Below are 288,358 nucleotides of genomic sequence, written 5' to 3' on the forward strand. Positions count from 1 at the left end.
AACAGCCGCCGTTTTCTTTGTGAGTATTTATTACACGACGTGCTGCGGGGAAAAGCCTGTTCTAACGTTTGAGTCTAAGGTTTATTTTTTAGCACCTGGCGGCTCTTTTTTAATTCTCATCCGTAAATAATCTGCTCTTTCACGTGATTCAGTTTATTTAGAAAAGTCTCAACAGGATCTTGAGCTTTATTGTGAAAGGTTTATGTGGAACATAAACAAGCGGACACGCAATGCTGTTACCGTCATTGTTGCTAACCACAACGCATAAAAACAGGCGCTTGTCCATCCATAGTGTGGTTATATTAAATATAAAAGAAAGAGAGAACTTAAAAATTAGAAATTAATATAGCCACTACAGTGACCATCAAAACGATGAAAAAATATTGCCGTAAAGAGTTTATTTTGCGACACCACGAAACAAACAATAGCGTAAAATGAAACGATAGACGTTTTTATATCGTCATCCGATATATATCGTTATATCGAACAGCCTAGTTAGAATAATTGCCTAATTAAATTTTTCTATACATGCAGGTGTTCACAAACCAGTGAATAACATATTGTCTCAGTACTTTTATGCTGGATGGCTGATAGCACACTGTCTATGTGTGTGACAGATTTGACAGGATTTGTATTTCTTCTAAACGTACATAACTGTGATTCTAAATAATTTGTTATTTGCTCAGTTTATTATTATAATTTTGTTTTACAGTGGTGTGTGATATAAAGCTGTTACTTTTAACCATTACCACTGTTTGCAGGATTTTTGCAGTTCAATTACCAAATTCTGCACTTTTTCCTTTAGTCAAAGTCAAACACTTCTTTGTCTGCACAGATTTATAAATGAGATGAAAACAATGTAAATGCACATTTTTGTTTTGTGTTTTATGCAATCAATTGGACAGATTTAATTAAAAAGGGCCTTGTTCAGTCTTTATGTAAATTTTAGGTTAATAAAAACCCTCATGCAAAAAAATTAAAAATAAAAATAATAATAATTAAATATAGAAAATGTTTAGAAAAGGCCAAGGCTCCTTTGCTATCGAACTATGAAAATTGTAAACATAAAAACAAAATATTAAAATCACAAGCTTGTTATTTACAATATCACTGCAGTGGTAATGTTCATATTTAAACACTCTAGAACATGTCTGTGCATTCATTTGGATTATCATTGGCATGAGAGCGAGAAGTGGGCAGGTCAATACTGATGTTGTCAGTTCAATACAACAGCAGTGAAACATTAAAAAGCAATGATCCCATAATTTTTTAACACAGTTTCCGTTGTTCATGATTGATTGCAAGGGTGCACATAAAATACAATAATTACACATCGATCTCCTTCCTCCCAAGTGTCCTTATTCTTTTCTGCCTAGGCAAGTCAAATGCTGCAAAAACTACCTGAAACTACCTAAAACCTGAATTTCCCTGGTCTCCTTTCACCGGATGCACATTTCTCTGTTTAAACAAAATGTTATCTTTGGTGTGATTTGGGACACAGAGATCTGTCACGTCTCTGGGATCATGAGGCAGTTTAAGTGGAAACGGGTGCGTACACATAACAGGAGCCAAGAGCTGAAATCAAATGCTTCATCTGCAGCCTCCCATATCTCCTATAAAGCATTCAGACTTGTCACAACCCTTGAATGCAATGTTACTTTTGTAGGGAAATGAAAAAAACAAAAGTTTCTCAGTGGGTTGAGAAAAGAGATCCATTTCAGAATTGACAATCACACAATGTAATAGCTGCTTAATGGCTTTTCTGAGCCTGAGGGTTGAGTAATCTACTCACAGTCAAGTCAAGCTTCTTTTCAAGAAAAATAAAGGATTTAAAAAGTTTCAAATGGGTTTAAAACTGTTGTGCTATAATGGGCCTGGCAAAAAGTATTTGCTGCTAGCTGCCCGATACTACATTACCTATCTGCTGTTGAACATCCCCAGGCAGTATGGTTTAAATTGACTTTTCTCTTTAAGAAAAATAAAGGCTAAAAAGAAGCCTCAGAGCTAGTTCACATCAACAATTTTTTATTTTTTATTTTTTTTTATTTTCACTTGCTATACATCAACAATTTTTAACATGTGTTTAAATGAAGCTGTGACTTATTTAGTGCTATGTTCTCCACGTTCTGGATAACTACACTCAAACACACACACACACACACACACACACACACACATACACACACACACACACACACACACACATATAATATAGTGTTAGTTTCCATCCGACAGATATGGACATTTTTCGTTTAGGGAGCAGAGTATTTAAACAAATCATCCAAAAGTGATTTACTAAGCTTTGCAACAGGCAATGTACTGCTCTTTGCACTTTTTTAATGATGAAAAAAAGCACATCTTATTTTGTGCCTGAAATAGGTATGATAGTTGGCAGCACAAGCATTAATTTATTTGAAATCCCGGGGGCTGATTTTCGTAAGATCACTTAAAGCTATGACCATGGTTTTAAAAGTTTGGCTCTGTCTTGTAGCTCTTCACTGTGTCATCACCACGAATGTTCACTGCTTTTATATTGTAACAGAGCAGAACTGTTAACATGGAGAACCAGAGGGAGGTGGTGAATATTTGCACCATGTAAAATGCATAGAAGCCAGGGTAGAACAGGTGCTAAAAGTTACTACAGGGAGTGCAGAATTATTAGGCAAATGAGTATTTTGTCCACATCATCCTCTTCATGCATGTTGTCTTACTCCAAGCTGTATAGGCTCGAAAGCCTACTACCAATTAAGCATATTAGGTGATGTGCATCCCTGTAATGAGAAGGGGTGTGGTCTAATGACATCAACACCCTATATCAGGTGTGCATAATTATTAGGCAACTTCCTTTCCTTTGGCAAAATGGGTCAAAAGAAGGACTTGACAGGCTCAGAAAAGTCAAAAATAGTGAGATATCTTGCAGAGGGATGCAGCAGTCTCAAAATTGCGAAGCTTCTGAAGCGTGATCATCGAACAATCAAGCGTTTCATTCAAAATAGTCAACAGGGTTGCAAGAAGCGTGTGGAAAAACCAAGGCGCAAAATAACTGCCCATGAACTGACAAAAGTCAAGCGTGCAGCTGCCAAGATGCCACTTGCCACCAGTTTGGCCATATTTCAGAGCTGCAACATCACTGGAGTGCCCAAAAGCACAAGGTGTGCAATACTCAGAGACATGGCCAAGGTAAGAAAGGCTGAAAGACGACCACCACTGAACAAGACACACAAGCTGAAACGTCAAGACTGGGCCAAGAAATATCTCAAGACTGGTTTTTCTAAGGTTTTATGGACTGATGAAATGAGAGTGAGTCTTGATGGGCCAGATGGATGGGCCCGTGGCTGGATTGGTAAAGGGCAGAGAGCTCCAGTCCGACTCAGACGCCAGCAAGGTGGAGGTGGAGTACTGGTTGGGGCTGGTATCATCAAAGATGAGCTTGTGGGGCCTTTTCGGGTTGAGGATGGAGTCAAGCTCAACTCCCAGTCCTACTGCCAGTTTCTGGAAGACACCTTCTTCAAGCAGTGGTACAGGAAGAAGTCTGCATCCTTCAAGAAAAACATGATTTTCATGCAGGACAATGCTCCATCACACGCGTCCAAGTACTCCACAGCGTAGCTGGCAAGAAAGGGTATAAAAGAAGAAAAACTAATGACATGGCCTCCTTGTTCACCTGATCTGAACCCCATTGAGAACCTGTGGTCCATCATCAAATGTGAGATTTACAAGGAGGGAAAACAGTACACCTCTCTGAACAGTGTCTGGGAGGCTGTGGTTGCTGCTGCACGCAATGTTGATGGTGAACAGATCAAAACACTGACAGAATCCATGGATGGCAGGCTTTTGAGTGTCCTTGCAAAGAAAGGTGGCTATATTGGTCGCTGATTTGTTTTTGTTTTGTTTTTGAATGTCAGAAATGTATATTTGTGAATGTGGAGATGTTATATTGGTTTCACTGGTAAAAATAAATAATTGAAATGGGTATATATTTGTTTTTTGTTGAGTTGCCTAATAATTATGTACAGTAATAGTCACCTGCACACACAGATATCCCCCTAAAATAGCTAAAACTAAAAACAAACTAAAAACTACTTCCAAAAACATTCAGCTTTGATATTAATGAGTTTTTTGGGTTCATTGAGAACATGGTTGTTGTTCAATAATAAAATTATTCCTCAAAAATACAACTTGCCTAATAATTCTGCACTCCCTGTATATACCAGTGGTTGTGGTGACTTTTACAAAAAGGCAAGCAGGGACAACACTTATGTAATCAATCAAATCATTGAGCACTGTGTAACATGGCAAATTGTCAATATCTAAAATCAATTGATTATCATCATTGTCAATGAAAAATTCTTTATTAATCCATTGAAAGTAAGTTACATATGCACATGTGGATAAAATCATATTAGACTTACAGCAGCTTGTATAAAGGGCCTCCTGAGGCACTCAGACTTGCACTTTGGTGCACTCACTTTGACTAACGGTGCTACAGTTGGTAACCTCCATGGCATGAAGTGGGAGTATGGGGTTATTTATGACTGATTTCAGCTTCAAGAGCATCCTTCTCACCACCACCTGCTGGACTCTCTCAAGCTCAAACCTGACCACAGGGCTGCCCTTCTTGTCTGCTCTCTTAATGTCTGCTGTGTGAACACCTTCTCCCCAGCTGGTCACAGCAAAAAAGCATTGGCCACCAATACATTGCAGACACTTACTGTCAAGGTATCTATGGTTGAAGACCACTGCCACCTCAGTAACCTAGATGGTCATTTATGTTGGTTGGGTCCTCCTCCTACCTCCTCATGAAATGCACAACCATCTCCTAGGGTTTTGCAATGTTAAGATGGAGATGACTGCATTTACTCCAATACATAAAGGAAGCAGCAGTCAGTGTGCTGGAAGTCTGCCTGACAGAAGGTAAAAAGAAACATGGCCAAAATTGTTCCTTGCGGTGCCCCTGTGCCACTCAGGTTTGCTGCTCTGAGGACCCACATAGTCCAAACACAACTGCTCTCATAGGAATGCAAGGAGAGCTTAGTCTGCCTAGTCTAAATTGTCAATATGTCTAGTCTCTCCAGACTTCAATCATCCAATCCAGTAACAGAAACCAAATGTGTCAACAGCAGAATAAGCTATTTGGCATCAGCAAAGTTTTTCATGGGTTCAATCCACATCCACAATCAATTCCTTTTTTATTATAAATGTAGCACCACTTAAGGTGAAATGAACAGGCTTTCCAACTCTAGCTAGAAGCATTTTTAGAAAAAGGAAAGAATCGACCAAACACAAACACAAATTTCCTTTACTTTCCTTGACAATTTGCATATTAACGATCAAGGAACTGACCTCACAGCCCATTGTTCATTCAGTGGGCTGGTTTCAGTTATTGTGTAATGTACTGTTTATAAGGTTGGGGAAACCTGCAGTCACTTGGATAAGTGATGAAAGGTTTCTCCCATTGAAAATGCTAAGTCCAGATGAACAGAATCAACCTTTTGAGATTTGCTTACCTGGATGATTGAGCATGCATCAAGACACAAATTTGCTTAGTTTTGGTGCTAATTTTACTTGTTCTACACATTTTACAGGTTGGATGTTATCTCGATGTAATATCACTGTGTTTCATGTTAATATCCTGAAAGCAGACTTTCTCTTGATGAACCCTCCACTTCATCTCAGCTGTGAGATTTAGCCATCTAGCATTGGAAGAGTGTATAGATAACCTTTAGCTTCAGCATCTTAATTGCCGTGTTGTTTGCAGAGAAACACATTTGTGAAACCTACACAAACATTATGTTTTTCAGCACTTTAATAGCTTTCTCACATTTGTTCTTTTAGTTTAGGAACTTCAAATTGACACTCTTAGCAGATTACATTAGTCATTGTTAAAAATGAATTGTCTGTGTTTACAAATTATATTACAGTTAGTAGCTCACTCATGGAGCTTCTCACTCCCATTGGCACATTTCTTACAAACCTTATTAAATCTGGCCTGAAAATAAATGCTGAAAACTAAGTCTTACATAATATGTGGTACTGCTTCCTTCAGAATGTAAAATAACTGGTGGATAAAGTGGCACTGGGGAATTTGTACAGTTTAGAATCATGGAAATTTCTATTTAATAGAAATGCATGGTTAAAACAAGTTTAAAGGAGTTTAAAACTGTTGGTGTAGGTCTAAGAGAATGGCTGCAAGTGTTTGCTGCTAACTATGGTGTCCCAACTCATCTGTCTGCTTTTTCAGGCAGAGCCATCTTGTGTTTACCAGGTGTGTACTGTACTAATACAAAGAAGAGGTTCCTATGACAATTTCCCTTAAAGTTTCAAAACAGAGGGGCGCCTGCCAGGCACCTTTTGGCACTCAACGAATCGTGTTTACATGCGATTTATAGCTCCTGCCAATGACTGTTTGACAGGTTTCCTGCACACAGTGATATATTCTGCCTCACTGGAGTGGTGCACAGTACGGTAGCCCACCTCTATCATCATGATCTACATGTTTCTCCAGATTTGCAAACTTTTTAAGGATCTGCAACGAGCAGTGTCGTCCTGTAGGCTTCTTCTGTTCGAGTAAAGCTTGAGAAGTAGCTGGCGGAACATTTGAAAGGGAATGCTGACCCACTTAGCTCTCCAGTTAAGCATGAGAGGTCTGTGGGAACACAAACACATTCAGGCAAAAGCATGCAGACACACTGATGTGAACACATACACCTCAGAAAAGATAAAACATTCCCCCCACTGGTAAACAAGAGCCTGGGAAACAATAAAAATAACTTTAATGTATTCACGGACGAGGCTTTGTGAGGCTTTTGCACAGCGAGAGCTCCGACTGCTTCCCTCCATAACAATGCTGCCTCTAAGCCACTGATACCTGAGGTTGAGTTTTTCTGTCTGTATGTTGTGTGTGTTCACATGCCTTGAGGTGGCTATGCTACGTGCATTGGTATCACGCGAAGCTGGATTCCATTGGTCCTGCCTCTGATCCAATGACACCTTCTTGTTTTGCTTTTGCTTTGATGTGCTGTCTTATTCTTACAAGTTCTTCTTTCTTTGTACCCCCCGGTTGCTTCCGCTGCACAGGAGGGCGACTGGATACTGTGTGGTCAGTGGCTTACATAAATCCCCAACCACATTCACTCAACCCCTGCCTGGTCTTTAAATAGACTTTTCATGTATCTTCTTTTAAATACAGAGCAACAAATTCTTATTTACTCAAAAATGTATTTCTAACTGTGAAGCAAATACTTGACTTTTATTGGTTATTTCTTGAGGGGGAAAAAGCAATAAAATTAGCTTTTCAACAGACTCCTTCAGTTTGGGCTCATCCCTTGTGATAAATATTGAAAGTATTGTTGATTTTATGCCCTTCTAATCTCCACAAACTTCTTCTCTGCATATACTCATCTGAGTCTGTTTAGAATTTCCAGTGCATATATTCAACTGTGGGAAAAGCACTGTAAAGCCTCAGGCTGAAATAAATAGTTTTAAACTACATGTGCATACATAAATTGAACTGTGCTGTGTACCTGTTAATAAATATCAGCACTTGACAAAAGTTCGAGTTATATAAAGAACAAGTTGGAGAATTACAAATACAGACAGTTGCCTTCCTTTTCTTTAACACGCAAGAAGCCAAATTCACACAACTAAAATCTGTGTTTAGATTTTCTTTTCAACTTCTTCAACATTATACTCAGAGGAAATTTGTTTATATGAATTGTATGGCAACTTTATAACAAGTCTGAATAAAATTTGTTTAAAAGCATTTGGGTTCATATGGAAAAACTGCATAATATGCAATTATATAACATAACACTGATTAAATATGCAGTGTATCCAACTCCAAGGTTCTAATTTAGTTCTTCATTAGCTGCTCTTCAAGAGATGCTTCAACAGTGAGACATCCAATGAGTAAAAAACATCTATGCACTTTTGAAAAGCTACAGCAAAATACCCCAGTGATCTGTGCTCCATAGATATGGGATGTTTTTGGATTTTAACTGTTTCAAATAACACTGTTACATATACACTGCAAGCCATACTGCTTTCACACCAGTTATAGTTTAAAAAAATTAATAGAATCTACTCAGTTTCTTTGGCACATAGCTCAGTTAGTAATTCAGTTGTATTCCTTTTTATGCTGGGATGTTTCATTGAAAGGATTAAGATATTATATTCTATAATCACACTTTCTCATAATACATATTTCTTGTAGCCATTTATTTACATTTCTACTTTTAGCCTGCTTGGGTCTTTATGTGTAGAGTTGCATGTTCTCCCTCTGCCTCCATGGGATTAATCCTGATACTCTGGCTTCATCCATAGACCCATAGACATGCATGTTAGCCTAACTGGTGATTCTTTTTGTTAGCTTTTTTGATGGGTCCGTTTGCTTTCATTAGATAGCGTAGCTTGATACTAAATTGGCTATGGGTTCTAAATTGCCCAATTCACAGGTGTGGATGTGAGTGACTTGTCTACCCGCCTCTTGCACAATTACAGGTGCGATAAGGTCTAGCCCTAATATGACCCAAAGTTGGATAAGCAGTTAAAACAATGGATAAAAATTTTCACTGCAGCAACATAGTGATTTCCCAACTTTTGGGATAAAAAAAGAAAAGGTGTTCCATCAGGGCAAGCAAGGCAGGAGTGCTTGTCCACTGAAATCTAAACACAGACATTAATTATACCTACCACAATTAAAGTAATCTCAGTCCTTACATAGCAGACTGTGTTTTTTCATAAAGCAGTTTGCAGCCATCCTTTACATTAATGCCATCTTGTGGACACAGTTGGCTACTGTCTCTAGAAGCAGGCTTAATTCTGCTTTCTCCCTCTCACTCCACTGAAAAATGTAGCATCTCTCATTTTCACATGTATGTCTGTTTTTTTTTTTTTTTTATAAACAAAGGTCTGAGCTTGAGAAGCTAAATAAGCCTTTGACGGGAAACTGGTGGAAGACTAGCATGCAAGACAAGCTGCCACTGGCTCTGCTTTTACTGCTCTGAGATCAGTTATGATCTGCACATCATGTGGAAACAGAGTTACAAAGTAAAGAAATATGCATTGTCTCTGCTTGCCTTATTATAAAAGCCAAATGTCACTGAAATATAGTACTGTAAATTTACATTTTGGCCAAACTCTCTTCTACAGAGATCAGCAAAATACATCCTATTATTATTGTTATTGAAATATTAGATAAATAAATGAGATAAGACACGTGGGGTAAGATATCAGGGGGACATGCAGTAAAAATCCAGCTTGGCAGGAATTAAACCATAGACTCAGCACTGTCTGCATTTGTGGCCTTTCTATATGAACCGAAGTTCCTTGGCTTTCGGGTTTAATAGATATTTTTACACAAACACACCAATATTTGAGGCAAATGGTTATACAAATTAAATATTTCTCATTCAGGGAAGGTTAGATTTGCCTTAAAAAGAATGTCAGACCTGGGTCTGAAATAGATATAGTAACAATCAGTATTGACCCTTCTTGGGTTGTGTTTTACACCATCCACAAGCTTTCCCACGGTGCTTCTTGAGTTCAGGAGTGGGCAATGGAGAATAGAGATAAATGAGCAGACTTGAATCGTGTCACACTGTTACACAGAAGCAGTGCTAAAATCATCAGGGCTTTCTGTACTTGGAACAGAAGAGAGGAAAAGCTTAAAAACATTGTTCTTTCTCATGCAACAGAGATTTTAACAGTCGTCGAGTCTCTCCACTTTTTACAAAATTGCAGGTTGAAATTGTCATTTCCTCAAGAGCTAGAAGGTAGATGTCTGTAGCAATTAGACAATATGTAGACCTACTATTGGATAGTTTTAAGCTTTCTGAAAGTCAGTCACAATGTTTTCTCTAACTGATGCAGACTAATAATTTCTTACATAAAGTTACTCACTTACATACACTCCCTTCACGCAGTAACTTGTGTATGTGCAGCATGTCCCCTAAACTGTTAGCTTTGTTATTTTTAGTCTCTCATAATAACTTAGCAACTTATTGAGGGAAAACTGCTGAACAAATGGAGCACTCTACATTTGTGAACTAAATTAACATCTCAGCATTAATCACATGAAGTACTTAGAGCTACAAAGTAGAACAATCTTTAAATAAATGAATGAATGTGTGTGTATGTTTAAAATAAAAAAAACTTTTTTGCTTAGTTGTACACTTAAAAAAAAACAGTGTTATGCTGTAGTTATAAAAACTGTAACTTTCAAGATTATGAATCCGTTCTCTGACATCACTCAGCATTCAGAGCTTATATAGTTACACAATCTCACTAAAGCAGAACCTTCAGGGTTTGTCAGATCACTTTAATATGTTTCCCAATGAACAATTACCTCTGTAGAAAGGTGATGGTTGATAAGATATGGAAAAATATTAACAGTGGAAATGGCTTGTACCAGTGTTCCCATATCAGAATAACTAAATTTACAGCACTGATGGATTGCTGATAGTTACATGTGATTATTCCTATCATAATCCTATTTCCTCTTAGCCCAAACTGAATATGTGCTAGTGTTCTCCCACCTCTTCTGAAAGAAAACTTTGCTTGAAAAGCACTTCGATGGTAAGGTTTATTTCCCTTCATTTCACGGGTAAGTAACCACATACGGTAAATTATAGTCCCGATTTTGGCCACATTAGGGCTGACAGTAATTAAATCTTCATGCAGCTAATTTGGAAAAAAAACTGTGACTAAAATTTAGAGAGTTTAAACCACAAATTAAAATCTTTCAACTCAATGCTGGCCGCATTAGCAGTAAACATTCTGCGGCTTCTCACACAAGTGACTTGGAATTACTGGTTGATGGACATGTCATCTCTCCTCTCGTCTGAGTTCATATTATTCCTCTCCCTGCATGATACACCTACGCCTCTGCAAGTCGCCATCGTCTGCAGTCTGACTGGCTAATTAATGAAATGCTCAATCATCAAAGACTACACCCCGTGGAGAACAGTATTCCACTCTGAGCCTTTCATTGCAATTCCTCCTAAAGGTCTGTTGAAATAAGTAAAATAAAATTAAGGTAAAGTTTCAGCAGGAATTTCTAGGTCTGGATGAACAGTAATTACTTCTTCAGTATTTAGGAGTAGTTATAATTTTGACCCTATGTGGATTAGAGAAAATTCAAAATAAATTCAAATGTGTCCACCTAATTCTTGTTTTTTCACAAATCATCAGCCTTGTGACATGTGGTCACCAGCTAGTGATTCATCATTATCAAGATGTATGCTGTACAATCATTCCAATCCACTCTGGAAAAAGAACTCAAAAACTCATTAAAATCCATTTTAGTGATGTATTAAATTGATACGATTAAAACACCTTTGGGGTGAAGTAGAGCAGAGAGTGTGAGGCAGTACTTCTCATCCAACATCAGTGTCTGACCTCACAAATGTGATTCTGGAAGAATGGTCAAAAATGTCCATAAACAGAATCCTAAGTTTGTGAAAAACTTTCCCAGAAGGGTTGAAGCTGTAAAGGGTGGACTGAAATCCTTTTAAACCCTGTGGACTAAAAATGTTGCTCAAGCTCATATGCATGTAAAGGCAGACAAGCAAATACTTTTGGTATTAAAGTGTATAGATGCTATTTCTGTTGCAATGTTTTTGAAATGTTAGGTTTGAATATACAAATGAGTCATTATCATATACTACGTTGCATTCGTCTGGTCTTGCTCTTGACGAAGGTGGTCGCACTTTTCTCCTCTCCTCCTCTCCCTTAGCTTCCCTGCTTAGCCTCTTATGTCCTTGTCTAGTCTCGTGTTTTTTTGTATTACTTTTCCCTGGAACACTCTCACAGTCTGTTGTCTAAAACCTAAAAGAGGAATTATGGATTGGATCAACTGGTCCCTAAATGCAATTGACACCCCTTTCTCAACGAGAAGTTTGGGCTTGGGTGAGCCTGAGTGCTGAAGATATCTACCTATTCGGAACCATGATAACAGGGTTCTTGCTGATCGGAGCTGGCTTGGCCCTGACTTATCGAAGAATTAAGGAAGCGGAACCGGCTGTTAAAACCCCCACAAGGCTGCCCGCTGGGATTGAAACGATGGGAAGAGGCGTGAGTTTCTCAAAAATCACCCTCCACCCGACCCTGTGGCTTGTCACGTGTTCCATAATGTTGTGCTGTGGACATTTATGTGCTTTTTTGTGCAGAGGAGTTTTTTTGTTTCCTGTTCTCATGCTGTCCTCCCAGGAGCCCAGCATGAGTAGAATTCTCTTTTTTTCCTCTTGTACTTTCCCATTGTAGTGTATATTTCAGTGTTTGTTTTCTGTAACGCTACCGATCTCCGACCTGTAGCCCCATGTGATGTCTGTGTTGTGTGTGTAAGGTCGGGGGGGGGTGTCCTATTTCACTGCAGGGCAACCTGCACGTGGCGAATAAAGCCTTGATTGATTGATTGATTGATTGATTGATTGCATTAGGTATACCACTGCATAATGAATATTGAATAAAGACAGGATGATATCTGTGTGCTAAAAAATTCAATTCACTTCAGTTTTATATATTGTCAAAGCACAACAACAGTCACCTGAGGCGCATTATATTGTAAGGTAAATACCCTACAAAACAGATAAAAGGCCAACAATTGACCGCCTGTGAGCAACCACATGGCGAAAGTGGGAAGAAAAGATTGAAAAAAATCAGTTTTTCCAAGGCTGTTGGAAAAACTGATTTTTCCATCTTTTTAGTGGCAAAGTGTTCAGGAAATCAGGCTCTCAATTTTATATGAAAAAAAAACCTTTCTGTAGAAAACTTCAGAATGTAGACAAATATAAAAGTGGAAATCTATAATAGTCCTGCTGAAGTTAGGATTTCCTCCTCAGAATAAGAAAAACAGATTTGAGAAAGCAGCCTTTGAAAATATGTGTTGTAAACATTCATAACAGGAAAACAAATTATGCTCAAGCATTAACATCAACATGAAGTTTCCCCAGTTAATTACTTAAGACATTTGTTCTTTTTGTACTGCCCCCCTTTTTTAAATTTTATTTTCAAATATGCAAACCAGTCATTATGTATCTAAATATGTGCAAATTTGCATGTCTTTTCCAGATCTGAACACTGGATAAGGCCAGCACGGAAGTTTTTGTTTCAGTTCGTTGGTGAATTATATTCAATGTTTTTTTATTTGTTTGTTTTTTTACAGACAGGATTTTAAATATCTCTTTTTTGACTCAATAAATCAGAAAATCCTGTCAACATCCTGAAAAAGTAAACTTAGCCATCGTTTTGGTAATAAAATGTTCTATAAATGAGACTGACAGACAGACGGATACATGAACAAGCCCCTCTGTGAAAAGCCTTCAGAATATAGTTAGGAAACTGAAAAGTTGGAAGTATGTTAATGCTATTGAATTTAAAAGTTTTTCAAAAGAAAAAAAAAAGTTCAGTAAGAGAAAAACAAAATTGACAAAACTGCTTTTGAAGATTTGTATTCCAAAATTCGACTGTTTTTTACTCGAAAACACGAGTTAAGGTTATACATTCTAATTAACAGACATCAACACTAAACTTCCCCATTTGATTTCTTATATTAGGAGTTATTTATTTATTTTTCTGTGTGCTGTAAGTTTTTCTGAAATATTATATTTAAAAATGCAAATGGGGTATTATCTCATTAAACATGCTCTAATTTCCATACATGGCCAATATGCTTACCTGCTTATGCCTCATCTCTGTCGGCAAGTTGCCATCCTCGGCATTCTGGCTGGCTAATTAATGAAATGCTCAATCATCAAAGGCTGCACCCCATGGAGAAAAGTTAATGTTCAGGGACTTTAATTCACAATTCTTCCCAACAGTCCATTGAAATAAATTTATTAAAATGAAGCGAAGGTAGCGTTGTTTCTAAGTCCAAAATCACATCAGGTGTGTTATACATTTAGTACATTTAGTACATTTTAAGGAGAGAGTAGTAGGGAATAGAAGGAAATAGAAGGGGATACACTATTGGGAAACAGGGACACAATTTGACTCTATTTAAAAGTAATTTTTTACCAAATTTATAGAAATAGAATATTCTATAAATCAATCTGAATGCTATACGAACAAAGCTCCTTTTGAAAAAGAAAATTCAATAAATAGAAAGTCATACAAACACTGGTCACAGGTTAAGGAAAAATGTATATTAAATCTATGCTGTAGGTACATTGTAACATTATAATCACAACCCTTCTGAAACTGTATGACATTAAGGTAGCTTCTGCTTCAGGCTACATGCCAAATATTCTTGGGCAAGACACCAGACCCATGTTGTGTATGAATGTGAAAGTGAATGAATAGTGGTTTTTTAAAGCGCTTTGAGGGGTCCCGAAAAGCGCTATATAAATGCAATCCATTATTATTATTGTTCTCCAGTGTTTGATACAAAGCGTTTAAGCATAGGGGGAAAAAACTGCCTGAACTAATGTGTGTGAATGGGTGAATTCGATTGTATAAAGTGCTTTGAGTGCTCCAGTAGAAAAGAAAATCTCTATTTAAGAATCAGTCCATTTACCATTTACCATAATACATGGTGGTAAAAATCAGAAAACAGTGTTTGAATATATCTATTGCAAAAATCCATTTATTTTTAATAGGCGCCACAATTTTGGATTACATTTTTTTTTCAATTAATATAAATACAACATAAAAATAAAAAAAATTGATTAACAACAATAACTACAGATTAATAATAGATATTTCCCAGTTCATATATATATATATATATATATATATATATATATATATTCATATTCCTAGTGGACAAAGTGCAAGATACAAATGTCTAATGTGTGTTTTTTGTACATTTTTCTTAACAGAGAGTTCTATGGAAGCAAAATGCCACACAACCTCAACGTTTACCTCTCTAGTGTTTCTGTGTGGTTGCATGTGCGAATACAACTCTCAACGTGGTCACAGTTTGCAGTCCAATTGATCTGTTAATTAGCTGGACTGTGTTCTTGTTTCCAGGTGAATGTTTAGCTGATTGTTTATTCAGCGCATTGAACACATGCCATGTCCAGGACTAATGAGGGTTCCTGTAAACACATCTCATTGTGTTTTTTATTGTTTTCTTTAATTTTGTACCAAGGGATATTCCTCATCAGTGTTTAGCACATACATCGTATCCAACATGTAACAATCCCCTGATGAAAACAGTCCCCAACAGTGAAGTTTACTTTAATAAATTATCTGCATTAACATTGTACTTCACAGTCTTTCGCACTCCCAAATTTACCAATGACAGTCGAGCTGCCACAAAAGGTGCATGCCATCAGGAGCAACAGTAGGTTCAGCCTGTGCGGTATACTCACCCTGGTAATCAACAATACTACAAGATGAAAAGCATCTTGTTTACAGAGGTCATGTCAGAACAAGTTACACAAGGTAAGCGCCTCCCTGCGTGCAAAGAAAGTAATTTATGTAATAGCCAGTGCAGGTATGAAAAACAGGAAAGCCTCGAGGCTGGTGCATCAAGCAAGTGGCAGTATGCGGATCATGAGACAAACTGTGTCAGCTAACACTCTGGGTATCAAACCTCTGAGACTAACAACAGTCCCCGAGCTATTACTCTGACACTGAACTGTTATCAAGTTATTTTGTGTTTACGTCAGAAATGTGGGTGCTACATGATTAATCATGAGACCTGCTAAGTCATCACAAGAGCAGGGCTGGGGAAACGTCCTAAAAGAGCGCTTTATTCTGCAAAAATCCAGAGCTGCACTCAAAGCTGCCTCTTTTGGACTTCCGCAGTCCTGAAGGAAGGCTATTCAGCGTCACATTCAGTGTTTGCTATCGGCTAATCAAAGAATTTGGCTCTTATTGTCAGTGAGTCACTGATTACTTTTACACCTGACAGAAAAGATGTAAGTAGGCTCAGATATGTTTAGACATGCCCCTATAATGATATCTTAGCATTCTAAGGCCACAAGGCGCATATCACTGCAATCCTGCAGCAAACCGTGCCCTTTTATTTCTTCGAGGGTTTGCAACCCTTTAAGTTACAAAAAGGCACAAGCGAGGAGCTGTTCCCCTCAGTGTTTGGCTCATCTTCATCACAATCTTTACACAGCCGGAATTAAACGTAGCCAAGAATGCGGATTTGATTTTTTTTCCTCACACAGGCATCAAAAGATAAATTCTATTGGAATAATCATTATTGAGTCCTTTTCGGGTATGTTTATATGTTTGTGCTTCCCTCTCCGAGGCAAAATCAAGGCGCATATTTTATGATGCCACATGTTCTCTTCAAATACATATCTGATCCGGCTCGCATGTTTTTTTATGCGCATTCGTGTTATCAATCACGTAAGGACACACGCTGCATATATGTTTCTTTGTAGAGATCAAAGGATAAACTAAATCGGCTCAATGACCTTAAAGATCGGTGCTCCTGTTCTAATCAGTTGGGAAACGTCTTTGAAGAGGATTTTTTTTCCAAAAGTGCAAAGAGCTTCAAAGATTATGCAACAGACAGGATTTCATCTCAGGTCCTCCACTTGGGAAACCAACGATTTAGCTGTCAGCAAAAGAGTGAACGAATCCTTCCTGGCCAAGGGAGATATTTATGCTTACAGGGTATCAGGCAGAGCCACTTCTCCCTTTCTCTATAAGAATTAAAACCCTGGGGGGTCTAAATGTGACCCTGAAAGGTCACAGATCACCTGTTTTACACCTGGACAAAGAGCCCACCCACTAAGAGAGGTTCCGTATGACCAGTTATGACCTGCAGGTATGTCAAACGTGATCCCAAATGTCCCCGCTGAGGAGACCGCAAAGGAAGATTTTTTCAAAGAGGCTTGTGGCATCTATGTTTTTGTTTACCTGAATCTGATTTTTTAAACACAAGTCTCATTTATACTGATTCATATATATACAAAATGATTACTTTGAGCCCTCTGTAACAGCCATGGCAGGACTCTATGCGTTTTCCCATTAAAGCTGGCGTGCTTCTACGACTGTTTGTCTATAAAAACTTTTTTGTACACACTGTTTTAACATATATGAATAATATCAAAATTTAGCAATAAATCCGGAATTAAAAGCAGACATTTAACAGACAGTCAGCAGACAGTTTAGCAGACAGTTAAATATTTTGTGATAATTTACATTTTTATCCTTAAGTGGCCTTAAGTGAGTTTAGTCTTTCAGATCACTGTTTACCACATAATGCTGGATGTGGAGTGTCCATAACTGTTTACTCTGGAGGAGGCTATAATAGTTGGAAAGAAGTCAGGTATGAGTCAGTGAGTCAGCCCGATTACAGTGATACTGAGGGGAGTTTCCAGAATTTGAGGATTTGAGAACGAGGATTTCCAGAACTTTTTGCTATTTTTGTCATTGTTAGCTGCTGTTAGCTGCTGTTAGCTGACGTTATGTGAAAGGTTGTGTCATCCCTTGCAACTTACTGGGGAACTTTCCAGGGTGTACCCTGCCTCTAACCCAATGACAACTGGCACAGGTTCCAGCACCCCTGCAACGCTGAACTTGAGCATGGTTGGATGTACTGAGGACTTTGGACAGAAAGTGCAGTTCCCACCGCAATGCATTAGTTGCAAAGTTGGGCTGACAGTCAAATTTTTTTAAAAAAAAAGTGATTTGTTTCCACGAACATAAAGATTTTCATGACTATTTCACCTTTTGCCACAAGACAAGACTTGACCCTGAGAGGTTGAGAATCACCTGTCTAATGCCTGCAGCCTTAGCCCACCCACTGACAGGTGTTCCAAATGACCAGTCATGACCTCCAGGTAGATAAACATGACTCCAAATGTAGTTAACCACAGGGGACCACAAAGTGGGGCTTTATTATACAATATGTGACCGACCTCTATCAGCAGGCTGGTAAAGGAAGAAGGTAAGAAGAAATGGCCACTTCAGTACCTGCTCATGGCCATGATTTACCGCATATGGCTCCACTCTATAAAAACCATATGTTTTCTGTTTTTCCAAGCGGCAAAGTGAAAATCTATATCAACATAGCCATAGGTAAAAAAAAAGCAAGTCACAAGGCTGGTAGAAAACAAACCCACATTCGTTCATATATCAGCCACACAGCTATAGATGGGGTTTTTTTGTTTGTTTTTTTTAATAACCAGGAACTGTAGGTATTGAGGCAGTGAAGCGAGAATCAAGGGAATCCATCAACATGCAGTAGCCACAAGTAACAAGAACCAGGATGAGCGAAGTTTCTCAGTTGCAACGCCAGCACAGTATACTCAATATGGGATTTGTATCCACAGTGGAAGAATACCTACAGCCACCTCGCTGTGCTCAAGTAGCCTGCAGAGATGTAATATTAGATCTCTGTGTAGCATAGTGTATCATCCTCCATCATGCTCACGATATATCAGATTTGATGTCCTTTCTCCTTAATTGCCGCATCTCTCTTACCCATCTGTGGCTGCTGGTGCTCTCCTGAGACCTGGCTGTGCTCGTTACAGACATATGTTGGGGAAAACAGCTTCTGAGGTAATGCATGGTATGTTAAAGATGTGTTTCTGACAGCCACAACTGGCAGTTGGGCTTTGAAAATTACTGAGCAATCTGCTGTCTTACTCAAATTTTGAAATAAAAAAAAAAGACTGTATGTTCAACAAGCCATAATTACAAAACTGCAGTGTCTGTGTTTTTTCCAACAAGCATCCTCAAAGGATTGTATGTGATAAATTGGTTCTTTTTCCAACTGGGTGATTCCTGGGCTGGGCCATAAGCTTTTTAAAGTCTGTTTCCTGTTCTGTACTACAAGGAGAATATATGAATATTGTTATCAGTATTCGCAGATACACGCACAAAGTTTACAGAAATTTAACCACTAAAGCCAGCTGAATTATGTTATTATGGATATGAGCATGCACGATGGTGTCCAGGAGGCACTCACCCGTGTTTACCTGCCTTGTAAGTGACAGTTATGGGAAGGTTTGCTTTTCATTTTGCTTCCTATGGAAGTGTGACAAGATCTGTTGATAGTTATATGGATTTTATATGAACATCTTTACATAAGGGAAGCCTGTGATTAAAGATAGGAGGTCCAGGAGTACAGGTACAGTAAGTACAGAAAAGCAAACAAGTTGTTATTCCTTTGGTGGCATGTCATTATAATATGCATCTTTCCAATGAAGTCTACATGTTTCCACTTGCCCAGCGCCACTATGTTTCCAAAAACAACATAACAACGGGTTTTACTGAGCAGTGACTTGAACCTATTTAGCCTAACACTGTAAAAATATGGACTTTTATATAAAAGAAGACATAAACCAGCCATTTACTCTGGAATCTGCATTTTGAACCCTCAGAATTAGCATTCTGACCAATAATATTTTAAATCTGAGGACATAAGTTACCAATATTTGAATGAAAAGGAGTGGTGCTAAGTCATCCACCCTATATTAGCTGGTTAGCTACTCTTGCTGAATTTACAAACTGGACGCGTGTGCGAAACACTGGATTTTAACCCATTGAAACTGAAGCACAACCTTCTTGAAAGGCCTGTAGGTCATAGCAATGTTGTTCCAAAAGACAACAGCAGCACAAACAAGTCGAGAGGTCTAATTTAGTGGTTTAAATTAGTAGAGTTGAAGCCTAGCACACAGCTAGAAACTGACAGGACACCTGTCAATCAAAGTGTCCACTCTTTTAAGATTTTTTTCCATATTGGCATGATAGCATCACACAGTTGCTGCAGATCTGTTGGCTGTACACCCATGCTGTGAATTCCCCGTTCCACCGTATAATTCCTCTTTATTGGGCTACTCTCTGTAGAATTGACAGAAACTCCTAGTGGGTCAGCAGTTTCTGAAACACTCAGATGGTCTTTCTGGCACCAGTAGCCCCTGTTAAAGGTCAGTTAAATCCCTCTGATGCTCAGTTTGAACTTCAGCAGGTTGTCTTGACCATGTCTATGTGCTCGAGTTCAATGAGTTGGTGCCATGTGATTGGCACCTTTGTTAACTCACTAGTTCACTAGCATAGCTAATAAATCGTGCTATTGTGTAAGTAGTTTTTATGATTTTCAGTGGCAGTAGTAGTCAGGCATAATATTGACTAAATATTTAGAAGTGGAACTTTAGGAAAACAGGATCTCACTGTAGGTAAGAGAAATGTCTTTTTCTTTTTTTCAGCTCTTGCCTGTGGAACTCGAGGTCGGGCTTGTGAGCTGTTTGTTTGGTCTTCTGACCCCATTTGTTAGTGGTCCTCTGGTAAATCAGGCAGAAACACATTTTTCAGAAATGAACACTAAATTTAAGACCAGTATGCGGCAAAGAATTTTACACAGGTCACAAAGTAACACTGCCATTTGTTTCCACTTGACATCTTTGGCTTCTCTGTTTTAAATGCAGCAACTGAGTTTGCAAACTGGAATCCATAACAAAAAGAGCCATCTGTAATCCTCTGCTAACATCCACATTTAATTTCTTGTCATAAGCATAACTGGGGTGACTCGAATTGACACGGCAATCACTCCAACAGTGGATTTATAAACCCACAGTAATTAATGAGGTGCAGGGATTTTATGTTTTATTAAAACATTAAATATGTCCAATGTAACAAACTCAGTTTATGCAGATTGTGTTTACCCTAGCTGAGCTCACTCATACAGTTAAGTATGTCGTTTATCAAGTTTTGATTTACACAATGAAAGCACATTTTATCTGGTAATTAGAACATCCAGAGTTAATGCTGATATATGCACATAAAGCTAGAGAGGAAGGACATAAGGAAGTCAAAGACAAGAAAAAAAAGGCTTGCATGCTAATAAATCAGTTTCATGCACTTTTTGTTTCTTTGTCACGCTAAATAAACAGCACAACTGTGAGCTTTAAAATAAAACGCTAAAAATCAGGAGTGTAACTGCCTTTACCAAAATTCTCTCATGAGACTGCTGGGTATCCATTATTTCTCCCTGTAGTCTGACTGCTCAAGCAAAGCTGTTAGAATTTTAATCTCGGGTGATGTCTAAGCAGCCCTTGTCAGCAAGACATTGGCATAATGGTTTGAATAAACGCCTTCCTTTTCCTATGAGCTGACGATAATTGGAGTGAAAAGAAATGACATGGCAGCCAATCTATACAAACTTCACAAGCACAGTAGTTAGAACAGAAACTGGCAAGATGTTTCTGTCAAAATAACCACTGTATCATAAGCCAAAATCACAAAAAGGGGCTGCAAAAAAGACTCTTCCATCTATCTCAGTTAAGAAATTGTGATACATTTGTTCTGTTAAATGATACTAACAAAACACTTTCACCACTGACAAAATCCGTCTGCTTAAACACTAGGGAGGATGTACAGTTACTGATTGACTGATTGATGGATTTTTTTTTTTTTTTTGCCAACTTAGCACTAGAGCTCAAGGAGTAGATTGGTTGGTTGCTTTGTTGGTTGGGTTGGCCATCATATTAGTCTAATATGAAATACCAACATGCATCGACTGATTAAGTGCTATGCATTTGTGAACAGTTCCCTGGTGATTATATATGTTAACAATCATAGCTCAATTATCACTTAGGCTGTTGCATTAACAAAGCAATTTTGATATATTTGCTCTGATGAAGATAACTCTGATTATATGTCAAAGATTAGTGCACAGTACCATACTTTCACTTGGTGTTCTCGTTATACTTTTGTAGTCAATGTATGTTATCTGTGTTTTACTTTTTCTTATGGACAGATATGTTAATTACATTATGAACCTAGCCTATTAGAGCATCACATGTAATGCTATATACATCTTAAAACAATGAGAAATATGATGTTTATCATTATTATTAGACTTGAATCACCCAAAAAGTTAATTCTGTTCATCTTGATCTGTCATTGTTTGCCAGTGGTGCTAGTTTCAGTCATTATGCAAATGTACTGTTTATAAGGTGTGGGAAACCTGCAGTCAGCTGAAAACATTACACTCACATGAACAGAATTCCTTATCTGGACAATTTAGCATGCATCATGTCAAATACTTCGAGCAGTGCCTCTAAGTATTGTCTGACAGATAACAGCTCTCTACATTTGCTCACTAGCTACTCTGCTACATAGAAAATGACAACAACAAAACAACAATAGATGAGTGAGAATGTGGATGAGGGGAATTTGAAAAAGCTTAATTTTACTAGCCACTGGAATCATAGCATTGCTGCTGAGAGTATGCTACCTGACACTGCCACTAGCATGTAAACTTTTTGGCTAACAGCTATTCCCACAAGCTACAGTACTAGGAAAAATAGCTAAGCCAGGTACAGTATGTAATGTAATAATAATAAAGATTAAAGGCCACTGTCACTTGGGGACTGGAAAAGAAACATGAAAACAGAAGTCTGTTGTTTAGGTTCCAAGGAAGTGTACTGAAATAGAAGCCAGAGAAGTCTGTCTTCATCATGTCTGCTTAAATTTAAAGCTGCACTCAACAAATGGGGAGGTGAAACCACTCAACATTTTGGCAGTAAGTAAAAGCAGAGTTGAATAGGTTTTGCTTGTTTTATTGGCTTATATGCTGTATCACTTTAGCTAATAAAATCTATGGCACCTGGTTGACAATGCAAATAACATTTTTGGCCAGCAAACAATATGAGCTCAGGAGCTGGCATGCTAAACAATAAAGCCGATGTTTGCAAGCATAAACAACTGGTTTATGCTGAAAGTCTTGCTTTAGCTGGCGGTGAGCCGGGTGGAAATGGCAAAATCTGCCCATGTGCCACGGTAAGTTTTAGTCCCCTATTTGAGTTATCTCCATGGTTTGAGGTAAGTGCACCTCTTTAATGTTTCGGTTTTGTAATGATGAGTTAATTTACAGACAAGCTGAGTGCTGTTTAGTGTGGATTATATGCCTTCTGTGGTACATGGCTGTGGAAGGTGTTTTATCCCTACAAGTGTCCGCTTTGCATCTTTATTAACCTGAGTTAATCCACCCAAGCCTTTATTTTAAGGACCATATGGAGATGTTTATCCCTCCTCACTACTGTGTAATCGACAAGACTCATTGACTAAGAAAGATAATGCATGGCAAATAGTGATGTCAAGCGTAAGTGCTATAGTCAGTTGTAATTGACTTTTACTTGTTACATCCACAAGCATAAAGGACTTGTAAACACAATAATATATTAAGAAATGAACAATGTCAAAAGTGATTACTTGATCACTGATTGAAACATATCGGATTAAATAAGCAGCTGATTGAAATGATTTTAATTTTAATATCTTAATTTAAACAACTTGTTAATGAATACATAATATTACTGTCATCATTTCAAATCCATCTTTGTTATACACTCATTTGCTATTTTGAGCATCAATCAGACTTTCTCACACAATGTTGAACACTTTCATCCGTTGAAAAAACAACAAAGGTCTTAACTACTGTGGAAATATGGCTCTCTGATATTTAAATCCACCTATTTTCTATCTGCTTTCCAGATATTTCGTATAGATGTCCAGGCAAAGATGCTCTGACCTTCCTCTCACCAGCCGCTTCCTCTAGGCTCAGACATGGGTGTTCTCGGTCTGCCATAAGGTGTCCTCTTGGTTTGACAAGCCTGAAATCTCCTCACCCATGTGCAGAAGGCATCCTTGTCGGATGCCCGATCCACCCCAACTGGTTTCGTTTGATATGAAGGAGCAGCAGCAATGCTCTGAGATCCTCCTTGCCCCAACTCTAATGCGGGTGTTAAAATGTCTGAAAGTGGGTCCAAGTGACAATTTCATCATCTTTCCCCACCCTCCTGTCCGTGTGAATCCCAATTTTTTGTGACCATGCTGACTCGTCTACAGAGACACTCCACTACAATGCACCATGCCAGCACCCTTCAGGCAGACTTCAAAGAGAGGTGAAAAGAGGAACAGGAATGACTACTCGTCCATGGTGTCTGCAGCTGCCTGTGTCTGTGTCTACAAGCGAACATGCTCACCTGCCTAAGGGTGAGCCCAGACATGCTTCAGAGAAAGTCCATTTTTGCCGCTTGCATCTCTGATTGTATTCCGTCAGTCGTTATTCACATCTCGCGGATATAGGCGAGGGATACAAATTTCAATCACCCAAGATACTGATTGCTTTAGCTTAATGCTCAAGTGTCTGACACACTGTAGACACTACGCTAATCTTTCTGTCAATCTCCCAGTCTTCTGCTGAAATTACTTGAACTCCTTCATTTGAAGCAGCAACTCTTCCCCAACCTGGAGTTGGGAACTGTAATGCTTTTCAAATCATGGCCTTGGACTTTGGGTTGCTATTTCTCATTCCATCCACCCTGCACTCTGATCTCCAACTCACACTGAGGTAGTTTGTAGTCAACGAGACCACAACCTCCACAAGAAAGACTACTAAAGTCAATATCTTTTTCCCCTTTCTGCCCACTGACGCATCAGACAGACATTGACATTTTACATTTTATATCAGTTCCTGTCTAATGTAGAAGATAAATGCAACTGTGGTTGTGAATTTGGTGATAGTTGCTACTTCATTCAGTCCACTTTCAACATTGCAGTTCTTGCTGTTTCAAAGGAAACTAGGAAATAATGGAGGAAATTCTGTTATTGACGATTTTGTGTTTTTCGTCCACCATCCATCACCTTGAGTTAAGGAGATTAGCGAGAACTCAAGTTCAGGATACACAAATGTTTTGGCTGCCCGCTCAGGACACTTCTATTTTTCTACCTCAGCAACCCTCGCCTGTAGTATTCCAGAAGTAATTACAAAGATCGCTATCTTTCTACTGGAGTGCTTGTTGTGTTGTGAAGTTTATGTGGGCATATGCTTAGGACACTTGGAGTTGTTGCTTCATTCTTTATTTACCCTCATTATGTCCAGCCTCCCATCTGTGCTCATGAAATTTTAAGATCATTGGACATAGTCAGTTATGTTATGTTATGATACTTACAGACGCAGGGGATCTGTTTTCATGCAGACATTTTGATGACTTCCAGAGCTGTTAGGAGCAGAATAAATGGGAAAGATTAAGCTGGACAAGGAATAAACATTCATTATGAAAGCACATTTTTTTTAGGTGTGAAAGAATAAAGTTGAAGTCCATGATGCTCAGTATGAGGCTTTGAAAATTCTGTATAATTTAAAATAAATTTTGTAAAATATGTGTATATTATGCTTTTATATTTCGGGGGGGGGGGGGGAAGGTAGCAACCTCTCTGAATATGTCTGCTGGGAAATAATAGTGTTTTGGATGGGAGCCTTCCCTCTGTGCTCTGCTGCATGTTTCATATTGGCAATATTTCTTAAAGCTCTTAAACCCCAGGCATATCCAAGCACTCATTTGAACCACTCAAACATTCTCTCTTTCAGTGTCCCCCCCCCCCCCTTATTTTTCTTTGTCATTCTCTCCTTTACTTACTTTTCTAATCAGAACCAAATAATTTTACACCCCGCCATCGCCCAATTTTTCTTTTTAAAAAAAAACACTTTTCAGCTTCGTGGGAGAAAAAAAACAAACTTAACATAACGAGAGAAGAATGGTCAACGTTTCCACTGTAGTTTTCCTTTTCTGACGTGGCAGTGAGGAAAAAATAATTAGGCTTTTGTTGACAAGAGTCGAAGTGGTGGAATTGTACTGGCCCTGGATCAAAACGATCCATTCATTAATTTAATTGGCTGCTATGAAATGGCGTGGGTGTTTCGGTGACTGCGTGAACAGTGATACTTGTGGCATATGGGAAATTAGATATAGCCTTTCTTTGTGACTGCAGAATAGAAAGAGGGGGGAACCCTTATCAGCATTTGGAGATCTATGAAGGTTTTTCCCCTTTTCTCCTCTCCTCCACCATATAGAATGCGCCTGCTGAAATCTGTGGGAGAATGACTCTGAATGAACCCTGGCTATTATAGGGCCTCGATCTGCATTAGTGTGCAAGCTAGCAAACCATGCTAATGCGCTCTCGTTGCTGCACTCTCTTCCCTCTTTTACTCACTGTGGAGACACACACACACACACATACACACAAAAGCCCCCTGTGTTTGCCAGAGCACAGAGGGGGCTCACATCTCACTTTACCAGAGTGGGGGCATATCAGGAGGCAATTCCAGACTGTGTCTCGGAGGGTAGACAATAGTCACATCTGATCAAAGTGGAGGAGATGCATGACACTGGAACTGAATTTGAGTTCATGTGCTGTCTACAACGTCATGTACATAAAGGGAGAATGAGGGGAGGTAGAGTTACAGAGGAAAATGACAGAAAGAAGAGAGATGAAGAGAAGAGTGTTCAAGAAGCAGAAATATCCAAAAGGAGGAGAAAAAAAAACAAGGCAGAAAGAGCTGTAAAATCTGCAGCGGCGCAGCGACAGACAAGCAAAGGGAGCGGCGTATATAAATGCATGCCTGTTGAGTGACACACATGCCGTCAGAGTCAAAGAAGAATCCTGTCTATCCTGTTGCGTGAGAGATAGCGTCTCAAGATAGCTGATAAGCGCTCTCTACAAGCGACCGACCATGTCCTCTTTCAGATATTTCTCCCTCGCATGCTCAGGACATGCAGTTTCTAATATTTACCATTCTAAACCTCTGTGGGTCTATTATAACCCTCTATTACCCCCTTGCGATGTAACGTATCCGCTACTTTCTCCATATTGTTTTCTGCTTGGCCCCCGTCCTCTTGTGTCTGTACAAAAGGGATCAAATGTACAACAGGCGCCGCTCTGGGATTTCTTGAAAAAAGAGATTCGGTGACTTTTTACATGCTCAGTGGCGATGAATAGATTTGAAAAAGAGACTAAGCCTTGTTAAATGTATTAGGCTTCTAGTCTGAAGCTGTGACTGGAAAATAAATAGCTTTGGAACTGAAGGGGGAAGAAAATGGGTAAAATGTTGTTGAAGTGGTAAACCCCAAGAATCGTGTCTTCTTCCTTTTTGGCAATTGTTGTTCGTTTCTGTGATGTTTCTGCACCATACTCCCAGTCGTCGCTTATAATTCAAATAGTGTGTCCAGTGCTCAGTCACTGGCTTTGTTTTGGAGGATTTTTTTTGGGTTTTTTGACTGTTCTGCTTAAAGAGGGTATATAAAATATTGAGACACTGGTTTGTGGTGTCCCATTTTGAAACCCTGACTAGCATTCTCACCACCTACATGTTGTTTTTATTTGGAGCCAGAAGTGCCCATCGCACATGAAGATGAGGATGGAGTGTGAAATTATGCTAGTATACTTGTTTAGCAAGATTTAGCCAAACCTTTTATCCTGCTGGTACGATTAAATGCACAGCAAGCCATGTTACACGTTGTATAATTGCATTACAAATATCCAAACAGCCCAACACCACAAACATGATCAGAAAGTCCACTCCTGTGACTCGAATCAACTGAGAGAAAGTCTAGCAGACAGCTAGGGCACTACAGCCACCTGTTTCAGCATTTATATATATACATTACTAGTCAGAAGTTTGGACACACCTTCCTGTTTAATAGTTTTTCTTTATTTTTATTACTTTCTACATTGTAGATTCATACTGAAGACATCAAATACATGAAGCAAGATATATAGAATTATATAACAAAGAAAAAATTGCTAAATAGCTCTAAATATGTCTTATATTTTAGCTTCCTGAAAGTAGCCACCCTTTGCATTGTTGACTACGCTGCAAACTGTTGGCCTTCTCTCGATGAGCGTCATGATGGTTTTCACTTCACAGGTGGGCCTTGTCAGGGTTCATTTGTCGATTTTCTTGCCTTCTTTAATGGGGTTGGGACCATCAGTTGTATTGTGCAGAAGTCAGGCTGGTACACAGCTGACAGCCCTATTTGACAACTGTTAGAATTGATATTATGACAATAACCAGTCAGCTAAGCTAAGAGAAAAGACAGTCCAACATAACTTTAAAAACTGAAGGTCAGTCAGTCTTCAGTTTTTGGAAAATTACTAAAACTTTGAATGTGTCCCCAAGTCAGTTGCAAAAACCATCAAGTGCTACAATGAAACTGGATCACATGAAGACCGCCCCAGGAAAGGAAGACCAAGAGTCACGTCTACTGCTGAGGATAAATTCATCTGAGTCACCAGCGTCAGAAATCGCAAGTTTACAGAGCCCCAGATTGGAGCCCAGATAAATGCCACACAGAGTTCCAGTAGCAGACACGTCTCATTGTACACTGAGATCTTTGGTTCCACCTGCTGTGCCTTCGCAGAAAAGGTGAACGGATGGTCTCTACCTGCATGGTTCCCACTGTGAAGCATGGAGGTGTGGATTGTGTGTTGGCGCTTTGCTTTTTTTTCTTTTCTTTTTTTACTAGCGCAAAAAACTCATCCATTTATTTTCACTTAAACAAGCAGTTGTTTTTATGTGCAATATAGCTATATAAAACTGTAACAGTGCAAATGCAAATTCCTTGCTGAAAGTTTTTTTTTTTTTTAACTGTTCATAAAATTGAAATAGCTGAAATTAGATTTAGTGAAATTACAGACATTATTAATGATGTTCAAGGCAAATAATAATACATTACCTCTTAAGTTACAAAGCTTGTTTGTATTGTGTTCAGGAAGTGGGGACAGTAGAAGAAAGTTTTATTTTAAGCATTAGTCTGCCAGGACAACAAATCACCACAAATCACAACAGCAGTCGCCTCAAGGCACAGTAGATACAATATTGCATTGTACAATAGTCCTTCTATTATTATACAATAATAGATACAGAGAAAAACCCAACAATCATATGACCCCCTACGAGCAAGCACTTTGGCGACAGTAGGAAGGAAAAACTCCCTTTTAACAGGAAGAAACCTCCGGCAGAACCAGGCTCAGGGAGGGGCGGGGCCATCTGCTGCGACCGGTTGGGGTGAGAGAAGGAAGACAGGATAAAGACATGAATATGTACAAAAGTAACAAATCTAGCTCCTCTGGCTAGATTTGCACACGAAGCAGAACAGGCCAGCTCTGGCAGTCTCGACTGGTCCCATTCGGTTTCTAACAAATGGTCAGCAGCCATCTGGAGCTTAAGCAATCACAACACAGAAGAACAAATGAACACCACCACCCTGAGGTGTGGAGCAGTGAAAAAAAATTATAACCTGGGTCATAAAACTGTCTTGCAAATCCAAACTGGGAGCTGGTTCCAAAGAAGAGGGGCTTTTTTTTGCTTCTGCCTTACTTCTGCCTTCTGTGTTTAGAATTATTCACCACATGTAAATCATTGTGGAAAATATGCTTCACTGTGGGAGAGTGGTTAGAGTTTTGCAAAAAGATTCAATAATATTTGCAAATTGTGTCTTTTTGTTTTCTACCTGGATCACCTGTTGAGAAAGAAAAAAGAGAAAACAAGCAGAAGAAAGAAACAAAAGAGCAACATAATAAACAACATCACGATGATCTATGGGAATGTAACAGTAAATACTAAATATTAAACAAGGAAGACCAACAGAGGGGCAACCACGCCACTATCCCAGAAAGAGCTGAGGAGAGCCCCAGATGAGGGGTCACTCAGCAGCCGCGGAGCAGAAGCCAGGGGGGGTTGCAGTGACGTGCCCGTGAGCTCCGCCGGCAGCCAGCTGTGCCAGAGTGACCGAGCCCCAGGCCGAGAGGCCGAGGGCACTCCACCCCCGAAGTGGCCCGAGCGAGCCCCAGGCTCCAGGCCCCAACAAGCAGCCACCAAGGAGTGAGCCGGTGGGTACCCGGACGCTCCATCCCCAGACACAAAGAACCACCAACGCACCGATGTCTGAGAGCGTCTGCCACTGGCAGGGGAAGTGGTGGGGGGAGATAGGCCTCCATACCTTGGAGGGCCTGAGATGTCCCTAGAGAGGTGACGTCTGATACCCGACCTGACATATAGACACAGACATACAGGCACACACAGATACAAACATCCATTCCCACCCTCATGCTCTCATATGCAATTACTCAACACTCACCCAACGTGGAGACAGACATAGAGAGACACTGTACACTCCCCAAGCGTACTCTAAGCCCCAGGTCTAGGTACCCTTGCCCCTGGAGGGGGAAACTGCACCCAGACCCAAGTGGTGTTACCCCTTTCCCTGGGGTGGAGAGAAGCAGACTGTCCCGGCTCGGAAGCAGCAGAGAGGCCCCACATTCCAGACCCCAATCGGACGGCCAACTTCTCCTCCTAGCCCCCCCTGCTCCAGCAGGCCGCAGAGAATGGGGGTGTGAGAAGACTCCAAACCCCCCTCCGCCCGCTCATATGTAGCGTTGATGCATGTGTGTTCTAAGGTGCCTTTAAAACCCAGGAGGGCATGGAGCTACCTGCCAGAGAGCAGTAGGTAAGCGCATAGCCCCTCCTGATAGCCCTCAGTGTCTACATGTATTTAAAATTGGGAGGTGGGCAACGACGCCAGGGGTGAGGTTGTACACCCTGATGGTCTTTTGGATTCCGTGTAGCGTGCCCACCCCCAAGATCCTATATGTATGTGTAATGAGAGTGTGGGTAATGTGAATGTCTAAGTTGTGGGATAAAATTGAGGCACAGGCAGCCAGAAGGGGACAGAGGGGGGGATGCCTCCCCTGCACCCTGGTGACACACCTTTACCCCAAGGCCCTGCATGTGTGGGTGATTGTGGTGGAGCAGGAAGAGGGAGGCAGCTGGAGATGGGGAGGGAAGGAAGGGAGGGGCAAGTGACCCCTCCCTGGGGCCAGCTCCCCCGCTGACCCCAGTAGGCACCCCCATACTCTGCAACCCGCCAGGGAAAGGGGGGCCCAGGCCCATCTGGACCGGGGCCTAGTGCAGCAGCGCCTCCCGGCCCCACAGAGCCCGGGACAGCCAACCTGACCCCACCACAGAAAAAACTGCACCCACCCAGTCATCCACTCATCTTCCAGACTACACAAGACAATAGATGCCCAGGCTGAGATCTTCCTCCACCTCTCCTATATCTCCCCCTCCTGCAGAGTGAGTTCCTGAAGAGAGGAGACCTCCTGCAAGATGTAACAGCCTCCCCCACCAGTTGAAGAGCCCCCCAGGTGGCTCGATGAGCTGGCGGAACCCTGCGCCAGGGCCGGGCCCCCCTACACCCACCCGCCCACAACCCCGGCAACACACCAACCGGGACCTAAGCCCCCAAGGCCCAGCCAGGGCCCCAGCCCAGAGACGGAGCGCCCCCAGAACCTCACGCCCGTCCCGGACCCACCCAGGGGCAGCCAGGCTACCAGGTCAGTAACCCACGTCCGTCAGCACAGACCCTCCCCTAGCCCCGCTGCACGCAGCCACGAGGAAACTGTCACCTAAGAGCCAACAGAGCCCTTAATAGGCCATGACCGCAACCCGTGGTTGAGCTCTCCAAGGAAGATGCTCCTGGGGAATCCCCCGACGCCCCAATCACACAAGACGTCCCTACCCCCACACCAATGACATCAGCGAAGGTGAGACCAAACTATGCCCCCCCCCACCCCCACTAGGTGATGGAGCTGATCAACGGAGCCCAGAGCAATTGATCTGATGTGGTGGCAGAGGCTGTATCAAGACTAATGTAATCTAATAAATAATTTCTATATTGGTTAGAATTAGGATTATTTTTATTTTTCCAGTTCATGAGGACTGTTTTCTTGGCTATGCATAGGGCAGTGAAAACCATATGGGCTATATTCTTTTCTGTAGTGACATTATCTAAGCTGCCCAACAAACACACTAAAGGGGAAGTTGGAATGTTACAATTCAGACACTTCGATAAGTCTTCACATATCTCGTGCCAAAACTTCTGAACTGGTGGACAGGACCAAAGAGCATGGATATAACTGTGCAGTGTATTGGTTTGGCAGTGTGAGCAGTTGTTGGTAGACGTAAAGCCCATCTTGTTGGCGCTTTGCTGGTGAAGCTGTTGAGGATTTATTCAAAACTGAAGGCACACTGAACCAGCGTGGCTACCACAGTATCCTGTAGTGACATACCATCCCGTCTTGTTTGCGTTTAGTTGGATCAGACAATGACCCCAAACACACCTCCAAGCTGTGTAAGGGCTATTTGACCTTGAAACAGGAAAAAAAAAGAATTTGAAGCAGAAAAAGATTTAAACTGTTAAAAATTTCTATGAAAATAATTTATATTTCAAATTAAATAATTAGAATTTCAGTTTCAAATCACTTTCAGATGAATGAAACTTTTGAACCTGATTTAGCTGTATACAACACCGTAAACATAGTGGAGGTGTCCAGTTAAATGGTAAATGGACTAAATCTTATAGAGTGCTTTTCGATGCTCCCGAAGCACTGAAAGCACTTTATACAACATATCTCATTCATCCATTCATACAAGCACTTTTCTCTATGTTTTTTCTACATAAGTGCTTTCTAGCTAACATTTACCCGCGTCCATATTCCGGTGGATGCATCGGAGAGCAACTTGCGCAAGGATATCTGGGCTACAGGCTGGAGCAGCCAGGGATCGAACCACCGACCTTCCGATCAGTAGATGACCACCAGTGCCTACAATGAACATTGCTTTGATGCTCTTTATTTGGAAATTTTCACATAATTGGCATGGTGATGTAGTTGCTAAACAACTGCCTTACACATGAAATGCCACTTGTTTGATTCTGAAAGCAGATGCAAACACAGTCTCCGGGGATCATAGGACATTTTATTAGCTCTGGTTCTGAGCTAACAAAACGAACCTTAAGTAAAAGGATTATGCTATTAGTATACAATCTGTACAAAATCAAACATGTAGCTCTATTGCTATGGCGATCACTTGGCAAATACAAGAGATACCTGAAAAACATCTTAATTTGGGAATCCATGGGGATATTTGAGCAAGCCTCGAGTGGCCATTTCAGGAACTGCAGTTTTTGGCACTTCAAACACAAATGTATGCTAATGTCGAGTAGTGTGGATAGCAAAACAAAAGCATGACCTACAAATGTCTGAAGCATCGTTTTAGTTTTTTCTTTCTGTTCCATCATAATGGATATAAAACAACAAGGCATTAATCTCTATGTAGTTTTGAACGCACGCATGGCAACTCAGCCAACAGCCTCAATCAATCAACTGTATTCTTGCAGCCTGGCACAGAAGCACACACGCTGTCCCCACCTGGGTTAGAATACAATAAGACGCAAGTGGTTTTTAAGAAAAATAAATGAATGCTCTGAAGTAAATGTCTCTCTGAAAGTGAATGTAACCTTTACCAGGTGCTGCAAATCTTAGAAAAAAAAAAAATCTGTTGATGCATCTCGGTAGAAAGTGGTAAATCTGAGTGACAAATAGAGTTTTATAATACAAAATGTAGCCTGGGGATTGGGAAAGAAAGGGACAAAACAGGAAATAGTGAAGAAGAGGGAGAGAAAAAAAGGAAAAGGGAATGAAATGTAAAGATGAAAAGAAGGCCAAGGGGCTTTTAAGTAAATAAAGTGAGCCAATGTGAATCGAGCAAACAACAAAACTCTATAAAAAACAGTTCTTTCTTTGTGTCTCCTAAGGCTATGGCGACCCAGTGCAGGCTGATGTCATGTTTGGTGCAGTATACAGATGTCCCCTTGCTGAAGACACGCTGAAGTAGATGCAGATCAGGAAGCAGCTGTGTCTCAGGCCACTGACTAGACAATAGCATTAAGAGAAGCCGAGGGAGATCATTCTGTCCCATGATGGTCTGACTGTGTGCATTTATTCTGTTTATCTTTCGCCAGCAGGAGTTTATTTTGAGGACTGCTTATGCGATAAGGTGGGGGAAAAAAATACCGTGACAAAAGCCCAAAGAAAGAAAATGGAAAGAAAATGGAGGAGTTATTGTCCTGTTGCAGTATATTTGCTTGTGGACCTATTGCCTATTTCATAGCTTGTGCCCTTGGCCTTTCGTCTACGAAAGTTTCAATTAATATATTAACCTGCTTCTGAAAAAGTCACTTTACCTTTAGTTGCCAAGCAACCGTCAATCTCTAGGGGTGAAAAAAAGAAGCCTGCAGAGAGGTACCAAAAACTGCAGTTCCTCGAGTGGCCACCAGAGGCTGGTTCCAAAAGGGAGTAGGCTAAATGTCATGCTCAACTCAACAGCTGCACAGCTACAGGCTGTAAACAAAAGATGGACATGGCCCAATGGGATACCCCAAGTTGGGAATTATCATTGCATCTTTTTGATTTGCAGCCAAACATTATCACACTAATAAACTGAGGAACACCTATCAACCATACAGTAAAGCAGTGAAACTATTCTCCTTTTGCCCTAAATGCGTACAATTTAAGAAAAAAATGGATTCCAAAGACAAGGCCTTTTTACTGTTTTTCTTTACACTTTATACAACCATATGTCTGAATGGCAACCAGAGAAGAGCACTTCCATTCTTGCTTTACTTTTTAGACCTGTAAATATAAGAAAAAACCTTTGGGCCTCTATGGATGGTTTCTTTCTTTATAAGTAGGCCAATAGCTGCAGCCAGTAGCTGGTAGACCTCTAGAACTTCTTCAGGTTGCTACATCCATCTATACAGTCTATGCTCCATGAAAAAAGAAAATCAGTTTTTGCCTCAACTTTGCACTTTTCCAACCCCATCCATCTATTTTCTTCCACTTGTCCACTACAAGGTCGCAGGGGCCTGGTGACAGTCAATCAGACGTCGAACACAAAAAGCTAGACCATCATTCATACCTATATGCTACTGTTGTGATTTAAATATGTGAATAACATAAAATTGAACTGGATTGAAACCCTCAACCTACTTGCTGTGAGGAGACAGTGCTAACCATAACACTACCGTGCCACACATTTAGAGTTTTTCCAACTCTAAAATAAGTATTGTGACTCATGCTGCTGCTGATAATAAAACATCACACGGTGCGAAATGTTTTAATTCTGACAGAATTGAGAGCATCATTATCATAATTTCCTGCAGGAGTTAAGGCTTATAAAACAGCTTTTCTTCATTGTGTTTGCTATTTATTCATCACAGAATGCTCTACAGCTCTGATCACATCTGCCATAAAAATGAGGGCGTCAGAAAAGACACAGTTTACCCTTTTAAAACTAAGTTTTAACCTCAACTCCTTCCCATTCACAGCTTTTCACTTCATTACAGTGTTGGAAATTCATTTATTTTCAACACGGGCGGCCCCAGTTGGAAACAACGCCTGATCTGTGCAGGATAATACAGGACCATCACATAGACTAGCCAACACTACCCACTGTTCTCTTTGGATGAGAGAGAACGTCACATCAAACTGCATGCAGAAACTGGGCTGTTTAATGCTGCCTGGCTCCCCGACATCCATGCATACATATGAGATCAAAATCCTTTAAAAACTCATTCACCAGTTATTCTTTTTTTTTTCTCCAACTGCAACAAAAGTCACTGTGTGAGACAGCAGTAAAACGCTGACAAGTGGAACTTTGCTTCAAGTCTAGTTTCAACTGAATGCGTGCTAAAATGAAGAGGTGACCTTAGTGTTGCAGTTGTGTTTGGCAAGGTAGCCATGTTTTCCAGCTAATGAGGTGACATTAAACTGACAAGAATCAGTGCTCGCTTTGACAGAATTACCTGTAGATCAGCAACAATTGGAACAAAAGAGGCCACAAAGACTTTTCTCTGTTCAGAAGATATTTCTGCAGTCATACTTCCAAAACTATGATGGGATTAGCCCAGAGCTGGTTGCTCAGGCTTTAAAAATCTAACAGCATGCCACATTTCCCTTCTCTTTTATTTTCCTTCTTTCTCATAAGCCTGAAGCAAGTTGAGTTTTTAGTGTGAAATGGCACAATTAAAACTCATTCCCAAATGTCCCAAGACCAGAAGTAATAGAAACATGATACATGATACATGGGCGGAGCAATTTTATTTCTACAACAATACAAGTCAAGCTTCTCTCTTTATGGTAGGCTTACCAGTGTGCAAATCACCTTTATATATCTAATATTTTTTAATCATCTGCTAAAAACTTGTATTAACTGACCCAAGGCTTCCCTTGGAGTTCGTGGCACTGCAAAGCTTAAAACCATATTACCCGTGTATCAATTATGGATTTTCATTTTGGAAGGAGGCAGAGGCAAATCTGATAAATGAACTTTAAAAACATTTTTCTTTATGTCTAAAAGTGGAAAAGTCTGTTACAACGCAAATGTTGATTACGAAGAAAAAGTCTATTACAAAGACTAAATTCAACCTCATTTGAACTTTTCCTGAAACTGGGTTGCATTTGGTTCAAAGGTTTAGTCCAGATTGGGTTGTCGAGAACAAAATGCAAAATCAAAATGAGCCTCCAGAGGGTCAAAATTACTGTTCGTATGTGCCAGTGTAGCAGGGTGCTGCAGTGGTTGGCACTGCTGTCTCATAGCAGGAAGATTATGGGTGTCATCTAGGTGGTGATTAGAAAGAAGAGTTTACTTTCAATTTTGAACCAAATTTAGATGTAATTTCTAGACATCTTTTCAATGACCTAAAGAGAAAGCTTTTTCCCTTTTCAACCAAATCTCCAAGCACCTAGTAAAGTCATCTTGCTACACATGTCTTTGCTAAATTATCTTATGCAAGTCTTTCATAAGTTTTTACTATTTCTTTTCCATATGGGTAATGATTTAGCTATAGCTTTTGCTAAAGGTCAAGTACAGTTTAGTGCAAAAGGCACTCTGAATGTGGCCACTTTGTTGGAGCTTCTGGTGAAACCAGCATTTATCCCAGCTAAAATTTTTATTTATGTTCACTGTTAATTATTCACATGTCAAAATAGATTTAAACATTTTTTTTTACAGAATTGTCGTCAGAAAGACAGTTTCTGGAAAGCAAAAACCAACCATGCAATCAAAGCATGCTCAAACATGATTGGTTAATAGCATTCTGACTTCAGCTGTACTACAAAATAAACCAGAAAACTAATCCCAACCTAGAGATTCTATATATTCATAGGCAAAATCTGGAAGCAAATATTCATGCCTTGGCTATACATGGACACAGAAAGCTGGAAACCCAATGGTGGTGGGAGTGTGCTTCGGGGGAATCAAGTCAACTTCATTAGAAGAGCTTGGACAGTTGAAACTGATGCCATGAGGCCATAGCCACATTGCGTCTGCTGCTGTCATCACCACTGTGGGACTCGCCACAATAACAAATAAAATGAAGGGGAAGCTTGTTGCAGCTGAAGCTTGTTATCTTCTAACATGTGGTTACAAATTTAACATGGTCCATTTCTGCCCAAACCACGATCATTTCCTAATCCTAATTCAATTCATAATCAGTGCACACAGGCCACAAAATCAAACCTCCTCCTTTAATCATGCTTGACATTAATATACCCTTTTATACATCCATATGGCAAATCTCATATCAGGCACACTGTGTAAGCTGATTTCTCCTGCCTGCTGTCGATGCCTTGTCTGCAAGGTGCTTTGGAACCTGCCTCCACCAAAGCTCCTCTTTTTCATGCTGCGTCTGACTTAATCAATGTCATGTCTGATGTCACTGATGCCTGCTCTGTTCTGTACCTCAAGGGTGGGTCTTGCTTCTGCTCTCCCTGCCTGAGGCTTCCCATGTATGCACATGAAAGGGCAAGGAGGTGTGCTCTTCCTGCCTTAGGCTTTCCACCTATGCCAGAACAGAGGCATACCACCAACTATAAACTGCTGTGGAAGGACTTTTTTTCTTTTTTAACTAAAGCAGTCTTGACTAAAGTAGTTTTGTTGCCTAAACTTAACCAAGCAGTGACTGAACGTGACCGAAAAGTGAAAAACATTGTCTTGTTCTTCAGCCTCTTCATGTAGACTTAAAAATAGGGCAATAAAGGACTCAACAAGGAGTGAGAATCTGCTGGTTTCAGAGCAAAAACAACTAATTAACTGGAAAACCAATCATGGTCCAGTACGCAGCTTACAGAAGTGATATGTGGGAGCTTGAAATCAAATGCTCAGACATCTGTTATCCAGCAGTACCAGAGATAAAGTAAAAAAATAATATTTCCAGAAAAATGGGAATTTTAAACTAGCCTATTTGACCGTTGAACACCATAAAAGACACTTCTGATTGTTAAAAGCATTTCTGATTCTTTTATTACTCATAAAACTCTCTGTATGGGGGTTTTTAATGGCCGGTGACTATAAATATCAACAGTTATATGCATTCTAAAGACAATTTCACACATTGTTACACCAGCTAGATTGGTAGTTTATTGTTTCTAGAACGGTGCAACAGAACAGAAACTCAAGCAGACACTTCAGGGTTAAGGGGCTTCTAATGCTGGGCTCAGACTCCAGGAGTTTTATTCCCTCTCCCAGCGTTCGAGGGGGAGAACTATCTGGTGCAGAACTTTGCTCGGCCCAGATATTCTGCTATTTACAGAACCACTCTTAAACCTTCCAAACTGCTCACAGACTCAATGGGACCGTCTCAACTATATTTAACACGCTTCATATTTAGGATTCAAATTCAGGATGATGATGACTGATTAGGTCAGCACGTTTACAACAGCAATGAGAAAGCCTAGAAGGAGACAGATGTAAACGAGAGGATATCTGAAATGAAAACCCAGAAATATGCAACTGTTCATTACTGTTATGGGATGAAGGAAAGGTAGAACACGACTACAGATACAAAGTTATTGCAAAGATCAGTTAACGAGAGTTAAAGTCTCCTCATGTTTCCCTCACTGTAAACTATTGGCAGCATTACACCAACTTGTTGAGCCAATCTATATTTTTGCTGCACACCAAATCACATGAGCTGGTGTGTGGCATCCTTTAGCAGGATAATTATTATTTAACTGATACAATTACTGATGCTGTTTTGAGTCTCCTTCGAAATAAAGAGAAACTAAGATGAGCAAAGTTGGGTTGTTGACAGTATAATATCATGGCATTCAATATAAAAACCAAACTTTCATTGCATTATAATGAAAGCAAGAATGAACAACAAGCCTCCAACCCAGACAATAACCACAACCTAAACATGTAACACGACTGTACCGAACGGTTAGACAGATTGTTGCTCCATCTTTTGCATTTTACGGATTTTGCCCGTTACTGTGTTGCTGTGATTATATTGGCCTGTGAGGTGTGAAGTAATTGGACTTTTGACAATATCGGAAATCTGTCTTCATTTCTTTAAATGAAAGTGCAGCTCTGCTAACAAAAGCGCCTGCTATGTGTGGGCACCTGCAACTGTCGGATGTGGGCCATTCATCAATGATTCATGGCCGCTGCTTCAGGAGCATATGTCATTTCTCTTTTTTTCATCTCCAAAATAAAATAAATAAATAAATATCAAATAAAAAATGGAGGGACATTATTACTCTGGGGAGCAGTCGAGCAGAAACATGCCTGAAGGTGATGTGTCTCTTCCGGAGAAAACATTATCACCTTGCCACATTTCTATCACAGCGAACATGAAGCTCCATTAAAACATATTAGTCATGCACTTGTGTGCATTTGTTTATGTGTGTTTAATGCGTGTAATAGTTTAGGAAAACATTCCTAAGTTAATTTCGGAGTTAATTATCTAGTATTGGCACTCGGTGGAGAGATATCTGACTTTGGAGAATGATATTATTATTTCTGGCACCGAGGGAGTGATGCATCATTTCCCACTACAACAGATGAAACGGCAAATGGGAAGATTATGAATTCAATCTGGAGGCAGAACAAACACACACATGCGCTCACAGGCTCATTGTGCATCTTATTCCCAGTGTCTCAGACCAAACTTGATGTTATGAGATGTACTCATGATTATGAAAGCAACTACTCCATCAGCTGGAGTGCAGATGTGTTTTTTGTCACTTCCAGACAGTGGACACACACACACATATCTGTGCATTTGGTTTACTCCACATCTAGCAACAGAGAGTCAAACATAGGAGCACTCAATAAAACCTTGCATGTCAGACGGTGATATTAAAATATTCAGCTTGTGTTAAGTCAAGCCTGTTTAGTGTGAATGAGTCCCTTAGTCAAGCTCTTAAAGTCAATACTGGCTAGGGCTGCTACGCTAAGAGAGACAGACAGAAAGGAAGGAAAAACACTTTCAGCTCAAACAAGCAAAATAGCCACAAAGAGCCTCTGTGCCATGTTCATAAAACCATAAACGCATTCATTAAAAAAAAAAAAATAAACGGAGGTAGAACAGAGACAGCCTGATGTCAGCGTTTCTTTGAAACTCATGAGCAGAAATGTGCCCTGGATTCCAATGAGGGAGGTTTCACAGCTCAGAGGGAAAGTTTAGCTGCGGGGAGGAACGCAACCGGCTCACTCTGTTCGGGTGGAAGAGCTCAAGACACAAGAACACCGCAGGGCGGAGAGCATCAACACTCATGAGCCCCGCTTCCTTAAAGGTTTCTCTCCACCTACTGTCAAATGGATACCGGTAGACATCAAAGCTGGAGGGAAACACCACGCCCCCCACTTCATTTAAAGCATGGACACTTCACACCTGACAAACTCTATCTTCTCTAGTTATTTCAGCCCGTCTCTCCTGGTTTGATATTATCAGTGTCAAGCAGAGTGCCCCCTCCTCCCCCCCAGCCCTGTGATTACATCACATACTGTATGTAAAAAATAGCATACACCCCTTCAGAGCGTGAAAACTGAAGCCTTAAACATGCATACTTTTTAATGTCCTGTTTTCTCCTGTTGGTTTGTTGTTTAGAAGTCTATGGGAAAGAGGCCATCAGCTCCCTAGACTCATACCCACTGTTTATATTTTCGTGATTTTAAGTTTAAGGGCTCAGTTGCTAGTGTGACATGTTATTAAATATAAGATGATGTTTAATTTGGAAATTGTGAGCATGTACCGATTCTTTATTTTAGAAACAGACCTGCTACGTACTTCTCTGGTTTCAAAAAGCTAAGATGTCAATGCTGAAAATGCTTTATGTCCAGTCAATTGCTGGCCACCAACTGATAGGTAGATGAGTATGTATGATTTCAGCTGTCCAAGATTTTCTTTGGATGACTAAAAACCTGCAGATATAGATGAGAGATGATCCTTTATTTGTCAGTTGCAGTTGCCCACAACCGAGATGACAGACCTTGCCGACTGTACATACAATACACAAACATCACATTGGGGAGACAGGTCAGGCTAGGTAGCAAAGGAACAAAACAGTGAAATGTGTAACACAAAAGGATAATCCAGGAATGCACTTATACCATCACACCATAACACAATAAAACACAAGCAACATAGGAGAATATTCCAGTGTGTACAGCTGGATCTGGGACCACCGCAATCTTTGATCGCGCCTACAGCTGATCCGCTGTCCACATCGGATCTCAGGTAAGCATCGGATGAGGCGTTGGATTTGGGGAAGGGATGGGGATGGTAAGGGCATATTAGTATCAGTGTGCATGTGTGCGTGTGTGTGTATCCCGTGTTCAGCTGAGAGAAAGTGTCACCACGCCCGGTTAAGCGAAGGTCAACAGTCTCCAGTGGACCCAGGTGGCCTTGAAGGAGGGACAGAGTTCTGACAACAGTCCTGTTATCATGGAAAAAATTTTGTTGTTCCAGTCAGCTTCGACCTTGGCAGGACTTCAGCTGGCACCAGTGGGATAGCTGCATGAGTGAAGATAATGAATGTTTGGGTTTAGTGCGAACAACTGCATCCAATTTTTACAGTTGGTCTAATGTCCGTCACTGGTCACCAATTCTCTCAATCCTCATTCTTCTTCTCCAAGATCTTATCCATATTGCAGAGCCATGAGCGTCTCCAAGATTGTATCCATATTGCGTTCAATAAACAAAGTCTGAGTACTCACAACCCTGCCCATCATCTATCATGTCGGCCAGCCTTGTGGGATTTTGAACAGCTGTAGCCGCATCTTGTTCTTCGATAAGCCAGGTCCGAGCCAGCTCCAATCAGCCAGAACTCTGTTATCATGGTTCCGAATTGGTAGATGTCGTTCAATGTCCTCCATCGAGAGTGTCGCCAGACACAAGATGCAACCGACCATCGAGTATCCGGCAGCAAGCGTCTCAGCAGGACAATCGGGCTCTCCCAAGCCCAGGAGGGTGTCAATTTCGTAGGTAGATATAGGTTATTGTGTGATTTTTTAAAATTTTATTTAATTAAATCCAATTCCAATTCAATTTTCAATTTATAGCACCAAATCACAACAACATTTGCCTTAAGGCCCTTAATATTGAGAGGTAAAGACCCTACAATAATACAGAAAAATCTCCTATGAGCGAGGACTTTGGCGACAGAGGGAATGAAAAACTCCCTTTTAACAGGAAGAAACTGCCGGGCACAGGGAGGGTTATTTATATATTAATTGTCAGTTTTGTATATATTGTGTCTTAAATTTATTATTATTATTATTATTATTATTATTATTAAGAAGAAGAAGAATAGTTATTATTATTATTAGTTATAGTTCTTTTCCTAGTTTAATGCTGAGATGTACACAAGCGATCCACTCTATGAGTACCTGTGCAAATGGCAAACAAATCCAATAAGCTTGGACAGAGAAACCCCCGGAAGAAAAGCAAAACAGACATATACAGTGAGAGCTAATGGTTTCTAATGGTCTGCGCTTATCCAACTTAATGTGTCTCTCAAGCTATTTATAGCATAGCCATGCACTCTTTCCTAAAACACATCAGTGGCCACACTTTCAACATGTAAATTAATCAGAACGTTTTTTTGTATAGTATTTTTTTTCTCTCTTATTTTCTTTTCTAAATGTACCTGTATATTGTTCACATGTTGAAATAAATTACCAAAATTACCAATCAAATCACCTTGAAAAATACAGCCTAAAGTTTGCAGTATTTTTTTCTCCAGAAGAGCTAAGTAATATAAAAGCTGCAGTGGGGAAAAACTAGTTAACCAGATTGATGAGAAATGCTGCTATACTACATTTTGCAAAGCTTTCTTTTTAATTTTTTGTTTTATGTGATTTTGACATTTACTGTGTTGTTTGAAATTAATTCTGCTCCTTAAAAGCTCGCGCTAACAACATTTTAAATAGCTACATTTAAATTTGAATTTATTATATACACTTAAAGGAATGAAATAAAAACTGAACCCTAGTATAAACTGTCTTGTTTCTACTGGAAAGGAGCCAGATGCAGCATATATTCTGAGTCAGAACTGATGTCCACATCCTCAGCAAGACTTCATGATCACAAACAACACCCAAAGTGGCTCTTTATCAGTCTTTGACTATCACATATCATATTTATTTATTTCAATACTGTATATCAATGGAAGAAAGAGCCTGTTTCCAGAACAGAAAGCTATTATATACCTTTAATTACTTTGCTTTATTGTAATTCTGCTCTGCTGGAGGCTAATTTGCTGCAAAGCAGAGATGTGGCATAGATTAGAGAGCACAATAAATATGCCCCTTGAATTAATTAACTTATTAAGTTGTTGTTAACAACAGCCGTGACTAGTGTTGGCTAATTGTGGCAATAAAAAGTTATTTGGAACATTATAACTAATAAAAGTAAAACATAAAAGTATGACACACCTTTGCAGTTAGGTTGAACATGTTGGTTATACATCCAGTCTCCTCTACAATTACATTGTATATTGTATATATACATATATATCTGAAATAAAAGCTAACTGCTGCAGTTTCAGGGCTGTAGTACAGGCGTCTTTTTGTCAGGTGAAGCTATTCTTTACTGTTCCTAACTTGGAGTTTTGAATTTGACAATCAAGAATCTGACAGAGAAACTACACCTTATTTCGTAACACTAATGGGGACTACACTATACCTCCGCTAAGTCGCTGTTCAGAGTTTGCAGCCTGATTCATTTGTGTATTTTTCCTTAAAATTTAACTAATAACCTCTGCAATTTTAGATAAACCGCAAATACCGTCTGCAATTTTTGGGGGAGGAAAACGTGTCTTGGAATGGTGAAATACCCCTGAGTGGAGGTTTGAAAGTAGCCAGTCAGAGAGAACTTTTCATCTCTCCTCTATCTCTGGCACATGCAGTCCTGTATCATAACCAGTTTATTGCGTGTAGCTATCACAAGTGTTTCACCGAGTGTTCTTGTGCTTTTTGTTTTGTTCTTATTTAGGGTTCAAACGATAAAAATAAGCATTATAGGCATTTTTTGACAATAGCCATCGTTTTTTCACAATTTGCCCATTCTCTAGGAACGTAACCCCTGTGGATTTTGGGGGTCAACTGTATAAATAAACATTATGTGTTAAACAAGTCTTGCACTAGTGATTGAGTTCATAAACACATCAGGAAAAGGTCAGAAAAAGGTTCATTGAGGTCATAGAATAAGGACTCATTCACACAGCCGTAGAGACTGGTCGGTGATCTAGGGCAAAATGTTATTCTCCAACTGGTTATGAGTGGTTGCTGGCAGTTGCTGTGAAATTGACTGTTAAAGCCCCATTCCAAGAGGCCTGTTGGCGAACACCTCAAATCCACTGGTTGTTAGGTGTGTTCTGTGACCATTTAGCAAGTGGTTGAAAGAGCTTGCTGGGAGTCACTAGATGAAATTGGTCACAAAGAAGTTTAGGGTTACCCCAAAACCTTCTTCGTGCAGTCTGCTTGGGTTTCTAGCAGGTTTCCATAATCACATGTAGGGTTTACAAAAATGCTGACTTGTCTGCAAACATTCAGAATTTACTCTGTGAACTTGAAAGTGTGACACGGTAAAGCATAACTTTTGCTTTGAAGGTAAACATACTCTTTTTCAGCTTGTGTCACATATAAACAGTTTAACTACTGCTTGTTGAGGAGTGTAGGTATACAGGCATCTTCATACAAACTAATGGGGACCACTGTAACATGCTATTAAAGCAGTTGATATGAGTTTTTTTGTGCAGCACTGTAAACCTCTCTGCAACTATAGTGATAGCCAGCAACTATTTGCCAACCAGTTGCAGAATAAAGACTTTTCACGAGTGGCCAGTGATTGCTAGGTGGTCGTGATAAGTCCCTATAGACCTGCAGCTATTCACAGCAACCACTTGCAACTTTTTGGAGAATAAGCAGTTTACTCACAGAGAGATTCTTTCCTATAAATGTCTACAGAATCTGACTTCTTTCAGAGTTGCCCCCTGCTGGTCATTAGAAAAAAATGCGGGTTTAAGGCACTTCTACAAGTGTGTCTTGTATGTGCTACACATCAGGAAAATGTACAGCACATAAAACATTAAAACAAAGAAACTAAATAACACATTTCTTAAATATCAGAAACAATGCTGACATTATAGCAAAAAAAGTAATAAAGTACAGTAACACATTAGGAAGAAACAGTAGTCAGACATCAGAACAAATGTTGCTATATTCAACTGTCAAATGCAATGACATTCAAAAGGTTTATAATTTAATTGAACATCATGACAAACTCAATGTGTCTTCGAGTTAGGGCATTAAGACCAAGATATACACCAGCTTTTATGCAACTGAAGAAAGTTCCTCACTCATAAGTAACATGTCTTTAGTTTGTATGTATGACTGAGTAAATGGCAGCATGCACCTGGACGATAAATATAGTGCACAGAGCAACAAAAGAAATGAATAACATTTAAAAAAGAAACGAGCATTTGGTAATTCCCACCAAGACCTTTCTTCCCCATTTCCCTCATCTCTCCTCCCCTTCATCCTTTACCTGTGATTACCATACCAAAGAAATCCCTTTTCTCAGCTCTGTCCACATCGAGTCACATCTCCTTGTTATTAAAATGAAGACTCCCTCTGCAGCAGTCACCATATATGAGACTAAAGACTACTGTTTCTGATCATCGAGCTGGGAGGCTGCATTTTTTCTTTTTTAAAAGGAGGTTATTATATAAAAAATGTATTTTGCCTGCATGTTGTTTGTCCTCTCTTTAGACTTTGAATTTAAAGAAATCCACCTGGGAGATGAGCAATGCCCACCATTGCCTTTGATTGTCTGTACATGCTCGCATGTGTGTGAGCGTCTGGGTACATGTGTGTCTGTGCACAAGTGGGCGAGTGTGTGCATCTTTTTAAGATTTGTGTCTCCGCGTCTGTGTGCGCGTGCTTCTGTTGTTCGGTGGGTGGTGTTAGCGTGCGCTAACGTGTGCATTCGAGCTTTTGTGTGTGCGTGAATGCGTGCGTGTGGGTGGGATGATCTTTGTTGCAGAGCGGGTTTCTAGCGGAACTGGAAAGAATAAATCAAGCAATTTTAAAAAAAAGAAGAAAAAAAAGGTGCCAAACAATTGAAGTGAAAAGGCTTTACCTTGATTTTTTTTTTCAGCAGGAAGTTTTAAAAGCGCACAACCAGCTCATCTTGAAATAATGTACTTCCTTTTGTGGGAATATAAAGCCACTGGACCATTGCCTTTCATTTAGCACACTAATTAAGACTTCTCAGAAAGAGCACCTCCAACAACTGTGCTGTTATGACAGTAGTTCCTCGATAGCTCTTAAAGTGAAAGAAGCTCCCCTAGGCCAGCAAACTTACTTAAAAAAAAAAAAAAGAGAGATAAGGTATATGCACTTGATCTCTGAGGTGTCTCTTTCCTTGTAGGACAATCTGGTTGACATTTCCAAACACACATAATGCAATCTGGAATAACATAAAGCCCCATTTAGACTGGATTAGTTTTTCCTGAGAAAGTGCTGTAATTTAATTTGTTTGCAATATGGCTGTCAATCTACGAGGCCATTCATTATACATAAAGTTTAAAGTTTGAAATTAAAACCTTTTACTTTACTCAGTTTTGTGTGGGGGGCTTGTGTATGTTACTCCTCCCCTGACGCCTAGCAGAGGGGGTCGTAACAATGCTGGCTCTGATTTTCCTCGCATTATTGCTAGGAGCAGAGATGTTTTATTTTATTTACACAAGTTGCCAAAAGGCATGAAGCACTGTTACATCAGAGCTGATCCAGAAGAGATGTTTCACTTCAACCCTATTGGGCAGTGCAGCAGGGGGCACTTGTCCCAGATGACTTTTTTTATATAAAAAGCTTTGATAGAAGCTGAGTCACTAGAAAAAACGATTCATACTTGCTTCTGCCGTGTTGCTTGTAATGTTTTATTAAGCTCAAAGAGATCTAAACACATAGCTAAAAGTATTTATTAACAAGAACTGACGAACAGAAAGGTAGCTCATTCTTACTTGGCAGGTTTGGTAACACAGTGGGCAAACAGGCAAGAAACAAAAAAGTTTCAAAGTCCAAGTCGAATTTACTCCAAGCACAGAGGATCCGACAGAGCTGCAAGCAGCAGGTAATCACACCGGAGAGTTCCTGGAGATGGAGAAAAGACAAGGTGAGCATGAAAATAAGACATGAGGGTTAAGGTGAGCCTGAAAGATCTGGCGAGGGTGGAGAAGAAATGCTGGTCCTAAATACTGCAGCCATTATGAGAAGGTGGGAGACAGATGCATAATCAGCCCTACCGCAACAGCTGAGAGGCATGCATTGCAAGATCCCCAGCCTGTCATGGAAACCTGCATCAGAGTATGTATAGAAGAAAGCAGTAGAGGGCACAACAGAGATTGGGGAAAAGCATGGGGAGGGCCCGGATTTGCTGTTATTTATTTAAATTTGAACAAATATAGATGCTAGCACTTGGGTAATGTACGCTGATCCCAACAAATGATATATTACAATAGAAGGTGTTTTGATATCATATAATGGTATTAAAAATCTAACATTCTGCTCTTTTTGAGATGATATATTTCCTAGTAGTATTAGTGGCACCCGCTAGCGTGCTACAAGTTCTACTATTAATGCTGCTTTTGGAAATTGCTAGTGCTAACAGGTGCTGTTACTAAGAATCATCTGTTGTTCATTCTTTGCTTATTATTTAAAGACTATTGAGGTGAAGGATATGATACTAGATGTCTCAGTTTGTAAGTATTTAGACACATTTTTTGACACAGTAGTCAAAACTGGATACTCCTCAGCACTCCTTTCAAGCCTTCCCGTTAGTTATCTGTTTCAAACTACAAATATTTAAATCACATATGGCCAAACTGTTGATTGTTATGACAGGTATTTATATGAACTGAAGTGTCTAACATTTTTCTCTGCCAGAGCTCCACTTGGACGTTTGCATAAATCTTGCAGAGAATCTCTTTTAGCTCCACTCCTACAGAATTAAAGCACAGAAAAGTACAGCTAGTATGCATTTAGCACCTGGATGTCTTAATAACTTAACTTTAAGTACCCAGATAATGTTGACCAGTCCTTTGTTAGTTTAGGATTACTTGTTAGCATTCCAGATGTTAGCATGTATTACATTGGAAGTGATGTAGTACATTTTCACTGTGAGTCAAACCTGTGGAACTAACCTGGTACACAGAGGTTTTTGGACTAATGTACAGGGTTTTTTTTGTAGTTTTGCATCTGTACACTTACATACTGGGCTTTAAATCTCACAACCAAGATTTCATTGAAATGCAGATTTCCAGCTTCAGCTTTGTCTGTGAAGGTTCTCAGTCATCCAGGTCATCATAGTCTAAGGAGCGTGGAAAAAAAAAAGGGTCTGGGCTTCTTTAAGTTGCTTGAACATTTTTAAATATTATCATAGTTTTTTTCATGCTTGGATGGAAATCCTTTGTAGTCGGTGACTGCCTGAAGTCTAGTAGCCATGGACATTACCACATGCTGTGTTTTCTTCCTTGTGAGGCTTTGAGAGGCCTTCACTGTAGCTGCCTTGAATTGCTGCTTGTTTATGGGTCTTTTTGCCTTCAGTTTTGTCTTCACTCAATGAACAAGCACGAGCTGATTCTTTCTCTTCCTTATTCCACTTTCTGTCATTCAGGTACAACTTTATCTTGGATTCAACTGTCCAAAAATTGGTGTACATGGTGTGAAGGGGTGACCAACAAAGAAATTTGCAATAATCCCCTTTAGTCTAGTCTCATGGTCTTCTAAACCTTTTGGTGTTGTTGACCTGGCCAATCCATTTCTTCTTTTTAGAAATGTACCAGACTATTGATTTGGCTTGGAATCAACGGAAGCTTCACCTTTTAATTTGTCATGGGATAACAAGGGAACAGGCTTCAATGGGCCATGACATTTCTTTTGATTCATTTGTCCAATTATTTTGAACCTTTGAACATTGAGGACTACAAATGGTTGATGACTGTGATTCCTAAACAGTTAATACAAAACATTTTTAAACTACGATTTAAAATTTGGCCAAAAAACAAACAAACAAACAGATAAAGACAACTGGAAGGCAGTAAAATAATGTGGCAGAGTTCCTTGAGAAGCAGTATTTGCTCTGGAATTCTAGCTGCTGTTGTGGATGGGCCTACTGAATTAAACTGCACATGCTCATATTAAAAATTAATATAACAGCACTTAATTTAACAAATGCAACCACAGTGACCTTTTGGGCTTTAGTGCACATAACTCCAATGTGAAAGTCAATAGAGTATTAATTGAAAAGGTTGTCAAAGGGTAGAGGATCCATGATGACTTTGCAGCAAACAGATTCATTTAGAACCTCTCTGACCCTTTCTTACCCTGTAACACGTCTGCAGTCATTAATCTCGCCTGTCTCTCTATTCTTTTTCTGGCTGTGCAAGAGCCCTCAAAGTTTTCCATGCTTCTGGAAACTTTACATCACCTAACTTCAGCAGTAACTTGCACTCCTACTCGATCCCTAAATCAACTCATCAGAATACCTTATATTCTACACCTTCCCAGTGGCCATAGCATTTTGCCATTTTCCTGCTATGGTGTTTCAGCCTTCTTGTTCTGTTTCTCTTCCACTATTTTGCTGAACTCTGGTCTGTCTTTGGACCTTTCCGACCTTCCTCATGTTTGGCCCTGAGTGAAGCATTTCAATCCAACAATTATTCTCTGGGCCTTTGACAAGCAATCCTAGAATATATATAAAGCTCAGTGCAGTTAATACACATAGACACAAACAAAGGCAGGTTCTGTCAAGTGTTCAGAATAAAAGCTTTCCAGCTTCTTTGTACGCGTCACATTACTTATTACAAATACTGCTCTAATTAATGCCCAAACAGTAGCTGCAGTGAAAGCAAGATGCAAATAATCAAATAAAATTATAATAATACTTAATCATAAAACCTCTCATCTGTAGATTTTTTCACAGGAAAAGAAATAATAGTGTGGACCTTATTTCATATCGTTCATCTGCTTATTTGGTCTCTGGTGATTTTAACAGATGTAAACACATGACTAATGATTGATTGCTAGCATTCGGGTAATTAAGAGAGAGAGCACATCATGACACATTTTAATAAGTGTCATGATAAGATAAGCTGAAGCTACAAAGGAATTTAGACTTGATGGCTATTAAACATATCACCTTACAGAAAGAAGTTCTGGGTTTGAAAGGATGGGGCCCTTTTATGTGGACTTTGCATAATTTTCCTGTGGATTTTTGCCAGGCACCCCTCAGCTTCCTCCCACAGTGCAAAGACATGGATTTTAAATTATTTGGTGATTTTAAATTGGACGGAGGTGTGACTGTGAGCATAAATGTGTTTTTGTCTCTCTGTGATAGAGATACTGATACAATGACTGATACAGTGACGTGTCCTGAATTGGATAAGCCGATAAAAAGGGATGGATCGAAGACAGCTAAAATAACATACTGACCATTCTGACCTGAGCAGGTTATATTTTCTGATCACGTTAAGAGGGTGTACAGGAGGCAGTTTAAGAGTTCGGTTGCAGACTTCCCAGCCAGTCAGAAGTTAGAAACAACATTAGTATTTTCTGTACCATTTTTCCATTGGCTGATCAGAAACAAACATTTCTCTTAACTTTTTATTGGGTGGGCAAGATGCCTATTTTGGGTGGGCACCTGCTGCCCAAAGCCAAAACTGGCCCAACTCAGTTCAGCCCACAAAGAGCCGTAGGCTCCCTGTGAGCTAGGCCAACATCAGAACTAAACCTAACAGAAATAAAACGACTAAAATAGGACTGCATGGCAAAACAGAAATGAAACAGTGAAACATAAGCAGATAGCAGTCAACCAGCTCTCATTTCAGTTGGCTTGACCAGATACACCTGAGAGGAGACATCAAAAAAAATGAAAGACCAGTTCAAACCAGCTCAATGAAAGACCAAGATCAGTACATACATAATGATCAGTAGGTGGTGGGAAAGCTGTGTCACGGTACACTAATTAGTATCCCTCTAAATTTCAGTGGTACTATTGCTTCTGTGTAGTGTGGTAAATCTATTTTAGTAGTAAGATAGTAAGAGAGCTAACCCCAGTTTTCAAATAGAATTGGAAAGACAAACTTTTCAAGGCAGTGGGATGTCAACAGAGCAAGTCCTAATTTCTTGTCTGAAGATGCAGTACCACACGTCCTAACATTCAGATTTTTTACTCTTTTTTTTGTCTTCTCTCCAACACAAACTCTGTCACAACATTATGGTTTTTCAGAGCACCAGTGTGACGGGCTGTAAGCAAAGCTCAGGCAGAAACAAAAGAAGAAAACTGTCAGCATAAAATAGACAAACTGCAATCTCGCAGCAATAAAAAGAAATCTTACTGAAACTGAAACCTGTGAAAATCAGGCATTATTTATGAGCCTCGAGTCTAAAATGTTTATAAATTGAAAAAAAAAAAATAAAAAAAGATGCGTGCCTGATTTATTGCATGACACAATTCCTATACAAAGACAAAGCTTCTATACTGTCTCTTATCAGGATTTCTTGTTGAATATTCACCACTAGAATACTGAAGGAGCTGCAGCTCTTTTGATCCTTTGGTGATAAAAAGATAGTTTTACCTACAAGTCAGTTATTGTCTGAAACTGGAATACTGATTATCTGATGTAATCTGCTGCAAACCGACAGGCACCTTAAGTCTTTTATTTATTTGTCTCTCTCCACCCTTTTTTTTCTGTTCTTCATATTGATTTTGAGTGCTTTTTATTGATTTCCTTTTGTCTCTCATAAAACATCATGGCCATTTTACAGCTGGAGTTGGTCTCAAATAGCTGAGGGCATGTCTATCTTATGGAGGTAGAGTTTATCACTGGATGTGGGCAATGTAAGCAATAAACCTGAGAATTAGCTTATCTGTGGATTGATAGAATTTAGAGGAGCTATTTTGCAAGCTTTATGTGCCACCTCTGCTGCACATTAATAGTGTTAATGATGGAGGTTAAAGTAACTCGAAAAAGGGCTTTTAAATTTGACAATATCAGACAACTAGGTTTACTTGTCATATTTAAACCCTCATCAGAACCAGATAATTAAGCGTTTATAAAAGCAGATGGACAATGAGAGGTTAGATGTTTGATATTTGATACGTTTTGAAGCCTCAAAAGATGCATCCATATTCTTTAAATAGTCTTTAGTTCAAAAATGCCTTATTTTCATTCTGCTTTAAGTCATAAATATGATTGCAACCAGATATGATGCTTTTTGGTTGGCGTTTACATTAAAAAGACTACAGTGCCTCTAATTTGTGTTTAAGGGGTTAGATCACACAGGTGTGATTGGTTTTACGGGTCATTTGCAAAGTTGTGCTCTTTTCTAAACACAGGTGTAGTCTGTTCATTTTATTATCAAGTGCAAAAATTAAGACATGTTTTATTTTTCTGAGTTAAATATCGGTGCAATTAGCAATCGTATGCTCCTTGCTGTATTTTGTGCCTTGAGAAAGGAACTAAAAATGAGTTCCCACTGTGTAAGGGTAATTTGTTACGTCAAAACAGTTTTTACCGGAGCAACACATTAGTAAATCTGGGCCTAGAAGTGAAACCAAGGCACTGTTGCCTCAGTGGCCAGAGCTCCAGAGTAAATGCATTGTATACTTTTATCCTAAAACAAACTGTGTAAAAGTACAATTTAAGTCAAAGATGATGTAATTTGGGAGGACGATAGATATAAAATTATTATTACTGTGGTTCAAACAATGTTTATGTATATAGCTAACATTAGCTAGCTATATAACATTTATCTATTAGTTTTTACAGATTACTCGATGCAGTAGCAATTGGACAGTAATATTATTAATAAGCTTAGTGGCAGTTAAATTGGTCCACCAATATTCAGAGATACTGTAAAAAAAAAAAGAAAAAAAAAAAAAGATTGGAGCAATATAGCAATGTGTTCAGATCCAGTGCTATACTTACACTTTGCTAACAGCTGAAAATAAACTAAGTGGCCTATTTAGCATTTTAGCTAAACACACCAAGTAAGTGTCAGGCAGTGGAAGAAAGCTATGTTTTTCTATCCAGATGGGCATTCCTGTGAGGGTTGTGATGTCATGTTAAAACTATAAAAATAAATATTTTGTTTCCTCTAGGTGGGTGAAAAATCTACCTTCCAGGAAGATACTTAACTGCTAAATGCTCCAGTGGAGCTGCTCAGCAACTAGAATTATGAGACTGTGGCTGTGCTGAGCAGATCCCAGCTGTGAATCTGTCTGAGTATATAAATGAGAAGCAAGCCATGGAGAAGTAAAGCGTCCAACCACAGCAAATAATTCCTGCAAGAGTAAGAGCGTGGGGGAAAAGAGACCTATTGCAATCTATATGTGAATACATCTATAGAATTCAAGTGAAATAAAATAATTAAGAATAAGAATAATTAACCCAAATATGATATTGAGTGACATCATATAGCTTGAGAATGTAGCAAATCAATTGCTAAAATTCCCTGAAAAAAAACCTTAAATGCATGTTGCCAGCCATTAAGAGAGTATTATAATTTGACAGATCAGTGGGCTCCACAGGCTATAAAAAATGATAGCAAAATGCTAAAAACGATGGATTAGTCAAATGTGAAACACTTATACTATTGTCCCGGTGCAGATATTACAAACACAGCATGGCACAACACAGTTATCCTTCTCTCTGTGGAGCTTCATTAAGAATAATTGGCCAAATGACAAGTCGCCATGTTGCACAGCCATTTCATCAGCAGTAGTCGCTGTAATTGGGAAGAGACTCGGCAGCAAGGAGAAGGTTGCCCGCCCTAATAGGAAAGGAGGCTGACTTCAAGCTCCATTCTTGAATATAAATATATAATCTAAATGCCTTCAGAAAGAGAGAATAAGCTGAAACCCAGAAATGCTAGTTTTAGAAAGCTAAAAAGGCTTCAGGACCAATGTTCAGCAGCCAAGATGGAGACGTGCCACTTGAAGAAAATCAATAATGAGCTCAACGTGGTGCTTAAACTGCATTAAAAAATGTCTGGTTGACACTGGCAAGCTCCTTTTTCAGCTAATGTGGGTAAATGAAAGGAGAGGAGACAAGTCCTTGAAAACAAAGGAAAAGAAGGAAAGGGGTTTGCATAGTGACTTGAAATGCAGTAATGAGATCAGCTGATCAGCTTTGTATAGTTCTTTTTTTAAAACCAACTTAATCTTCAAGGCAAGTGAAAGCTGACTGCTTTATAGTGTCATTCAAATAATCAGAAATGACTATGGGAGGATGCATATGCATGTCTGGACATCCTTTCTAATTATGGCTTTTGCTACCTTAGCACCACCTATTACCGGTGGATGGAATCAAGCCTACAGCCACGATATTTCCAGTAGCAAACTCACAGTGGAATGGGTTTTAATAGGTCAGTGACTTGGCACTATCACGGTATGCCATCTGTCCATTATGTCAGTCTGACAAATTTTTCCCCTGGTCAATTGTGAGCACGGTTTTCAAATGTAAACATCTAGGAGAAACTGCAACAGACTGTATACTGCATAATGCATTTGAAACTTGGCAGTAAATGTTGCAACCTTGGACAAACTGCCCCAGGAAACAACATCAGCAAAAGAGTTGTTTGTCATGAGTCTAATAACATGCATTTCCAAGAGACAGCATTGATACACAAACCTAATAATAGATGGTGATTTTGTCAAGTGCAGTGCACATATTGGATACAAAATGTGAAGAGGGGATATGAACACAGTCAAGCCCAATCTGAGTGAACCCATGGATAATTAGATTGGATCCAAAATGCAATTGACATAATAAGGCCCTAGGTGTAAGAAGACCCTGGAACAAGCAGAAGCATGATAAGCTATAGAAAAAAGAGCATTAGGATTAGATGACTCTATTACACACTCAGATCCAAGACCACTGGCAAAAAAAAATAAAAATGTGAACTTACCCAGCTTGATTAGACTACACCTGAGTCAAGGTCAGGTCATGGTGATGTAGACCCGTAGCATCCAGAATGAATAGATCATCATATTTTAATGCCAACTGTGATTTGAATGCACTGTGGCCATTGTAATCGTAAGTTCTTAGGTCCCCGTCCACTCCTTTCACCTGTTTGGCATTCCCAAATGGGAAATCTCTTAATAAAAGAACTATAGGGCCAAAATTAATGTAAGAGGCTTGATTTGAAAGTTAAGATCTTATAGTTTCTGAAACTGTGCTAGGCTAGAGTTATGTAGAATTTTAGCCACATACTAAATGTGGCTAAAATTCTACATAACTCCAGCCCAGTGGTTCACTGGACATCTGCTGGACAAGATGTTAAATGGTAACTGCTTAGAAGACTGAAAAATATTTGTGGTTTATGGTTTTGAGTGACAGACATGGCATTCAAAATCTCAAAATCACGAAAGGCAAACCAGTCATATAATGTGATATGTAGTCAAGAAAAAAAGTGGCTTAAGAAAGTTGAACTGGAACACAAACTTTGACCCACTTTTGTGTCAGATTTGTCAAGTGACACCATAGCTGAGTAGAAGTACATCACTGTAGAAAATGTGATCACAACGTTCCAAAGTTCGGCACTGTCATATGAATCTCTTGTCTTTAAAATGCTTTGTTAATAAAATGCCAAATTCTTGAAGGCATTCTGAATGTTATCACAATCCACTTAATTCAACTTTCCTATAAAAAACATGACCTTTACCCAATCATCTCTATGCCATTTAAACTCTTAATAAAATTCATAATGTGGAAAGTTGAAAAAGTTGTGAAGACAAGGTGGACAGAAATATTCATGAACATAGTTTAACACTTATAGGTCATCATTTGCATTATGGTGCAGAAGATGCTAAAACACTCAAAGGATTTCTATCAGCATGACTCAACCTTCATGCTTAGAATTATCGCCGGTAACAAGAGTTGCATGTGTTTGAGAATATGGGCTCCACCAGTAGAGTACGGTTTTGATCAAAGACCAGAAAAAATGCTCATCTGGAAAGGAGTACACTTTGGATCATGGTCATTGTTTTCTTCCTGGGATTGGTTATTCCAGAGGGTAATCAAGGTCTATCAAGTCATCCATCCATTCATTATCTGGAACTTATCCAGTTTTGGGTTCCACATCCTGGCCACCTCTTCCACTCTATTTTGGGGGGTGCTAAAAGATATAATCTTTCCAGCAAGTCCTGGTCCAACCTGGGGCCTCCTCCTGATAGATCATAGGAGGCATCCTAAGCAGATGCCCAAGCCACAACTGGCTACTATCAATGTGGTGGAGCAGTGGCTCTGCTCTGAGTCCCCTTGAATGTCCAAGCTCCACATATCTCTAATGGAGAGCTAAACCACCTTTCGAAGGAAATTAATTTCCACCAGATATCTGCAACCTCATTCTTTTGGCCGTCCATTGATTGCAACCTTATTATGGTGGAGGGGTTTGTGCTTTTCAGTGATACGAGGATCACTGGTAGGGTCTTCCATTACAAACTAGTCCTGGATGAGGGAGCAAAGAACAGTTCTATGACACCTTAGAAAAAAAATCAAGGGTCCAGTTTACTCTGCCTAGAACAGGATCACTGGGGTCCCAACTGGGAGCCTGGCTCGGGGTAGTGGTTGGAGGACAAGGGTCTGGTGGACTTCAAGTGGAGATTATGGGGTCTGGCTGGGCTTAGCTCGAAAAGCTACCCTCCTGTGGGCCCACCACACACAGTAGTGTGGAGTGCGGTGCTTTGTGAATTGAGGCCAAGGGTGGACCGCCATCCTGGCACTCCGATCTCCTTCCAAACTCTCTAATTCATCTTGGGAAGAAAATCCGGACCAAAAAAAAAAAAAAAAACCCAAGAGTGCACAATGGCAACTCACTAAACCATTACACCCCACTCTGCAGATTAAGCTCCCTTTGTCCATTTCCTGAAAATATAACAGAAGTGGAAAGGTCACCTTGGAGACACACTGGAGTGCCAGACATGGTGCTTGACCCACTTACAGAATGGGATGTTCTAAGAGCAGTCAAAGCATAGCAGAAATGCTTGGAACTCCATATTGTATAAGGTGATTATTGCAAAGGGAATGACAGCAAAAACTGAATCAGGTGTGATACAGTCTGAACCTTTTGACATTATCTGATACTTACATTATGTGCTCATAGTCGATGACTAAGATAAAGACTGAGTGCCAGTAAAGTGCTTTGTCCATATAATACTGTCAGTGACAAAGATTGACTGAACACCTTAAGCATATCAGCGATACATGAAAATGTGATCATGATGCACATGATCAGTGTTATCTACACTACTTTACTGCAGCAGTTTTTCCAATGATCCCTCTGTAGAAGAACTGTGTGAATACCATTTAAATAAAAAGCAATTGTGCTCCCCTCAGATGTCTACTCCAACGGTGCTCAGGTACCCATACCTCTCTACTTGAACAACAAAACATTACAATTTCTATTTTTTTTTCCTTTTTTCAACCAAATGCAACTGATATATCTCCACATCAGCACACACTCCCGTTCTGGAAGCACACTCTGGGTAAATGTTAATACAAACAGCGAGACAGAAATTATGGTGGCTTGGACCTGAGCCTGTTAACCAGACCAGACAAAATGCCTTGAAACACACTCCAACTGCTATTTCCAGACTTCAGAATATCAATCCCATATGTATGAAAGAATGGGTGACAGAAGGAGAAAGAGCCGTCTAGGGAGACCGGGAGATAACCTGATGAAGGGAAGTGAATGTAGTGCCTAAAAATAACAACAAAAAGATTCCACTTTTACTTGCCAGCAGCCAGTTCATTTTCAAATGCAAATCAACATTTTTTTCTATAAAGTTCCACCTCGATGAAGCACTAATGACCACGATTAAGCTCACTACAGTGAGAGTGGGTTTAGGTCCGCTGCATTCATTGGCAACTTGGCACTTAAAGAATTTTAATACGGGTTAGACAGTTAGCTCACAAATTAGACCATTTTCATGAAAAATGGATGCAAAAACCTTGTCGCTAGAGTCGAATTAAAATTCATAAGAATCTATAAAGGCTGAAACAGTGTATAGGATGTATAGCATAATGCAGCGTTTTATGTGTCTGATTTGAGTGGGTTTTATTTGTGGAGATATATTGCAACTTTCCTGGGTTGTGGCTAAACTCTAAACTTCACTGTGACTTTGCTGATTATTTGCATGTGGGTGTGCAATGTGGAAAAGCCTCAAAAAAACAAAACAAACAAAAAAAAACCCAACACAGTGATACTTCATTCAACATCATTTTTGTCTTCAATTTTTCATTTTGAGATTTTTAGTCTTTGTTCATATATTTAAAAAAAAAAAAGAAAAAGCTGAACAAGAAAGCCAAATAGGCACTGTTGCAGACATTTTATTTTTTCTCCATCATACCAGAGCTTCCGAGAGTGAGCAATTCCTTTTCCTTCTCAGGCAATATTTTTTAAAAAGAATTCCAACTCATACTGCCACATGAATAAATATATACTGCTGCTGTAGAACATCTTAATATCCTTCCCTTTGAGAGAAAATGGTAGAGGGGGTAGGAAAGAAGTGGGTGGAGGTTATTTTCTTGGATAATTTTACACAAGGAAATGTGAGGTGACAACCTGCTAGATGCATGCTGAGTGCCGTGGTTTATTCACTGCCTCAAGTTCAGGGGTTATCTCGGGGTATCTTAGTGTCCACTGGCAGTCACATTATACTGCATTAGAATATGTTTGATCATGGACAAGCAAGGCTTTTCATGTAAGGATCTGGGTGCACAATTGAGGCAATACAAAGAAAAGATACACAACTTGAGGAGTGTCTGGTTGCCGCTGGGGAATTGGCCATGTAAGATGACAGTGGAAATAAAGATGGCGAGTTGTCAGATCAGTGATGTGCTCGTGTGCACACATGTGTTACAAGAGGCAGTTTTGATGTGAGCGTGAAAAACCTTCCACAGGTGACGGAAGTCATTTCAATCCCCCATCTGTTTTTCTGGAATGTGCACTGGTTTAATAGATGAAAGCTGGATTTCTTATGGAAAGGAGATTTAAAATTTTAAACCCGCAATTATTATTTATTTCTGTCAACAAAGGTTGAGATTACTAATTAATGTGAATGCAGGTGTTGTGAAGACAAATCCAAACTGAAATTTTGGTTTTCTCTCAGAATCACAGGGCCTATTTAGCTTAGTTTACCATTCTGTTTTGGTTTTAAGGCCCAGAATGTGCCAGTTTAAAAGACACCCCTTGCCTTGCACTAAATACTAGCAAGAAATAGTTAGAAAGTAGGTACATATATAAATAGAAAAGCAAATATATACTGCTACAGTAGCTAGCACTAAACACTGAGAAAACAGAGTTAGCAACTAGCTTATGTCCATAAACAAACATCTGCATGATGGCTCAGTCACACTAGAATAAATGTTTGATGGCAGCCTCCTTGCAACTAGGTAAGAACTAGTGATTGCTCAGTGACTGCATTGAATTTTTGCGTTGGGCACCTGATGACCAACTGGTTATATTCTAGTTAGATTGTTACATGGAAACAAGGTTGCCGACTGATTGCAGACCATGTTGCTGTGTTGTTGCTGCACTAAAGTCACTTTGAAGATAGTAGCTGACAGTGAGTGGTGCACAGACCTGGTCTCTTTTTAACACAACTATTTCAAAGGTTATCACAAGTTCATTGAACACAGGTATATTAATTTTGGTTGTCACAAGGTCTCCAAGTAGACAAGGTAGTGGGTGCATTCTGTTTGTAGGCAAAGTAGTTTTGACCTTTCATGTTTAAGCAGGCTTTAACTGCATGCAGATAAAACAGTCCATGTGAACGGAGGGCTTGCATTTGCAAATTGCAATTTTAAATCCATCAGCTATCTTCTGAAGACAATTAAAATTTATTGGCTTTAAAAAATGTATGTGCATTCGTAAACATTGGTCAGAACATAGAACAAGTAATCCTGTCCCAGATATCCGTCGTTATTGGTAGACCGGAAATATTGGTTGTTGTCGCCAGAGGCTACTCATCAGATGATATTTGGGCTCCCAGGTGAGAAGAGGAAAACAATGGGTAACTATTAAAGAGCCAGCTATTTCCCACTGGTACAAACAAAAACAAAGGCAGTATCAGACTAAAGATGGTTCAGAAAACTCTCACTCTGAATGCACTGTATGCTAATCTTACTTAATATGCAGTGTTTAGTTGCTCTTTATGACCTAAAAAGGGAACAGCTTCAGCTTTCATTGTATCCTTTCCTTAACAAAAAATAAATCAATAAATTCATATACTCTATGTTAAGGGTGAGTTTGCAGGATATTAACACAATTTAAACACACACATGTACAAACCCCTTTAGTAGAATATTTAAGCCAGCCTTCAGATAAAAGGCATGGGAAGGAATGGTAACCACATGGAGCATCAATAAAAGCCAAACCAGGAAATTATTATAACGCTAATTGTTGTCATGACCCTGAAAAGGATTAAGGAGCTAGAGAAATGCACTGCATGAATAGATCCTCATTAGATGTTTCATTAAATGTTTAATGTTCTCATGAAAAATCTTAAAAACTGGAGGGAAAAAACAGCTGTTCGTGATACATGACTGACAAACCAAATGTCCAAGTCCGTGCCCAGTAATAATCACAAAGGGTAATCATGCTAAATATGAAAACACACTATCACAATGTTTTTTTTTTTTTGGTTTTTTTTTTATCTCTAACAAAGCTTCAAAGCATTGCTTGGTGGGATAAGAAAGCTTTTATGACTGTAATTATCTTATGTGTGTTCAGCTTACTGGGTACTGGGACACATACTCAGATGTTGTTCGAACATCAGACGGTCTGACGATACTTATAAATAACAACAACGGAAAAAATGAAAGTGAAACGGCAATATTACTCTTGAGATGATTTCAAAAGCTGATTCCAGTTGTTGTGACAGACTTATTGCACAGTGGTATTGCAAACTCAAGTCTTGCTGTACTTGTCAGCAAAAAACACCAAACACCCCAGTGCATTTGTGGTACTTGGCAAAAATCCATCTATCTGCTGTGTTTTTGGCTGCCCATCCAGGTCCAGGTTGCTAGGGTAGGAGACTTAGCAGAGCAGCTCTAGCCGCATCCTCCTGCTTCTCCCGGGAGACTCGGAGGTGTTCGTGGGCCAGCTGGGATAAATAATTCCTCCAGCGGGTCTCTGGTCTGCCACAGGGCATTATGCCTAGTCAGACTTGCTTGAAACACCTCCGCAGGGAGGAGTCTGGCTGCTATCACCTTTACTGTTCTCCTGTCAACATGAAGGAGAAGCTGTTCTACACCAAGTTTCATCCACAAGATAAATTCAGCAAAGTTTAAACAAATAATATACTGTGCAGTGGAGCAGCACAGTATATTATAAGATTAAAAAAGCCGGAGGTGACTGTGCAAAATCTACTGGAGGTACAACAAACTGATAATGCTGGTCTACAGCCAAAACACTTTTGAAATAAATGTAGAAAACTTTACTTATTTTTGGGTCACTGAAATTGAAAATTATGCTCAAAATTATTGGTTGGCTTTAGTTTTCATGATATGCTGCTATGTCAGTTTTAACATGTTTTAATTGATGTCAGACGTGACTAAAACTACATTGGGCTTAAATGGTGCTACTTTTCAGATGCCACTCTTTCATGAATCATTCATCCAAACTTGATGAAACTGAGCTCACATCTTACACAGCTGTATCAATTAGCAATGGTCAAATTTCAAATATCTGTTTGGTCTTTTGGCTTATACTCTGGCCTTGTATTTTTAATGTATAATATAAAATATACAAATTTCCTTTTTCTAAATGGAGGAAAATAACAGACTGTATATTAAAGATGCACATAACCACTATGACATCACCCATTTATTTTGGACTTGCAAAATAAAGTCTTAACATTAGCATTTTGGCCACCACTATATTGTTTTTTGGAGCCCACAGTGTCCGTAATTCTAAAAAAGGGTGGAATGCTATTACAGCAGCTAGCTTGATTTTTTCCTAGCAGATCCTAGCCATGCCTTATAAAGTAAAAGTAAGAAAAGACTGAATATATTCAGTATGTTTTATGTAACATTTGTGTGTAATAGCACCACTGTCAAAACAAGTCTAAATAAATAGCTTACATACATTACATTACATGCTTACATTAATTTTTTAAATAGTAACTAAGTTACTAAAACAGTGGACTACTGTAGTTTTTCGTAAACACTGAACAAATAGAAAAATGTCAATAGTGCTTCTGTCAGGGACTATTGTCACTGTGGATTAATACACACTATTGAGTATTTCCAGCACCAACACGTTGTATGTAGGATTAGCTCAAAATAAACTCCACTGCCCATGTCAGTGGTACAATGGTGTGGCTTACTGGTGCATGCTTAATGCCTTCTGGACAACAATAGAGCTCTGTGGCTCAGAGAAATAAGCTGCGGCTACACAGGATCAAATCATTGTTCCATGTGATAGTTACCTGGAAATTGGTGACAATAACGACACTCTTATCCTTCAACACCAGTGCAGAAACCTAAGACTTACATATACTCAGCTTTTTAAAAATGTGATAATAGATGCCTTCATGTGATATGTTGTTTATCACAAGTTAAGCAAGTTAAGTGTTGAAACTTCAGGTATAAATGACCACCTTCAAGACTACATGTAACTGCATATTCTATCATTTTTCCCTACAATTCATTTGTAGACCTCATATTGTAACTTTTTTTGTGTTTTAAATTTGAAAGGAAATCCACCTCTTTAATTAGATAACATTAAACTTTAATTATCCCTGTGGGGAAACTGGGATACTGCTGCTGCAGTACGGAATAGATGTGGATAATAATAGATCAAACATGATCTATTCCGGTTAATACCACAAAGTGATATAGCAAAAGAACAGATAAGTGTTAGTTAACAAATACAGAGATGTAAATAATGGTCCATAATTTCCATTGTGTATAATGTTAGCTTTCCACATTGTTATTTTTGAAGTCTGAAGACATGGCACTGAACATACAGTCATTCCTAAAGCTTTTCACCAAATATTATATCATGGTCCATTTGTTCATATCACCATAAATGAACAAAACTGCTGCGTGAAATGACCCATTATCAACACATGGTAATGGCACCATACCGCAACAAAGTCCCCTTGCATGCTGAAAATGATACGTCCATTTAATTTATCAAGGTGAACAAGTTTCTCTCCAGTGACAAGTGATCCAAGCCTTAAGACCCTGCGTGGTGACTGAAGAGAGTCCCAGATAATGTTGTGAATAATTTATGAAACATTGTCAGTGCTTCTTCATAATGACTTCAAATGGACATCAGCCAAGCGTTAAATGACAGGGATTAATCTGCTTTAGAAATAATAGTCCTGATGGAATATTGAATCCTCTGGGACACGGCCCAACTTGAGAGCCAACTGTGACACATTGCCTCTGCCTTCAGTGCGCAGTGACCCCAAAAACACACTATTAAAAGTTCAGAGTGTTCCAGAAGTTCACTGCTTTTGTTCAGCATGTGCAATATTTCTCAGGTGGGACTTAGAGGCATGACCCCAAAATTGCCTGGGGATGTCTTCCAAAAGGGAAGACTGGTGAAGCCAAGGTAAACAAGTCAATTAATCTTTTCAAGAAAATAAGGGCACCAAATAAAGTTCCTGTGGATGTTTCAGAAGTTTACTCGATGGCATTGGGACAGAGGCACACAGAAAACTTACTGTCGGCTCCTCAGTTCCCTGCCAGTCACTATTAAACTGGTTGGTAGTAATTTCACCTTAATAAACCAATATGTTTTCTAGGAAATCTTGGGTCCAAGCATTGATGTGGATGTCACACTGTTATGCAGCACCACCACCAATATTGTTGCTTGTGTGCAGGAGCCTTCCTGCATGAAAACTCTCCAGCTGGACAGTGCAGCCTGCCATAGCCTGGTTTGTGGCTTACATTTGAAACCTTTGAATTAGCTTTATAGTGAAAATATTCTGATGAGAATGTGGTGTTATCTATCTCCCACCGTCAAGCTTGGTTGGCAAGGTGCATCCACAGACTCAGGTGAATACACAGATAATGAAGAATTATTGTTAGACCTAACAATGAGCAATCTAGTAGAAGAACAACAAGAGCAATGGCTCTACTTCCAAGTTATGCTTATTCTGTTGTACAGAGATTATGTCCATTTGCATAGGTATTTGCCTACACAGCGCCTATGCAAACAGGAGAAGTACGAAAAAACATCAAAGATCTAAAAATATAGTATGAGAAGCACAGCGGGTGGCTGCGGTGGACACTGTTCATTGTATTCAACACTTGGCTTTACATCAGCTATTTCTATGTGGACAAATTCCCTCTTTGGCTGGCAAGGACCAGCAACAGCACAGGCACGAATAGCCCACAGACCGCTAGTTGGTGACACTGCCTCCTAAGGACCGTAAAGAGCTACAACATGTAGGTTATGGTCAAGACTTGCTTTGGCAGCATGAAGTGGGGGTTTTCATATTTTTGAATACCTTGGACAAACCAAGGTTAGATGATTAATGCTGTTTTAAGTAATAGCCTTTAGCTAAGATAGCCACCAAGTTGAGACAAGTGTAAGTAAACCTGAAATGGTTCTAGGAACTGTACAATAAACAGACTGTATGTGCTTTAAAAGAACACTGCTTCTAATGGTTACTTCCTAATGTATAAAAAAATGAATCATAAGGCTTATGTGTCATGCTTTGACTCAAAGTACCGCCTTTAGGATTTTTGTCATGCAACAGAATTAAGTATGACTGACTTTAGCATTTTGTTGCATGAGAAAAATTTATGTTATATAAGGTTAACATCTTTCAGATTACTCTTTTTTTTCCTTTTTCATGGCTTGGGCAGGAAAAACTGGATAACTGCAGCCAACATACATTTGGTTTGGACCATCTTCAGTCTTCATGTGCCACTGTAAATTATTTATTATTACTTCCTTATAAAAGTTACAGTTGAGGCACAGGGAAAATCAGATATAATGATGAATACATAAATACATTTGCACTCCGGGTACCTGCAAGCTTGCTTTAAATTCACCATTTAACTGTCATAGTTATCTGCAATGTCATAATAAAATCATTCCGATATTCATACTTACTTTTTCCCATCTGCAGGCAAATGCAAATACGATGGCGTACACTGGGGTTGATCCAACAGAATAATTGAATTGCTGGAGCCTCACGTGGTCGAAATTTTATGGTGAGCCTGGAGAAGAATTTCATCAAGAGCTGCAGCTCATTCATCCAAAATCTTGCTCAGTGATGCAAATACTCTATCATTTAAACTCATTTATCCTAGCTTTAGGGTTTGCAATGGAGACAAATGTGATAGCTCTCCCACACGCACACACGCTCACAAAAAAAAAAAAAACGTTAGGCGTGAAAAACCAGGAAAAGCGAGGAATGCGGCGGAACGCATTCATTCATTACTCAAATAGACTTGTTGCTTTTAGCAATTCGAAAGTGGTGACATTTCATTTTACAGCCTCCAAAGCACTTTTTCTTCTCCTGGGTCTCGCTCATTCATCCTTTTCTTCTCTGAATTCATCCAGAAATGTTCTAAATGATGAGAAACTACAGTTCAAACGAGTATATTCAACAGGGCAGCTGCCAGCCTGACACAAATTGGTGAAATATGAGCTTCGGTTTCATAAGTGATGATTACTGAATCTCTCTACCTGTTCTTATTTTCATTGCCTCCTTGCTCTTGTTGATAGCTGCTGTCTCAAAATGATGTTAATAGATGCTCACGTCTTTGATCTCTCTGCAGATTTTGGGCCCCATAATGAATCCTCATTTTATTGCCACAGATATGTGTAACATACATGAAAGAGCTGGTTTCAGGTAGAGTTTCATGTTGGATGCAAGTCTCAATTGGAAAACCAAAAAATCGAATAGATCTCTCTTTACTTTGATAATTGCAATTTACATTTAAAGTCTATAAAAGGTTCAGGCAGCCAGTGGTTCATCTGAAGCTGAAGTTGTTAAATGGAAATTGAACGCTCACAGGTAGTAGAATATTATCATTGAGTACTTCAAGGTAAAAGAATAAAAGTATGTTCTGTTTCTAGTGCCACCGTCATGTATGTTCTTTATAGTTATGCTATAGCTGGGAGTTAGCTTAACATGGCTAATGTTTATATAAAGACTAAAAGCTAGATAGATGGCTCATTTCAATGCTCAACGATGTTCTTGTGAACATCTGAAACATAACCAAGCGGTTTTGATGCATCACTATGGTATAATATTAAAATAATCAAGTTGTTAAATTGTGCAGAGAAACACTATTTTTCACATTTAGCATGCAAAAAACATTATCCACCTTCTCACTTGTGAAAATAGGTTTTTCTGTTTGGGGAGAGCAAACTGAAGACACGACACACCACCAAAGATGAATGGACATAGTTTGGCAGGTTCTTTGAGCATTGCACAGTCTGACCTTGGAGTGAATTTGCTAGGATGCCATTGTGATAACTTACACCTGAATGCTCCAGACCAGCAAACTACTAAAGACTAAGAAACTACCAGAGGTGCTCACACTTGCTGATGATCAGTTAATCAAGTGCATTTTGTTAGTTTTAATTACTCTGCTAGCAGTTAGGGCATACTTAGTTTTTCACAGGACTAGTTCTGGCAGCTGTACATACCAAAAACGTGCCTTTCCTCACTTAATATACCAAACACACCATCGTAATTTGGCATTGCTGCCTGTTGTTTCAACCTGTTTTCTATCCTAGCATTCACTTTAGGCTCCAAGAGGAGGTTTGCTCAACTCTCTTCAGATTCCATGTGTATCAAATTTCTTGCGAGTGTTTTCTCAGCTAGGAGGTTGGAGCCAAACCAACTGTAGTCTCCTGCTTTAAGTAAAGATCACCTTAAACCTGTTATCTAAATGCAATAAAAAAAAAATGGTGGGAGATAGAAACATGCATGGCACATGCAATAACCAACAATTTCTTTTGTGGATTTTCTGCAAAAGTCATCAATACTGTGTCCTGAATTTGGATGAAAACAGGTTTATCACATGGACTCAGTGTTTTTCCAACAAAACTGACCACTTTATGTCTCTTAAAACTTAAAAATGTCCATGTAAAGAGCAGCTTATCAGAATAATGGTTCTCCTTGCAGATCTCCCGTGTTTGAATCAAGTCACTTGTTAAAAAAAAAAGGTGTAAAAATAAGCACGCTGCACCTGTTTATACCGATGTGTCAGACGTAATTAAGAAACATTTCATATCTTATGCCTTTCATCTAATTTTCAGGTTGAAGCTACAGGTTGTGAACAGTAATTAGTCTGCCAATCAAAACTGTTTTTGCCTTCTCAGTTAGCAAAAGGTGATCTTAGATTATTGGGTTTCAGTTATTCATAAAGCTTGACAAATAATCTTGTTCCATTTAGATGACACAAGGGAATGCTAATGATAATAATAATACAGGCTGTCCAAATCCTGGCACGGACCTATTGGTGTGGAGTTTACATGTTCTCCCCATGTCAGGGTACTCCAGCAACCCAAAGATATGTGTGTTGTAAGGTTAGACAACAATTCACACTCACATTCACAAATATGGCCAATTTAGCCTGAACATGTCAGCATTCTGTCACAGTGCTAACAAAGCCAGACAGTCAGTCAGAGTGACCCCAACTCTTGCAGCATGACAGCAGGCCTAGGCTCCAGCTCCTCAACAGGATAAGTTGTAGAAAATGCATAAATGGATGGATGTATGAATGTTTGGCTTGATACTTTAAACGCAGTAACAGACGTAATATTTTTCCTTGAAAACTACTCCATTCCATGAAATTTGCTAAAAAGCACACCTGCCAGTTCTGCAAAGATATTATATTCAGATAGGATTAGTATTGCCAGGGGACCATGTGTGATTTAAAAATGATCCCACCACATTTCACGTGGTACATTCACATAAGCCAAGCAATAAGCAGAGTCTGTGTTTTACTAAGATTTACTGACATCTGTGGTTAGCAGCTACAGACGTAATGTTACTATTAATAGGCTACTACAGAATAACTGTTGAGCCTGCTGAAGGAAAAGAGAGAAACATTCCCAAGCAAATGCTGCCACGCATCTTGTCCATCTCATCATACAAATTCTGCCCCAGTGTTCAAAACAGTCTCCATGACTCTTGCTCAGAAAAGAGACAGAAAAAAAAAAAAAAAAACCACACAAAAACAGAGCACTACGGAGCCCCGCAGGGGACATGGGAGAAAAAAAAATTAAGACGGACTTTTGCGAGATCTCGCAAAACAAACTCGGGATCTCGCAAAACCTTTGCGAGATCTCGCAAAAGTTTTAGCCGCATTCTTCGGACGCCGGCTCGAAGCTGACCGGGAGGTCGAGGCACGATGTGCCGGGAAAGCGGTGTTACTCCCGGCTGTAGTAGGTCTCGACCTCCCGTTAGCTTCGAGCTAACGGGAAGAATGCGGCTAAAACTTTTGCGAGAGCTCGCAAAAGTTTTGCGAGATCCCGAGTTTGTTTTGCGAGAGCTCGCAAAAGTTTTGCGAGATCCCGAGTTTGTTTTGCGAGAGCTCGCAAAAGTTTTGCGAGATCCCGAGTTTGTTTTGCGAGAGCTCGCAAAAGTTTTGCGAGATCCCGAGTTTGTTTTGCGAGAGCTCGCAAAAGTTTTGCGAGATCCCGAGTTTGTTTTGCGAGAGCTCGCAAAAGTTTTGCGAGATCCCGAGTTTGTTTTGCGAGAGCTCGCAAAAGTTTTGCGAGATCCCGAGTTTGTTTTGCGAGAGCTCGCAAAAGTTTTGCGAGATCCCGAGTTTGTTTTACGAGATCTCGCAAAAGTCTTAATTTTTTTTTCTCCCATGTCCCCTCCGGGGCTCCGTAGAGCACTAATAACTACACTGAACCTAGTTCCCTATAAAAGTAACCAAGTAGTTTTTGCTGCTTAAACATAATCAAAAAAAGATGAATAATTGCATTTAAAAGAGAACTGAGAGTTTACCATAATTCAGTCTGCACTCATTCTGGATCATCTGTTATGCAGGAAGAGAAATTGGACAGGATAAATAACTTATCTTCATTGTGACAAGCATTTTAATTCACTTTATATGGTCTATGAGCCTTTTTTCCCCTTTCAAATTTCTGATACGTTCTTTTTTCTATGACCTGCATGAAACAGCATAAGAATACCTGGGGCAATGCAGTTTTGTAGTCAGGACATTGCTGTTTCACCATAGCACATTAGTGGTGTGCGGATCAATATTGAAATATCGATTCTTCCGATACCAGTAATTTATGTTCTAGAATCGCTTCTCATATTAAAATATCGATATTTTAGTACTTTGGGGTAATTTTGTAGTTTTTCCATTAACAGGAACACAGTGGAAATAAACTATATCATCCGGATCGTCTAAATTGGAAGGAACTAATTCCTCTTACGCCTTAATAGTTATACGGCTGTATAAATGTGTCGCAGCCCCTGGCGTGCGCACTCACAACAATGGCTGAGCGTAAATGGAGTCATGTGTTGATGTATTTTACCTCCACAAACAGCCAAGACGTGGTTTGCGATACATGTGGAAAGTCAGTGAGGTGTTGTGGCAACACCACTAACCCTCATCAAACTCCTCAGAGTAAATTATATCACAGAATATGACGAGCGTATGTTGAGCCGAACTGAAGAGGAGGAGAGGACAGGGACAGGTGCTGCTAGGGCGAGACAGACATCTCTCACGGAGTCCTTTAGTGCTGCAGGCAGGCAACGTGTTCAAATAGTGCACAACTTCAGGTTTTTTTATTTCTATATATTTATTCTGCATTATTAAGCGATAAGAACAAGTAGTCTGATGTCCAGTAATCATTACAAAGCTATATTATATTGTTATTACAATTACATAATGCAATTATATATTGTACTATGAAATACAATGAAACATTACGGAGTTCTTTTTTGTTTGTTTGTTTTTTTTTTACAGAGTATCAGTATCGGATCAGTATTGTCGATATCACCCTAAATTTTACTTGGTATCGGATCGGAAAGGAAATCAGTGGTATCGCACATCACTACAGCACATCCACATCACACACCCTAGTGTAAGAGCACTCATTTTCTTTGACCATCACGGTTCATTTTTTTTTTTTTTTTTTTTTTTTTTTTTTTTTTTTTTAAATATAGTGCCAAACCTGGTAAGATTTTTATTGTAAGGTAAGGGCCTTAGAGTAATACAGGAAAACTTCATCAGACACCTTCTGTATGAGCAAGCACTTTGGCGACGGTGGGAAGGAAAAACTCCCTTTTAACAGGAAGAAACCTTACTTTTAAAATTCCATAACAAGCACATACAAGCGACATCAGATTAACTCTGATACGTTTGGTATTTCATAGGAACGTTGAGTCACACAGTGGAGATAACCTTATACTTTGGCAAACAACAACAACAACAACAACAACAACAACAACAACTGGACGGCATCTACCTATAGAGCTGATGCAGGTTGTTGAAGGAACAATCAAAGATGTAGCGCTACCACATAAGTGCATATCATAGACCCGTATAGCAGTGAAGTATGAATAGCAGTAAATAACATTTCTTTTTAATCGTGGCCATTTAGGGGAAAACATTTCTTAACACTGTAATCTGGATCAGGATAAGGTATCTGTCTGTAAGAGGGAGGAAAAAACAGTTGAATCGAGGATGCGTCACTTATGTGGAGTAAAATGAGAGATTGCACACACTGCAGGGAGTACAGAAATTGAGAGATAACTAAGATAGCGAGCAAAAAATATTCCTTGCTGGGTTTTGTTGTTGTTTTTTCTTTGTTATCTAACTCATCTTTTATTTTTTTGTTCTGATTTTTTTTCCCCCTTCACTGGCAACGATTTATCAGTCCCTTGTTTTCTCTTTTTTTCTTTATCTTACCTACTCTTGACTCTTTTTTTTTTATTACTTTTTATCATTTTGCATTTGCAGCATGAGGTATAGTCACAACGCATTCGTGAAGAGCATGTAAAGTACATATGACTGAAAGCGCAAGGTCCCTGGTGGTAACAGTTTTTAAGCAGGGAATTCAGAGTGTTTTTTTAACTTGCATTTTTTTTGTTGTTGTTGTTTCCAAGACGGAAAAAAAAATCTTGTCTGTATCAGCACATCAAGCCTTCTCCTGTGGGGCTTGTCAGACACCCGTCATAAACTGTGACTATGAATGGCACTCTGATGACCCCGGTGTAGATGTGACACAGGCACACAAACACACGTAGAATCCCATTCCTTCATTGTGGTTAACAACTGCAAACACACATGCGCGCACACACACACTTAAGCCCACACGACTTTAAACTTGTGTGAACTTCAGAGCTGATCCATGCTGGGTTTCGCGACTTGTGATTTGATTACTATGGAGAGCTGCCAGCAGTGTTTGCACTAGAAAGTTGCACTTCTGACACTTGACCACTCACCACACACACAGTGCGACACACATGTTGACTGAAACCGAAAGTCAGACACACACACACACACACACACACATACACACAATACCTTCCCATCCTTTCATATGCTCTTACAGTCTTTTTGAGCGATCACATTCCTGGGAGGGGAGTCACTCGGACAGTGTGTCTGATCTCGCTATGCTGACTTGTGATTACAGAGATAAAAGGGCAAGCCACAACCTAGGAGGCGACACCGGAGGCAGGAAATAACACCGACACAGTTTTGCAGCAGCATCAGCAGCAATGGAGGATGACAAGGGTGTTAAGTTCCATGGAGGGAGGTCAGGTTTATCATGGACCTGGTTGGTTCAACGTGGTCGAACTGTGTGAAGCATAAAGAGAGGTAAAAAAAAGAAAAACAATCTTTCCATCTGGAATGTAGTCCTTTTGATAAACAGCCTGTGCTAAAAGATTGTTCTAACAACAATGAAAATCCATTCTTTCCAATTCATTTCCAATAATCTTTTTTCCAAAAAGGTAAATGCAAGTTATTCAGTAAGACTGTTTTTGTAATTATATTATTTGCAATCAAATCTAAGTAAACTCATCCATCAGCTTTGCTAATTGAGTTACTAAACTGGACCTCCCCGCTGTGTTTGTGCTACATGTGCCTTTTAGACCGTTTAATGAAATTATCTGCCACATTCTATGTGGTACAGACCATCCAGTATGTTTACACTACAGTTTTCATGAGTCAAATTCTAGTATTTTGTGTGTTGCAGTCATACAGGGAGTGCAGAATTATTAGGCAAATGAGTATTTTGTCCATTTCATCCTCTTCATGCATGTTGTCTTACTCCAAGCTGTATAGGCTCGAAAGCCTACTACCAATTAAGCATATTAGGTGATGTGCATCGCTGTAATGAGAAGGGGTGTGGTCTAATGACATCAACACCCTATATCAGGTGTGCATAATTATTAGGCAACTTCCTTTCCTTTGGCAAAATGGGTCAAAAGAAGGACTTGATGGGCTCAGAAAAGTCAAAAATAGTGAGATATCTTGCAGAGGGATGCAGCAGTCTCAAAATTGCAAAGCTTCTGAAGCGTGATCATCGAACAATCAAGCGTTTCATTCAAAATAGTCAACAGGGTCGCAAGAAGCGTGTGGAAAAACCAAGGCGCAAAATAACTGCCCATGAACTGAGAAAAGTCAAGCGTGCAGCTGCCAAGATGCCACTTGCCACCAGTTTGGCCATATTTCAGAGCTGCAACATCACTGGAGTGCCCAAAAGCACAAGGTGTGCAATACTCAGAGACATGGCCAAGGTAAGAAAGGCTGAAAGACGACCACCACTGAACAAGACACACAAGCTGAAACGTCAAGACTGGGCCAAGAAATATCTCAAGACTGATTTTTCTAAGGTTTTATGGACTGATGAAATGAGAGTGAGTCTTGATGGGCCAGATGGATGGGCCCGTGGCTGGATTGGTAAAGGGCAGAGAGCTCCAGTCCGACTCAGACGCCAGCAAGGTGGAGGTGGAGTACTGGTTTGGGCTGGTATCAAAGATGAGCTTGTGGGGCCTTTTCGGGTTGAGGATGGAGTCAAGCTCAACTCCCAGTCCTACTGCCAGTTTCTGGAAGACACCTTCTTCAAACAGTGGTACAGGAAGAAGTCTGCATCCTTCAAGAAAAACATGATTTTCATGCAGGACAATGCTCCATCACACGCGTCCAAGTACTCCACAGTGTGGCTGGCAAGAAAGGGTATAAAAGAAGAAAAACTAATGACATGGCCTCCTTGTTCACCTGATCTGAACCCCATTGAGAACCTGTGGTCCATCATCAAATGTGAGATATACAAGGAGGGAAAACAGTACACCTCTCTGAACAGTGTCTGGGAGGCTGTGGTTGCTGCTGCACGCAATGTTGATGGTGAACAGATCAAAACACTGACAGAATCCATGGATGGCAGGCTTTTGAGTGTCCTTGCAAAGAAAGGTGGCTATATTGGTCGCTGATTTGTTTTTGTTTTGTTTTTGAATGTCAGAAATGTATATTTGTGAATGTGGAGATGTTATATTGGTTTCACTGGTAAAAATAAATCATTGAAATGGGTATATATTTGTTTTTTGTTAAGTTGCCTAATAATTATGCACAGTAATAGTCACCTGCACACACAGATATCCCCCTAAAATAGCTAAAACTAAAAACAAACTAAAAACTACTTCCAAAAACATTCAGCTTTGCTATTAATGAGTTTTTTGGGTTCATTGAGAACATGGTTGTTGTTCAATAATAAAATTATTCCTCAAAAATACAACTTGCCTAATAATTCTGCACTCCCTGTATAGTCTATGGATAGAGCATTTCGAGTTTTCTAGGTTTGCTAGCTGATAACCTAGCACTACATTCCCATCCTACCTACATTCCCATCCCACGCACAAAACCAAAAAAGATGACATCCAATGCTAACATTAAAAAATTGAAGAACCCAGAAACCATGAGAACATGTATAATTAGCCAGTGTTTAAATGGTCATCTTCCTAGCTCTTAGTGCAGTCTGTGTAATGCTGAATTATCCCCATGTGGGAATAGCACAGCTAACAGTCTGGTGCATCATGCATGCTGCTTCATCCAGGCAGTGCAGTAAAATCATCTGAGATGGACTATGTCCTGCTGTGTGCCACATGTGAGAAAGGACAACTGTGACAAATGGCCTGATTTGACCAAAACTGCCTGAAGTTTATGTATGAAATTGGCTCAAGTTTCCCTTTGGGTTTGCTTTTAAAGCACATCAGCTACTGTCTTGACCAAAGGCCAGCCAGCCTTCTCCTGATGCTCTTGGCATGTGCAGTCAAAAATAGTCCACGGCTACTGTCCTCCTGATGAACAGTAACTTGCAGCGATGAGACTTTGATCAGTTTGTGTCAAGGATAGAAAGTGCTGACCAGAGTGCAAAGAGACAAATAGAGGCAGACGTACCTGAGTGACTGAACTCATTGCTTTGGAGGCTGCCAGTCACTAACAGATTAAACTTTCTTTAATTAACATCAGCACATTCTTCACATGATTATTTTATAGTGGCTAGGGTGAGTGTGACTGAGTCAGATCGCAGTCGATGACTTTCAGAAAGGGGCAATCGTTAACAAAGTCCAAAATGTGTTTCTGCAGTTTAATTACATTAAATCTACTATTTGTCATGCGTTAGTTAGATAAAAAAATTTAATTATTCAAGTGTAAGAGATAAGAAAGTGAAAGAGCCCCAGTACAAATCTGCCACTTACATGCAAACTATCTAAAATGGCACTAATTTCGCTTGAGTCACAAGAATATTGATATTTCTGTGCCCAATGAGTTATATTTGCTGGCATTGCTCTGTTCTGGTACTTCCCTGTGCATACATGGAATGCAAGACACCCCCACCCCCTTACCCCAAGGACAAAACAGGTCTGATATCTGTGACAACAGATACTGACCTTAATAAAAAATATTGAGTTGTGGATCTCTTAAAATCATCATCAATAGTTAACTTCAATAAAAAAAAAAAAAAAAAAGTAAATATTGAAAGAATTCAGTTGAAATTCCCCTCTTTTTAACTTCCTTATTAACTTTTTCAAACTGTTTTTACATCTGTGATAATCAAGATCAGGGTGTCTAGATTCCACAAATTGCCCGAATTCCAGTGCTGTTATTAGGCCAACTAATGAGAGACCCTTCAGCAGACTCCACACATTGCTACACTCGTCATGGAAAGAAATCATGTGGGCTCTGGACTGGAATTGGGCCACTGTGTTTGCCGTCCTTCAGGCAGCCATCTTTAAAGCCATAATTTTATACTTAATGTCCTTTCCTGACTTTATGAGGATTGGAACTGATTGTGAACTGGGAACATGTCAAAGTCAACAACAACAAACAAAGATGCACTGGGGTACATCAGTGGCCGCGGGACATTGAAGGTTTTGACCATGAACCACAAAGGCCTGCAGGTTTTTGTCCAAATCAAGGGGCCGGCAGCCAGGGTCATTGGCTGCATGTCATATTGCATCTTTTGCACCCAGCCATTGCTTTATTTCTCTAGTAAAATTTCATATAATTTATGCCCTGTGCAACTATAATGACAATACAAAGCTGTTACCACACATTTATATGCTTAATAGCTGCGATTGGTGTTTGCAGTACCTTAGAGTGTGTTAAGATGTCCTATAGACTGGAGGAAATACAAATAAAGATGTTTTTTGGGGGGTATTTTTTGTCTTCATTATTTTCTTCACTATTAAAACAAACCTACAAAATAAATAAATAAATAAATAAAGTGTGTGTGTGTGTGTGTGTGTGTGTGTGTGTGTGTGTGTGTGTGTGTGTGTGTGTGTGTGTGTGTGTGTGTTAGGGGTGCAACGATACTCGTATCGATATTGAACCATTCGATACAGTGCTTTCGGTTCGGTACGCATATGTATCGAACAATATAAAATTTTTAATTTATTTTATCAACTTTTCTTCTGACGATGCTGTCTGTGTTGAGCGCTCAGTGGATCTGCGTTCGACTACTCCGCCTAGGCTGCACTGTCGAGCGCGGATCCACTGAGCGCAGCGCAAGCTAGCAAGACAGAAGCTAAGCTCGTTGCAACATGGCAAATTGAACCTCCCCCACCCTCATTCAGATCTGGCCTTTGGAACCATTTTGGTCTTCATGTGAAGTATGACCCTGAAGGTAAGCGCGTCATGGACAAAAGTAAAACAGTATGTCGGATGTGCCACGCAATGCTCAATTACATGGGTGGGAACTACTGCGTTAGCGCAGTTTGCTCGTTAACGTGTTGACGCCGTCCAGCCCCACGCACGGGGCGATCCGCGTTTTAATAAATTTTAATAAATGACAAATTAAAAAAAGCATGAACATTTTTTTGTATCGAAATATCGAACCGTGACACCAAAGTATCGATCCGAACCGTGAATTTTGTGTATCGTTGCACCCCACACACACACATACACACCTCTGCTAACTAAAGTCACTGACCAGGCTCTCTCCACAACATTTGGGAGGTGCCTGTGATGCATCTTTAGGGAAAATATCTGACATATAATATGGCCAGCTATTTGGTACAGATCATCAAAGTGTGTAACTCTGTGCTTCAGTGACATTGATTATGTGACTGATACAAACTGTCATCTTAAAATCAAGGGGTTTAACAGAAATACTTCATTATCTGTTCAGGAATTACAGTCATTTCTTAGACACAGGTTCAGAGGCTCAAAAGTAACTGGACAACTGATTGTTATTCCATGACGAATTGATCAGATACAAGGTGTGCAGTTGATTCCAGTTGTTCAATTTGCATTTAGCAACTTTGCTTTCTTTGGAACTCTCAATAGGCTTTCCAAAGAGCTCTGAATACATGCAAAGAAGGTGTCTTAAGCAGAAAAACCAAATTATGTCGATCACACATAACAAAAAATAACTAAAAGTAGCCAAATCAACAGTCTGTACATTCTTAAAAAGAAGCAATGCAGTTGTCAGCTAAGCAACACCAAAATGCCTGAAAGACCACAGAAGACAACTGAAGTGCATGACTGTATAATCTTTGCCAAAATTGAGAAAACCCTTTCACAATATTTAACCAAGTCAAAAACACTCTCGGGGAGGGAACCTACAAAGTCAACAATGCCTTCATTAATGTCAATACAAAGGGTTTACCACAAGATGCAAACCACTGGTTACACTACACAGGAAGCCAGATTACACTTTGCTGTAAAACATCTAAGAGCTAATAGAATTATAAGGACACCACATTATCTGCCAAACATGGTTGAGCCATTCTTATGGAATGGACATATATGGGTGACTGTGTCACTGATAATGAGACTTCTAGTAGAAGTAGTAGGAAAAATTCTGAAGTGCACAGGGCTATCTTGTCTGCTCAGATTCAGCCAAATTCTGCAAAACTGATTGGATGGCACTTCACAAATGGATAACGGCCCAAAGCATACTGGAAAAGCAATCCAATAGTTTCTCAAGGCAACGAAATTGGTCGTTGGCCTAAACCACCTGATCTCGACCCAACGGAACATGCTTTTCACTTATTAAATACAAAACTGAATGCAGGAAGAGCCACAAACAAGCTTGACAAGCAGAGCATGTCAAGGGAGGAAACGCATTTATGGATTCTAGACTTTAGGCAGTCATGGGTTTAAATTATGTTAGCCTGTTCAGATACTTTTAAACTGCAGTTAACTGTAATATGTAACACATGGTGTATTCCCATATTTGGTGTAATAACAATCCTTTATCATCCCATCCTCATGAAATAAACAAGGCCTGTTGTGATGGTAGTTTAACACTTCAACACTTTTCTACATAGCTGGTCTTAATAAGGCCAGGCGAGGATGAAAAGTAAACCTCAAGGCAAAGGAAAATAGTTGATTTTGCAAATTTTCTTATTTTTTGCACATAGAGCTGTGGGGTATGTGAGACCTTAGACAAATGCAATAACTATCAACAAAACAAAAGGGTTAACCTTTAATAATGCCGTGTAATACCACAGATTGTTTGAAATGAAAATAAGTAGCCGTGGGGTTAACTGGGATAATAATTGGAGGTTAATCACAGGCTTTGCAGCTGACCCCATAGCAAGCAGAGCTTTTTTCTTCTCCAAACATCAGTAAGCTCTTTAAAAGTCTCCAGCTGAAAGGACATGGATTCATGGATTTATTGGCGCTAACAAGAAGTGTCAACCTGAAATATTGCATGTTCTGCTCCCTGTGTCGTAATCTGAATAAATGCCTGCACAGAGGCCATTTACAGCTATGCTAATTTAAAATCAATGCAGCAGTCAATGAGGATATAGTCCTCTGACTGCAGTTTCCCATGGTGCCGTTACACTGTTGTGTAGATAAGTGGTGAGAGCACGTTTCATATAGAGAGGAGTAAACTTCCTGATGCAGCATTTAGCCCCCGCTGCGAGACAGAACATGCTTATCGCTACGGCTGAGGTGGGAAGCAGCTGCTGGAAGAAGAAAAAAAAAAAGACAAAGGAGAGCTGCCACTCAAGGAATAAAAGACATTACACAAGCCGGTGAGATTTAAATGAGAGGAGATGTACTGCTGCTGCCCCAGCTTCCAGATTATGCATGGAAAGCATTAACCTGGCTTTTAGTGTGCCACAATGGGCCCCTTAGCCTCTGTCAACCCACACACAGCTGAGTCCCAGTGACATCGACTGCTCTGCAAAAAACATTCATCCACTACATGCACACAGACATACATTCATGCATACAATGTGCACTCTCAGCCAGAAAAGACAATGAATCTGAAACGAGTTAAAGCCTCTCTGAAAGCACTTTATTTAGCTTTTATGACACGCATTTGCAATTTTGCTTCAATGGTACTACATGATGTCATGATGTAAAAAAGAATGCTATTAATATTATATATAAATTCATTTCCGTAGTGCTAGAATTACTGTCTTTCTAAATCCTGATTTAAAGTATGTTAACCCTTGAAGACATACTTTTATTGTCACGGATGTTCTTGCAAGTTAAAAAAATAAATAAAGAAAAAAATCTCCCCCATTAATTTATTCCAGTATAAAGAAACACTGAGGTTGCCCTCGGGGACTTAATTTGTTCTTACATCAAGCTTGGATGGACACAATCAGTGACAAGACAGCAGCACAGCTGAACTTCTGGAACAGCAATGACTGCACGACCTATGAAAAGAGACGACTAAAAAAGGCATATGTCGCAGATCAAACTCGGGGACAGCCTCTTTGCACTTTTCTTTCTAAGAGATTCAGGCGGTACGGTACAATGGACGTTTTTTATGCAAATGCACCCTTTTAATCAACCAACACTTCAGAGAGTCCTGTTTAAAACAAAGAAAAGAAAAAAGAAAAAGGCCAAATTAAACTATTTAGAGAACCTTTCCATACAGTTTTGAAAAGATAGGACAGAATATGCTGCAACACTAATGAATAAACAGTTCTGTTCCCAAAACTTAGTGTAGCTGTGATCCATTTGTTCAAAACTTTGGGCCAAACTAATGTATCCTAACTACTGTTGGATCAATTATTAGATTTTGTAAATGAAATTGGGATCCCCACAGTGAACATCTTTGCAACTATTTTTGATGAATGAAATTTGGACCCAAGACGCTTACATACACTCATCATGGATATGAATGTCATGGTAATTTGGGGCTTTTCATGATTTCTCTGGGCTGTGCTTGGAATGATTCTACAGTCGTACCTCAACCAAATAGTTTTGGTAGCCATCAAGCTGCTGGCATAATCCTGACTGGATATTAGACCACTATTCTTGGAGGAAATGGTACATTTAAATTGCTTGGTTTCCTGCCACCGACCTGGCTTTTAGGTGTAGTAGATGAATTTTCAGTAGGGTTGAGGTTGGGGCTAAATGCTAGGCTTCTTTAACCATTCCAAAACTAGTTTTGATGTGGGTTTGGGATTAATATCCTGTTGGAACACCCAACTGTGTCAAAGGTTTAAGTGTCTAGCTGGTGATCTGAGGTGAAATTCAAGAATCTGGATGTAATCTGTTATCTTTAGAAGACTCACCTTCACTCCTTCAAACATACCTCTTGTCATTGAGAACAAATAGCTATCCATCCAATATAAACTCACTTTACTGTAGACAGTGTTGCTGGTGTTCCAGGAGTTTCCAGTTCATGGCATGTTGGTAATTTCTGGGTTGTTTCTGAACATCCTAACCAATTTCTTTTAATCCGAGTGTGCCAGTTTGGGTCTTCTTCTAGGCCTTGGCAAATGGGTGACAGATCTAAATAACTTGTATTTATGGACAACTGTTTGAACTGATCTTGGAATCAGCAGTTGTTTAGAAAAGATGTTCCCAACATCTATGCTTCCCCTTTGCAGATTTTCACTGAGTTCCTTGGACTTTCCCATTGTTCTGAGTATTGAGTGCTCTTTCTTTTTATGTTGGCAAATGAGAAACTAGCAGGTGTAGTCACTCATGATCACTAATGAGAAGTTAATTGAACTTGTTTTAGAGTCATTGTGATCATAATCATTCCAGCTAACATGACTTGTATACCTATAATGAGTATATATGAACCTTTGACCACAAATCAACATTCCCAGTAAACAGAGTATAAACTGTCATGGTAAACTAGGAGTAGGCCAGAGTGTTTACATATTATGTCACTTCCTGCTAATTTTTTGTGCTTCTCTTTGCTTTATAACAAAAATACTGGCAGCTATCCTACTTACACCAACTCTAGCTTCCAGTACATAAATAGCATACTGGATAGCTAAACCGAAATTGTTTGCATGGGAAAAGTAGCATTTTAGCATTACGCTTGTCAACTCTGTATCAAAGTACAGCTTCTCATCTTTTCATATATATTGAAATACTCAATTTTGAGGCTCATACTTGTGAAAAAAATATAAAATAGTATAATGCTATACTTGGCACTCTAATCATACACTTTATAACAGATATTCTAAGTAGATTAGGTTGAGCTTGGTTGATTTTTATACATTTACTGACACCTGCCCAGTATTTTTGCCTTGGTTTACCACAAAACCATGAGCAATTCATCAGTTTCCATTGCACTGAAAAAAAAAACTAGTCTTGGCATACAAGACTTTTCCGATCTTAGAGTTAGAAATATTGGATGACTTTTTTTATTGTAACAGGGACCCACAGAATAATATATGCCAATATACCTAGCAATGTCTAAGTAAATATATATATATAAATACCATGGTCCCAGCACAGAACATATCCTTGTCCCTCTTTCAGAACACAGGTTGGATCGTTGAGCTGTAACAAGCTATATTTCTCAGCACCATTTGTGGTATAAGTAGGGATTACATTGCTTACCCTAACAATGGAAAAAAATATATATATTCATGTCAGTGTCAAATATATATTTATATGTATTTTTTGCCCTTGATCAAGAGACCCGTCTTTAGTTTTCAATTTCAGATTATTTTATGTTTCATTAAGTGGTATAAAAGCATTTTCCTGAACAGCCACCTGGCAACAAATAATACCCATTCATTTTCCATGACACTGACATGCAATACCTTTTTGAAAAGCTCTCACTCCCTGTTGAGTGGCATAAGCACACAGTACTCCAATTACAGTTCTGTGCACAGCAATTATGCTGTAAAGCCAAACAGAAAGAGACGCTGTTAATGGCTAATTTACTTTCCAATTAAAAATATCTTTTGATAAATGCATTTATAGCACCCTTCCACCCAACACCAATGACTGGTTACCTGCGTCATACGTGAGATTAACCAAGCAGTTTAGCCTAAAGTGACTTTGGAACTACGATTACCTCCCTTATTAAAGGCCCCCTCAAGTGACTTCATTACAATATTCAAATGTATGTACCGCTGCTAAAAATTGCCCATCTAAGGAGTAATTATGTCTCACAGTAACAATCCCAATCAAAATGGGATTTGCTTGTGCATCAGGGGATTAGGCACACCAATGTGCAGCTGTGCCAGTTTCAATTAGGAAGAACATGTTGTTACTCCACCCTGCAAACAATTGATTCCCTAACAGGGGATTTATATGAAACTGAGAATCAATGGTGACATTGCTTTTTATGGTTTAAATGCTAACATGTCCATCTACAGCCTTTGACAGTCATTTAGCTAAGACAACTTGATTCATCCCAATAGTTATTCCTCATCTTTTCATTTTGAAGTGATGCTACAAGTGCTACAACTAAAAACAAACAAAAAAAAAAAAAAAAAAAAAAACGGCAAGACAAAGAAGTCAAACTTTACATTTCTAATGAACATTTACAACCTGGTGTGAAAAACAGGGTCATTGGGGGTAAGGGGAGGGGCTGGGTGTAATTTACCTGTTTAACCCCTTATTGACCAAGCATCATTTAGGCCGCCTGGACTTATTTGGTAATCTTGGCTATAAAGGGTCGAAATCATACTACAAGTGAATGATTTTGCTCCTTTTTTCAGAACAACCTCAGCTTTCAAAATCTGGCAGTGATTTTACATTATTGTATTGTTATGACAATGGAACAACAGTTTAAAATGGACTGTTTTTTTCAAATTTATAGTTAAGTGGAAACTGATTTTCAACATGAACAAAATGTAACACAACATCAACTTAAAAATATGAACTATACTAAACAAACAAAAAGTTGAGCCTAGGCCACTCAGTTTTTTTTAATTTTCAGGCCTTTTTGGGGGGGGCTTTGCTACTTCTACACACCCACCTCTCTGCTCCATGCGTCATCAGTTCTTACTTGTGATTGGACCGTAGTTGCTTGCGTTTTCTAATGATGCACCATAAAGTTTCGTAAGGCTCGTCTTCTCGTCTTTCAGTAACCTTTTGAAATGTCCCTGTAGCCCAAATGGTCGAGCAGTTATGTTAGGGCGAAGCGCACATGGTAAAAGCTAAGTGGAGTTGACTTTTCTTTATTCAGACAGAAGTAGCTTGTGGACGTTTTGTGCTACCATAATATCCCCATAAAGTTCAGCCTTCTTCTTTCAGTAACCCTGTGAATTTTTCTCTCTACCTCAAATGGTCGATGAGTTACAGTACTGTGAAGTGCACATGGTAACATCTAGGCAGAGTTGAGTTTTCCTTCTGTGTTAAGACAGCAGTAGCTTGTGAATGCTTTGGGCTACCGTAATACACCAACACAATACACAGCTTCTCTTCTTTTTGAAACTGTTCACATTTTCTATCTAGTGTAAACAATGATGGAGTTAGTCATATAAAGAGTGCTTGTAAAATAAAAAAGGGTTAAATTCTTAAATTTTGGATTAATGGGTCATATGCTCTGTCCAAACAGGGAGCCATGCGCTCATTGTGATTTACTTAATTTGTCACAAGCACTATCATTGGTAGTTGATGTCATTACTTTGTCTGAAAGTTGAAAACATTTTACCTCTGTACACACTCACTTTGCTCGGCCAGTGTTCAGTAACTCTTGTCACTAGATAAAAGGCCTTCCATTAGAGCAAGCATAGCAAGTGGTGCTTGTCCAGTAAAATCTGAAAATGAAATGAAATAAATGTTTTAAACATTGATTAAAATATACCAAAGTGAAAGCGAATTATCCCCTTTCATCGCAAATGGAATTATGGCATAAATCTCCTTAGCTTGTCTTCATCCTTTAGATTACTCTAAACTTGTGGCCACAGTTGGCTATTGTGTCTGGAAGCAGACTTGACTCTGCTTCCATTGTAATCTGTATGGAGCCAGAGTGTTTGTGTCCTATTAACAATGACTTGAGCTTATCAAACTGAGAGGCCAGTAGCTTTTTCTGTTTATCTGTGTATGTGTTTGTGGATAAACCTGAAATTGATGAGAGACCACAATGTGCTTTGAGTTTAGCAACTCTAAGAAATCCCTTTGCTGAACGAACTGCTAATACACTACCTTAAATTTTCATGAAGAGTTTTGAATATTAGATATTGAGACTTAGCACACAGTGCTCAAGACATTGGATTCAGTGTTCACTTTATTCACATATATTTTTAGCGTGCCTACATACACAATCATGATGTAGGCCTGTGTTTCTGGGCTCATTAAAAGCCTCCCCCCCTCCAATACGTGAGTCTCATAGACAGCAACAACAGAAATATAAATTTAGACAATAAGAAGAGATTAAAAAGAATATAAAGCATTCAACACACCTTCGTTCATTTACTGCTGATAATTTATGTACAATTTTCCAGTATGGTAGGTTTATGTACAGTCAAGCCCATAATTATTCATTCCCCTGGCAAATTTTGACTTAAAGTTTACTTTTATTCAACCAGCAAGTTTTTTGTTTTTTTTTGACCAGACGTAACACAGGTGTCTACAAAAAGATAATACAATGTACAAGAGGCATCACTGTGGAAAAAATAATAATGTGTGTCTCAATAATCAAGAGAAAAGCCTTTATTGGCTGTTACAGCAATCAAATGCTTCCTATAATTGCAGACCAGCTTTTTGCATGTCTCCACAGGTATTTTTGCCCATTCATCTTTTGCAGTGAGCTCCAACTCTTTCTGTTTGGAGAGTCTCCTTGCAATCACCCTGATCTTTAGCTCTCTCCACAGATTCTCAATTGGATTCAAGTCAGGACTCTGGCTGGACCACTTTAAAATGTTAATGTTTTTGTCTGTTAACCATTTGTTCACCACTTTTGCTGTGTGGTTTGGCTCATTGTTGTGCTGAAAAGTCTACTGGTGCCAAAGGCCAAGTTTCGCTGCAGACTGCCCGATGTTGTTGTAGAGAATCTTCAAGTATTGCTCTTTTTTCATGGTGCCGTTTACTGTGATTGTGGTGTTCCTGGGGTTGAAGGCTTCTCCTTTTTTATGCCAGATGAAGGAAACACCATTGTGGCCAAACAACTCAATTTTTGTTTCATCTGACCATAACACAGAAGACCAGAAGTCTTCTTCTTTGTCCAGATAAGCATTTGCAAAGGCCAAGCGAGCTTTTGTGGGCCTTACCTGGAGAATTGGCGTCCTCCTTGGTCTGCATCTGTGGAACCCAGCAGTGTGCAGTGTCCGTTGGACTGTCTGCCACCAGCAGAGCACAGATTCAAGGACATGGCCTTGGTCTCACATTTTTTTCCACTGTAGCCACTGGAACTTGAAAACATTTAGATATGTCCTTGTAGCCCTTTCCTGACTTATAAGCAGCCTCAATGCACAGCTGCAGTCTTAGCCATGACTGTCCACAAGCCAACTGCACATAGCTGCTGTTTTTCACATGTTGAGTTGATTAAAACAGCTGTTCCCAATTAATCAGGGTAATCAGGATGCTTTAGAACAGCCTGGATTATTTGGAATGGTATAGAACTTTGGATTTTCAAAGAGATTGTGACAGTTTGTAAAGGGTATGAATCATTTTGGACATGACAGTTTTTGCTCAAATGTAAATAAAAGCTGTTTTTTTTCCACAGTGATGCCTCTAGTACATCATCTTATTATCATTTGGGAGACACCTGTGTCATTTCTGGTAAAAAAAAAAAAAAAAAAAAACTTGCTGGTTTAATAAAAGTAACTTTAAGGCAAAATTTGCCATGGGTATGAATAATTATGGGCTTGATGGTACAGTGAGGTTTTCAGTATTTTATTGCTACATTTGTTAAAAAAGAAATGATTCTAAGAAATATATAAATAAAAAAATCTACCCATTATTGTCAGATAATAGTAACTATTTAGATAACTATAGAAATAATAATAATATTTTACAATTCTTCAGCCAGGGAGGAGTGCAGAAAGAACAAAATGTGCAAGCAAGCAGCAGGAGGCTGTCAGCATGTATTAATGAATAAAAGATAGGCAGCAGAAAACAGTATGTTTTTAATCTGGTCTATTTTTTAGTGTCTTCTTAAACAAGGAGGAGGGTCATCATCTGTCTGCATGCCTTTCTGTAAACGTTACTGTTGGTGCCATCTTCATGCATTTTCACTGTCATGTTTTACTACTTTTGAACAACAATCTATTATTTATCTTGTCCTGTAACCATTACAGAAAGTGGTTAGTACTGTCCAACAGACTTAGAAGGGCTTTCTGGATAATTAAAGTTGCTTAACATTTAATTTAATTTAAAAGTTTTTAGCTACTATTTCCCAACTACTGAAGATCGATAGTTATCAGCCTTGATCTTGAGTACTTCGTGGTATTTTTTCAAGGCACTGGAGAGACTTAAGCAAATCTCAACCTTCAAAAGTACAGTAGGAACACTCCAAGTTCAGGGAGTCAGATAATCAATTTTCCTAATCAAAAAGTAGTGTGTCAAAGTTTTGGCCTCTAAAGATACTGTTTCATACTGATCAAAGATTTACAAACCTAATGCCTCAAAAAAACTCAACACCCAGTTAACCTTGGCCAATGTGTGGAGCTGTCAGCATTCATATGAAATGCTGCTGTTTTGCTCCCAATTCTTGCTGAACACGGCATTGCCACCAGACACAGAGAGCTCATTTAGAGTTGTGGTTTAATGCCTGTCCCTTGATGTGGGGAGCTGTCAGCCAGCTGTCTTGCCTTTGCTCTTTTATATAGAACATTCTTCAGCTCAGTGCTGGGCTCACAAACATATAGTGTACAGAACATAAGCTCTGATGTTCTTAAAGACTACAATAGGCATAATACAGCTGATCAAAGGTGGCAAGAAAGGAAGATGATGAAATATGATTGAAGAAAACTGCTTACACGACAGGTATGACTTGTCTGAATGACAGTTTATTTTTGAAGTAAAACATGGCAACCTGAAATTAAATCTCATTTAAATGATAATTCAGTGGTTGCAGGTGTTTTTGTCCCCAGGCATGTGAAGTCACACCTGAGTCCTTGCCACTGTATCTCTAGCAAATCAAAGAGCTAAGACACTTTCACAAAACAGGCACAAACTCCAGTGTAAAAAAAGGTTCTTCGCAAACGTACTCAAAAGAAAATAATTTGAATTGGGCACACCATCACAACATGAGGTTAGCTAAAGGGCAGCTTTAGCTTAAGGAGAACAACCTTGGTTTAAATTGGGGTCAGACTTTGGTAGCTCTAGATGCCTTCTCAAATGTGATGATACCAGTGGTTTTTCCTTATTGTTAATACAACACATAAAAATCTAAACTGGCCATTGTAGTGCATTAACTACAAAGTTCACTGAGCCTTCTGAAGGTCATGAGCTTCTATTGTTTTCCACGATCCATTAAAAGCAACCTCCAGCAGTGTACTTCTGCCCTGACAAACATAATCCATCATTTTATGTACAGCATGTTTCTTTTATTAGTGCCTCAAACATATAGATAATTAAAGTGATCTTTATACCTGAAAGAGGGAAAAACAAAGAGATTTGATGTTTTCTTTTTTTTCCTGTTGCTATTACATTTACATTCCATGTAAACCTAGCTTTACTGATTACACTAGAATAGAATAGGATTTTATAAGAAGTATTTTTGAAAGTATTTCCCAAGTGCTGTTAAACAGAGCAAAGAATTAATAACACATCTTTTTCAAACATGTTAGTTTTATTTTGGATGCTTTAAATTATTTAACTTTGCACACAGAAACAAAATGATTTCAGAAATTCAAAAAACTACCACTGTCAAAACGATTAGCATCCTGCAGTCCTGTGTTGTAGTCTCATACACGTCTCCTGAGCAATCCCAGCCCATTCTTCCTTGGCAAATCTTTCAAGCTCCTCCAGATTTGATAATCTTCTGGAGTGGACCAGTGAGATTCAAGTCACGTATATATACAGTTCTTAAACTTGAGATTTTAAATATATCTATTTTTTAATTAGATAGATAGAGAAATAGATCACTATTTTTACTTATATTTCATTATTTAATATATTTATATTACGTGGGGGTTTTCTTATGTAAAATGTGAGGGAATATTTCGTTAGGCTTGCAGAATGACAAAGATTCTTGAATCTTAACTTTGGTTTTCTTTGGTGACGTATGTTTTTGGTCGTTGTCTAGAAAGAGAAGCGATGATCCAGAACCAGTTTTGCTGCTGACGGTTTGAGGTTTTCTTCTATTCTTCACATATCATTTCCTCATCTTTTCTTTCACCTTGTTGAGATTCACAGTTCCAGGTGCACTGAAGCATCCCCACAACATCACCACCACCGTGTTTTACTGTGGAGACTGTGTTCTTTGGGTTCTACACCTCTCCCTTCTTTCTTCCAACATAAGCAGCATCTCTGTGGCCAAATAGCTCTAGTTTTGTCTTATGTGACCAAAGAAAATGCTTCCAGTATGCAGAATGTTTCTCCAGGTTGTCCTACTACAGTATGGCTTGAAGTGGAGTCTTTCTTGGTCTTCAACCTCAGAGTCCATTTCTGTGCAGAGTTCCAGTGAGTGTCTTGTTTAAAATAACAATTCCCAACTTGGCTAAGTCATTCATCAGAGTCTTGGCAGTTGTTCTCACAGTAGTTCTGATGCATCTCTCGCTAGTTTTTTTTTTTTTCCCCAGAGTCTCTGAAATCTTTTGGTTCTCTGCCAGGCTTGTTCTGTACTGTATGTCTATATGGGACTGCCTGTATAAATAAAGGTTAAATAAAAAATATATATATATATCATATGGGGTCTAATAAATTGGTCGTTATCTGTACAAATTATCCATTGTTTTTTGGACCTCAATCTTACAATTTTGGTACTTCCTCAGGAGGCTGAGGTCTTTTAACATCTGCAGGAAGCTCCTGGGGATGTTTTACCAGTCAGTGGTTGCTGGAGTACTTTTCTATGCTGTGGTGTGCTGGGGGAGCAGCACAGCAAAGAAGGACTCATCCACCCTGGAAAAACTGATCAGGAAGGCTAGCTCTGTGGTTGGCATGAAGCTGGACACTCTGGTGACAGTGGCAGAGAAAAGGACACTAAAAATCTGCTGGACATTATGGACAATGCTGGGCATCCTCTGCACACGGCCATAAACAACCAGAAGAGTCTGTTCAGTGACAGGTTGCTTCTCCCAAAGACAAGAACCAACAGACTTAAAAACTCCTTTGTCCCACATGCCATCTGACTGTTTAACTCCTCTCTGGAGGGGAGAGGGAGGGGAAACAGGAGGACAAAGGAGGGGGGGACAACTAAGCTGTAGTGCCTCTTCACTGTGCAATACTTTTTGTGCAATACTTTTTGTTAATAGTCAACGGTGCAATAGACTTCAATACTTGAAATGTGCAATTCACTTGTATTTTTATTTTTTTTTTTATTCCTATTTATTCTATTTATCCCCTTTGTATATTTTATTTATATATGTCTCTGTATTTATATATGTGTATATATATATATATAATATTCTGTAACTCTGTAACGTCTGTCGGTGCTGTGCTTTTTGGAAACCGAATTTCCCAGAGGAACCCACCCGAGGGATTAATAAAGTTTTATCTTATCTTATCTCTTATCTTAAGTACCACTTTTTTTTTTCCACAAGTTACAACATTTAGACCAGAGAGTGGATTGCTATGTTTTCACCTAAACCTATGGCAAGGTTGGTTAGCAAGCAACACACAGACACACTTATCTTCTAATTAGTGCTAAATAACAGAGTAAAGTGGATAACCTGAACCACACAGCAAGCCATATTGTTTGTCACGTGATTCCTTTTAAGACGCTCCAAAAGACGCCAACAACGCAAACACTGTGGAGGAAAACCAGTTCAATTACTCAGATCAGAGGAGGTGTGGTTCAAGGTTGATACTGAACTGTGAATCTGCAAAGTCACACCCTTAGCTCTAACCTTAACAATACACAATGTATAGCAATGAAGGGGGAATCATGCACAGAGGCTAAAAACTGTTTTTCAGGCAAGATATAAAGATGCTTTTTTTCATTCTTTGTGCTCTGGAGCACACAAAAAATCCATTCACACAGGTAATATGTTTTATGTTATAGCCAAACACTATCATGAAGCCAAATATGGATTTCTTCGCATTTAACTGCACTTGAACACAAAATGTTGTCCTGAAGTTTTGTGTGAATTATACACAAAACTTTGTATGGCACCGCTGATGAATATACTGGGAAAATTCTGAGACTGAACTACGTTACAATTTGTCAATGATATTTAAAGGAAGTTCGTAATCATGATTAGGACCATGTGTGTTTGGCGCTAACAGGTGTTGGAATATTAATACCCCTTGTTTAGTGATGTGGTACTTTTGATGCCTGTGAAACATTCTGTCCTGCATTTATGTTTTTAACATAATGGAATGTGTTTCATCAATGATGTATGTAGCCGCGCATAGAAGACAGCAACATGTAAGCCAATTTAGAAACTGATGTAAAATGTATGTCTTTTCAATGTAACTTCTAAGTACAGCAGACAAAAAGAACCCTGGCTTATTGTGAAGCAATCACACCTGCCAATTTCATGCACTTTCAACGTAATTCAACATAGGGTTGCCACAGCAACAGTGAAGCGACAATAACTGTGAGATTTAAAAATTTAATATCTAAAATCATCTCAACAATGCACATAAGATCATGTTGTAAATAACTAGTTAGTTGTTTTTTTTAATGCTTTTTTTTTTAACTTATTGAACTTCTCACCACCTCCATTTACTTGTGTTTTGGGGAAAAAAAATTAAGACATGAGGTTCAGTTAATACAAATTTTCCAGGCACCATCACAGATGTTTTTTGCAGGGCAGGATGAGCATGTCTCATCCGTTGCACATTTCTGCATCTTCCAGGCAGTTTAGGGATTCATGCAGCAGCTTATGAACCATGATTCTGCTTCCTCAGCAACACCACTCCAGCTACTGCCAGGTGGGGTGTCTTTGAAACATTTATACAAAATGTACATCAAATCCGCTGCCTGCCATAGCTGTAATGTAAGGCTTCTTTGCAGTTTTCTATAATTTACACTTTCAAGGTGGTCTTCGTGTATTGTGTTTTAGGATAAATTGAGTCACCTTGAAGCGTTGCCAGAGGCTCGAAGCCTGCAGGGGCCCTCGTTAGGAGCTACTCTGAGGGATCTGCATCAACTGTCTTCTCTGACAAACCAGCCTCGCCTGCTGACTCCCGTCTTCTTTCCCCCTCACTCTGCACTGAGATATCCCTGCATGCAAGCAGTATGACAAAGGTAAAGTTGCACAGCGGAAAAAAACCCAACAACCCTTCACTGACAGCGGCTAGTTTTGAAACAATACGGACAAGTTAGGTTTTTCTGGCTTTCAGACTGCCAGCAGAAGAAAGTCAGAGCTATATTTTGTAATTTTCCAAGTTTTCTTTCTCTTACAGCTAAAAGGCAGACCTTAATGACATTACTGCTTTTATAATAATCCAACCCATAGCCTGAGACGTAATATGTTATCAAGAAATTTATGTGGAGGAGTCAAGCCTTATGAAGCGCCTTGAAGCGACTTTTGTTGTGATTTGGCGCTATATAAATAAAATTGAATTGAATTGAATTGAAAGCCGTTTCTGGCACTATCTGTCATTTTTCCTTCTAATGGATGGGAGTGATATTTTTTCACTTAAAAAGTCACTTAACACCAGGGTAGCAAGAAATGTTTCACTTTCCTGCCGCACTGAAAGTTTGAACTGTGGGAGCGGTAAAACGGCCATAAACTGTTAATCTACAGTTGGGTGAGAAATCAAAGAGAAACCCTGCAACTTTCATCCATACACCAAGGCGGTTCTGTTATGCTCTAGAGGATATTTTTCTGACATGTTTTGGGTCAACTTGGAGGAAAGTGTTACTTGAAATCAATAAAAAGTTATTTCTCTACCCTGATGAAACATTTCTGTCCTGAGTAGTCTCTGATCTCATATGCTTTGCTCCTCAAAGTTGGTGTGTTTGTTGGTTGTCTGGACATAAAGTGTTGATAGGTGATATTGGTCCATACTACGATTTTATGCTGAATGAATGGAAGTACATTTGAATATTTTGCTTTTATGCCAGCACAACCAGTGTTTTACACTACTACCCAGTTTACCCAGGTCCTATTCTGAAATACAACCCAAGAGGTCTACTTGGACCCACCTATGTAGTTACGTCAGCTCTGTCAAAGGCCTCGTAACTCTTGGGGCCTGAATGTGGAGCTGCCCCTGTTTACTTTTTTGAGAGAAATTCATCATGGATTCACACATGCTGATTAAAGGCTTCACATTATGTCCCCCAGGATTTTCTTCCAATGTAAATTACTCCACCTTTCATATGTTTTGGTTCTCTAACATGTTTGCAGTGGTAGGGAGTCAGTTCTACTGTTTTGCCACATTCAAATTCACCAGTGTTTTTCACTGCCCAGCCCACAGTCTGCCATTAGTATCTTCTCAAAGGAACCCTAATTCATTCAATTTATTCTTGACATTTAATTTTCAAACTTGTCAAAACATGAGCTGATTTTTAAAAAGTACCAAAACTGGACCAGTAACAGCATTAGTATCCATCCATCCATCAACTTTGACTCATATGAATTCAGGGTTGCAGGGGCTTTAGCCTATACTAGCTGCCAGAGGGTGAGATTAGGGTTTCTTCATAGTACCAGACCTCAAACCGCTGCACAATGTTGACCTGACATTTTACTCATTAAAAGTAGTTTACCAAAGTAGTGTGCTTCTATTTAATTGATTGGCCAACAGTGTACCCTACAAGATAACTTGCATGAAGGCAAGATAACCTTTTCACTAGATGATCCAGCACTGTGTTGGTGTCACTGCTCTGTTAATAAATACTGGCTTATCAAAACTGTATGAAAAATGTTAATTTAAGAAGGGTGTTTGGTAATTTTCGCTCACAATGCCAGAAACTTTGATAACTATTTCACCTGCCTATGTCACTTAGGCATGGTTGTTAAAACCTGCTGGTGTTTGCTACCCTTTAGTTTCAACCTTAACCATAGCTTGGTGAGAACTAATTGCTGTATAATGTCATGCTGTGCATTGTAATGTAAGGCAAGAGCAGAGACTGTTTTCAAGAAAATAACTGTACACTGTAGCAAGACAGTATAGGGCTGCACCACTAAATATTACAGTAAATATATAAATATAACTACATCAGAGATTTTCACATTTCTTGGGAGTTATTGCTGTGTGTTAGGCCCTGTAGCAATCTGTCAGCAGCAAAGCTCAGGGGCTTTCTCAAAAACAAATGAGAGCAACTTCTCAATTCTGTTCAGGCCTTGGCAAATTCTTTTACTTGTCTTCTGCATTTAGTGGCAGAGTCTTGTTTTCGTCAGTATACATTATTGATATTTGAAAGTAAAGTTGCCTTTAAACTGTGGTGCAGTGTGGAAAAACTGCATTCTGCTAGTGCAGCATTAACCTACACTTGTCAGAAGTCCACAAGTATCATATGCAATTCAAAGCTCCACAGGCCATAGGCCTGAAAAAAAAAAAGCCCACTAAAGAACAACTATAAGATACAACAGCCCACAGATGTGGTTCTCTGTAATGCTGGGGTTGGGGTCAATTTGAATGTGTAAACTGTTTCTTGGTACTGAAGATGAACGTGATACTGGAGAACTGTATTGTTTTCTTTTTTTTTTTTTAACTTTTGCATGATGATTTTAAGAAGCAAAGGATTTTAAGGTTAACTAAGCTATAGCTGAGCTATAAATAAAACACGATAGAGCATAAAATTTGATACATCATTTGTCCTTTATAACAAAGTGCAATGACTATAAAGAGTTGTTTTTTTTTTTTTTTACAGTACTTTACAATTGTAACTAAACACACAGTGGTGCATTATTATTAGACTGATCACCACTAAGGAATTGTACTTTATTGAAATATGAACCACTTCGTCAACACTACCTGTCATGTTCAAGTTTGTTCATTTAAAATAGATCTTGATTACTTTCATCCTTTCATCAACCATTTATTAGTTATGTTTAGCTAACTGACTTAAGCTATGACTTTCTAAGATTTATCCTCTTCTTGTAGCTACTGTTTCATTTCAGATATTCATTATGTTCAGTGTCCAGTTTCAGGTGTTTATCCATCATGTTTCGCTAGCTAGCTAAGACTTTCAACTGTCAGACATACTGTGGCGAGCTCAGACAAGGAGGAGACAGAATTCCATTCGGTCTTGCTCCCCCGCCCTCTTAGCCAGGGAGCACAGCCATTTATTTACATCTGCCAGAAGAACACTGCCACTAGCTAACTGCTCAGCGTGGCAACGGCACAGCAACAACAACAACAACACACAGGGCGCCCTCTGACCCCGGAAGGACACACCGTAGCAGCGAGAGGGCGTCACCCGTCACTATGGTAACATAAACAAAACATAACTGTACAAACAGAACCCTGAACAGCCCTGACCCACTACATAGCCCCCACCTAAGGGGTCAGTCGTCCCCGACGACCCCATTACCCCACACAAAGTCCTGCAAATGTCCAGGTGCTTTCTTTTGGCGCACCGGCTGGTCTCGACCGGCGGGGGAAAAGTCACTCGGGTCAGAACATGGGGTGCCACCATCATCCCCTGCCCCGGCGTCTGCCGGAGCGAGCGGTCGGTACGGTGAGAGCCTGTCCCGGTGCAACACCACCATGCGCCCCAGGCCCGGCATGCGGATGCGGTAGACCACTTCTGTTAGCCGCTCCACGACCTCCGCCGGCCCTTGCCAGTGACTGCACAGTTTGGGGGACACTCCTCTCTTGCGGACCGGGCAGTACACCCAAACCTTGGGTACCCCTCGGCACTTGGTGTCGTAGGCTCTTTTCTGTCGTACTCCGCCGCTGGCCTGGGCCTGGCGGGTGTAGTCATGAACCACCTGCAGCTGCTCCCTCAGCCTCCTGTAGTAGTCCATCTCTGGCCCACCATCAATCTCCGGCTCGGGGGGGGACCCGAACACCAGATCCACAGGCGTCAGGATCTCCCGTCCAAACATCAGAGCGGCAGGCGTGCACTGGCTGGACTCCTGAACCGCAGTCCGATACGACCAAAGGACCAGGGGCAGATGTCGGTCCCAATCCCGCTGATGGCGGCTGGTGAGAATGGCGAGCTGGGTGGCCAGCGTGCGGTTGAAGTGCTCAACCAAGCCATCGCTTTGCGGGTGGAGCGGTGTGGTTCTCATCTTCTCCACCCCCAGCCGCCGGCAGATCTCCCCGAAGACCTTCGATTCGAAGTTACGCCCCTGGTCACTGTGGAGCTCAGCCAGGACCCCAAAACGGGTGAACATCTCCTCCACCAGCTTCTCGGCCGTCGTCGTTGCGCTCTGGTCCGGCACCACGTAGGCCTCTGGCCACTTCGTGAAATAGTCCATAGCCACCAACACATACCGGTTCCCTGACTCTGTGACGGGGAAAGGCCCTAGGACGTCCACTCCCACTCTTTCCATTGGGGCCCCCACCAGGTACTGCTGAAGGGGGGCAGTGGAGCGTTGAGTTGGGCCCTTCTGTGCCGTGCAGGTGTCACAGCAGTGCACATGAAGTTCCACATCCCGTCGACAGCCAGGCCAGTAGAACCGTCCCCTGAGGCGGCGGAGAGTTTTGGCTTCCCATAGTGTCCTGCCCCCACCGAGCCGTGGACCAGCTCAAGCACCTGTGACCGCAGCGACCGAGGCACCAACAGCTGCAGGAGATCTCTGCCCTGACCGGGGGCCCGCCATCTCCGGTACAGGAGGCCGTCGTGGGTCTCCAGATTGTTGTGCTGGGAGTAGTAGGCCTTCACCTCGGGCTCCTGTCCTGACACCCCCGTCCAGGCGGGGCGTTGCGCCGCCTCCAGCCAGGCCCCCACCTGAACCAACGTCGCGTCGGCCTCCTGCTCCCGCTTCAGCTGCTGCGTTGTCAATGGGAGCCACCCCCCTCCGCCGGCTGTGGCCTGAGCAGTAGCCACCCCCAGCACCTCCTGAGCCCGCTCCTCCTGTCGCAGGCAGTAGCGGCACTCGACGGCTACGCAGGGCCGTCTGGAGAGGGCATCAGCGTTGCCATGCTGTCGACCTGCCCGATGCTGGATCTCGAAGTCGTAGCCCTGAAGGACCTCCAGCCAGCGGGCCACCTGCCCTTCTGGGTGTTTGAAGTTCAGGAGCCAAGTCATGGTCAGTGCGCAGGAGGAACCGGCAGCCATGCAGATATGGCTGGAAGTGCCGCACCGCTAGCACTACGGCCAGCAGCTCCTGCCGGGTCACGCAGTAGTTCCTCTCGGCTCGCCCCAAGGCACAACTGAAGTACACCACCACCCGTTCTCCAGCCTCGTCCTGCTGGGAAAGGACCACCCCGACTCCTACATTGCTAGCATCAGTGTCCACAATGAAAGGTTGCCGGGCGTCGGGGTAGGCCAGGACTGGGGCTCTGGTGAGGGCTTCCTTCAGCTGTGCAAAAGCCGCAGCACAGGCATCCCCCCAGCCAAACAGCTGTCCCTTATCAGTCAGTCGGTGGAGGGGGCTGGCCATCGTCGCGAACCCCTTGATGAACCGATGGTAGTAGGAGGCTAAGCCCAGGAAGCTCCGCAGTTCTTGGACGTTCGAGGGAGTCGGCCAGTCCCGGACTGCAGCCACTTTTGCGGGGTCAGTGGCGACACCTCGAGCGCTGATCACATGGCCCAAGAACGTGGTCTCTCTCGCCAACAGCCGGCATTTTGCAGGGTTGAGCCGCAGCCCAGCTCGTCGGATGGCACTCAAGACCTCGCTCAGGTGAGACAGTGCACTGTCGAAGTCGCCACCGTGCACCAACAGGTCATCCAGGTACACAACGCAGCGGCTACGAGGGATATCCACGAGCACCCTCTCCATCAGCCTCTCAAACGTCGCTGGCGCATTGCAGAGCCCAAATGGCATGACCCTGAACTGCCACAGCCCCTGTCCAATGGTGAATGCAGTCTTAGGCCTTGCTTTGGGGGCTAGCTCCACCTGCCAGTAACCGCTGCGTAGGTCGAGGGAGCTGAACCAGCTGGAGCCGGTAACGTAATCTAGGGCCTCGTCGATCCGCGGAAGCATGTACGAGTCCTTCTTGGTGACTGCATTGAGACGGCGAAAGTCCATGCAGAACCTCGGGCTGCCATCCTTCTTCCCCACCAGAACCACGGGTGCCGCCCATGGGCTATTGGATGGCTCGATCACCCCAGCCGCAGCCATCTCACGGATCTTCTCTTCCGCTACCTGCCGTTTTGAGAGGGGCAGCCGGTGTGGGAGCAGACGGATGGGCTGAGCAGAGCCGGTGTCGATGGTGTGCTGGACCAGACTCGTCTGCCTACAGTCTTTGTCACTGGCGGCAAAGATGTCCACATTCTCGTCCAGGAGGCACCTCAACCACTGGTGCTGGTCGACGTTGAGGCCTACGCTGCTGCGCTGCCAAAGGTCATCAACAGCCTCGATGGTCTCGGTCGAGGGAGGTTTGTCGGGCTGAGAGGCTGAGGCTGGGGCGAGTGGAGATGACCCGGAGCCACCGGCATCTGAAACCTGCTGAGCAGCAGCTGCCCGACGCCTGTCTCGTCTGGTCCCCTCCGCTCCTTCCTTTTGGCCGCGCTGGAGGGCAAAAGTCTCTGCGCCAAGAGTGATAGCCAGCTTCGCAGTGTCAACGCAGGCCCCCCAGCAGCTCAGCAGATCCAGGCCAATGATGCACTGGTCTTCAATGTCGGCGAGCCAGAAGTCGTGCACCAGCTCCAGATCCTTCACTCGGATCCGGAACGGTTTCTTCCCCCGCATAACAGTTTTCTCCCCCGTCACTGTCATCAGCTGGGTGTCTGTGGGCAGCCAACCCTTCACCAGTGGCCCGGATGTTCCAGGGAGCACGCCAGGTCGTATCAGGGAAATGGTAGACCCCATGTCCACCAGGGCCTGGCATGGCTGGTCCTCAACACAGCAGCTCAGGTAAAGTCCCTTGAGGTGCCCAACTCGGCCCACCACCGTGCATCGTCCTTGGAGGGGGGCAGGAAGCTGGAGCGGTGGTCCCCTCGCTACACCGCTCCCTCCTCGTTTCCCTGAGGCTGCGTAGTTCTGGTCTTCAGGGCTGGTGCTGGGCAGTCACGCGCCACATGGCCAGGCTCATCGCACCGGTAGCAGCGGTTGGTCGGTCGACGAGGACGCCTCTGGGGCACCGAGGGTTGCAGCTGGGATATCTCGGCGACCTCCCCCTCCCTGTCGCAGTCTGTGGCTCTGATTTGGGGGTAGTTTGGGGGGGGGCACCTGCTGGTTAGGTCGCGAGGTGAGCACTAGCTCGGCCCTTTCAGCCTCAAGGAGCGCCTCACGGAGGGTCTGAGGCATGACCAGGCGGACGTGTTGGCGCAGTCGCTCTGGGAAAAGTCCTCGCAGAAAAGCATGCAGGCTAAGCTCCTCACGGGCTGCTGCTGGAAACTCCGGGTAGCCACGACGAGCATACAGCAACACGTCTGCTGCAAAGGTGCCCAGGCTCTACCCCGGCCGACGGCTCCGGTTGGTCAGCTGCTCTCTGCTCTGATCAGTGGAGTGCCGCTGCCCGAATCGCCTCTCGAGTGCCGTGGTGAGGGCCTGGAGCTCATGCTGCTCTGCCGGGGCTAGGTCAAGGAGTATCTGCAGTGCATCTCCCTCTAATGCTAGCGCTAGGTGTGTAGCAGTCTCCTCTTCGCTCCAGCCACTATGTCTGGCGGCCAGCCGCACTTGTGAGAGGTAAGGCTCTAGTGGGGTTAGCCCGTTGTATTTCGGTACCTTAACTGGCGTGGTAGGCATAACTGCTCGTGGTTGGGGGCTCGGCGTGTGGGTCGACAGAGGTAGCCCATGAAGCATTTCCCTAGCGTCTGTCGCGACGGGCCGCCGCCGCGGTGCGCTCGCGCCATCGGGACCCATCGGGGGACTTACATGGCCGCTCACATCCTCTCTCTTCAATCGCCAGCTTCCCATGCGGGGAATGTTCTCCTCGACAGCTTGCTCCAGCCTCTGAATGTCTCTCTCCATTACGGTGAGGGTGAGCTATCCCACTTCTGACACCAATGTGGCGAGCTCAGACAAGGAGGAGACAGAATTCCGTTCGGTCTTGCTCCCCCGCCCTCTTAGCCAGGGAGCACAGCCATTTATTTACATCTGCCAGAAGAACACTGCCGCTAGCTAACTGCTCAGCGCGGCAACAGCACAGCAACAACAACAACAACAACACACAGGGCGCCCTCTGACCCCGGAAGGACACACCGTAGCGAGAGGGCGTCACCCGTCACTATGGTAATATAAACAAAACATAACTGTACAAACAGAACCCCGAACAGCCCTGACCCACTACAATACTTTTAACTTATTTTAAAACTAGCACAAACTCAGCTAGCTATTTCAACTGTTTACCAAGCAACTGTTTATCCAAACTGGTAGCTAACCTTTGTCTATAATTTTTCCAATAGTTTAAACAGTTAGTTTTACTTTTATCTCACCATTTCAACCCATTATTTTCTTGTCATTACTTTGACATCCATTTTTGCCCTACACTGTCTATTGCTTTGTGTTCACTGTTTTAACTTTTTAAATTAATTTAGTTCACCATCTTAATTTCAGTTAATTATTATATTATTGTTATTACTATGTGTAAGTACTCGATATGCATAAACTCATATGTCTTTTGGGAATAACTGCTTTATAAGGGCCCGAGTTGTAGTTGTTTGTCAGTGTTCTCTGTTCAGCAAAGGTACCCTAAGCATAAATAAATCTATCAGCTCTTGGATGTTACAATTTGTGTTTCTTTAAGATTTTCTTTAAGATTTTTTCACATCGCAGTTATGTAAGGAATACTACAATGTTGTCTTTCCTGACCTGACTTTGACCTTGAAATAGATGCAAACTGACTTTGGCAGCTCAAGACATCTGCAAGGTATTCTTTGTTTGACAGAGGAAATCATATCATCAGACAACTTTTTAAAAGACTCTTTGCTGTGTTTCAACGCTGCTACATTCATGTTACCCAACATTCCCAAACTGTGGCAACTATTTTATACTCATGTTAATCTTCTCACTAAGAAAACCAGAAACCATAAAAACTGGAACCTAAGGTTTTAAATAATGAATTATAATGTTTTACGAGAATGAGTTTATCTTAAAACCACTTAGTGATGGGATTTCCGGCTCTTTTTAGAGAACCGGCTCTTTCGGCTCGGCTTACTAAAAAGAGCCGGCTCTTTCGGCTCCCAACCGGCTCTTCAGGGTGTTTTGTTGTTTTAATAAATTTATTATTAACAACAATATAAAATTATGCACAAAAGGAATTACCAATGTAAAAAAAAAAAAAACCTGTGGTTTTATTTATATATGTTTATATATAAATATATACGGTGGCCCCTAGAGACAAAGCACGTACAAACTCCAAAACACAAGTCCAGACGTGTGGTATCCACAGAAACCTCTGAATCTCAGCTAAAATGTCATATAAATCATTTCTACAACCACCAAACATATCGAAAACAAGCCATGATTAAACGAGCAGTTACGTAAATGCGCAGAAGACCGCTAAACAAACAAAACCGAACCAGAAATTCTCCAGACTTCATGTAACTGGCTGGTTAGCTTCCAGGGCTATCACTGACTCCACACACCAAGTTTCACCATGCTCTGACCAAAATTCACTGACGGAGCTGCAAAAGAAGACCACAAAAACACACAGCGGCGCAAACGCGCTAAGACAGGAATTGGCTTACCGTTCCCGATTTCCTCCGTTATTTTCGCCGGTAACCGGTAGCCACGTGATTACCAGTAGTTACCATGCCTAACTAGCCGCATCAGAGCCGTTTTCCGTCAACAACCTCCATTTTAGACCCAACTACAGACACGTGACTGGACAGACGCCGCATGCAGAAAATTTGGGCCCACGTGGGTTTTGGCATTGCAACGCAATTGCTTGAAGTGACGTGAACGTGGCATCGTTACTGTGAATCTATTGGCTCAAACGATTAAAAAAAGGTGTCATCATGCAAATTGACCAAAAGAGACCAAAGTTACAGACCAATTAAACGCTCCATGCGCACGGCAGAAAAGGGCCATTGCCATGTAAATGTGTGGTTAATTCTTCAAAAATACATTTAAAAAAAAGCATTTTTAGGCCTGTTAATAAAATTAATTAATTTCTGCTCTTTAATACCTAAAAAAAATCAACTTGCATGGTGTCCAATTGTGTGCCAAAATTGGACATTTTTGTACAACTTCTGGATATTCATGTATTGACAGGGCTGTAATTTTTCACTGTTTCACTTTAGAAACATAAATCTTTGCACAGATGATGTTTATATGTTGGTTACTGAATTTCTGGACTCAAATGTGAACTGAGGCATATTTTTAAAAGGGTTATATGTTAAAAATTAAAAACAAAAATTAGGCGAGGATAAAATCTACTTACTTTTTCTGTGTTCCAGTCTCAGTAACTTTGACACAGTAATATCTGCTTCAAAATTTACACCTCTGATGAAATCTCACAAGTGTTAGCTTTATTTTGATACCAAGATTGTAAGCACAGAGTTTGTAATTGCAGAGAAATAATCAATTAGATTTGGGCATTACATTTTCGAGCAGGAAGCTCAGAAACCCCCTTGGGGCTTAAGAGGTTAAATCTTTGTTATTTTATATCAGTCCCTGTCTGTTTTTTCATAGCTGATAGAAGAAGAATGCTTTGCTATGAAAGTAGGGGAAAAAATGCATGAAAGACATGAAAAATAAAGCAAGTTCTTGTCTTTGTGGTTATGAAAAACTTTTGTGTGTTTAATCCATATAACATAAGATGACATTAAAACCTTCTGTGTGATCTTTTTTTAGCAGTCCGACATAGGCCTTTGCTCCTGCTCATTCTAGTGGATCTAATAAGAACCAATGAGAACTCGCTCTACTTCGCAATGGTCTGTGCACCTACTCAAAAGAATCACGACACTGGTTTTTGTTTGGCTTTTTTTTTATACTGAATTACTATTAGGACGGGACATTTTGGGGATCCTCTGATCATTTTGATATTAGAGTTCAAGTTCAGCTTTTGTGATAATCCATAATGTTCCATGTGTTCTTTCCTTTCCTAATGCATTTGATGTTATTCACCTCATCCCATATGTGGTTCATTAAAAGCATAGAATGAATACAATTCAGATCCCTAGGCATTAGTAACCACAAATTATTGTGATTTAGATTTGGGCCAAACAGACTGCAGGCACATCAGCATTTCTTTGACAGCAATCAATCAACATGATCAGACTGCAGTGTTCTGCTCAAATTCACCAGCATCAACAGAAAAGAAGGCTGTTTTTCTGCCCTTGTTGTCTATAATCAGACTCTATTTGCACACAATCCACCGCTACACCTCCATACTGGCACCAGATGTGTTTTCCAGCAGAGTTCTGACACAACTGCAAGGGTTCAGTTCTGCTCTGCTCCCTGTTTAGCCCTCGCTGTTTTCTTCTGATCTGTGATGTTTTCCATTACGTTCTTCTCTGGCTCGCTCTAATCTCGGCTCCTCTCTGATACTGTGTTCTCTCATGTCTTTCGGTTTGTTCTCTAATCTTCGCACCATTGATGTTCTGTACGTTGCTGCACTTTAGAGAACGTTTCATCTGAGCAATAACATAAGCATTGCGGGGGAGGGTCCTCCCCCACAAAATTTGAAGAGTCAAACACCTAATTTCAAGCATTATTGTAACTTTTATGCACTGATTTCTGCTTTTAATGCAGGAATTGATGGTAGAAATGTCTTAATTTTTGTAAAGTTAAACTCAATTCCGGGAGCATAGTATGGTTAAACAATTATAGGAATATAATGCAGCGAGGCTGCCAGGCACACTGTAACTTTAAAATGATTACTTGAAAATTAGTCGCAACTTTTTTCTTTTCTGTCAAAAACTTGTAGACCTACAGATGGAAGAAATGCACTCTTGTTTTGGGTTTGCCTGATTTTAGATATTAAAGTTGATGACCGTCTGGTATTGGGCCACTTTTGTGTGATTTTGCTTTTGCTATGATTTTTGTGTTTCATATCCTCTTTTAATGTACATAAGTAATAATTCCGTTCTTAAATAGCTTGATTTGTTTTCAAAAACATAGACCCAGGCACCTGGCACTCATTATAAAAGAAGGTATGTCTAACTCTCCAGAGTCGATGGAGGCGCATCCAAGTCACATGACATTTTTAAGATGATGTAGAAGTAAGACACACCCTCACCAAGTGTCTGTTTTTAGATGTTTAGAAAGTGCAGACTTCAAACTATGTACCAGTTTTTAAATTGTGTGGACAGGCCAAGTAAAACCAGAGTTGCATCGCATTTGATAATTTAAGGTTTTGATGCAGCTACTCAGCCATGGAAACTGATTTCATGGAGCTCTCTACACACTGAAGGTTGAAGTTGTAGCGATTGACTCAGCAGAAAGCTGACCCCACACCTCTGCGCACTCAGCATCCACCTGTGATTTTATGTGGTCTACCACTTTGTGGATAAGTTTCTGTCATTCCCAATCGCTTCCGCTTTGTTATAATACCACTAACAGGTGACTGTGGAATAATTAGTAATGAGGAAATTTCACAACTGGATTTGTTGGACAGGTGCTCAAGTCGATTGGAATGATTGGAACATCTGAGTTCATTGAATTGGATAGATAAGTGAATGCTTCTGCCAATATAGTGTACATGTATACATTTATATTTCAGCATGAAGGCACATCTGGTCTTGTAGTGAACTCTAGAAGAACTGAGGCTCACTGAAAACAAAAAGGTTATATATTTATATATTTTTTTCTTCTTTTTTCCTCCATAATTATCAACCTGCCTCGGAGTTAACAGCATCAGAGGAGATGCTCTGCATCCGTGTGTTTCTAAGAGAATTACGTTTACTACAAATTATTAATCAGTCGTAAAACGAAAATTTCTATTTTGAGTTGAGATGAAGTTGAAGTAAAACGACCTGCCCCATTCATCTGAGTAATGTCACGCTGTTTAAAAAGGGTCTGCTTTAAAAAAGTCTCCCCCCCAATCCCCCACCTTATTACAACTAAACAACCCCATACCGTCTCTTTTCTTTTGGGTTGTACTTGAATTCATGCTCCAAGAGGAGGAAAATAAACCTCAACAAGCCTTGGCCAATACATTTTTATTTTCTGTCCAGAATTTGTCAGCTCATTTCTTCGAGTCCTATCTCTTCAGTGTGTGTGTGACGCAATAAACAAAAGCGGTGGAGACCAAATCCATTAGTGTGAGGGACGTTACAACATAATCTGAAACAGAGAATTTTTTTTTCTCTTTGCTCCCGCAACGACCCCATTTAGGGAACGACTCAAAGCCGTATTTTACTTCGGTGAAAGCATTTGTAGTTTGTCAGGGACCAGATTTAAGAGGCTTCTTAATCACAGTGTGCTAAGCCTTGGGGACTCAAAGTAGATAACAGCACCACACTGGGAGATTTTTTTCAGTTAAATGTTACAATATGAATCATCCATTTAACAGTCCTTTATTTCCTTTTTTGTCCATTACCAGCATATGGAGGGCCTTTCTATCAGCATTCGTTCCTACGTCTGACTTTAAAGATGTCTCGCTACCTCGGTGGCTTATCTCATATGGTGCTGAGTCACACATACAGTATACTGCTACAGCACAAAACAAAGAGGACACACCTCACTAACTTACAGATATGATTCATGAAAGCAGGTGAAGTGCATTTTTCTGGCTCTCTCTCAGTCCACTCAACCCCTCAGAGGGCAGCCGCTGAATAATGATCGGCTTCTATCTATAATATGTTCTTCTGCAGCCCTCCCAGTTTCAAGTGCTTTCTGGCAAGATGACAGTGCTGTCATCCACAGGGCGTGCATGGTCACTCTCTAGCTTGATGAACATGAAAACCATATCAAACAAATGCCACAGCTGTCTAAACTGCCAGATCTGCACCCAATTGATCACTCCAGGGAAAGGGATTTGCCTGTTTTTGTCAGTAGCATCCCGCCTCTTGTGTATAAAATTGCTTAGCATCACATGGGAGCTGCTCATTATAGCCAGAGTCTTGTTTAATCGCAGCAGCTGGTGGACTGAATGCCTTGCTTTTTGGCACTTGGAGAAAGACGCACATTAGCTTTAAAAACAGAAGGATTTCTATTTTCTCCGAGTGCCCAAACCAGCTCTGCGTGTAACAACTACAGCACAACACAGAGACAGCACAAGGAAGAGGCATGACTAAGTGAATCCTAAATAGAAATCTTTGGGATTTTTCTAGTTGCTGCAGTGACGCGAGTGCTCAGTTGAGGTTCGCGATAGATTTAACTGCGTTGCTGGCCTAACCTAGCACACACCAAGCACATCATAATCATCAGTCACCATTGCCACAGTGTTCATCATTGTGAACAGTAGCGCAACAAAACTAACTACCAGTGTAAACTTTGAATAACATGGATTTATTTCAGAAATGTTTGCAGAAATATTTCAGAATATGCAATGTATGACTGATTGGTATTATTTACTAGGTATTGTTTTTCTATGCTTTTTTTTTTGGGGGGGGGGGTCTTTTTAAGCATACTTTAGGTTTGTAGTGCAGTAAAAAACAAATGCAGTGTGCAGGCTTTTGTTATTTGCTCTGTTGCAACCCAATTTAATAAACCTGACATAATTTTGCATATAATAATATTAACATGTACCCCCATATGTCACTCAATATATGCCTATATGTTTTCAATAAGTATGAGACATAGTTTGAAATAGATCTATATAGCATTATTATCACTTTGACCACTCCTTCAAGGTTGATACATTGATCTGAAGGTCAGAGGTCAAATCTGACATGGTATTTGAAATCTTAATCCAGTACTTTACTTGCCTTGAAGAACTTGGTTGATGTAAGGTACTTTTTAATGGATTGTTTTATCAGAATTCATTCAAAACGTTTTGAGCTACCATGTCTACAGACAATTCACTACAAAAAACATAACCTCTTTGGTTGAGGTTATGAATTAGGACATTACATCAGAAATTTCTGATTTATAACATATTTTCTGAGGAGTCCTTACCTTTGAAATGAATGTCTCATCTTCCTCTCCTGGCCTCTCTTTTCTACATTCTCCATCTCTGAGAATAAAATTATAACATATTAGCACCGCCTTCCTTCCCTGGAAAATAATCTCACTGGACTTGAGCTAGTAGACAGACTGGTTTGCACAATACACAGAAACAGTTTGTGTCACATTGGTTGAGCTCTTTGAAATTTTGAAATTGAAATGACCTGCTATTTCAAAAAAGTTTCTCCATTGATGCTCAATCCTTTTCTGTAGCACTAGATAGATGCTGAAGTACTGTGAATGCAACTATATTGAGATCTGAACAACAAAGATATGATAGCCATGAGTTAGTCAAGTCACCATATGGCTCTATCTGCACCCATGTTTTTTCTGTCTCTGTGGCAAAAAAAGGACGACCAGACAGCAACACATGAAAACTGAACTGAACTCTGTATTAATATCCCAGCATATCTGCAGTTATACCCACCTCGTGATTTTTGTCAGGCGTCTAGCCCACACAGCATCTGCCAGTGCCATGAGTAAAGTGTAAGGAGCCCAGATTAGGCCCAGATGTGTCTGCTGGGCCATTTATACACTGGTCCTGCAAAAGCAGCACATTCTCACTCCCAGCTCATCACAATACTGATTCTTGGTCAGCAACCTCAGGCATCATATTTTACACACTGGAGGATGTTTTTTTCAGATCTGATGATTGTACCTTAGACATCAATAGACATTCTTCAGTGTCTGAAAAAAAAAAAAGAAAGCACTGTGAAGGGGCATATTGTAACCAACACCATGGTATTTTCCTAATCCTAAAAAAGAAGTTATGATATGACAAATTGTATTTGTACAGCACGGTGCATGTCTAAAAGTGTCACTAAAGTGTTGTTTGTAGCTCAAAATTTGGGATCAAATGGAAGAAATTTGTTTAACATTTAAACCTATTTTCTGCACATTCCATCCATCCATTCGCTCCCGCTTATCCTTTTCAGGGTCGCGGGGGGCGCTGGAGCCTATCCCAGCTGTCATAGGGCGAGAGGCGGGGTACACCCTGGACAGGTCGCCAGTCTGTCGCAGGGCAAACACACAGGGACAGACAACCATTCACACTCACATTCACACCTAGTGACAATTTGGATTATCCAATTAACCTATCCCCACAAGCTGCATGTCTTTGGACGGTGGGAGGAAGCCGGAGTACCCGGAGGGAACCCACGCAAACACGGGGAGAACATGCAAACTCCGCACAGAAAGACCCCGGCCTGATGTTGGAATTGAACTCAGGACCTTCTTGCTGTGCGGCAACAATGCTAACCACCGTGCCACCGTGCTGCCTCACATTCCAGCACATAAAATAAAATATTTTTTTTGTGTTTACACTCACTCTTTCAAATAGATTCAAGTAAAGCAGAAAATAAATAAAAATAAATAAATAAAATCAAAGACTCAGCAGTCCTGTTGCTCTGTTTTCACCTGTAAAGCAGGAGTGGGGCAGGCAGAGGTTTGCCCTGGTGCAGGTGTGTCGCAGCGGTCAGTTGAAGAATCCGCGAGTTTCTCTGTGAATTTCCCATTACGTGGTAGCGCACTCGGTGCTTGCTTGGAAGTTTAGGGGGGTTTTTTTTCGCTGTAAAGTTTTCTTCCCACGCACAACGGACGCTAATGTTTTTGTCACTTTTTATGGAATCAAACTCAAATAAGGTCAGTACTTCCACGCTTTAAACGCTGCACGCTCATACTCTGTCCCGCACTCGATATATTATCCGTTGTTGATCTGCACACAGCTGTTGTCACGAACGTCGCACTCGCTTACGTCACTGTCAGGAGACATTCTCGCAAAAAAAAATCACGGTTTTAGTAACGCAGTAACGCAGCGTTCCTACGGGAAAGTAATGGTAATCTAATTACCATTTTTGCAATAGTAATCCCTTACTTTACTTGCTAAATGAAAAAGTAATCGGATTACAGTAACGCGTTACTGCCCATCTCCGCTCCTAACAGTAGTGCTATAAACAGGTAGCGCATGCTCATCAATCTGCTGGTCCACGTGAGGCTATAACGTGAACGCGACACATGTTTCAGATTCCCTTTTGAAGTAACTGGGCAGCAAATTAAGGTCACCTCCAGAATTTAGCTCATTTGCCAGAATCAGTTTAGTTGTATGTATTTCATCTGAAGATGAAACTCTGTCTCAAACCATGTGTTTCCATATGAATTTAAGTTCTTGGATTTTGTACTCATAATGGTCAAAAGGTTTTCTGTGCATGAAGGAGATTCCAGGAGAAAGGCAGTTACTCTAGGAGAGCTGGAGAGGGCTGTAACAGGTCCTAAACCCATAAGCAGGAACTGTATCCGTTTCTTTGTGCAAGGAGGTGCAGGATGCACACTGCCAGAACTATAAAATGACTTCCAGCAGGTCACTGGTATGAATTTCTCTGACCCAATAATCAGAAACAGACTTTATCAGGGTGGTCTGAGGACCCGACATCCTCTAGTGGGCCCTGTGCTCACTGCCCATCGCCGTGCAGCAGGGGCGATTTTAGCCCATTTTTCAAAATGAATCAAAGCACCCCCAAAGATTTTTTACTTTGACAATATTTGCTGTTTGTGTGACACACTACTAAAAATATAAAAAGCATACAGTACTTGGTTGAGACGTAACATTTTAACAACAAAAGTATAGATAACCCCCCCCTCCCATAATGGTTTGTTCCAGCTCGCCTCTCCCCTACTCTGGCTCTAGCGCCGTTGCTGCTAGAGCGATGGTGGCTCAGCGGAGTGGAGGTGTAAGTGCCTGGCTTAAAACAGGACATATTAGCTACATTTAACCTTCAGTTACTCTTTATATAGTTAGATAGGAGTCAGACCATGAAAACATTACACCCAGGTAACCTGCAGTGTTGGAAACGTGTTTTGCGACGATGTTTGCTACCCTACAATCCGTCCTGTTCTGTAGTAAAATCAGCGACATTTGACAGTCCTGTTGCTCCCATTGAAATGTATACAGCCTATTTAAAATCTAAAACTTAAAATTGTAGCCATAGCCTGCTGTTGTTACCACTGTCCTGTTTTAAATGGATACTAACTAGCTAACTGACTGGATGCCCATTAACCTTATAACTCCTGTTGTGTGTGTGTGTTTGTGTACAGAGAGACAGCCAGGTTCATAATGGATATAAGGAAGTTTTTTTTTTTAAAAAAAAGGAGCCACATTCAGGTAAAAGTGTAAAATCAAATGATCCGTCAATCAAGAATAATGTTGGATCAGTGTTTCAATATTTATCTTTTATTAGATGTTCATGTGGTTTGGTTATTTGCCTTTTGGTTGAAAGTACACTGAGAGAGGACTTTTTGTTAGTGATCTTAATAGTATTTTTTTCATATTAATGTAATTTTTCATCTAATTGAATACAATCTATTTGTGTATGACTGTCAGTCCGAAGAGGGAGAGAGGAAAGAGGGGAACGTGAGGAGAAAGTACAAGGTCAGGAAGAACCAGGTATGAAAACAGACAGGGAATAGTGACAGGCAAAACAGAAACTGTTAAACTGACAAAGAGAAAAAAAAACTGATTTACAAGTAAATTTCGATTTGCTGCAATGAAATTCTGGCAAACTGGACTAGCCTGCCACATGTTTTTTTCACTTTTATTTCCATGTGTCTTTGAATTCAGTCCTCTGTAGGCTGATGACTTTCATTTCTTTCAAACGATATGTGATGTCCTTTCTTTCTGAACACATTACCCAATCCATATCAGTATAGATATCCAGCATGATTTTCCCCCCAATAAGCTCGTCTCAGTGGGGAATATTAAAGGAACTCTTTCAAAGAGTACCTTTAATATCGCAGTCAACATGAACAACGACCATGGTAGTGCACTTGATGAGGTAAACTGCAGAACTTTCAAAACTTTAGGAAATATGTAGATTATAACATTTCAAACTACATGGCTTATTGTGTTCAATTTGAAGTAACACTACCCTGTTAAAAATTCAAGCGCTACACAGTAGTGTTACATAGTATACCACATGAAAGTGAACAAAAGTAATTGAGACACAGTCAAAGTGTGCTTTTTAGGCTCAGGCTACATTTAATGTGTTGGAAACCACAGTACCACCTGTGCTACTACGGGAAACGCAAGTTTTGAACCATGTGTGAAATCATGATCAATTACCAAAAAGAAGGAAAAAAGAAAAGGTTTTGATAAGTGAGAAGAGTGGTTTTGCCCTTTTCTGGGACAGATAATGTAGATTAAAGGTTGGGCGAGATGGGCAGGAGATTCGTTACCGCACATGGGGGCGCTTAATCATAACGTTCATAATAGGAACCTCATTTAGTCGCTTCAGGCAGTTTCTGGGCTCTGTTGCCTTAGAACAATAATGCGTGAACAAGGAGCTCCCTTTGAAGGTGATATTTGGAGAAAAAAAGGTTGCCGCAATGGCACCGCAGACTTTGATAAATTATTTTTCATCAGCAAGAAGCACGCTCTGCACCTGTGCATGAGTCTAATGAAAGAAGAGAGGGCATTGTTGTTAGCCAAAACTCAGTGTGTGTACTTTGCTCCATGCACGTGTGTTGAAGCATTCAAGCAAGCCGGTGTGTGTTCCAGGATTGTGTAACCCAAGGGATTCTGTGTTTGTCCTTTCAGTTTCCTACAAATGAGGCGAAGTTATTGACTCAGCATGGGCAACACAAAACCTGAAATATGAGAGGAGGGCAAAAAAACAACAAAGAAGATGGTCTTTTAATAATTCCTTTATTTTTAACAAATCCAATTATCCACACATCTGGGATAAAAGTGGTAGGGAGAATCTTCCAAAAAGCTTTACTGCAGTACATCACAGAAGCACAGAGTGTGTCAGAGTATGTATTATACATTGTAATGTTGCAGTGACTACAAAAGCAGCTACTTTGGTCCTGGAATGTAAAAGAAAGCCAACAAGGCAATCATTGTCTCTTGAAAGCTGTCAGTGCTTAAGGCATCTACCCATCAACTGAACTCCTGCTGTGTTTTTGCTGCAGGCGCTTATTTTCTCACAGCAATTCTTTTTTTTACCCACAGTCCCTCTCCAAAATGATGTCTGTGTGTCGCCGTGCGCACCTCATTGAGGCATTAAATGACAAGCTGGCAGCATCAAAACAGATTTGATCGTGCGCTGGAGGGACATCGCTGAGTGCTTCAGAATGTGCTGATGCTGCGCTCACACCATAAAGCCGCTGCAAAACAAAAGTCAAGAAGATGAAGGGGGCTGGTGGCGCCTCGGGGTAGGAACTTCCCGGTGAGGATCACATGCAAAGTTCCACCATTGAAGTGCACTACGCTCACCAGCTGCTGTTTAAATGCTGAATGTGGATGAATTTTGTATCGTCATTTCACAATGAGATTGTAGTCTATGTAATATTTACATGGGGTGGGATCATGGAATTTCTTTTTCTGACTATGGACAGCTGAAAACACCCATTCACCCTATCACACAGGTCATGGGGCAGTTTGTCATCCACAGTTTGCATGAAAGAGCAGTCTTGATCTACTAGCAACAAAAGCAATCAGAAGTTTTTCAGTCCAGCACTCTCTTTGTAACTTATTTGACCTAACAACAGCCAGGAACCTATTTTATTTAATTCAATTTTATTTGTATTGCACCAAATCACAACAACACTGCCTCAAATACAGGGAGTGCAGAATTATTAGGCAGTTGTATTTTTGAGGAATAATTTTATTATTGAACAACAACCATGTTCTCAATGAACCCAAAAAACTCATTAATATCAAAGCTGAATGTTTTTGGAAGTAGTTTTTAGTTTGTTTTTAGTTTTAGCTATTTTAGGGGGATATCTGTGTGTGCAGGTGACTATTACTGTACATAATTATTAGGCAACTCAACAAAAAACAAATATATACCCATTTCAATTATTTATTTTTACCAGTAAAACCAATATAACATCTCCACATTCACAAATATACATTTCTGACATTCAAAAACAAAACAAAACAAAATCAGCGACCAATATAGCCACCTTTCTTTGCAAGGACACTCAAAAGCCTGCCATCCATGGATTCTGTCAGTGTTTTGATCTGTTCACCATCAACATTGCGTGCAGCAGCAACCACAGCCTCCCAGACACTGTTCAGAGAGGTGTACTGTTTTCCCTCCTTGTAAATCTCACATTTGATGATGGACCACAGGTTCTCAATGGGGTTCAGATCAGGTGAACAAGGTGGCCATGTCATTAGTTTTTCTTCTTTTATACCCTTTCTTGCCAGCCACGCTGTGGAGTACTTGGACGCGTGTGATGGAGCATTGTCCTGCATGAAAATCATGTTTTTCTTGAAGGATGCAGACTTCTTCCTGTACCACTGCTTGAAGAAGGTGTCTTCCAGAAACTGGCAGTAGGACTGGGAGTTGAGCTTGACTCCATCCTCAACCCGAAAAGGTCCCACAAGCTCATCTTTGATGATACCAGCCCAAACCAGTACTCCACCTCCACCTTGCTGGCGTCTGAGTCGGACTGGAGCTCTCTGCCCTTTACCAATCCAGCCACGGGCCCATCCATCTGGCCCATCAAGACTCACTCTCATTTCATCAGTCCATAAAACCTTAGAAAAATCAGTCTTGAGATATTTCTTGGCCCAGTCTTGACGTTTCAGCTTGTGTGTCTTGTTCAGTGGTGGTCGTCTTTCAGCCTTTCTTACCTTGGCCATGTCTCTGAGTATTGCACACCTTGTGCTTTTGGGCACTCCAGTGATGTTGCAGCTCTGAAATATGGCCAAACTGGTGGCAAGTGGCATCTTGGCAGCTGCACGCTTGACTTTTCTCAGTTCATGGGCAGTTATTTTGCGCCTTGGTTTTTCCACACGCTTCTTGCGACCCTGTTGACTATTTTGAATGAAACGCTTGATTGTTCGATGATCACGCTTCAGAAGCTTTGCAATTTTGAGACTGCTGCATCCCTCTGCAAGATATCTCACTATTTTTGACTTTTCTGTGCCTGTCAAGTCCTTCTTTTGACCCATTTTGCCAAAGGAAAGGAAGTTGCCTAATAATTATGCACACCTGATATAGGGTGTTGATGTCATTAGACCACACCCCTTCTCATTACAGAGATGCACATCACCTAATATGCTTAATTGGTAGTAGGCTTTTGAGCCTATACAGCTTGGAGTAAGACAACATGCATGAAGAGGATGATGTGGACAAAATACTCATTTGCCTAATAATTCTGCACTCCCTGTATAAGGTAAAGGCTCTACCATAATACAAAGAAAGCAGAGACATCCCCAAAAATCACATGACCCCCTATGAGCAAGCACTTTGACAACAGTGAGGAGGAAAAACTCCCTTTTAACACGAAGAAACCTCCAGCAGAACCAGGCTTAGGGAGGGGCGGCCATTTGTCATGATTGTTTGGACCAGCTGTGGAATATATGACTGAGGTCTTAGCTATTGATAGTAAGGTTAACTAGTCTCTTGCTTTGCCTTCCTTTTTTTGATCCCATAGATATTATGTTTTTTTGTTTTAACCGTGCTGCTAGGATAGTTGAAAATGCTCAGAACAGCGACACTCCTCAAAATAGTAAAGTTGTGGGCTGTATCACCAAAGCTATAAATAAACATACTAAAGCACTAAAGCAAAAGGGTAAAAGCAGAGTTCCTTGACTTGTCACCAACAACCTTTTTATGTGGGTTACATTAATTTCACCCATTGCTGATATAAAAAGCCTTAATTAAATTTTAATCACTTTCTTCCTTCTTGTTTCACAGCTTAGTAATGCCAACCTGATGCAAGCAGTTACAGCGTTTTTCCACATTTATCATCCACATATATTATCGTTATCAGAAAAGAGATTTGCAAGAGCAAATTGTATGTCCTGTGTATGAGACATCCCTGACAAGCTACTTCCTATCAGAAAAGGCAGCAAGATAGCACAGCTGAATAAATCCCCAAAAATTGCTTATGTTTCCCTGCTAAATGTCTCTGGCATGTAATGATGTCAAAAAACGTCTGTTGAAAGCCTTTGAACTGCATATTCAAGTGCGGTGGCCAAGTTAGTCCCCCAGCAACTGAGCACTCTGGGAGGCAGTTGTGTGCTGACGCTGGCAAGAAAAGTTCACATCAGTTTCTGGGATGTTGATTCCTTTTGTCCAATCTTTTTACAAGTCCTATACATAACATATTCACTGGATATTTCTTTAAAAAATGCATAGGCCGGGTGCTTAAAACAACCAGGGAGCTATTAATTATGGATAATGCGCCCCGTTGTTCCGTCCGGTGTCTCCCGAACAGTTGGCAGCAGTGTCTTAGTATAATAGGGCTGTCATTTTTCCCCTTTTTTTCCCTCAACACAGAGAGATAGATAATGTTAAGAGTAAAAGTAGAAGGAAGACTGGACGGCAGTTTAGAAGTCACAGATGTGCAATTGCATCCCTCCCAATTTGTTTTAGGAATATTGAACAAGCAGGTGAAAAATGGCATTTTAAGTTCGGGAGACAAAAATTAATCTCCATATTTGTACAGCTGTAAAAATATGCAGCTATACTGTATATTTTTACAAGAGAGAAGCTTTATATTTATTCTCTCCACCTATTTTTTACACTATTTTGTTTTCTGTCTATTTCAGATTAACCTTTTTTCTCAGTTAACCTGTTTTACAAAGCAGGTAAACTGAGAACGGCTGTGAATGGACATCATTTTAAGCAGTTACCAATATACAAAGTCAATTTTTTTAGTCATGATTAAAAACAGTTTAATTACAATCACTGAAAACTCACTATTGCAGGGTCTTTACATTACAATATATAGAATAGAATAGAATAGAATAGAATAGAATAGAATTCAACTTTATTGTCATTGCACATGCACAGGTACAGGGCAACGAAATGCAGTTTGCATCCATCCAGAAGTGCTTTAGTGATATAGATATATTACAATATATATTAGCAATAATATAGATATGTAAGTATATTACAGAAATGGGTCTATTATGGTATGTTATAATGTACACGGTATGAATGTTATAATGTACACGGTATATAATGCCTCGAGGCAACTATTGTTGTGGTTTGGAGCTCTATAAATGAAACTTATTGAAATATTGAAAAGTTTTATATTATTTATAAATACATATTTATTATTTCAAATGGTAAATGGCCTGTATTTGTATAGCACTTTACTAGCCCCTAAGGACCACAAAGCGCTTTACACAACCAGTCATCCACCCATTCACACACTGGTGATGGCAAGCTACATTGTAGCCACAGCCACCCTGGGGCGCACTGACAGAGGCGAGGCTGCCGAAAACTGGCGCCACCGGGCCCTCTGACCACCACCAGTAGGCAACGGGTGAAGTGTCTTGCCCAAGGACACAACGACCGAGACTGTCCAAGCCGGGGCTCGAACCGGCAACTTTCCGATTACAAGGCGAACTCCCAACTCTTGAGCCATGATCGCCCCGTGGCGATTATGTATATGTATATTTCAATATATGTATATTATATATTGAAAAGTTGGGTAGTCTTTACCCTAAATGACAGTGTCTTATATAATTGTCATAAAGAAAGTTAATTGAGCGAAAAACCTTGACTGAAGTATAGAGTAACAGGTTAATCAATAATGGCTACACCTTAAGTTGACATTTTGAGGTCAAAAGACTTTTGGCATACAATGTGTAAGCTATATCATGGATTTCAGGGTTTGGTTTTGGTTTAAGTTTTGTTTAAAATTCCTATTAACATAAATATGAATAACAGGAAAATAGATTCAAAGCAACCACTGCTGCCTGCTGTGCATCTTTCAGTACAATGAAAACATTGGAGGGCAGCAGGGAGAGGCTCTCTTTCAGTGATGGTAGTTTGCTGCTGGAAGAAAAGCTGTTCAAAAATATTTTTGTTTATGAAAGTCAGAAGGAAAAGAAGGAAAACCAAGTTGCTTGGTAAAAATATCACGCATCCTCGCATCTTTATTAAAGTGAATTAATGATGAACCGTCCTCATCCTCATGCATGAGTCATAATCTATCACAGCCTTATTTCTGCATGATCCATGATCAGGAAGATAGACTGGAGAAGAACAGAAATGTGCAGCATGAATGGGATAGTGACAGCTCTTCTGTACACTTCCCAGAAATATAACAAAACATGTTTTCGTGAGAACTTGTCTCTTATTGAGAGGAGAAGGCTGGTTGGCCTGTGCTTCCCAACCTACTAGCATGGCACTCCAATCTTTGATAAACAGCAGAGAATTGTTGTTTTGTTTCTTTATTGTTTGTTTGGTGATAAAATAACTGACTCATCAGAAGAACATGAGCTCTGCTGTCACAAGATAACAGGTTAGACTTACTCAAGATCACAGGCAAACAAGCTTTGTTATTAGAAAATAACAGGATAACTGTCCTGTTATCTTGATAATGGCATTAAAAAGGCCACTTTCTTTATCTGTAACCAAAGCCATCTCTTTGATTAAGTATTCTTATACTCTGCTCTTATGACTTTTATATGAGACTTTGATCTGATGAGCAAGTTATGGATATTTACTAACAATATCATATGTGTGACTGAAATTATTTGGTCATTTTGTTGGTTTTTTAGTACATATCTTTACTAATTATGTTGGTTTGCATGTTTAACAAGTGAAAGGTGAAATCCACCTTTTGTCACTTTGATTGACTGCTTCAATATTTGTGTTAACAAACAGTTGAACAGTATCTAACAAATGGCAGCAACTCATTGGGTTTATACATCATTAAGACAACCTGCTGAAGTTAAAACCAAGCATCATAAATGAGGACCATTTGTTGGTGCCAAATGGGAACATTTGGCTGTTGATGTCAAATGTGCTGGTCTGAATACTTCAGAATGTCAAGGTTACGCTGTGTGGCAGGCAGGATGTAGGACCCAAACGCAGGACTCATAAACAAAAGGGCGAGCTAAAAGAGGAAGCTTTACTTTGGCTGTAACTAACTCACTTCAAATACAAAACTAAACTAGAAACTGGAAAATGCCAACCAGAAAACAAACCAGGAACAGTAACTAGGAAATTACTGGAAACACGGAGGGGCACACACAGAATTGCGAGGGTCGACACGACAACAGACAGAGGAAAACACAGGGCTTAAATACACCAGGGAGTAAGGAGGGACTGGAAAACAGGAAGCAAGCACATCTGGGGCTAATCTCACATAATGAGACAAAGGAAATAAAGCAGAATACACTGACATATAACACAGACTGTCAAAGTAAAACAGGAAGCAAAAGACAGACGCGGATTTTACAAGGGGATACAGCTGACAGGGAAAACAGAGTGAACATGGAGCACAGAGACAAGAGTGGCAAACTGCGACATGGAGACACGACTGACTGGGGAGACACGAATGTAGACGAGGAACCATTACTGACTTGACATGACACATGGGACTCGTAGGAGGCACAGTGCAAAACCTACGATCTTGAAATCAATAAAGTATAACCAGAAATAAACAGAAACAAAGAATATAAATACTCAAAAACCATAAACACTGAGTCAGAAGACTCAGGACCATGACACAGAAATTGTTGATCTACTTTGAACCCTGAGATGTTTATACAGGAAAATCAAAGAGAATCATCCTAAAAAGAGAAAACATCCAGCAGTTCTCTGGGCAAAAATGCCTTGTTGAGGAGGCCAGAGGAGAATGGCCAGACTCTTTTAAGCTGATAAGAAAGCGACTGTGACTCAGATAATCACTTAGTACAACCTAGATATGCAGAAGAGCCTCTGTCCTCAGGAAATTTTATAATGTCATGACTGATCCCCAGGACCATTTCTAGTGGTCCTCTGTCTGCACAACATGTCAAACCTTGAAGCAGATGGGCAGCAGAAGACCACACCAGGCAGCTAAGAACAGTAAACTGAGGTTACAATTCTGTGAAAATGTTGCCTCGTCTGGTGAGTCTCAGTTTCTGCTGTGACATAGAATTTAGAATTGGGTGTAAAAAGCATGAAAGAATGGCTCCATTCTGCCTTATATCAATGGTTCAGGCTGCAGGTTGTGGTGATGTAATAATGTGGCACACGTTGGGCCCCTTAGTACCAATTACACACAATTTGTGTGACTATATCCATCCCATATGACCACTTTGTCATTTTTTTTGAATGGGGAGTTGGATGGGAGTTGGATGTGAAGCATACAAATGTGTAGCTCCTCTGTGATACTACCCTGTGAACATGGGCAAAAATCTCTGAGGAATGTTTTTAACACCTTGTTGAATCTGTGCCATGGAGAATTAAGTCAGTACTTTGCAAGGGGTTGCAATAAAGTTGCTGGCAAGTGCATGTAAATGAGGAAGTGAACACATTTTACTGCTACAAAAGAAATGTTTATTAATCTTTTATTTGTGGTCCCACTGCCCACACGACAGCTAGGTTAATCATCTCATTACAGCTACTGACTGAAGGAAATATTCATCAGTCATTATATAATCATGTTTTTTATTCTGCTACTGTACAGGAAATGTTAAAGATTAAGTTTAATTCGCTGGATCTTGGCCAAATGAAACACCAGGGTAACTTGTATTTTCCCTTATTATTCAAAACTAACTAACACAGAGTTATTCTGAAACTTTCCACAGCCTGTGACCGCAATGAGAATTTAATTTCTCATTCTGGCCCATATGCTCATTAAAATATATTACCACTATGAACTATTTAGGGAACCATATCTATAAGTCTGAGATGCACTGCTGCAGAGGAAATCCTCTTTTTGAAACTGGTGAACTAGGCTCGTTCTTCACTGTCAACCTGCTCCATGCTGACTCTGATAAAACCCTTCCTGAGACTACTGGTTTGTGTTTTTGAGAGCGATAGATGGGGAGTTGGAGGGTGTTGCACCCATACAGTTTCTTATCTGTGCTTCACTCAGCACGACTATAGCCAAAAAGATGACTTCCCACTGCAGTAATTTATATTTGGAGTACACCTTCCTACCTTTCCATGTGCATACATGGGTACTTACAATTTCCTACATAAACTTTCTGTGCTGCACATTTAAACCTGGAAAGACAGGGACCATAACAAGACTCTCACACCAAACAGGCACCAATGACAAATATGACAGTGATTTCAGAGGCACAGTAACTGAATGAAGCAGCTTGAAGTAGTAGGTTCTTTATTTCCCTGTCATCTGTGTAGAGCAGTATCTGAGCAACCAACTGATTTAGGCTGGAATTGAGATCAGCATCTCTAATTTGGTGTAGGTGGGCTGCAAAGTGGCTTGTAGGTCTGCAGCAAATGCGTGCAGATCAAAGCAACATAAAAATCCCAAGGTAGAAAGAGAGGAGGAGCTAAAAGTCATATGAAGAACAGAGTAGACGATAATGACAACAGATATGAAATTGAAGCAGAGACAGAAAGAGCATAAAAATGAGGAGTTGGGGTTGACATGGGTTGCCAAGTGGCTTGCATGTTTGCAACAGCTTAAATGGCACACCTTCAATGAGACTTACCACTTGGATGTATTAAAGAGGGCTGGAACTGTGAACAGCTGATTTGCCAGGATTGTGGGTAATTCATTAAAATGTGAACCGCTGTGATTGAAGGAAATAACATAAAATAATAAAAGAATGTGGCACAATATAGCAAGGGTGTCAAACTCACATTGATTAATAATCCAATTTGACTTCGAGCCAGAGCTGCAAAACCACCACATCATATTACTATAAAAAATAATATCTTAATGTTTCTGAATTTAAAAAACGTATTCATTTTTAATAAAAAGGTTCAAGCACATTCTGAAAACGTTAAATTTCGCTGCCCATTTACAATTTACATCTTACAGTAGGTCTAATAAGGGCCAAAATTACTTATTATTTGAAGGACCTATCCAATGATCCATCCAACCTATCAAGATTCTGAAATATCTTTAACTCATTGGTCATTTTCACTCCTCTGTAATACTAAGACATGTTAATGATCACTTTTCAGCAATGTTCATACTTTACAAAGCCATCCATTGAGCTGAATTGGACCCTGTGGTTGGCCACTTCTGGCCTGCAGGCCATATGGTTGACACTCCTTAAATGGGAAGGGATAATATCATAGAAGAAAAAGAGGGGAAAGGAAGGGAGGCAGGTGTATGAGGAAGAAATGAAAGAAAGACAGGCAAAGACTCCTGGAAAGTCCTGCATTTATACACATACACATCCTGTCAGTCATGTTTACATAGAAGCCAGTAAAGCGGTGCCAGAGAAGGTCTGTACTTGGGCATGTTCACATTCCCCTCCCCATTAAACGATTAGTGAGGCCTTAATTTAGCTAAGGAAAGCAGAACTAATGTGTTATAAGAGGCTCAAAAGGACTGAAGCAAGGAAGAACACGAAAAAAGAAAAGTCTGCCAACTTCCTGCATTGTGGCTTTCTGATGATTGTCACTAAACAGTAGCTTCAAACATGATTTTCCCTTAAAAATAAATACAGACAAGAAACAGGATCACCAAATTGTCAAGCCGCTTAGAACGAGTGATCAAATAAGCTATTATTCAACACTCCTTGCACTATAAATAGTCACTACTTGTCATGTCCAGGATTTGATACCAAAACCCTTGAGATCAGACTGTGAAGGCTGACAAAGAGTCGGAATAAAGCCCAGAGAGGCATTTTCAATAATACCCCTTCAAAGAGCAGTTCCTATTTGAGGATTTTCTTTTTATTTGTTTGTCTTTTTATCCCCCCCAAAACGACCGTTACAGTTGACGAGCTGCTGTATTCATCATTTCTCATATTGCGTTGTGTCACTCGGAGGTGAGCGGCGTGGATAATCAAGCAAATCATGAGGCTGGAAGAGAGCAATTTTTGTGCATTTGGGACCAGTGCTTCACTGTGTGTTTCTGTGTTGTCCTCTTTATTTATTTTTTGGTTTTGCTTTTTTTGTGTGTTTGTCTTCCTGCGGGTCATTTCTGGACTGCACGTACACTGCAGGGGAATAAAATTACACACGCTGATGCCAAACATAAAGGCTGAAATGTGAAGGTAAAAAAAACCTAACATTTTTTATTTGTCATTTCCTCTTGTCAGTTTTATGTTGTTCTCATTCGGCAGTCCCTAAGGCGAGTGATGAATAGGTAACATGCTAGAGTGCGCATTTTCACCATGTTTATCTTTAGTGTTGGGGAATATGAGCGAGGGCCCGTTGTTGTACAAGTGGCCCCACTCTCATCATCCATAAATATAATTGGAAATGGTCCTGAGGATCAGTCATGACATTACAAAATTTTCCGAGCAAACACGAGTAATGATCTACCTAGAAGGGGCCTCTCAGGCTTCACTATATTTAACAAACTCAAGTGATTTGACAATCTCTTGCTGTCTGCTAAAGCCTTTCCCTGAACAGTGATTAAAACAGGACATGACAGGGCTGTCACACTTTGAATTTCAACACGTGCCTCAGTGGTGGGCATGAGGCTGAGGGTGGTGTGTTAAGTCTTCACAAAACCCGAAAAGCAAGTATTAAACGTATAGAAAGAATCTGACAACCTTACTGCAAGTGAAAAACTGTATGTGCATTTGTATGACACTCTAAGCTTAGGACATGAGCTTCACAGAAATTCTACTGTAATGTCCCAGAATAGACAACTGTTGTCTCACGGCTTCCAGAGCCATTCATATACTAACACAATGCAGTCTAATCCAGTGTATTTTTGTCAGATCCCTGCTGGGTCTCTCTATTGTGCGTGCTATAGTAATATCGCCCAGTCCAAGACAACAGTCATAAAGTCGCAAAGACACCTAAAAAGTCCATATTAGGTAGTTGGATGGGTAGCAGTGGCATGAGTGTCACTAATTAGTCCACCAGGGGACCCAGGTTCCTTTCTTACTGGGACCTTTGCCCAGTTTTTAGTGCTTAAACCTAAGAAGGGAAATCAACAAACATCAAAAGAGGGCCATAGTAACTTAGATAAAGTAAACTAAACACCACTGATTGAACAACTGCATTAAAACATTCAATACATAGTGCTGAATTTGGTCAGTCTTTCTGGATTTACTTGGTAGACATAACATTTCTCTAAAACAAAGGTGGAACCAGTTCCATTGTAATCTGTTGAGTTTTAGTTTGATGTATGGAATAGTGTGACAATTACATGGAAAAATATAAGATGAAGAACCTTATTAAATTTTCTAAATGGTTACAATCACTGCAGTACAGACATGCAACTCAAACTGAGATGATCACCCTACTGTTCAACAATGAAATCCTAATTTCCAAGGTTAAATTACTGAACATAAAAGACAGATGTTTAGCCATCACCAGGGCTGTAAAATTATGTTGTTTATCACAGCTAAAAAAATTTTTTGCACATAGGCTAAGTGACCTTACCTGGAATTAGATTAAATGGCAGTGCAGTATTATTACAATCTTTTACTAAGGGCTCCTTATGATGTCTTTTTATTACTGTTGAGGGTTTATGTAGTTTTCTTTTTAGGATGTCTAGAACCTGGACTGTATTATGTGGTCAGAGGAGGTTTAAATACTAACAACTGAATTGAATTAAGGTTTAAAAAATGTCATGATTTCAGTTAAAATTGTTGGAAGCTGAAATGCAGTAGCCCAGGATTGAGTCTGACTAGCCTTCACTGCTAAACTGTCAAATAAAGGCAAAAAAGCACAAAAATACATCATAACCCCCCCCAACCTGACCAGCCCCTTTACCGATCTCACCTGGAAAGTTGTCCCAGATCCTGTCCAGTGGACAGAGCAGTGCCAGGCACCTAAATTTTCCCTCTATTTCATCATGTACATGGACACCTCGAGTTAAGCCTTGAGTTAAGTTACTGTACACCACTAATCTGAGAAGGACAACCACATGTAAGAGAAGGTGAAAGATAACAAGAAGAACAATTGTTGTCTACGACATAAAAATATATATATATTTTAAATGCAATAATATAAAACACAAACTTTAAGTATATATTTTTTCTTCTTCCTATGTGGAAATCAGATGTAGAGAAACAAGATGTACAACAATTTTTGTGGTTTTCAGTAATTCTTTCGCTGTCTGTGTTTATGGTCTGAGAACACTGTTTGGGTTGGAGCTGAGATAAAAATGTTTTGATGAGATAGTTTGGTTTTGTCAAAAGAGTCGGTTGTTTTGTGAATATGGTTTGTGTAAAACTGTTTTGTCGTGTTTAAAGTTTTTGTGAAAAGGCCAGAAGGTTTGAAGAAATGTGTCCTAACAGATACGAAAAGCTGCAATACACCGACTTTGAATAGACATTTCAGTTTGTATTCAATATGAAAGTGCAGAGCAAAGGGAAAGAGGCAAAACTCAATGTACTGTGCATGCAATGTGTCTTGTAATTTTAGAAGATTGAAGGTGTGTGCACCTCCAGTAAGCAAAGCCACTTTTATTGTATTTTTGTTGTGTTTATGGACCAGTACAAATGTGGTACAAAACTTAATGTTTGCATCTTGTCATGTATTCTCAGAGGCTTTTCTTTATCTAAAAAGTTAGCTACAAGGGCTTGAGACTTTTTGCTGTTTGATGTGAGTAGATTCACAAAACCAGTGATCCCTTCTTTAAAAAGAAACCATGGTAAATCTGTTTCCATGCATTAGGGTGGCTGTAGCTCAGGTGGCAGAGCAGGTCAGCCACTAATCAGAAGGTCGGTGGTTCGATCCCAGGCTGCCTCCTGGCTGCATGCCAAATATCCTTGGGCAAGATGCTAACCCCATGTTTGCCTACTGGTGGTGGTCAGAGGGCCCGGTGGCGCCTGTGTCCGGCAGCCTCGCCTCTGTCAGTGCGCCCCAGGGTGGCTGTGGCTACAATGTAGCTTGCTATCGCCAGTGTGTGAATGTGTGCGTGAATGGGTGAATGACTGAATGTAGTGTAAAGCGCTTTGGGGTCCTATGGACTAGAAAAGCGCTATACAAATGCAGGCCATTTACCATTTAGTGTAATGAGAGAAGAAATGTGCCAACCTTTCCACAGCTAATAATGAAATCAGGACTAATTGGTGTATGGTCAGTTCTTCAGCACTTTGTTCACATCTGTTTGATCTTCTACAAGCAGGTATTATCACACATGCACCCAGCATTACCTTGGTACTCAAATACATGAGTTCAGTACACCTCTAGCATTAAGGTTGTAAGATCAACATGCCTCACAATATACCAGAGCAAGATTCTAATCAATTTACAAAGAGCTGAGGCGAAGCAATTCATCCAGCAGCTGTCTTCTACACAAAGCTCTCACTGCCACCTTTTCAATAGTACTTCTGGCAACCACATGAATGCTTAATGAAAACACTTTGGTTAATAGCAGCTCACTTTACAAATATAAAACTTCTTTGTTATTGGATATTTTCTAAGCTGTGTGCTTTTGCTGCTAAGGAAATGATAGAGTCTAGACTGACCACTTTTATCTATGGACCTGACATGCAGTCTGAAACATGACCTCACTGAGTAGATGCTACTTTAGAGAATTCTACATTCAAACAAAATAAGCTAAATAAACTTTTACCATACATGCGGACTATCTACTTTATTTAGTGCATGCAAACGCTAACAGCCATAATGATCAAACCCAGGTGATGGCACTTCCTCAAAGCCTGACTTGCACTGAAAGTAATCATAGCCAGGCTGGGGCTTGCAGTGACTGTGCAGGCTAAAAATAACAAGTGTGAATCAACGCTTCGGGTTCACAAGGTTAATTTTGCCTGATTAACACTTGCCCATAAAATAATCTGTTTATTCATTCTCATTATGTAACGGAATGTACCCTAACAAAGTCTGCAGGGATCTACCTGCCCTGCAAGTTTTTGCTCCCTTGCTGCTTCTCTATCCATGATCCAAGTATGTGTCATGAAAGTAAATGGCCCTTAATTGGCTCTAGAGTCAAAGAGCGGTGTTTGAGCACAGTCTTGCAAGACTAGCGGAACTTGAAGAGTTTGTTAAGTGGTTTCATCGGGCCAAGAAGAGAACAAAAAAATTCAGTTTCTGTGGGTTTAATAAAAGTCCAGCTGTGACAAGCTGCAGCCCAGTGTGTCGAATGTGTCTCCTCACCATCTCTAAAACGTAATCATGTCAGAAAGTAAGGATTCTTGTTTTCAGCTTGACCTGTTATGTCCTGTTTTTTGGAAAATGTGTCATATGAGCAAAAGTTTTAAACCCAGCGACTTTTACAAAACAGACTGTTCATTTGCATATCTTTTACAGTAACCGAGGAAATTCCCATAAGATAATAATAGCCATAAGAAATTGTCTAATAAAGCTCATGCAAGCTAACAGGCCTGTAGTTTCAGTGCAAAACAACAGTCAGTATCAACAGGCAATTTAATTTGTGGAAGGATTTTCTGATTTTCACTGTTGGACTCTATCTGTCTGCTAAAAGTGATGAACGACAAGCTAGCTAGCATGCAGCGTTATGCTATCTAGAGTGAATGTCTAATTTCTACAAGTTGATCCGTTAACTCAGCAAGCCATTTTCAAATTACTTAATACATTTATTAACCACAGCCACATCTCTGTAGCATAGCAAGTTACAGATATTATAGCCAGCCAAAACTGTGTCTTGCTTCCTGTTATAACAAGCAGAAGTCACATTAGATGTGCAGCACATCATAGTAAAATGCGTTGTAATCATTGTGATACTCAGGTTTACAGAACATACCCAGACCTCCCAGTTGTTGACAGAACTATGCCTTTGCCTGCTGCTAGCTTGCACAAGGTCTCTGCAAACACTGCCGTCCCTTCACTTAATGTCTGCAGGTGTCAATAATAGTAATTCTTTTTGTTGAGGAATTACAAATATGGTAAATTTCCAATGTAAAAATGGCAGCTACATAGAACATATTTCATTATCTTTAATTCTTATGCAATGCTTCAATAATGCACTTCATAACTAATAGTCTGCTATGAGAAAGCAATTAAAGTTGCAGCTCAGTGTTGAAGCTTTGAAGAGTCTGAGCTACAAGAGCTAATAGTGCTTGTAGGCTCAAATATAGTGCAGCAGAGCAGAACGGCACTCGCTGTCAAAAAGAAATTGGGCAGATAAGTTGCAAGTATTTGAAAACAAACACACCCCACTATAAACCCTTTTATACCCCCACAAATACCCTGGCTGTGCCGCTGTACATCCCTCCCCTATTTTTTCATTTCACGCTACACTTTCCAAGGTGTTGGTGGAGAGCAGCACCACGGTCCAATTTTACACACTCTCTGTCCTGACTTTGGCTCTGTGATAATAAGTTCGCTTCTTCTTCCAGGGAATGACGGGGAAAAAAGGAGGTCTCAAAAATCTGAAACAGAGGTGTGCAAATACCCTTACGAGCACATACAAGAGGGTATTAACAGACACACAGGTGGCTAATGCTTTGGGGCTCCTTCAGTCATCCTTTATTCTTAAATGTCAGACATCACACAGTTTGTGAATGCTTTCTCCCTTAGGGCTGAATGAGCTGTACTGGAGTGAAAAGTGTTTTCTCTCACCTTCTTTTCAGCCTCAACAAGACCTATAATGTTTAAGTGCTTAATCCCAATTAATCTGGAGTTTACAGAAAGCCTTTATTACTCTACTGAATTAGCTTAGTGGTCTTAATCCCTTGACAATGAGTGGAGGCGTTAGTGTGCAACCACATGCACATTCACAGATTTGTACTTGCACACATCTTGCTTTGGAGAGCAGGGACCAGTCTTTTTGCACTCAAAGTGTTGGGAATTACTAGAATTTGGTCAAGAAGAGTTTACTGTAGCTAAATCTAGATCCAAACATCCATAATAAGAGGTTGACAATGGTCGGAGATGAGCCCATGTGCTATCTGTCCACGTATGAAATGACCCTTAAACGACTTGCCACTACCTACAATTTTTTTCGTGGTTCAACAAATGAAGAAACAAAATCAGCCGGATGATTGACCAAACATTGGATTCACCTCTGACACTACAGACTGTTGGATTCAGTGTCAGCTCCTCAGCCTAAAGTAGAAAGGGCACATATTAAAAAATCCTATTTTGTTGTATTTCAATAAAAAAATGTTCCACTTAAAACTTTAGCCTTTAAAAAAGTGCTTTGAGCTATAACTTTGAATAAAAATACACATAAACGAGTTTATTTAATGGGTTTAATTTGAAAAATGATACATTGTTGTAGATCTATAGGAGTAATCTACAGAAGACAAAACAATTTAAGGATAATAAAAGGTAGGTGTTTCTGCCTTGTTGTTCTACACTCTAAAGGAAATTGCATTGCAGGTGTTTTCAGTCCTGTTGCCACAGGTATATAAATCATGAACCTAGACATATAAACTGGCTTTAAGAAAGCATGGGATATTCTAAAGATCTAGCTGAATGTGTTATAAAGGTTGCACCAAGTCAGTTTATGACATTTCTTCTCTCCTAGATATCCTAACTGTAAGCGGCTTTATTGCATAGAGGTCATGTTTAGGAACCACAACATTCAGACCAAGTCGAGTGCAGAGTGGAGTCAAGGAGTGCCAAAGTGCAGTGCACAAGTAACTGCAACCTCCTCTGGCATTAACAGCTGCACAAAAACCGAATACCTTGAACTTTATAGCATGGGTGTTCATGGTAGAAGAGCATTTGTACATGTAGCCCAGTATTCCTTGTCCATATAGGAAATGTATTTATTTAGTTGTTTATTTGTAAGGGACTGTGTATAGCCAAGGCTAATGATGTCTTGATAACCTGTGGCTTTGCAGGAAATTACAATTTTTTAAAAAGTGTTTAAACAAACAAATGTTTTTTGTTTGTTTGTTTGTTTGTTTGTTTCCATCAAAGGCTTCCGTAAACAGTTTGATGTGTGGTTACAAAATATGGGGAAAAATCCTTAAAAAATGGAAAATGGAAATCATCTTAAATTGGTACACTGTACTGTATTTTTACTAATGTTTTTTTTTTTTTTTTTACAGATTGGTGTGTAGGCAGATGTGTTGCTTAAATGCGTGATGGGTGGTGCTCCCGATGTGTGGATGGTATTTTTGATGACGCAATTGTCATAACTTAAGTCATCAAAAGGAAGGTTAGCCAAACTTCAATTAGCAGTTAAAATTAACTACGATGTCCTCCAGACTCTTGAACAGTATACTATTATGTTATAAATGAACTCAATCAACTTATTGTAAAACATAACTCTGGTTCCTCTAAATGTGGTGCCCTAATGGCCTCAAAGTTCGTATGACAACAGAACCTACAATAAGATGGACCTAACCTCCATATGGGGTCATGTTAATTGCCCTTGCTGCTGCCACTGTCAGCAGGCAGCAGAAGAATACTGTCGCCACGAATGGTGGCACAGCTAGATGAGGAAACACACAAATTGGCTGTCATCTCCATTAGAGGAACGCGCTGCCCTGCCACGATGCCTTTGATTGGTTGCTTTGCTTTAAAAAGTTTGTGAATCAGCTTTAAGTTTCAGTTTTGACTTGGCTGCTTGTTTAATGTTACTTTTTAACCGCTTTGCTCCTGATGGGCGGTTTAAATATAACTTTTAAAAACCTCGGAATTATCATATTTCAGCTTTGATTGAAAGTCAGTAATTTCTGCAGGTCTGTATCCAGTGTATGAAAATGGCTGGTTTGTAAAAATTCAGAAGAGAGAGTTACAGCTCAAAGTGACACCCATCAGAATGCAAATTCTGTAGAGGAACAAAATTGCAGAGCGAAATCACAGCAAATTTACACATTAAAAAAAAACTATACAAAAGAAAGAAAACAAAAAAAACCCCTTTTATATCTTTTATATCATTTAATTCAATCTGTTCAGTCTATTGGTTTTATACAATATCTTCTCAGCTCATCATACATTTTGCATGCCAAAACTGTAAATTTAAAAAATAACTTACTAGCGTTGACATGAAAATGTTGTGAACTAATCGCTGAGTCTCACGAACTGGAAATATTCAAGTAAATTTAAAAAAGGAGTGATTTTGAGTTGTTTTCTGAGTCAGTAACTGTGATTTGAATTGTCCTATTTAAGGGATGCACAGAGTAAAATAGTATCCAATTATGATATGTAAATTGCGCGTGCAAAAAGGTTTGATTATACATTGCTAACAACACAATAACGAATCACAGCAAAGCTTTCATCCGGAAGGTCTCCCCATGATAATCCTTGAACAAAAACATTGTATTCCAAAGCTGCAAAGCACATATACAAAAAACACCCATCTCGCCCCTGCGGGCGGTTTATCCTTCAAGCTCGGGTCCTCTACCAGAGGCCTGGGAGCTTGAGGGTCCTGCGCAGTATCTTAGCTGTTCCTAGGACTGCGCTCTTCTGGACAGAGATCTCCGATGTTGTTCCCGGGATCTGCTGGAGCCACTCGCCTAGCTTGGGAGTCACCGCACCTAGTGCTCCGATTACCACGGGGACCACCGTCACCTTCACCCTCCACATCCTCTCGAGCTCTTCTCTGAGCCCTTGGTATTTCTCCAGCTTCTCGTGTTCCTTCTTCCTGATATTGCTGTCATTCGGAACCGCTACATCGATCACTACGGCCGTCTTCTTCTGTTTGTCTACCACCACTATGTCCGGTTGGTTAGCCACCACCATTTTGTCCGTCTGTATCTGGAAGTCCCACAGGATCTTAGCTCGGTCATTCTCCACCACCCTTGGGGGCATCTCCCATTTTGACCTCGGGACTTCCAGGTTATACTCGGCACAGATGTTCCTGTACACTATGCTGGCCACTTGGTTATGGCGTTCCATGTATGCCTTGCCTGCTAGCATCTTGCACCCTGCTGTTATGTGCTGGATTGTCTCTGGAGCATCTTTACACAGCCTGCACCTGGGGTCTTGCCTGGTGTGATAGACCCCAGCCTCTATGGATCTTGTACTCAGAGCTTGTTCTTGTGCTGCCATGATTAGTGCCTCTGTGCTGTCTTTCAGTCCAGCTTTGTCCAGCCACTGGTAGGATTTCTGGATGTCAGCCACCTCCTCTATCTGCCGGTGGTACATACCGTGCAGGGCCCTGTCCTTCCATGATGGTTCCTCGTCTCCCTCCTCTTTCTTGGGTTTCTGCTGCCTGAGGTATTCACTGAGCACTCGGTCAGTTGGGGCCATCTTCCCAATGTATTCTTGGATGTTCGTTGTCTCATCCTGGACTGTGGTGCTGACACTCACCAGTCCCCGGCCCCCTTCCTTCCGCTTAGCGTACAGCCTCAGGGTGCTGGACTTGGGGTGAAACCCTCCATGCATGGTAAGGAGTTTCTTGTCTTAATGTCAGTGGCTTCTATCTCCTCCTTTGGCCAGCCTATTACCCCAGCAGGGTACCTGATCACGGACAGGGCGTAGGTGTTGATGGCCCGGATCTTGTTCTTACCGTTCAGCTGACTCCTCAGGACTTGCCTGACCCTCTGCAGGTACTTGGTGGTTGCAGCCTTTCTAGCGGCCTCTTCATCGTTCCCATTCGCCTGCGGGATCCCCAGGTACTTGTAACTGTCCTCTATGTCTGCAATGTTGCCTTCTGGTAGTTCAATCCCCTCAGTTCTGACTACCTTCCCTCTCTTCGTTACCATTCGACTACACTTCTCGAGTCCGAACGACATTCCAATGTCATTGCTGTATAGCCTGGTAGTGTGGATCAGTGAATCGATGTCTCGTTCACTCTTGGCATACAGCTTGATGTCATCCATGTACAGGAGGTGGCTGACAACTGCTCCGTTCCGTAGTCGGTATCCGTAGCCAGTCTTGTTAATGATCTCACTGAGGGGGTTCAGGCCTATGCAGAACAGCAGTGGGGACAGAGCATCTCCTTGGTAGATCCCGCACTTGATGGTGACTTGTGCTATGGGCTTGGAGTTGGCCTCTAGTGTTGTACGCCACATCCCCATTGAGTTCCTGATGAAGGCTCTTAGGGTCCTGTTGATCTTGTACAATTCTAAGCATTCCAGGATCCAGCTGTGGGGCATTGAGTCATAGGCCTTCTTGTAATCAATCCAGGCAGTGCACAGGTTGGTCAGTCTGGTCTTGCAGTCTCAGCTGACTGTTCTGTCTACCAGTAGCTGGTGTTTTGCACCTCTGGTATTCTTGCCAATCCCTTTCTGTGCCCCACTCATGTATTGACCCATGTGCCTGTTCATCTTAGCCGATATGATGCCTGACAGGAGCTTCCATGTAGTACTGAGGCAGGTTATTGGTCGGTAGTTGGATGGGACCGGTCCCTTCTTGGGGTCCTTGGGGATCAGGACCGTTCGACCTTCGGTTAGCCATTCCGGGTGTCTCTCGTTAACTAGCAGCTGGTTCATTTGTGCTGCCAGACACTCGTGGAGTGCAGTCAGCTTCTTCAGCCAGTAGGCGTGAACCATGTCGGGCCCTGGTGCTGTCCAACTCTTCATACTGGAGACCCTTTCTTGGATATCTGCCACTGTGATGGTTACTGGTCCCTGTTCAGGGAGGTCGCTATGGTCTGCCCTCAGATCCACTAGCCACTGAGCATTGCCGTTATGGGTTGCGTCCTTCTCCCATATGCTCTTCCAGTATTGCTCCGTCTCCAGCCTTGGTGGTGCTGTTCTCTTATTGTTCCCTTGCCACTGAGAGTACACCTTTGCTGGTTCTGTGGAGAACAGCTGGTTTATTCTCCTGCCTTCTATCTCTCTGGTGTACCTCCTCAAGCGGCTGGCCAAGGCTGTGAGTCTTTGCTTGGCAGTTTCCAAGGCCTCAGGTATAGACAGTTTGCTGTATTTTTTATGCACCTTCTTTGCCGCACCTTTCTGCAACTCCGTTAGTTGGCTAACCTCCCTCCGTGCTGCTTTGATCTTGCTCTCTAGCCTCCTTCTCCATGGAGGGTACTGCCCCTTGTGGCTGTTCAACTTGTAGCTTGTATCTCACTGATCACTGCTGCCGTATTGTAGATCAGTGCTGCATTAACATCATCTAGCAGACCTTCTGAGGGTACTTCACGTAATCTTGGTAACCGGCTACGGGGGATCCAGGTTTCAAGCTTGGCCATGATCCTATTTCTCAGGTCAGTTCCTCTCGCACTCAACAATCCTTCTCCTATCGCACTTGGGGCTATGTACCCAATCTCGGGTGGGGGTGATGATATCTCCCCCCTGACCTGGCGTCTTGACTCCTCCTTGCTGTAGCATTTATGTTGTACCTCGTCAATCTCTAGCTGTGATAGCAGTCCCTTCTTTCGAATGTTGGAACACTGAGCTACTAGTTGTTTCGCCGTCATTGTGGATGTTGGGTATCGAAGAATCCATAGGTCCCTCATCCTATTCATGTAGCCCCTTCCGCCAGGGTTACTTGTGTAGTAGCATTCCAACAAAGCCCTGTTTTCGTCTCTTGCCCACCGATGCCTTCTTGTTCCAGTAGCCCACTTGTCGTCAGGGTGCCCTGGTTCCTCAAAACCTGACGCGGACCTTGTTGATCCGGGCGACGTCCGAGCCGGCATGCCTTCATATTTATCTGTCTCGCTCATGTCTGCGGTAGGCTCGCTTAGCATAGGGGGTCTAGCCTTAGGACCCTTACTGGATACAGACAACTTGCGATCCTCTGCTCCAAAGGCGTGTAGTCTAACCACTACGCTATCCAGCTGCTACTACGCTATCCAGCTGCTACATATATATATATATATATATATATATATATATATATATATATATATATATATATATATATACATACACACACATATATACACACACATATATATACATACATATATACATATACACATATATATACATACATATATACATATACACATATATATACATACATATACAGGGAGTGCAGAATTATTAGGCAAGTTGTATTTTTGAGGAATAATTTTATTATTGAACAACAACCATGTTCTCAATGAACCCAAAAAACTCATCAGCGACCAATATAGCCACCTTTCTTTGCAAGGACACTCAAAAGCCTGCCATCCATGGATTCTGTCAGTGTTTTGATCTGTTCACCATCAACATTGCGTGCAGCAGCAACCACAGCCTCCCAGACACTGTTCAGAGAGGTGTACTGTTTTCCCTCCTTGTAAATCTCACATTTGATGATGGACCACAGGTTCTCAATGGGGTTCAGATCAGGTGAACAAGGTGGCCATGTCATTAGTTTTTCTTCTTTTATACCCTTTCTTGCCAGCCACGCTGTGGAGTACTTGGACGCGTGTGATGGAGCATTGTCCTGCATGAAAATCATGTTTTTCTTGAAGGATGCAGACTTCTTCCTGTACCACTGCTTGAAGAAGGTGTCTTCCAGAAACTGGCAGTAGGACTGGGAGTTGAGCTTGACTCCATCCTCAACCCGAAAAGGTCCCACAAGCTCATCTTTGATGATACCAACCCAAACCAGTACTCCACCTCCACCTTGCTGGCATCTGAGTCGGACTGGAGCTCTCTGCCCTTTACCAATCCAGCCACGGGCCCATCCATCTGGCCTCAAGACTCACTCTCATTTCATCAGTCCATAAAACCTTAGAAAAATCAGTCTTGAGATATTTCTTGGCCCAGTCTTGACGTTTCAGCTTGTGTGTCTTGTTCAGTGGTGGTCGTCTTTCAGCCTTTCTTACCTTGGCCATGTCTCTGAGTATTGCACACCTTGTGCTTTTGGGCACTCCAGTGATGTTGCAGCTCTGAAATATGGCCAAACTGGTGGCAAGTGGCATCTTGGCAGCTGCACGCTTGACTTTTCTCAGTTCATGGGCAGTTATTTTGCGCCTTGGTTTTTCCACACGCTTCTTGCAACCCTGTTGACTATTTTGAATGAAACGCTTGATTGTTCGATGATCACGCTTCAGAAGCTTTGCAATTTTGAGACTGCTGCATCCCTCTGCAAGATATCTCACTATTTTTGACTTTTCTGAGCCTGTCAAGTCCTTCTTTTGAACCATTTTGCCAAAGGAAAGGAAGTTGCCTAATAATTATGCACACCTGATATAGGGTGTTGATGTCATTAGACCACACCCCTTCTCATTACAGAGATGCACATCACCTAATATGCTTAATTGGTAGTAGGCTTTCGAGCCTATACAGCTTGGAGTAAGACAACATGCATGAAGAGGATGATGTGGACAAAATACTCATTTGCCTAATAATTCTGCACTCCCTGTATATATATATATATATATATATATATATATATATATATATATATATATATATATATATATATATATGTATATATATGTATATATATATACGTGTGTGTGTGTGTGTGTGTGTATATACATTTTCCATCTACTTGTATCTTGAGTTTATTTACTACACCAGGCAATAGGTCATAGTGGAATTTTGAGTATAACTTAAATAACAACATAAATTGGTGCCATTTAACTTAATCTACTGATAGCATCAAAGTAGGATATATACTAAATTGATATTACTAAAATAATCTCGGAAGATAATATACTTATTATGTGGAGCAGCCAGTTCACAACTGGATAATTATTTTGCTTTTAACTCTCTGAGGTGTTTTTGTTACTCAGCCCATGTTTGCAGGTCTGGTGAACCCTTTTTTTAAAATTAATACATAAAAACTTATGTAATGAGGCTTAACAGATGTTTATTTTATCCATATTCCAAGCCACGCAGACCACATTTCTGAGTAATATTTTGTGTTTCCGTCTGTTAGAACCCATTTAGAATAAAAGAACAGTTTGTTTTTTGTCACATGGTCACATGGCACGTTGTCTTTCTTTGAACTTAATTAGAAGTTGAAGAGATTTATTTTATTGAATATTATCCATGATTACTTTGTCTGCAAAAGAATTTAGATCAGGGAACACTTCCTGAAAAACAAATTCCCTAGATGGCATCCAGGATGAAAAGTGAAAAATCTGATTTCAGCAGTGACTGCCGTTTGTTTTCGTCTTGGTTGCACCATGTTGACAGCTATGTAACGTGGCTCATTTCTTGGACAAAAACACCATTCAGCTTCACAATTTCTTGACATCCATATTTAATGCTCAATTTCATCATTTTCAAACTCACTGTCAGACTGAATTGATGGCACTGCTATAGCTCGCCTGGTTAAGCAGGTGGCCCGAGCACTTGAAGGCTCGAGTCGTCATTGTGGGGCCTGGGTTTTGAGTCTAACATTTCCTGCATTCCCCCCTCACGCTTTCCCCACCGTTCTGTCTACTCTCTGCACTGTCTTATCCAAGAGAGACTAAATGACTCATGTTCTGAAAACCATTCCTCTTCATCATCTTTGAAATCTTCTCTCGCTTCTAAAAATCACTGAGGTCCTCTGAGTGGGGATTCTCTATGCCACCTTGATCGATAAGCAGCCACACGGGTGAAGCTATTTGTTGTGTCCCACCCTCAATTTGCAGCTGAGATAGAGTGTGAGAAAATAGAGTAATTCCAGCAACACACACACATACACACTAAAAAGGAGACCATGTAGGAGGAGGACACAGTGAAAGGACACAGCACCTCCACACTCTTACATTACACATGTGGTGTTCTGGTCAGTGGGGGTGGAGAGAAGCCCGAGGTTGAAGTCTTATTAAAGTGAACACCTCACGAGGGTGAAGTCCTCATCAGTGACAAAACTAAAATCAAAACTAGCCAATTTAAAAATATATTGTTTCTGTTTTACTTTCATTGTTCTCAAGAGTTTTGACTATGACTATGACTAAATATGACACATAAAAAATATTTTTCAAAAAACTGAGGTTTTGTTTTTCACCCTTAACATTTACTTTTTACATTTTTCTTCAAATTTTGACGTAGAAGTAAAATAAGGTCACCAAACATAACAAAAGCAAAACCAAAATTGCACTTATTAATTCAAATTCTCAATCCGGGAGTCTTTGTGTGACATTTTGTTTATTCCTTCAAAAAAGACCAAACATACTTAGGGTTGTGCAATATGGCAAAATATATCAGATGATGACATTAAAATGTTTTGTGCATTGGTAAAAATGCTGGACTGCAGGTAGACACCGCTCAGCTGAAAACACTTCACACAAGACAAGCTGTCTCATTTATATAATGAGGAAATTGGCAATGCAGCACACTATGCTGCACCAACAACATGAACGTCTCTGTATTAGGTTAATGGTGGACACTCTGCAGTCGATGTTTGCAGACAAGGCTAGTTTTCTGATGACCATACAGGAGCAGCTTTTGTGTGATTGCATGGGGGTCATTTAGCATGTGTCGCTATGGCCTAATGCTACTTAAGGCCTATATTTATTTAATTTTTGATGATTTAATCCACCCATTCTCTTCTGCTTATCTTTATCAGCAAACTCCATACAGAAAAGCCGAGGCAAGATGGCATAGTTGAACTCAGGACCTTAAACTGGTCAAGACGGTAAAAGTTGCAGATCAGAAAATGACAATGATGTGTTGTTTTATTCCATTTTGCCATTGGTTCCCACCTCATAACTGCAGCAGACCGAGTTCTTAATATCCTGGATTGCTTTAAAAATATTACAATACATAGAATGCTTCTCCAGGTAATCAGCAGTGTGTCACAGATTAGTTACAAAATAACCTCAGCAGCCCTGGAAGACCCACGCGCATACACAAAAGCACACCCCTCCTGTATAATTTTCTGCTCTCAAATGATAATTAACAATTTAGTGTCACAGCATATATTTGCAGATGAGGGGAATTAATCACATTATCTCAATTTCATACCAGCTCAGAAGTGTCTAAACAAAGGCGGGCTTACTTGCGCGGCGTGTCTGTTTAAGTTCCCTTGTGGGGTTTTTGTAAGACCTGGGAACTAACTTGTTCTTAATCCCCCATCAATAACAAGAGCACTCCTTCATCTTACCTCATTCATTTAGCCTTGTTTACTGTAGAGCGCCATTTGAATAATCGGGACTTTGCATTTCTTGTTTGACATTAGCTGAGACATTAAGAAAGAATTGATGCTTGTATGATAACATTAATTTCTACCCATCCGCTTCCTCCACCCACCCAACCTGTCTGGATATTGAAACCTGTGATCAACTCTTGATTTGATTAAAAGTATTAAAAGACAGGAAGAAAAACACTTTCTTAAAAATCGATTTTTAAAACTAGAATCACTGTTTTATAGCAATTTGGGGAAAAAAGGAAAGTAAAAATTAAAGTAAAGTAAGTATCTTAACCAAACTTTCTACTCCTGGGCACTTGACTTGTCAGTGACATTTAGGAGAAGCAAACAGCCCTCCTCAGATAATGAAAAAGTCAAACCGTGTCCACATCAAAGGAAACACACATGTAGTCTGCGCATCCACACGCACTCACAGGAGTAGCCGTACCACATTAACATTTCATTTTGTGTGCTAAACAGGATTTGGTGTCGTATTTTAAAGTAAATCTCCGCTGGTAGTACATTGTAAAGATAAGGTCATATGGAGAGTAAGTTCAGCACCTATCAGCTGGAGCAATTGTGCATGTGTGTGTGTGTTGTCCACACTGCAAACAAATTTTTCCCCAGCAACGTAATATTATTAAAACTCCAAAGTTGTAGTGCTAATCTAGAGTGTCCAGATGCCTTGGACTGTGTAATCATGTGATTGCAAGGATGGGAATGCACTTTGAACAAACTGCATCATGGAAAATGGTATAAGCTCATTTTTTTTTAAACTAGAGGCTGAATGTGGCTTCTGTGCTTACATACAGAGAAATATGACCGAGCTGCTGTGATTGACACGTTACTGCTGATGCTAAAACACCCTGTCCATTTTCAGCACACCGAGTGAGTCTGTCTAATAATGTGACATCCTGAGATGTTTTATATGCGCTTTCCCAAATAAATCAAACGGTCCAAATCACATCTGAGTCATAAAACAAAGGCCTGTAGGATTCCTGGTGGCTCAGCTGGCATCTGCACGTGACATTCAGAGCTTTAAATGTGGCCAACAACTGGGAGCCCGTGGTCAGCGAGAGCAGGAAAGTAGGACAAAATACCCCAGAAATGCAAGCAAACATTAAAAGAGCTTGGATAGCTTGTTTTCTCCAACATTTTATTAAAACTTTGCATTTTTTTCCATACCTTCTTAAGTCCAGCATATAATCAAAAGATAATCAAGATTTTGTAAGCACCAAAAAAAACAGCAAAAGAAAACTTTAATCTTTCATCTTTGTAACATTCCACTTCTTACTCGAGTACTCTGAAAAATTGCTCAACATAATTTACGACGGGAAGTACGCAAATCATCCCGTTCTGAACTATTTTCTTAATCAGGGCACATGTTCTTTCAAGGTCAGCCGTCATTCACTTTTTTCTCCCTTATTGATTTAGCACAGCCACTTTTTTCATCAAGAGATATAAACAGCTGCTAATTTGTAAATTACCTAGAAAAAAAGCATGTTCATACACGTGGCTTTCTTCTCAGTTCATGTATTTCTTCCTACACTTTGCAGATCACATATTTAGATGGGTAGATTCTGACTCTAAAGTTATGGATAAAATCATTGATCAGCTCCCCTTCCCGTCACATTTTAGTAAATCAAGTACCCTCTTTAAAAGTAGTGTTTAGATGGTGATGATGAAGGGAAATTTCCAGAATATGTTTTTGCAGAATGAAGGTCAGGAAGAAATTGTGGAAAACAACAACAAAAAAGCCAAATGATAGGAATCTGCATCTAGGGCATAATCATATGACGTTTTTCATGTCTCCAAGTGATATTTTTACACTTTAATTTAATGTTTTATCTCACATGATCCTTATTCTGCCATAGTTAGGATTTTAGGCGCCAGTTCTATTTAGTTGAGGTGTTAAAGCTTCAGTGCAACTTGGTAGGCACCAGTCTTACTTGGTGGAGGTTTTGGGAACCAGCACTTCTTAGAAGGTACCAGGATTACCTTAAAGAAACCAATGCCACTTGGTGGTCAGCTATGCTACCTCACTGGCGATTTAGACACCAGTGTTGGCTACCTGTCTTCAATAGTACTTTATTGGGATTTTCAAAACCAACACTAGGTAGATACCCAGATTAGTGTGTTGGGGTTTAAGGTGTTTGGTTTATCTTAGGAAAACACTATGATTTGAGACTAAATTCACTCTTCAGTTTGGCTTCAGTTCACAAGGCAAAACTTTCTCATCTGCAAAAAATTACCAAACCACTTCCTTGTTTACCAGGGTTGTATATCCCACAACAATGACAGCACCATAAGAGCATTTTCCTTCGGCCATATGCCGTCTGTTTCAAAGAGAGGCAGTTCTATTGAAGACTGTTGGACCATGCATTTTGAAAATGGAAAGATGTGAAGCCTGACCAAGCGTCACTATGCAAAGACTTGGCAGTAAGAACTGATTGTGGAAAACAACAATACTAAGAAGGTATTTCTAAATCAAAACCACATGTAAAACATTCTTTACGTGGAAATGCACCAATGACAATACACAGTAGTCATAGCCCAATATAACATAACAGAGCGTTTGCAGGGTAGGAGAGCTGTTTTTACATAAAGGGGTACTCAAGCAGTCAAGAGTTGTTACAAAAAGCTGAGAGACACTAAAATGGTCAAAGTCATTGAAGCAAATATAATAACTTTAAGCCTCTTTTATGGGAATTTTTACACACTCTAGCTTGCTCTCAGGGTCACAAAAGACATTATACAATTGTGGAGTAAGTGTTGAGTAAACTTCATATGTAAAATTGGTGGCATGCCCCATAAAGTAATACGCTAATGGCAGTAGGTTTTCCAGTGGCGCAAGTTAGTATTCAAGGGAAAGTTCTGTACTGATAGTGGTTACAGATACACATCATATTCATTAAAGCCATTTCTTTATTTGCTGTACCTTTACATGTATGGCTTGACTTCCGGTATATATAGCTATAAAGATTTAACATTACCAAAAACATTTGGGATAATCACAATTTATACACAAATAGCTCTTTTGTTAGGCAGAGAAATATGCGCTAGTAGTAGCAGCAATTACAATACTATTCAAAGCAATTATAACAAGATTATTTATAGCTCCCTTTACAGCCATTGGGATTTCTCAATAAAGACAGGTCAGCAGTTGCTGCCAGCTATGGCTCAGGTCCTCAGATATACTGCAGTGTACTAAATGAAGCTTCCCAAAACATGCCAGTCTGCACAATGCAGGTGAGGAGGCAGTGGTTTAGCATTGGGAGCAGCTTATTGAGCTTCCCCCAGGTGCCATCCCCCTAATTCAGTGTGATGTGTGTTCAGTGCGGCCATCTGTCAGAAGAGGTGCACACTTCCCTGCCTCTGTGAAATTCAAAGTCACTGGAAAGAGCGTAACTACTGCAGCAACACTCACAGAAGACAGTTTCTGGTTTGTTGTTTTTATTCAGTTCATCAACATTCAAAGATGGTGCGTGAGGCTCAGATTGCAGTATGGTGTAAACTGAGATCCGGTGAGATTTACTGGAATTAAATGATTAACTGGTGTCTGACCCGATGTTCCCCTTTGTGTTTGGCTAAACTCATCACAGAACACGGATTTAACTTGGTTTACAACTTCTGGAACTGTCATGTTGTTTACAGCTGAAACTTTCACAGCACTCTTCACTTAATCCTTTCTCCTACCCTCCTTTCTTGAAAGCACATACACAGCATTGTCAGTCTCTCACAGTAAAAAAGTGTCTCCGTTTGTACTTTGATGTTAAAAAGGCAGGATCCCCTCTTCCCGTTCCGTAACCCAAGAGATTGGATGACGGGTGCAGTTTAGGCGCGCGTCTGGGATATAATAAGTCATCAGTGATGTTTATGACTTGTAAAAGCTCTCTCTGGACTGCTCTTTAAAACAACCCCAGCCTGTGTATAATGCTTATCATGGAGCTATTTGAAGGCAATATAAAAGGCGACTTTTGGCAAGAGTTCATTTGCAGGTTGGCAAATAATGAGTTACTTGTTAATGTGGGAATATCTTCTGCTGAAAGCATTGTGTAACATTAGCACAAGAAGCAAGAATAATAAAATCAGTGCACGCACTCAGAAATGTCAATTTCACAGCAATATCGAATTGTAAATTCACTACGTTTAGCTCACATTAGCTTTCATAAACGTCTTTTTCATAAAATAATGTTCTTATTTCCCATCATTTCTACTTTTTATTAGTGGCAGTAAGTTTCATCATCTTGCTTTAATAAAAATGTAGAGACTTTTGAAATGTTTCACCTGGACTTAATGAGCTCTAATCTATATAAGCCAGAGGGATTGTTGTAGGGAACATTGAGGATGGCAGTGTGGTCTTCTTTTACCTTGCCTACCTTCTATATCGGGGTGGAAAACTTTTATGACCTGAGGGCCACACTGACTTAGATAAAGTAAGGGAAGGACCACATATTGGACAGTTTAAAGAATGTACTTTTAGAAAATGTTGCTAGTTTGACACATAAGGGGCTTTTTTACAGCCTCATTAATAGCATTGCATTAAATGGACACTGCGGCTCCAAACCTTAGGCTACAGCCTACACCATAACCTGATGTGCACCCACTGAGGAATCAACTACCGATGGCGACAGACCTCAGCAGCTGTGATAAGCCTTTTTGGTAGTGTTAATTACCACAAGGATACTACTTTTAAGAAAAGAAGTGTAAGGCTGTAATGGGCTGTAACTGTATCTAACATACTCGTTATTCTAATGCAACAGCAACGGTCCAGCTAATGGACCGTTTTCTCTTTTCGAAAGCTTTTACAATCTGTTAATAAACTCTGTCGTCTCTGAGGTCATCCCTGCGTTATGTCTTTTTTACTTTCAGTAAAGCCTGATTCATTATTTTGAAGTCCAACATGAAAAGCTAAGTTTTACTCTTGAGAGTGAGCAATGTAGACACATCAGTGCACCAGCATGAAAGAAACTGGGTTCTATATCAAATCAGAGGAAAATGATTGCTGTCAGTTTGTATTGCCATTTTAGCAAGTAAGTAATTTTTTTATTTCAGCTTATGTGTCTGAAAAAAGACACTTTTTTTTGCTAAAAGCTACTTCTTCCTTCTTCAACTGCTCCCTTTTCGGATCGCCACAGCGGATCATCTGCCACCATTTCACCCAACATTGTCCCTTTTGCATATTTTGCTTGTAAATAATAGATAAGTATTGGTCCTTAGTCATTGGGCGAGAAAACAGCCTGTTTATAATAATTTCATTATGAATTCAGTTCAGTTTAGTTTTATTTATATAGTGCCAAATCACAACAACACTTTCCTTAAGACGCTTTATACTGTGAGGTAAGGACCCTGCAGTAACACAAAGAAAACAGAGAAAATCCCAGTCATATGATACTCTACTCTTTGAGCAAGCATTTTGGTGACAGTGGGAAGGAAAAACTCCCTTTTAGCAGGAAGAAACCTGCGGGAGGCTCAGTGAGGGGGCGACCATCTGCTGCAGCTGGTTGGTGGTGCAGGGAGGAACACAGGACAAAGACAGACTGTGTGAGTCAGAGATTAATAATAACTAAACGCATAGTGAGTGGAAAAAGAAACACTCTGTGCATCATGGGAGGCACCGACCAACTTGGACATTGTATTAACACCCCCCCCCCTTTTTTTTTTTTTTTACAATGATGTTTCTTTGTACAGTACCACAACAATTAAATAGTAAGTGTATAGTAATGTCTATACCAATAAAAACTAACTACCTTGCATCTTCTTGTGTAGAAGACGCAATCATATATGTCTATCAAATACATGGAATCTGACATTCAACAGTGTGCATGGTCCTCTGGGACAGAAAATGAAGAGCTCTGTTCTACATAATACCAAGTTTATGGGAACTCAAAGACATGCACATAGGACACAAGCATGCGCATATTCAGACTCAGTTTAATTGCCTCTGAATGTCTTCCTCAAAATCAGAATTCACAGCAATCCCCTCCTCAAGTAATTATTTGAATTTCTAAAATATAGTTCAGAGAAAGCTAAGATCATGAATGACACTTTTCTTCTTTTTCATTTATTTTTTATCAAACCAGTAATCCCTGCTTTAATTGAGCAACCTCTGACTTTGCTGCTCACTCAAGAGAGAAGAAAAGCAAAACAAAACACTGTGGCACTCTTTCTCCATCTTGTGGGGCCTTAAAATCATCACACCCCTGGCTTCCTGTAATAATGCTGACCTAAAAAAAAATGCTAGTCTATTTCATGCATCATTAACATGCATCAACTACTGACAATAATGAGGATAATTGGATTTTAAATGAACACAGTTCATAATTTGCTCCAGAAATTGATGGGGATTATTGATGTGTGCAGCCTCCCACCAGCCCAGTGTTCATTGACTCGTGTGTCATCACTGTCTCCTAGTGGCTGTCTTAAAATCAACCTGCCTGTGTATTTAACAATGAGGCAAACATGGGTTTTAGACTTGGCAAACTAAAATGTCCAAATCAGTGTCAACACAGGCGATTTTCTCTGTGACAGGGCCTAACAAGTTGTGGCAGCAAGAGTAAAATCTTCAGCAAACTGCATTATAAAGCCAGAGGTTGAGTGAAGTAGGGTTGTGAGGTTGACTTATCTGTAGTTAGAGCAAATTGACCACAATTACCTTTAGGTAATAGACAGATAGGAATACCCACATGAAAGCTAAGTTACATAACAGCCAGACAGTAAAAACCTGCCAAAACCCACTACCAACAAAAAAAAACGACCAATAACCACCAACACCTCTAACAACAATCAGCCAATAACCAATAAGAGAAAATTAGCCACTCAAGGCTTGATCTCTTGGTGTGTTATTTTAATCATGACACATCATGAAAACTCAGATATAAATGACTATTTGAAATTCTAATGATGATGGCAGATTCAGAGCATAGAGTCCATTTTTGGTACATTTAAAGGACGGGAGAGCAGAGGAAGTATTGTTGGATGCTTTTACATCGCCTGCTGTGAGCTTCTCTGGAGTCTTACAGACGACACCTTGAGCCATTATTGGATTCTTGTGCGAATTAGTCTCACTGTTTGCTCCAAAACACACTGATTGTCTTTAACAAGGACTCTCCGTTTTGTTGTTTCTCCAGTGAGTGATTCAAACCGCACTGTAAAAAAGCAGCAGTGGTTTGTTATCTGCTCGGTGACACTCAAAATGTTCCTCAGCTAATTTACAACTGGAGGCAAGAAAAACATGGAAATATCAGTCCGTCTGTTGCATATCACCACTGATTAATTCAAATATAGACAATAACACAAATATATGTCATTTTGAGTAGCTCAACTCCTTAAGATAACTTGAATGCAGATTATATAGTTTAGTCGGATGAGGCTGATGTAAAAAAGACCAACCCTTCATGCTTATGCTGATTTGTTGAGGTAACAGGTTCATTTTCCCATTCTTGCTTTGTTTTCTTTAACATCTTGAATACAAATTGCACAGCAAAGATTATTTTATTGTGAAAAATGCATTTTACAGTGAACAGTTTAGAAAAAACAGAACTAAATAAAAACCAAACTATTTTTATATTTCTGCAAAAAACAATGGATTTTGAAATATGATAGCTATAAACAAACCTTAATGTTTTCATTAAACTCATTAATATAGTAATACATGTAATAATATAAATATTTGAATTAGGGCTGGGCCATATTATACCGTTCACGGTAATACCGGTACAATGTTAGGCAACGATAAGAAAATGAAATATCGCGATAGAATATAGGTAAAACGCGCATGCGCATGCGATAAAAGTGAACGTTCCTGATGGTTAGAGACAAATGCAATCGCATGGCAGGATGCTGTAAACGGACCAAACTTCAGTCAGGAGAGCAACTGAGATAATCCATCCACAATACGAGGTTAGTCATTAATATACTGCAACAACATGGGAATAGAGCAGCTGTGATAGAATACAGCATTAATGAATCAATGGTACAGAAGTAGAGGAAGCAAGAAGAATGAGTTGAATAAAGTTTGATTTATCTGACTGCTTTGTTTCGCTTAATGTGCCTTATAATCCCGTGCACCTTATGGTCCGAAAAATACATATTTGACTTTTTTATTTGGCACACTGCAGTTAAATGTAGCAAAGCACCTCTTTTTAACTTCAGTGGATATTATACATGGTTATGCTCAGGATATGTCAGCCCATTTCTATTGGAAATGCCTTTTGGTTAAACTTTCAGCAAGGAATTATATTGCATATAATATATATAATATTATATGCAGTTTTATATGTATATGTATATTATATGCATATTATATGCAGATATATAATTTGTATATTGCATGCATGGTTTTGTACTTTATGTATTATATACAGTATTTAATACATAAAGTACAAAACCATGCATTTCCATAGAAGTGAAATTCTTATGGAACCAAACAAGAAACAGTTTACACATTCAACAAATAAGGAAAAAGAGCGCTGGTTAGATCCCTTGGGGATTGCATAAGGAAGAAGGATGTAAAATTCTGCCAAATCAATCAAATGTCGGCCTCCCCGCTGTGGTCACCCCCTTTAAAGGATTCGATCAAAAAAGACGATAGGACCTCCTGAGAAGGGAACTTCCCAATTTACAGACATTACAATCAATCTGTAAATAGGTCAAGTCAGATAAGATGACTGCACAAGTAAACTGATTTTAAAATATTAGCATGCAGCTGCACTAGAGAATTCTAAAAATATATCAGATGTTCTGTCTTAAATATTATATATGGAAGTGCTAAAAATCAGACCGCCTTTGAAGTATTTAAAGTAGCCTGCAAGTATTTTAAAGCTAAGTTTTTCTTTCAGCTGTGCACAGATGTTACTTTGACAGCGGTACCCATTGTGCTGTGTTCGAGAATAGAAATGGAGTGACAAAAGCTCAGCTTTGATATAAAGTGATATGTTTTTCATTGGATCGCTGCTGTAATTAGCATGTGTATTGTGAAAAGTCTTCTGTATGAATAATTTAAAAAGAACATTAGAAGTTCCTATTGATGTTAGTTATATAAAGAGTAGTGCCAGTATGACTGACTTGAAACTCATTTAGCAAAGAACATGTTGTGAAAGGCCAGCCCTGGTATTTCTTTGTAGGGTTCTACTAATTAAACAGGTATACTGTGTCTTTTACCCCATGTTATCGTTGCAGCACTAAGGTGCAACAATCTGTTTCTGCTCTTTTTTTTCTTCTGCTAGCTCAACATTATGGAGAAAAATGTCTGTCTGCATTGTTAAGCGTCGCTAAATCTATCTATTAGGTGTCCTTCCTGTGGCTTTTCCTAATGATTTTCGCTGATCTCAGTGGAAAACAGCATGTGCTCAAGCAACGATGTGAAGGAGAATTCATTAGGACTATCTAATCTATCTAATCTAATCTAATTCGTCATCTCGTGTTTTTGCCATGCTGTATAAATATGGCCGTCTTTAAGCTAAATTAACTATTCAGCCACTACCTTATTCTTTAACATTTAGCAAATGTAAAAAAAAATCCTGCTCATCTCAAGTGGCAGATTCCAGGTAAAACAGTTAACACTATAATTTCTTTTTCTGAAGGACAAAAATCTGCTTTACTCAGTGTTTTAATGGCCTAAGCATCTATGTGTGTCCCTACAAGGCCCTCATCCTTTCCACATAAACCAATCCAGCTGAATAATTACTGGAATTAGTTCCACTGCATCTCATAGCTCCACTCCTGATGTCGCTCTGCTATGACTGCTGTGACTGACCATAATTACAGTAAAGAATAATTACACAGCACAAGGCCTTTTTTTAGCAAATTTTAACTGAGGCAAGCTATTAGCAATGCAGGCAGTCACATCTGACAGAACATCAGCGGGCACCCTACAGTGCAAGCATTTTATGTTGTGAAAATTACTGACCAGAAAAGTGAAAGAGCTTTTACCTCCACTGGAAAGAGCATTTGATTCTTTCCTTTTCACGGTTTCTGCGAATACATCTGAACCTGTTGATTCATTTCCAGGACAAATGTCTCCATGATCTGCTACTGCAGATGGGTTTTATTGAGCAGCCTCCTGCATCTCTTTGCTTGGCGGCTCTAACAGACTGCTGTTTCCAAGTTGACTCGTAAGCTCTTGGTTTTGACCTTGCTCCCATAATGACAGCAAATATCGACAAAGGCCTCCTCAGTAAATACTATTCAAATGCAATGCGTGGTATGGTCAATGCAAGCCCACGCACATCCTTGAGAAGATGATAAATTACAACTTGTTTTATTTTTTTCTGCATGTCTCCCACTTATACATTTCTCTCCAAAGCAATTCCAACTTGATTTCGCCTTCAGGTCATTTTAACACTCGAGTACTGATCGAGAAACGTTCCCTTTTTTTCCAGTGCCCAAACCTCTCCTCCACATTCAACTTTGAGCCTCTGCTTAAATATTTTTCTTGTAGAAACAGAAAGAAGCGATGTGGGTTTGGCTTGGTAATTTTTGGTACTGTGGCTTCACAGCCTACATACACGAGTTGTTTGAACTGAGAGGGCCAGAGGTAAGAACAGCAGAGAAAATGAGAGCAAAGTTGAGGAGGCAAGTGTGCAGATAAACTCTTTTAGTTTGCTAAAAACTGACCTCTTGTGGTCACAAGTGATAATATGACAGAATAAATCTTTTGGCTGCTTTTGGAAATAAATACAGTTCTTCACAGTTATACATAGTTAATCAGAGAGGCCCAATGCAATGGAAATAAAAGAAATTAAATAAAACCAAAATGGAATTTGAATAAAACAATGGCAATAAAAAAGTCACAACAGATTTGGAACAAAACACAACAGAAATAATAACAGGAAAAAAGCTCATTCAAAACCCTCACAAAACACAATGGCAGTGGTTTTTAGCAACGCAGAACAGCTGCAGTGACAAGCTAACAGTAAACGGCTAATATCAAACGTGTATCTACAGCATTATACGAATATTGTTTGATATTATATGAATGGTGCGTTTTAAACAAACATTACCCTTGCATCTTTTTTCTCCCTAACAACACCGAAGAATCCTCCACTGCTTTTATGTGTGTCTCAGTGCAATCCGTCGCACATGTTCCGTCACGTTATTGTCTCCCCAAAAACACTTCCAGTGTATTTTGTGAGATTTTATGTTATTCAACTTCTGTTATGTTTTTTTTTCTATTTCAATTGCTTTTTACTTCTAACTGGCACAAACAAGAGGTCACACGTTACTCCAGTTCTGGCTTCTCTTCATTGGTTGCCAGTAAATTTTAGGGTTCATTTTAAAATTTTAGTTGTAACTCTTAGAGCTCTGCACGGTGAAGCTCCCCAGGATATCTCTGACCTGTTGAAACCTCATGCTTCATCCCAAGCACTTAGGTCGTCAGGTCAGAGGTTACTGGTGGTCCCACGTACTAGGTTTCAAACACGTGGGGATCGGGCTTTTCAGGCACTGGCACTCCCTGCCGTTGTCTTTATGCTGTCTAGACTCCATTGACTCCTTTAAAAAGCAGCTGAAGACATTTTTATACAAATGAGCTTTTAATTAATTTTTTCACTGTTTTATATTATTTTATTTGTATCTCTGATTTTATTGTGAAGCACCTTGTGATTTATATCTGTGAAATGTGCTATATAAATAAATTTTACTTACTTACTTACTTTTTATTTAATATGTTCTGTGTTGTTGTTGTTACCTGGAGTGTGCTTTTTTTGAAAGATGATTAGTTGCATTTGATAATTATTTGAATATTTAATACTTATTCAAATATGATACAGTTTATAATATTTTCTAATTATAAATTTAGCTCATGACATCCCAGTTAAGAGGATGTAATGGCCAACAGTTTTTTCTTTTCCTGCTAAACTGCACTTTTCGCAGCCCCTTCTTTGACTTTCCTTGTCATCACCTACAGCTACAAATGCCAGCCGAGCGCCCTGAGGAACAGCGTTATATCTCTGACCTGTTATTATTAGTGACACAAAGACAACGGTAGAGTTTGCCTTTTATAAGTTAATGATAGGCTATTCATACCAGTGAGAGACATGGATGAAATGGGCAAACTAGTGGGACCTAAAATGACTGATTCACCCTTTCTTCTGACGACAGAAAGAATTACAAGATCATTATGCAAATATTTTGTTGCAAGAAATCTTTGCCCTCAACCTCGACTCATATATCTCAGCTTGTATGGAATTTCTATAATGTTCATTGCTTAGAGGCTTAGTCAAAAATCTTTTGGCTTGCTATGAAATCACAAGCACGCACTGTTGGATGAAACAAAGTGCAGACATGAGGAAGAGATTTCTCTGTGAGTGGACTGTTCAGCGTTACAAGTCAGATAAAAGAAAATGTCAAAGGTTATGCATGAGTCTGTGAGACATTAAGGAGCACTGAAAAAAAACAGGAGATACAACCAGAGTCGGTTTGTGTGTGATATTCTTGTTAGTGTGGTTAATTTATGGACCAAAAGATAGAGCTGTGTGAAATAGCAAATTTTGGTGGTGATCTGATACCAAGTAAATACAAGGCCAGTATGGCCGCTACCAATACCGATACCAATACTTTTAACCTGTAAAGAGAGCCTATGTAAGGGAGAGCAGTGTGTCATGATTTATGAGATGAATCGTTGTCAATTTGCCAAATTCTGAAAACTTTTAATGACCACAATATCACTGTGATTTTTTCTTTCCACAGTAATTAGTCAACACAATAAAACAGCTTTTGATGTATTTTGAAACTGGATTTTTGGAGACCTGAAATGTCTTTCAGGTCTTTAAAGTTCTTTGGGTCAACTTCTGTTGTGTAAATGTGCTATAGGCTGAATTGTGATTAAAAAAAAACCCCAAAAAACCCCACACAATTCATTGGGCTACATGCTAAACTTAGAGGAAACAACGCATCAATCCAATGCCAACATTGGGATGCTTTTTATTTGTTTTTGTTTTTTAATGTCTCTGTAAAGCACTTTGAATCACCTTGCCGTTGAATTGTGCTATATAAATAAACTTTCCTTGTAGGGCTGGGCGATATGGCCTAAAATCCATATTGCGGTATAATTTGAAGCATGTGCGGTAACGATATATATCGTGATATATTCTTTTCTTCTGTATAACGTATTTTCCACACTATAAAGCACACTTAAAATCCTTTAATTTTCTCAAAAATCTAGAGTGTGCCTTATGTATGAATTCTGGTTGTGCTTACTGACCTCGAACCGATTTGGACGTGCAGAAATCTGTTAAAAAAAATGTTTTAGTACAACTTTGGTAAGCTGCACTGCTTGATGGGTTGTCAGAGCATTACGGCTGCTGTGGTGAGGAGCTTCGCGGAGTAATCTGGGTCCAAAACTCCGTCCATTTCAGGTCCCAAAGTCAAACGAACACTGAGAGTTAAAAACGGTCTAAATTCTTTCATCTTTAATAAAATCATCAGCGATGCTGCTTTACCAGGTGTAACAATTAAGTTTAACATCCAGGCATCCATGAAAACAGAATTTATTAAATTTAACGGAGTTAGAAGTTAGCAGGAAGTTAGCTCGCTAGTTTCCACCTAAACATGACATACCATGTTCTGACTGAGAGATTTTTGAAACGAATTCAAACGTACAGCTCTGCTACCACTTCCAACATAAATGAAGACAGAAAACTAAACAGCAGTGGCGTTTGCAGGGTTACTGAAGTTGGACTACCTGGTATATAATGTTGTGCTACGTGATTGCTAGCGACACAGCTATGTTAGCATAACAATTGCACAGTGAAGCTGGAAGATGAACGCCAACTTTTTTTCCACTCGATAAAAGTTAACGTGAGGGATTCTGGTAGTTAGGAACAAATGCAATCGCATAGCAGGATGCTATACACGGGCCAAACTTCAATCAGGAGAACAACTGACATTATTCATCCACAATACAAGGTTAGTTATTAATATACTGCAACAACACGGGAATAGAGAGAGAATTCAACATTAATGAATCAATGTTATGGAAGTGGAGGAAGCGCAGTTTTTGGCTTTCCCCATATTTCAACAGTGCTTCATCTCTTTGCTATGACTGTCGCCCGGCATAATTTGCAGATGATAATGGTTGTAGCCGCTGCGATGCTTTCGACCAAAACAGGCGCCGCTTGATGACATCATCAACATGCGATAGAGCGATATAGTTTTTTTTTTTGATAGAGCGATATAGTATGGAAGCCCGTTTCCGCCACTAAATAAAAACAAAAAAGCTAGTATCCATAACTCGAAATTTCGAGTTATTTTCTCGAAATTTCGAGTTAGCTCTGCCAATCAAAAATATACGTGAATGAGGTTGCTTTCTTGTTACCCGGAAGCATATGGCGCAGAGGAACGCGCACTCAAAAACGGATCCCAACAAATTGGCGCTTTCGCGAGTACGTTTGCTGATAGTAACACCATGTGATTCAGCTAATAACACAGGGATTTCATCATTTGTGAAGCCAGGCTGAAAACACTCAGCAATCTGTGCATTCACGACTCGATGTAATACCGGTAGCTTAGCTGTAGCATTTGTAGCTGAGGGCTTCAGCTTCCGGGTAACAAGGAAATGACGTCATTCACGTAGATTACTGATTGGCAGCGCTAACTTGAAATTTCGAGTTACTCTTCTCAAAATTTTGAGTTAATAAATCCAAATTTCGAGTTAATATGTCGAAATTTCGAGAAAGTAACTCGAAATTTCGAGAAAATAACTCGGAATTTCGAGAAAATAACTCGAAATTTTGAGTTATGGATCCTTTTTTTTTTTTTTAGTGGCGGAAACAGGCTTCCATAATATAGTCTACATCTCTATCGTTGGCCAAATTTATATCGTTTCTATCGTATATCGTTTCTATCGCCCACCCTTATTGCCTTGCCTATTGATACTATATATTTGGAATGGTCCTCCCACCATATAAAAGAAATTCAAATATAATACATTTTTAAAAATGATACATTTTAACCGCTAACTAACATACATCATCAATAATTTATCATATATTTATCAGGGAACCATATTTAAGCAGCTTGGTTCTGCTGGCGGTTTCTTCCTGTTAAAAGGTGTTACCTACTTTCGCTAAGCGCACCCTTATAGAGGGTCTTCTGATTCTCATAATTTTCTCTGTATTATTGTAGGGTATTAACTTTACCATATAAAAGCCTCTTAGGCAGCTGTTGTTTTTAGGCGCTATATAAATAAATTGAAATGAATATTGATTTTGACACAGCTGTGTTCAAAATGCTCTTGCATCACTGAATGAGTCACTGCCACCAAAGACACACATTCCTTTGATTTTGTTTAAACCAGAGTGCAGCCATCATTAGGACCAAATAAGCATTCTCAATGCTTATTTGGTCCTAATGATGGCTGCATTCCTCATTTGCTAATTTCCAAACATTCCTCTCTGACATGTTTTCTCCAACATTGAATGCCTACTGCCCCAGGCTGTTATTTGTCTGCTAAAATGTATAAAAGTGAATATTATGTATTCACATAATCCGGGACCCGATGGGGTGAGTCTCCATGTCCTCAAGGCCCGTGCCCCCAGCTTTGTGGAGTTTTTCATAAATTGTTCATGTTGAGTCCGCAGAGGGTCCCAGTGCTGGGGAAGACATCAAGCCTAGTTCCTGTGCCAAAGACGCCACATTCCAGTGGTCCCCCAGGATTACAGACTTGTGGCACTGCCTTCCCATGTCATGAAGATCCTGTAAAGACTCATCCTTGAGCAGCTCCAACTTAATGTCAGGCCACATCAGGATGCCCTTCATTTGACTTACCAGCGCAATCTCAGAGCTGAGGACGGCATCATCTACCAGCCCAATCGTGTCTACGCCCAACTAAACTAGCCGGCGAGCATCGTGAGGGTCATGTTTGTTTTACTTTTCCAGTTCATTCAATACCATTAGGCCGATAATAACCTGACAGTGATGCAGGTGGATGCCTCTCTTGTGATCTAGATTGTGATTACCTACAGGAAGACCACAATATGTGCGTCTTCAACACAGTGGCACAACAAGGGATCGTACTCTCCCCTTTCATCTTTGCCCACTACACCACAGACGTCAGCCACTGCGGAGAGACCTCCCATCTTCATAGGTTTTCTGATGACTCAGCAGTGTTTGGCTGCATCAGCAAGGGTGATAAGACAGAGTACCCACCTGTGGCTGACTCCTGTGTCACATGGTGCGAGCTAATCATTTAGAGCTCAGTGTGACAAAGACCTAAGAACTGATTGATTGTGGACTTTAGGAGGACCAGGAAACCCGTGACCCCTACTTCAATCCAGGGGTCGATGTGGACATTGTGGAGGACTAGAAATACCTCAGAGTACACATAGATAATAAACTGGACTGGGTTAAAGCACCACTGCACTCTACAGGAAGGGCCAGAGTCGTCTCTATTTTCTGAGGCGACTGAGGTCCTTCAACATCTGTCGGACAATTCTCAGGCTTTTCTGAGTCTGTTGTGGCCAGTGCTATCCCCTATGCTGTTGCATGCTGGGGCAGCACGTTGAGGGTCACAGATACCAACAGACTCAATAAACTGATCCACAAGGCCAGTAATGTTATGGGGATAGAGCTGGATTCCCTTAAGGTAGTGTTGGAGAGGTGGATGTTGTCTAAGATAAAGACAATGCCTCCCACTCACTCCTTGACGTGCTGGCCAGATCCAGGACCACGTTCAGTGAGACTGGGATTACCCACATGCACCACTGAATGACAGGAAATCATTCCTGCCTGCGGCGATCTAGCTGTACAACTTCTCCATCTAATGCACAGTAAACAGTGCAATAGTTACACCCTTTTGCACACCCTCTACAGTGAAAATAACAGTTTTACAGTTTTGAGTAAAATGTCAATCATATATATTTAGTCACTGTAATATTCTTGATATTTATAACTGTAACCACATAATTTCCTCGGGATTAATAAAGTATTCTGATTCTCACGATGGTTTCAGGAGCACATGGTTTTATATTGTTCTTCATGAAGGCAAAAATGACATTTTCATGAGTATGTATTGTAGAGGAGAAATATTTTTCCTGTAAAATGCAATGACAGTAACAAAGAACCCCAGATTCTCAATTACCTCATGCTTAACATTGTGCTTAGCAAGATAATGCAGGGAGAACCGCCCTGTATGCTGCATCCACTCTCCACTCTTCTGCATCTTCAACATATTCCCATTCCTCTTCCTTTCCCGTTGGCAGACTGCCACCCCCTGCAAACTGTGTGCAAGCCTCTTCATACTGTAACTCTGCTGCACCAAAGCTCTTTAAAGGTTTTCCTCATGACTTGTGTTTGCGGGCTTGGATCTGGGCAATTAGATGAACTATTTTGTGCATCTTGACTACCACACATATTTTGGAGAGTAGAACTATCCAGTGGGTAGAATCTCCAAATCATTTACAAAAGCCAAAAAAGAAACGACAAAGTCTCTTTCTGGCGTGCAGAAGTAACAAACTCATTTGAAGGATTCACAGATTGTTTTGCAAGCTTCTACAGTTGTTCGAGGATTAAAATAAAACAGAACAGAACAAAAATGGAATATATACATGGAATTTACAGATAAAGAATGATTTCCGTTTGCTTTAAAACAAATGCATTTCAGTTTGCAGATCTATTCCAAAATATAGAGCCATAAAAAAACACAAGCTAAAATAGTTCAGACAGATATTGTGGGGCATAGACATAAAGGCTTTTAGACAAGTAGTATAATTTGTAATCAGTTCTGCAATTAACTAGAAGTCACTGCTGATATCCAAGAGGTGTCTTTATATGTGATTAAAATTAGTTTTCTCTTGTTAGGGCAAATGGCTCATCATATGATTAAATAAAGTTTTTTGTCAGCTTTTTTGAACGAAAAGTTCACCAAAAACTGAGAAAAACATCTGTTTTAGGTGAGATGCAAACCAGCCGAGTGCTTCTTTTGATTAGGATCAATTCTGTTAAATCCCACAATCAAAGCAAATACTACAAAAACAATGCCTCTGGAAGATTAGTCATTAGAAATCAGATGATGATGTTAATTAGAGACAGAAGTTAGGGCTTTTTGCCTGCATTTAAAAAAAGTCATTACTTTGTTATCCTGTATGGGAAGGATTCGGGGCTAGAAATATTAAGCGGGTCTATGTCCATTCTCTAACGAAATCTGTGGCCAATTGGGGAGATTCTCTGGAGGTAGAGCCACTTTCACCCTGTTGTCATCATCCCCTGCACATTTATAGCAACATTTTATTCACATTTAGTGTGCAAAAGGTCAAGTGTGGTCAAGGTCAGTAGATCAGTGCAGATTGCAGTCAAAAGAGTTCTGTTTACTTACTCCTTCCAATTCCAAGTGGATAATAATATTTACCGTGGCAAATTAACATATTTGAATAGTTATAAGAACTTTAAGTGTTATTTTAGGGTCTTTACAGTATAAAACACCTTGATGCAGCTGTTATTGTGATTTGGTACTATATAAATTGAACTGATTTAAATTAATCTCAACACAACATGCAAAGAAATCATGAAATAAAATATATATGGACAGTTTAAGGCCAGTTAAATATCTTGCTGTATTTTATGTTCTTATCTGTGAGTCACATTGCAAACTCTGGTCAGTACACTGTTTACCTCAGCTCTCAGTCCCGGGTGAGAATTGTTCTCATCTATTTGCTCTGGAGAAAACTGGTAAATCTTTGCAAAAGGAATCCAATACCAGTCGATGAGTCATTGAAGCTCACTTTGGACTGATGACGCCGATACTGAGATGTGTTGTTGAGGATATGCTGAACTTTTCTGCTGGTTAGCACTGGTGTTTGTGCTGCCGTAGGCTGTTATAAGCTACTGTTAGTTGGCATTAGTGAAATTTAAGTGCTACAATATTGAGAATAGATAAGCAGGTTTATGCAAATTTTTGTTAGAGCCCTGATGAGGTGAGGAGGAAGAGGATGCCATTTTATTCCGACGTTGTTGTTGTTGTCTCTTTCCTTGGTGTTTTTGCTTTCTTGGTGACTATAAAAACATGAGAAGGAAGCTTCTTATCTTGAGTCTGAAATCAGACTCATTCATGTGCCTGTACCTTTGATGTAGTACGTATGAGGACACGGCAGCTTCCACAAACCGGCGCCTACTCCTATTAGTGATGGGATTTCCGGCTCTTTTTAGAGAACCGGCTCTTTCGGTTCGGCTCACTAAAAAGAGCCGGCTCTTTTGGCTCCAAACCGGCTCTTCAGGTTCTTTTGTTGCTTTAATTATTTTATTATTAACAATAATATAAAATTATGCACATAAGGAATTACTAATGTAAGTGGTTTTATTTATATATGTTTATATATAAATATATGCGGTGGCCCCTAGAGACAAAACACGTACAAACTCCAAAAAGCATTTCTAGCATGAACTGAACTTCCAAAACAGAGCTACCTAGATCACTTAAATTACACAATTGAAAGCATGAAAGCATATGTGTATTGTTTGTGTATTTATGCACAAGCATTCATATATAGTCAAATAATTTAAAAAAAAAACTTCATTTACCTGTTATTACCACACACCAAATCCGGTCGTTGGTACTTGCTGGCTTGTGTAGCCACTAGGTATCAAAAGCTTAACACTGCCCCTAGCATCCTGGAGCACTTCTGTTGTCTTTTGTACGTGTTTTGAGTTTTTATGTGCTTCTGAGTTTTTACGTGTTTTGGAGTTTGTACGTGCTTCAGGGTTCGTACGTGATTTGAAGTTTGTATATGCTTTGTCTGTAGGGGCCATGGTAAATATACTTTTATTTATTTCTCCACATAAAATGTAATAAATAAATCATATAATACAAAAACCAACTATTCACATTTAAACTTTTAACTATTTAAATTTTCAGCTTTTTCCTTTTACATATTTAAAGTGAAACAACACAAAACACTGCAAACCACAACACAATTAAATATAAATTGAAATATGAAAACAAAAAGAGCATGCACATTCTCTGTCATATGGGCCTGCATGAATAACCTTTCTGAATCCTTTATCATCCGCAACTGAAAATAGTTGTGGATGATTACTATACCTTTCTAATGTGACGTTGTTGTCCCTGGCTCTCTTTCTCTCTCTCTCCCTCCCGCTCTGTTCCTGTGCTACTGCGAGTGTAACTACCGCCCCTCCCCCCTCTTCCCAGCGTAAAGCACAAGGCTCGCATGCGAGTGAAGCGGAGAAAAAGTGCGAGAGAGCGGGTGAGAGAAAGAAAGAAAAAAAACACGGCTCGCGATAAGGAGCCGGCTTGCGTCGTTCACGTCAAGGAGCCGGCTCTAAGAGCCATTTCGTTCGCGACCGACCCATCACTAACTCCTATGTATTTTTAATGGATTTATTTTAAATTCATGACAATGTATGAGTTTATTGGAATATGTAATTACATGCTAATCTATGCATATGTATCATTACTATCTCCCTTTTTTCTATTAAATAACCTAAAAGAAATTACTGACTACAACTTTAACAAAGATTTTCAATAAGTTTAAGGGAACTTGAAACTTGGAAGATACCAGATTGTAATATAAAGCATTCATTTAGAGTAATGTGGTCCTAAAACTATTTTTTTCTTTTGTCATCGTGACATTCTGATGAATTCAACATGTTTAATATTCTATTTTGTCAATCACGTGTCAACTTCCAACTCATCTTCCCTCAGCCACTGTTGTGTTTATGTTGAGTCGTGTCTTCTCTTTTTTCTTTTTAACAAACCATTGAAAAGTGAAAGCATCTTCTCTCTTGTTCAAGAGTTTTTCTTCTTGTTCATTTCCACCGGGAGCATTGTAAAACAAGTGAATCTACCTTTAGTCTTGCAAATTGTGACGCTGCTAGGTCCCCAGACACTGACAGATATAGTCTATGATTAAAAACTCGGACTTGTGATACATTGTCATGTCACGCTGAGAGAGTTCCAGACTTTTGTCTTAAATAAGGGTTTTCAAAGTTTTCTAGTATATGGTAGGCAGTGTATAGAGTGTTGAAGTCTACCAAAACCAGCATTTTTAAATTTAGATTTAAAAAAAAATGCAGTTTATGTGGTTTGACAGTTTAACGTAGCTTTATTTGTTGTCACAATATTTTTTTCGTTGTTTTAATGAGGGCTTCTCAAGCAAGTGAAAAAGCCCCTATACCTTGGAATGGTAGGCACTCAAAAATCAAAGGCAAAGTTATACCTTTTCTAAAGGTTGTCAAGTGAAAGCACTTTTAAGGGGTGTACAGAGAGGAAGGTGGCAGGCTATTGCTTACCACTATATTCTGTTCACTGTTAAAATAGCCATAGAGGACAGAATGTTGCTGTGTGATGTCAATATAGCAAATCTAAGCAGTGTTTATAAAGAGTACATTCAAGAAGCTAGCTGAGATGCCATCCAGACTGGAAACCCTCTTTCTGAGACCTCTTTCCTCACGTCGTCTCAAACTCAAACATGATACCATTGCTAATGATATCAGCTAACCCGTCCTTTGCAGTAGTACATCTGGTATGCGTCACAACACTGTTCAGAGGAAAGAAAAGAAAATGGACTTTAAAAACGTGAGTCAGATCCACCCTCAGTCTGTCTCTGTCTCCGTCTGGCTTTCTTCTAGCTGGTTTGTTAGCAGTGACTAAATGTCTCTCTGTGGTTGGCTGTCTTTGTGTTTCACTCCCTGCTGTGTTCCTAAGTCTTACTAAGGACTGGATCTTCTTGCAGTTACACTGATATTGTGGTGTTGTTGTTGCTGCTTTCTATCTAGACACTTCTTCATTTTAATTTTCAGTATACACACAACTGCATCCATATACTGTATCATTATGCATGTTAGCTTCAATGGGTAAGACCCCAGTCATACAGAGTGAGAGACCAGTTGGCGACAACCAGTTTAGAAGGAAACACGTATATTGCCCTACTGATTGCAAGTAGTGGCTGGCAGTTGCATTGAACTGAACTACTAAAGCCTCATTTATGCAATGACACCGGTCAGCGAGAGGCTGGTAACCACCATTTGGTACCTCCAGCAACCTCCAGCAAGCACTCACCATCACTACTGTGAAATTGGTTTCAAATAGAGGTTTCAAATAAGGTGCTACACTGAATATCTCATTGTGATTGCTTTGGTTGCTAGCAGGTTGCCAGGGTTACCAACAGTTTGCATGGAACATGCTAACTTGCCTACAAACACTCACAAACCACTCACCAGGGGTATTTTCTTTAAACAAGCTGGTTGTGGTGTTCTTTTACTTTATAGAAATTGATGAGGGTATCCCCTTTGCATTTTTATTAACATATATTTGTCATGTTTTCCACATGGGAGATTTGACCTATAAGTCACGCCTGTTCTAAAATGAGCAAATCCAAATGAAATAAAGCAAATTAAAAGAACAGCTGTTCCCAGTTTGGGACAGCTGATCCCAAAGTAGTTTAAAGAGACTGGATCCACATCTGTATTTTTTGTTCTGTGAACCACAACCACTACATTGGCATCAACTTTCCTCTAAGTCGGCATATCATGCTGATATAATATGTGTTTCTTGGGCACTCTATTGGCTGACAATGAAATGTAGATTTGTCCAGCATTCCATTTGTTAGCTATTTGGTAAGAAATACGACAGAACCTGCTTGATTATTTTGGGGTATTGTCTAGAGGTGGACGGATCAATCTAAATATCGGCAGTATCGATAGAAATGCTAGTGCGATATAATCAATACTTTATTTCTATCCTCTAATTTCAGTATGTAGCTCACTGAATTGTGTAAAATTATTTTTTGGCGGTGGAAATGAAAAAATATACCTCAAAGATACACTGTGAACAAAGTCTGAAACCTTTTGTGTTGACTTTCAAGTCTATTTTTTTAGCATTGATTTTTTAAAGTGTTTAAATACATGAAAAGTTGAAAGGTGTGTTTTACTATGTAAACTAATTATTGTGACTGTCTTTATATGTTAAAAATATCAGTATCAGTATTGGTAAAATATTGGTATCAGTATCGGCATTACTGCCCATTTATTTACTTGGTATCGAATCAATACAAAATCTGCTGTATCACACATCACTACTACTGCTAGAAACTGTAGAGACAGAAACTTGTTTCAGGGTTTTTATTCATTTTCATAAGAAGCTAATCTGAGTTTGAGACAAGCAAGAAAGTTGGTGGTGAGCCGGGCCTTATATACTGCAGATGATTAAGGTATGTCCACTGGAGATCCAACAGGATCCAGCAGTAGGAACGCCCATCAGAGGACCACCACAGTCCCTGTTAAAGAAACACACACACTAAACAGCAAGACAGAGGCAGAGAGAAATCGTCAGCTGGCACTGAGGGCAAGCAGGGTCCACGACAGGAACTCTATAAACTCTCAAAGCTTTGTGTAATGTTAATGTATCCCTGGTTTGTTGCTCCAGCCCTGATCAATTTCCTCTCTGTGATAAATAAATATAAACTTTGCTCCAAGCTACTCTAAAGTCTCAGCACTCTACAAAGAGAAATATGTCCCGATCCAATATATAAAATCACCTCCCATTATGTCACGTCTCTTTTTGCCCAAGCATATTGCAAATGTCTAACTCCTGATCCATTAATTATCACTGTGGAACAAGACTATAAATTGTGCTTGTAGATGTCACTGCGCGCGTTGTAAAAGAGATGGAGACAGATGGGGATTAAAGTTCTTTTAGATCTGAGCTTTCCTGCCCACTCCGACATGTGGGAGGAATGGGAGGAAGGGAACAGATTGATAATGACTTGTAAGGGAATCACAAGTGTTACTGCAGACCATGTGAGCAGATTCTTCCCAGCTTGAAATGGTCGGTTGCAGTCAGGGAGAAATTTAAAAGGTTATGGGCATTAGGTGAGAAAATGTGCTCATAATGAGAGCCGGTCGTAAATAAATTGGAAATGGCTTTAGCTGTCAAAACAGCTCATGATTCACTTGGCTTAAGAAGCCACCTAAATCTAATTTTCAGAGCACCTCTTGTAGGTTTTCATTTATCCTTTCCACAGTGTAAACAAACAGAATTTTCTGAATCATCTGGCTGACCCACTCAGTTTCATAACATAAATAATCTAGGAATTAGTTATGGTTGCAGATCGATAAATGCTGGCTTTACCCTTTAAATTTTTTACTGAAAGAAGACAAATACGTGCGATGAAATTACATCATGGCTTTTCCTGATGCAACTAACGCTAACACAACTGTTGTTGTCAGATAACATCAGATTTCACATAACAGGTGTGCAAATCGAAAGGGCAAGGCCCCCTCAAAGATAATCACATCACCTGCCCAATAGGTAGTGCCCTTAGCTGTCAGCTGCTATTTATTGTGTTTTTAAAAATTGAAAACATTTTTTCGCTGCTCTGTATATCTACTTGAGAAATGTATGTTTGCCAATAAATCTACATTTTAGTTTTATCTTTGTTGTTAGTTGTACTCAGCCCGTCGTGTATGATTTCCATCTCAGTTTTGGCTCTGCTTCAAATTGAGAGCTGGGTGCTTGCTCACTGAAAGCTGCATTAGAGGCTACATTTGGGAGGATGGACTTTAATGATGTATAGTACACATATAAAGAGTGCAGAGTTTAATACAAAATCTGCACTTTTCAACTAGGCTGCACGAGGACTACTGTAATATTGTAGTATGAGGAGGTCGAGTTCACTTGGTGTGCCAGAGGGAGAAAACAAAGGGAGCCTGGAGTGACATAACTTCTTGGGTCAGTGGGGATTGATTATAATTCATATAACACAAGTATTTTTGTTCTATTATGCAGGTGGCGCCAACATGCACTTAATATTTAATTACAAGGAAGCAGTTATGCTAATTTCCAGTGTGATGCTGCTAGCTTAGATTTAGAGTTCCTCTGTCTGAAACACGTCATTTTAGCTACTAATGAAAAATTGTTGAAAGGTTTAACCTTTGTGAGAAACCTATGATTACAGCTGATGTTGGAAGAGTTTGAAGAACTGCTCGGTGGTAACTCGAGGGTCACAACAGTTTCTACTGTGTGAGATTTTAGTTTAAAACATTTTTACAAATTATAAAAATGTAAAATGTTTTACATTTTGTATGAAAACATGGCTGAAAGAGCTTCCATTCTGCAGTCAGTAAGCTGTGTGAAAATTAAATAGCAGTCAGGGAGTCATTTATTGAAAAAGATTAGATAGAAAAAGCTTGTTTCTCAAGTTTAGCGCTTTGGGGATTGGCCTTCAGTTGTAAATCGCTATCATCATTATTATTATTTTTAATTATCATTTCAAGTGTGTTTTCTCTATACATACATTTATTCATACTAGCGTCATAGTCCTCCTGTAAATTGAAATGAGCATGTAGCTGTATGGTGGGCAAACTGCCAAAGTGTTATGTCTGAGACGACTATATGTGGCATGTCTGCTTGAAGTAGCAGACAGAGGAAAGAGCAGGAAAAATATCTAAGATGGAGCATGGAGCACTGAAGTCGGAGGCAAAATGCTTAAATTAAAGAGTTTTATTACGGTTTCTATTAATAACGCAACTAAAATCTGTTGGTTGTAGCTAGTTAGGGCTGCCACGATTAGTCGACTAGTCACGATTATGTCGACTATCAAAATCGTCGACGACTGATTTAATAGTCAACGCGTCGTTTGAAGCTTTGTAAGATCACAAAAGACGCAGGAATAAGTAGTAGTATTTAAGAGTGTAATAACGGACTGAAACAGAAGATGGAGGCACTGCATGTACAAGGATGCCAGCTGCCGTTAAACCCCGAAGAAGAAGTAGCTCTGTCCCAGAATTCATAGCGCGGCCCAGATCAGTTTCCAACAATGGCGGCAGCTAGTTTGTTTTAATATTACTCTTATTATTCTTTCTGGGTCACAAAATAAACGTTTAACATATTTTTAGGCGAGAATGTAACTGTGTAAACCTCAAATATCTGTTCAGTTTATCAAGACACCACATATTTTCAAAAGTGCTCTGACGTTTTCGGAGACGTCTGTTACCCACTAGCTCGATAGCTAGCCGGGGGCAAGGGTAACTAGAGCCCGTGAGAACACCGGACTCCCGGCAAATCGTTTTCAAACCTACCGCCGTCTTTCGCTACTCAGGTTAAATATATATAACTCACTTAGATAATTTTAAAATGGTATTGTTTGGCTTTTTTTAGTTCCTGAGTAAATCGGTTTGGCTGAGATTAAAGTTATAGTTTTTACACAGCTGAATAAACGTCAAGCAGACAACTGATTATCAGAAGTGTGAGATGCTCGAGAATATACTCCGGTGTCCTGTTATATTTTAGATAGCAAGGAGTTTATTAAACTTCACCAAAACAACCTGCAGATTTCATTAAAATTTAATAAACTATCATCTTGTCTTTATTTTTAGTTAGCACATACCTTAAACACTTAAAGCTTTAAGCTAATGATAGTTATATAAGAGCAGATGCGTGCTGGTGCAATAAGCTGTACGCTGTACATCCAATGAATGCATGATCTGATTAGTCGACTAATCGCAAAAATAATCGGTGACTAGTCAACTATCAAAATAATCGTTTGTGGCAGCCCTATAGCTAGTGAGCCGTGTTTTGTGATTGCTTGCTCCTGCTCGGTGGAGAGGAGTGTGTTTGGTCACTAAGCTGTTCTTTACTTTTCAGTTAACTTACCAATGCCTGGGTTTTTGTTTGTTTCCTTAAATGGTGATAGCGGCTTGCCTGTCTCTTTTAGTTGAGCTATTAATAGAAACTTTAATAAAACTCTTTAATTTAACCCTTTTGCCTCCTCGTATCCTTTTTCCCACCTGGACACTTTTTGTTACTTTCCCTCATCGCCTGGACCCTTTTAGGGGAACGTAACAAGTGGGCAGCTTTTTCTCTTTTATAGACTGCATCTATAAAAGAGAAAAAAGCAGTTACATTAATAGCAACAGTCATATTTTATTTTTTATTTTTTTGTGAGATACAACTTTAAAAAATGTCTTCATAGAGTGATGGAGTGGTGTCCTTTGGGGAAAGAAGCAGGGGAACAACAGATTTGAAAATATCTTAGCTGGAAGAGATGGTGAAAAGACCCAGGGGGAAAGAGGCCAATGCTGACATGGAGAGGACACAAAGTAAGTTGTAACGCTGGAGAATGTGTGTGGCCGTTTTACGGACAGTTAGCAGGAGGACTCCTCCTGACCGACTCTGCCAGGATTGACATCAGCTTTGTTTGGCAGTGAAGCATCGTGGGAGTGGGGACCACTTGAGACTCCAGTCACATTCTTAGGGACACTACAAAAGGTATCTGACTGAGTGCCAGATGCACAGACACACACACACACACACACACACACACTGATAGCTTAGTCCTGACTTGTGTTGGATTGGCACTAGCATTGTGGAGCAGTGAAACGATGCGGTACTGCAGAGAAGCTGAAAAGCAGCTCACAAATGCAACCAACACAGTCCAGAAGAGTGAAGACGATGCTGTGTCTGCATATGCAGCTTCCAGACGGCAGATGAACATTAGCATTAGTTTAAAGAAATTAAAAAAAAAAAACAGCTGACACCAAAAACCATCCAGAACATAACAGCAAGTGTCTTTTATCTCTCATCAATCTAAAGCTTCCTTCTGCAACACACTCAGGCTGTTTATGCTTTTAGTCACAGTTCTTTATGCAGTGTTTTACGGTTTATTAAAATTAGATTAAAATCTTCTTCAATTAGATCTTTTTTGTGTGTTCTTTCTTTCATAATTTCTGCTATCTAGGTACACTTTGTGGGAAAGCACAAAACACTGGATAAAAAGGATCAAATGGGGGAAAAGCTTGACAAGAAAAACTGCCTAAAACAAAACATTTCGAGCAGTTTGAAGCATGAGCTTTTAGATCTCGGTATTACTTGCACATATGTACATTATTGGAAACTTTAACCAAAGTTAAATATAATATAACACTTTGGGCAGTGTAAATCTGACCGAGAATAAGGAAGAGCACATTGAGTTCCCTTTTATCTTTCAGTCATGTAGATGCAGCAGAGTCATAAGATATTATGGGGAATATTTACAGAGGAGATGTAAGTGCCAGAACTAAAAATTGCATGTAGCACTGCACTGCGGTAAGACTTTATGAAGAAAAAAAATGGAAAATTCTGAATTTAGTGTCGTTTAGTCTTTATGTGAAAGTGTAGCGGGAGGTTATGTGCACATTTATGTGGCACATTATCTGCTTCATCATTCCTGAGTGACCACTGTGGCAGAAACGTAGCAACTTACAAAATGGACTGCTTTTATATCCACCAATCAGTGTGGTTTACAATAAGTGCTACATTTACCATCTATGCAGCTGTTTATCATCTCCATTCAGTGCTTTTAGTGACTCTCCGAAACACACACACAAAAGCTGATTGTAATTTTGGAGGTTCTGCATCTTTCCCAAGGATTTGGAATTACCAGAACTGAGGATCCAGGGATCAGGATCCAGGAACCATTTGATTTCACTTGAGCAATTGAACAAGACGTCCAAAGACATCCCTAATTTTGAGAAGCTACCCATTAAATAAGATTATTTAGATTTATCTAGATCTGCATATTTAACATACATTATGTGATAGGGTCAACTGTGTGTCTGCATCGTGATTCAGGATGTGTGTTGACAGTCACCTTAGTCAATTGAAGCAACTGAAGAGTTCAGGCCCCTGTCCTGTCAGTGTCCCATCAATATGGATACATAATCCAACATATCATAGTGCAGATTAAAACAAAGCATCATTATTATTAATTATTTTATTATAGCTTGGCCTGCTTTCCTCCTACTCTGGTGTCTGTGAAGGATTCCACTTCTTGTGTCTTGATTTTGACCCAGGTGTCGTCCACATATCTGTACCAGTGGCTGGGTACTCTTCCTTTGAAAGAGCCAAGAGCCTTCCTTTCCACTTCCTCCATGTAAAGGTTGGCTACAATAGGTGACACGGGGGAGCCCATGGGCACAAGAAGTGGAATCCTTCACTGCGCACATCAACGCTTTGGATAAAAACATCAAGTTCACCAGGGAAGACACAAAGGACAACTGTTTGCCTTTCCTGGACTGCGCTGTGCACATTGAAGAGAACGACAAACTCAACATCGAAGTTTACCGGAAGCCCACACACACGGACCAGTACCTCCTCTTTGACTCCCATCACCCTTTGGAACACAAACTTGGAGTAATTAGGACCCTACACCACCAGGCAGAACATGTTCCCTCTAAGCCTGAAGGAAAAAAGAAGGAACACACACATGTAAAGGAAGCACTCAAAACGTGCGGCTATCCTAAATGGGCGTTCTTAAAGTCAGCAAAGAGGCACAGAAAAGAAGACCAGACACCAGCGAGGGAGGATAAGAAAGACAGACGCAACAACATTGTCATCCCCTATGTAGCCGGTGTATCAGAAAAACTTAGGAGAGTTTTCTCCAAGCATGACATCCCGGTGCATTTCAGACCCAGCAACACGCTCAGACAAAAACTGGTTCACCCGAAAGACAAAACGCCAAAACACAGACTTAACAATGTGGTGTATGCTGTACAGTGCAGCGAGGAATGCCCAGACCTCTACATTGGAGAGACCAAACAGCCACTTCACAAGCGCATGGCACAACACAGAAGAGCCACCTCCACAGGACAAGACTCAGCAGTCCATCTGCATCTTAAGGATAAAGGACACTCTTTCGAGGATGCCAATGTTCACATTTTGGACAGAGAGGACAGATGGTTTGAAAGAGGAGTGAAAGAAGCCATCTATGTCCACTGTGAGCGACCATCTTTGAACAGAGGCGGGGGTTTACGACACCAACTCTCTGCCATCTATAATCCAGTTTTGAGATCCCTTCCCAGACGCCTTAACGCCCACTCACATCCTGGGCCATCTGACCTCAGGAATTCGCATGATAAGGTGGGGCCAGGTTTCACCATGAACACACCCGAAACTCTGGCTGATTGGGACCCACACCCAGTTTCACACCTTGGCTCAGGCGATTAGAGGATCATCAGGGGGTCCTTTTGTCCCTCTGTGGGGGGATACTCCCACTAGGTTTATATCTGGGACTCTCCACCATTTGACCTTAGAACTGAAGAAGCTTCTCGGATGAGAGGTGAAACATCTTCAAGTAACTTAAAGAAGTCCAGACTCCTACTCTGGTGTTTTTTGATGGAATATGTTGTCTCTAATAAACAGAATTTCACTTTCAGTCTGTTGAGGGGATTTCAGGAACACGCCCTTATGGGAAACGTATGAAACCACACACTGCAATTACAAACGGATGATGCAGTTTGAGGGAAAACAGCCTCAGCACAAGCTGTATTTACAACACCTCATCATGAAATGCCTCCAGGGGCCCAATGATGGATACTGTGTTTTACACTGTGAGATGGCAAACTTTTTCTTTAAGGGTCAGAGTGTTGGAATGTTTTCTAGCACAAGGGATTGCAAAAAGCAAAAGAGAAATGGCATTTTTCCATCAGCTTATTCAGTTACACCTAGCTGCGCGGTAAAAATAGGAACCTTTGATTTAGCTACTTCATACGCCAAATGCCAAAGAAGCTGTCAGCCATGTTGATTTGACATTTGGCATAAGGAATCATGTCTTTTTAGATCGGAATTCACAAATTTCCAACTTCCAAGTTAAATAAATGTAACATCAGACCTGGTCTCTCTACACAGATAATGCAATGTAATTACATGTACAGCTATTATAGTTTCAAAGTCACTCCTTAAAATCTTATTGACAATGAATATCATTTGTTTTCCATGTTGAACATATGGCACTTCAGGAATTCAGTCATTCCATAAAGTAGATTCTCTAAAGAATGAACAAAATAAAAATCTCAGGCCATAAATGATTCATATTAGCAGTATCTAAATAAATGACTCAGGCCGAGGGCTGAATATTTAGTATGAGAGGAACGGTTTCAATTTTCTCAGTAAATTAAATGGATTAAGAGTGCATTGACCCTCAACCCAGCCACACATACACACCCAGACACACAGAAAGCCTTTGCTGCACTGAAGGGAAGTCTGGTATAAAAAGGAATAAGAAAAAATTATATTCAGCGTATTGTAACATGTTTTTGAACTACAGTGCCATTTTAATTATATTTTTTTTACCGCTGCTATTATTCTGTGTTTGCATTTGAAACTATTTTAAGCTGTACAGTAATGAAGCTGTAGCTACATATAAAAATCGAAAACGTCTAACATCGTATGATGTATTCTTACAGATGAAGCTGCTCAGCTGTATGCAAGACACATTAATAAATCAACAGGCTAATTAACATCCAATAATATATTACGTGTTATTCTACTTAATCAGTACTTTTGTTTTAATAATTTTAAAGGTGCATTATTTATGATTCTTTTGGAAAAATGAAACAAAACTGTGACCACAAGGGGGCAGCATTTTACAAGTATTGACATAGTGTCTAAAAAACAAGAATAAGCTTAAAGCTTATATATAGGTTTATAGTTATATCTCTTATATGTAGATTCTGTTGAAAATGATTGTTCACAAATACCTGAAAATCAACAAGCACATGTAATATTGTAGGATGTACATAAAAGCTGCTAGGACCCACGACCCACCAGGAAGTCCACTATTTTGATTTTGGCCCCTTTTTCACATTTCCAGTTGCTTTACTTTAAAAAATAAAAGAAATGCAATAAGACCATCTTAATCTAAAGACCTTTACTTTGGCCAATTTAATGAAGTACGTGTACATGTTTTCCCATGAACCCTTTCATAAGATTTACATATATCTTCATTTCTATTCTAATATCTCTCAGCACTTTTATATAAATATTCACTTTCTGTACCAGTGTTGCTCGCCAAGCCACCAAGACAAATTTGTTGTTTGTGTATAACCTGATAGATGTTTACACCCATTGGTGTTTGTTGGCATTTCCTGTTGGCACCCCAAGTGTTGTGTTATATAGTTATATATAGTATATAGTGTTATATAGTACTCTTGGTTGTATGTCTGGAGGTTTTACAGATTCATGTCACATACATTTAGCCTCACATATCCAACACAAGTTGCTATACCAACAACTTGCATTTTAGTTAATATTGGATGGCAGGGTGAGAGAAAAAGTGTCACGGTAGATGGTACCTCAAAAAAAAAAAGTCTTGTTCAGTTAATCAAACCTGTTGTGGTGGGCACACAAATAAATCATTAATATGCAGGCAAAGCTGACATCAATAAAATCTAACAGCCTTAATGAGGGAGGGGAAGGAAAAAAATGAGATATGAGCAGATGTTCAAAATGAAAACCTCATCAACAATGGTTATGTAAAAAATACTGTTCAGGGGCTGAGACACCGGGTGGCACTGTTGAACTGGAGAAAGATGCGGAAAGTTGTGGGGAGCATGTGAGATGTATCAAGTGCCTGTGTGAAATGCAGAAAGGGGAACAGAGGAGAGATACAGCGAGAGCGTGAAGGCCGAAAGATATACAAGAGAGAAGCAACCCGGAGAAGTAAAGAAAGAAGGAGCTGGATGGGCGGAGGAGGGTGGGGAAGGGTGGAGGGGTGAGCGCTCATTTTCTCAGGTTTTGAGAAACTGCCACGGAGAGAAGGGTTAAAGATAGAGATGGGTGGAGGGTATATGCGGCACGAACATCATATCAGTTTTCCCGCTGTGTTAATTACGCCCATTATTGGCCGCTAGTTTCTGGGTCAGATGAGCTTTCTCTCTCGACAACAACCTTGGAGGAAAGATTAGTGAAAATTACACAAGAATACCTAAGACCTCGCTGAGGAAGGCCTGGTCTTGTTTACCGGTAATTGTGAAAAAGCAATACAGCGCCCTGCAAAAATGTGTTTACCTCTCAAGCTCTCCCTGAGGGCCGCGTGGCGAGCGTTGCATTTGTTTAGGTTCCCTGGTGCTCTGTCCTATTTGCCCCCCCCCCCGCCATCTTTTCTTCCCTCTTGTGCTTCATGCGTTCACCCTGAGAGCCTAATGAAAATGCACTCTGTGCATTACAGTGGCACAGTGAAACCATTTAATCACCAGAGGAGAGAGGTGTCGTGGCTTTCAAGTGAGTGTGTGAGTGTGCAAAGTCTTACCTGCTTCTGTGAACGCCCCCCCAACCAAAAAGAAAGTGCAGCAGAGTCAGCCTGCGTGCTCTGGCTTTTGATGAGAGGATATCTGAAGACTAACAGCTTGTCAGCTGCATGTACCAGTTTGCTTGTTGGTCTGTTCAGCCTGCAATGTTCTCCTAGGTGACAACAACTTCTGAGAGAGTGATGTAACTCCGAGAGGAGGAGGGAGGGGGGCGTGTGTGAGGGGTGGAGGGATCCGCAGACAGATCAGCACAGTGGGGGTAGATCTTGTGACAGATCAGCTTGTCGTCAAATTGGTGAGACTCGCTCCTAGGGCGGGGTGGGGGTTGCTTCTTAAAGCCAGACGTGGAATGATGCAGCAAATCTGTAATGACTGCAACACACACTCGTGAGCATGAATCATTTATTTATGGCCGCATAAATCAGGCAGCGCGGCGAGATAAACAGTAAAGACGAGTCTGCGAGATCTGTCAGTTACATGACGCGACGGATAAAAACACACACGCACACACTCAAAAAAAAAAATCAAGGGTAACACAGACGAATCAGCCAGCGACAGCTGACACACACCAGCCTGTTGTGTGTCTGTGTCTGTTTTTTATTCTTTAACTGAGAGCTTCTCTTTTGTGATGGATTAATCATCTGGAAGCTCCTCACCTGGCCTCCAGTGAAGAATTTTAAAATCTCCTGTAAAATGTTGTGCGTGGGAAGGAAGTGGCAATTACCTGAAACTGCAGGTTTCCAGGTCCTTTTTAACTGGAGGCAGGCGTTCCTGGGTTTCATTTAGAGCGTTTCCAACAAATGTGTCGCTTTGAAACGGATCTAAAACGTAAACACTGGAGCTGTTTAGTGGCTAACGCTGAACGCTGACAGAGAGACGTGCCTATAAAGGAACACAGGAGCCTATAGGGAGCTAAAGCCTCACGCTTTCTTGTTGTGTATGCCTGCACTCTTTTGTCCATTATACAGTGTTTTGCTGAATAGTTGTGCTTTCACTTAAAGTTGACCTTCAGCTCATTCAAGCTGATAGAGCGGGCGCATGCAGAATATTTCTTCAACTGCACTGCAGTGAGATCAAACAAAACACTTATGATGGTGGAAAACCAAAAGATTTCAAAAGAACTCTAACTGTGCAGGAGATACACATATAAAAGACTTTTTCTTATTAAAGCTGGTGAAAGCCTCCATAAATCTATGCAATATATCAATGTAAAACAATATGTAGCGTAGTCTTTATAAACAGCATCCGATCTTTTCTATGTAGAAGAGATCAATTTTGTAATTCATTGTAAGCAGCAAGCAGGAGCAAGAGAAGTAAACCATGAATGCTTTGAATGGTGGTAGAAGATTCTAGAGTAAAAGTACTAAATTGGCTTCTTGGAGAACAGTCTGACATTTCGCAGGTGTGGATGACAGGAACAAGAAAGCATGTGGAGGGGACTGGCGAGTACGGTTCAAAATAATGATTACTTTGATTTGTGACTCATGTAAAGTAATTCTAGCCCAAGTATGAAACAATGGAGCTGAAGATTAACATAACAGGTTCACTTCAAGCCGAGTGGTTTGGAAAATAGCAATTTATTCAACATTTTACAACAATTCCAAATCTGAAAACTGCCTTGAAGTCTTGAATTTAAACATAAACCGTCCAATGAGTCTACTGTAACAAGACTCTCTTCCCTAAAAAAACAGTAAAATACTAAAAGAAATCAATTCCACATTTTGAGATTTTAAAAGTGCTGAAAACTCAATGCAACTAATTAAAAAATAATAAAAAAAAGTAGTATACCTCCACTACTTAAAAGTTTATAGGGGACATTGTTTGAATACTATATAGATGTATTTAAACCGTCTGTATAAGGCTCATTGTCCACTGAAAGAGAAACTATTAAAGTTTGGCTATCCTCTTCAATCAGTGTGTGAAGGTAAAGCAGTGAGAGCTGGTTCAGTGTGCTCTAATGATGATTTTAACAGAGAAAAAAAAAAGATCAAACATGGGAGCAAAATGTAGTCAGTGTCACACTGAAAACAAAGAAATCCAATTTAATGGTAATGTACAAAACAGGAATATGTAGTAGCCTCATTACCATTTGTGTCTGTGCGTCTAGAATCACTTCAAATGAAGTGGATTGATTGGTTAAAAAAATAAAATATCCTTATGTCACATGTAGTAGCGACCCCAGAGCCTTGCTAATTGTTTTTAAATGAAATGTATTAATTACAGTAAAACCACTGAGCCAAAACCGTTAAATCAATTGAATTTGCCTTAGTTTCCCTAAGTTGTGTGTAAAGATCTTAAAAAGGAAAAAGAAAAAGGGATCCCAGCATTAATTTCTGTGCTTGCTCCCGCATTGAACAGCTTCGCTTATATTTGCCTCTCATTTAACACTGACATTCACGTAGACTAGAGGGGTCAGATTGAGACCAAGCACTTTTTCTGTTTCTCTCTCTCTCCCTTTTTGCTCCACGCCATGCTACACAGCAGTAGCCTGGTGGGTGTAAGAATGCCCTGTCTAGTCATATGCGCTGATGCATCACTGCTGTTCGTCTGGGCCAGACGGCAGGGCAGGGACTGACCGAGGTTTAGCTGGCTGCACACTGACTGTACACGGTGAGGAGCACATTTGACCATTTTGCCTGCTATAATTTACAAATCCTCAATATTGCCTAGCACATAGAAACGTGAGCAATGAAGCAAATGGAGGAAAAGCATCACCATTGTTGGATTTACTACTCTTTTAAATGGCTTTTGTATAATAATATATTTATCTCCATATAGTCCCTGTCATCATGTGAGTGTATTTAAGAAGCATAATTCAATGATATATATAGTATTTTTATCAGATGACAGAAAACGTGCAACAAACAAAGATCATTCCCGTCAAACTAATTTAACCTAAAATTGTACAGTTGGTTTAAAATGCCAAAATAATTTGTGAGAAAGTTGTCAGCCCGCCTACCTAATACGAGCTCGCTGATTAGAAATGAAATACACACAAATCTCTGAAAAATTAATCCTGTAATATTTCTGGAAATATTTTATTCCAGGCCCTATATTCAAATTGGTCTACACTGGTGTTTTTTAATTAGTGTTTGTATATTAAATAAGATATTTTTGTGTATTAATGAAAGAATTCTAATAACTAAAAGAAACCTACTCAATTATTGGTTTGTTTTTTTACAAGCTCTGTTTTAATGTAATTTTTAAAATAGATTTAAGGGTTGTTTTTTTACCATTCTGTAGAATGGTAAAATAGCATAAACTAATGACCATGCAGCAGCATGTAATACCATTACTTACATCCCTATAAATTTGTGTAAAGGAGCCATCACAATATCAGATTTTACCTGTTTTTTTTTATGTTCTAGCACGTCTGCTCCATTAGAAGGTAGTGAGAATTGGTACTCGTGTCTTTACGAAAGCATATAGAAAGAACAATAACACAATTACAATATTATCATATGTACATTGTTGGCATAACATCTTTATTTTTGTATTTTATTTTTGTCTTTTTTAAGTATGTCAGAGTAACATTAACACAAGGTTATCATGAAACCACCCTCTGTATACCCGACTTATTTTATAAGAGACAGATAGATCCAAAGGGCAACTGTGAGGAGTTGACTGAGTGGCCTATATCCAATATTGAAGAAAGAGTTACAATACACATTTGAAATTTAGGTTACAGCAGACAAACACACACAAACCACAAAGCGCCAGAAACTCTGCACTAGTTAGATTTTTCCATTGACTTGACAATCACAAGCTTGGCCATAGCTGGAGGCATATTCAATTAAGATGTGTCGACTTGCACAGCTAATTGCCACTGGTTCTGTTTTGAGACACATTTCACTGAGCTTTGGCACCGCAGTACAAATACTACGATGGGGACAGCTGTAGGATAAGTGGGCAAGAAAAAGGAATGAATGGTTATTATTAGATTAGATTAGATGAAACTTTATTAATCCCTCGGGTGGGTTCCTCCGGGAAATTCAGTTTCCAGTAGCAAAGCACCGAAAGAAGTTGCATGTTACAGATACATTACGGGGAAAGAGAGTAAGGATATAAGCATAAATAAATACACCATATATACACATATACACATATATATATACAGAATATACAATATGGATAAATAGGATTGCTCATTTGAGTGAGTATATTGCACAGTGGTTATTGCACAGTCAAATATAAGAAAAAAAAAGACAAAACAAAAAACAAATATTGCAAATATTGCACAGTGTAGAAAAGCACCTACAACTCAGTTGTTCCCGCCCTCCCTTGTCCCCCTGTTTCTCCTCCCTCTCCCCTCCAGTGAGGAGTTAAACAGTCTGATGGCGTGTGGGACAAAGGAGTTTTTAAGTCTGTTGGTTTTTGACTTGGGGAGAAGCAGCCTGTCGCTGAATAGGCTCCTCTGATTGTTTACGACCGTGTGCAGAGGATGCCCGGCATTGTTCATAATGTCCATCAGTTTCTTTAAGGTCCTCTTCTCTGCCACTGTCATCAGAGTGTCCAGCTTCATGCCGACCACAGAGCCAGCCTTCCTGATTAGTTTCTCCAGTCTGGATGAGTCCCTCTTTGCTGTGCTGCTCCCCCAGCACACCACGCCATAGAAAAGGACTCTTGCGACCACTGACTGGTAAAACATCCTCAGGAGCTTCCTGCAGATGTTGAAAGACCTCAGCCTCCTGAGGAAGTACAGTCGGCTTTGGCCTTTTTTATACAGGTTCTGCGTGTTGCAGAACCATTATTATTATTATTATTAGCATTATTATTAGCATTATTATTATTATTAGCATTAGCATTTTTAATAGTGAGCACATCCCAATAAAAAAAGCTACCAAGCGAGTTAGTCTAATGGGTGAACACTAGCATATGAACGGCTTCATAAGCGATTTACTGCTCCCAAAGTCATGTAAGCTATTATGAAAAATCCCCAGCATGAGACAGATTTGTGTGAAACAGCAGAGCCATTTACTTCATAAAAGAAGTAGTCACATAATAATGCACTGCAGTACTTTATTGGTGTGGTTCAAAGACATAATGATGGAAAAATCCCCTTTTAAGTCAAGCACCATGATATGTAATGATTCAAATGACTCCCTCTTAAGCAACAGAAAACTGAAATGATCCTAATGAGTCCTCCTCTTCATGTAGCATGGCATAATTGGAGCTCGTCCATTTCCCTTCATTGTTAAGAGTCTGGATGGCTCCATCTTCATTCACATTAAGAGCATCACTAAAACTCTATATGTCATACATTCAAACATATGCCTGCTTTTTTTTATGATTGCAGCAATAGATGGCTGGAGATGAAAAGGTGGATGGATAATTTAGATCAAGGGGAGTACTAACAACAGCCATTACAAGGGCCATGCAAGTTAAAAGGTGCATCTCCATCCGCTGATAGCTGTGGGAGTGATGGTTGTGTTTAGATTTGAGCTGATTTTATTAGAATGTCCCAAAGGTGCCAAAGGAAGGATTTTACAACCGCAATATTCTGACATATATACATTTGTTGTCAGCTCCAAATGTATATATTCTGTAAGTTTGCTCTTTTGGCTGAAGAAACAAGTTTTTAATCCAAGATTTTATGGTACGTGACCCCATCCACTGGAACCTTGATGTGGTGAAGTTATCATGCCCTTAGCAGAAAAGCAGCAGTAGAGCATAATTTTTACACTTTTATGCTTGACTGTTGGGATGATGCTCTTTGGATGTCAAAGGAGCTTGCAAAGAAAAGCGTCTGGACTTCTTTAAGTTTACTTGAAGACGTTTCACCTCTCATCCGAGAAGCTTCTTCAGTTCTAAGGTCAAATGGTGGAGAGTCCCAGATATAAACCTAGTGGGAGTATCCCCCCACAGAGGGACAAAAGGACCCCCTGATGATCTTCTAATCGCCTGAGCCAAGGTGTGAAACTGGGTGTGGGTCCCAATCAGCCAGAGTTTCGGGTGTGTTCATTGTGAAACCTGGCCCCACCTTATCATGCGAATTCCTGAGGTCAGATGGCCCAGGATGTGAGTGGGCGTTAAGGCGTCTGGGAAGGGATCTCAAAACTGGATTATAGATGGCAGAGAGTTGGTGTCGTAAACCCCCGCCTCTGTTCAAAGATGGTCGCTCACAGTGGACATAGATGGCTTCTTTCACTCCTCTTTCAAACCATCTGTCCTCTCTGTCCAAAATGTGAACATTGGCATCCTCGAAAGAGTGTCCTTTATCCTTAAGATGCAGATGGACTGCTGAGTCTTGTCTTGTGGAGGTGGCTCTTCTGTGTTGTGCCATGCGCTTGTGAAGTGGCTGTTTGGTCTCTCCAATGTAGAGGTCTGGGCATTCCTCGCTGCACTGTACAGCATACACCACATTGTTAAGTCTGTGTTTTGGCGTTTTGTCTTTCGGGTGAACCAGTTTTTGTCTGAGCGTGTTGCTGGGTCTGAAATGCACCGGGATGTCATGCTTGGAGAAAACTCTCCTAAGTTTTTCTGATACACCGGCTACATAGGGGATGACAATGTTGTTGCGTCTGTCCTTCTTATCCTCCCTCGTTGGTGTCTGGTCTTCTTTTCTGTGCCTCTTTGCTGACTTTAAGAACGCCCATTTAGGATAGCCGTGTGTGTAAAGGAAGCACTCAAAACGTGCGGCTATCCTAAATGGGCGTTCTTAAAGTCAGCAAAGAGGCACAGAAAAGAAGACCAGACACCAACGAGGGAGGATAAGAAGGACAGACGCAACAACACTGTCATCCCCTATGTAGCCGGTGTATCAGAAAAACTTAGGAGAGTTTTCTCCAAGCATGACATCCCGGTGCATTTCAGACCCAGCAACACGCTCAGACAAAAACTGGTTCACCCGAAAGACAAAACGCCAAAACACAGACTTAACAATGTGGTGTATGCTGTACAGTGCAGCGAGGAATGCCCAGACCTCTACATTGGAGAGACCAAACAGCCACTTCACAAGCGCATGGCACAACACAGAAGAGCCACCTCCACAGGACAAGACTCAGCAGTCCATCTGCATCTTAAGGATAAAGGACACTCTTTCGAGGATGCCAATGTTCACATTTTGGACAGAGAGGACAGATGGTTTGAAAGAGGAGTGAAAGAAGCCATCTATGTCCACTGTGAGCGACCATCTTTGAACAGAGGCGGGGGTTTACGACACCAACTCTCTGCCATCTATAATCCAGTTTTGAGATCCCTTCCCAGACGCCTTAACGCCCACTCACATCCTGGGCCATCTGACCTCAGGAATTCGCATGATAAGGTGGGGCCAGGTTTCACAATGAACACACCCGAAACTCTGGCTGATTGGGACCCACACCCAGTTTCACACCTTGGCTCAGGCGATTAGAAGATCATCAGGGGGTCCTTTTGTCCCTCTGTGGGGGGATACTCCCACTAGGTTTATATCTGGGACTCTCCACCATTTGACCTTAGAACTGAAGAAGCTTCTCGGATGAGAGGTGAAACGTCTTCAAGTAAACTTAAAGAAGTCCAGATGCTTTTCTTTGCAAGCTCCTTTGACTACGATGACCTGGATGACTGAGAACCTTCACAGACATGCTCTTTGGATCATACTTTTTTTTTTCCTCCATATTTTATATTTCTGAATAATTGTACCAACAGTTGTCAGCTTCTCACCAAGCTTGTTGCTGATGGTCTTGTGGTCCTGTGTTGCATTTCAGCCGTGTCAAGGTCTACAGTCTTGTCCCTGATGTCTTTTGACAGCTGTTTGGTCCTGCCCATGGCGGTGGTGAGGTTGGAATCAAAGACATTGATTCTGTGGGTAGGTGTGATCAGGATTATCTGTAACTGACTGATTCTAATCTGTTTTACATAGGCTGACTTTAAGGTAATTAGTTTTTTCTTGATTTTTAGTTGATATTGTGTCACCCTCCATTAAAATGAAGTAACCATAACAATTTGAGCTGGTACATTTCTTTTAAATAAGAAAACTTACAAATTCATAGTATCTACAGTACGGGAAATAATTAACAGATATCATCTTATTGTCTTAGGAGGACTTCACATAAGCTGCTGTTAAAATATACTTTCTACATTTGATATTCTTTATTATTAATATCTACAGTGAGTTAAATAGTAAAATATCAAGGTTAAAGTCTGGAACTGTACATGAAGTTTACCTAGGCAATTAAAGCCTGGGATGTACATCATAGTCATTAATGGTTATCTATGCAATTGAGCGTCAAGCAAGTTGCTTTATATGTGGACTAGACTTTAAAAGTTGATGTCCAAAAATGTACTATAAAATAAGGTACAGTGAACATTACAAATCCCTATAGTATACTAGCTTTCTTTGAAATTAACAATATCTTTAGCCACATAGGTTGCACAGTATTCACAGCAGTACTGGGTTACTGTGTAAGAACAGCGTTGCCAGTTTTTATGCCTCAACATAAAATGACCTCTTTTGCCCACAGTTTATGTCGGAATAGATGCTGAAAGGAGCCGAAGAAGGGTCATGAACAGAAAAACACTGGTAATTTCAGAGACTGGGTCCCCATGTTCTGTACATGTGTATTTAGCCCAAGTTATTTTCCAACGCCAGTCCCTTGAGTGACATTGAAATATATAATAATGTAACCAAGTACTAAATGTGGTAAATGAGCACTTAAGGCAAACACATACCTAAACAAACTAGTAAAAACACAACAATTTTTATAATATGAGTTCATGCACTATATACACAATTAATATATAGTCAATGTGTTATGCAGTGCTGTAGTTCTGGCCAAATGTTTACCAGGACTAGTTGTACAGAAAACTTTAAATGTGCTTCAGACTAGCAGGTAAGCAGTTCCAGAAATAAGTGGCTGTATTAAAGTGTCGAACTATACAATATCTTTCTAATATATTACAAGTGTTAGTTACACTATATCTAGTGAAATCTAGTTAGAAAAGCCTTAGATGTTAGACGCCCTTGCTCTAAAATGTCAACAAAATACAGGTAAGAAATACACATTTAGAAAAGTAAATTATATAAATTAAAATGTAATTTAATGCAGAAAGTCCTCTTTTGAATTCAGTAATTATATAACAAATTTTCATGATTACAACAAATATGGGAAAAAGTACTTGTGCTGTTAATGGCTGCCAGGCTAAACAAATACAATATTTATTTATGTGTATATGTTTCTCTGTTTCTTGGTATACTTGTTTGTTTGACTGAATGATTAATTACCCCAGTGAGTTTCATGCACTTCAGGACTATCAGTAGAAAACAGCAAACAGTCAATGCCAGAGAGCATTAGCTTATTACTTTGGCAGGATGAAGTAGCAGCTTCATGTCAATTAGAAAGGAATAAATGAGTTGGTGAAAAACTGCTGTTTGATGCTTCATCGTTGTGGAACACTTACATTTGGCATTCAAAATGACAGAAGGCTGTTTGAAGGCAAACTTCAGATTGTGGGCATTTTGGTGAACTGGGCTCACACAGAAGAAAACAAAACAAAATGGAAAAGTACAACAATAAGAGCGTGTCAAATATATTTTTAAACCAAATATTTTGAGCTACAAAAGAGTATTGTTGCCGGGTGGGTGTAGGTCAAGGACTTTTGCCTTTAGTGCCAAGCTGTTGAGTGACAGGGAAGAAAATATCAAGGGTGGGCTGAGGTACAGACGCACACATGCTCTACAGAATGTTCTGTTGCTACAGCGCTCTGTTGAGTAACTAGACAAATGACATTCTTTGAATCGAGCATACAGAGGTCTCAAACATTGGCCCCGAGCAAAATATTCTCTGCTGAATGCCATCTGTGAGTCGCTTTATCTCTTTCTTGTCTCCTCTTTGTATTGCTAACAATCTGTGTGTTTAGCAGAAAGGTTCTAAACACGACAGACTTGCTCTTTTCTAGCATTTCTGCATGTTGTGTGTATTTGATATAGAAACTAACACGGTAAAGGCATTTAAAAAGTCAGGCATTTATGAACCAGCATTACTGATCCTAATGCTAACAGATTTATCACATGGCTTCTTTGCAAGAGGACTGAATATTTACACTCATCTGATTAGCCGCACAGTTGAGTATGTTTTGGGTGCAGTGTGTGTGTGTTCTGAACCATGCCGGTCGGGGCCGTTTGCTTCTTTTAGTCTTTTGTTTGTTTGTTTGTTAAAATGTTACTGTGAGCAGGTTGCTTCATCACCCCAGGGTCAGCCATTGCAGTCACTTACTGTTCATATTTTTTGTTGTAGTAGAGGCAAATTTACATGTAGCTTACATTAGTGTGGCTTTGTCTATCTGACTAGTGGATGTGCAGTTGTTTTACAGAAACATTACTATGTTTAGTGTAGATTATTGTGGTGGTGTGGTGTGATGTTGAATTTTTCACTTCACCCTCACTGGTATGAGAAAAAATACAAAACAAAATATCCATCCATCGATCCATTCTCTTCCGCTTATCCATTTCAGGGTCGCGGGGTGCTGGAGCCTATCCCAGCTGTCTTAGGGTGAGAGGCAGGGTACACCCTGGACAGGTCACCAATCTGTCACAGGGCCAATTAACCTGTCCCCACTAGCTGCATGTCTTTGGACTGTGGGAGGAATCCGGAGTACCTGGAGAGAACTCGGGGAGAACATGCAAACTCCACATAGAAAGACCCTGGCCTGATAGTGGAATTGAACTCAGGACCTTGCTGTAAGGCAACAGTACTAACCTCCGTGTCTTTATGAATCTGTCACATTCTTGTGAAGGAATCTTTTGCCTTTTTTGCTTCACTTCTGTTTTCCTGTGCATGTCTTGAGATGTTTTCATGTCATTCTTTTGACTTTTAATACACATTTACAGCACGGTAGCTGTTGACTTTTGTTTTTTCTTTCTAGCCCTTTTCTTGTTAGCCTAGCATTGTAAAGAGGAATTTATTGCTGCACCATCTTATGGCATAAGATGGTATTACAGTACTGCACAGTCCAGTCCTGGCTTCTATTGATAGCTCTTCAACATAATATGTAGATATTTTAGACATGAATTCACATCAGTTGTTTTATAATATGTTGTAGATGGCTTTGGTTAATTTTGGAAAATTTAAACTATTCTTAAAACACAGAAATGTACAAAACATACCTTTAACAAATAACATCTGTCTTATAATTGTATTTAATTACTGTTAATTAAGTAAATCACTGTGCATAATATGCTGTAGTGAGTGCAAATTTGTTTAGAAATCTACAAATATTGTCTAATTGAGTGAAAACTGATTAAAATTTTGCTAAAAGAGTGATTTATTTAAATAAATTAGCTGAGAATATTGTTATTTTTGTATTTTGAGAGAATAACCCTATTGAAAATAGTTCTACCTTCTAACAACAGATGTGCATGGCAGCAGCAGGAAGAAGAAATCAAAATTGTTTTCTGAGTGTATTCTATAGTATTGTAAATTATGGTTTAATGTTTTATGATTTTCAGCATAGCGGAGTTACTGTGGTTACAGCCTATAAAAAAGAGTAAAATTGGAAGTGATTGCAATAGCTGGGGTTTAGTTTCATGAATAAAAATAAACTTTATGGTCATTATAGGAAAGAAAAAGTCAGCTGATGCAATAAAGCAGAGCAGTGGTCATCATCTTGCCTTGCATGAATGGGTGGCTTACTGTAGAACAAAGCCAGCTGGTGGGCTTCAGAGTCTGTATGACAATGATATTGACAGCATATTCACTCCCACGTTTATTTTTACTTCCATAGTTTTTATCCTCCATACCTGAGTCTGTGCACTTCAGCAACACGCATCTCTTACCCAGCTAAGCCTCAGCTGTCACCTTGCTGTCTTGTTTGCTCACTCATCTGCCACTACTGTCTCCCCGATTAGAGAAAAGCAAAGTTGTTCAGGATAACACACACTGAAAGCCTTTTTGGCTTCTATTGAGCATGCCGGTTTGTTTGTTTGAGGCTGGTGTCTGTACCCCAGGAAAACAGCAGTCAATAAAACAAACAACCTGGTAGAGATGCACTTTTGTTCTACAAAAGAGACTGACGCTAACTCTCTGATAAATGAAGGTGTGTGTTGATTGGGTTTCTCAACATCTGTCCATCTGATCCACTTCAAATATGCCTCTTGTACCGTGGCGGCAAGCACAGCATAACAGTCTCACACATTTTGCAGTATGTTATTATATGATACTGTGCAAAAGTCTCAAGCCATTTTTTAGAAGTAATTTTTAGAAGTTGTCTTGAGCAGTATGTCTGTGAAGCTTCTCGTCATCTAGGTCATCATACTCGTCTGGACTTCTTGAAGTTTCTTGAAGACATTTCACTTCTCATCTGAGGAGCTTCTTCAGTTCTAAGAGCAAATGGTGGAGAGTCCCAGATTTTTAAGCCCTATTGGGAGTGTCCCTAAGAGGGTGATGGACCTCCTATTGATCCTCTGCCTAATCACACAACCCAAGGTGTGAAAATGGGTGCGGGTCACAATAAACCAAGACCGTGTCCACACTAATATGTTTTTGTTTGAAAACGCATCTTTTTCTCTCCATTTTGGCCTTCCGTCCACACTGAGACGTGTTTCCGGTCAAGGAAAACACAGCGTTTTGAAAACGCTCTCCAAAGCGGATACATTTCGTGTCGCAGTGTGGACAGTGAACCCGGAGCCGTTTCGAAAATGACGACACGTTTTAGTCATATGATGCAGTCATGTGACCAATTAAACTAAGATAGCGGAGGGCATTATACAGCAGTTGTTTTGTTTGCTCTCAATTTTGACAGCCCTATTAAAGTTTAATATCAGTTTGTACATGCTCCAGAAATACAGTACCAATAATAACCAAGGTAATGAGTAATTTGGGCTAGTATCAGAAGATTAAGAACGACTCTTAGAGCTCTGGTTCATGAACGACAGAGAAACCAGACAAAACACCGCTGTGTGGCTTAAAAGTACTTGAGTGATGTTAAGCCTTTTAAAAGAATTTTGTAAACAATACAGGATTACAACAGGTTTTAACAGAACTTCAAGTATAAAATTTTCCCCCAAAGTAGCAAAAAAATAGAATAAAAATAAAATTGTGCACAAGTAAAGGAATTAGTCTTTTTTAAGTCCAAATGGTACCGGTGGGGCCCATGACAAACGGGTGTATTGCAATAGAGTCTGTCCAATGAGGAGTGTGTGTGTGATTGTCTGTCCTACCGCACTACTTGTACAGTAGATGATTGTAGTCCATCAATGTGCAAATGAGTGTGCGTATGTATATCGTCTCCTAGGATCTTGGGTTGGCTCGCCATCCAGTGAACACTGGAACACTCTGGGTTCTGGAATCGCTGACCTGGTGTTTGGATTCGTCCCATATAAAAACCTGACCTATAAACAATGGTCAAATATATGTCACGAACAATTTAAGAATAACTCTCACAAATTAAACTAAAGTAGTGTCACACTGCAGTAACTACTATTCAGATCAGCTGTCATCAATTCAGTCATCATCAGTTCAGTCATGTTACACAACATTAAAATATCAAGGTTCAAAGTTCACAGTATCAATGTTCAAAATTCACAGCTGTAACCTGCAGCAATGTTAAAGATTATCTACAAGGCTTCAAACATTCAGGAATTATAGTCACCATATAATTAACTTTTCATGGTAAACATTAATCCATCAAAAATGACTCACTACATATATATAAAATCACAAATAAATAAGTATATTACCCCTTTTAAGAAATGGAGCAATACACAAATGCTTATCAGAACTGAACAAAGTGCAAATAATTTCAATAACATGTAAACACAAGGATTCAATCTACAAATAGGAGTATTAAAATAGATGTGCTTAATCCCGCTTGTACCATAGGCCTACTAGTACAAGTGGAAATACACTAAAAATTACCTCCAAGTATTCAATACTGAGCATTGTAAAATAACTGATTGACATCAAAACAGTATCAGGAAGCAACATAAAGTCTACTTACAATTACCATAAAACTTATTTTCAGCTGCTTTAACCATTTACAGCTTTTCACATGTTGATGACTTGGTTAACAATCTAACTAGCTTAACAACCGTATGTTTCAGAGACACCAAACAACTGTAATCGCACTCCGTACATCATGTGTCTAATTAGCCACATTTAGCTTACCACTGCGAAGTGGGATGCTCAGTGTTTACGTGACGCCACAGCTTGGTAAAATCTCCATTTTCACTCTGTCCTCTACGACAACAAGTGCAAAACCATACTTTGTGAACAATATCAGTTTAAATGGTATTTTAACTTGTTAGAGATTAATTTCTCCAGCTTACTGATAACAAAGTTTTAGCCTGCCTGCTCTGTTTGGCTGTAGAAGCAAGAGACTGAAAACTTGGGAGTTGGTACTAAGGAGGGGCAAGAGCTGCCTACAGCTTCAACGATTGGCTGACACGCCAGGAGTGCAGTAAAACAATGCCACTAGCTCAGTCTCCTAAACCTCCAGTTCAGTCTTCAGTTCAGTCCCTTAGTCTGCTGCACACTCACCCACCTGGTCGGCTACACATTCAGCCCGGGGTCCCAATACCCTCTGGCTCCGCTGGAGGGTCCGAGGAGCCTGTCCAGCCTCATGCCTCGTCAGCTGGAGGGCCCGAGGAGCCCGTCCAGCCTCATGCCTCGTCAGAAAAAGTCCCGGATGTGTTCTTGCTACGCCTGTTTTATCGAGCATGCATCGGTGGTGACTTGTGTGGACTTGGTACAGCTAAATATCCCAGAATGCATTTCGTCCAAAACTCTAACACAGCAATGGCGGATGAGCGGGGCTAAAAACTTTGAAATATTACTCTTTCTGGGTCATAAAATAAACTTTTGTTATTTTCAAGCGAGAATGTAGCTGTGTAAACTTCAAATATCTGCTCGATTTATCAAGATATCATATATTTCCAAATGTGCTCCGACGTTTTCGGAGACGTCTGTGACCCGCCAGCTCCATAGCAGACAGCGAGGTCGAGGATCACTAGAGCCGGCGAGAACAGCGGACTCCCGGCACATCATTTTCAACCCCCCCGCGGTCTTTTTGCTACTCAGGTTAAACAAACCCCAAACCCCAGCAGCTGTCTATTGTATTGAGTGTCCACTAAAATAAAAATAAAAGCGTTCTAACATCTCACCTGCTTGTTTTTATTAAGGCATACATGTACACTATTTTTATTAATAGAGATTTCGCTACTGAGGTTAAACATGATATATAAGTAACTTAGATCAGCGGTCCCCAACCTTTTTTGCGCCACAGACCGGTTTATGCCCGACAATATTTTCACGGACCGGCCTTTAAGGTGTCGTGGATAAATACAACAAAATAAAACTAGTACCGGTACCGAAAAAAAGAAGATTTATTCATAACACACGTGAAAAGACCCAGGAAAACCGAGTAAACGATAAAAACGATAACAAAATAACGCTGAAAACTGATAAAAACCTTGAAAACCATACATTTCACACCTGAGCCTCAACTCTCGCGGCCCGGTACCGGTCCGAGGCCCGGGGGTTGGGGACCGCTGACTTAGATCACTTTTAAAAGTTAAGGGACTGATTCTTATATAGCGCTTTTCTACTCTCACATACTCAAAGTGCTCTATACAACATGCCTCATTCACCCAATCACTTTATCTACACTTAGTGCTTTCTAACGACATTCATGCATATTCATACTCCGATGGATGCAGCGGAGAGCCAGTTGGGGTTAGTGTCTTGCCCAAGGATACTTGACATGCAGACTGGAGGAGCCAGGGATCGAACCACCGACCTTCCGATCAGTAGGTGACCTGCTCTACCTCCTGAGCTACAGCCACCCTGTTTGGTTCATTTCAGTGTTTTATTTGTTCCTGAGTAAATCGGTTTGGCTGTGATTAAAGTTAAGCTTCATAACATATCAAAGGAGCTTGCAAAGAAAAGCGTCTGGACTTCTTTAAGTTACTTGAAGACGTTTCACCTCTCATCCGAGAAGCTTCTTCAGTTCTAAGGTCAAATGGTGGAGAGTCCCAGATATAAACCTAGTGGGAGTGTCCCCCCACAGAGGGACAAAAGGACCCCCTGATGATCCTCTAATCGCCTGAGCCAAGGTGTGAAACCGGGTGTGGGTCCCAATCAGCCAGAGTTTCGGGTGTGTTCATTGTGAAACCTGGCCCCACCTTATCATGCGAATTCCTGAGGTCAGATGGCCCAGGATGTGAGTGGGCGTTAAGGCGTCTGGGAAGGGATCTCAAAACTGGATTATAGATGGCAGAGAGTTGGTGTCGTAAACCCCCGCCTCTGTTCAAAGATGGTCGCTCACAGTGGACATAGATGGCTTCTTTCACTCCTCTTTCAAACCATCTGTCCTCTCTGTCCAAAATGTGAACATTGGCATCCTCGAAAGAGTGTCCTTTATCCTTAAGATGCAGATGGACTGCTGAGTCTTGTCCTGTGGAGGTGGCTCTTCTGTGTTGTGCCATGCGCTTGTGAAGTGGCTGTTTGGTCTCTCCTTATCTGGGACTCTCCACCATTTGACCTTAGAACTGAAGAAGCTTCTCGGATGAGAGGTGAAACGTCTTCAAGTAACTTAAAGAAGTCCAGACGCTTTTCTTTGCAAGCTCCTTTGACTACGATGACCTGGATGACTGAGAACCTTCACATTCATAACATATAACTCAAATAAATTAAGAGGGGACGGTAGTAAAAACTCCGCAAGTCTGGTCTCGCCGAGAACGCGAGTACGTACTCGCGTACTTAGAATTGAGATTGGGCCTCGATGTTTTTCCTCAACATTTTGCCGCGACGTTTCAAGTAAATAAACGGCAGACAGAAATGAGGTAGGTCGAATCGTCTTGCATTTCACGCATGCGCAGTACTGGAACGTAAGTGTTTTTGGCCGTTTCAACGTGGACGCACAACTCTGTGAAAACGACTAAAAACGATAGTGTGGATGCAGAGCATTTTCAGACGAAAATTCCGTTTTCAGATTTATCCTGGCTAGTGTAGACGTAACCAAAGGTTTCGGGTGAACCCAGGCTTGGAGGAGATGAAAGTCATCTGAAGCTCATGCATAAAATAGGGGGAAAAAATCCAGTAAAGACCTGATGCAGGACTTAAGCGATACAAGATCTGACCATCTTCTGTTCACTGAAATCTCATCAGAAATGGTTCTAACGGAAAGGTGGCTGTCAATAAACCATTGTCAAGGAAAAGGGAGAAAAGGCTGAGGTATGTAAAATTACAAAAGCACTGGCATGCAAATCAGTAACAACAGGTCTTATTGAGGAATTAATCCAAATTTTTAATACTCACATCTCTAAAAGATTTTAGAGGTTCTGTGTGGATTGTTGAATTATGATCACAGAAAAGGGCAATCAGATTTTGATCTGCCATCATTTTTCAGCATGACAGTGATCCCAAATACACTGCCAATACGGTAAAAGTATATCTGAATAGAAAAGCTCACAGTGGGAAAGTATTAGTCATGGATTGGCCTCCAAAGAGCCTGGACCTCAACATTATTGAAGCAGTGTGGGATCATCTTGACAGAGAATGAAACTAAAGGCAGTCAACATCCAAAAGAAGAGCTTTGAATGTCTATCAAGATAAACTTGGAGAACTATTGCTGAAGACTACTTAAAGAAATAATATAAAACTTTGCCTAAGAGAATTACTAATTGAAGAATCAAGGTGGTCATACTAAATAATGACTTTGAAGCTTCATAGAATTGTACAAACTGTATTTTTGCTTAATACAGATATATTATTCACTCAAAAATAATCAAAATATAAAGAAATCTGTTATTGCTCAAGACTTTTGCACATTTACTGGAGCAAAGACAAAGCTTAAAAATTTCCAAATTTCAGGTTTTTACTCATTATGTGGACTATGTAAGATATCAGCATGATGATTCTAAGGTGATTGCTTCTGTACATGATCTAATAAGCATAATAAAGAAAAAAACAGATCAGACTATGGTGCATTCACGTTTGTTCCATTCCATATGAAGCTGCTATAGGATCATTTTTGCTGCTAAAGACCAGTGGTTACCAAACCAATCACCACGCACATTTATTCCCTGGAACAGGAACACTTTTCATACACACACAGGGACAGACTTACAAGCACCGCTATAATTAACACCTTTGCAGCAGCTGTAGCGAAAACAAAAGCAAATGATGTGTAAAGTTAATATTCAATGAAAAAAGTAATGTCTTTACATTACATTAAATGCAAATATAAACATATCTTCAGCTAAAACAAAAATCTAAGTGCTCGTGTTTACAAGGAGCACATTTTTATTCTGCTGGGCTGCCCTTTCAAACCGTCGCTACCATAAATCATAAAAATAACAATTCAACACAAAATGCAAATATAAGTAAAAAGTTAAAATACACACACACAGGTGTCCTATAGACCGTCAGACAAGACCTCTGGGAGACACAATGCTCTGTTGATTACACTGCCGGGGTGAGCAGTGTGGGAAACGCATAGCCAGCCTGTAATATGTTTTTTTTTCCCACTGGCTGAAATAAGCTATGCTTCTTTTTTCACCAACACTTGTATAGCAGCTGTGTAAAATTTAAATAAATGATCCTGAAACCTTCAAATCTGTGTAACTCCAGGGCTTCTCTTTCTATTCCGACTCACACCCGCAAGTCACAGCACTGCAAGCACAGAATTGACTTATTTATATGCTGAAATTAGACTGAAGAGATTTGTGTGGAACACAATCCCAACTATTTTTTAAGACAAAGTGATGTCACTGTAAGAAAATTCAGTCACATCTCAAGATTCGTATTTGATTGACACTTGTAAATATCTCTTCCAACATTTTTCATACTGGTGATATATTATATTTTGTCACCACATCCCTAAACCCCAAAACACACAGTCGACTGCGTCTCTGAGTATCCTGGCTGCGGCAGCCTTTGTCTCTGTCCTTATGATGACAGATAAAGCACTCTGATGCTCCCTGAGAGAAACACATGGGCAGACACACACACACACACACACACACAAACACACTTATAGATTCATCTGTCAACTCTCACTTCCTTGTTCAGCATCCCCAGATGTGTGATCAGTCAGACATCTGTCGTTTTCTGTGCAAATTGTACTGTGCAGGAACAGTTGTCCAAATATTCCATAAATTCAACATTTAATAATTGTAAAAAAAAAGTACTTTAGCTCTAGCTGTAACGAAGAATTGGTTACATATACTAGTGGACTGATAAAAGCATCTGTCAAACTGTTGAAGCTCCAGAGGCTTTGTCCTTTTGACAGGACCTTTCTGTTGTTTGTTCTGAAGACAGACATGCCATGCACAACCCTGCCATTTTACATAAAAGCATCAAATACCTTCCATCACAATAGTCACCGGACAACGCCAAGAAACAAAGCAGCGGATGTGCTGTACAATAAAAGGCTTCCGCAGGTTCGGGCAGGGTGTTTAAAAGAGACCAGTTGGAATTAATGAATTCAGGAACGCCGCAGCAGTGTGGTAAGTCAGCCGGGGCAGTTCTGGTGGGAGAGATCTTCACGGGGATTTCAAAACAGAGGAAAGAAAAAAAAAATCAGGTTTGTTTGTGAAGGACTTTTCATAAGAAAACAGAACAGAAAAGAAAAATATGGGGGGCATACAGCAGGGTATGTAAAACAACTGAGTAGAATAATTTGTTTACATTACAGCAACTTCATCCTCTTCTTTCCATTTTTAGAATCTATTGTCCCTTTTCATCCCTTTCTACTGCTCCTACTGAGTTTCTGACTACATCCATCTTATATAAAAGATGGATGTAGCCAACATGACATTATTAGTTTTTTTGTGATTTACCATTTCGAAGCGTTGAGTTTAGCATTTCAGTCATTTTTCAAAACCAGACTTCATAGCTATATTTAGATGACAGGGTAGCACTGAGTTTTTTCTGGCTAATGCACTGTTGGCAAAGTCCAGTGGCAATTTAAATAGAATGCTGATATCATCTGTTGGGGAAAAGAGAAAGAACAATAACAAAAAAGAAGTTTGCAGCAAAAGAAACTCAGACAGCTAACTAGTTCAATTGTCTTTAATACAGATGAATGCTAACAAGACAAAATAACACTTGTAAACATTGTATTGATTAAAATCATTTTTTAAAACTTTTTTGTTTTGATAAAATGATGACACCTGAATAAAAAAAAACAACAAAAGAAAAAACTTACATTGACTTTATGCTAGCATTAGCTAAAACTCCCTCTTGATAAAAAGCAAATTATAAAATCCTAATTTGATACCCAAATGTTAAATTCCACTGAACTGTAAATGTGTTTATTTCTGTTGGGCATTTTATCTTGCAAGTCTATTCAAATTGAACTACTTTTTGTGTCAGTCTCAAGTGGTCATTGCTCAACTGCAATTTGATTTTTGTCGAGGTTTCTACTCAGATGCCAGGCAGAGTAAAATCTGATTGACTTATTCAGTAGTTCAGCTATAATCCTGCAGTTCTTTCTCTATCAGCTCACTGTGACTGTCCAAGTAAGTTCCCCTACTGAACTTAGCACGCAGTAAGTTCCCTTACTTGATGTGCTTTCTTTAAAAACTGCACTTTCTCTTCTCTACAACCTAAAAAATAAATAAATAACTAAAGCAAACGTGCGTTATGCGTTATCAGTTAAACACCTTAAGTGTGAAGCAGCAGCAGTGGGGTGTAACTCAACACGACCGTACCACAGTGTAAAGAGAGTCGACAAAGAACAGAGATAAAGATAAAATCAGGCACACTTGTATTGTTTCCTGTGAAGATAATTTGAATCCACTGAGGGAAAGGCAGATCCAGATGCTAACAATATACAGGAATGAAAGCAAGTACAGTTAACAGTTTATCCATGGCTCTGTGGTGTAGTGGTTAACGTATTCACCTTACAACCTGATAATCTCCAATTCAATTCCAGGAAGAGGCACAAACCAGCCTCAGGAGTCACAAGCTACTGCACTCCTACTAGCGGTTGATAAAGCCTGCATCAGGAATGGTATCTGGTGTAAAATATCTGTAAAATCAAATATGTGGATCCATCCACTGTGGTGACCCCTTGGGAAATAAAGGAGCAGCCAAAGATGCCTTTTGGTTTTTCCATCTTCTCAAAGGCAAGGCAACAATTTTAACTAATTACTCTTAATTTAGAGGATAGAGAGAGCAGTGATTTGCTTTGATTAGTGTGCTCAGTGATTTTACTATATATGCATGAGTGTCTCCAGGCTAGTTTTCTATTTTTGTTTTTCATGTGTTATCCATTGTAAATTAATGCATGCAAGAGAATAACTTTGTCAGAAAACAGGAAAACAAAAACTTACCTTGATTATGAGAAAACTTGATAATTTAGAAAGCACTAGAAATATAAGCTTAGAACACTTGTACAGCTTCAAAGGTTCTCTTTGTACTTGACAGTATAAAGCTCAGGAATCTCTAAAGAGGGCTGATGTTAAAAGGTACCTTTGAGCTAGTTATTTTTCTTTTTTGAAATACCTGAGCCCCACAATTTGAAGATTAAAAACTTGATGTTTGGAATTTTAATATGATTCTGATTAGTCATGCTCTGTGATTTTTGTTTCTTTTTACATAAAATTAGTCCAAAAATCTCAGGAACGAAATCAGGCATTTAAATAAACTCAGCTCCCCCACTTGGCATGGGTGACATTATTTTTTCAGCATTGCATCCAGAATTGATTGGATCAAGTGAGGGTGGATTTTACAAAGGCAGGCCTTCAGCAGAGCAGCGGTCTCCCTCGCACTGAGAGCTTTTCTAACACTGTGCCATAACTCCATTAACAAATGCAATCTCAAAGATCATAACTAATCTTCTGAATTAATTAAAAATCTTTTTTATATTTTATTTTTTCGTACATTATTATGTCGTACATTGGCGTAATTGAGCTAGTGTAGGCTTCGGTTGCGACTGACAAAGCTAATCCCCTTTTTCAAATGAGATTGAAAATTCTGCAAATCAACAAGATACTCTCCCCGTCTAGTTATAATTATTTCATTATGTGCCGCTGTGGGTGTTAACTAGGAAGAATTGATTGGAGCAGCTGGCGATACGGTCGACCTGATGAGGCTACTGTTGACTTCACTCTGGTGGGAAATTGTCGGGCTCCTGCTACCGACTGTTTTCCAGCAACTCCAAACTACTCAGCCTAATTAGCTTTACTACTGCATCTTCAGGCAAATATCCACATCTAGCCTGTCTTTAAAATAAGCATCACCATTAGGACCACCATCACACTGCTGCTGAACTCACTCTCCTCTTTAAGCGCCACACTGTTGCTGTTAACCTTAAGACTGAGATAATGGCAGCTCTTTTCCAAAACATGACATTTACCTTGCTATCAGTAACAGCGACAATAAAAATAACCTCAGAGTTGAAACTTTAAGGTCGTGCCGGCGTCCCGCTCTTTCCTCTTGCACAAGCTGGGTTCCGGTTTGTTTTTATTACCCTGTGACAGGCGCTTGATCCTTTCACCTTGGTATTTTTTTTTTTTTTTACACAGCTAGGCTGACACTAACAAGCAGCATGCCTTCCTATCTCCTCAACCCCATCGTCTAGGCTGCCATGAATGTACCTGGCTTTGATGCACAGCGCAACAACAACAAGTCATTTAGTCGTTTTGGTTCATCGAACAGGCTGTTTGTTAGTTAGCCCCAGGGTAAAGCTGTCTGCGGGAGGCTGGGGAGCAGAGGAGGATGATCAGGAGGTTTGGGTGATTCTATATAGTGCTTACAGCAAAGTTTTAACCCTTATATAATACCTCTAGAGTCATATAAAGAGGAAACCTAATAGGGCTGCAAATGTCAGAGAAGTACAGTAAAAAGCATTGAACTAATGAGAAAGATAGTGGATTAACTGCAATTCTCAAGTGTAAGCCTTAAATCGCAGCCTGCTAATTTTCTTCAAAAAATCGAGTGAATTCTTTCAACACTTTGTTGCACTCTAATTGCTGCTTTTTTAAAAGCTCACCTCAGAAGGTCTTGAAGGCTTAATGCACGGATGATCTCATTGTCAAAGCAACATAACAATCAACACTTAAGAAGGACACAAAAACATTGGCTAATATCACAAAGTATTAATAAGGTTATCTCGTTTCACGCTTGGTTTCTTTTGTCGTAAAGAAGCAAAACACCTCCCCGCCAATGAATTATTACACTTCCCAGTCTATTCGCAACACCAAACCCCATTATAGTTGGATAGATATGTCGCTTCTGTTGATTGATGTTGCTTTTGCATAGCAGGGTGTTTAAAAGGCCATACAATGTATCAGGGATTTTAATTTATATAAATATTATTCAGGAAAGACCTTGCTCTTTCAGACAGATGAAAAGGCTTAGGACTTTTGACATCAAGGCCTCTGTGACCTTTTGACTTTGGACCACAGATTTTATTTGCCTGTGCGTGTAGGAGTCAAGTGTGTGCAAGCACGCAGTAATATATATTTTGCTAATGCATGAATGCGCATTTAAGGGATGCTCTTAGCTTATTTGAAGCATAGTTGTATAGTTGGTGAGCTATGCATCCTGTAGCTGTTTGCAAAAGCCTGTCCCAGCTCTTATAGAGCGAGAGGCAGGGTACACAGGTCATCAATCTCCCATGGCATTCCAATCTGTAAGATAAAAACAATATTGTTTAAATAAGTAAAGTCATTCTTCCTTTCAATCATTCATTTTCTTTCTTACTAAACACATATTTGGGGCAAGTGAAGCTGAGCCACAGTCCCAGTAGTGAAGCTGATCTCAGTGCTTTAGTCTGCTTGTATTTGCTACACATCTGCAAGCCATTTTGCAACCGATCTGTGTATGTATGAAAGTGTTGGTGCCAAATAAAAACTGTTATCTTCTGACATACAGTGAGCTTGACTGAAACCAAACATAAGCAGCATTATCCAGATACAGTTTTAACATGCCAAGGGTCATAGTCACACAGATAAATACATTAAAAATATACAACAAAAGAAATGTCAAGTGTTCCATTTTTTCTAAAATGTCCTCAAACAAACACATATTTACACTATATATGTATTTTTACATGATAATATTAAAATCTGGTAGTGCATCTGTTTTCGCAGATATGTGTTACATTACGTGTTGTTAATGTTGTTATGTGTTGTAACCTAAAGCTGAATTATGTGTGAAGTAAAACAATGCCAAACGATAACACATGTTTGTATTACCCTTCCAAGAGTGGCGTAAACACAATAATAATGGCACAGCACCACATCACTATAAATGAGTGGGTTATTTCAAAAGTCCACAAACACTATTTTTACATCACTGAATTGTGACCCAACAGCTTGACCTCTACATGGAAGCAGCTCCATATGTTACAGAATTCAGTTCAAAAAGAAGCTAGCATTTAAAATCAACTTTAAAAGGTGAGGGAAATATGAAATACGGCCCTTTTTAAAAAAATCTCTGGCAATATAACTTGATTTAAAATCAGAATCAGAATGTAAGCATACAGTATAAAAGACGAATGTAGCCTCTGTAATCATTTTCCTGCCAAGTTTATGAGCTCACTCATTTTCATTCATTGGCTTCTAACCAAGAATCTGCCCAGTACAATTTTCGTACCATTGATATTACCAAAAAACATTGCATGACAGATGCATTTAGCAAATGTTATGTCACCCAATGGTTTCTGGACTCTTCATTCAGAGGCTTCAACATTAGTATTTTAGTAATTTTTGGAGGCAGAAGGGTGAGGTGCTACCTTATCATCCAAGGCTGCCAAGCTTGGCTAGCAAGCTGCATTCACAGATAGAGGTGTAACGCAAAAACTCACATACCTGCTAGTTAATGGGACTCAACTTCTTGGATGAAACCAGCCACACAGCATGTTATGTTAGTTCCATCTAAAAGGCTTCAAAAGGCACCAGCAGTACAAACATGTTCAAGACATCCAATTCAATAACATAAGTTTTCAGGTGTCCTATCAGTGAGCCACTCAACACCTATTATGAAGGGGGAAAGCTGGAGTTAATGTTGCTAAGTCACAGCTAACTGAATAGCCCATGTGTCTTCCTGGTAATATTATCGCTAGCAAAATCATATGAGTGGAAGTAGCTAACTTGCCAATTTTCTTTACCAGCTAATTTAGCAAACATGGACTGCCGGGCGTGTGTATCAGTTTACGATCCATGATATTTACTTGTGTAAAATGGCCTACAGTATTATTTGAGCTAATAATAAGTCATATACTATACAAAGCAGAGATGTATAGTTTGTGCTTTCCACTGTAAAAGCCAAAAGAAGTGGGAGGCAGGGGCGGTTAGCCAGCTAGCAGGTCTTAAGAGTACTATAAATTTTGTTTTTGGCCACACCATATTCCAGCCAGATATTCAGAGTTCAGCTGCTTGGAATGATTTATAAAGATATAATTCCCACACAATGATAAAATACGTAACCAAGGAACAGTAGGGTTTTGGAGTTAGCCAACAGTGTCTGTTCAAGGAGCTCTAGTCTTCAGCATAGGCCTAATTTTTCAGCCCCACAAGTTGCTGCTTGAAGTTATGGAATGTTCTGCTGCAAAACTCTAGTTAACCTTTACTTAATCCTCCCCAAAATGTGGGCAGGTATTTATTTATTTTATTAAAGAAAATAAAAAATTCACATAAATTATAAACATAAATAAACTCTCCGCTTTTGGTCTCAGTTTCAGCGTGGCATAAATAAGGCCAAAGCGTGCATTAGCTGTTGCTTGCTGCACCAAATAAACTGCTGTTTTTATTTTCTCATCACATTAACCCTTCCATTAATCACCCTGCATCATACCTATGCAAGCGCGTGTGCCTGTACAAGACTGTGTCATCCGTGAACACAGCAGCCCTCGAGATCATTAATCAACTAAAGTCAAGCCCGCCAAGGGTTTTCCAAAATGTCAGGGGGGGGAGGCGAGAGTTTGCTGCGCTCTGTGCTCCTGTGTGCTCCTACACCAGGGAGCTGATCGCAGCACATCGCTCCCATCGGCTCCAGATGGTGGGAACAAGCAGGAGGATAGCAGGAGAATAGAGAATCTCTATATGTGTGTATGCGCTGGAGAAAACCCAGTGAATCTGCAGGACTTGGACAAGTTAATGGCAAAATTTAAAAAAACAATCTTACTCTCATAATATTTTGCCAGGCTAAAATTAAACTTTTAACAGCTTTGTAAACTACTTTGAACTGATATCAGAAAGATAATAATCTCCATTTCACACTGAGGCAGACAGTGGCTCTCCGCTTTTATTTTGGTGCCATGCAGGTTCTAAGCGTCTGTTTAACATAACAATGCCTGCTGTGATAAGGTGACAGTAGGAATAGAGAGAGAGAGAGGAACATTAAAATGAAAACAGAAAATGAGAGAAGCGGTGGCGTGCTGAAAAAAAAGCCAGCAGTTTTTATATAAGGCCAAGAACCTGTCAGTTTAAAAGTGGTAAACACAATTTTGAAAAACTATTTATTCCTGAGCATGATATTGCAAATCAAACCGGGGGCGAGAAAAGTCACGGACGGCCATTTTAAGCGCTGAGTTTCAATTCTGGATTTCAGTGCAGTGGTGATCTGACAGTTGCTTGACTTATCTTCTTCTAAGAATGAGATGAGGAAGAGAAGCTGAAGGAATTAAAAAAAGAAGAAGAGGCGAGAAGGGAATAGAGTTTGAATCTGCAGCAAAGAGAAGAGATTAGGAAGTTTTCACTTGATGAGAAGATGCAGAAGACAATTAATATTTCACCAAGTTGTAATCTTGACACTATTAAATGGATACAACAAACCTTTAAAAGAAAATTCCATTCCTTTGTCATCTATCTGTTTTCACTTAAGTTTTATTAATTATTAAATCCTATGTTGGTGACATATTTTTTAGTAAAGTACTAATGCTGCGTGTTAATGTACTAAATTCAATTTCCAGTTACATTATGGTTACAATTTTGTTGTTTTTCATTTATTAGCAAGGCTAGCTTGGATAAAAAATCTAATTACCTTAATTTCATTGACCTTTATCCATTCCTTTTTTCCTGCGTGGAGGGTGGAGTCGTCCACAACTTTTGAGCAGTGGAAATATGGACATTACGCGGAAATAGTCTCCAGGAAAAGAAACAAATGCATTATACTACAATCACAACTTTAGACAAGCATCAGCATGCTAACACATAGCTAGCACAAAAACCCAGAGTGGTGATAAAGCTGAGTGTATGTTTACCCCAGCCATGCATCCAGAACTTGAATTTAAACAGGTATTTAAGAAATGAGCAGTCATGCTTACAGCATTTTAGCCTCCATGTTTCTACAGTAGAACCACTGTTGTGACTTTGATGTCTCTTTGTACTTGTTGCAATTTTTCTTGCAGATTTTGATATGTAAACACTAAAACAACATGAAATTGACAATGCATTGCATTTGATTTTATGGACTAACATTAAAGTAATGTACATTGTAACACATTACTTTCTTTCACATTATATAACATACTGCATTACTTTTAATAAAAGTCGCAAGTTATGTGGAACACATTCATTTTTTCAAGAAACAACTTCAACACTGGTTGGTAATGACCACCAACTGCCAATTCCTAGTTTTCAATTAGCATTTGGGGTTTGTGAAAACATGCATGCACATCAAGAAAGTTTGGTGCCACCCAATTAACTTAGCATATATAAGATATGTATGTATGGACCACATGGCTAGTGTTCCCACGTGGGCCTTAGAGCTGTCAAGTATCTAGCAGATGTATAACTATTTATATATATGCACATACATGTCAATCATCTGTGTTAGCACCTTTTTATTCATCGCTGCCAGTGACAGCTGTGACTGGAGGCATAATGTTTTTAGATATTCTGGTACATATACATGAATATATTCAGTATATCGGGGACACCTGGAGGGTCTTTCATTGCATTTGGCAAAGGTATCCACTTGGATTAAATAATGAACTTATTAGAATTTGGTCATCAAAAATCACTGCAACCTTATATAACACTGGTTAATAACTTGAGTTAGGTGGCGTTTTTATGCTTGAAGGTTTCATGGATCGGTGTTAAACAACTTATTAAACAAACAAACAAAAAATAACCTTCCTTTGAAAATGGTTAGGTACAAGGACTGGACTGAGTGAAAACGGAGCCAATGTAAAAACAAAAACTTCAGAAAACCTGGGCAGCTTTTGCTCAAGGACACTCCTTGGAAGCAAAATATAAAGAAATGAGGGCCACGAGACCTTTGCACAGTACTACACATATGTCATCTGAAGGTTCTTAGACCCTTGTTTCAATCCAGGGTATCAATGTGGACATTGTGGAGGACTATAAATACCTTGGAGTACGCATAGACATTAAACTGGACTGGGTTAAAAAGCCCACTGCGCTCTACAGGAAGGGCAGAGCCGTCTCTTGTTTTTTAAGGCGGCTGAGGTCTTTCAACATCTGTCGGACAATGTTCAGGATTTTTTACGAGACTGTTGTGGCCAGTGCCATCCTCTATGCTGTTGCATGCTGGGGCAGCAGGTTGAGGGTCACAGATGCCAACAGACTCAATAAACTGATCCGCAAGGCCAGTAATTTTGTGGGGACAGAGTTGGACTCCGTAGGATGGTGTCTCAGAGACTGTTACTGTCTTGGAGCAGCTGAAACCCATATAATTTCCTTAGGGATTATTAAATTATTCAGATTCTGATTCTTTCATTGTATTTGGGAAATACATCCGATTACATACAACACTGATTAGAATGCTGTCAAACACCACTGCAATTTCACGCAACCATTTAGTTTCTAATACTCAAGAATTCATTTTTAATTATGGAATTGTATAATGTTTGATTGGACACTAAACTGATAACACTAATATGGGCCTTCCAAGTCTTATGATTTCACAAACCTTCTTTGCCAAGCTGAAGAACTGTGTGAGACATATATATGAATCTGAAAAGACATGGAAGTAAAAAGCAACTCGAGTGATTGGCAGAGCCATGCGACTGCCAAGTGGTAATTCCATTTGTCGCATGCAGTGCAGTCAATATTAATAAAGTCAGGAGGATTTGGTGGCAAATGATTTGAAATGCCAAGACTTAGCCATTAATTTTGAGTTTAATGAAGTGATATCCAGCAAGACAGGGAATGGGGGTTGAAGGTTTTTTTTTTTTTTAGGGGGGTGTTTGTTGGGGTTTGTGTTGGGGCTGGATGGAGCTGCTTTAGATACCGTGTGTCACTGTTAGGAGTACCAGAGTGGATACACAGGGGAAAGCTGTGCTGGCTGACAGCTAGCCTGAGGTGTAGCATAAATAAGGGATGGTTATGCCAAGCAATGCACAGCTCACCTCATGTGAAATAACCTAGAGGAGTTTAACAAGGCTATAAATGTGGGTTTCTGTATATCAGTGTGTTTGTATGTGTGAGTGTGTGTGTTGGGTGCGGGCAAATCAGGTTTTGGAGACACATGGCATAAACAAATTAAGAAAGAGCACTAGCAATGACGGCTGAGTCCCTTCAGGATACTGTACACAACAACAGATACACATTAAACTTTACATGAGCACTCATACACACACACACACACACACACGCACACACGCACACACACACACACACACACACACACACACACACACACATGCATAATTCCTTCCCATAAGAAAAGACTAGCAAACTCAGCTCTGTGATTTTCTTTTACCTCATTCATCACCCATGAACATCCGGGCGCCTGTACGCTCAGAAACACCCACTCTGCAGCTCATCTTTGTCCGTGTCCTCTGCACCAGAGTCGGCCATTATCTCGGCGTGCCCTTGTTTGAGTGTGAAACATTTTCATCTGCTATGACTCATTGCTTTGAGAGTATACCAGCTGCCCAGTGCCCAAGTGTGTGATCATGGCATAAAGTGTACGGAGGCAAGCAGTGGCTGCCTGAAAAGCCTCAGCAAAGGACTAATTAAGCTGCTAACAGCAAAAAAAAAAAAGGCAACAGGCTTGACGAGCAGATGCCACGTGAGGGGAAACTGTAATCATATGAGCTTTTCTCTCAGTTAGTAGCAGAAACACCCCACAAGCTTTGCATGCTCGTTGTTTACAAAGTGATCCCTGGGCTGGAAAAAAGCATCAGTTCGAACACGTGAATGACACTTGAATGTCTGCAATTAACATGGAACTGCCCTCAAGTCAGGCTCCCCGCTGTTTCTGTACAGTTGCTCAGCCGGCCGACAGTTAGATTTTCTTCGGCTGCCGAGAGCAGCCTCCAGGTGTGAATGTGTGTATCTGGGTGAAACTGGAGCTTGACATTCCCCCAGAATAATGAAGCTCAGAGTGATCTGTTTATGCTCGTCTGGGAAGCCATTATGTGATTAAGTTCAAATGTAAAGTCATGCTGCGCTGTATTGTCGTGTCATTTCCTGCTGGAAACACCAAACAACTGTCTGTTTGTTCCACTGGCTGATTAATTAATTTCACACTACTGTTATCTGAATTACATATTTGCAGACTCTTAGTGATTCCCAACTCAAGTCAGTTATAACTAATGAATCACCAAACTGGATTCTGCTTGTCAATATTAATTTGCTACTTTGCTTTGCTTTATGTTAATACACATGTTTTCTAGAGGTTTTTTGAAGCGTGATGAAACCATGGCACACCTCCATCCATTTATCCATCTGTTTTCTCTAGCTTACAGCCAGCATTGGATTTAAGGTGTTAGAAAGTAATACATCACATTTTTCGGTAATGCAGTAAATGTAATGCGTTACGGTAAATTCAGTAATCACATTACAAGTACAATTGTCATTAGTTGTGTTACAAAGATTCTTCAGTTATCTGCACGCTGGGTGCATAGAAACTCAAATCTGCACTACAAAATGCAGATTTCACTTCGAGGAACATGATGGAGCACGCTACAGAGATACAGACGTTGCTTTTATTTTTATTGCATAAAAGGCAAACAGTGCAATGCTCCGCTGACAACTGTGTCTGGGAGAGAAACAACTGCAATATACTGCAAACAAAACGTCCGTCCTTAGCATGCTGTCTGTGCAGATGCTTGGAAACACCAGTCAGCCAAGAACCCAGAGTGATGATGAAGTTATGTGTACTGTATGCTGACCCCCAGTCCAGCAGCCAGAGCCTGAACTTCAACAGGTAACAAAGGCAGTGATGAGCAGTCAGGCTTGCAACCAGCATTTCTACCTGTTCGAATCGCTGTGGTAATCCTTATTAGCTTAGGGATTTGTTAATATGTGGGACTGTAGCTCAAGGTTTATACTGTTAACTGGATCCAATTATATTAGACTAAATCTATAACAAATTCAGTTGACCAAAACATAAAGTGTAAAAGTTTGTTGTGTTTTTACTGGTGAGAGTTGTTCCACATGGTTTCCAAAGAGTCTTATTTTCCTTGACATCAAAGTTCAAACTACTGATGTCAATGGGTATTCAGTTCAATTATCTAGCACCAAATCACAACAATCACCACATCATACCGCTCACTACAATTCCCTTTATGTTGTAAGGTAAAGACCTGACAATATTGGAAAGAAAAACCCCAAAATCAAGTGAGTAAGCATTTAGCAACAGTGAGAAGGAAAAGCTCCCTTTTAACAGGAAGAAGCAGAACCAGGCTCAGGGAGGGCAGAGCCAATTGTCTTGACCTGTTGGGGGTGATTGGAGAGAGACGTGACACTGTGGAAGAGAACCAGAGTTTAATAATTACTAATAATTAAATGCAAAATGGTGTATAAACACACTGAAAAGAAGTGAGTGAAGAAGAAAGAAAGGATGATTATTGAAAGAAATTCAACAATGACTCAGTAATGAGACCAAAAGACATGTTTCCACCAGGATTTTCATTTCATACAAATTATCCCTTCTTCTTATATTAACACTCTTTAAAATGATACCCAATGAAATAGTGTCTGGTTCTCAAAAGGCACAAATCAAACATGTTGGGGGTATTTTAAATTAGGTATTTAAGGTGTTAATTCCAATCACAGCCTCACTAAACTTGGCTGCAAACTGCTCCAGTAGTACCTAGGGGCCACTACTTGATGCAACAGGATCACATCAAGCTATGATCCTAAAGATGTAATCCCAAGACCACATCCTGGCAGTGTTGGGGAGTAACGGAATACATGTACCGCCGTTACGTATTTAAAATACAAAATATGAGTAACTGTATTCCGTTACAGTTACCGTTTAAAAAGGTGGTATTTAGAATACAGTTACTTTGTTGAAATAAATGGATTACATGGCGGTATTTTCCTGTTTCATATTGTCGCGGGTCAGGACTGTTTGGGTTATGTTTGACAGCTATGTTCTGTTGTTCCAGGCGGCAGCGTTATGGTTGCCATGGTTACAGGGTGACGCGCCCGCTCTCTCTGCGACCAAGTACTGTTCCAATTCAAAGTACGGATCAAGCCGAGAACGCGAAAAAGTCCTGGATGTGTTCTCGCTCCGCCTGTTTTATCGAGCATGCATCGGTGGTGACTTGTGTGGACTTGGTACAGGTAAATATCCCAGAATGCATTTCGTCCAAAACTCAAACGCGGCAATGGCGTTCTCGGCAAGTCCGGTCTCGCCGAGAACACGAGTACGTACTTGCGTACTTAGAATTGAGAAAGGGCCCGCCTTTTTGTTGTTGTTGTGCTAAGCTAATAGGCAGAATGCTACAGGCATAGCCCTAAAGAATGTTGCCTCGTGTGCAGTGTAGTCCGTGCTGCAGGGAGAATGGACTGCCATACCCGTTATGTGTCTCTGAGCGCGAGGAGGGAGAAAAAGGCCAGTGGAAAAATACGAGTTAACATCGAGCAGAAAGGGAACTGGAAGCATGTAAATATAATAATAACCTCTGCAGCCAAAAAGAGTGCCTGACGAGCCCAGTTGTAAGTACGCTATTAAGACTCGACTGTACACTGTGTTCGTGTTTTCCTCCGAAACAATAAGTTCCGTTGGAGCAGCCTTTCAACGCCTCTCTCTCTCTCTGTCTCTTGCTAGCAAACTTGACCCAGACAACAAAGTAAAGCTAGTTTTCGGCTACGAGCCCGACACAGAACCCGATGTATTAGCCAGAAGTCCCTTTACTACGGTTAGGAGCCGTAATAGTAATAAATCACACAGCAATAGTACATTCATGTAGTTGTAAAAAAGCATGATAATATATTAAGTAATCCAAAGTATTCAGAATACATTACTCTCATTGAGTAACGTAACGGAATACGTTACAAAATACATTTTGGGGCATGTATTCTGTAATCTGTAGTGGAATACATTTTAAAAGTAACCTTCCCAACACTGCATCCTGGACACTCCAACTCCTAAAAATTTGATCCATAAAAGCTGTGCACAGAATTCATGAAAAAAGGCTGATCATTCCTTTCCTATAAACCATTATCACTAGACCCTTTAAGGGACAATATACCTAAATGAAAACAGACTGTTGTAGACCACTACACCACAGTTCAGCAATTTATTAGATTGATTGCTTGATTGCTGCTTTTAAGACAGTAAAACACAGTAGTACTTTAGTGTTTTTATGCTTTTACTCTGATGATTTGTATGCTGGGTCTATCACAGTCTGTTGCACTGTGTATATAAAAAATGATGGTCATAGACATGTTGCTCAGTTTTTAAGAAGGGCTAAAGAAACAGGAAAAGATTGTTGTAGTTTTGATTAGGATTTTTCATTTTTACCCACAAGTGCTGCATTGCAGATGTTTTCCAAGAAGAAATACTTTCTGGGAGGGTTCAGTATATATACCAGTGTCACTATGACAACTGAGTAAGAAGTGGTTTTGCATGATGAGACATCTGTGGGTGAGGTGTAAATGGTTTTGTCAATTAGATACCTCTCTAGAAAACCATGTAAACAACAGGATTCTTATTAAATAAATAAATGTCAGTCTCAGCTTACGTGAGGACTAAATAAATGAGGGGGGAAAAAATCAAATGGCCATTTTAACTTAATTTAATGAAGCAGAGCTTCAAAAGAGTTCTTTTTCACATTCCTTTACAGTGAATTTTTTTAAAATCTCAAATCAAACATGTTCCTCCCTCTCGACCTTTCTGTGCAGTGTGTGTACCTGTAGATAAGATTAACAAAATCCTTTTTGTCCTATATACTTTGAGCTTTTTGCTCTGAGCGCCTGTCTTTGTTCTCTGTGGTCAGTCATAAATGCCAGTCATACTGCACAGTTGATGGCAGAAATTTCAAACACAAAGAACTTTATCTTGGCAGCCAAACACATGTTGAAGTCCCTAATCAGCCCCCCTTTCACCTTGTTACTTTGAAGTTGAAAAGTATTCAGCTATGAGTGGTTTGCTGCTTTTTCTGTTTTCACAGTTGTAATTATTAAATGTGGAACAAAAATATTTCCAAGCAGCAGATTACCAGATATAAAGCTGTTTCCAATACCACAGTTCATCTTAGGGTGTGAAAGTTTTGAGTATTTGAGCTGATGCCCAGTGACACTCTACAACCCCCCAGCATTTGTCACAAACCTGTTTGGACTTAACACATCTTAAATGCTCATCAGCTTTCCTGTGAACATGCAGCAGGTGTTCATAGGCAATTCAGCCCAGAGCCAAAGGGCATCAAATCAGCTAATGTTTGCACAATACACTGTATACTGTACAAGGTCTGTCCAAGGAAGTATAAAGGGAGAGGGAATGTGTATGATTTGCAACTTTGTTATATACATAGATGCATTTCCTGTCTTTATGTACAGTACAGTTCATGTACAGGAGGCAGACTTTCTTGTAATAGTTCTCTGGACATTGGCATTTTTCACTCATGCCCAGTCTGGTCCTTGTACCTGACTATTTTGAGAGGATTTGTTGTTGTTGTTGCTAATTTTAAATTGGTGTGTTTAGACTTTGAAATATTTACATCAGGTAAACTATATCTGAAAGTCATCTCCAGAAGAAAAAAAAGTCCAGAAAAGACCTGACACAGAAGAAAGCTGCAACTTCAGTTGATCCATCTACTGTTTGCTGAAGCCTGATCAGAAAGGCACCCTTCAATTGGAGAAAAAAGGCTTAGGTATACTAAACTACACAAGAACATGACTAAAAATCAATGCTAACAAATCTTACAGAATGATAAATCCACATTTTTGGTTCAAGACATTGTCATTGTTGCATTATGCAAATACAAAGCATGGTGGAGGCGCTGTTATTATTTTTTGCACTTTTACATTATCTTAATATTTCAGCCCTAGAACTTGCTGCTTGTACCATGCTATAATGTTGTCTGATTTGTGCAAGCAGAATTCTATAAGGCCGTAAAATCTAATTTAAAGTGTAATACAATACATATGGTGATCAAGTGTACTGGCTATGAAACAAAACATACAAACTTTTTATTTAACAATGTGTCAGGTGCAAGGTATGATGTGCCTCTCACTCTATGACAGGTGGGTTAGGCTCTGAATTGGTTAAGTGGAAGAAAATGTATAAAATGCATCAGGTTCTTGGCAAATATGAAAAATAACACGGACACTGACTGATAAGCACTCTTCTCACATGGGTAAGATAAAATATTAGCTCAAAAGAAAAACAGGTTGGCAGGAATTTCTCAACATTAAATTTGAAAACCAGAGACGCACTCCTATGTTTTTCAGGATTGCTCTGTCCATTATGCTAAGATGAGCAGGAAGTCATTTTGACTTTACCCTCATTTGTACTGCCGCACTATAAATATGCCGTCCAGTCACTTTCGGAGCTGGATTCAAAGGACAGTAAATGAGTGTTCATCCACTGAAAGCTTTTCATTTCACCCGGTTTACCTAATTTTAATATTTGGATGAAAATTTGCCCAAGGGGCCCAATAGGAAAAAAAAGAAAAGAAAAAAAGACACTGATTCATAAGCTCAACAGTGTCTTACCCAATTCACTGTTGGAGGCTCCTCAGTGCTAATGATTTATGGGTGACACATCCAGGTCTAATTGGATCTTTGAAATACCCATCCCCTTTGTCTGAAGGGCTTTAATGGCCAGGCACCGTTGCTCTGCCTTGATGCGGTGCCAAGCTCGTCCCGTGTCTTTTCTCTGTAAACACTGGAAATCTGGCGCCATGTTACCAACTAAACAAAGAAATGCACCTCACTTGCTCTTACATTAGCCTGTGGGGATGCACTTGTGCACAACGCACGAACATTCGAATGCGCACACATATCTCTCGGGAGAGATGTTGCCAGGCAACAAGAAGCAGCCCCCCCCTCCCCCGCCTTTTCTTTTCATTACATCTTTGTTTTCTGTGGCTGCTATCAAAGGTGAAAAGAAGGGAAAGGATCAAGCAAAAGCAATACTTCCCTTTTCTGTTGTCCATGTGAAAGTATGTGTCTTATAATGTTCTGATGCTATTTATATTATATTGTCATTATACTTGTTACATGCTCTTTTTTTTTTTTTTTTTTTTTAAACATGCCTATTTCAAAGCCTGCACAAATATGTTGTTATTTGGGGCTTTTTCCAAAGTGGAAACAGGCATTTTCTTTTTTTCTGCTTTCTGGTTCAACACCGTCAGTGTGAAAATCACATAACTGAGGCTCACAACTTCAGCCCATAATTTCACATTTGTCATTGTGGTCTGGCACAGCTCAATGGGCTGTTCGCTCACAGACATCAACATAAAGCCTTCACATGAATGGATGAATGCACCGCTCACTGGGCTGTCAGAGGTCTCCAGTTCTAATTTTCAATCTGGGGAAATATGGCAGCTGTTTGAGGGGGGGAAAAAAAATCCAATAGACCGCTTCCCCCGAAACTGTCCACAGATATACAGGTGCTCAGTCCTACTTTGTTGTTTGACAGAGTTGGGAAGCCCAAAGATAGCCAAGCTATTCATAACAGTGATATCTGTGTGAAGTTGTAACTAAGCTAATTGTTCACTCCGTGGGTTTAATGATTGTTTCAACAATTTAGTGTGTTTAGCTTACAGATGAATGGATCAAAGCCCTCAATGACCAAGATTCATCATATCTTAAAGACTTCATAGTACCGTTTTATCCCAGCAGAACACTTTTAGTGTGAAGGCTGACTTCTCTTATATCCCCTGTGGAGTAAGCGCTCAGTTTGGGTTTAGGAAGTAGAAACCCTTTTCTACTTTTAAGATTAGGCTTACAACTTTCCTTTTTGTTATCAAGCCAGATCAGATGGCCCTGAACCTTTTCTTAGGTTTGCTGTTATAGGTGACCTTTTTGATGGCATGCTAGCATTAAGGTAAGTCAAACATTTTTTTAACATGACATATGTGTCCTAAAGTAATGTACACAACCACACTTTCCCAAATTCAAAGTTATTTAAATTAAGTCATTATTTATTAGTAATTAGTGTTTATTTATATTTATTTTATTTTATCGTGTTAAAACTGGCATTATTACCGACACTTAATGAGTGTTAAAATAAAATATTACATAAAAATAAAGCAGAAGGCTGAGATGTCACAAATTACAGTTCCGGTAATGGATACTTGAGGCTGACTCCTAAGACAATCTCCATTGACTGCTGTTGTAGAGAGTGTTAGTGTTAATGTGTGTTTTTGGGCGCGTTGCACCCCAGAACTTTCCGGGGTTTTTCAGGGTTATCCCCGTTGGAATGTTATGTTGGGAACTGGTTCCTGTATATGATGTGGCTAACTGTAGACGTCTCAGAACCTGGTCATTAAACGTCCTGATAAAGGCTGAGGTTATAACAAGTGCCATGTCAAAATGATGAACTTTGCAGCATACAAAAGACTACAACGCCTCAATAGATAGTTTCTTCATTCACACCAACTCTCAAGGATTTGTTTTCCCTTGTATAACTTGTCATTATTTTCACTGGCGCTATCGCACAAATATTATATGGCCTTCTGTATGATATAGCCCATCCAAGAAGTTTCAGTTTTGGGGAGTTACTAGTAAAATACTAGGCTTAGTATCGTTCAATTGTATGTCCATGCAATTTTGGATGTATATTTCTAACCAATCTTACTAGCTTTAGCTGATAACTCATCTAGTTAGAACATTGCGCCAGTCAACTGTAGTTTGTTAGTCAGCTAGTGTTTGCTAGCAAGCCATAATCATCCACAGTTAACTGTTAGCAGAGCTGTAGTGAAACTTGAAAAATTTTGCCTTGAAAGTAAAAGTTACGGATTAGCACTGCAGCCGGCGTGTTTCAAAAGGCACAACTTTTACTTTGAAAACAGACTTTTTCAATTTCTGCTTCAAGTCACACTTTCCAAATTTTCACTACGTTTCAGAGGGCAGCTAGCGAGTGTTTGCAGATAAGGCGGCATCCTCCAAGCAAACATACAACTAGGCAACTGGCTAACAACCAAAGCAATCACAAGAAGGTTTTCGGTGCCGCACTGTATATTGCTATATGACAGCTAGCAACCAACATCAACGATTCACCAACCAGTTGGGGAGTACATATTTTCCCCTTTCCAGTTGGCCTGTGTGACTGGGGCCCAAGTTGCCACAGCAAACCCAGAAAGTTCCCCCACAGCAGACACTACAATTTTAGGTATTGCTTACTTTGTCTACTAAGCTAATCATAAATTGTTAAGAGATTTTTAATTTTGTGATTATTGTTTAGTTGTAGCTTCATTTAAGATAGGAGAGCTTGTGAATTGGAACCACCACAGGAAAGGAAAGTGGAACCAGATGTGTAGAGGAATGCGGTGACATACATACTACCTCCTGTGTTAACAGATAAGTTAACGGTCTTCCCCCTCTCTCACTCTCCTTTTAAGGAAATGTTTAAGTTTCTATACATACCAAGCTGCCTCCTGTTTCAGCAGATAAGCGAACAGTTTTTCTTCTATTATGGAAATGTTTTTGTATACTGAACATACCACTCCTACTTCCTTGAAAGCTCACTTGGAGTATAAATAAAGAATGCGCTGAGAGCCCTGGGCGGTTTTTCTGTCACATCTGTTGTGCGCACTTTGAAAGCAGAGCAGATCGGACCGTGACCGCCCATGCGCATGTAAAAATTAGATATCTGAGTGTGACTTCATTTGCCTTTCTAATAATTTTCTCTTCACATAAATAATTTTATAAGCTCAAAAAAATGTAGGTAAATATGATGTAAGAGATTAAGTTTACACTACTAAATTACTTTAAAAGTCATGAGAAAAAGCAACATGGTGGTCTCACGTTTGCCAAATATAGATGCATGCCTTTTTCCATAAACTTTGACCTTGTGCAGCAACTGACCACAAAGCAGCGTCCTAACATAGCAGAAAGGTTTTCATCCCGTCTGCCATAATTGTCGAGTCATATTACAATTCACTCTGCTTATGTTGTTGCGGTCAACTTAGTCACCTTCAAACCTCCATTTCTCAATGAATAGTATAATTAAAAAGTAAAAACATTCAGGAGATTGTCCTCTCATTTCCAGTTATAAGGCAACCAACCCTCCTGTGTCCTTGAGTCCTTGCCAAGACTAATGACAAGCTTTGTTGTCTCTCCATTTGTTTTCCTCATGTCCTCTGCTGCGTCGCTACACAGTTAGAGAGAGATTACAGTTGTATTGGGTGCCGCCTGTCACTGTACAAATGCCCGTCATTAATTTTACAGGCAGAAGGCAATTTCAGAGAAGTGGATAAGTTCTGATAATGGCGCGAGCTCTGTTGTGCTGTCATGCCAGAGAAAGAAACATCAGGTCAAAAGATGTTTCTTCTCTTCATTCTAACTTTTGTATCTGGTTTGTGTTTTTTTTTTTTTTTTACAACACTGTGACCTAGAAGTTTTGGGCAGTTATCTCTCTTAATTTGCCTGCTGACAGACCTGACATAGTGCATGTGTGTGTTTTTTCTTTTGTAGCAAAGACAGTAAAAATGAAGTGACAGAGCTGAGGATGGGAGAGATTAATGATAAAGACAAAGTATAAGATATTATGAATTGCCAAAAGATCTTTTTAACATTGCCACTGTCCTCTTATGTTCTCATATAAATCATATCATAAGCCTGGTGCTCATAAGGAGCTGTCAGCTGAAATCAGAGGGCACTTGTAGATTTGTTTCTCTCATTCAGAGAGCGGCTCAGATTCATCCCCAGCTATATATTCATGTGATGGCCTGTCTCATCCTCATCCTCCGCTCTCTAATAACTCAGTGTGTGTGATTGCATTAGGAGCATGATAAATGTAAAATAGAAGCTCTCTGCCGAGTGCATCATCACAAATTACTCTGCCGCCGATGCTAGTTACAGATGGGACCAGGAGGGATGTGTTGTTTTTGAGCTGTCTGCGTCACAGCACTGTTGTTTTCACACCAAAAGCGAGGATTTTTTTTTTCTTTCCGAAAAAAGGCAAAAAAAAGGGAAATGCTGCCTCTGAATCCACCGAGTGCTCTTCTGGCTGTCGCCGGCTGATGAGATTTGTGCCCACTCAGCCCTGCAGAAAATTTACTAAGGTTTTATACATGCTAATAGGAAACGTATATGAAATATTCAGGAATCTTTTCTCTGTTTTTACCCCTGAAACAGTCCACTGTGACATATTTGCAACTGACTGTACACACTGTACAGTAATGGCACAGATAGCCCAACATGGATTACAGATTTATTCATGTACATGTCATATTTTTACTGAAGTTATGGTTCTGTTACTGATTTATAATCTTTTCTTTTATCCGACATAAATGTGTCTGTGTTAAAATGTGAAACATCTAGAATCCACAGTTGCTTTTAGGTACAAATATTTATAGTACACATTGAGAGAGAGTTCTCTTTCAGGGAGTGCTAACTAGATTTCTCTCAGTCTTGATTTCAGCACTTGCTGTTAAGGTGTTACTACTGCCTCAGGTTGATGAAGGGTGTCTTGTGCATTCGGCCTATCACAGCTGAAAGGTTTCTTGATATAGTGAAATCTACTTGAAATAACCACCATCACAACAGTTTTAAGTCTTATTCGTCTTTATTCATCTTGAAATGATCCTTCAATAGTACCAATGGTCAGGCTTCATTGTGCTGGAGTCAGCCAGTCCCTCAAGTGCCCAATATAAGAGTAGTTTAACAGGAGAGAAGTTTGTTTGTGAGACTCTTTTACTGCCATGTGTAAATAAATTGTCTTGACCAAAGCAGTGAACTGAACAGAGAAAACTACTGAATGCCCAGTAATTTGAGGTTTGCCCTCCTTCAGGCAGGCCACAGAGCCAAACTTATTCAGTCCTGGCATATCAATGGAACTCAGTGGCAACTCACACCAGCTTAAATAAAATGATGGCCTTCAGTTCTTGCAACTGGCAAATTGCAAGAACCAAATATTGGGCTATTAAGCTTCTTTAGCTTCCTACAACTGCAAGCTGCTTTGCAACCCACCTCCATCCTGCAGTTTCTTTCTTAATGTCATGTGTGTAGCTGTGAATGTCAGCCCTACTATTTACAGGCGGTCTTGCACCTGCCTTCTGCTGTGTTGAACAGCGGGGAGGTCCCAGAACAGAGCCATACACCAAATATAAATGACTAGAGATGGAAGAAGAGCAGTTGCTATATTTGCACTGTTGCCATATAGCCTAGAGGGTCCTGGGTTTAAATCCAAGTTTTGTCCTTCTGTGTGGAGTGTTCTTCCCATACTTATACAGGTTCTTACCTCTGGTGGCTCTTATGGGAAGTAATGATGATATAGATATAGGTCATAACACTGAACCAGTTGTTGTGGTTGAACTTATGATTTGTTTTTTGAAAAGCATTATGATAGAATAGAAATGTCATATTCAGGCAGTAGGACTACGGTGCATATTAATTTCACTTAATTAATTGTTTTCAGTTGTAACCAGTGTTGGTCAAGTTACTTGAAAAAAGTAATCAGTAATTAATTACTGATTACTTCCCCAAAAAAGTAATCCCATTACTTTACTGATTACTTATTTTCAAAAGTAATTAATTACTTAGTTACTTAGTTACTTAGTTACTTTTTAAAAACACGATTTACAACCTGAATAGGTAATAAAGTCATAGATCTGTCAACCCAATTCTACTTTTTCTGCATAATCCATCATACAAAATGTAATCAAATGGAAAAGTCTCTTTTTTTTAAACTTGTTTTATCCGTTTTAATCTTTTAACTTTATGCATCAAGCAAAAATTAAATTATATGCACCATTCTCTGACTTGAATAAATTAGTTTAACATTTAAACCTATTTTCTGCACATTCCAGCACATAAAATAAAATATTTTGTGTGTTTACACTCACTCTTTCAAATAGTTGCAAGTAAAACACAGCAGAAAGTAAATAAAATCAAAGACTAGCGGTCCTGTTGCTCTATTTTCACCTGTAAAGCAGGAGTGGGGTAGGCGGAGGTTTACCCTGGTGCAGGTGTGGCGCAGCGGTCAGTGGAAGAATCCGCGAGTTTCTCTGTGAATTTCCCATTACGTTGTTGCGCACTCCGAGCTTGTTTAGGGGTTTTTTTCGCTGTAAAAAGAAGTTTTCTTCCCACGCACAACGGACACTAATGTTTTTGTCACTTTTTATGGAATCAAACTCAAAGTAAGGTCAGTACTTCCACGCTTTAAACGCTGCACGCTCATACTCTCTCCCGCACTCGATATATGATCCATTGTTGATCTGCAGACAGCTGTTGTCACGAACGTCGCACTCGCTTACGTCACTGTCATGAGACATTCTCGCAAAAAAAAATCACGGTTTTAGTAACGCAGTAACGCAGCGTTCCTACGGGAAAGTAACGGTAATCTAATTACCGTTTTTGCAATAGTAATCCCTTACTTTACTCGTTACTTGAAAAAAGTAATCAGATTACAGTAAAGCGTTACAAGTAACGCGTTACTGCCAATCTCTGGTTGTAACCCAAGTGATTTGCCAGCAGGCCTGTGTTACTGTTAACAGGAAAATATTATCTATTTTCCCGATCTGTTGGCACCAACATTACTGGTATAACTGCAGATAAAAGAACATTTTAAAAGTGAAGAAGAAATGGGTGAAACAGCCATTGACCATGTTATGAGTGTTGATTTTGCATTGTTGTCCACCACAGGAGATTCTACAACTTCCCTGTTGGGAAGTTTGGGTGTTCAGAATGCCACAAACATAACAACAACCATCTGATCCAAGCCTATTGCATAGAGCATAAACGAATAAATAAATAACTACATAAAAAATGCTAAGGTCATCTGTTTATGTGTTGTGTCTTGAAAACTTGAAGATTTTTATATATTTTTTAGTATAATTGTTATAGATAGTTTTGCATTTTATCATGAGTCTTAAAAATCTCATGCCAACCTCGCTCTTTTCTCAATAAACAATATACTTAAAGTTGTGGTCAATGTTACAAAGAAAATTATATAAAGTAAACCTGCAGTCTAGTTTGTTAATCATCTGGTATGGGCAAAGCCTATCTAGAAGAGTCATTTTGTTACCTAGTCATCCCACTGAATAGCTTGCGATTCAGCTGGGGGGTCAAAACAGGCTGCTTGTGAGACAGTCCTCAATAAATCAGAGCTTAAAGAATTGTTTTTCTACACTGTCTTGTAGAACAAGACATGTTCATTGATAATTGTTCACACTGTCATGATGGTGATAGTTCTTAATTACTGATCATTTACTTGTGTCTTTGTTTATTATTGTTTATTATTCTATGTCCAGCACTGTCTCTGTGCAGATATATAATTACCATTCTTTACTGACTATCAAATCTGGATTTCCAGAGTCAACAAAACAGGGTAGTTTTTCCACCGCTGCTTGAACATGGATGGACTTCAGATCCTTAAGTTACATCCATTATAAAGACAGTCTGTTCATCTACCCATTTTTCTCTAATTCAACTTAATTACATAACTACAGTAATAGAGATATTGCCTTATGTCCTGTTTGGGACATTCACCATCCATCCGCTGTGCATCGTTGCTTATTAACAGTTCACTGAGGGAAGGGTCTGTTCTTTCCTACTCTAAACATGCTGATGCAACTTCTTTACTAAATAAACTTAATGTTGATGCCACCTGTGTTGGTATTTTCCAACAATGTCATTGTTAACAATTATTAGAAAGCACTCTACTGAGACTGCTCTTTTGAAGGTCTATAACAATCTGTTGATGGTTTCTGATGCCAGGAATTGTTTTGTGCTCATTCTACTTGACCTCAGTGCAGCATTTGATACTGTTGACTGTAAAATGTAACTTAATAAACTTGAGATTCTGGCTGGTAGTTCTGGCACTCCATTAGAATGTTTTTCTTTCTATTTATCTGATGGAACTTTGTTCGGAGAAACAAATTCTTCTCTTACTTTGCCTCCTTAACCTGTGGGGTTCCACAAGGTTCAGTCATCGGTACATTATTATTTCTTTCTACATTCTTCCAGGGGCAGGGATAGCTCAGTAGGTAGAGTGGTGGCCTCATGATCGGAAGGTCGGGGGTTCGATTCCCCTGAACAGCTACCCTGAGGTACCCCTGAGCAAGGTACCGTCCCTACACACTGCTCCCCGGGCGCCCAATGGCTGCCCACTGCTTCACTGAGTGAATGGGTTAAATGCAGAGAGGAATTTCCCCACGGGGATCAATGAAGTACACTTTCTTTCATTAGCTTACATCATTCAGTCCTTTAGTGATAGTTTTGATCATTTTTATGCTGATGACATTCAGTTCAATATGTTTTTTAAGCCTCATCAGTTGTGCACTCTATTCCACTGTTTAACCTGGATTAGTGACTGGCTTTTTATCAGTCAGTCAGTCAGTCTTTTTCTTTGTTTTGTTCAGTTGCTAAGTCAACACTCAAAGTCTTGCAACATATGTTCTCCATGGCTTAAGAGGAGAACATTATTCATACATCGGGTCATCGGGGCGATTGTGGCTCAAGAGTTGTGTTACGACCCGGCTCAAAAGCCGCAACATAAAAACGGAGATGAATACCAGAGTGTTAGTGAGAAGAGGCTTTATCTTAAAATGGCATAGCAGGTTGGCTCAAATGACTGGTACCACCAAGGCAAAGACTAGTGAGCTCCCTGGACGCTTGCCTCAGGTATGCTTTTATCCACACCTGACTAGGTGTGGCCAATTAGCACCAGCTGAACACACTGAGCAGATTAGAAGCTGCAGAGGGACGTAACAGTTGGGTGTTCGTCTTGTAATCGGAAGGCTGTCGGTTCGAGCCCCGGCTCGGACAGTCTCGTCGTGGTGTCCTTGGGCAAGACACTTCACCTACCGCTTACTGGTGATGGCCAGAGGGGCCGATGGCGCGATATGGCAGCCTCGCTTCTGTCAGTCTGCCCCAGGGCAGCTGTGGCTACAACTGTAGCTTGCCTTCACCAGTGTATGAATGTGAGAGTGAATGAACAGTGGTATTGTAAAGCGCTTTGAGGGGTCCTGAAAAGCGCTATATAAATGCAATCCATTATTATTATTATTATTATCGTGCTTAGATTTCTGTAATGGCCTGTTTGCTGGCTTAGATAAATCATGTCTTTCATGCCTCCAAGCAATACAAAATCCTGTGGCCAGTCCTACTAGGCAAGCTGTTATTACTTCTATTTTATATTCTTTCATTGGATCCCATTAGATTTTATGATGCATTTTAACATTCTTATACTTACATAGAGAGCACTAAACAGCGGGGCGCCAAACTAGTTAGTTGTTCCCCGTAGAAGATCAAAGACTAGGAGGGACAGAGCTTTACCTAGCTTTTTGCTAAGACTTCTTGTAAATTAAAACAGACTGTTTAGGTTATTCTGTGTCTTAACTTCATTTTGTATTACTAATACAGTAATTACAGTAAGAGCTTCTTATTTATTTTACCTATTTTGTTGTTCTTTTTCTGTAATTGATATTTTAAACTTTATACAGTACAATTTAATCTTTACTATTTATGGTAAGTAGTTAAAAACTGTTGAATATGGCATGGTAGCTTATTAAAAGTCCTCATCTTCAAGGACAGATGCTCAAAGGATTTTTTCCTTTGCGTAGTTTTTTACATTGCAGACAAAAAAGGGTCAGAATTAGTGAAAATCAAGGAAGTCACTCAATGAGTCAGAATTTACTTGGCAAAGATCGCTATTTTGTCTTGGTTTTTTCATCTTTGTCTTTTGGAATAGTAACTCTGGGCTTGGTGCCATTTTTTTCATTGCTCCACATCGATAATAAATAATCCATTACACCTCTGCAGCTTTTATGGAAACAACTGAGAAACTTGTCTCGCAAATTTCACAGCATGCTGAAGGATGCCTCGGTGCATCTGATCATCCGCCCCACTTTGCTGTGCATTTTAATTAGCTTTAAGTACTTAGAAACAACTGAGACCACAACAGTCAAAGTTGGAGCGCTTCAACGGCCTGTCTCTGGAGCAGCAAGGCTTGCTTTCCTCCAGTGCTCTGCAGATCTACAGGTCTGACAAATCCTTATTAGGGGTTTTTACTGTATACCACCACAATTTGTGTGTGTGTGTGTGTGTGTGCGTGTGTGTGTGTGTGTGTGTGTCTGTGTGTGTGTGTGCAGAGGGTGTTATGATTTTGCACTACTGGCCAGGAAAACCTATTTGACCAATTAAACCAGGATGTAGTCGCGCCATGTGTATGTGCATGTGTGTGTTGAGGTGTGTGTCTGTGTGTGCATATGTCCGGTGTGTGGGTGTGAAAATATTTAGAATCCTCTTGACACCCAATTAGAGAGCAACCCGACATGACCTCCAACTTCAAGAGACACCAAAAAGCTCACTTGAAACAACAACTTGGAACTGCTTGACAAAATGGCCCCACTAATGAGCGTCTGTAAACACAACCTTATTCTTGCTGATTGCTATTTAAAAGAAAGGGGGTAAAAAAAAAAATGTGTGTGTGCAGAATCTATGACTTTAATTTCCATGCATAATGAATGCACAGAGACTGGTCACTGTACCAGTGGTCATTGGATGTTTTGACTACATGCTGCCCAGGGGGTGTTGTTAAACAGCCTGTTATTATGCACATAGTATTCTCAAGACTCCATCTTTTTTTCATAATCGACATTTCAGTAGCTTTTTAAACTTTGTCAGAGCCTGTGCTTGGTTTTTAAACTTTCATTTGAGTTGTTTGGGGCAGTGGTGGGACATATTTTAGGCACAGTGTAAAAATAGTCTTTTGAGATTATATGATAATGATCTCACCATCTGATTTCTTAACTTCTTATATCCAGATATGCAAACTACTGATGATAAATAAATTTTGAATTTTTAGAATAGTTAGATTCAATGAAAAATTCCACTCAAATCATACAATTTGGTACAATTCTTAGCAGTGACATAAAATAAGGCCTTTTGGTTACTCATTTAGCATTTTTTTTCTTTTTAAACCTTTTTCCGTTTTGCCTCTATTACCTGTGTTTATCACCAAGGAGGTTATGTTTTTGTTAGCAATTGTAAGTATACGTGTCATTCTGTCTGTAAACATGTTTTGAATGAATTCTGATAAAAGGGGGTCATGCTAGAGATCAATTAAGATTTGCCTTGCATCCACCAAGGTCCTCAAGGTCAGCGTAATGATGTATTGGTTCAAATTGACAAAAAACAAACAAACTTATTACTTAAAAACTATGATTCTTACGAGTGTGGTGCGCATTTAAACATATAGAAAGTGCAGTATAAGGATTTAAGGTGTCATGTCATATTTAACCTCTGAAATCTCTAATACTTTAATCTAACAGTCAAAATAATAACAATGGTCTATAATATACTACTTAAAACTATGTTTGTCACTGCCATTGTTTGTATTGACAACATATAGGGATTACTTTGGAAATGTGACCTCTATTATGTCTCCATAAATGTTTTTTTTTATCTTTAAAACTCTGCTTAAAATTATTAATAACTTCTAATACCTTGGTTTGTATTGAGAAACAAAGATATTAGATGAATAATATGACACTGTTATTGAAATACATAACATTTTGAATATATGTTCAGTGTTCCTGAATAAGTATTATTTATTTTTGGAAGACGGAATTAACTTTTTTTTTTTATCATCAAGCACTTTGACGGATTTTACAAAAAAATGAAATGAACTTTACACATAAATAAAATGTAATAAACAAAATATTTATACTCAAAATTAAGTATATTACAATGGTTTTTAAACAGAGAGAATATTTTACTGCCCTAAAAACAACAAGCAAAACAAAATGAATGTATATATAGAAAATGCAATGCAATTCTTTAAAATGTAAAAATTGCCCAGAGAGTGCTCTGCCTTGTCGGGGATAGTGAGCAGTGTAGAATAGGCAAGAAAGAGAGGAAGACATGGACTTTGAGCCTTGCAGTATACAGACATCTGCTCAACCAGCTCGGTCGTTGTGTCCTTGGGCAAGACACTTCACCCGTTGCCTACTGGTGGTGGTCAGAGGGCCCGGTGGCGCCAGTGTCCGGCAGCCTCGCCTCTGTCAGTGCGCCCCAGGGTGGCTGTGGCTATCACCAGTGTGTGAATGTGTGTGTGAATGGGTGGATGACAGGTTGCGTAAAGCGCTTTGGGGTCCTTAGGGACTAGAAAAGCGCTATACAAATACAGGCCAGGCCATAATATGTTTTGGCTCCCCCCCCCAAATAAACACCATCACTTTTTTCTATTTATTGTTAATCACATTAAAGTTTTCCGTGTCATGTTTAGTTGAACGACTCATTCTTCTCACGTAAAAGAAGGGAAGCAGTTTATGACTTTGTTTCCTTCTTTGAAAAATTAAAAGTGGTTGCCATTTGTCTTTAGCTGTCATACGAGTCTTGTAAGCCAAGCAATGAAAAGCTCTGTCACTCTTAAATTTTCTACTGTGCTTTCAATTCACCTTTCAATCATTTGTCAAATGACTCAATTGGCGTAGTGGCCATGTTGATTACATTAAAAGAAAATGGCTATTTTAGGCAGCGAGTAAATTGTTACCCACGCATTCTTTTGAACCTTTAAACTGTCACTAGCTGAGAAGATGAAGACTTGTGCAGACACCTCCAGAAAATCAAAAGTTCCCTTTATTGTAGTATAATTCTGCCACCTCCAGATATGATGAAACTGGAAATGAGTCAAACTCCCAGGAACTATGACATGAGCTTATTGATCAAGACACGCAGAGAGCTGTCCCTCCCCGTCAGCTCTGGTCCGGTCTCATATCTCCATTGATCGCACTCATGAAAACGAACAAAAATCGTGATCAAAGCAGACCCGGGGAGTTCCCATGGCCACAGTCTTCACATCACAGCAAAGGAGAAGGTCTGCGGGAAGCAGGGAGGAATGCGGTTGGGGGAGGAGGATGAAACGGAATATGAAACAGTCAAATGGAGATCAACTCTGCTGATCCTGCTTTTTGATCTCCGTCTGGGCTACTTCTTAATATATACGACTGCACAGAGGAAGTGAGTCGGTACCGGATGTGTCTGCATGAGTCTCTGCTCTTTCTCACACACACAATCCATGAAGAGAAACACACAGGCATACTTACAGTATGCAGATCTTTTTTTTTTTTTAAATCCTTTTTTCTCCCTTGCATGCACACCATCAGTCACCTCATATTGCATCACACTCTAAGTCTTTAGGGTCTTTTAAAATGCAGATTGCCAGGAAAATATGGACAGTATGCAATTTTTCACCTTGAGACAGCATGCTGTTAACATATCTGCATCCATTACATCATCACAGAAGCTGACAACAGACACGTCTACAATTACATCACTTCAGAGACACTTTTACCTGTTTGTTGTTTTCTAGATACACAATCTATATGAGTGTTGGCTATGTTTTCTATTCCTTTGACTAGGTTATTTTAATGTGCATTTTAAAGCTTATTAAAGAACTTGTTATTTAATTGAGCTGAAATTCAAGAGACACCAAGGCCCTGCTGCTGTAGTTAGCTACATTTGTATTAAATAAGCTTTAATATAAAATATCCAAGGAACGCTTCCAGGTCTTTGAACACCTGCATGCACAAACTGTCATGCTGGTGATAGTGTTAATAGGGAAAAACTGAAATGCTGAGAAGAATCCAAGTCGGGCTGGCAGGTAGTCAAAGACACATTTTAATCACTGCTGAAAAATAACAACAAACAGCACAGTGATGGCAGGAAGCCTATTAGACTAACAAGGTCAAAAATAAGAACAAATCACAAACAAGGAAGTCAACTGGAGAGACTACGGTGATTTGGAAACAAAAGAGAGGCTTGAACAATACATGATAAAAACTGAGAGAGATGAGCTATATCATATACACAAATCCAATGAGAGGGATACTAAGGCACAGGATGGAGGTAAAAACAGAAAGCCAAATGAAGGAATTATGCAGCACATTTAATACTGTAACAGCAATCAGTAAAACATTAGAAATACATAACAAATAAAAAAAATAATAAAAGTGAAAAAACAAGCTTAAAAAGGGTGTAAGTTATAAACCACATGGGAACCAGTAATTACAAATAACAATGGAACAAAAACTAAAAGCTACACACCAGTGAAACTGTTTGTGCTGTGCTGGTACTCTAGACTGGAAGGTTAATGAAGCCACAATAAACTGAAATTGATGCAAAATTAGTGATACTTGTGCTCTCCGTGTACATAAAGTTGCCAAACACAGCTGTTTTTAAAATCGGAATTTCCTGATGCTTAAAGTTACAACTATTTTCTTATTCGTTTAAATGTGGGCTTAAAAAACTGTCTAAATTTATAATAATGATTATAATTTTGACTTAAAAAAAAATAGTATTTTTGGAATGTTACATTTGTTACCATGTTCAAGGTTCAAGGTTCAAGGTTAAGGTTTGTGTGGTAAAACCACAGAAAAGTAAGAAAGTACCCTGCGTAGAAGGTACAACATTACCTTGAAGCTTTTTAGGTGGATTACTCTATTTTCTAAGAGTGCATTGCTCAATTCATCAGACCCAGTCTAACCACACCATCACAGAGGTTCTTGTAACCAAAGTTGATTAAAGGAGATATGAAAACAAAAGTGATTATAATTAGTTGAAAGTAACTGCAGATTCTCATGTAGGTGTTGTGATCACAGACCAGCATCTCTTTGAAGGTGCCATTGATGAAGATGTGATTACAAAGTAAAGCTGCTTTAATAGGCTTTAAGGGTTACTTGAAAGTTGTATCAAAAAAAGTTCCCCAAAAAATATTATAGACCTAATGATAATTTAGAATCATGCAGCATAGACACAGATGTGAGAATTGAAATTTGGAAGCTTTTGCTGTTTATATTTACATACAAATTAAGATACATGGTGAGTTTACATTGGTATGCTGCTTCCTTGGGCACCAGATTGCAAATGAACTTTGACTGCAAATGAATTTTGACTTAACTTTCAGAGTTCCCTTTGAAACGAAACCAGCAAGAAGTCTTTTGGTAGACTAAGTGGCATATCAAAAGAAGCATGGAGGAGAAATTATATTATATGCTAATGGAGGCAGCTCCTGGGAGCAAAGGCTTACATTTGGCAGACAGAGAACAAGTTTTATTTCAGAATGCGTATTAATCAAACTCATCATCATAGCATCTCAAAAGGAAAAGTACATCAGTATTCATACATAAGCACATGTAATAAGCACATGCCCTGCAGGAATGTTTTTTTTTTTGTGGAAACATGACTAAATTGAGCATGCGGAACACAAGAAGCAAAGGTTGGCTTATTGACACCACTTAAAATAATATGTTTGTTTGTGTCGCTACAATAGACACTCACAGTTAATGTCTGAATTCATCTGGCAGTAATCGCAGCAACAGGCTGCAATCATTTATAGCTCAATGCACATGTTATGTATTTCACATGAAGTGTAATAATCTCTGTTGTTTCAAATTTAACCAGTTTTGCAGTCAAATATTTCTTCTACATGAATCCATTTAATTTACTAGAGACAATATAAAAACCTTTGCTGTGCTACATCTAGTAATGGCTCATTATCTAGCACTCTCTGCCTTGTATGACATGATAGCTTTAGGCTCCAAAGACCTACCATGGCAGCTAAAAAGTTGACAGAAAAGCTTCAATATGTGAACTCCAAATTCAATAGCTGACATCACAGAGGATATGAACATCTTAATATACAGTTTTTTGTCTGAAGTATGGTGTTGATAAACCAACTGTGGACAATTAGTTTGGTAAGCTAATAAATTTAGCTATTAGGAAAGTTAGCTTGGCAAAGCATAGCTAACATTAGCTTTCTAGCAAGCTAATTGTTTCAAACAAAATAATGACACTCACAGTTTAATGAATTTTCCCTATTCCTCTCTTATATATTTGCATGCTCTCGAAATACTTTAGCCCAAAAAAATTTAGTGGACTAAAACCGAAAAATTAGCACTTGCATCACACTGTATTTAGTGTCAGGATGCAGCTTCCTGCAGAACCCTCACACTTTCTTGTCAATATCTTCTTTTGTGTCATGAAAGACTTTTTTTTTCTCATAAGCTCATAACACGTAGATGTGTGTTCTTTACTACAAAATCACTATCTATGGTGTGGATGGGGCTGTCTTTATTCTAATGAAGTCCTACTAAATTTATCTCTTTTTAAATTTGTAGCCCTTGCATGGTTGAGTAAAAGATAAACCATGATAAAACAAAACACTGCAAAACCATCTAAATTTCTTACCTAAGTCATATTAATGTGTGTGCGTCTTTCCGTGCGTTATAGAAGTAGAAGAGCATGTGTGAAATTTGGGTTCTCAAGCTAATAAAATATGAATGACACTTTGGTATTGTTTTGAGTAGCTGCCCAAGCATTTTAATAGAAAATCTGTGAAAAAAATAATAAAAAACTGATAAAGCAGATCACCATGTAATGCAAATAGATGACAAGCTATATTTGTGTGTTTCACTGTGGAATTATGTTAAATTAGTGTGAAATGAGAATCCAGTGAGTCAGGCCTTTGCTACTAAAAAAAACAGAGACAAATGTATGAAGGGATTTTTCAGCATTCTCTTCCCTTTATAACTTTAGAAGCAAATGGTGCCCAGGACAAAATGGAGGTTAAGTATCCTCGACAGGTATGGCCTCATGAGCAATTTATTCAGGCTTGTAGGTTCAGGAGAAAACCCGATTAACCAGCAGGTTGTCCTCCAGCTTCATAATTACGGAGACACCCCATTTCCAGCAGGCAGTAGAGGAGGGAAGTCCATTTTGAATATGCACTGCATCACTCAGTAACTTATTACATTCAACTGTGTGTAATATATATGTTTAACTGGAATTGGAAATAGTATTTGGTGTATGAATAAAGATAATTTGGTAATTTGTGACAATTACCAGGGATATAAAATCTAAATTAATTAATACTTTATGTGCCAATGGCTGTTACACTTACTAACTAGTTTGAGAATTAATAAATATGTTAAAATGATGTGGCTTTGGAGTTGATGAAGCTACATCATCTAATAATTATGAGATGAATTGTAGTATTTATATTACCAGCTTGTTTCTTGCTAGCTTGATTGTTAGCCATAGACTAGATATATGTGCCTCTAATTTAATTCCAAACAGGTGAGGGCTAAAGACAAAAGTGTCTTCTGTATGAGTCATTTATTGGTATGATCACAGAGGCCAGATTTTTTTCAGCACCAGAGGTTATTGGTTAATGTTAACTACCAGCGATATAACTAAAGGCACCTGCCATGCATACCCTTTACTTACAATAAAAATACCTTTTTCTTTATTTAATATGCTTATTTCACTATTTACTACAAAAAGTTAGTCAATAAAACATAAAATAAAAATAAGGACACTGAAACCTTTGAACTCTTTTTAGTATATGACATAGAAAAGTGTTACAGTGAGATTATTGGGTAAATGCCTCTTTGCGTGCAGGTCATGAAGCGGAGGGAGAGTAGAGCATGCTGGCAGCACACTGACAGATTGGATAAGCCCTTCCAGCCTGCCATCCCACAGGGGGTGCACTTGTATATGTGTGTACGTGCATATGTCAGTCGAGCTTCACAAAATGTTAGCATCAGTAGTTTGCTCAACACCTAGGAGAGGATGTGTCCAATTTTGTCCCTAGACACCTTTGCGTGGGGTCTAGAACTTGCTCTTGAAATAGAAAGTATCTGACAGGCGCTATTAATGGAACTGCTTTGTTTTAGGTTTGCATACTGATTTGGCACTGTTTTGGGGTTTTTTTGCCTGTTGTCATGCTGAATGCCAAAGTTGCTTGCAAATATTTACTTTGTACACTAAAGCTTTTTTTGTTTCTCCTGCCTGTTTGTCATCATGTTCCATCTCTGTCCCAGTTCAAATAGAATTTGCAGATAATTAGAGGTGTTTGTTTTAATCAGCATGGAGTGATGCTTACAGCAGGGAAATGCTAACTGACTACTACATACTGCCACAAACTATATTCTACATTTGCAAATGTATGCATGCATAATGCACAAAGTCTAAAGTCACATCTGATTTCTTTATATTTTGATACACAAATAAGGAGGGAAAGTGCAGCAATTTATTGAACAATTTATTGGACAGTTAATGCAAATACAGTATTGTAAGGCAAGAAGAGAGTTTGTGCAATTCTAACAAACTTGAAAGTCAGTATTTGGTGTGACCAGACTCTTTGGAGGCCAATCCATGACTAACAGTTTTCCACTGTGTCGGTGGAAACTGATGAACTATGATTTGCCAAGTTTCCAGTAAATAGCTCTTTCTGAATCACCGTAGGAGTTAGGAGCCTTCTTTTATGATTCATAGGTCAGTATTAAGTGGCCTAACACAGAGACACACACACACATACAAAACCTTCCTTAAAATGTTCAGGTACAAAGACTGGAAAGAAAAAAACTTTGAAAGTTCTTCAAAAAGCCTGAACTACTATTGCTCAAAACCACTTAAAATACCAAAAAATTGGGTGTCGCTCTATATATTATATAGCTACACATACATATTCATAGATATACTCTGTATATACTAACCCTAAATCTATATCTAGTTTTGTATATATAAAAGCTTGAGTGTTGAGTGTTGCTGTGTGAAAATTACTACATGGAACAAAATGGAAAAACAAAAAAACAAAGTGCTACAGTAACAAAAATGACTTTTTTTGTCATTTGCATGGTATTCATTCTCATTTTCTCATATAGTCTGTATACAACTATAAGAAGGGTTACCTCGTTAAAGCCTTCACAGATAAAAGCCAAAAATTCTTAAAAGACTTTGCTGACATACTGCTGCAATAACAGCTTTATTGACCGTTTTAATCGAACGTCTATAATTTGGACAGCTTCACATCTCCAACAAATTGCTCCACTTTGTTTTTGTATCTCTACTTAATGACAGACTTGTGTTGCTGTGCGTGCCAGCCCTTTCCTTTATGTGTCTCTGCACCACCTACACACCTCTGGATTAGCTTTTCAACTGTGCCGACCCTGCTGAGATCAGGCCGGGAATTCAATGCCAGTGTTGGGAGCTTTTATACAGTATGTGTATTTATTTGTCCCTGAGCCTGTCTGGGTGTCTGAGTGCAATATGATCTCATATTATTTTCAGGTAGCTTTTCCAGTGTTTGCGTTCCACCTTTAGATGTGTGTGTGCAGGTCATACGACTCGTGTACAGGAAAAAAGTGAGAGCGACTTGGTTGCGGTAATGATTAATGGGAGAAACTTTCAGTGCTCATTCCATTCGGATAATGGTAGTAAGTCAAAAAAAAAAAAGCAATCTTACTTGTCGCTCTTTTCAGCACAATTGATCCAAAGGGGGGTAAAAAAAAGAAGAGAAATGTAGAAAGCCCTCTCCATTTTTTTTTGTATTCTATTAAAGCACAAACATTTTCTAAAGGCAGCTCTCACTCTCACATCCACATGAGCTCATGGGTGCTAGAGAGAATAAACCAACCCAGTACTGAAACTAAGTTGCAGCAGCAACTTTTATATTCCAGCCTGATTGATCTGGGCATTCAACATCTGGCATTTCCAAATTTTTCCCTTTCTAATTAGCTGCTGATGCTGACATAATTAGTTACCACAGATGGACTGAGGATGTCTGCATGACACTATCTCACTCACACAGCCTCGCAGCACATTTACAACTTTTCATTGTGACTCTGTTTGAATATGTTTAAATCTGCAGAGCCTTTGTGTGGTCTGGATCATGTCACTGCATAATGAGCAAGAGCTGCATTGGTTCACTTCAATGCATTCATTGTGGCATGAATAACAATTGGGTAAGTAAGTAAGTATACCTATGCATTTGTACAAGTAGGTTTTCATTGCAGACAATTGGATGCTTTTTTGTAATGTCGTAGTGCAGCAGAATTTCCAATAAGGTTGAGATACTGTTTGGAATGTACATTAAAACAGGAATGCTACAACTGATTTAAACATGAGGGTGTCAAACATATGGCCTGTGGGCAAGAATCAGTTCCCGAAAGGTCCAATCTGCTGACTGGATTGCTTAAGTCCAGTGAGCTGTGCTGACAGGTTTTTTTGATTTACTACACCAGCATTTTTCATAAAGTAGAAGAACTGATACATTTTATTTCACTTCTTTTTTCTTAAGACACGTCAGTGATTCAGTTTGCAAGTTAAACTTCATTACACTAAAAGAAATGGGAGCAGTTGAAACCCACTTAGGCTGCTTGTGGCCCAAGATGTAAATTGATGGTAAAAAGAAAAGATAATTCATATCCGGACTGACATACTACATTAAAAACTAAGCTTGTAGAGCTACCTTTATCATCGGTAACTGGAAGTAACTTGCAGTAATAGTTTTCTGTACGACTTTAATCAGTCTCTCACATTGCTGTTGAGGAATTTTGAGCAAGTCTTCTTTACAACATTTCTTCAGTTCACTGAGGTTTTCAGCCATTTGTTCATACACAGCTATCTTACGATAATACCACAGCATCACAGCCAAGTATCTCCACTTTGGTCTCATCTGTCCAAACATCTTGTGATTTGCTCAGACGCAACTTTACAAACCCACGCTGAGCTGCCCTCTTCTTTTTAGAAAGAGGAGACTTTCTCCTGGCCACCTTTCCAAACAAGCCATCCTTGTTCAGCCTTTTTCTAATTGTACTGTCATGAACTTTAACAATTAGCATGCTAAGGGAAGCCTGTAGAGTCAAACTCGAGTAGAGAAGTAGCTCTTGGGTTTTTTGCAGTTTCCCTGAGCAATGTATGGTCTGACCTTGGGATAAGTTAGTATGGACATCAACTCTTGGGAAGACTGGTAACTCTCTTGAATCTTTTCCACTTGTGAATCTTTTTCACTGTGGAATGATGGACTTGTGATTTTTTGGAAATGGCCTTACGACCCTTCTGAGATTGATGGAGAGCAACAATTGCTTCTCTCTCACCATGTCTGATGTCTTTCCTCCTGGGCATTGTGTGTTAACACATACCTGAATGCTCCAGACCAACAAACTGACAAAACCTGCGCTTTTATAGAGATCTTCACACTTCCTTGTGAATTAATCAATCAACTGATCAGTTAATCAAGTGAACAGAACCTGGCTGCTGTCTATAGAAGCAGTAATTCTGTTCTTAGTATTTCACACACTATTCTGCATTTCGGCTTCGTTTTTGTTCATTAAATAAAGAAATGTGGAATATGTTGTGCCATTCACGTGAGACTATATTTACCTAATTTTAAAATCTGCTAAAAACCAGATGACTTCTGTTATGTCCTGATATATAAAACCTTAGAACTGACAGAGGGTGTATGTCTGTGAAGGTTCTCAGTCATCCAGGTCATCGTAGTCAAAGGAGCTTGCAAAGAAAAGCGTCTGGACTTCTTTAAGTTTACTTGAAGACGTTTCACCTCTCATCCGAGAAGCTTCTTCAGTTCTAAGGTCAAATGGTGGAGAGTCCCAGATATAAACCTAGTGGGAGTATCCCCCCACAGAGGGACAAAAGGACCCCCTGATGATCTTCTAATCGCCTGAGCCAAGGTGTGAAACTGGGTGTGGGTCCCAATCAGCCAGAGTTTCGGGTGTGTTCATTGTGAAACCTGGCCCCACCTTATCATGCGAATTCCTGAGGTCAGATGGCCCAGGATGTGAGTGGGCGTTAAGGCGTCTGGGAAGGGATCTCAAAACTGGATTATAGATGGCAGAGAGTTGGTGTCGTAAACCCCCGCCTCTGTTCAAAGATGGTCGCTCACAGTGGACATAGATGGCTTCTTTCACTCCTCTTTCAAACCATCTGTCCTCTCTGTCCAAAATGTGAACATTGGCATCCTCGAAAGAGTGTCCTTTATCCTTAAGATGCAGATGGACTGCTGAGTCTTGTCCTGTGGAGGTGGCTCTTCTGTGTTGTGCCATGCGCTTGTGAAGTGGCTGTTTGGTCTCTCCAATGTAGAGGTCTGGGCATTCCTCGCTGCACTGTACAGCATACACCACATTGTTAAGTCTGTGTTTTGGCGTTTTGTCTTTCGGGTGAACCAGTTTTTGTCTGAGCGTGTTGCTGGGTCTGAAATGCACCGGGATGTCATGCTTGGAGAAAACTCTCCTAAGTTTTTCTGATACACCGGCTACATAGGGGATGACAATGTTGTTGCGTCTGTCCTTCTTATCCTCCCTCGTTGGTGTCTGGTCTTCTTTTCTGTGCCTCTTTGCTGACTTTAAGAACGCCCATTTAGGATAGCCGCACGTTTTGAGTGCTTCCTTTACATGTGTGTGTTCCTTCTTTTTTCCTTCAGGCTTAGAGGGAACATGTTCTGCCCGGTGGTGTAGGGTCCTAATTACTCCAAGTTTGTGTTCCAAAGGGTGATGGGAGTCAAAGAGGAGGTACTGGTCCGTGTGTGTGGGCTTCCGGTAAACTTCGATGTTGAGTTTGCCGTTCTCTTCAATGTGCACAGCGCAGTCCAGGAAAGGCAAACAGTTGTCCTTTGTGTCTTCCCTGGTGAACTTGATGTTTTTATCCACAGCGTTAATGTGCGCAGTGAAGGAGTCCACTTCTTGTGTCTTGATTTTGACCCAGGTGTCGTCCACATATCTGTACCAGTGGCTGGGTACTCTTCCTTTGAAAGAGCCAAGAGCCTTCCTTTCCACTTCCTCCATGTAAAGGTTGGCTACAATAGGTGACACGGGGGAGCCCATGGCACAGCCATGTTTTTGTCTGTAATAGCCTTCGTTGTATTTGAAATATGTAGTGGTGAGGCAGAGGTCTAACAGTGTGCAAATCTGATCGGGTGTGAAGTTGGTCCTGTCCTCCAAGGAGCTGTCTTCTTGTAGTCGTTTTCTGACAGTCTCCACGGCCTCCGTGGTGGGTATGCAAGTGAAGAGAGATGCAGGGTATGGCATAGCCAGGGGGATGCCATACCCTGCATCTACGGACTTCCTAAAATCCACAAGGAAGCGGTCCCACTCAGACCCATAGTCAGTAGCATAAACTCAGCCACTTATAACATTGCTAAACACCTTGCTACCATCCTTGCTCCTCTTGTGGGGAACACCCCACACCACATCAAGAACTCCACCGACTTCACCGACAAGGTCCAGAAACTTACCCTGGATCCAGATGAAACCATGGTGTCCTTTGATGTAGTCTCTCTCTTCACTTGCATACCCACCACGGAGGCCATGGAGACTGTCAGAAAACGACTACAAGAAGACAGCTCCTTGGAGGACAGGACCAACTTCACACCCGATCAGATTTGCACACTGTTAGACCTCTGCCTCACCACTACATATTTCAAATACAACGAAGGCTATTACAGACAAAAACATGGCTGTGCCATGGGCTCCCCCGTGTCACCTATTGTAGCCAACCTTTACATGGAGGAAGTGGAAAGGAAGGCTCTTGGCTCTTTCAAAGGAAGAGTACCCAGCCACTGGTACAGATATGTGGACGACACCTGGGTCAAAATCAAGACACAAGAAGTGGACTCCTTCACTGCGCACATTAACGCTGTGGATAAAAACATCAAGTTCACCAGGGAAGACACAAAGGACAACTGTTTGCCTTTCCTGGACTGCGCTGTGCACATTGAAGAGAACGGCAAACTCAACATCGAAGTTTACCGGAAGCCCACACACACGGACCAGTACCTCCTCTTTGACTCCCATCACCCTTTGGAACACAAACTTGGAGTAATTAGGACCCTACACCACCGGGCAGAACATGTTCCCTCTAAGCCTGAAGGAAAAAAGAAGGAACACACACATGTAAAGGAAGCACTCAAAACGTGCGGCTATCCTAAATGGGCGTTCTTAAAGTCAGCAAAGAGGCACAGAAAAGAAGACCAGACACCAACGAGGGAGGATAAGAAGGACAGACGCAACAACATTGTCATCCCCTATGTAGCCGGTGTATCAGAAAAACTTAGGAGAGTTTTCTCCAAGCATGACATCCCGGTGCATTTCAGACCCAGCAACACGCTCAGACAAAAACTGGTTCACCCGAAAGACAAAACGCCAAAACACAGACTTAACAATGTGGTGTATGCTGTACAGTGCAGCGAGGAATGCCCAGACCTCTACATTGGAGAGACCAAACAGCCACTTCACAAGCGCATGGCACAACACAGAAGAGCCACCTCCACAGGACAAGACTCAGCAGTCCATCTGCATCTTAAGGATAAAGGACACTCTTTCGAGGATGCCAATGTTCACATTTTGGACAGAGAGGACAGATGGTTTGAAAGAGGAGTGAAAGAAGCCATCTATGTCCACTGTGAGCGACCATCTTTGAACAGAGGCGGGGGTTTACGACACCAACTCTCTGCCATCTATAATCCAGTTTTGAGATCCCTTCCCAGACGCCTTAACGCCCACTCACATCCTGGGCCATCTGACCTCAGGAATTCGCATGATAAGGTGGGGCCAGGTTTCACAATGAACACACCCAAAACTCTGGCTGATTGGGACCCACACCCAGTTTCACACCTTGGCTCAGGCGATTAGAAGATCATCAGGGGGTCCTTTTGTCCCTCTGTGGGGGGATACTCCCACTAGGTTTATATCTGGGACTCTCCACCATTTGACCTTAGAACTGAAGAAGCTTCTCGGATGAGAGGTGAAACGTCTTCAAGTAAACTTAAAGAAGTCCAGACGCTTTTCTTTGCAAGCTCCTTTGACAGAGGGTGTAGTTTCATGTCACTATCACTTTAAAGTGGCTTTGACATTCCAAATTTAAATCATTAATTCAAATGAATACTGTACTGTTGACTTTCTAAATGTTAAAACTAAGAATACAAATGCAAAGGAATAAAGTGCATTGCCTTTTCTTTCAACACCACTCTACTATCTTGGGAGCTGCTGTAATTCTGAAAGCAAAATTTGTTCCTCTTCTTGCTGGATATAGGATTTTTATTACAAAGTCCTGAGAAATATGTGGTTTAGCATTTTCTTGCTGAAACAAGACTTTTCTGGGCATTGTTTATATATAGCTTAAAAACCTGTATATAATATATGGTTAAACATGCTTTACAAAAAACACTGCTGTTTCATGAAAATGGTTTTTAAACTTTGGGTGGGAGGTTTTTGCTTCTGCTTTAGGCTTCCATGTATCCACACATTTAGGTAGGGAGATGTGTTCAGACAGCTGGCATATATAAATCACTGCAGCTTTTTCTTTCAGTGGTCCTGACTGAATGTAAGATAAGCTGTCACCTATAATTTTATTGTATTATGCCAAAAAATGTATCATTGTTTGATACCACCCCAGAGAGATTTGCATTGTTGCAATTGGATGAAAACAAAACACCTCCTTTACTCCTATTATTATAATAATTGTATTCTTCTGGAGACTAATCAAGCATGAACAACTTTGGGTCAAGTGGGATTTTTTTAGCCTAACGTTGTCATATCATATACCCCAAAATGTCTTACTCTTTCAAACACAGTGAAAAGTGTTTCCCTTTAAGGTCTTTACATTTTGTAAATAAGCCATTAATGTTTTTTTTGTTTTTTTTTAATATTTTAAAGATTTAACTTAGCATGTAAGTAGATCATAAAATGTTGTTATTTTTCCCCATTCTTAAGTAGTCCTTTGTTGTCACATTTTCAATTATTTATTTGTGGCGGTCTAATAAGCCCTCAGTCACGTAGGCCTACAGACCGGTTGGCAGCTACCTGGCAAACACCAAACGCCAGGGGAAAGTGAGTATTCCCCAATTGGTGTTCGCAACTGCTGTGAAACTGAGTCAAGGCTAGTGACTCACTGGCAACTGTTGTTTGCTCGGGAAAAATTTGTACTTCCAGTGATGTATTTGTCAAGTGGTTGAGAGAAGTTGCTTGCTGTTGTTGAGGGAAATTTTTACCTCGTTGAGATTGCTTTGATCATTAGCAGATTGACATGATTGCCTGTAGTTTGGATGGAACACACCACTTTCTGGATGTTCTATCAAATGCTAATTGGACTTAAAAATTCAAACATTTTACTATTCACAGAAGCCTTTGCTAATGTGAACCGTGGCTTGCGAAAAAACGGAAAAAAAAAAAAAGAAAAATGAAGATGCTGATTTGTATTAGGCCTATTAGAACTACAAATAATCTCAAAACATATATTGATTACAAATTTATCTGTGTGTAATAGCATTTATCCATTAATGGAGATGAATTAGGACTGAGGTTGCTCTCACTACAAGTGGGCACACAATGAAGACAATTCTAGAAGCACAGAGCAGAATGCTTAATTAACGTTAAGATTACTTATTGTCTCCCATAGGAGAAGCTTATCTTGGGGTTGGAGAATAGCTTCATCAAAGCAGGCATTACAATGAAAAACACATTAAATAGGCACATATGCAAACACCAGTCTCAGATAAAAACAACTGAGCACATTAGTCACAACCGATTTAAAATCTTTTAGAGAACTTACATTCAACTGGTACATTAAACTGCTAAAACACCTCCCACTTCACAAGCTCACCAACACTGGACTGAGGTAAAAAAAAAAAAAAAAGCAGATAAAGTAAATGAAATTTAGTAAAGGTTTAAAGGTTTTTAAGGAAACATTGGAGCTTGTTAGCAATGTTGTTCAATAATCAGATTTATGCTGACAAATGAAACTGACGCACCATTTACAATTTGCTCATGGCACATCTTGTTGAAGCAGCATGCCTCTTCTTCCTCACCTAGCAAGGTGTGTAATATAAACATTGTTAAACAGAATGATGTGTTTCATCATGTAGCCTATCATTGATGTCATTATTAGTGATGACCCCAACCGTAACTTTAACTTTAATTCTAACCCGACAATCATAATAATTTTTTTATTAAAATGCTCTTCCTTTCTTGGCAGTTGTAAAACACTACCCCCCCCCATAATCAGACCCAATCAATAAAACCCCCCAAATAAAATTATGAATTATCTTATATAAATAGGCTGTTTTCTTTACTCATTTCAGTTATTACCAGCAAAATAGCTGCATGTTCAATCATCTGGGAATTTACCCAGATTTATTTAGTTATTTATTTAGAGATCTTGACACCCCCTCCCCCAATGTTCAGCACAAAGTTACGCCGATGGTTAGGATTAAGGTTATGACATACAATGATGACCCCACAGGGTTAAATAGGTAAATAATAACTTAGACTTTGTGCAGTTGTTTACCAAGTTTTTTGTTGTACTTTAAACTCAAGTCTATAATATTATGCTAGTTATTATTGTATGTACTTTGCAACAGACACGATTTGCTAAATTACTTTAAAACCAGAATGGAAATGAATTGCAAACAGTGGGTCGCAATATAAAGTGACATTTGCATGTTGCACTAGTGGGCATCTGGGTGCGTATGTAACTGTCTCATAGCACATTCAGTTTCTTCTATTTAAGAAATTTTTTCAAATACCCACAGTATACCTCATTCCCTCGAAAAAGAGAAAAAACCCATGCCTCTTCTATGAATCATACAAGCTGTAACACATAGGGATTGCAGAAGACAAAAAAGGGTAGAAATCATTTTAAACCCTTATGTTGTCATTGGTGACATTTCTCTATTATAACTCTGGGTAATTAGAATATGCCATTTTTGTTTTTATTCAATTGTTCTCCCATGTCTTGGCAATCAGGAAACAAAGACAAGGATCATTCTACCTGAACTATTTTTGTTTTTTCTGAAACAGATTGTTTCTATCTGTGATTATAGGCTCAATAATATTAACCCTGGGAACCCTCAGAGGTTTAATATAATTGGATTGACTAAAAAGAGGCCCTACAAAACCCATGCATACTCAACAACTGTGATAACTATAAACTCTTTAGTCTGAGGTCTTGTAATTGAGGAAAAATCACATTACTGTGAGCCTTTCTTGGAACACAAATCCAAATTTTCAAGTGAAAATGAACATAAGTGTTCTCATAAGGAGTTCCCATAATAAATTCTGACACTACTTGCAAGAATGCTTCATGTCCTGTCAGGTTTAATATCACTGAGGCACATATCAGACTGGTGGTGCTTTAGCTGAGCCTGCTGAAAAACAAGACAATGAGTACTGTCCAAATTGTAAGCTCCTTAAATACGGAGTCAGCGTAGCTTCTGCCAGCTTTTTTGATTTTAAAACAGATACAGCATGAGTACATTTGAACATCCAATACACATCTCCAAATATATTTAATGAGGGCTTTGTTGGCTCAGGAGTAGCCTTACAATTAAAGTCAAGGCAGCTGAGAATCAGTGCTCTAATTGGCTACCCTGCATTTTCTCGTGGCATTGTAGATCATACAATCTGAAAATTTATACATCAAACCCTTACCCCTTTCTTTCATTCACAGTTTTCAGAAGGCAGTGAAATTATTTTTTGCTGTAAACAAAACATTGAACATTCAGAATAAGGTGTTGTTCTAGTGCTGATTTTGATTGTTGAGGGAAAAGGTGATCATATACATAAGCTTCATTTGTGTAGCATGTTTAAGTTAATAAGGAAGATCTGTTGTCAGTCATCTGCTTGCTTTTTGGGTGTTCGACTTCTAGTCTATTCTCTGCTTCACTACCTGTTTCCCACGCTGTCAAAACCAAATACTGTCATCATTTCCCAAGACCAATAACTTTTGCTTGCCTTCCTTGAGCCAATCAGTCTCCTCTCCGTCATTCTGTTTTTCATTTTTTTTTTTTTTTGCCTGTCCCGTTTGGCTCTTTTGCCATCAGAATTATTGTCTAAAGGCGAAGAAAGATGCCCAACGGATTTACTTTACCAAATGGACCATCCCAGCCTTGCCGTAATGGTCTATTTGATTCACCTTTTATTGTTTATTTTATTTTATTTTCACTTGCTAAATACGGGACAGACTTGACTGGGGAAAAGAAAGGGGAGAAAGAAAGAGGGAAAGAAAAACAGCGGGGAAGAGAGACGGGGATAAAGGGCAAAAAACAAAAACCAACAAAATAAGCAGACAAAAAATACATATATCAATCACCTGGATCACCTGTTGAGAAAAAAAAGAGCAACATAATAAACAACATCACGATGGTCTATGTGAATATAACAGTAAATACTAAATATTAAACATTATTGTGCTGCACATCGGATCGACAGCGCACATTGTGCTTTGAGGTAGGAGCCAAAAAGGGTGTAGTTTGTGTGTATGAGCACCCGTGTGTACACCTGTGAGCATGAGCGCGCTTGTATTTAAAAGGTTCCTTCATATAATGATCTGCTAGAGGGTGTGGGGAGCCACAACCCCGTCCTCCAGGGCATGAAGCAGGTATGGAGGAGATCAAAACTCCAGACATCCAGAGGCCCTCAGAACACAAGAGACCAAGGAAGACCAACAGCGGGGCAGCCACGCCACTATCCCAGAAAGAGCTGAGGAGAGCCCCAGATGAGGGGTCACTCAGCAGCCACGGAGCAGAAGCCAGGCGGGATTGCAGTGACGTGCCCGTGAGCTCCACCGGCAGCCAGCTGTGCCAGAGTGACCGAGCCCCAGGCCGAGAGGCAGCAGGTAAGCGCATAGCTCCTCCTGCTAGCCCTCAATGTCTACATGTATTTAAAATTGAGAAGTGGGCAACGACACCAGGGGTGAGGTTGTACACCCTGATGGTCTTTTGGATTCTGTGTAGCGTGCCCACCCCCAAGGTCCTATATATATGTGTTATGAGAGTGTGAGTAATGTGAATGTCTAAGTTGTGGGATAAAATTGAGGCACAGGCAGCCAGAAGGGGACAGAGGTGGGGATGCCTCCCCTGCACCCTGGTGACACACCTTTACCCCAAGGCCCTGCATGTGTGGGTGATTGTGGTGGAGCGGAAAGAGGGAGGCAGCTGGAGATGGGGAGGGAAGGAAGGGAGGGGCAAGTGACCCCTCCCTGGGGCCAGCTCCCCCACTGACCCCAGTAGGCACCCCCATACTCTGCAACCCGCCAGGGAAAGGGGGCACAGGCCCATCCGGACCAGGGCCCAGTTCAGCAGCGCCGCCTGGCCCCACAGAGCCCGGGACAGCACACCCGACCCCACCACAGAGAAAACTGCACCCACCCAGTCATCCACTCATCTTCCAGACTACACAAGACAATAGACGCCCAGGCTGAGATCTTCCTCCACCTCTCCTATATCTCCCCCTCCTGCAGAGTCAGTTCCTGAAGAGAGGAGACCTGCAAGATGTAACAGCCTCCCCTACCAGTTAGAATTAAGATTATTTTTATTTTTCCAGTTCATGAGGACTGTTTTCTTGGCTATGCATAGGGCAGTGAAAACCATATGGGCTATATTCTTATCTGTAGTGACATTATCTAAGCTGCCCAACAAACACATTAAAGGGGAAGTTGGAATGTTACAATTCAGACACTTCGATAAGTCTTCACATATCTCATGCCCAAACTTCTGAACTGGTGGAAAGAACCAAAGAGCATGGATATAACTGTCCGGTGAATTGGTTTGGCAGTGTGAGCAGTTGTTGGTAGACGTAAAGCCCATCTTGAACATCTGATGACCTGTATAGTGCACTCTATGTAGTATTTTGTATTGAATTAATTGAAGACTGGGATTTTTAATTAAATGAAAGGTTTTTAAGCATATCTGAGACCAGAAGTTTTAGTCTAAGTTAACTGATAAATCCGCTTCCCATTTTGCAATAGGAAGTGATATTGATTCATCCGTTTTAGAAAGCATTCTGTATATTTTGGAAAGTAATTTTGGGATTTTAAGAGTAAGAAATTGAACCACACTTGGTGGTGTTTGTAGTTCAACTTGACCCGGTTTAAATTTCTTTTTTACTATAGATTTAATTTGTTGATATTCTAAAAATCTTTTCTTGTTGATCCTATATTGTGTCATTCTGTCTTTCAGAATGGCATCGTTGCAACCCACCTCCTCTCCATCTCCACCTCATAGTCACCTCAGTCGGAGCCACTCAAGCCTCAGTATCATCCTCACCACTACCAGCAATGACTCCGGGGGATCCTGCACTAAATCCCATCGTTGGGATTCTGCTCTGCCAAGTTGGGTCTTCTGCGTCTATGTGCCAAATACACTTCTGTATATCAATAAATTTTGTTCAATTCTCTCAAATGATCTGTCCTTATTGAAATGTCTTCAGAAAAGGGTTGACACAATTATACTAGTCACACTAGAGAAAAAGGCGGTTGGGGATTATGGCACAGTCAAAATTACTGCCACTGTGTGCAATGTACTTGTGGTGTCATTGCCTTTGAAATGGTTGCTTTGAAGAAGGGAACCAGGTCTATGACCCCTCGCAGTAAGATGCTGCCTTCAGAGAGACAGCCATAGCATGGCAATAAAAAGGAATCAGTCTGCAATCAGTTTGCGATCAAATAGGGTTAAGTCAGCAATTAAATGCAATCTATTTGTGATAATACTGTGATTAACTGTAATAAACTTGGAACATCACAAATCTCTTGTCATCTATTGGCATCTGCATACACATAAATTCATAGGTAAACGGATATTCACTTTTGTGTCTGTGAAGGTTCTCAGTCATCCAGGTCATCGTAGTCTAAGGAACTTGGAAAGAAAAGTTCTGATGGATCAGTTCAGAACTGAAGAAGCTTTTCGGATGAGAGGAGAAACGTCTTCAAGCAACTTAAAGAAGTCCAGATGCTTTTCTTTTCCTTCCTTAGATATTCACTTTAACTACTTAGATTCAGATTCCAGTCAGAACTTTAAAGATTTGAAACAGATCCTCCACAAATAGTCCCCTATTTGCGTTCTTTTGCACAGACTCACTTAGACTGATTGCAACGTGTTGGCAATCTGTCTGCATTTATAAATTAAAATGCAAGCTATCAGTTCTTGTCTTTGGCAATGTGTCTGAAAGTGACTGCAGTCAGTCTTAGTCAGATTGTGGTTGCTTAGAGACACGTTGCCTCCTACTAAATGACCTGTACTTGCAATACTTGCAGTTGGTCTCTGACAGACAAAAAATTGCAATCACTGAGCAATGACTGTTTCTTTGTCCTAGCTGCAGTTTGATGTCCTATTACTCTAGTATGACTAAGACATTAGTAAACCTCAAAGATGCCCGAAGCGCATTCAGGAAGTTGGACTCATGGTTAGAAAATTTGTTTATATTTTTTCAGACTTATTGAAAATACTGTAACCCCTACAATAGGTAAACTGATACAGTATGAACAAGGACGCAGCAAATACTCTTTCTCTTTTTGCCACTGTGTTACATAAATGTTTCCACAATCCAAGCTCTGGTAGATTTAAAGCAGTCCATTAGCATAACTAACGTATAAACCTTGCATCGTTGAAAAGAAAAATAATGTTATCAGATAAAATAAATGATATGTTATGTTAAATGAATAAGTTATCCCCCCCCCCCCCCCCCCCAATCACGCAGCCTCTAAACCAGGCGTAGGCTTTACTAACTTGGTTTCCCTGGGTCTTTTTCCCATGTGTTATGAATTAATCTTCCTTTTTTTGGCACTGGCACTGGTTCATTTGAGAAGAGTAAAATGTGTGGCCTCTAATTTGACTATTGTGTGGAAGAACAGCCATATTAATCAGACACTACAATATTAATTAACTTATCACAATGCATTGTTATCACCCAGGCTGAAATGCTGAGGCCACCGGGACAGAGTTTTGCATTCTGTTCTTCACTTCAATTCTGCTGGCTTAAAAATAAATAAGTCAAACTGGGATTAACAATGATTAAGCGTTAAAGGTCATCACTGGAGGCTGCAAAAAAAATCTTCCACTCATATGCACAACTGGCATATCATCCATCTCGAATAAAGAATAAAACAAAAACCTAACAATTGCAGCAGTGGAAAGATCATCGTGAGCAGTTATTCCAAGAATCCTCTAATAAATATCATGGAACTAATACTAATGTTCTCAAATTTTCAGAATTTTCACTACAAACCTCTTGCACTGTTACCCCTGACTTCTGGTATCATGATATGACAACATTTTCCTCATACACATGCATATGGACATTAAAATGGAAGAGGAAAAAAAATGGCAATGATAAAGCAGGCAGCAATCTATTATTCAGCAAGCACAGTCTATGAATTATTTCATTTGGAATCAGCTATGGCATTTTGTTTTGAAGCAAAACTACACATGCCCAGTGTTGGAGGAAGTACTCAGATCTTTTATTCAAGTGAATTGCAACACCACAATTTAAAAATAGTTCTTTAAAAGTAAGTTATAAATTCCAAACTCAATCAAGTTTGGAAAGTAAGTACGTAAAAAAGTAAAAAGGATGTAAAATAAAAAATATTTGTTACACACCAAAATCAGGGTTTGTCAGTGCTCTGTTTTTGTATATGCTGTCACTCTATTGTGCAGCATTAACACCTTAACAGTCACACTAAGAAATACTCAGGGAGCAGACCCTCAAGACAAACTGGTTAGCAATTTACATTTACATGTGAACATTATAGGCCAAGAGTACATGATAATAACAACCGTAATTATATTCAAAACATATTTCTACAGCACTGTGGCGGGGTGTGGTTGGTGGCTTGGCTACAGGGGAGGAGTGAAGAAGCGGGTTCAGGGTGTGGAGTCGGGGAGGCTGGTTTGTCACAGCCGGCGAGCACCTTCTAATCATGCCTTCCCCATTTCAGTAGCGGCTGGTGGCGGAGAGAGGGGAGCTGCTGCTGGAGAAGAGCACTGGAGCCAGGGCAGCATGCGCTGGAAAGTGCCACAAGTAATAAACTGATTGTATCAAAATAAAAGAAAAACCCACACAGCACAAGCACAAATAATAAAGTGTTTACAACAGCCTTTTACTTCAACTGAAGAGGCCAATGTTTGAAGCAAGGCTATTATGAGAGGGAGTAAGCCCTTAGCATATTGGTATATATATATATTTTTTTTTCTTTTTGCCTGTCCTGTTTGGCTCTTTTGCCATCAGAATTATTGTCTAAAGGCAAAGAAAGATGCCCAACGGATTTACTTTACCAAATTGACCATCCCAGCCTTGCCGTAATGGTCCATTTGATTCACCTTTTATTGTTTATTTTATTTTCACTTGCTGAATACGGGACAGACTTGACTGGGGGAAAGAAGGGGAGAAAGAAAGAGGGAAAGAGAAACAGCTGAGAAGAGAGACAAGGGCAAAAAACAAAAACCAACAGAATGGGCAGAAAAAAAAATGCATCTATCGATCACCTGTTGAGAAAGAAAAAAGAAAACAAGCAGAAGAGAACAAGAGTAATAGAATAAACAACATCACAATGATATATGGGAATATGACAGTAAATACTAAATATTAAACATTATTGCATATTGGTATATTATAAAGACTGTAAATGGCTTGGCTAAAGTAAGCAAATAACTGATATATATTATTTCTACAATAGAAATCAAGTATTCTTCAGAAAGTTTTTCCCATATCTGCTGCAGAAGTTCAGGGTGGATCTCACTCTGTACAATCACTGACCCTGGATCCATCAAAACAGTCACCAACACATCACACTTCCTCCTCCATGTTTGATAGTTGATGCCACTCACTGTGGAACCATCCTTTCGCCTACTCGGCAGTGTACAAAGATCCTGCGTGATGAACTGAAGATTTCAGATTTCATCAGTTATAATACCTTCTTCCAGTCTTCGGTAGTCCAATTGCAGTGTTTCACAGCCCAGGCAGGCCTCTCTCTAATGTCTGATGTCTTAGTAATAGCTTTCTTGCTACAACTCATCCTCTCAAACCTGCAGCTCGAAGTCTTCTCTTCAAAGTTGAAACTTAGACTTGCTTACTATGACCACTATTAAGCTGTGCTTGAAGCCCTGTGAGCCACCTTTTGGGGCTTTGGGTCTGCAAAACCACTTCCTGTCAGAGTTTGCCTCAGTTTCTGATTGCCTTTTAATGGTGTCGGAAACTACTCATTGACACCTTGACTTTCTTTGCAATGTCTATGTAGGAAAGTCCTACACTTTTAAGTGTTATGGTGATCTGTTTCTCTTTCATTGTTAATTACCTTTTTCTCGCCATTTTTGTTGAACACACTAATTTCTGCAGTATAATACTGTTCAACTGATGCTCACCAGGGAATGGTACCACAGTGTGTTCCAGTACTGCTTGTATGCAGACAGAGGGGGTTATAAGCAGTGTTTGTCAAGTTACTTTAAAAAAGTAATCAGTAACTAATTACCGATTACTTCCCCAAAAAGTAATCCCATTACTTTACTGATTACTTATTTTCAAAAGTAATTAGTTACTTAGTTACTTTTTAAAACATGATTTATCCCCTAAATAGGTAATAAAGCAATAGATCTTTCAGCCCAATTCTACTTTTTCTGCATAATCCATCATATAAAATGTAATCAAATGAAAAAGTCTCTTTTTAAAACTTGTTTTATTAGTTTCAATCTTTTAACTTTATGCATCAAGCAAACATTAAATTATATGCAACATTCTCTGACTGGAAGAAATTTGTTTAACATTTAGACCTATTTTCTGCACATTCCAGCACATAAAATAAAACCGTTTTTTGTGTTTACACTCACTCTTTCAAATAGATGCACGTAAAACACAGGAGAAAATAAATAAAATGAAAGACTCAGTGGTCCTGTTGCTCTATTTTCACCTGTATAGCAGGAGTGGGGCAGGCAGAGGTTTGCCCTGGTGCAGGTGTGCCGCAGCGGTTAGTGGAAGGATACAGCAGTTTCTCTGTGAATATCACATTCCAACGGCAGCGTATTTGGTGCTTGCTCGGAGGTTTTGGGTTTTTTTTGGCGTAAAAATAACTTTTCTTCCCACGCAGTGAGCAGCGGACGCTAATGTTTTTGTCACTTTTTATGGAGTCAAACTCAAAGTAAGGTCAGTACTTCCACCCTTTAAATGCTGCACGGTCATATTCTCTCCCGCACTCTTATATTATCCATTTTTGATCTGCACACAGCTGTTGCCACAAACGTTACATTCGCTTACGTCATTGTCATGAGACACTCTCGCAAAAAAAATCACGGTTTTAGTAATGCAGTAACGCAGCGTGCTTACGGGAAAGTAACAGTAATCTAATTACCTTTTTTGCAATAGTAATCTCTTACTTTACTCGTTACTCGAAAAAAGTAATCGGATTACAGTAAGGCATTACTTGTAACATAATGTTTTACTTGTAACGCGTTACAGCCCATCTCTGGTTTAAGTAATCTAGAAAAGTTGGAACACATGTAGGAATTAGTAGCACCAGCTTCAAGACTTGATCAACCTCCATTGCTGCAGAACAGCCATGATACAGACAAACTTTATTTGTCTGTATCATGGTTTCATTAAAGATGGTTACATCACTGCTTCTGTGGTTTCTCAAGGTTCAGTCACATGATTTAATTCATATTAAATTGTTAACCCATTTTGTGTTCCCTGAGAAAGGCCTTTTTTGTATAATTCTGTACATTATTTTTTCAGTTTTGGGTAACCTTACCATTTTTTTAACCTCTGGCAGTTCACCAACTTACCTTTGTACCATTTCAAGCTATTCATTTGACTTGAATGTCTTGAATTGCAATAAGTAACCTTTTTTTTTTTTTTTTTTTTTTTTACCTCATGTTACATGGAGTCAATAAGGACTAGTTTGAAGACATTGTAGACTAGCTTAATGTGGCTTCATTTCCAGTTGCTACTATAGATCAGAGTCTAAAAGACAGCACCATGGCATATTGGTTTTTTGAACACACTGAAATCTAAACATGATCATTTTAACTACTTTTTTTAGTTAAAATGTACTTTGTTTTAGGCAGAATAAAGAATATTTGAACAAGAGACATGCTGAAATGCTAAATTAGCCGCTAATGCTAGCAAATATGATTAGCAAACTCTCTAAACTGTAAGAGGGCAATGTACACACACACACACACACACATACACTCTCTCTCTCATAAAATACTAAATTACTAAGTTGTATTTAAGAATCACATGACCATTGTGCTTCCTTATGTGAGCAGAATAAAACACAGGCTGACTGAAAACAGAAAAAAGGCTTTGTTAAAGAAATGTGATTGTATTCTAGGGGAATGAAGAATTGCAGAAGGTTAGCATGTCACTTTTCAACTTTTTAATCTCTGGCAGAAGTTAGGCTCCAAAGTATTAAAAATGTCCCCCCCAATAAAAGTACATTTCTCCCTTTAATTTTTTTTTCTTTTCAAAAACATGCTCAGTCGGGTTGAAGTCTGCTGACTGCAGAAGGAAATACTTGCAAGTCAGCTCTTCCCCAAGACTTCAAATAGGCCCGGGATGGCTTTGATGCATGTTTAGGCTTACGGCATGCAACTGTAGAAGAGAGTGAACGTTCTCTTTGGTCAGTGTGGAGCTGATCCTGTACAACCTCAAGTATTTCACTTCAGAATAGGGGATACATCCTTCTCACTTTTCTTTTTTGTTTTAACCCTTGTATTAACCTCTTGTACTTCTTCCAAATGAGACATGAAAAATGATGTGCTCACCTGTTAACAAAATGATTTTTCATAAGGAATGTTAAATTTGTATATTGGTCTTGAGGTATCAGTTGATGTCCAAAAACTAGTAAGAAACACATAAAATGATCTCATCAGCCTTAGTGGTATTCAGCACCAAAAGGTAATACTTTTTAACCTCTTTGACTGGCGTGGTGATTTATTGGTTAGCACTGTCGCTACACAAGAATGTGCCCTGGTTCCAGTTGGTTAAGGCCTTTTTGGCCTTTTTTGGAGTTTGTATAATCTCAGTGCCTGTGTTAGGTTTCCCTCGGGCAATGATTGTTTAAAGAGCAGCAATGCAAAATGACACCTTCTGAGCATATGTGACAGTAGAAACTGACGCCCTGGGAGTGAGAACAGGCTGTATGTGCTCAAGCACTTATGATCTACTGCAAATTATTTTTGAAAGCAGAACTAAGTGTACTGAGGAAAAGCACAGGGCATGCTGCTGGGTATATAAGCCCAATTGTGCATCTCTGATTAGCTGATCATGGCAGGTTATTTATATATACACATAGAACTATTGCAAAGCTTGCCCACACAAGTTGAATTTTTTTGCACATTTTTAGGCATTTAACTATGTTTTTCTTTCATTTGTGTTTTCATCTTTTTCTAGAATACATGTACCCAAGCAGCAAAAGTGAAAAATAAAATAAAATAAAATAAAGCAACAACTATAAAGCATCAAGTGCTGCCTGTTAGGAATTTACAGTAAATCAACCAATCCCTGAATTCAGTGGCATCTAGTCACATGCAATGCCAGGAAGTTCAAAGGATGTCTGGACTATGTTATGGGCTCAAAATGTGGTCATAAATATTTTGTACTTGTAAAAAAGATTTGTATGTGTAAAAAAGATTTGTATGTGTAAAAAAGATTTGTGTGTGCGTAAAAAAGATTTGTATGTGTAAAAAAGATTTGTGTGTGCGTAAAAAAGATTTGTGTGTGGACTTAGAAAAAAAAACCCTGCAAGTTACAAGTACGAATTTTGACCCTATTTTTCTTCCTTTCATCTGATTGGTCAATGTCATGTCAATCACAAATGTAACAATCCAATCAGAGAACAGATGGGTTTGGCTGTCGGAGGGGCGCTTTTTTGAACTGCAGGTCCTTGAAGGGTGATACAGTTTGAAGCTGGAGGATCTCTATATAAATATCCGATAGCAGCTAGGTCCCCTAACTTTCAGTAGCTGTTGAAAGGAAAAAGTTGTGGTATATCAGTGGTTAGAAATACCATTATTACTTTAGGATTAGTTTAACACAAAGTCAGGGCTGACCCAGGACCACTGCTGTGAGTCACAGTGCGCAGCATAAAAGTCCTTTCACATCAGACGCAGGATGTGCTGCTAATGCTAACTGCTAACTAAAAGCAAAGGATCCAGAATTTGTTACGCTGGCCGCTGGGCTCTGTGGGTTTTTGCAGCAGCTCTACCTGTACTAGATGCACCTGCTCCTTGTCTTTTCTATCTCTGACTTTATGTCCTCTACAAGAGTTTCTGTTTTTTTTGCTGGTTCTTCAAATGTTCAATAAAAACATGTATGCTAATTCATAATGAAGAAAGCTTTGTAATGAAGACTGTCATTTCCAAAACACTGCCCGCCCCCACCCCGCGGTCCGCAGCGCTGTTGAAAAGGCTGTGGAAGTCCCTATATTAAACACGTAGACCTGTGACACAAAAATCACCAAACTCTGACGACCACAGACTGTTTTCCTTCGTGGTGATGAAGGAAAACGCTGGGTTGGCATGTAAAAGGGCATTTACTCCCTTCAAAGACCTGCAGTTCAAAAAAAGCGCCCCTCCGACAGCCAAACCCATCTGTTCTCTGATTGGATTGTTACATTTGTGATTGACATGACATTGACCAATCAGATGAAAGGAAGAAAAATAGGGTCAAAATTCGTACTTGTAACTTGCAGGGGTTTTTTTTCTAAGTCCACACACAAATCTTTTTTACGCACACACAAATCTTTTTTACACATACAAATCTTTTTTACGCACACACAAATCGTTTTTACACATACAAATCTTTTTTACGCACACACAAATCGTTTTTACACATACAAATCTTTTTTACGCACACACAAATCTTTTTTACACATACAAATCTTTTTTACAAGTACAAAATATTTATGACCACATTTTGAACCCATACTATGTGACTAAGCGAACACACATCCACAAACATCCCCCCCCCCCCCCCCCTGAAAAAACACACAAAAACAAAACAATATTGCATGCAGATTGCAACATGCAGTCATTATTTCAAGCGTGTCTCACAGGCATGGAAATATTCTGTGCCCAATTGCTCTTGAGTATTGAAACACCCATTTGATCATATAACTGCTGGATTGTATTAAATGTGACATTGAACCCAGTCCCCACATATTACTTGCTGCATTCCACTTGTTCAGATCATTCACAACTAGACAAGTTCTGGGGACTTGCACATTTCAAACAGCCGTGGGCTGTTTCTCGATTCTGTGCGAGCAGAGCTGTGTCAAGTGTTCTCACAGCCACAGCGGAGGAGGAGAGACAAATGCTTCAAGTTTCCCAGAGCCCAAAGAGAGACAATGACAGGATTAAAGAGTGTGGCTGACTTTTCAGAGTTGCTGGCTGTATACATACTCCTCCAGTCTCAGCATGGAAAAATGAACTGCATGCAAGAACAGGATGCCTCGTCTTATCTGTGTTCATATCACCTTGCGGGCAGTAGCATGTAAATAGTAGCAAAGTCGCTCTGTTGCCTTGGTTAGGGTGATACAGCTATTCTGGGCAGTAGTTCAAGGAAATGCATTTGCATTGTAAATCCAATTATTAGCATCATGCCAGTATGGTAGGGCTTAATCACACAGGCCTAGAGACTAGTCGGCAACACTCTGTCCTCTGGTTGCTTATGGGAAATTTGTGTTCACCAACTATTGTGTCTGCTCCATAACAGCTGCAGCGAGCTAAAAATGGGGTATTGAAGACACACACCAAAAACACCAAATGCAATTCTGGGCTGTTTGTTCAATTTTTTCAACCATAACACTGTCCAAACCACAAATCAGTACACGGTAGTGATGGGATTTACGGCTCTTTTTAGAGAACCGGCTCTTTCGGCTCGGCTCACTAAAAAGAGCCGGCTCTTTCGGCTCCGAACCGGCTCTTCAGGTTGTCTTGTTGCTTTAATTAATTTATTATTAACAATAATATAAAATTATGCACAAAAGGAATTACTAATGTAAAAAAAGTGGTTTTATTTATATATGTTTATATATAAATATATGCGGTGGCCCCTAGAGACAAAGCACGTACAAACTCCAAAACACATTTCTAGCATGAACTGAACTTCCAAAACAGCTACCTAGATAACTTAAATTACACAATTGAAAACATATGTGCATTGTTTGTGTATTTATACACAAGCACTCATATATATTCAAATAATTTTAAAAAAATGTTCATTTACCTGTTACTACCACACACCAAATCCGGTCGTTGGTACTTGCTGGCTTGTGTAGCCACTACACTGCTCCTAGCATCCTGGAGCACTTCTGTTGTCTTTTGTACGTGTTTTGAAGTTTGTATGTGCTTTGTCTCTAGGGGCCACCGTAAATATACTTTTATTTATTCACTCCACATAAAATGTAATAAATAAATCATATAATACAAAAACTAACTATTCACAGTTCAACTTTTAACTATTTCAATTTTCAGCTTTTCCTTTTAAACAAATTTAAAGTGAAACAACACAAAACACTGCAAAACACAACAATTAAATATAAATTAAAATATGAAAACAAAAAGAGCATGCACATTCTTTGTCATATGGGCCTGCATGAATAAACCTTCTGAATCCTTTATCATCTGCAACTGAAAATAGTTGTGGATGATTACTATACCTTTCTAATGTGACGTTGTTGTCCCTGGCTCTCTTTCTCTCTCTCTCCCTCCCGCTCTGTTCCTGTGCTACTGCGAGTGTACGGTGTGTTCACACCGAACGCGATAGAGGTGGCCAGAGCGTCAGGTTTACATGTAAAGTCAATGGAAAAGCGCGATGACCCGCGATTGCGGGTCCCGCGAAAATTCGGAGGCAGATCTGCGTTGCGAAAACGCGAAACTCGCGAAAAAAACCCTGCACGTCAGTTTTTGTGTTGCAATTTGTGCATACGCGCGTTTGGCGTCTACCACTCGAGTTGGAAAAATCTGAACTCCAGCGTCAAATCGCGCCGCGACAACCAATCAGGAGCCTGGTGACGTGGCTGTGACCTAGGTCAAAGGGGCTGATCCAGCCAAAGCCCTTCATTCTTCAATGGAGGGAAGGCTAATCAACGCTGTAGCAAACAACCCGGAGCTGTACAACACCAGCTGCTTTCTGTATATGCTTTCTGACAGGAATAAAAAGGACCGAGCTTGGAGGAAGATATGTGAAGAGATCGGGCAACCTGGCAAGTTCATTCATTTCTCTTTTGAAATTTTTCACTGACCCGGGGAAGCCGCACAAAAGAAAGAAAAAAAAAACCCCACGGCTCGCGATAAGAAGCCGGCTCGCGTCGTTCACGTCAAAGATCCGGCTCTAAGAGCCATTTCGTTCGCGACCGACACATCACTAGTACACGGGATCCATACAACAGTTACATTTGCTTTTACACAGACAAAGCAAAATGCAACTGCGACCTACAAACTCTCGCACATCGAATTGTGTATCAATCTACGGTATCAAACTACATATCAAATGGCGTATCAAACTGCAGTCAACAGAAAGTTCTTTTGTGTCCACAGTGTTGGGAAGGTTACTTTTAAAATGTATTCCACTACAGATTACAGAATACATGCTCCAAAATGTATTTTGTAACGTATTCTGTTACATTACTCAATGAGAATAACGTATTCTGAATACTTTGGATTACTTAATATATTATCATGCTTTTTACAACTACATGAATGTGCTATTGCTATGTGATTTATTACTATTACTGAAGGCTACTCGCCATACCAATACCAACTAGATGTTTAAATCTTAATATAAAATAAGTAACAGCAGGCTGACATTAGGTAAGGCTGCACTTTTTGCAGCGATCTCGTATAGAAAACTATTTGGCGCGTATATAAAACAGGTCCGCGGCTCCTAACCATAGTAAAGGGACCTCTGGCTAATACGACGGGTTCCATGTCGGGCTGGTAGCTGAAAACTAGCTTTACTTTGTCTCTCGCTAGCAAAGTTGACCCAAACAACAGAGAGAGGCGTTGAAAGGCTGCTCCAAGGGAACTTATTGTTTTGGAGGAAACACGAATACAGTGTACAGCCGAGTCTTAATAGCTTACTTACAACTGGGTTACACTGCCCATGAGGCTGCATTCTTTAGGGCTATGCCTCTAACACTCTGCCAATTGTCTTCATATTAAATCATTTTTTGTACAATAATTTTTAATTATGCGGGCCGCAAGTAGAGGTGACATGGGCCGCGAGATTGAGACACAGGCATTAGAGCCTCTTAATACGTGTTTTGTTTGGGTTTTCACCGGCGTGGAATTACCAAAAATAGAGAGGGAATAGCCTAAAATATGAAACATGAAAAGACTGCCATGTAATCCCTTTATTTCAACAAAGTAACTGTATTCTGAATACCACCTTTTGAAACGGCAACTGTAACGGAATACAGTTACTCATATTTTCTATTTTAAATACCTAACGGCGATACATGCATTCCGTATTCCCCAACACTGTATGTTCATCAAACAGGTGAGGTGAACAGGTGAGTTCAACCACCTTTATCATGAACCGCGCACCAGTGTGTGCATTGTAAACCAACCCCCCCTCAAAAAAGAAAACTCACATATGGTTCCTACACTGACTCATTGTCATCATTAGACAGAGAGTGCAAGCCTGGTTTTTGTGACCACATAGACTCATACGCTGAGAATTTACAATACAATGCTTCAAGTACTCATGCGCACAGACAGCCGACTTCAAAGAACAATAACAGGAATGACTACTTGGCTGTTGGTTCTCCAGCTGTCAGAGTTAACAATTAAGTATAATCTAGGCTTTAGCTGCAAACACTCACTAATTAACCACCAAGCAGGAGAGAACTGAAAACTGGAAATGAAAACTGTTCACTTTCAAAGTAAAAGTTTTTGCCTTATCGTTGAAAGAATGATGTTTCAGAAGGCGGAAGTTTTACATTGAAGGTGAATGATTTTTTCTAAGGTCTGTTCTTAGCGAGTGTTTGTGCATACTTTTTTGCGACTACTCTCCTAGCGACAGCAAACCACTTTCCACAGAGATTCACCTACACATTTTCTTCTAGCAACTGGTGGTTACCATGGGGTCACTGATCACTCTTTACACCCCCATGACTGGTGCTTAGTAGTTGATTTCACAGTGATTACCAGCATCCTTGGGTGAACCACTTGCAACCAATTGGAGAATATTCATTTTTTCCTATCAACCAGTGGTTGCAAGGCATTTGCCAACTGGTCTCTAGGTATGTGTGACTAGATCCTTAGGTAAAACATGTTTAACATTTTATTTGTAAGCAAGATAATAAAATGATAGCACTTACTGTAATACTGTTTTTGAGAGTTATTCATACTCTGAAGTCGAAGTTAAAGTGTATCCATTACTTTTTTTTCTTTCTTACTTTTCTTACTCTACTGGATCATTTTTGAATGATTCAGTCCAAATAATCTTTACATATCTTATATTGCTACATTCCTTTAAGAAAAACAGTCTTACAGGTCCATGTGAAGGCCGTGAGCTCACGATGACAGGAGGCAAGTCGCAGGAAGGCTTGTTTTTGGAGTTGTTGGTGGAGAGCAGGCAGGCAGGTGTCACTGTGAGGCACTAGTCTGGCACACTGGAGCAGAATGCTGGCATATCAGGGTTCTCTTGAGCACAAGGAGAGAGGTGAGTTAAAGTTATGAAAACCTGGAGGAAAAGAAGACTAAAAACAAAGCAGCAATTTTTCCTTTAAAACCTTCATCGGAGACGGGTGTCAACAAGATGAGTGTTGACGCTATTTGTCATCTTGGGATTAAGCTACCCAGCATGAGTCACACATACAAAAAGACTATTTTGACTGCTTTTGCTTTAACCTGAAATAGCAGTTTTAATTAGAATCGTATACAAATACACCTCCTACAACACACACACACATTATTTATATATATATATATATATATATATATATATATATATAGGGGTGCAACGATACTCGTATCGATATTGAACCGTTCAATACAGTGCTTTCGGTTCAGTACGCATATGTATCGAACAATACAAAATTTTTAATTTATTTGATCAACTTTCCTTCTGACGATGCTGTCTGTGTTGAGCGCTCAGTGGATCTGCGCTCGACAGTGCAGCCTAGGCGGAGTAGTCGAACGCAGATTCACTGAGTGCAGGGCAAGCTAGCGAGACAGAAGTTAAGCTCTGGTTGCAACATGGCAAACTGAACCTCCCCCACCCTAATTCACATGTGGCGTTTGGAACTATTTTGGTTTTCATGTGAAGTATGACCCTGAATGTAAGCGCGTCATGGACAAAAGTAAAACAGTATGTTGGATGTGCCACGCAATGCTCAATTACATGGGTGGAAACTAGTGTGTTAGCGCAGTTAGCTCGTTAACGTGTTGGCCGTATATATACACATATATATATACATATATATACACATATATACATATATATACACACATATACACACACACATATATATATATATACACATATACACACACACACATATATATATATATATATATATCGTGGCTCAAGAGTTGGGAGTTCGCCTTGTAATCGGAAGGTTGCTGGTTCGAGCCCTGGCTTGGACAGTCTCGGTCGTTGTGTCCTTGGGCGAGACACTTCACCCGTTGCCTACTGCTGGTGGTCAGAGGGCCCGGTGGCACCAGTGTCCGGCAGCCTCGCCTCTGTCAGTGCGCCCCAGGGTGGCTGTGGCTACAATGTAGCTTGCCATCACCAGTGTGTGAATGTGTGCGTGAATGGGTGTATGACTGGATGTGTAAAAGCGCTTTGGGGTCCTTAGGGACTAGTAAAGCGCTATATAAATTTATATATATACACACATATATATACACACACATATATATATATATATATATACACACACACACATATATATATATATATATATACATACACACATATATATACACACACATATATATATATATATATATATATACACACACACACATATATATATATATCTATCTATATATATTAGGGGTGCAACGATACACAAAATTCACGGTTCGGTTCAATACTTTGGTGTCACGGTTCGATATTTTTTCGATACGAAAAAAAATGTTCATGCCTTTTTAATTTGTCATTTATTAAAATTATAAATATATATTTTAACTCAAAAGTACAGTTTTTAAATTTAATGTTGCTGAAACAACAAGGGGATAAAATAATAAATCTATCTGATCGAGAAATCACTCATCTTTGGAGAAGAGAGTTTATTACAGAGAAATGGCTCTTTCCAAAATAAAAGCTATACTATACTCTTCTTCTGGGCTATATTCTCAGCAGCATATTAAACATATCAGGTCCCCATAAGGAAAATCATGTGCTAACGGCTGTCTAAATGACTCGGGTAAAGTTTGTAGCATGCGTGCTTGTTGTTTTTGTCTGCTTCCACTTGTCTTTGCACTAGGATGCTGTCGGAGTAAATGTGCAGTCATATTTGTTGTGTTCCCACTAGTGCTGTCAGCGTTAATCTCGTTGAAATGACGTTAACACCACAACACGGCAAATCTCCGTTAACGAGCTACCACGGATCGCCCCGTGCGTGGGGCAGGACGACGTCAACACGTTAACGAGCAAACTGCGCTAACGCAGTAGTTCCCACCCATGTAATTGAGCATTGCCTGGCACATCCGACATACTGTTTTACTTTTGTCCATGACGCGCTTACCTTCAGGGTCATACTTCACATGAAGACCAAAATAGTTCCAAAGGCCACATCTGAATTAGGGTGGGGGAGTTTCAGTTTGCCATGTTGCAACGAGCTTAGCTTCTGTCTTGCTAGCTTGTGCTGCGCTCAGTGGATCTGCCACTGAGCTCTCAACATAGACAGCATCGTCAGAAGAAAAGTTGATAAAATAAATAAAAAATTTTGTATTGTTCGATACATATGTGTACCGAACCGAAAGCACTGTATCGAACGGTTCAATATCGATACGAGTATCGTTGCACCCCTAATATATATATATGAATGAATGAATTAATAGCCTTTATTGTCATTGTACAAGGTACAACGAAATTGGAGTGCCACTCCCTTGGTGCAAAATGCAATAATAAATATAAATATAAAATGTAAAAAGTACAATAAAACAACCGAAGTACTCAAACAATAATAAGTACAATATATACAGAATAGCAACATTCATATAATGATAGTATGAATAGCAGCATAATATAGTGACAGTGGCAAGTATGGTATAGTTAAGCAGGTTCAATTGTTTTGTGCTTTTTTACTACTGTGATAGCTCTGGGAAAGAAGCTATCCCTGAATCTGTTTGTCCTGGTTTTATGTGACCTGTACCGTCGGCCTGACGGTAATAGTTCAAACAGTTGATTACTGGGGTGGGAGTAGTCCTTAATGATATTGCCAGCTCTGCTGAGGTACCGAGAGTTTGCAATGGCCTCCAGGCTGGGCAGAGAGCAGCCAGTGATCTTCTGGGCTGTGTTGATGACCCTCTGCAGTACTTTCCTGTCTGCAACTGAGCACCCTGCATACCATGTTGTTATGCCGTACGTTAGGATGCTCTCTATGGTGGCTCTATAGAATGTCACCAGCAGCCTGTCCTCCAGGTTGTTCCTCCTGAGCACTCTCAAACAATGGAGACGCTGCTGGGCCTTTTTTTACCACCGCTGTGGTATTTGCAGTCCAGGAGAGATCATCAGAGATCTGCACGCCCAGAAACCTCATGGAGTGTACCCTCTCCACACGGTTCCCGTGGATGTAGAGTGGGGCCGGGTCTGCTCTGCCCTTCCTGAAGTCCAAAATAAGTTCTTTAGTTTTCGTGGTGTTAAGTTGGAGGTTATTAACTGAACACCACTCAGTCAATCTGTTTACCTCATCTCTGTAGTCCGACTCATCCCCCCTTGAGATGAGTCCAACCACTGTGGTGTCATCCGCGAACTTTATGATGGTGTTTATGGTTTTATATATATATGTAGATATATATATTGTGGCGAGCTCAGACAAGGAGGAGACAGAGGTTTCGTTCGGTCTTGCTTCCCCGCCGTCTTAGCCAGGGAGCACAGCCATTTATTTATATCTGACAGAAGAACACTGCCGCTAGCCAACTGCTCAGCGCGGCACCAGCACAACAACAACAAAAAAAGGTGCTCTCTCACCGGAAACACACAGTCGCCGAGAGAGCGTCACATGTAACCATGGCAACAGAACAACAAAACATAACTGTCAAAACAAAACCCCGAACAGCCCTGACCTGCTACAATATATATATATATATATATAAACAAAGTGGAATTAAACTGCAAACTCGAAAGTAATTAAGACTTGCTGTATCTGTATAAGAAGGATGGAGATGATATTACAGCTTTCAGCAAGTGGTAGTTTAGGCATCAATTTTAGCTCAGCAAACTGGGAATCATTTATTGTCTTGCTTTCTTATGAGTTGTTTCCCATCAGTTCGGGATGGTTGGATGGCAACCGTGTGCAGTGAAAGGGGTATTTAGATGATCCCAAACCACCAATCTCCACTCTGTAATTTCACTGATTTGCACTCCTTCAACCAGAGAGAAAGAAATCAATAACATTAACTGGTATAATTTAGGGTTCTGCTGTGCTAAAACCACACACGGTCTGCGTTCCACTGCACATGACAGCAGTAGAATTTCTGATGTTCTGATATATCAAATAAAATTAATATGTTGAGGCTTTGAAATCCACAACATTGACTATGCAAAGTCAGTCTAACCTCATATAGCAAGTATGGCCCATGTTGTTGTTTCTGACAGGATCAGCAACAGCAATGCGCAATAGGCTTGATACTTTTTTTTCTTTAATATGCTGCTCCAAATCAGCCCTATAAAGTTTGAGGGCTTCACACTGAGGAACTAAATTAGGCATTAGCATTAAATCCTCAGATACCACAGTCCCCTCTGGCTGGAAAAAAAGTCCTATGCTCACAGTAATTTGAATTCGGGGGTCAATGAGGTGCCAGCTTGCTTTCATTACTTGGGATAGCAATGTCTTTGCCATCATCCACTCCAATTATCTTGTGCCATGACTCCTGCTCAACTTTTCCTCTCTAGTCTACTCTCTCTCCAAGTCCTGTTATTAACCTCATTGCCAGTCAGCTTATTATGCCGTCTTTTCCTCACACCTTTCATCTCTCACCTGCCTGCTTTCCCCCTTCAAACATCACCTGTGCCCATCACCTGAGCTTTATTTCATCATCAGCCCCCAGTTATAAAGAGCAGCAAGTAGTAAGCGTTTTCCTTTTGCCACATTTTTCTTTTTTTGTGAGTTTTATTGATTAAAAGTTATTGTCTTCTTAACATTAGTCTGATCACCACTGTCTGGTTTAGGGTTCAAGTGGGATTAGGGTTGAGTTGACATTTACCCCTTTCTATGGATTTTTCATCTATATTATGTACCCAAATGAAAAAATTATGGCAGTATCATTGTGAGGCCAAAATGCATTTAATAGGCTTGATTTGAGAAATAAGAAATATATTCTGTTGTTTAAACCGATACTTGTTTAGCTTGTGGCTGAAATGCAATCTGTCCCTAATTGAAAAGCTTAGTTCAGCCTTTTGACCATTATGCCATCTGGATACCAAGATTGCTGCACTTGTTATTATGAAATTATTAATGAGTGAAAAAGTATGTGGATTCTGTGAGACACAGTAAATGTAAAGCTAGCGTTAAATGGCCACATGAAATCAGTTAAAAACTCTATATTCAATACCAATGCACCGACTGAAACGGATTAATATAAAAAGTCTACAGTACCTTGAAAAACTAATTGTCCCCTTCTTGATTTCTTAGTTTATTGCATATTTGTCACACTTACATTTTTCAGATCTTCAAACTAATTTTAATATTAGACAAAGATAAATAGATAAAGGTTAATACAAATGCAGTTTTAAATCTGTGTTTCAAGACAAGCATTTTAATTTGTATAGTACTTCTATATATTAGATTGTATAAATATAACAGTTATATAACATGAGACGGGGCTAGGAATTGATAAGCATTTGCTTCCTCCTACTCCTATTTCAAATGGGAAACAGTCAGCATTTTGATTATCATGTGAATAGGATGGCTTTCAATAATTTAATGTTTATTTGTTGTTTTATATGTATTAACACATGTTATTCATATTTTTAAAAATAAATATTGGATTGATTGATTGATTGTTTGATTGATGATTTTGTTTATTAACTGAAAAAAGTAATCAGACATATCTTGCCCAACGTGAAAAATTAATTTTCCCTTCACCTAATAACTGGTTGTGCCACCTTTGGCAGAAGAATACTTTTAACCTATTAAGGGAGCTCATGTATGGGAGAGCAGTGTGTGAACCATCATACGTTTACCAAATTCTGCACACATTTTAATGTACACCAAATGATAGTGTTATGATTTGAAAAAAAAATACCCCTTAACTTTTCTTATATATTGATTGTATTCTTTCTAGAGAGCTGGAATGTGCCTGTCTTTAAAAGACTTTTGGTCAGCTTCTGTTGTTTGAATGTTTTATAATTTATAAAAACTTATAGCACAGACAGCAGAAAAAGGTTCAAAGGTTCATTTTTCATACTGCATGTTCGAGGTATATTTTTTCATTTAAAACAGGTCAGTGGAATTCATACTGGAATTTGAGGATAGAAAAAAGTTTTCATCCAATTGCTTTAGTATCGATCTGTTACTAATACCAGTGTTGGCATCGATGCTAGCGATATTTGGATCGATCTACTCACGTCTATTCTTTAGCCATTCACAGGTGGGCCATTTACAGGGTTTCTGGAATTATGTTATTTTTATGAAATGCTATGAAATACTATGTAATGTTACTTTTATGCTAAATGTAACATGATGCAAACATTCCAAAAATTTCAGTTTTTGTTTGGTTCTTTAGATGTTGTTCTGGGTTCTTTTGGGACCTCCTGGATGAGTTGTTAATGCATTTTTAGAAAGATCTTGGTAGACTGGCCACTCTTGGGAAGGTTCACCAATCTTCAAAGTTTTCTCCATGTGTGGATAATGGGTCTCACCATGGTTCACTGGAGTCCCCAAAAACATAGGAAATGCTCTATAACCTTTTCCAGACTGATATATGCCAGTGACTTTCTGTCTCAGCTGTTCCTTTAGATTGTGATGTGATGTGTTGCTTTTTGAAATCTTTTAATCTATTTCACTTTATCAGGCAAGTTCTATTTAAGTGATGTCTTGATTCAACAGGTCTGTATAATGAGTAATCAGGCCTAGGTGTGTTTAGTGAAATTAAATGTAGCTTTCCAAAAAATGCAGTTAATCACAGTTAATTAATGATTTAACAAGTGGGAAATTGCTTTTTCACACTGGGCCAGGAACCTTTTTTCTCTTAATAAAAGAAATAACTGTTTAAAACTGCATTTTGCATCTTTGACTAATACTAATTTGTTTAATGAGCTGAAACATAAGTGTGGCAAACACACAAAAAACTAAGAAATCAAAAAGGGGACAAACACTTTTTCATGGCACTATAGCACATCTTTCTTCAGCTAATTGACTCTGTGCACGTTAGCATATGCTACTTCCGGTGCGGAAACTCCTGTGGGGAGCTTTGTTTCCGGTGTCCTATTCGCGCCTGGTTTACGGTCCAAAACAAGTTAAGCAAGTGAATGAATCAAGCGGCGATTTACATTTCTATAGATGTCTTGGGCATTTACCCAATATATCTGTAAATGATGTTCATCGACTTGTCGATATTTTTCCCCGCGCCTCAGGGCAAAAGAGAAAATGGATTCAAATGTTATATTTCTCAGCTGTCCCTCGTTTATCGCGGGTGTTATGTTCTAAAAATAACCAGCGATAGGTGAAATCAAGTAGCCAATTTTATTTTATGACGGTGCAAAACATTTCGTGGACATCGTTGACATACAGTACTGCACTTCAGAGTCACACTGCTAGCGATCGATGCAGCGATTCTGTACTGTACAGGAGAGACGTCACGGAGGAGATCGTCTGCAGTGATCAGGACGCAGGACACAATGTGACGTAAAAATAAGCATGCAAACTTGCACTAAAAAATCTGCGAAACAGCGAGGTGAAAGGTGAACCGCGCGTTATAGCGAGGGACCACTGTAATTTTTAAGGTAAGTCACAACATACCCTTCGTACATACTAATGTATAGAAACCGTTACCAGCAATCATTCGTTTTTTGTGTGGCTTTTTTCACGGTTTGTTAACATGCTGTGTAGGTGTGTACTTGACTAGCTGATCTCGACATAACGGGGAAACATCTGGTTTGACTATTCTTCACCTGTAGTTTGAATGCTGAACATTTGCCTGTTTAAATCATAAGACCAGTCACTATGCAGAGATGTGCTTCTGAATGTGGACGATGTGTCTTCTGCATGCAGTAATGCAGTTCTGCTTGTGTTGAGTGATGTAAACAACTGATCAATCTAAACTCTTTAAATGTCAAAATTGATCATTAGAATTTTTATGACACAACAGTGGTGAGTGTTCCCACCTTCTCCTCTTTGTAACTTAACGCGATCTTTCTGTTTTCGAGTTTTGGACATGATTTTGGAGTATATCTTCGCAGTAGCGATTGACCGCAAAGTAAAGCTACCGGAAATGTACAACCCCACAAACGGTCTCAAACCAGGAAGTTAGCATTTTCTCGTGCACAGGGTCAATTGCATATTCAGTGCCTTTTTTCTTTTTATGCACATCATACTGGTTAAAGTCAGAATAAAGTGGTAATGTGCAATATAACACTAAAAGGTTCACAAGAGTGCACTCACACAGTCTAGCAGGTTTGACTAGTGTGCTTGAACTGGTTAGCTTGGGCACAGCAGACATCTGGTATCATAGAATGATGCAACAGATTATGCTAGTCATCATGCCCAAAATTGATCTCGAAAAAGCAACACAGTAAATATATATCATATTCCAACAACAACGCCCTGTTTTGTTGTTGGAATATACAAAACCCCACAGGAATGCCTAGAACTATATAAGATCAACAGGACCCTGAGAGCCTTCATCAGGAACTCAATGGGGATGTGGCGGACAGAGATGGGCAGTAACACGTTACATGTAACGCGTTACTGTAATCCGATTACTTTTTTCAAGTAAAGAGTAAGGTAAGGGATTACTATCGCAAAAACGGTAATTAGATTACCGTTACTTTCCCGTAGGAACGCTGCGTTACTAAAACCGTGATTTTTCTGCGAGAATGTCTCATGACAGTGACGTGTGCAGATCAACAATGGATCATATATCGAGTGCGGGAGAGAGTATGACCGTGCAGCGTTTAAAGCGTGGAAGTACTGACCTTACTTTGAGTTTGATTCCATAAAAAGTGACAAAAACATTAGTGTCCGTTGTGCGTGGGAAGAAAACTTCTTTTTACAGCGAAAAAAACCCCCTAAACTTCGGAGCAAGCTCCGAGTGCGCAACGACGTAATGGGAAACACAGAGAAACTCGCGGATTCTTCCACTGACCGCTGCGGCACACCTGCACCAGGGTAAACCTCCGCCTGCCCCACTCCTGCTTTATAGGTGAAAATAGCGCAACAGGACCGCTAGTCTTTGATTTTATTTATTTTCTGCTGTGTTTTACTTGCATCTATTTGAAAGAGTGAGTGTAAACACACACACACAAAAAAAAATATTTTATGTGCTGGAATGTGCAGAAAATAGGTTTAAATGTTAAACAAATTTCTTCCAGTCAGAGAATGTTGCATATAATTAAATTTTTGCTTGATGCATAAAGTTAAAAGATTAAAACTAATAAAACAAGTTTTAAAAAGAGACTTTTCCATTTGATTACATTTTGTATGATGGATTATGCAGAAAAAGTAGAATTGGGCTGAAAGATCTATCGCTTTATCACCTATTCAGGTTGTAAATCATGTAAAAAGTAACTAAGTAATTAAGTAATTAATTACTTTTGAAAATAAGTAATCAGTAAAGTAACGGGATTACTTTTTTGGGGAAGTAATCAGTAATTAGTTACTGATTACTTTTTTCAAGTAACTTGACCAACACTGGTGGCGGACAACACTGGAGGCCAACTTCAAGCCCATAGCACAAGTCACCATCAAGTGCGGGATCTACCAAGGAGATGCTCTGTCCCCACTGCTGTTCTGCATAGGCCTGAACCCCCTCAGTGAGATAATTGACAAGACTGGCTACGGATACCAATTACGGAATGGAGCAGTTGTCAGCCACCTCCTGTACATGGATGACATCAAGCTGTATGCCAAGAGTGAACGAGACATCGAGTCACTGATCCACACTACCAGGATATACAACAATGACATCGGAATGTCATTCGGGCTGGAGAAGTGTAGTCGGATGGTAACAAAAAGAGGGAAGGGAGTCAGAACGGAGGGGATCAAACTACCAGAAGGCAACATTGCAGACATAGAGGACAGTTACAAGTACCTGGGGATCCCGCAGGCGAATGGGAACCATGAAGAGGCCGCTAGGAAAGCTGCAACCACCAAGTACCTGCAGAGGGTCAGGCAAGTCCTGAGGAGTCAGCTGAACGGTAAGAACAAGATCCGGGCTATCAACACCTACGCCCTGCCCGTGATCAGGTACCCTGCTGGGGTAATAGGCTGGCCAAAGGAGGAGATAGAAGCCACTGACATTAAGACAAGAAACTCCTTACCATGCATGGAGGGTTTCACCCCAAGTCCAGCACCCTGAGGCTGTACGCTAAGCGGAAGGAAGGGGGCCGGGGACTGGTGAGTGTCAGCACCACAGTCCAGGATGAGACAAGGAACATCTACGAATACATCACGAAGATGGCCCCAACTGACAGCGTGCTCAGTGAATACCTCAGGCAGCAGAAACCCAAGAAAGAGGAGGAAGGCGAGGAACCATCATGGAAGGACAGGCCCCTGCACGGTATGTACCACCGGCAGATATGGCTGATATCCAGAAATCCTACCAGTGGCTGGACAAAGCTGGACTGAAAGACAGCACGGAAGCACTAATCATGGCAGCACAGGAACAAGTACTAAGCACAAGATCCATTGAGGCTGGGGTCTATCACACCAGGCAAGACCCCAGGTGCAGGCTGTGTAAAGATGCTCCAGAGACAATCCAGCACATAACAGCAGGGTGCAAGATGCTAGCAGGCAAGGCATACATGGAACGCCATAACCAAGTGGCCGGCATAGTGTACAGGAACATCTGTGCCAAATATAACCTGGAAGTCCCGAGGTCAAAATGGGAGATGCCCCCAAGGGTGATGGAGAATGACCGAGCAAAGATCCTGTGGGACTTCCAGATACAAATGGACAAAATGGTGGTGGCTAACCAAACGGACATTGTGGTGGTAGACAAACATGAGAAGATGGCCGTAGTGATTGATGTAGCGGTTCCGAATGACAGCAACATCAGGAAGAAGGAACACGAGAAGCTGGAGAAATACCAAGGGCTCAGAGAAGAGCTCGAGAAGATGTGGAGGGTGAAGGTGATGGTGGTCCCAGTGGTAATCACAGCACTAGGTGCAGTGACTCCCAAGCTAGGCGAGTGGCTCCAGCAGATCCCGGGAACAACAGCGGAGATCTCTGTCCAGAAGAGCGCAGTCCTAGGAACAGCTAAGATACTGCGCAGGACCCTCAAGCTCCCCTGGTAGGGGACCCGAGCCTGAAGGATTGACCGCCCACAGGGGCGAGTGGGTAATTTATTTATATATATATATATATATATATATATATATATCACAAATATATCACAAACTGTTCTGTGCTCTGCAAATTCCCTCACTTAAACTGTCACACTGTTGTGAAACGTGTGCTTGAGAGAGAAATTTGACTTGTTATTTTTCGGTGAGATAAAGGAAAAACAGTAGAAGATGCAGTGGACTAACAACTTACATATGGGAAGAAAAGTAAACTTCAAGTGTACTATATAGAACAGACAAGCAAAGGAATGGGGAATGAAGAAAGTCATCCTCAGCCAGAGTACAAGGCAGCTGTGCCTATAATGTGATTACAATCCAAGATAAATGACTTGATGTATCTGCCTGGCCCTTCGAGATATAAAAGTACTCATTGACGTCATTGTTTTGCTCCACAACACTTCCCAAACCTTTTAGCATCACCTTGATGAGTTAAGGACTAGGAGCTAAATGGACTGACTTATCCAATGATGCATAAAGTCTAGTATAGAGAACAATTTTCCCATGTCGTTTAATCCTACGTAGTCTTGACAAATGACCTCAACCCTAACTAATGTAAAAAGAGTACCCATGACACTTACCCTATTCATGGTGGCACTACCAACTTGGTGTTAAAGCTCAATTTTGACTTTTTTTAACAAATTGACATAATCTGGCAGTCATTTCTAAAGAAAAGCAGGCAAAGTATGAATGTTTAATCTAAAATTGAAACTTGTGAAACAAGAGCACTGGAAAGAATGCTATCTTCTGCCTTGTTCTCAATGCATCGCACTTCCTTAATGCCGTTGCGAGCCTTGTTGCTATTCATAGCATGATGTGTCTTAGAAACTAAGGTCTCTGATCAATTAAATGCGCCTCTCAAGATAACTACATTAATTATGCCACCATTTGCATGAGTCTTGTTGCATTGCAGTGTAATTGAGACTGCAGACTGAACGGAAGGACAGATGGGAGGCATTTTCCATAGAGCTGAGGTTCTCGGATCATTATGTATTCTTTTGCTGCCGTTACAAGCTCAATTATTACTTGTAGAGTATTTTAAATCTTATCAATACTTTGAGTCATTTTAGTCATTTCCAAATCACATACTTTTTTTCAACAAAAACCCTCTTGTGTCTTTCAACTGACTTTATTTCCTGCCTTTTTCTTTTTCCCACCACTGTGAGAGTCTGCCCTGCTCTCAATGTTTTTGCTCACTGTGTACCTATAGTTCATGTTCCTCTTTCTGATTGCTAGCCCATTGAAACTAGTTGGATGTCCCTCTCAAATGACCATGCTCCTCATCCCATCTTGAAAAGAAAGCCTAGCCACCCTTTGTATTTTTTCAGAAGTTGAGTTTCCTTCATTCACCTCTATTAAAGAGGACCTGTAATGCTCATTTGAAGCTACACATTTTTTACATACTGTAGCTTTTCCTGATTCACAGTACAAAATAATTTTATTATTCTATACTCGAGCTTGAGATTTCTCAGTTCATCCACTGTCTGAAACAAGCTCCTTTAACTCCATTTAAGCCAGATTGTTTTCTGATTTTGAACAGAAAAGTCTGTGAGCTTCTGCATTGAGATGACCATGTTAGGTATATCCACTCTTACTGACATCCTATAGAGCAAAAACTGGAAAAATGTGCACAGTCTGCTGTAGTTGTACTCTCTCTGAAAGTTCTAAGGTTTACATATCAGGACATGATTAAAAAACAAAACAAAAAAAACGAAATACACCCCATGAAAGAGTGGCTTGTAGAACCACCTTTAGCGGCAATGATTTTAAGTAATTGTGGAGAATTACTCTCTCGGATTGTTGTGGAGTAATTTTGGCCCACAACTGCTCCAGTTCATTGAGGTCTGAGGGAATTTGTTTACGCACAACTCTCTTAAGATCCAACTGCAGCCTTTCAACCGGATTGAGGTCTGGATTTTAGGAAAAAATTAAGGTGTTACAATGGCTGTTTCTGTTTTAATCTTTCTGCTGTGGGATCTTTGTCCTGTTGCATGATCCAGTTTCAACCAAGCTTTAATTATCTGACTGAAGGCCTCACATTTGATGCTGGAATACTTTTGTATGCACAGATGTTTGTTACTTCTTTTTAGAAATAAGAGGCTTTTCCCTGCCAACCCTTCCAACCAAGCCATACTTGTTCAGTCTTTTTCTAATTGCACTGTTGTGAACTTTAATATTTAACAAGCGACTGTAACTAAGACCTGTATGTAGGGTTTTTACACTTTCTCGGACCTTGAGATGATTATGCTGGGACGTCCTTCCTGGCAAGACTGGCAACAGTCTGGAATGTTTTCCACTTGTGAATAATTCTTACTGCAGAATGATGGATTTTAAATTTGGGAATGATTATTTTATTCCAAATGACACAGTTGGGAAGCACCTGGCTTATGCTTACCTTCTTAATTCCAATGTGAACAGTAAGGCCGGACGTAGGTTCATCTGCATTTTGGCTTAGTTTTTGTTAAGTAAATAACCACCATGAATATGCACAACACACACACAGATACAAAGACAGATACACACAGACACAAAAGCATGTGTGTGATTTTTTCGATACAAAAAAATGTTCATGCCTTTTTAATTTGTCATTTATTAAAATTATAAATATATATTTTAACTCAAAAGTACAGTTTTTAAATTTAATGTTGCTGAAACAACAAAGTAATAAAAAAAATAAATATATCTGATTGAGGAATCACTCATCTTTGGAAAAGAGAGTTTATTACAGAGAAATGGCTCCTTCCAAAATAAAGGCTATACTATACGCTTCTTCTGGGCTATATTCTCAGCAGCATATTAAACATATCAGGTCCCCATAAGGAGAATCATGTGCTAAAGGCTGTCTAAATGACTCGGGTAAAGTTTGTAGCATGCGTGCTTGTTGTTTTTGTCTGCTTCCACTTGTCTTTGCAGTAGGATAATGTCGGAGTAAATTTGCAGTCATATTCGTTGTGTTCCCACTAGTGCTGTCAGCGTTAATCTGAAATGACGTTAATGCCGGCAAATCTCCGTTAACGAGCTACCGCGGATTGCCCCGTGCGTGGGGCTGGACGGCCAACACGTTAACGAGCTAACTGCGCTAACGCAGTAGTTCCCACCAATGTAATTGAGCATTGCCTGGCACATCCAACATACTGTTTTACTTTAGTCCATGACGCGCTTACCTTCAGGGTCATACCTCACATGAAAACCAAAATAGTTCCAAACGCCACATCTGAATTAGGGTGGGGGAGGTTCAATTTGCCATGTTGCAAGGAGAGCTTAACTTCTGTCTCGCTAGCTTGCCCTTTGCTCAGTGAATCTGCGTTCGACTACTCCGCCTAGGCCGCACTGTCGAGCACAGATCCACTGAGCGCTCAACACAGACAGCATCGTCAGAAGGAAAGTTGATAAAATAAATTAAAAATTTTGTATTGTTCGATACATATGCGTACCGAACCGAAAGCACTGTATCGAACGGTTCAATATCGATATGAGTATCGTTGCACCCCTAATATATATATATGTGTGTGTGTGTGTGTGTAGAACAACGGTAGAGAAGTGCAGTTGATAGTGGAGGGATTTTGATAGCATTAAAATAGGGGAGGTTCTCTATAGAGACTCTGCTTTTGGAAAAACTGGCTATAAAAAGCTGCTGAGTAATGCACCAGTTGCACATCTCTGCAGGCCAACACTTACTCACACACACGCCTCATGAACACAAACATTTGAGTCAACGCTGCCCTGCAGTCTGCATCAAAAAGCCCCTGAAGTGATAAGCTTTGGCGAGAAGAACGAGGATTCCAATGCTAATCTCCTAAACATGATTTTTCATACAGCTTCGCACAACATGCCTCCGGATTAAAGACATTCTATTAAAGAGAAGGGGCTTAAAATATGGAAGGGGGAGAAAAGCCTGCTGTACTTGGTTGGGTTTAGCTGTCTGAGCTATAGTTCAGTAGTCCCTTTTTAAGTGTATTTGCTTTACACTGCAAACTGTGGGATGATCCTTCCGAGTAGTAAAACATCCAGTGGGTGGAAAAAAAAGAGCTTTTACCAAGTTTTCTGTCATTATTTAGAAACATATCTAGGTGATATAAAACTTTTGTTAGCCACAGAGAGATTTTACACAAAAGCATTTTAATTAGCTTATCCACGCAGAAAAGGCCACTGTTTTAAAAAGGGTATCGCTAAGTGTGTGTTTGAGCCATTTTCAGCAACTGCTCTTCCACCGTCTAGTCTTTTGGACCCTTTTAAAAGTGGACAAACTAATTGCTCATCCAGCCTCTATCATTGGTGGACTTTATATTCAGAGAATAAAGGATCAAAGGATGCTTTGTGGTTATTATCTTCTCCTCATAGGTCAACACAAGTGAACCTGTTTCTGTCTGATGCAACCAAATGTTAAGTGGGCCACAATCAATATCCTCCATTTGAAGTAGAGTAGCCTGTGCATCGGATCATTTGTATTCTTCATTGGGGATAAATTTAATTAAAAGATTGTTTGTTTGTTTGTTTTTCCAGCAGATGGAAGATGTGCCTTTATGCAGCATGTGCATGATATATATGGTAATAATATCAGACTCTCTTGATAATATTTTGATTCGGCACTGTACTACAAGGGCTTTGATTTACAACAGCTGTTGCTGCATCACATTCAAACTGAAATGATTCATTGTATATCAGCATAGGTATCCTAAATGGAGACTTTATGTACATTATGCATTTTAAATGTTGTCTCTCTTATGTTTCTAATTTGCTGTAATACTGCCATAAAAAAGTAAATTGAATCTTCCTTGTGCTAATTACACCTGAATTTGATAATACAGACAAAGGACATTAAAATGCAAGTTAGGAAATATAGTTTTCTATAAATCTATTATGTGTTTGGGAGGTGTAATTGAGTCTCAATGAAATTTGTTTTCAAATTTGATTTCAGCCAACATGCGGGTGAAGCGTGTTTCCGTTCAAGTAAAAACAGAAATATAACACAAGCTTGAATCTCATTAGCAGGTAGAGTGCTGGTAGAAGTAGAGAAAGGGGCTCTAAGGAGTATCACATTACACCTATCTTGTCCCTGCAGGCAACAGTATGTGATGGAGCCTAATAAATGTGCCGGTGCTTTATAAACTCCAGCTGCAACTGCACGGTTTACACATGTTTCTCCAAGGGAGACTTTCATGAGAAATGGCAGATGAGAAAAAGCATTGCTGATCAATGCATGAGATAATTAATGCCAAGCTGAGCTGCAAAGAATCCTGGTCAACACAATTTTTTTTCTCACATCACAATAAAAACATAGGTTTATTTATTCAGAACTGTGGGAACATTAAAGTTAGCTAGACTAACAGGGATGCGGTTCACCTTGCCTGGTCGATCTGAGATAGTACAGCTTTTGTACAAGATACAGTATCAAAACCTGAAATACAGACAACATATAATGAGATGGAAAAAGTTTTTTCCATGTATGTCTTGGTAATGGTATCAACTTGAAGGTATTTATTGCAAACTCATGTGTTAAAAATAATTTTAGAGATTTCTGAAACAACCAGTGCACCATATCTATGTGTTTAATTGACAAGATATCTAGTAAAGTTAAACCTGGGCCAGACTTTATTTCCATGCAGTGCAAGTTTCTGCCAAAAGATGGTGCAACAAGTCAGTTTAACCTTTATTTAACCAAGGCATGTTTTTAAGAAACACATAGTTATATAACAGATAGAACTTTGGAAGCGAGTATGTGATGCCACGGTAGCTACGTCCGTTTTAAAGACTAGGAGATAAGGCCCCAGTAAACCTGCCACATTGGTTTCATCACATGCCACCGTTAACATCATCAAACACCCACATCCAGTTATGCTAGCTGTTATGGTGCAGGTATCTGCTGCAGTATTCTCATGAACAACAGGTGCCGCTACTAAGGCAATGACTCCTTGTTAGCTCTGACATAGGAGAAGAAGTCAAATCTTGAAGTAAAGTTTTTTGGGTTTTTTTTCCAAAAAGTCTCATCATTTCAAAATGTTGCAACATCTCCTATTTTATAATCTGTGAATTTCTAAGTAGTGGCATATCAATAAAATGGCAGTAAAAACTGACACAATTGCACACTCGTGTTTACAACCCAGCGGCAGGTTACAAAAAAAGAGGTGCATGATGTGCAGAAACAGTGGCAAAACAGAAACAGAGTCAGCGGACGTGACATCAATTTGTTGTTTCATTTACAAACTCAAGGACAATACCTGTTATTTCTGTCATGCTGGCAATGAAGTGGACCCAAAAGCAGACAAAAGACAAGGCTGAGTGGCAGGTGGTTAAATGAAAAGGTGCTCTCTGAAAACATAATAAAAAGCATTACACATATGATACAAAAACAACAAAAAACCCCTAAAACAACCTGCAATAGAAGACACAGGACCACTTCCACTACAGCCGCTACACCATCCACACAACATGACAACTGTATCTCTTTGTGAAGTCACACTTGTGGCTGCTGAAGGCCTTTTAATTAAGGGGCAGGGTAGAAATACATTCAGTATCACTGGTGATTTATGTCACTATAAGATAGATGCATTAGGCTCCTGTTTATCGTTTATTAGAAGTTGCACCTATTCAATTTCCATAAAAACCCATTTTATTTTGTTGATTTCCCAGACATTTTTAATAGTATGTGTTGTTTCTTGTTGGAAGAAACTGAAGTGAAAGAGTATAGAGGGCAGACTGGAATTAGGGGAAAGGGATAATAAGACACAAATGAACTCATTCAAGGGAATAACAAGGGAAGGAACATAGAAAAACCAAGATCACCTTCAGAATACATTGTAAAGAAACTGAAAAAGCCACAATGAACAACACATGTAGATACACAGGAAATCCCAGACAGGAGACACAGAGAAACTCCTTGAGCCTGGTTCTGCCGGAGGTTTCCTCCTGTTAAAAGGGAACTTTTATCTCCCACCGTCACCAAGTTCTGGCTGATAGTAGGATTGTTGTGGTTTTCCCTGTATTATTGTAGGGTCTTTTCCTTACAAGTCTTTTCATCAAGTGCCTTGAGGTACCTGTTGTTTTGATTTGGTGTTATATGAATAAAACTGAATTGAAAAGAATTGAACAACAGAATGGCAAACACTTCAAATCACACAGCTTCTCACTGAAAATTAGAGCAGCTTTATAAAACCCCCCTTACACATCCCTTGGATGTTGGAATAAAAAGTCTAGTGTGAAAGATAATGTAATTTATTGATGGAACTACTGACACCTATAAATTAGGGGTGCAACGATACACAAAATTCACGGTTCGGTTCGATACTGTGGTGTCACGGTTCGATATTTTTTCGATACAAAAAAAAATGTTCATGCCTTTTTAATTTGTCATTTATTAAAATTATAAATATATATTTTAACTCAAAAGTACAGTTTTTAAATTTAATGTTGCTGAAACAACAAAGTAATAAAAAAATAAATATATCTGATTGAGGAATCACTCATCTTTGGAAAAGAGAGTTTATTACAGAGAAATGGCTCTTTCCAAAATAAAAGCTATACTATACCTTCTTCTGGGCTATATTCTCAGGAGCATATTAAACATATCAGGTCCCCATAAGGAGAATCATGTGCTAACGGCTGTCTAAGGCTATGTTCACACTGCAGGTCTTAATGCTCAATTCCGACTTTTTGATCAAATCCGATTTTTTTGTCTGCGTGTTCACACTACAAATAAAATGCGACAGCAAACGTGCTCTAGTGTGAACGCTCAAAGTGGCCCGGATGCGCAAAAGAAGACCTCACACACAACGCGCTCTGTTTAGACCCAGAGCAAACAGTATTGTTTGACAGATGGCCGTTAATATAAAGACTTCGGACTCTACGTTTCCCAATTTTTGCTTTAAGTTATTTTGTTATTTACATAATAATGTAAATAACCTAATAATTATCCTTATTGCTGTTTAGGAGAGGAGCGGTGCTTCAAAGGATAGTTGCAGATTTCTGTCAGAATCTGCAGATTATACAGTACAAATAAAATGTTCACGTTTCTCCAACGTTGTCTTCCCAACAGTTTCACTGACATGTACACGGGATGGCCAGGAAGCGTTCACGATGTCTTTTCTGGCGCTGATAATTGGCGTCTGTCTTGTGTCGGTGACGTAAAAGATGGATTTAATGCGACATGACCGTTCAAACAGCAGTCGCTTTCTAAAACATCGGATATGTATCGGATTCAGTACCACATAAGTGACCCAGATCGGATTTGAAAATATCGGATTTGCGCCATTCACACTGTCATAGCATGATCGGATATGGGTCGCATAGGGTCAAAAAAAATCGGATTTGATGCGCTTTCGCCTGCAGTGTGAACGTAGCCTAAATGACTCGGGTAAAGTTTGTAGCATGCGTGCTTGTTGTTTTTGTCTGCTTCCACTTGTCTTTGCACTAGGATGATATCGGAGTAAATGTGCAGTCATATTCGTTGTGTTCCCACTAGTGCTGTCAGCGTAAATCTCGTTGAAATGACGTTAACGCCACAACACGGCAAAACTCCGTTAACGAGCTACCGCGGATCGCCCCGTGCGTGGGGCTGGACGGCGTCAACACGTTAATGAGCTAACTGCGCTAACGCAGTAGTTCCCACCAATGTAATTGAGCATTGCCTGGCACATCCAACATACTGTTTTACTTTAGTCCATGACGCGCTTACCTTCAGGGTCATACCTCACATGAAAACCAAAATAGTTCCAAACGCCACATCTGAATTAGGGTGGGGGAGGTTCAATTTGCCATGTTGCAAGGAGAGCTTAACTTCTGTCTTGCTAGCTTGCCCTGCGCTCAGTGAATCTGCGTTCGACTACTCCGCCTAGGCTGCACTGTCGAGCGCAGATCCACTGAGCGCTCAACACAGACAGCATCGTCAGAAGGAAAGTTGATAAAATAAATTAAAAATTTTGTATTGTTCGATACATATGCGTACCGAACCGAAAGCACTGTATCAAACGGTTCAACATCGATATGAGTATCGTTGCACCTCTACTATAAATATACCAGAACTGGCTGAGAAGATGAACTCCTGCCAACACACCGATGCCTCACGACAAAAAGGTCATGTGTTTGAATCTATCTGCTCAATCTTGGGGGCTTTTTGCCTTTTTGGAAGTTTCCATATTCTCCCTGTGTTTGCATGGGTTCTCTCCAGGAACTATGGTTCCCTTCCCACAGTCCAAAGAGATGCATGTAAGGTGAATGGCCGCGGGTGTGAATGTCACCATGAATGGTTGTCTGTCCAGGGCACAAACCCAACCCTAAAGTGGATGAGTGGAAGAAAATGGATGGATGGCTGGATAGACAATGTTGTCCTGACTCCACACGCACAAAAGACGAAAATGCCAGCACAGTTTCAGTATCTGAATATTCAGGACATTTCCCAGTAGCTCAAGAATTGTGTTGGTCTGCTGTGAACTTCGGTGATGTTACAAACAAGCTCTGAAAATATATTTTATCCTTTTGTCCTGCAGGGGTGCTACTCTGTACAGGCAGTATATGTCCTTTGCTGCTTCTACCTGCTTTCTACATCCTCCTAATGGAGCATCAATAAAGAGGTAGAGGTGACACACCTTTCCTTGTGGCTTATGCTCACTTTTAGTGATTGTGTGTGAAGGTTTTTGGATACTTTTGTTTGATACTTGTGTTGCACAAAAGTGTTTTGTGAGTTTACCTGTGAATACTCCAAATGTTCAAAATGAAATGTCAAATATAATATCCCCCCAAAAAGTTTAGTTCCCTCTGTTCACATTTTTAAAAGCTCTGCATATGGACTCTCGCTTTCTCCCTTTGCATTCTACATTCGTATTTCAAATTTCTATACTAGACACCCAGTACTATCATTGAAACTAATTCTGTGAGCCACCATAAAAGAAATATTGATATCAAAGCAAGGTTAGAATAAAAATGTAACACTTTCATGGTTTGTGTGAACTGAGTGACAAAATGGGAAAACTCTGCCCTAGCCAACAACAGAAAACTGTTTTACCATAGTATCTTCCACTGTTTAAGATAATCGTGTGTCATTGTTTTAGTGCAGGGGTGTCGAACTCCAGGCCTCGAGTGGCGGTGTCCTGCAGGTTTTAGATATCACCCTGGGTCAACACACCAGAATCAAATGGTTAGTTCATTACCAGGCTTCTGGAAAACTTCAAGACATGTTGAGGAGGTCATTTAGCCATTTAAATCACCTGTGTTGGATCAAGGACACATATAAAACCTGCAGCCCTCGAGGCCTGGAGTTCGTGCAATTTTTTTTCACACAAAAAAAGAATTTTTTATTTATATTTATTTATATTATTTTTATTTTTTACAAGTGTAAAAACAGTCTTACATTACTTTAAAAATTACTTAGATTTTGCATGATAATAGTTTCACAAGAGAGAATCCAAGTTCTCATTTTGGACTGCACTAGCTCACAAGCCAGAACAGTTCTCATTATTAATATAATGACATAAATCATATAAACAGATATGTGATCACACATCAAAGGAGGCTCAGGACATTTGTGGCACAGTTTCCATCACAGTTAATTCTGGCTTTGTGAGGAAAGTGGGAAGACTTGTACTTTTCTTGCGCTATGATGAAATATGATGTGCAGGTCTAGGTGTCTTGGAAGTTGGTGTCATTAGTATGCACGAATTAGAATTTCATATTTTTAACTCAGATTTGTCTAGTTGTGAGAATATGGCCCTTTTCAAAAATGCTTCTTTCAGTTTAACCTATGGAAGCTGAATGTCTCATTTTCCTGTTCTAATGAGTATCCGTCATAAAATCCGCAAAGGTAACCATTTTCTAGGTCAGACCATCAAAAATGTATGTATAACTTTCAAAACTATTCTTGCTGTTTTCTCAGTTAACAATACAAAAATATGTTTTGGAACAATGTCCTAATTACCAGTTATAAAAGATTTAAAAAAAATGGACAATAAGATCAAGACTTTCATTATAACCCTGTGTCATTACTCTTGTTATTCCTGTTCCAGAAGTTTCTCTGAGCTTATCTGCAAGGGGCAGGGGTAGCTGTCTTTTTCACCACAATGCAAGCAGGCCTTGAGGCACAAAGGCACAGAGAACTGAACATTTAAAAGTGTGGTTAGACTTCATTAGAGTCGATGCTGACATTCTTCATTGCAATAATAGCAACAAGTCCTTCTTATCTCCGAAAAAAACATGGAAAGTCTTTGCGGGACTGCACAAAGTCCTGTGAACACTTTCCTTTTCACAGGACTAATCAACTATTAATGATTAATGAGTTCACCTTTACCTCTTCAGAAGAAATTAGGATGGTAAATAGTAGCCAGGTGTTACAAATCAAATGCACTTAACAGATCATTGGTTGGATAGACAAGCATATCGGCACAAACAGCTGTCAAGCATGGTTGTGGTGAGGTCATGACCAATGTTCCCTCTAAGCTGCGCGCGTGCGCTATTGCGCACTGCTGGCACGGTCTCTGCGCACAGAAAATCTGTGCTGCGCACAAAAAAAAAAAAAGTAACCTGAATTGAAATTAAAATGAATACTTTAACAATTCTGTTTTGCACTGTTATTCAGTAAGTGACTGGCTGCTCCCGTATGGGATTAGAACGATGCCACCTTATACCATAGTCCAGCCAATGATGCGATTCACATCGTATATACGCAGCTAATCAGCGTCGTTGACAGGCTATGACAGCGTCCTTATGTGCCGACACCGTGTTTTAGCTAGCAAAGCGGCGTGGCTGATGTGGAGTGAAGCCACATTAATGACAACGTGTACAACCATTGGAGATGTGAGCAGGACAGACGGAACAATTGACGGAAAAAGTGTGGACTTTATACCAGTTTTTAAATTGTTGTTGATCGGCCACGTAAAACCAGAGTTATGATAAAAATATCTGCAATGTTTGGTTTTCTTCCTGAATACTATTGTGGTTTATATGTACTGCGGGAAGAAACGGTTAAAACTGTGTTTTATAAGGAAAACACTCGAAAGCGCTCTACGCCTGTGAGCAAAAACAAAACCAACCCCCCCCCACCACCCTTTCTTATTGGTCGAAAAATGTACCATGTCGACCAATCAAAAAATGATATGGCAACATGGCATTTAGTTGTTTAGGAAGGGGGGAGTTTTAGGAGTGACGGCGGTGGTTTGAGATGTGAGAGATTTTCAACGTTTAGCACAAATCTTGTGTAGTTAGTGTGTAGTGTAGTCAATAGTTTTGTTGTGTGTGTCAGAACAATGAGGCGACTGCTGAATGTTACAGGTGTTACAGGACTGATACATCTCCTGTTGTCAGGCCTGCAGGTATCAGGCTGTTGTTCTCCTTTATCTCATAGTGGACAGAAATTATTTTTTGTAGTGGCACAAAGAATTTGTGTGGCATCAGATTTGATGCAGAACAGCTGATTGTTCTGTAAATAGTTTGAAATGTTTATTTAAAAAAATGCCTTGGCTGCATTTTTAGGTAAACAGCTGCAAAAAACTTTGTTGTTTGCATAACTCTTTTTGAAGAAGTAACTATATAATTAATTGCCCAACATTGGTCATTATATACTGTATTTTGCAGACAGAGAGTTACAGGACTCTCTCCCAGATCACAGACTCATAATACAAGTCAGAGCTTTATATTAAAAAAAAAAAAAAAAAAGTTGTGTTTTCAAAATTGGAGTTCAAGTTATTTTTACTTCCAATAGTGTTAACATACTACACAGGTCATGAACAAGATTTTTTTTTAATTTTCATTGTAAGTGGGCTAAAGCAGTTAATTAAAAGTAGTCTAACATAAATGTAAATGCTGTAATTTGATTATTTTAATAAACCATGTAACTTGTATGGATTCGATGCTGGCGTGACCACAGTGCGTGACCACACTGCTGCTGCCAAGGGACCGCTCAGGGAGTTTGTGTGTTCGCTCAGACACATGAAAAATTAGAGGGAACATTGGTCATGACTTGGGCATTTTGCAGGCACAGGACCTGGGCACATTGGTATACTGAGAAGTCTGTGGTTTATTCAAAGTATTTTAGAGTCAGTTGGGAGGTCATCTGCTGACAGCCAAAGCCTGGCCAAATTTAGTTCATGCAACAGGGAAATGATCCTAGGGGTATCAGCAAATCTACAACAGAATGGCTGAAAAAGAAAAGAATCAAAGTGTTATAATGCCTCAGTCATAGTACAGAACTTGAGCGAATTGAAAGGCTGTGGCACAACCTTAAAAGAGCTGTGCATAAATAAATACCCACAAACCAGCGAATGAATGAATGAATGAATTCAGCGGATAACAGCATTGCTTCAATTTGTTATAAAGAGTGGGTCAAAATGATTTCAGAACAATGTGGGAGTGATAAAGGCAAACTGAGAACGAGCACTTCAAGTTATTGGTGCTAAAAGTGGTAGCTGCTGAATCACAGTTTATCGCTGTATGACATACAGTCATATGTATAAAGACTAATCAGATGTATGTCATTACAAGGGCACTAGGTAATGAACTAATAAATGTCACATTAAAAAAATAAAAAATGTTATGCCCTAATATTATAGAGCAGGTTTTGGCACTCAATTAATGAATAGAGGTCGACTCAGACAAAAATGTTGCCCCAAGTAATAATACACCAGTAAATTTCTGCCTTGTTATACATCAGTGTGAAACCAGTTTAAAAATGTCAGGAACACAGTGTTAATTCATATTCACAGAGCGAGACGGTGCAGTGAAATATTAAATAGCAGAGCATCAAGTCAGCTCTCGAAAAGAATGATCCGTGCAAAAGCTAACCTGCCTTTAGTCACACTTGATGATCAGTTTTGACTCCACTGTGAACATTATGCCCAGTGGTGGTAATCCTCTTGCTTCAAGTGATGAGTCACCCTGCACGCCTGTTTCTAAACTGCCCCGCCTTTTTGCCTTCTACTCACTCTACCCATGAGGCCAATAAATAAAGGAAAGGGACGGGATGACAGAGGCTGGGAAAGCCTCAAATCAGGACATAATTATGCAACTTAGCATGCAGACTATTGTATAAAGTGTAATTACTGAGCTCAGGGGCTTTCAAATGAGGAGACTGACAAGTTAATGCAGTCAGAAAGAAAGAGTTTGAGGTGTATTAGGAGTCACCTTTTTTAACCAGCCTCCAAGTATTTACAGACTATTAATTAATGTGGCCATCCAAATGCTTTTAGTACATTTGACTGGCAGCAGCCCAGGCCTATTTCCTTCCCATAGCTGCAGAAAACAAAGAGGCTTTAGCTGTAATTGGCATCCATGAGGAACTCGAAAGAGAAGGCGCACATTATTTACAAGAAAAATTACAAATATTAATGACGTAGGTTGCTTTTTACCTATATGACAGGCAATTAAAGACACATTGGTCCTATTGTGAATTGCTTTTTCCCAAACACAGGTAATTGGAATTTTATTAACCTGATTCATTTTAATTGGGATGTTGCCCCATTCAAAGAGCAAAGTAATTATTTTTACTTCCAATCATTTACATGAGCTCTTGTATTCTGCAAAAACTTGAAATTGCTTCAATTAACCTTATCAGACTTATTTCCATCCTTCTATGTGAAATGAACTTGTTAATTCCCATTGTGGACTGATGGGTTATTGTTTCCAGAGGAATAAAAAAATTCACTTTCTCATTGTAGCATACCTGTACCCTTAGTTTGGAACCAAATATGGAACTATCCTACCCATTGGAGATGCAATATTTCATATAAGCAATGTTGTGCATTACTTATATATTTAAAAAGACGCTTTAATTGACACTAATGAGAACAAGAAGTCTGCCTGCTTTTGAATGCTAATACAATTTATATGCCAGGTCTTTAGCTTACAAGTCTTTAATGTCCACTACACTGTGGATGAAACTATTTTGCAGTGTGCTGTCACAAACCAAAAAGCAAATGTTTTTATTACAACTTAGCAGCAAAGGCGGAGAATTCAAAGATCATTTCACTTTTTTTTTTTTTTTTTTGACTGAACACGTTCTAATCAGTGATTACAACAAGAACCTACAGGAATTTGGGCCATAATGATTCACTATTGCAAGATCAGCAGTTCTTTATCTCAGTCCCAGGGGCCTGGTACTCTTTTATATGCAGCCAGGTGGCTAATGCACTTAATTAAGTTAAGTGGAAATCATTAAGTGGGAAACAGGACAAATGTACCCTCAAAGAAATACAAAACTACACAATGACACAGTATAATTAATTGGAATAGCAGAGATATGGCATTGGAATTAAATTTGATTGTTTTCTGCAACAGTGTGGTTTTGAATGATGTTCTACAGACTGTGCACAAGTCAAAGAAGTGGCTTTCTATAGCTGACTGTAGTCTGAATTGAAGCTCTTGGTCAACCGCTGTAACCCCACTTACTACAAGGTCCACAATGTAGACACTACGTCTTGTGTTGTACTGTTGCTTTGAATACTGAGAATTCTTGACTTTCCTTGTCTGGTAACCTCCAGATGAATCACAGAGATTCTCTTTGAAGCCTAAAGACTTTAATCCAGGAGTCTGGGGATCATTACTAGAAGATTGGGGACTATTATTAGTTTATATTTTCAATTACTTTTTTAGTTTGGTTTTTAATCACTGATTGGCTTTAGGAAAAGGACGCTGTTTAGGTTAAAATGGACACTTTTACAATGTTTACGACATGAGAAGCTTTGTCTCCATATTCTGGTTTGAAAGGGTGAAGAATATTTGATCAGTTCTCTGAATAAATAATTTTATGACAGGAAGAAAATACATGATGAAGATCTATTAAAATATAGATTTTCTAATTCTCTGTTCATATTTTTGCATAATTTCCCTGCTTAGCGTTTGCATTAACATAATGTGATTCATATTTGTCATACAAACTTAATAAAACAAGTAAACCCAATGTGTTTTTAGATACATAATAACTGCCCTAATAAATCAAAATTCTTTAAATGTATAACAACTGGTCAATGTGTATTTACAGAAAACTTCAACGACAATCAACTCTACAAACTTCAAGTTGCATAGGGGATACTCATAAGATTGTAAACAGGTGTCATCAAGGCAGTGAAGTGTGGAGACTTATTCACATGGTACACTACACTTATACAGTATTAGCTAAAAATAAGGAGTCCAAAAGAAATGTTTTTAAACCATTTTTTCTGAAAAAGAAGCATTACGACACTATGGCAAATTTTAACTAAGCATTTATTCTGCGTAAAAAAAAGTTTCCAATCAGTGTTATAAGCATTACTATTGTTAGTGCAGATGGTTGAGCTCAATTTAAATACTTAAAATTTTGTTTAATCTACAGTAATGCATTATATTCTATAAAATCACATTCTTACAGCGTGTGGATCATTAATCTCTTAAAGAGCTCAGAAAAACAGGCTAACAATACTTATCTGTTAAGTTGATAAATCACAGTTATTTACTTGTTTACTTGCCGGTGTCCCTGTTTTTACACACATATCTGGGCATGTGTGTAATAATACACAGATTGTAAGTGATCTCAGAAAAGAGTGGGGAGTATCTCGTCTAGCACAACAATAGACAACTGCCACCGCAAGATATCAGTATAGTTTATGTTATGTTAAACAACATTATCCAAATAGATGGAATTATTATACCATGTGGCTGGGGCCTTTGTGTGTAGTTTTTGCATGTTCTGCCTTTCTCCCACAGTCTAAAGGCATGCTGTTAGTGGGGTTAGGTTAACTGGTGATTCTAAATTACGGTGTGCATGTGAGAGTGAATGGTTGATTGTCTCTCTGTATTAACCTTGTGACAAACTGGTGGCCTGTCCAAACGGGTGTACCCCACTTCTCACTCACTCTATGGCAGCTGGGATAGTGCTCCAGACCACCCGTGACCCTGAATTGGAGAAGCAGAAGAAAATGGAGGGATTCTTCTTCTTTTTTCTTTTCAGTTTTGACAGAAATAACTGCAATATGTCAACAATATGACAGGATGTTGGCAATCGTGTCATGGTTAATGTGAAAATGACAATAGAAATATATTGCAACCAGATAAGGAGCACCCACTGATGCAAACAGGCAAAATGGTCAATTCAGCTGTCCAGTAAAGGCTACGCCTCATAGTCAGCGGTGACATGACATTTATAAAAATACATAATAGCAACCAATTTCATGTAGATTATATGGCTTGAAAATGCAATATTTTTCCCCTTTTGTCAAGAGATAGCAGAATCAAGGGGACTCAAAGATCATCAAATGGCAGGATTCACCCACATAAAGTCTCGGCTAGGTGGGTCATCTATTTGGGCCAAAGGGACGGTGCTCTGAGGAATCAAAATTGCTCTTTTGTGATGGAGTGCTGTGAAAATAGTCCACTTGTCTCTTGATTTGAGCATGACTAAAATTCTACTTTGAGTTGCAAGCATCATCATGTGGACTATGCAGTCAGAATTACGCAGCTGAAGGCTTGAGAGCTGTTGGCACTGTGCTAAATGTAACGTGGTTTCCCATAATTTGTGTGCTGTCCTGTAGATGCTTCATAGAAGGTGTCCCTTCTAAAGGCTTTCTGGTCATGTTTAGTCCTTAAATAACCTTATTTACAACACAAAGCACTTTTGTTCATGTTTGTTTTCGACACCTCCTCTCATTCCATTAAGAGGTTATTTTGTTGTTCCATGGTTCACCTCACCATAAGCGACCCAGAAAATCTGTGACAGACCTTTAAAAGCAGATTCAATGTCTGGAATTAATTACAAATAATTAAATTCTCTTTGGTGTTTATCTATTTGGTGATGCCCCAAGGGAGAACCTCATTTGCCTATGCTCCAAATCACCTTTAATTTGAAGTTAACAGAAAGAAAGAATGGTAAATGGCCTGTATTTGTATAGCGCTTTTACTAGTCCCTAAGGACCCCAAAGCGCTTTACACATCCAGTCATCCACACACACATTCACACACTGGTGATGGCAAGCTACATTGTAGCCACAGCCACCCTGGGGTGCACTGACAGAGGCGAGGCTGCCGGACCCTGGCGCCACCGGGCCCTCTGACCACCACCAGTAGGCAACGGGTGAAGTGTCTTGCCCAAGGACACAACGACCGAGACTGTCCAAGCCGGGGCTCGAACCAGCAACCTTCCGATTACAAGGCAAACTCCCAACTCTTGAGCCACAATCGCCCCACGAAAGCAAGAAAGAAAGAAAGAGGGAAAAATGGTAAATAAAACAACAGGTTTTACTTATTCAGCTTATGTGTGTATGTATACATGGTACATTTCTTCTGACTGAACTCTCCAAAAACAAAAATATTGCCATTTCAAATGTAGCCCCCACGATGGTGTGTTGACCAGTTACCAGTTATGTCAGCCATTCAAATTTGGGCCAGTTACAACAAAGTGCCATATTCTAAGGAGCATGGAAGAGAAGGAAAAGATTTCTAATAGCGCAACTCTTCAAACTAAACATTGTTTTATATATTGTACTAAAAATGTTGATGAACAATGAAGCAGGCTTCATCAGGGTCATCCTTAATATTAACCACAAACCTAAACATGCTGGTCCAGCAATAAAGTTGCTGATAGTTTGTGAGATGTTCCAGGACTTTTGAAATCTTTATAGGGCAGTGCATCTGCATCTTTATCTGCACACACACACACACACACACACACACACACACACACACACACACACACACACACACACACACACACACACACATAGATATGTGTCAATGTCATTAGGTACACCTGTTCATCTGCTCACTGACACAAATATCTAATCAGCCATCACAATGCATAAAGTCAATGCATTTAGGCATGCAGACATGTCCAAGGAAACCTGCTAAGTTGAAAGCATCAAGATGGCAAAGAAAGGTGATTCAGAGGACTTTAAACATGACTTGGTTGTTGGTGCCAGACGGGCTGAGTCTGAGTCTTTCAGAAACTGCTGACCTACTGCAATCTTCCTGCAAAACCATCTGCAGGGGGTTACAGAGAATGGTCTGAAAAAGATGAAATATTGTCAAAACCTATCTTATGTAAATGTACCCATAGTTAAACTGGAAAGCACTGGCTAAGGGATAATGTAAACCACCTTCATGTGACCGCTTAGTAACTTACCCCAAAACATGCATGTGCCCGATGGTATATATCAGGGTTTTCAGGGGAAAAAAATCACACTGATAATGTAGAAGTCTCAGGAACCCATGCATCACATATGAAACAACTGGTGTCACAGGATTCATCTTATAGGAAGGCAACAGTAATTCAAATAAGCATTCAGTACAACCAAAGTATGCAGACGAGCATCTCTGAATGCACCACATGCCAAGCCTTCAAACAGATGGACAAAAAGGAGATTGTAAAAATTGTTGTCTGGTCTGATGCGTCAGTTTTTACCATCCAAATGTTAGATGGGAGAGTAGAATTTGGTGTAAACAACATGAAAGCATGGATCCATCCTGCCTTCTATCATTGTTCAGGCTGCTGCTGCTGGTGGTGTAATGGTGTGGGGGATATTTTCTTGGCTGAATACAAACTGAGCATCATTTAAACAGCACAGCCTACCTGAGTGCTATTGCTGACCATGTCCATCTCTTTATGACCACATAAAGGGGTGGACATAGCTGAGTGCTGCTTCTAGCAGAATAAAAAACACAAAAAGATACTTTAAAAAAATGAAATGTCATATTCATGTTCTTCTTGAGTATGTCCAAATAGATTCCAGCAAAATTGTACTAGTACCGTTTCTTTTGGACCTCTTTACCACAGTGAATGTGGTTTAGATCACACTTTGACAGTAATGTCTGCATACATTAACATATACTGCACACATATTGCCCTTTCTACTTAGTTTAGCCATGAATAAATGAGAAATATAGTGACATAACATCATAGGATTCTAACTGAGATTTCTGTTTAATGTTTTATGTATGCAGAACTCACCTTGAAATGATATACTGCACATGCACACATTTTGATTAGCAAAATGAAACACCTTGAGCCCAGGAAAATAATTTCATGTACAGTTTCCTTGCTTGGAATTTAACAAGAAGCCCCTTTTTTCCCTAACAGAAGCAAATACATTAATGACAGTAATTTTTAAATCATCTTTAGGGTTTCCTTTACCACTGTCCCCTGCTGGGACATAATCTGAGAGTGTCTTGCAAAGTTACGTCCCACCATATGTGTTTGTTATTATTTCTCTCATTAAATCTGGGTTGGGAGCAGAAGCCCGCAGTATCTCATGTTTTATTTATGGCGAAGATGTGTCGGCTCCGCATGTCTTCGGCTCAGGCTTTTTGATCTTCTTTCATTAGAGGATGTTCAATATTTATCACTGCTGTTTCCCATTATTCTGCCCATGGATAGGTCCAGCTCTTTTACCACTTCAGAGTCCTGCAACTATCATCGCTTTCTTACAGCACACATTTGTTAAGGAAATGAAACAGTTATCCATCTGAAAAGCTCACTTTCTGTTGAGAAAGAGCGTTTCATGTACCTCGCAAGCATTTGACTGGAGTGCTTTACTACAAAGCAGGGTGATGAGCTTAATGAGATTACTTCAGGTTTAACCCTGAAGTTGTCAGGGTAACAAAGGTGGCATCATTGTCGTGGTTATTTATGCCGCACACCAGGTTAAGTGCAACCCATCACTTACTGTTGACCTCAGATAATAAGATCTACTGTTTAGAGACAGCCTATTGATCCTGATCTTTGCCTGATCAGGATCAATAAGAAGTATAAACTATAAACTATAATTCAACTTTTGAGGCACAATTTTCATTAATTCTTTGTTCTAAAAACCCTTAATATGGCAATATAATCCTAAAACAGGGTTCCTATGGCTTCTGGCCTACTTGTTGATTATTTTTTAAATTTCCACAACAGCCTTTTTACCGGTTTGAATTCTGGCTCTTGGATAAACCAACATCACCAGACATGCATATTGAAGAAGATGGCTTCACGATCAGCACTGAAGGAATGCTGTGAAGCAATGATACTAAAACACTTTCATAGAAACTAGTCTATGTATTTTAATGCCTGCAAATCCAGTTGTTGCTTCTGGACTGGACCGTTCTTCAGTTGATCTATAATGCTGCAGCGAGAGTACTAAAGTGACTAGAAAGAGATTATATCTATCCTGTATTAGCCTTCATTAAACTGTTAAATGTAACATCCAGAAGTGACTTTAATATCTTTCTCTAACATACAAACTCTTGATTAATCATGCCCCATCATATCTAATAGAACTCATTATTCCAGTAGCCAGGGCTGGTGGAGCTTCAGCTTTCACACTCCTCTCCTGTGGAAATAGCACCCTGTTTGGGTTTAGAAGACAGATTCCCTCTCTATTTTTAAGATCTGGCTTAGGTCTCAGGCCTCTGACCCTATAGCACTTAATAATTCTCTTCTACACCCATCTTTTCATACCCACTGCATTTATAAGCCCCTATAGCATGTCATTAACTTTTGGCTGTTCTCTCTAGTATTTTGTGTTTTGTCTGGCTTGCTGTCAGTGATCGCTTTCTGCTTCTCTCTGGTCTTGTCAAGTGCTTGCTCTTAGAGAGAACACCAGCGATCAGATAATCCCCAAGACTGTAGGTCTTTATGGTACAAAGTCCATTGAAATGATGGTTGCTCTGAACTGGTGCTATGGAAATTAAACTGAACTGAAACAAGTTAGTGAATGCATGCTATAGAGTCACATTCCAGCAATAACATAGCTTGTAGACTGTATTTGTCTAACCTCTTGGTACTTTTTAATGCACCCTTCTATCTGTTTTTCTTTTTCACTTTAAAGTCCATATTTAAGCCATTTTTGCCACTTGTCATATGCTACAAAAACCAACCCTTTTTACCTCTTCATAGGAGATTATATATTTTTTAGCTTGCGGATATGCATGTCGTCATCCTGTCTGCCAACACGACAGCTCAAATAGTTTTGAATGAATTCTGATAAAACTGTAGGGGTATAGAGTGGGGTCATGTTAACAGTCCATTAAAATTTGGCTTACATCCCCCAAAGGTCTTCAAGGTCACCTTAAAGATCTATTGGCTGAAAACTGACAAAAACCATTAGAACTTAGAAACTATGATTCTTACAAGTGTGGTGTATTACCGGCATATAGAAAGTACTGTATAAAGATTTAAGGTATCACATTATATTTGACCTCTGAAATCTCTTAAAGGGTCAACAGATTGATCTAATAGTCAAAATGATAAAAATGCTATATAGAACTATTTATTAAAACTATGTTTCTTACTGTCATTGTTTGTGCATATGGGGATATAGATATAATATAGATGATATATGGGAATTCTAAACAGCACTTTAACATGTCATTGTTATGTACATTGCAGGAACAAGTTTTAACTCCCTAAATATGAATGTTACACATTCTGTCAAGTATAATGAAATGGGTTTCACCTGCTTGTTTGTACTGTCAACTTGTTTTTACGGCAGTACAAACTTCTTAAGGTAGTTTTATAAAGAACAAAGAAAGCAAAATTAATATGCATAAAATACAATACTATTCCCTTAAACTTGCATGCTGCCATCCACTGGTTTGTGCTCTTGGAGTTCTTCTTGTATGTACATGTACACGTAGACTGGAAAGCCCCGAGTGGTGTATTGATGATGATGACCACCTTCACATGACCGATGTTTTAGGATAAGTTAAGATAGAAAAAGATTCTGGTTATGTTCACAGTAAAGACCCAGATGCCTTTTGCATTATTCAGGAATTGTTGTCTTTTGAGTTAAGTACACATTTTAAATTACAGCATATTAGACCCAGAAAATGCATCTTTAAAAATTTAAGGTCATTAAGTTTTTAGCCATTTCTAAAATAACCATTTGTCACATGCATACCTACATTACTAATTTTAGATTCATGTTAGTTGGTTGTATTCTGGTTTTAATGCCTGGCACACCTCTTATCCCAACATCAGTAACAGGAGTCCAGCTTGTCTCCTCTAACCGCACTACATCAGGACCCTTGTTCTCCTGGGGCTGCCTACACCTCTGTTTTGTTTTTGTGATGCTATAAGGTCACCTCTCATTGGTACGAGCTGCTGCTAGTCAGGCTGCCGTGTTAACAATCACATCCCGCTTGCCAGCCTGACAGCATAAACCCAGCTGAGGTCAAGCCTTTTAGCATGTCACTGTGGGTCGAATGTGAAACTGCAACCCCATGGAGGGATGTGAAGAGTGTAGTATTTTCTCTGCTTTTTGTTTGACATGAATAAGTGACCTGTACGGAAGGCCAAACAAGTACTTGTCATTCTGTCTGGCTGTCTGAACAGACAAAAAAGAATCCACACATAAAATGACATCATGGGAGTGTTATGAAATGAAAAGAGCAAAATTTGGGAACCTTTTTTCCTTTAGGTCTCTTTTGTACTTGCAATAATATCCATAAAGCTAGTGTAGGTTGTCACAGTGAAAAACAGGTGATCGTTTTGATCTTGGAGTAGAAAAAAAAAGCTTCCAACAGCATTTTCACTGTTCATGCTGGGGACACAGTGTGTCCTAAAGTCACAATGAAGTGGTAGTTGTAGCACTTTTAGCTTCTGTAATGTGACACATTTTTGAGTCAAATGGAAAACGCCAGTGGGGTATGAGTGGGACTTCCAATTTGAATTGTACAGTATAATAGAGCAGAACTACAAACGAGGAGTGCTGGCCACCACCACTTTCTCTCACACATACACACAAAACACCTGAGAAGAGAAAGTAAAATCCCAAATCTAAAAAAATAATCTACAGCAGATGAACAGTATTTGAACGTTTCTGGACATTGGACCTAAGAGAAGCATCTGTCCCTTTGCTGTTTACTGAAGTCTCATCAGACATCTCAGTCAAAGGGTGGCTGTCAAAAGCCACTTAATGCAGGGAAATGGAGAGAAAAGGCTAAGAAAATGCCAAAGTGCACAAGAACTGGACTGAAAATCAGTGGCAACAGGTCTGATGGAGTGATGACTCTAAATGTGAAATTTCTGAGTCAAATAGTTGTCAGTATGTGCAGAGGAAGTCAGAACCCCAACCTATGCCATACCATCTGGAAAACATCTGGCAGTGTCTTCGCTTTTCAACATGACTGTGATCCCAAATACATATTCGCACATTCAGAAAGAAAACACAACTGAACACTATCAGTCATGGATTGGCCTCCCCAGAACCTGAACCTCATGTAACTACATGGAAGCAGTGTGGAATTATCTCGAGAGAAAAAGGAACAAAAGGCAGTTCTCTGGAGTGTGCTTCAAGGAACTTGGAGGACTATTCCTGAAGACTACTCAAAGAAATTATGAGAAAGCTGCCTAAGAGAGGTCACACTATGTTGAAGACTAACGGTGGCCTTATGAAATTTTCAGTTTTATTACAACTGTACAAAATATGTTGTATTCCATACATGTTTGGACGTTTCTGTAAATTGCTGCAACTATTTTCCATTTTCCTAACAAAATATAAAGAAATAAGGGTTGGTTTGAGACTTTCGCACAATACTGCATGTCTATCTTTCTTTCTTACTTACTTACCGTACTTTAAGTTTTCAGTACACCAACCCACACAGGACTTGTTTAACATTGCACTACAATGTCATTAACCTTTGGTGATCCAGTGCCACAAACAACTGAAAATTCCATTAAGGGCTTCTTTATAGTTACCTTCTTATATTAAATTTCCTTTTGCCATTTACTTGCCACATCAGCATGTGTAAGAAAATGACACACTGGCGTGACAAATATTTCACTCCAACATATGAGGGGTCTGTGACATTCATCGCAAAGCTCACTGCATGGAGTTAAAAGTTTCAGTCTTACATAATCCCAAATATGAGCCTTTTGGAGAGAAAATGGAGCACCCCAGCAGCTTCTGTCAGACTCTAAAGGCTTACAATAACAACTTGACAAGGTACTGTGTGTAGGTGGCTACAACAAAGGGCTCTGATGATTTGCTATAATATGTTGAAAAGATTTTAAGGCCAGTTTTTAAATATTTTGAACAGCCGCAGAGTAGATGAAAGTACTTGTGCACAAATGTCAAAAATACTGTTTGTTTGTAGAGTTAAACAGTCATAAATAGGATTTATGAAGACATAGGAGTATTCATTTCATTTTTGCTCTCAGTAACATACTGTACCAGCTAAGTGGGAGATCAGCAGACAAATTGAAAAAGCTTTTTTTTTTTCTTTTTACATTTTAAAGAAAAGAGAAAAAAGGGCCTTGCCAGAGGACTTAAATCTGCCTCTCTCATTCATCCCCTGCTTTCAAAAGTTGAAAAGGAGGGGTAGCAGTACAAAGGGAAGCTAGTCAGAAAAATAGATCCAACTCTTTGCAGTAGGTCTCTGATGTCTTGAAAGACTTCTTTTGGATGCTCTCACAGTAACTCCTTTCCTTTATAGCTAAACAGATTTGTTTATTACCCCCAGAGACACAATTTTCCACCACACAGATTTTCTTCTGTCATATTGAACATTTCAGCTACTTTTTATTGCAAGCATATTTTCACGTCTGCTCCATGTGCCTCTGATTTGTTCTGGGAAAATAGGTGTCAATTATTAAGAAGTGAGAAGCCGAGTCTTTTTTTTAATCTAATTAACAGTCTACACTGAAGCCTAATCTACAATTCAACAGCAATTTAAACATTTTTGCACAAATTACTTTTATGAAGACAACTGTACAAATTTAAATTGTCTAGTCTCTGAAAACTTCCATTTCCTGCTTCATTTATTTGTGAATATTGAAAATAAATTAACACGTACTTATTGTATGGTGTGTTTGTTTGATAATTAAAGTTAAAGTTTCCTTGCGTTTTGTGTATAAATGGGCAATCGTCATTTTTGGTTATTGTGTCATATTCTCATTGTTCTCACTGATCCGACTGCCTCAGGCAGCAGCAGTGGGGGGATGGTAGTGAAGCAGGAAGCGGATTTAATGGCTCTCTCTCGTTGCAGATTTTAAATCAGTCAATATAGGTGCAGCTCTATTTTGAGACTTTTTTAAAAAATATCTTTTTGACATTCATCAATATTCTACTGAGAAAAGGAAATCAGGTTATTTAGCTTTTTAGAGGTCCTAGTATTTTAATTGTCCTTATAACAATTCATACATCGTATCTTCATACGAGTTGCAAAGGTTACATGACGTAGACAGGGCTAGGAATTGACAAGCTTTGCTTCCTCCCACTCCTTTTCAAACAGGAAATGGTCAGCATTTTGTTTTTGTTTCGTTTTTTTCCGTGTGAATAAGAAAGCATTCAGTGATTTTGTGTTTATTTTCTATCTCTAGCAACACCATTTTTGAAATACAGATTTGATTGATTGACATATATATTCCATATCATATAAGATGTCACTGTTTTGTTTTCCATCACTGCAACTAGTGAGGTGTACTAAGGATATCTGGACCTCTGATTTGTCGGAGTCAGAGACTGCATTAATTTTACATTTTCTTTTCACATTACTTGAGATTGAAGGGCCCTTCCAGGGCTTTTTATGAAGTCTAGTACATCACCTTAGTGACTCCTGATATAATCACAGTGCTGATTGTTCAATAAGTCTTAAGATCAGCTGATTTTTAGGCTATCTTGTAGGCTTAATAATACACATAAACATATTATGTGTGTGCACATAAAGTGTCCAATAACAGCTGTCTGGAGTAACATATGAGTGTCTCTACGAGCATGCATCCTCAAATCCAATCACATCAGCCAGGTCTCATTGGCTAACAGAGAAATTGCATAATCATGTGTAGACATTCAGTTATTGTAGCCTTCTCTGGCTTAAATTGAATTTTTGGTATCAAGACTCAATTTGTCATATGAAATTGCTGTTTCATTAGATTCCAACTGACCCCTCTTCTCCTTGCCGGATGGACGAGAGGCAATACTGAAAACAATACAGATTTTGTGTGTTTGTGTGGATGTTTGCAGATGGGGCCAGAGACTGGCTTTTTCTTTGCTGAATTGTTTATTTATCAGAAGAGCTGCTAATTTATGAAGCATTTTCCTCTAAACCAAGGGTTCAATTACAAACTCATAAAACATCAGGTAAACAACTTAATTTGGTTCACTGCCTCATGAAACCCAAGCTGCAGAAAATGAAAGAACTAAACAGATGTCTAAAAAATGAACGTTATGCAAAGTATAAACAAAGGTAGGTTTATGTTTGCTCCAGAGTTCCTTGCGTCAGTGCCTTTTCTGCTCCCAACATCATCAGTAGGCAACAATAGGTTGTTTAGAATAAGAGACCTCTAATATCAGTTTATTATCAGCTCAAAGCATAATTAAATTGTCCACATTAGCCGGTAAGCTAACGTTGGCTAGCATTAGCCAGAAGAAAGCCATTTTTATGTAATGAGACTTTGGTCATTTTGCAAACTTGCACGTTTCAGATCATCAAACAAATTTTAATAGTAGACAAAGATAACCTGACTAAATACAAAATTCACTTTTCAAATGACGATTTCATTCATTAAGGTAAATGAAGCCACCCAAACTCTGTATAAAAGTTATTTTGCTATGTCGTTACCAGCTGACA

At 39.8% G+C, this 288,358-nt stretch overlaps 1 long non-coding RNA gene and 1 pseudogene across 2 annotated transcripts; one reads left to right on the forward strand and one right to left on the reverse strand.

Annotated features, from left to right (window-relative positions):
* Positions 1–46,809: 46,809 nt before the first annotated feature.
* LOC146360929 (uncharacterized) lies at positions 46,810–169,703 on the reverse strand. 2 transcript variants are annotated; one of them, XR_014799496.1, is made up of 6 exons: positions 169,384–169,703; positions 106,345–106,373; positions 106,114–106,227; positions 105,639–105,696; positions 90,705–90,850; positions 46,810–47,035 (listed from the first exon to the last, which is right to left on the reverse strand). It is a non-coding gene; the product is annotated as an uncharacterized LOC146360929 (long non-coding RNA). The 2 variants fall into 2 exon arrangements; XR_014799495.1 differs by lacking the exon at positions 90,705–90,850 and having other exon boundaries at positions 169,384–169,701.
* Positions 169,704–183,762: 14,059 nt separating this feature from the next.
* Positions 183,763–288,358, forward strand: part of LOC146360930 (uncharacterized) — a 122,139-nt pseudogene continuing 17,543 nt past the window's right edge.

The sequence above is a fragment of the Perissodus microlepis genome, chromosome 23, assembly GCF_051167445.1.
Source record: "Perissodus microlepis isolate ML-2025 ecotype Zambia chromosome 23, ASM5116744v1, whole genome shotgun sequence".
In the NCBI taxonomy this organism is placed as follows: Eukaryota; Metazoa; Chordata; class Actinopteri; order Cichliformes; family Cichlidae; genus Perissodus; species Perissodus microlepis.